We start from the raw sequence: 288358 nt of genomic DNA, 5'->3' as shown, positions 1-288358 counted from the left end.
ATACTTGAACTCCAGGGTAACTTCAAGTTAAAAATGTACAATAGATACACAAAAACCAAAAAATAAGGAATTCAAGCTTACTACAAAAAATAATAATAATAAATCAAACCACGAAAGGAAACACAAAAAGAAGAAATGAACAAAGAAGAACTACAAAAACAACTAGAAAAGAAGGAATTAATTTCCAAAATATACATACAACTCAGTACTGAAAAAACAAACAATACAATAAAAAAATGGGCAGAAGACATAAACAGATATTTCTCCAAAGAAGACATACAAATGAAAATATGCTCAACATGACTAATTATTAGATAAATGCAAATCAAAACTACAATGAGATATGACCTCACACCTGTCAGAATATCTGTCATCAGTAAGTCTATAAATAGTAAATGCTGGATAGATAACGGAGGAAAGGGAACACTCCTACACTGTTGGTAGGAATATAAATTGGTTGCAGTCCCTATGCAAAACAGTATGGAGGTGCCTTAAAAAACTAAAAATAGAGCTACCATATGATCCAGCAATCCCACTCCTGGATATATATCTAAAAAAGATGAAAACTCTAATTCAAAAAGATAAATTCACCCCAGTGTTCATAACAGCACTATTTACAGTAGTGGAAACAACCAAAGTGCTCATCAACAGACAATGGCTTAAGGAGATGTGGTATATACAATGGAATATTACTCAGTCATAAAAAAGAATGAAATATTGCCTTTTGCAACAACATGGATGGACCTAGAGAATATTATACTTAATGAAGTAAGTCAGACAAAGACAAATTTTATATATCACTTATATGTGGAAACTAATGAATAATACAAATGAATCTATATACAAAACATAAACAGACTCACAGACATAGAAAATAAACTTATGGTTACCAAAGGGGAAAGGGGGTGGAGGGATAAATTAGGAGTATGGGATTAACAAACTACTATACATAAAATATATAAGCATTAAGGATTTACTGTATTGTACAGAAAACTATATTCAATATCTTATAATAACCTATAATGGGAAATAATCATATATATACATATATATTATATATATGTGCATATACATATGAATATATGTACATATACATAACTGAATCACTTTGCTGTATACCTGTATACCTGAAACTAACACAATATTGTAAATCAACTATACTTCAATTTAAAACAATTGAATGAGTGCTTCAGAAAAGATGATATCCAAATGCTCATTTAAAATATCTAACATATTTTTAACATCATTGCCCATGAGATAAACAATTCAATTTTAAAATGCAAATCACCACTAAGCACCTGTAAGAATGGATAAGATTAAAAGACTATACCAAGTATTGGTGCAAATTCAATAGTATAGGACTTTTTATACACTGCCAGTGGGAATATAAAGGGACACAGTCACTCTGAAAAATTGTTTGGCAATCTTTTGTAATATTAGACTTATACATAACCAAAAATTCCATTCCTAGATGTATACGCAACAGAACTGCCTTCATATGTGGACCACAAGACAAATTCAAGGATGTTAATAGAAGCATTATTCATAAGAGCCCCAAACTGGGGGAAAAAATGTTCATCAATACTGGGATTGATAAATTGTGGTAAATGCTTAAAATGGAATACTATAAGTCAGCCTTTAAAAAGACAAAGCTCACGTTCCACCCAAGAGCAGGGCAAAATGTAGCATATTGTTGAGTGAAATAAGCCAGAACCACTTCAAGAATATTCTCACTTGCATCCCAGTCTCCCAGCCTTCCAGCCTCCTGGTACAGTTTACCTATCTACCTCTAATTGTCAATTATACCAATATTAAATATTTTATATTAAATATTAAAGTGTTGCCTAATATGGTTAACAAAATTTTGATTTCATCAGCATGTTCTTTGGGATTCATCTGGTCCCAGTTTCATACTTTCTAATATTCATGCATCTGTCACCAGAGCAAAGAGTCACTGGCTCTTTCTCTATGTCTAGCATATGCTTCCTCCTGGATAACAGAGAAGGAGAATCCTGAAATCATCTCATTTCTTTTGCAGGCACTGAGCCTCTACTATGACACTGCCTCTGAAGCCTGAACTATTGCTATATAAATTGTCAGCCTATCTAAACTTATATACTAGTTTCACTATTTTAAAGCATAGACCAAAAAATATGCTTTAGTTCAATTCAATAACTATATACTGAGCATCTATTATGTAAAAGACATTCTAGTGCAAAGAAAGAGACAGCAAAACTCCTCTCTGGTGCCTGATACTGCCACCTCTAAAAGAGAGTCTCTGTATTTTTTCAACAAATAGAATTGAATTTGTGCCATGGGAATGAAATTTTATCTACGTACACACTAATTAAAAAATAGAGGGATAAAATAAAAGAAAAAACCCTTAATTTAAAACAAATCATATTTGACTGATTAAATTAGTCAAAACTACTAAACAATCTGAACTTGGAGAAAATAACCTAAAGTAACCTCAATTCTTTTTAATGTATTTTAAGAACTGGAGAGTGACACTTGTAGTAATAACTTAAACGTGTTATGCTGATGTTTTCAAACTAAATTCCAAGCCCTTAGATTTGATTAGAAACATTGGACTACTGTAGGTTAGATGGGTGAATATGTTCTCTGCTGGAAAATGAGGGAGTAGCCCCAGTCTTGGTTAGGTCAGCCAAGAGCTAAAGGGAGGAGAAAGAGAGGAGCAAAAATCAAAAGTTAGTAAACCATATTGTATGCATTTAAAAAGCATATTTTATGTTATTTCTTCCAGGTAGAAAGAAGAAAAATCTGGTAACAATTTACACTGATATTTAGATCCATTCCTAAGAGTGTTAGTTAATGTGGAGTAATAATAAATGTACCAAGTTTGTATTTATTATTTTAAATTTTATGATTATAATTTTAAATTTTGGACTGTAACATGGGACATCGTTTTTTAATCCCGGTGGAACATGGACTCAAGCCTCACTATCCAGCCTCCGCAATGTACAGTGTTAATACCCAAACCTCCATGCTACAAGAACCACCTTGCCTACCTGCAAGAACACTGCTGCCTATGCATCACTTTGAAATGTAATTCGCCCCTGCGAGCAGCACAGCTGGGTTTGGGTGGCCAAGTCCACTGCAGATCCACAATAGTATTTCTATGAGGTGATTCCCAAGAGGACATTGGATGTTGGGAGATCTTAGGCATCACCTTCTACCTTCTTTCTGCTCTTCCAAAATAAAAAGGAGCATATTTTTTTCCATGTTACACCCATTTAGGACTTCCAACAAAAGCTTGCTTAAGACAAAATATATTACAGAAATTGTTAAAACTGTTCTGTCAATGGTTGCTTAGACAGCTGAGCCAGAACAGTGCAGCTGGTCCAGTTTTCCAAACCACAATGATTATGGTTTCCAGTGCACCTTCTGAGGCCATTGCTGTCACCTAGAAGCTGGTGAAGTCAGAAATGTGCCACTCCAGAGTGGATTTGAAAACTATCTTTGGACCATGTAGCAGATGTGCAACATCTGTGTTCTAGTAAAGTCAGGAAACAACACTCGTATGTGACATTATACTTGGTACATAGGCAGTATACTAAACCAAATTTGTTTCTATTTTAAAAGATTATAGCCTTGAGCAGATCTTTCAAATTATGCAAAGAGCCTCTATCTTCTAGCACTGAAATATGGTGCCAAGGCAGCTGGGTTAGAATTAGCATAACTCACGAACCTACACTTGGACTTCCTTCGTTCTGGAGCTGTCTCTGTCTGCATCTGGCTCACCATCCTAATTCCTTTCTTTGGTTGACTTTTCTCTAGGAAACCCTTTTCTTGCTCCAGGTAATCTGAACTCCACAGATATAAAACCAGTCCTTGAAATCATTTTAATATGTTTGTGCCACAGTAGTTACATTAGCTCAAATTATTTATCTGGGAGGATCATCAGTCCCAATATAAATTAGTGGATATAAATAGTTAAAAGCAGGGATGGTATATCACCTAGCTGCATTCATTAGGGGACATTGGTATGGGTGTGATGGTCAGGAGAATTAAAGAGGTGTAGTTGCAGTGCCAGAGGTAGGTAATAAGAAATCACAGAAACTGAAGGTGACATTTTCAAATGTGTGGCAGCCAAGAAAAAGATGTTTTGGTACAGAAACACACAAGAGACAACATAGGGTGAAATTTCATTATGTCATATACAAAATATAGAATTTTGCTATTATAGAATGTGTAAAAATAGCAACTGTCTTGATATATGTTACCAAGAAGTCTAGTTTAAAAGAAATGTTTGGCTTCCTTGACTTGTGATTTAGTATATATTAATTTTCAGAAAACGCCTCTTCAGTTATTTTTGTTGTATTTATGTTCTATCGATACTTCTTTCCAGCAAAAAGTTAATATATTATTTGATAGTAACATCAGCTTCCTCAAAGTAAAACAAGATCAGCTCAGATCAAGAAGTTAATCCCTATGGGATATTGAGGAGAAAGAAAATATATCTCCAGAGTGTTTGGATTCATTTGAATTTTTCACTGGCATATTTTTTTTTCTTTTTGAATGTTTCCATGTCATAGATAATTCCAGTTTTACTAGTTTTATTTATTTATTTATAAATAAACACAAGTTCTCTTAAAGTTCTAGAGGTCAAAAGTCCAGAGTCAGTTTTCACTGGGTTAAAATCAGGGTGTCGGCAAGGCTAGTTCCTTCTAGAGAGTCTAGGGGAACTCTGCTTCCTGACTTTTACAGCTTTATAGCCACCTGTATTCCTTGCCTCTTGGCCTCTTTCTCTGTCTTCAAAGCCATCAACAATAGCATTTTCCAGTCTCTGTCTCTCTCTTTTCTCTCCCTGTCTCCATCACTTTGCTTTCATTTATACTTCAATGTCACATTAAGTAAATTGCACTTGTGTTTAATTGATTTAAGGATAAAACCAGAAAACTGCATCCTTTGGGGGTATTATAATAATAATAATAGCTAGAATTTACTCAGTGCTTTCTATGTTAAATACCTGTACTAAGTTGAATCACATGAGATTGCCTTTTTCGTAGATCATATAAGTGCAGGATTTGGAATTAAAATCCAAATGTTCTTAGCCACTATGCTATATTCAGCATCTTTTTCAATAGGCTAATCAACCCTTAATACTGGAACATGGCAAAGTATACATGTATAACTAGAACTCTCAGAAAGCAAGACTACGTATAATTCTTATAGAAATGTAAACAAATAAAACCTGGGAATTGTTAATTATGAAATCCTATGTTAGAACAGAGGCAATTATTCAAAATTCTTTGGGTCAAAATATGTATAATGTTAAAAAGAAAAAGAAAACCATGGTTTGGACTGTTAAAGTCTTTAATATAGTGGTAATTATTTACATGTAAAACATATTATTTATGTGTAAAACTAGTTTCCGTATTCATTTTCCCATTGCACAAAATAGAATTCATCAGATTAATCATGGAATTTTGAATCAAACTCTCTTCAACTTGAATGCATACTCTGTGTTACTTTGGTTTGTTAATTTCTCCAGGCTGTATGATTAGTGAAATGGAGATGATATAATAGTATGTAATTTATAATAATAGTGATAACTTATATAACACTCATGATATGTTAGGCACAGTTCAAGGGACACTGTATACACTAATACATGAAAACATAAGAGCACTGCGAGGTAGATTATTTAACCAAACCCCACAGGTAATAAGTAGTGCACTAGGACTGAACAGAGGTAGTCAGACTTCAAGTCTATACTCATAAATAATGCACTCAGCTGCCGCATTGTGTGTTTTCCCAGTTGAATGAAATAATGTGGGTAAAGTGTTGATATATTGCACATAGTAAGATCTCAGTAAATGTTAGTCAATGTTAAATTTGAAGATTAAGGCACTTATCTAATTTTGTGACCTACTGAAAACTGAGCACTGTGGCAGCTTTTGGCCTTGCTTGCTAATAAGCATCACTAAAGCTATAAACCCAGTCAGTATTCAGTTCTGTGTGTTAAGCTAACCATGTTTAATAAGTAAGTTAGATTGCAAGAACCACAATATGCATGTTGCCTTTCACTGAAATTCTGGATGCCCACCCACTCTGATGCTGGGCTTGGCCATGTGACTTGTTTGGACCAATAGGGCAATAGCAAACATGAGGAGAGCAGAAAATTAGGAAATACTTGTGTCACCACAGGGCACTGAGTCGAGTTCCCTATGCTACACAGCAGGTTCGCATTAGTTATCTATTTTATACGTAGTAGTGTATATATGTCAATCCCAGTCTCCCAATTCATCACACACACCCCTTCCCCCTCGTGGTGTCCATACATTTCTTCTCTATGTCTGTGTCTATTTCTGCTTTGCAAATAGGTTCATCTGTACCGTTTTCTAGATTCCACATATATGCGTTAATACACGATATTTGTTTTTCTCTTTCTGACTTACTTCACTCTGTATGACAGTCTCTAGGTCCATCCATGTCTCTACAGATGACTCAGTTTTGTTCCTTTCAATGGCTGAGTCATATTCCTTTAAAAAATTTTAAAATTAAAAAATAAGTTAAAAAAAAGAAAATACTTGTGCATTGGGGCTTGTCCTTTTCTTGCTCATGAAACTCTGCAACCACCTTGTAAGTGAGCCCAGGCTAGCCTGCTGGATGAAGAGAGATCCATGACCCAGCCACCCCTGTTGCACCAGCCACCTGTCAGCCATCTGCCAGGGCTATGAATGAGGTTATTCCAGACCACTGAGCTCCAGTCACTCCCCAAGTGAGTCCTGATGCATGAGTGAGATTAGGTGAGACCTGTAAAAAAGCCGCCCACTAAATTCAGCCCATTTTGCAACCTGACAAATTGTGAGCTAATTCAGTAGTTGTCATTTTAAGCCACTAAGTTTCAAGGGTGACATATTATACCCCCGAAGTAATAATAAAAAATGATATTTCAATGAATCATTCTCAATACTATGGTATGACTGGGATAGAGGGGAAATTATGTGGAAATTAGGCAATTATTGGATTAATATGGTTACATGGATAGACAAATCGAGGAACTCTGATCTGAATTCTGCTCTTCATTATCTATCTTGGCTCTAAATAGGAGCATGTCATATGCAAATTATTAATGCACAGGTGACTGCTCATTTCTGGAGTTATTTAAGGTCATCTGGCTTTGTATTCAGTCTCATTTTTGAAGCTGGCATAGCTAAACCCTAATGTAAATTAGCAACTGAAAACTATTAGTTAACAAGTCCCAGCAAAATTGTATCTGGCCAAACTTCTCAGTTCTATTCTCAGAGTGAATGAGAAAAAATGTCATAGGAAATCCTGCCAGTCTGGAGGAGTGGATGCTTTTCAATATGACAGTCTCAACCATAGTTACAGGGTGTGTCACCTTCCTTTGTATATATCTCCATTTTCAGAGGGATTGTTACAGACTCTAAAATGTGACTTCCCAGCTAATACCAAAATTGAAATCCAAAAAGATTTTTGTATTGAACTAGCTAATACTGTCAGCATTTCTAATCTGTTACATATTTGAAGACCAGCTAATGATCATATTTTTTTAGGTGAACATGTAATCATTTTGTAACATTAGAATAAAGAATTCTTTATATGTAACATAGCAGTATCAAAACAAAACAGTTTTGTTTATTTTTTTCTGAAACATCAATTACACACAGAAAAGCCTGATATAAAAATTACTTCTTAGACAGTTTTAGTCATTTCCCTAATTCCAATACCCATAAAAACATGTAACTTGGCAAAACATTTTTGAATGATTTTCTGTTTTAGTTTCCATTGTGGGAAAATATTTTTTCAAAAGATTAAAGGCTGGGTACTCTATTATACTTAAAAACATTCCAGAATAATATAGCACAATATACATGATCAAATAGATTTTTCAATATCCTAACATTTTTAACAATTATTTATATTTTCATTATATGTAACATACATGGTATGATACATAATAACTCAAAACATTTGTGTGTTAAAGATAATTGCATGTATTTGTTGAGCACAAATACAGAATGAAGTCTCTTTGACCTAGGAACTGCACAGCATAGGAAGTGTTTGGCCATGGGAAGTGCAACTGTCAGTTGGTAAGATATATTTACCATCTGTCATTTACCATGTTTCTGCTTGGCACTGCCCACTGGAACATTCGGAGTGGCTTTTAGCATTAAAATTCTCTCCCAGTAGTGATCTCCCCAAGTCAGTATTTTTCCAACTATTACAATGCATATCTGTTAAATAAATCGTTCTTATTACCATAGCTTTGTCTCATGGGAGGCAAAGCACTTAGGGTGATTTGTACATAGCAGAAAAAGTGCAAGCAGCAGATGGACCAGTGGGGCCATTATTGCTGGTACGTTTAAAATAATGGAAGAAGTTTTTTTTTTTTAATGTTTGGGGGAAAAGAGCAGTTTGGAACTAGCTTTTCATTCACTGAGCTATGAACTAATGAGTGTATAGTAATAATAGCAGCCACATTTTTAATAAATGAAATTAATATAAATGTTCCATGAATTAATTTGACTCTGTTTATCTATTTGTTCATCACCATGGATACTTTCATAAATAACAGTGTTGATATTTTATTGTTAACATTGCCTAAGGTTAGAATTCCAAGAAATATCCAGAACCACTGACAGAAATTATTTGTAATATATTATGAGCCATCTTCTGTGGGCTGTACCATATGCTGATTCTATTTTTAATATTCTCTTTTAGGGTTTCCTCTAGTACTGCTTTCATTAATCCTTTAAAAATATTTCCTGAAATCATATTTAGAACCCAGCATAATGTAAGTAGACACACGAAACCTTAAATTGGTATTTTTTATTGTTTCTTCTCTTACCCAAAGAGCATTACAAGTAGATTTGGCTAACAATAAAGTCATAGCTGATATACATTTATAGATTAGTATTTGTTCACTCAGAGTGAAGGTGACCCATTTATTTAGGTGCCTCAGTGGTTGACACCAACTACCATAGTTAAGTGTATTATTTTGTGATGCCAGATAATGCTGGTGACTGTGAGAACAATAGAAATCATTGCATTGATTATGCTCTTTTATAGCTCTTTCTGACACAAGCATTACAATTACATAGTACACAATAAAGAATAAAAGATAATTATGTTCATGTTTTTCAATGAGGAAAACCAAATTATTGACACCAGGTGGAGAAAGAGTGCCTAAATAATTCATATGTTAAAATACATAATTTCCCCATGTGTCTAGATATCTCAAATGATATTAATATTGAAAATACATTAGAGACCATATATATGTATCTAATTAATATTATATATTCTGTAGCTGGGCTTCCTGGATTCAGATCTCAGCACTGACATTTATTTTGTGACCTTGGGAAAGTTTCCTAAATTTTGGCCTTCATATCTTTATATGTAAAATAGGGGTAATATTTCTACTTTCAGCATGGGATTTTTGAGATGGTTAAATGTAGTGCTTAGAAAGTGAGTGGAGCATTTGTTTTCTGCTGTCTATAAAGTGCAAATATTTGTAAGATGAGTCCATATCAATAACTTAGGCATCGCCATAAATTCCATGTATGTACTTTTCTCGTCAGTTTTTTTTCTGATTCACCAAATAACCTAAAGGATATTTTATCCATTCATGTTATCTGATTTGCCTCAGTATGCTGTTTCCTTTCCTGCAATGTATTTTCCAGTATCTTTATGTGCTCACTTCTCTTTATTCAGAGAGGTTAGTTCCTGACCAAATTATATTAAATAAACACATATCTGTATCATGCTCTATCCTGTGGCTCTACTGAATTTTCTTCATAACACTTATCTAAATATTAACATGATTTGTCATTTATTTTTTAACTCATTTATTGTCTGTTTCCCTCATTTTATTCACCACTGTGTTCCCCATGTCTAGAATAGCACTTGCTATAAAGTTGGTATCAATGAATATTTGAATAACTGAATGAATACATGCTCATGTCCCCTTGTTGCTTCCTTAGCCCCAATTCCTACACATTCACTGCTATTTACATCTTTGCCACATTTTCATCCTATATGGACATTTGAATTGGTTGGATGGAAATTTCAGCCTCTTCTATATTGTACAATCCTTGCCTTATCATCAGTTTTCCCAGCGTGAAAAAGATTCTATTGTATCATATTATATTACATTATATGATCTTATATTAGTTATGTTTTATGTATTTTTATATATGCAGAACTTTATCTTGACTTCCCTATGTAACAAATTCAGGTGTTTTACTTAAGTGTAATTTAGAATTCAGAATTTAGGTGTTTGCTCGACTGGTGGGCTACATCACCCAGGAGTATCTGCACTATTTGGTATTTCTGGAAGTTTGTTTTATACATGATTTTAAGTAAAGTTGTAGGTGAGACATAGAAATGCATAAGAGGATTTACTCATTTAACATTACTTATTAGGCATCTACCATGTTTTATAAATGCTGGGGATTGGAACCTTTGTTGCCCAACTTCAGAGAATCCAATGTCAATGGTGTTTATTGGACTTGTACAGTGGTAGCCCTGGTAAGGGACACTATGCTATATAAACATACAAAGTTTCTGCCCTTACGAATAAAGAGTTTAGGGGTGGAAGAAGGGAAACGAAATCACTAACTACGATGATAGAAGTATAGAGAACTATGAGGACATAAAGATGAGAGTTACACGTACCACAAGTCAGGAAATGCTTCCCTGGGAAAACGATGTTTATCCTCATTCCTGAAGGAAAAGTAGGGGTATCCTGAATGTTCCTTACTGACACATCAAAACTAGAGGGAGCTGCATTCAGGAGGGGCTCCAGGCACTAATTGTGCTGTGCACGACAGAGGGAAAGAGACATCATTCCCATAGGTAACTCTGGAGCCTAAAACTTTCCTTTTAAAAAATCCTGGGAAATTACCAGTGACTAGGTGCCTCCCCTTAAGACATTGCCTGACAGTATTCATTAACAAGAGGCTGGAGTAAAAGAAACAGAACTTCTGAGACAAAGGGCTCCAAGAAGTAAATGGCCAACATTTTCCGATATTTCATACTAGGAGGGAAAGTGATATCTTGCCATTGAGAGAGAGCCCGTGGGATTTGGGCATTAATATTAATGAATCCTTACCTGAACCCACAGGCTGCTGAGGCCGGCACACATTTCTGGGTAGATTGCTATAACAAAGAGGATATATTCCTAAGGCACTTTAACTTGGGAAATCCTTTCATATAAAGTAAAATTAACACATTTTAATTTGGGGGTGCTTTTAACATATAGATTTCTTGATGACTGCTCAACTCTTGTCTTTTGGGGGATTGCTAATCCCCAGATCACCTAGAAGCTGCAGCTGTATAATCTTTCCTGAAGAGAGGCACACAGATCCCTCTGAATCATTTTCAATTCAGGAGCCCAGGTAACACTTTCGCAACTCCTAAGTTACATGGGTTATGAACTCCAGGAATTTCAGTCCCCTTCGTGAATGAATTCTGTACTGCTTCTTTTTCCTCCTTGTCCATCACATGCCCAGGCCAAGCAAAGAAAAGACCTGAAGCCCTCCCAGCGTCCATCACACACAGACTGATTTTGCTAAAGTAGTATAACTTTATTTCCAGATGAATTGCCAACCAAGATATCACTAGGATATGGTTTTAATAAGATGTTTATAAAGTAGGGTCTAAAAAACGTGTGTGCCTTTGAGTGTCACCTCTTGGTAGTTTATTTGCATAGCCCATTCAGTCTTTATAAAGACGTTTTCAATGCCATGCTAACATGAGGATAATATATAAAACAAAGAATGGTTGTCATAATTGGCAGCATGGGCAGCAGTCTTCAGTGGAGTCAATTCATTTAATTAATATTTATCAGGAGCGCAGACGGAGCCTGGCAGTCTGTGAAGTGCTGGGCACTCCCACCCTCACTGCCTTTTTGCCATCTGCTGCACATAGGAATGGCAGGCAACCGGCCACCTCGGGATGAGAAAATGTTGTGTTCCTCGCTTGTTTCTCTTCTGCTTCCAATTCCTTGGCTGTCTCTAATTTTTCACATGGCTTGAGCTTACATATAAATTATACTCAAAGGTACAAGATTCAAAGTTCCAAATATGTTTGTCTACAGAATAGTTTAGTGTTAGGGTTTTCTTTTTTTCTTTAGAGCCTAGTGAACCCTAGATTTACTATAAATGGGTTCGCATGTCTCTATGATTTATGAAAACAACAGTGAGATGGTTTTCTCACAGAATCATGGTAGTCAAGAACTGTATTCTACAGAGCTTAAGGGTAGAAGAGTAAAGTTCTCCACCTCACATTTCACTGAGACATCAAAATCAAAACCTTCATGACTTTTCAAGTTGTATGAGCAGTCACAGAGTTCTGTTCTAAATCAGTGCTCATGTTTCGTTCCCCTCCCATCCTTCTCTTGCTACTCCATAGATTTCCCCAGTACAGAAACAGAGTATGTACAGCCTGTAGTATCCCAAGCATTGAATAGTCCATCCCTCAAATGAGCATCATAGGGCTAAATATAGCCAGGCATTGTCATTGCCCATATAATGGGCCTCCAACTCTTTTTCTCTCACTTGTCATTCTTTATCTGCTGAATAGTGCTTTGAACCCTAGTGTGTTCCAGCTCTGAAGGCCTGAGTTAGATCCTGTCTCTGCTACAGTTATGGCTTTTCCCATCATTCCTCATGACGTTTGCCCACAGTTCTGCGGCACCCCTGGGTACTGTCTCCTGCTGAAGGACTGAGATTCTGCCTTTGCCATTGTTACACCCCTCCTCATTGCCAGACACATTTTGTTCCCTTGCTTTATAAGGGTTATTTTCAAGACTGTCTCACTTTGGCCATACTGCCCCTTGTTGCCATGACTTTTTCAAGGTTTGTACTTACTTTTTCTGATGAATCATGCTTAATGGGAAAATTGCTTTCACTTTTTCCCACTGTTCTTAGAGAAGAGGGTCTGAATTAGTTGAATTAACACAATCACCATGGGACTTATCTCACTTCTATGTTCCAAAGAGGGAGGGATTTCTAAGGCCAGGTGAATGAAAGATCGAGTGTAATACAGTTTCCCTTTCCCGCTCTTACAGTTTTACCCCCAACTTCTCTCAGGAGTGTAGTTGACTTAATCATGGCACTTGAAGGGTTGAGGAACAGTGCCTGAATTTTTTTCATGGGAAAGGGATGTACAAAAAATTCTATCCATATTTATTTTGCCAGTATTGGCAGATTCTATTTTAGCTTATCCTGACCCTTTGAATCACTCAATTTTCTGTGGAGAGAAAGTCCTCTCACCAAAATCAGTCTTGTTCAGGCTTCCAAGAACCTATGTAAATGGTTGATATAACTCACTTCCTTCCCTGGCCTCTTTTTCAGGAGTCATACTTTCTAGGCACTTGAAAAAGAAGTTTTCACAAAATCTTGATTTTCATGTTTACATTCATTTTTGAATGGTGAGTAACATTTATTTCAGTACTGTGGCCAGGGCAGTATTAGTCCCTATGAGTAATTCCTCCAAGTGCATCGGTGTGGGAGAGGACAGGTTGATTGCTTATTCATCAGCACTTACAGTAAAAAAATATTTAAAGGTAAAATGAAAGTTGTCATTAAACTTTTGTAAATATTTTGAGAGAAACAACTATTTAAGAGAATTGGGGTTTTTTTTTTTTTTTTTTTTTTTTCTGTACATGGGCCTCTGACTGTTGTGGCCTCTCCCATTGTGGAGCACAGGCTCCGGACATGCAGGCTCAGCGGCCATGACTCACAGGCCCAGCCGCTCCATGGCATGTGGGATCTTCCGGGACCGGGGCACAAACCCGTGTCCCCTTCATCGGCAGGCGGACTCTCAACCACTGCGCCACCAGGGAAGCCCCGAGAATTGTTATGATGATTATAATACAGTCACTTTGATGACTAATTTAAATGTCTGAAAGATTACAAGGTGCTTATATAGGTTTTATTCAACTCAAAAGTCCAAAATTCACTTAAAGTATTTAAATTGGAATAAAATAACTGTATCTCTAAAAATTTTCTCAAAACTAGTGTAAACATGCAAATTATTAAAATTTATACTGAAAATGGTAAATTAAATAAGATTTTTTCAATCTGATTTGTCTCGTAAAATGATATTTTTACACACAAAAGAAAAATGATTCTGAATCATCAGTATGAATAAAGAGTAGTTTTAAGTGTCATATGGCTTATTGGAATAGATGAGTGTTTCTCAACCAGGGCAATTTTGCCCACCGTGGGACATTTGGGAAATTTTGGAGACATATTTGGTTGTTCACATTGGAGAGGAACTTTTGGCTTCTAGTGTCTGGAGATCGGGAACGCTGTTAAACATACTAAAATGCACAGGACTAAGGTAGAAAAACTCTGTAATAGATAAGCTTTAAGATCACGTGTAGGGAGACGTAAGAGGGAAGAGATATGGGGATATATGTATATGTATAACTGATTCACTTTGTTATAAAGCAGAAACTAACACACCATTGTAAAGCAATTTTACTCCCATAAAGGTATTTTTAAAAAAAAAAATCACATGTAAGACTGTGATATAAACAAATCTGTACATAAATGACCAGTTTCAGTATCACAAAAAGTAGTTTAATTTAATCAGTTCTGTTCTCTGTATCTATGACTCTGTTTGTGTTTTGTTACGTTTGTACATTTGCTTTGTTTTTTAATTCCACATATGTGTGAAATCATATGGTATGGGTCTTTCTCTGTCTGACTTATTTCACTTAGCATAAAACCCTCTGTTCCCATCCACTTTATCCCAAATGGTAAGATTTTATTCTTTTTTATGGCTGAGTAATGTTCCATTCCATATATATAATATATGAATATATTCCATTCATCTATGGATAGGCACTTAGGTTGCTTCGATATCTTGGCTATTGTGAATAATGCTGCAGTGAACATAGGGGTGCATATATCTTTTTGAATTAGTGTTTTTGTTCCTTTGGAAAAACACCCAGAAGTGGAATTGCTGGTAGTTCTATTCTTAATTTTTTGAGGAATCTCCATACTGTCTTCCATAGTGGCTGCATCAACTCACATTCTCACCAAGAGTCCACAAGTGTTCCCCTTTCTCCACATCCTCACCAGCCCTTGTTAGTTGTTGTCTTTTTGATAATAGCCATTCTAATAGGTGTGAGGTGATATCTCATAGTGATTTTGATTTGCATTTCCCTGATGATTAGTGATGTTGAGCATCTTTTCATTTGCCTGTTGGCCATCTATATGTCTTCTTTGGAAATATGTCTATTCAATAATTATTTTTCCAGCATTTCTGAAAAATTTGGAGTGTATATATTCAGAAACATGGACACAAATACACAGACATATTACACAAGCATATCTGACCAACACACACACACACACACACACACACACACACAACCATTTAGGTTTTTCTGAGTTTTTCCTCTTTCTTTTGAACTGGACTTAATATAGATTTCAGAAGTTAAATTGTAAAATTAAAAATATTTATTAGCAGAATGGTTATATTTGTTTGTTTTGTTTAGTCCAAATTTAATTATGCTTCTTAAAAATCTAAACAAACAGAAACAAAATTAAAATGTGTGCAATGTGAGTTAGGTGTACAAAAGAAACTGGGGGCAAGAAATGGAGAAATACTGCCCAGTGCTCTTCCACTTTCAGTTTGGCATTAAGTTAAACCCATAACTCCAAAATATATCTTTCTTTTTACTACTTTTATGAATAATCCCAAATATTGAGTTGACCTTAAATTCTCATTCTCAGATGAACCTCTCTCCTGTGGTGTGCTCAGTAGACATACTTAAAGAAGTGGATTGAGAGCCAAGCCTCCAAAGTCTGAAAGTGTGAAACACTTAGCTTTGCCTTAAATATGCTAAAATATATGTTTAACATAAATACTTCAGATATCTTACGTATCTGAGACTTATAGAACAATGAGCTTTTACCCTTTGCATTAAGAATTTGTAGCTACTTAAAGTTATAAAAATTATGATATATTAATTACTGAAACATAACAAAAATGGACTATTTAATGAATAACATCAGTTTTAGCTCTATAAATCTTATTCTGAATGCAATTTATCTGCATGTGCAAACTGTATATACAGTTGTCCCTCAGTACCCAAAGGGATTCAAGTACCATAGTTGGCCATCCCAATGGGGATTTCATATTGGGGGTTTTGCATCCACGGACTCAACCATCCACAGAAATTTTGATCTGTGTCTCAGATGCAAAACATGCAAATAAGGAGACCCTTGCAGTTCAAACCATGTTGTTCAAGGGTCAAATGTAATTACAACATAGATTAGGATTTTAGGTTAATATTTTAGAAAAAATCCAGAAGTGATATTTATTCATGAGACAAGATAATAATTGATAAGAACAGATAGTAATTGACAAGACCAGCATAATTTTTAGCAGTTAACTTATCCCTGTGGAGGATATACAATCTTGTAATTTATGAAATTTCAATATTTCATACATTTCAAAATATTGCATTTTCAAAGGATCATCAGCAATAACAACAGTGAGTATTGGCAGAGAATATTCAAATAAGTTTATCTAGTGAAATAGTTTTCACTCATTTCCTAAGCCAATTAAGAACCTTAAAAATTAGGTTTTATGTGATAAAATAAATATGGGATGTTTCTTTTTCTATTTTTACTTACTGGTGGTTCTACAACCATTAATAGTAGTTCAAAACAGATGTTTTTCTATATTTTACTGATTATTTGGCAACATTTACTTTCCCTCTCACTGCACAATTGTATTTCTTGGGTTTTACATTTGTATCAACTCAGAAACCCCTGAAAAATCTGTCTACGAAGCAAGGCATATCCACAATCTATACCCCACCCAGTGAAGGAATTTTTAATATCATGGCTTTAATGCTTTTTGCTGACTTTGTCATCACTTCATATTGTTGATATATAAAATTTGATATGTTATTCTTTTGAAGAGCTATAAGAAATAATCCAGAATTATGGATAAACGTTGATTCTCAGCATCCTCTAGAAAATGTGACTATTGTCTCAATTACTTTTTTTCCCCTCATCTTCAAAAACATGATAGGGCAAACCTTAGGAATTCTTAGACCATCCAATGTGGTAGCTTCGAATGAGCTTGCTATGATGGTAATTGAAATATAGCGGAAAGAAAATACCATTTAAATAGCTATATGTATGTGATAAAACCCCTAATTGCCTTGGCCTCCTTATTCATAGGCAGTTAGAAAAATTGGGCCCATAAAGGGGTGAGAGAAAGATACCTCAGGAAATATTGCAAAGATTCCATCTCCAAATTATGTGAGCAGTAAAACAAATGGATTCATTGTTCTCTACTACTTGCCTGGGGTAAGAGAAAAGCTTGTAATGGATAATAACCATTTCCAAAGTTAACCGGTGAGAAGGGAGTCATGCATTTGTTTGTTTCTTTTAGTTTTCTTTTTCCCCCAACTAGCCTGTTTGCCAAAATTGGACTCTAAAATTCAATGTTTCTTATAAAGAGAGAGAGAGCCTATGGAGAATGTGTACTCAATTACTGAGAAACTGCATTCTAATTGCCTTCATGGATTTTTATGGCAGAATCCAAAATAATCATTTGGAAGAGAAATTCTGGATTAAAAAATAGTCAACATGAATCTAAGTAAAGCTTTCCTATCCCATAGTTAAGGATTTCAGTGGGGAGATGGCAAGAATATGAGATCTATTATATGATTGGATAGCAAATAAGGCCTACTCAGAAACAAAGATACCCTTGATAGTAAGTGAGAAAGACACTGTTGCTTCTCTTTCTTAAATTGGAATTTACTAATGTGCAGATCAAATCCACGTGTAGTAGTATGACTTTCAGTTTCTTGGTTAACACCAAGACCTTCCACTGTACTTCAGCTGAATGTGTCTAATGTCTTCAAGGCAATGGTTACAGACATATACATACATGCTTTTAAAGTCCTTTAAAAAAACTCATAGAATATTTGGTAATAAATGATAATGGAGTTGTAACAGTGTGTTTCATACGTCTTTGTGCATCTGTATACATTGTCTTTCAGGCATCTTTTGTATACTTTTAAGCATGTTTAATGATAATTGTGTGCCTACTTGTCATCATTTCTCACTTAGAAATCTAAAAAAGTATTTTGATATCCTTACATAGCCATAAGGAAACTACTTAATAGGTGCATAATTTTTCATTTTGTAAATGTTTACTTTAAAACACTTATTATTACCAGTTTATTATTATTATTAGATACTTGCATCATCACTTATATTTTGCTATTGCAAACACTACTGCAATAAACATTTTATACAGTACACTTCGCCCCACCCCCGTATTTTAAAGGTTTTTGTCATAGATACATTTCTGAAAAGAAGCATATTGGTATCAAATGGCGTGTACATGTTTAATGCTATTGACATCATAATGACTAAATTTATTTTCACAAGGCTACACCAGTTTTATCTCCCACCAGTAATACATGAAAATGCCCATTTCAGTGCATCCTCTTCGGGAAAATGTTGTGGATGGGAAAGAAATTGGCTTGAATTTACTGAAAACATTCACTGAAAACACAATTCAGAATGTAATATTCACATGAAATTCTTTTGAAAGACTACATGGTTTTCCAAGTGTTTAATTTTTGTAAGTGATAGCAACAGTTGACAATTTTTAAATATAAGATTCCCCAGGTTTTCTCTGGTGGCAAATATCAGTCTTGGCATATATTTGGAACCTGGATCTGAATTCTAAAACTTTAGCTCTGAGATTCCTGAAAGAGTGATTCTAAGTTGATTAGTAGGGGGCATTTTTATAGTCATACACATAGATGTGAAATAGCTCTTGATTAGAATTTTAATGTCGCAATTAAAGAAACACCTCTGCTCCTCCAAGGCCAACCTTTCCACTTCTGTCCCAACCCAGCTCTCATCACACTCTAGGAAGTTGTCCTGCAGTTACCCTATTTTGTCCTACTTCATAAATTTCTATATCAAGATTGGATCATTCCCAGTACATAGATATACCTTTAAATTATCCTTTTAAAAATAAAATGTTGTCTTGGACAAAATTACCCTACAACTTCTCTAAAGGGTTACCTATTCTCACTTTAGTGCCTTTACTTTATAACCTTCTCTTTTCTCATCTCAAGTCACTCTGATCATGCTTTTGTTCCAATACTTAACAATAATACTTCATATAAAGGCCATTAAAGATTTACATAGTGAGAGAAGTTGAAAGTTCTCTTTCTCATCTTTTCAGACTCTCAGTGGAGTTGTCAAGTTAAACACACACACACACAGAGACTCTATGCTGATAATTCTAAAATCTCTGTCTCCTACTATCAAGCTGTTCTCCATGTCTTTTTTTCCACACAGCAGACAGTGATCGTTTAAATGCGTAAATGAGAGAATATTGCACATTTGCTTAAAAAATCCCAATGGTTTGACTTTGAAATTAGTTAAAAAAAATCCTAAATCTTTGAAGAATCCCAACTACTGGTCTACAACATCATCTCCTAATTCCTCTAGCTAACTCAGCCTCCCCTCCAAATTAGTCTGGCTTCTTCGTGATCTTCATCATGCCACCTTATAGCAGAGGCCACTGTAACTACACTGCCTAATGTTTACCCAAACTTTCACACAAGGTCTCTGGTACCTCCAGTAGGTGCCTACATCGGCCAGGGAAGGTAAGGCAGTAATTCCCATATGGCAAAATCTGACAAACGAGAGACAAAATGTGGAAGGAGATAGATTTTTGTCTTCTTCCATCTACCTTAAAAGACTGCTGTGAGGTTCCACACGGGCCCTACAGAGATGCCCTTCGTAACTGAGCAACAATTTGTGGTTAGCTTAGTAAAGCCCTACTTGTGCTTGCTCTTACTCCTTTCCTGCCTCATTTTCCTTTCTCACTCACATTTGTTACCCGGAGATTGTCCTCTTCCCAATACAGTGTTAGCATGTAAGCTTGCCTCAGGTTCTGTTTTCTAAGGAAACCAGTCTGTGACAATATGCAAGGCCGACATAACTGATGACAGCCTACCAATCCTCTTTCTTTCCTCACCAGTCTCCTTGATCCATTATACGCTAGCTACACTGGCTTATTTCTGTTCTGGAATTTTTTCCTCCTCCTCTACCACTCTTCCCCTATTTCTTCAACTGGTTGCCTACTGCTCCTCATTTATGCCTCAGCTCAAATACGAGCGCCTCAGAGAGGTTTTTACTGCCCACTCTGCCTAAAGAAAAACCCTTCCCCCCTCCAGCACTTTTCATATCTCATTTTATTTTTTAATCACTCTTGATTAATTTTAAGAAAGGGATAGCAAAACCTTCTTCTACCAATAGCAAGACATACTACACTCAATCCTCCTAAATGGTTCTTACATGTCTTCTAGTCATGGTCTTATTCAAATTTCCTGCTTTGCCTGAAATAGTCTTAGCAGCCTTTCCTTTTCTTTATTCTGCATGGACCCAATCATGGGATATTCTCTTTTCTTATAAATCTCAAATCACTTTTGCACAAGAATATTTTGTATAAAAGAATTTTACTTAAAAATCAGGAGTAGAGGGCTTCCCTGGTGACGCAGTGGTTGAGAGTCCGCCTGCCGATGCAGGGAACATGGGTTCATGCCCCGGTCCGGGAAGATCCCACATGCCGCGGAGCGGCTGGGCCCGTGAGCCATGGCCGCTGAGCCTGCGCGTCCGGAGCCTGTGCTCCACGACGGGAGAGGCCACAACAGTGAGAGGCCCGCGTACCGCGAAAAAAAAAAAAAATCAGGAGTAGAGGTTGACGCATGTGGTGGAATGGAGGATTACTTTCAAGTGCACAGAGCATAGCACAACATAACTACCTACTATACTTATATTCAAAATTGGACATGTCCAGAATATTTGGACCATACCCATAGCTGAGACTGTCTCACAGTTGATTCATTCTTGGGCCCTACATTTCTACAATCTTGCTGGCCTTTTCCTTACCTGCCCTCCTCATCAACTCCAGCTGCTTCATATCCCCAGGCAATGTAATGCTATTTATGAGCAGCTTTGGGAAACTGTGAATTATCCTAAATTTATTATGGGGAGAAATTTAGTTTTCTTATATCAATCTGAACACGTCTCAGCCTTTTAATAGGCCTGAGGTCTATCTTTGCCTAACTAAACATGGCTCATAGAAGTAGTGCTCGGGAAAAGACAGATCCCTGAGTAATTCTGTCACTAGCCCTTAAACTGACAATTTGTTTTTCACACCTACCACTACAAGCATCCTTTTTTTGACATTGATGTTTATGAGATAAAAATTAGTTCAAATAAAAGATGAAGCAAGAATTCCCTTGTATAATAAGCATTGTGTTCCAAAAGAAAAAACTATTTGTTTACAGAATTTAGAGTCAATTTGTTTTCTCAGGTCACATCAGCACAAAAGCATAAGTTATACAAAAAAGCTAATGTTTACAACTGATCCAAAGATGCATTTACTCTATCCTCTACCTCTGTCTCCCTTCCCTAGATGATGATTAGACATAGAAGAGCCTTTCAGTGCTTTTGGGGTTGAAATCGTGCTGGCAGTTTTTCTCCCTTGCCTTAAAATTCAGCTCACTGCTTTATTTTTTCCTGTTTATCATGCCTATATGTGTAACAAGTTCCAGACCTGGGATCTGGCAGAAGTTTCTAAAACACATTCAGGAGTGATATTACTATGAGACACTCTTGGATTTACAGTCTACAGAATGTATGATTTGTCTTTTAATCTAGGTGTGTATTCTGAGTAATTCTGCACCATTATGAGTCCCTTAGAGGAAGCAGTTATAGAATTTAAATTTGGAAAAATGTATTTGTGTAGGTATGTATTTATATAAGGTTAAATGAATGTATAGTCATTGCTTTTGATGATATATCACTATACAAACATAGCTGTTATTTTAATGCTGAATAAGCACTATAGGTACAAAATGAAGAAGGATAAGATACTCTTTCTTTGAGGACAAGATAATTCCAAGGGAAATTGGTAAATGTTCCTCAACATTTTATCTATCAATTTTGTAACTTCCTGTTAGTGTGTTAGGTTTTAACTATTTAATATTCCTGATAATTAAATTCACCCCGAGGCAACTATACAGAAAATTTTTGTTCAGCCTCATTCGGACAATTGCTGTATGTTCTCCGTGACAACAAATTTGCAGTCAACATTGGTGTAAATTTAATTTTTGTAAAGTAGTGTATTTAAACAAAATCAAGTTATTTACTTTGCAAAACAACTTGATGAAACAAAGTTTAAAAAGATGCTTCCCAGCATTCCTTAAAAAATCAAATTTTTGTCTAATGATGGCAAATCATGTCCTTCTTCATATTTTTCTTCCTCAGGTGAAATGCAAAACTCAACAAGAAAACACAATTCCTCTCACAAGTAAGTGTTATTAAAGTAACATTGAAATTGAAACTATAGCATGATATTTTTATAATAACTGAAATTTTTAAGGCCCATTTATTTGGAAATGAACTTTATATTTTTCATTGACAGTAACTCTTTCCTGATAAAAGGTATTGGAATAGTCTGTCTCAAAAGCAAACAAGAATGGTATGCTGCATGGTCAAATGTTTAGAAAGAAACAATAGTTAAGTAATTAGATATATATGCCACTCTTTAAATTTAAATAGCAAAATGTTCTATATAGTATTTACTGCTATCTTGTATAACTATGCTTATGTTGATTATATATAAAATATTTATTGGCCTTATTCCATAGTGATTTTATCATAATTATTTCTTTTGTTGTATTATTAACTTCAAGAGATTCAAAATACTTCAATTATCCCTATCATTAGAAATCTGGAATGAGAAGACACAATTTCAGTCAAAAATTTTGATGGCCAAAAACTTACATATAAAATGTACACCACAGTAAAACGTTGGAATAAAAAAGTTTTTTCTATCTGGGAGTGATACTCATTTCAGTATCTATACACATATAAAAAATAAAGCCTGGGCATACAAAAAATGGAATAGATTAAGTTACTAAAAATTTTACCATAAACCTTATCATCAGTTATTAACTGAAATTAAATTTCAAAGTCTGTTGCAACACATGTCATGGTTTTACGTAAAATTTATTGAATAAATAGTGTGCCTAGTGACTTTCCAGTTACTCTCAGCATATTTTATTTTCTAAACAAAATCTTACAAGAAACAGCAATGATGAATAAAATAAAATATAAAAAAGTGATCAGCTGTTTCTCAAGTAGCAATAGGAAGATGAGACTCTCTACCAACCTAACTTCTCCTTCACTTTTCGTAGCTGTATGTGAACCATATCTGGGACCCAGTAGGTCTCTAAGGAATAGAGTTCCAAAAATCACTTGTCAGTTTTAGTAATGTCATAGTGGCTTATATAAAACTAAGACTCCTGCAAATAACAATTAAATGTGGACAAATTATATTTTTTTAAAGAAAAGCAATTGAAAGCACTAGAAACTGACACAAAGCAGGCAGAAATTTGATGGAATTTAGTGCTTCAGAAAATGAACCTCACTGGGTGAGGTCTGTGTTTACATGTTTTTTTTCATGAGCATTACTCAGTCCAGAGTGTTCAGGGAGAATATTAAAAATCAAGCAGAAAGTTGCAGTGTAATTGGATTGAGGCATAATGCCAGAGGACAGAGTTTGGGGTTACCAGATGGCTGTAAATTGAGAAGATGAATTCAGAAAAGTAGGAAGCCACAAACATAGACCAGTAAATTTGCATTTAAGTCTCCTCATATCCTTGGCTGACCTTTTGACTCTGCACTAGCAAGAAAGACTACAGCAAATCCAGCAGGAAGCAAAAGGGAGAAAGCAGAATATGTTGAATGGGACTTCAATTGCTGTTCACTGTAGGGGAGACAGAATTTGAAATTTGAAATGTGCTAGATTAAATGGGTTTACAATGAAGCCTAAGAGGGCCCACACTCTCACATAGCTCTCTATCTTAGAACTAAAGAACTTTTCTTAAGACTAAGGGCAAAACCCAAACAGCCACTCTAACAATGTGTAAAACCAAGCTTCTACAAGTTCATGGCATCAGTCAGTAATTTAATTAAATGCAAGAAGATAAATGACTACTTTTCAGATGAATATAACAGAATTCAATGTCTGTACAATATATCATCCACAGTGTTCATTATACAGTAAAAAAGATATTAAATGTGCAAAGAAACAGGAAAAATTGATCATAATTAAGGTAAAAGGCATTCAGTATATCCAGACCATGGGACCACCTAGATAACAGAATTAGCATACTTGGACTTTAAAACAACCAGTAGATACATTCCATGACTGGCTTAAAGGAAATGATTATAATAATAAGTAAACCAGAGAGGAATATCAGAGAAAAAAAATGGAAATTATTTTTAAAAGAATCAAATGAAAATTCTAAAAGTAAAAATTATAGTATCTGAAATTTAAAAATCTATCACATGGTCTTAATAGTATACTGGAGACAGCGGAAGGGAAGGTCAGTAAACTTGAGTAAAAATCAGTAGCAACTATTTAATATGAAGAACAGAATGGGGAAAAAAGATTTGAAAATTAAATGAACAGAGTAACTGTGATCTGAGAGACAATATCAATTTTTCTAGTCCAGAAAAAGAGTATAGAGATTGGGAAAGAAAAATATTTGAGAAAATAATTGAAAATTCTTCAAAGTTGGTGAGAAACACCAACTTACAGATCCAAGAAGCTCATCAAAACCCAATACAACAGGACTTCCCTGGTGGCACAGTGGTTGAGAATCTGCCTGCCAATGCAGGGGACACGGGTTCAAGCCCTGGTCTGGGAAGATCCCACATGCCGTGGAGCAGCTGGTCCCATGAGCCACAATTACTGAGCATGCGCGTCTGGAGCCTGTGCTCCGCAACAAGAGAGGCTGTGATAGTGAGAGGCCCACGCACCACGATGAAGAGTGGCCCCCACTTGCCACAACTAGAGAAAGCCCTCGCACAGAAACAAAGACCCAACACAGCCATAAATAAATAAATAAATAAACCCAATATAACAACATTGTAAAGCAATTGCACTCAATAAAGATGTTAAAAAAAAAACCCAATACAAATAGATACAAAGAAAATTACACATAGGACATCACAATCAAATTGCTTAAATAAAAAAGAAGATAAAAAAGATGTTGCAATCAACCAGAGGTAGAGGAAGGCTTAGTATATATAGGGAAGCAATTATAAGAATGGTGGTTAAGGTATCATTAGAAATGGCAGAGGCCAGAAGACAATAGAAGAACATTATTAAAATGTTGAGGAAAAAAAGCCAACTCTGAGTTCTATAGCCAATGAAAATGACCTTCAAAAATGAAGGCAAGAGTACTGAGCATAATAGAAGCTCCAGCTCACAACTGGCTCTGGCTCTAGCTCTTCCATCTCTACCTCCCCACCTCCCACCACAGTAATAGCTGCCAGGACGTCCTGGGGGAAGACATGATCCATGATCACTTCAGATCCAGTTCTCCCACCAAAGCCACTGGGCACACTCAGACTGCAATGGGACACTCCCACACAAGGACACCCCTTCAAGACTGGGATACGTAACTGTTTCATCTCATTTCATAGAGACAGAAAAAGTTGAACAAAATGAGAAGACAGAGGAATTTGTTTCACATGACAAGAACAAAAACCCTGAAAAAGAAACTAAAGAAACAGAGATAATAATTTACCAGATAAAGAGTTCAAGGCATTAGTAATAATAATGCTAACTGAACTTGGGAAAAGAATAGATGAACACAGTGAGAATTTAGCAAGGAACTAGAAAATATAAAAAAAGAACAGTCAGAGATGAAGAATAAAATAACTGAAAGGAAAAACACACTAGAGGGAATAAACAGCAGACTAGGTGATACAGAAGGCATAAGTGATCTGGAAGATAGAATAAAGGAAATCACCCAGTCAAAACAGCAAAAAGAAAAGCAAATAAGAAAAAAATGAGAAAAGTTTAAAGGACCTCTGAGACAACATCAGTCATGCTAACATTTGCATTATAGGGGTCCCAAGGAGAAAATACAAAGGGGTGGAAATGTGTTATTGAAATTGTGACTGAAAACTTCCTAAGTCTGAAGAAGGAAACAGATGTCCAGGTACAGGAAGCAGAGTCCCAAACAAGATGAACCCAAAGAGACACACACCAAGAAATATCACAATTAAAATGACAAAAGTTAAATATAAAGAGAGAATTCTAAAGACAGCAAGAGAAAAACAAAGAGTCACATGCAAGGGAACCCCCATAAGGTTATAAGCTGATATTTCTACAGAATCTTTGCAGACCAGAAGGGAGTGGCATGATATATTTAAAATGCTGAAAGGAAAAAAATTACACCTAGGATAATCTACCCACCAAGGTTATCATTCAAAATTGAAGGAAAGATAAAGAATTTCTCAGACAAGCAAAAACTAAAAGAGTTCACCAAGACTTAATGGACCCTAAAAGAAGCGTTAAAGATTCTTCACTAAGTGGAAAAGTACAGACTACAACAAGAAGTAAGAATTTTTAGGAAAGCAACAGTCCCACCAATAAGGGCAAATATACAGTAAGGACTATGGATTAACCACTTAAATAAGCTATTTAAAATTTGAGAGGGGGAGAGGGTGACCATTAGTATTTCTCGACCCTCAGAGACTGGGGGTGGGGGATGTTTGCAGGTGAGCCTGAGGCTGTGGCTCAGGCAGTGGCAACAAAGGAACAGCAGTGCCATCATGCAAGTGTGGAGGAAGAGCACTCAGAATGTCCACCTGAATTAACAGCAAGTCGCTCTACTTTTCATTAAATTCAGGCAAAACAGGTTTCTTTGCCTTCCCTTCCTATTGGACCATAATCTTACATTTTCTTTGAACAGATTTATTCTGATACAATAACATAAAAGACTGTACATAAGGTATTTCATCCCATTTTTCTTCTCATTTACAAAATAATTTTGGTTGCAAAATTGTATGGTGATTTAAGGATCCATTTTCAGGCCATTTTGCTATGAAGTCTAAAGGATATTGTGGCCATACAGTGTTACAAAAAATACCATATTTTTCTTTTCCATGGATTCATTACTGAAAGTCACTCAATTTTAGAGACTGCAGCCTAGAGGGCTGCAAGTAGAGATTGAATTAACACTTTCCATTTTGAAGGAGTTTTGTTTCCAGGTGGTCACAGCAACAGAATCTTTCTAAGTGTCCTTGCTATAGTCACCAAGAAGCTCAATCCCCAATAGCCAGTTCTTAACAATTAAGTCTTTTGTAGATGACCTTGATTAGTGAAGGCAGGTGAAATGGATTTGACTAATGTTTACCGACAGTTTCAAAGCCATTTAAGATATTAACATGTAATACAAAAAAGAAAAAAAACCCAAAATTTGATTAACCCAAAATAACAGGTGGGACAAATAGAAGTTAAATAGTAAATTAGGGTAGATCTAAACCAAAACATATCAATCACTAAATTAAAATGGACTAAATGTTTCTATTAATAGGCAGAGATTTTTAGAAGGATAAAAATATAAGACCCATGATTTAAAAAAAAAGGACTCAACTACATTCTGTCTATAAAAGATGTACTTTAAAAATAGAGAGATTGAATGTAAAATGGTAAAAGTTCATTCTTTACGAAGATAAAGCAAAACTTGACAGAACTAAATGTAGAGATTAACAAATTCAAAATTGTATTTGGAGATTTTAGCATTCATCTATGTGTAAATGATTGCTGAAATAAATAAATAAATAAACAGTACTATCAACCATTTTGATCATACCCCTAAATTGTAGAATATTCTTTTAAGTGCACATGAAATGTTTCTTAAAGTAGACAATATATTCAACATAAAATGTTTCAATAAATATAAGAAGATTTAAATCTCACAAAGTATCTTCTTGTACCAAAATAAAATTAAATTACTCACAATAGGATAAATACAAAATCACACAGAGCTTTCTAACCTAATAAATCTTTCAATACAAATATGAAAAGAGTTTTTAATTTATTTGAGAAATGTGATTAACACTTTTAAAAACAGATAAACATTCAGGATATATATTATATGAGGAAATTAAATATACATAATTTTATCAATGATCCTTTGTTACTCTGCTTTTTAATACTTTGAGCAGAATATCTTTTTTAGATAAAGTAATTGGTTATATGAAAATTCAAAATATAATAAACAGTTTTGAGTTTTTATTCAACCACCTGATTGCATAGATTGGGTTGCTGAACAAAATTATGCATCTAGGTTAATTTTACTACTTAATATTGTAAGATCCTTTAGAGCAAGGACAATTCCCCTCTGATATTTAGCAGTTAGTTTTGTGGCTTAAAGGTATTTCAGTAAATATTTGTTGAATGAATACCGTTATCATTAGTTCAGAAAATGGAACAATAAACACAGGAAGAAATTTAGAACCAAATTTAGAAGAAATTTAGATAAGTGAGAACTACAGTAGCCAGAATAGAGGAAGCTTTCAACATACAACCTCTCATTAAGTGAAATAATAGGCTTTGCTCACGTTCTTCCTCCCATTTGAAGTCCCAGTCTGCAGCATTTTAGATGGTATTAGAAAGATGTTTATGATAAAAATAGGAATATTTATTTTATTTATATTTTAGGATTCAAATTTATAGTATGAAGTCTGGTTTTGGACAGCATCCATGAAATTACATTTTTAGTATTCACATCTTGTTTTCCTTTGTACCATTAGACTCAGAGAATAATCCTTTATTTTTCCTGAATTAGATGAGAATTGATGACCTTAGGACCAATGGCTACCCAAAATGTAATTCTTTTTACTTTATAAATAGGAAAAAGAGGTTTATACCATAAGCCTTTAGGAGAGAGAAATTATCTTACATATTCTATTAATCCCTACTCTCCCTTTACCTCTCTTCTCCACCAAGTATTTCATTCAAACATACTCAGTCACTATTTAGCCTAATGTTGTTACTCTTAAATTACACACCAGGAAAATTCTGTTTAAAATCTTCATCTCTTACCATTTTGCCTTCCCAACAACCACTCTCCTGAGCTTTTATACATCTGCACCCTCCTGTGATGTGGTGGAGAACAAAGGCAGAGTCATTAGTGTGGAAACAGAAACACAAAGAACAAAGCAATTTTCAAGAGCATGTATGTTATCAACAATGATGCAAATAAAGCCCAGATATGCACTTTCTCAATTCCTGGATTCTTATGGTCTTCTGCTGAAAATTAAAAATTACATGAGAAACAAAAGAAGTCTTTTGGGAATATCAAATAAATTGCTTAATCTAATAAAGAATATAGCATATATTTAATATGAATGTCTTAATTTTTGTCTAGTAATATGTTTAGGCCCAAGTGAATAAAGTTCATTTAAAATAGAATTACAGCATATGAAAAGCTGCTCAGCATCACTAGTTATTAGAGAAATGCAAATCAAAACTACAGTGAGGTATCACCTCACACCAGTTAATATGGGCATCATCAGAAAATCTACAAACAACAAATTCTGGAGAGGATGTGGAGAAAAGGGAACCCTCTTGCACTGTTGGTGGGAATCGGCCAGTATGGAAAACAGTGTGGAGGTTCCTTAAAAAACTAAAAATAGAACTACCATGTGACCCAGCAATCCCACTACTTGGCATATACCCAGAGAAAACCATAATTCAAAAAGACACATGCACCCCAATGTTCATTGCAGCACTACTTACAATAGCCAGATCATGGAAGCAACCTAAATGCCCATCGACAGACGAATGGATAAAGAAGATGTGGTACATATACACAGTGGAATATTACTCAGCCATAAAGAGGAATGAAATTGGATCATTTGTAGAGACATGGATGGATCTAGAGACTGTCACACAGAGTGAGGTAAGTCAGAAAGTGAAAAACAAATATCGTATATTAACGCATATATGTGGAACCTAGAAAAATGGTACAGATGAACCGGTTTGCAGGTCAGAAATTGAGACACAGACGTAGAGAACAAACGTATGGACACCAAGGGGAGAAAGTGGCAGGGGGTGGGGTGTGATGAATTGGGAGATTGGGATTGACATGTATACACTGATGTGTATGGATAACTAATAAGAACCTGCTGTATAAAAAAATAAATAAAATTCAAAAATTCAAGAGAAACAGCAACAACAAAAAATAGAATTACATAGCATGATTTTTAATTAAGTTATTCTGACCATCCCTAGTACTATCATTTTGTTATTTAGCATTAAATAGGAATACAGAAATCTAGGTTACTGCCTACTAAAACACTCTTCAACCTTGGGGAAGTAATTTCAGCTTCCTGAGACACAATTTCTTTATCTTTATGATGAAACTTTAAGACCACTTTTAGGCATAAAATTCTGAACCCATTACTCTCTAGGTGGTAAGTGATTTGAATTGGGGTTATATGCTTGTGTTTTCAGTCTGGACCTAAAGAGACAAAGCAAAAGAATAACACTGCATGTTTGGTATGTAGATGAATAAGCAGAGCTGAGTTTATTTTTGTTATTGTTGCTTCTATTCTTGTTGTTTTGTTGTGTTATTTTGACAGATTTGTACCTAAAACAAAATAAACTCATTTTTCTGGATCCATCTGAATGAGAAACCCATGTTATTATGAGCAGGGAAAAATGGTGTAGCTGCATAAGTGCTGATGATGTCTGCTAATTGGAGGGAATCTTTTTGAAATTCTTAGTAGGAAATTTTGGTTATTTATGTTCCTATAATGGTTGCTGAATATTGGTCATCTAATTAGGAACATCTTTGTCCTCTAGTAATCATCTATTTTGCATGAGAGCAAAGTGATTTGTAAAGGGAAGTAGATGACTATAGAAATACAGAACAATAATAGCTCTTAACCCACAGACCAAGGACCCAAAGTGGATTTTTGCCAACTACCAATTATTATTATTCTAATTATATATTCAGGGACTGGCTAATAACCATTAGGTGGATTCTACTATTTTCATTGCCACCAGTGAGCCTAGTTCTATAATAACTTCTCTTTCTGTCATCCCTGGCTTACAGAGCCATCACTGAAACCATCTTTTAGTAAAGTTATATCCCCCAGCCCCTCCCACAGTGAGTTTTCTCTCAGAATGACCACTTCTCTGAGTTCAGTAGGTTTCTCAACCTTAACACTATTGATATTTTGGCCAGATAATTGTGTGTGTCTGTGTATGTCTGTGTGTGTGTGTGTGTGTGTGTGTGTGTGTGTGTGTGTGTGGAGGCTGTTGTGTGCTTTGTAGGATGTTTAACAGCATCTCTGACCTCTTCGCAGTAGATACCACTAACACCTCTCTAGCTGTGACAACAAAAAATGTCTCCAGACGTTGACAATCCGGGGGAAAAGAGTGGGGGTAAAATTGTCCCTGGTTGGAAACTACTATTCTATGGGAATTCTAGAATTGCAAGCTGCCTCAGCATGGGCCATAACTTTATGTTTACTTCTACAAATATCCTGGTCTCAAGTTTGCACTATGCTAACAAATGCTGGAAGAATGTGGGTAGAAATTAATTCTGAGGGAGCCAGAATAAATACAGAAGATTCTAATTTTAAGTTGGACCAGATTTATTGGTATGGGTGTCCTTAGCAGGAATACAATTCATTGTGCTAACATACAGAATTGGGAGTGATTTGAATTATTCACTTACTTAGTTGATTGAAAGCAGACCCCAATGGAGGCCCACTCTAAATAAAGCTGAAATGCTAAAATCATGAGGCTCAGAGCAAGAGAGAGCTCTCCAAGTGATCCAGTCTGAAGTTTAAGTAACTTTGTTTCCAATTGCTTATGAACTAGTATATTCAAATGGATTTAAAGCATCTAAGGCAGTTTAGGATCCTCCCAATGGACAGAACTTTGGGCAGTTCACCTGGTCTTCCACTTTGAGTGAAACAAGGAATGACTCTGGATTAGAATATACTTGAAATCATGGGCAGGGACATTGGCTTGCCTGGCTGATCTGGGTCCTAAAAGGACAAAGCAGTTCTGGAATAGAGACATGTGAGTATACCTATAAAAGTGGCAATGAAGTATGAAGATATGTGTATCACACATTCATATCCATCAGAGAGCATCTACCAGAGAAGAGGCACTAAACAACTCAGCAGACAAAATTATTTGTCTAGTTGTAATTAGTCAAGTCTTTGTCAATAACCACTCTAGTGCTGGCACTATGGGCACCTGAGTAAAGCAGCCATGGAGGTAGAGATAGAGTTTATGCATGGGCCCCAGAAATCAATCTTCTAGAAACAGAGACTAATGTTGAATTGCTTATATAGCACAATCTCTTAAGGATTGTCCTGGACAGTGTCAAATTGACTACATTGGACCTCTAAGAAATTCACTCTGATAGGAATAGACAGGTATTCTGGTACATTTTTGTCTTTCTTTCCTGTAGGAGTCACTTGCATGAGACCCCACAGGAATATGACATCAGAACAAGGGTCACATTTTAGAGCAAAGAAAATTCCAGAGCTGGACCACGGGCAAATATCATTTCATATACCACACCATCTAAAATCTGTGCTAACAGAGCAGCCTGTTAAAGTCGTTGGTGAAGTGGTAGTTTGAAGATGACACATTATGATAATGTATGATAATGGGGCACTATCCTCTAGGATGCAGTAGAAGAGTATACAATTTAAATTAAAGTTCTTTATGTGACACTCTACTCCTAATAGACATAATAGTCCAGGAACAAAATTATAGTAGCAGAAATAGCTCCACTTACCATCACTTCCAGTAACCCACTTGGGAGTCTGTGCTACCTGTTCTTGCAATTTTGCGCATTACAGTTTCCGAAATCCTGGTTCTCAAAGTGGGAGAAATTTTCACCTGAGGGCACAGCAAGAATTTCATTGAATTATATAATAAATGATAGTGTTAACAATAACAGCATAAATTCAAAACAAATTTCTCAAACACCTATTGTATGCCAGACACTGCCTCAGTTTTGACCCTACTTGGGCAACTATATCCAAGACAGATCAATGTAAGGATATAAAGAACCAACTATCTCAACCAAACTTGGGATAGATCCAAAGGGCCACTCTAACTTCATTTTGATTCACTGAATGAGGTTCTAAAACAATGTGTTGAATTAGCTTGAACAGAGACATTATAATCTCAAAATCAACAGTTGAACATAGATGTATATTGCCTATTAGCTCCAAATCCAAATTTCATTACCTGCTCTGCAAAAACATATATGGGCCCTTTAAAGATTTTACTTTTATCTTCTGGCTTGATGTTAAGTTTCGTGGAGGGAGCTGGAAAAATATTGCAGGTGGGAATTTTCTAGTGTGCTCTCCTGGAAGATTTAGACAGTGACAGCTTCGCTGGTGCCTGGTTACTACAGTGAAGCATCCAGTTCTAACAGTGCATGTAGCATTCCTAGTGCCCAGCTTCTGCAGTGGGGCTTATGTATTAACCATGCCTTTTATTTTCTATACTGATGCTTTGACGTACTGGGGCCTTACTGACCCTTAAGAGGCTGCCTCTCCCAAGGTTAGCTAATTTCTGTAGCTAGCAAACAATTCACCTTCAAGAGCTTCTTTCATATACATACTAACCAATCCAGAGCCCATATCCCCAACAGTCTTCTTTATCAGGCTCTCACACTCTGGGCCACTATCCCCCTGCCCTGACCTTCCCAGGATCAGGTACCTGACAACTAGGGATAGCTCCTTTGTCCCAGAGCCTGCTCAAATTATTCAAACTAGCCAGTCATGAGCCTGCTTACCCTGCCTTGCCTTTTCCTTCACATGGAGATCCCAATTAAAGTCTCTTGCCTATGCTTTTCCCTAACTCTTTTTGCCTCTTAACTGACAGTGGTGCTTCTCCATGTGTTCCCCCATGGCATGTTCCCTCCTCTTGGGATGTGTGAGTATAACAAACTCTCTTTTCAATGGCAATAATCTCTTGATCTGTTGGGCTCATCATACCTGGGTAATAAAACCTACATTTTGAAACAGGTAGCTTCTCCAGCACTAGGCTTCTATAGAACAGTTATAAGCAGCATTCAGGGACCAGCAGCTTCCTCTGGCATGCCCCATGGGTGGTTTCATAATAGAGTGCCTTTGGTGAGACATCTTCCCATGAGTAGCTTTCCCCAGATACCAAGATAGTTATTTCTGGCAACTTCTAAAGGACAGATTCCTGCAAGATCCACCATAACAACTCCTTAGTCTTCGAGTGAGACAAGATTATTTTCTCTCTAACAAAGTCTGGATCTCAGGCCTGGGGTGGGGGAAGGGAGACTCTTCTTTGGACAACTTATCTCAGCCTTAGGGTACTGGCTATTCCTAATATGTTTCATTTCCAAATCCATTAGAGTTCTCTTTAATTCTTACTAACCAATACTTTGTTTCTTCAATTCCCCTCTTATAGTTAATAAGTCTTTATAGTAAACTTTTCTTGCTCAGATTACTATGTGGTTTAATCTCCTGATTGGATTCAGACTTATACAATATTAAAATATATGTGATTATAAAAAGATATGAGTTTTCCCTGTTGGCACACCCAGTAGGAGTCAGATACTTTATGAGCATTGGTTTTGGAATTAAGTGTTCAGCAAATGCTTAGAAAACACAGCCCCTTCCCTAATACTTACATTGATTTGCCTTATAGTAGTTATTTAACCAATTGTCACAAGACTAATGGCAACGCTTTGTGAATAAAGAACCAAATCTGCATTCATTTTTCACGTAGATATAACTATTGTTTTTAATTTAACTAAAATTATTCTGGACCGAGGAATTTTTCAAAGTCTATGTGTGCATATAGAAAACACAGGGGAAAAATAATATGAAATCTTCATGAGCTGTGTGAGGGTTGGATAACTGAGTGAAAGTCATGACGCTCCCAGTAATGCAAGTCAAGCAATACATTTTACTAAAGATTTTTATCACAAAGAATGATCTAATCTTTTACACTATCTTTGATATATTTGCTAGTTACCCTTAGATTTCCATTAATTAACTGAAAGTTTGGCCTCCCCAGGTCATTTGCCAGGCACTCTGTGGAGGACAAATTTTAGTAGTCATACTGGTAACAACTAAATCAAAATAGGAATTATATAGACTTTCTATATTATGGAAATAATTATTATTCTATATACTTTACTATTAAATGTGTTCTTTTCATGTTCTTATAATATGACATAGTATTATTCTATAGTGTATAGAATAATTATTATTCTATATACTAATATTTATATATTATTCTATATGCTTTCTATATTATGGCATGGTTATAAAGTCATCCGACTTTTTCTGTTCATGTTCTTCCAACAAGTGAACACTGGGGAAACTTCAAGATCTGTGAGCAATTTCTATAGGGAAAGTATCGGTTCTTAAATATCTCCTCTCTCCTTTTCATGGAAGATTCACAATGTCTGTTTAGAATTAGTATTAAACTCTATAAAGAAGTTAGAAGATAAAGATCAGGGATCAAACTCATGAGTTTTGTAAATTTTCCACATTATTTCTGCTTTTGAGACTCTGTTTCCCCATAGCTAATTAGCAGTAAAACCCTTTACACAAAAAGGAAAATAAAGGAGTTTATGTAAGCCAGATATTTCAGAATCTGGTAAAACAGGTGTTAGATGACCTCAAGATTGTTTCTCCATGTGTGAAACAGCAAACTGTTAAATGCTTTGCTCATCAACACAAGGTTTCCCCCTCCTTACTTCTATCCCCATTACTTCTTTGTCATAGCTCAAAAGCATTTCATTTTGGCTTTCATATATGATAAAAACCTACCATAAAAGGAAAAATGTAACCATAGATAAGGGGGAGATAAATAGTCTTTGAAAGATAAGATCCCTGAATCTAATTCTAGATTTGCTTCTTATTTACTACACTACTGAATTTCAATTCCCTACATTGTGAAACAATAATGTCATATTATAAGAACATGAAAAGAACACCTTTAAAAGGTATTTTCTCATAATGTAAAAAGAACCCGTTCTTACTAATAGAAATGCTTTTTTTCTGATAATTTCAAACACATGTTGTCTTAGTCCATTTGGGCTGCTATAACAAAATATCATAAACTGGGTGGTTTACAAACAACAAAAATTTATTTCTAACAGTTCTAGAGTCTGGGAAGTCCAATGTCAAGGCACCAGAACATTTGATGTCTGTAAGAGTGCACTTCCTGATTCATAGACAACTATCTTCCCCCTGTGTGTTCACATGGTGGAATGGGAAGGGAGAAGGGAGCTCTCTGGGGTCTGTTTTATAAGTATACTAATCCCATTCATGAATGCTCTGATCTCATGACCTAATAACCACCCAAAGCCCTGACCTCCAAATACCACCATCACACTGGGGGTTAGAATTTAACATATGAATTAGGGTGGGGAGGAGACACAAATATTCAGTCTGTAGCACATTTGATAACTTCTTTCAGCACTACCTACCCTCTAACACATTTTAAGGTGTGGTTATTGAAAATAAACATTTGTTACAGTCACGTGCATTCTACTCAGCCTCAAAACTAAAACAAATAGAATATTCCAGATCACAGATTCTCATTTTCCTCTCCAACCTTTAAAGTATTTCATTTGTTTAGAATTTATAGTGATTTTCTTTCTTGGCCAATATTTGATTGTAATATCAAATAGACATTAGGTCTATGTTATTGTATTGTGGATGGCTCACAGTTACTATAACTCTCCTCCCTTCTGGTAAATTTTATTTCCATACACAAGGACCACCCACTGAGGTAAGGAGGCTACTCATTTTTCCAGCTCATTTCTTCTTCATGATTTAAGTGAACATCTCTGTTTACTGTCTGAATCCTGGAAATACAGAGAAAAAGCAGGAATCCTTTAATATGTTTACTAAGGAAGCAAAGAGCAGAACAGCTGCGGGTGGAGAGAGCAGAATGTTTAGAGGTTTTATGAGGGAAGCAAGGAATTCGTATCATTTAATACATTTAAATTGGACTAGGCAAAACACTTAAGGATAAAGGGTAGGAAGCAGGTTTGTTGTAGTCTCAAGGAAAGAGGGAAACTGACCTAAGTGCTCTTTTGCGTTTCTTACTGATGTGATTAAACAACTTGATCCTGGCCTTTTTACTGACTTAGCCAAAGAAGAAACCAATTGGTGGCAATTAGGACATTAGCTTTACTACATGGACATCTGCTCTAGGAGCTAAGCCTAGAATTCATTAATTTCAAGTATGTCAGCAGCTGTCAGGAGGTAACAATTTCAAGTCATTTCTAACCTAAGCCAGAAGAAAAATATAGGAGTAAAATTGCTTAAGAATCCATGGATACATCAAATTCCTATTACATAAACATTTTGGTCACTTCTTCAGTTCAAGTGTTTTAATTTAAAAACATTGAGCCATTCCTAGATTTTAATTAATGGATTATTTATAAAAGGACTCTGGGTTGCCATTTTATTAGGTATACATACAGTCTCCAAATGTCAGCACAATGTGCTTGTGCATTGTGACTTAAGTGTTTAATATAAACAAAATAACATAGCATTTAATGCACTTTTTAACAATTCCCAAGTGTTTACTCTTATTGTGAATGCTTAAAATCTACAAATCCTATATTCTTAGTCACCATTTAGTGTTGAGTATTTTTCTGCATATATCATTCCCCTGGTTTAAAGTCCCTCTGGCTTCCCTATGCTCTTAAGGTGATAAGAAATCTCATTACAAGATATTAGCACCAGGCTGGCTCTGGCCTCCATCTCTTTCTCCAGCCTCAAATTCCAGCACTTTCCCCTTTACTTTCTCTTCTTAAACCATTCTGCTCTTCTTCCAGGCCCAGAACCAGTCCTGTTCCTTCTACTGCAAGTTCTTTAACTATGCTGTACCCTCTGCTAGAATACTTCTCCCTCCCTTCTTTAACAAATTAATGTCTGCTCACACTCTGAGCTCAGTGCAAGAGCATTCCGTCAGGGAAAGTTCCCTGAGATCCCTCCTTAGGTCAATGCCCTATTGTAAGCTCTTACAATGCCTTTTTATCCCCAGACATATTCTACTAGTCTATCCTGGATTATTGCCTTTCTGCCAGACTATAAACTCTGGGAGAGGTAGGAAGCTGTCTCTTCTTTGTTCACCGTTATATCATTAGCACCTAGAACAGTACATAGTACATGTTTGTTGAACAAATGTATTACAGGGAAGTAAGTAATTGAACATCACTAAGAAATCATATGGCATGTGTGAGTAAATTGCACTTGGGTCTGATATTTACAAGGCTAGTCATTTCAAATAAGTTTAAACCAACATGACCAGCTTCAGTCTCTATCACATCATTTGGCTAGTGTCCTGTTAACTGCTGTGTATGGCAACTGTATTTCCTATATCGTGAAATAAAAGAACAGCAAGTTTGCAAAAAAAATAATCTCACAGGGAAGCAAAATCAATGAAGCAAGAGCTACAACTCAGGTGAAATTAACACATCCTCAAAAGAAATAAAATCAGAGTAAATAAATAGAAAATAAAATTATATTAACACAATGAAATGAGAATCCCTCATTACTATTAAGAATACTTTATACTCCAATAAAGATGTTAAAAAAATAAAAGCACAGACTTGGAAAAAAAAAGAATACTAAAATTCTGTTGAAATGGGGAAGAATACATCTTTCTAAATCTTAAGCAAAACTTAAGAATTTTTAAATAAGAGGAGAAGATAGGTGAAACATTGAGACTGGAATATATGTAGCAGGGAGTTTACACTAAGAATGTTAATAGATTAGATTGGAAAGTTGTGTGTGTGTGTGTGTGTGTGTGTGTGTGTTATGAATTACATGCTGAGCCATTTGGAATTTATCATAGGAGGAATGTGAAATTTCTATATTATTTTTGTTGAAGGAGTTGACAACATAAAATCATTTTCATAGTGATTAATTTAGAGAAAACAGGCAGAAATTTTGCAAGCACAGAGACCATATTTTTGCAATAATGCAGACAGATAGCCAGGACTATGTGACTTACAATGGGAATGAACATAGGGAGCAGATATATAAGACATTCTGAAGGAGTAATTGTCAAGTTGATAATTTATACATGTTTAAAGGGAAAGAAAAGGATCAAAATGATACATGGTCAAAGACCTATTGAAAAACTTTCTTAATAAACACATCCAAAAATAAGACACTATTAGTCTTGGCCAGTCTACTAATTTTCATACTTTCTCAAGGCTGAAAGGAACAAAACTTAAATATGGTACTTATTTTTCTACATGTTCCCTTTACAAAGAAAAGTCTTACAGAAAATAAGCAAAGTACATCTGTCAAAATATCTGCCAATAATAAACCAATCCAGAAACAAATTTAGTAGCCAATAATATTTTTGAATTTTTTAGAATTACATAATTGTACATCATGTAAGTGCTGTACAATGCTGTTTAGTTGAATGGTTTTCAAAACTTAAACTTAAGTTCTCTTGTGGTATTTGGGGGAGCTCTACAACTAATTAATTAGAATTTAAATTTTCAAAAATGTATTTTAACTCTTAAAGTTGTAATGAGAGACAACATCCACAGCAAAGGTATTTTATGTTAAGTGGCAACCCTGTAGAACGACTAGCACATTAACTTATTCTTCAGGGTTAACCCATCTTATGCAGATCTTACACTGTCTCCAGCCATCTTCGTGCATATACTTGAACTTCTTGTAAACGTTGTTATCAATTAAGAAAGTGAAGTTCAGCACTATGTTTCTTGATTTTTTTAATACAAAATTCAGTCCTGAGCATATCCAGTAATGCACATCAGTACAAGTGGGTCTGTTACTCAGGGATATGTATCTGAATCAAGCCCTGTTAGCAAGACCCAGTAGTTTCACATGTCTGGATAAAAGTGCAAATGGCTAAATAATAAGTGAATGACATTATATTACAGAGTATTACCACTAGTCAATTTTGAGGTCTTCTCTTCTGATTTTATATTTATGATAACAGTGCTTCAACTTCAACATTTCCTACCATTAATCCACCAAGCCTTAATAGAAGATTATCCTGAAATTGCAAAGGTAAACCCTGGAAAAATGTCATCTTTGCAACTACTCACCTATGTCAGTCAAGATGGTCCATATATGGTACAATCAAAGCAAAATAGAGCAATAATGAATATTATTTGCAGCTGTGTTTTCTAGCCCTTGATTTCAGTTTTTAATATCTCTAAGACAACTAAATTTTTCTCATTGACATTCATTGAATAAGTAAAAGTTTTACATGTGAATTGAGTTCCACCTATGAGTTACCTTGAAAAGAGGGTTTTTTGTTGAAAGATAAAAAAAGATAACCTGGAAACTATTAACATATGTGCAACTGTTTGAGTAATCTACTTGCTTTCAGAGTATTACATTAGAAGATGGTTATGCTCAAGACTGGATGCTTTTAATAAAAGGTATAAAATTCTACATTTACAGAAAGTTGAGGAAGGTGCACAGTGAGAGCAGAAGCTGCATTATTCCATGGTCTATATAATGAGTTAACTGGTCAGAATAACTTAGTAACTTGATTGTTTACAGTGGATATCGATTTATTTTATAATCCACTAAAGTGTAAGAAACACAGATTATGGAGCCAAACTGCCTGGTTTCATATTCCAGTTCCACACCTAATCTTTGTGTGGTCATAGGCAAGGAACCTAACCTCTCTGTGCCTTGCTTTCCTCATCTGTAATTCAGGTTGATATGAGGTCAAAATTAATCATTATCTGTAGAATGTTTATAAGAGCACTGGGCAGTTAGTAATTGGTAAATAAAAGTCATCTTTTATAACAATTTTTTAAAAGGTTAAAACTATGTCCTAAGTAATAAAATTCTAATTTCATGTTTGTAGGACTACCAAAATGCCTCAGTACATACCACGTGTCCTTTTTTACCATCATTAGTTGAACCCTATTTTTCTCAAACTTATTTTTGAGCAATTTCAGAAATAACATTACATGATTTTCAAGGAGCTAAAATGACTTTATACTCCTACATCTCCAAACTGACATATTCTAATGTCTCGTGTTTCACGTTTGACTTTATATGTAATGAACCTTTCACTGCATATAAACAACAACCCATAAAAAGTGGAAAACCACTGATCTAGTCTACTGGCCAGTTTGCAGAAAAGCTAAAAGAGACTCAGAAAAATATAATGGTTTCCCTCACAAAAATTGTGAGGGAAAACATAAACACACACACACACACACACACACACACACACACACACACCCCTGATCCCCAGATCTTTGCTTTTGCAGTTATATGATGTCACCTTTCAAAATAATCAACTCATCTTTTAATGTGATTACAAAGTTGTAGAATTCTAGAGGACTGTTCATGAAAGTGACTTGATTTTGGAAGTCCTAACAAATTATGTTTTCCAATGATGGGAACCTTTTTTTTAAAAAACTGTGTTTGTCATATTCTGATTTTTTAGTATTTGACCTGTAAAGGCAACCATGTTATGGAGGTAAAATCATGATAGACTGATTTACTTGTCTTTTTCTGTAGAACAGGCTATCTGGGTGACGATGGATTTGGCAACTATTAGCTATGGTCCCAGGGAATACTGTTTCAGAGCAGTTACTTCACAAATGCTCCGATGGTTTCATCCAAAGGATGATTCCAAAGCTTCACATGCATTTCCTAAGGGCCTATAAAATTTCTCCTGTTATCTGAAATGTCATGTCAACAGCTGTTTCTTCTGAATATGTGAGACTGGCAACCACATGATTATGAAGATCCAGGTTCAAATTGGTCAATTAACTTTTTAATCTATCAATTCCACTTATACATTATGTTTCTCTCACAGGGGCAGTTAACACTGAAAGATTTCATTAGTAGTTCAGGCACATGTTGGCTTACTACATTTTAAAGACAGTATGATATCTGTTTTTTGGTTTCATATTGGAAAACAGTGAGTAGTTTCCAAAAACTGTCAACAATGTGATTACAAGCCATATGTTGCATTTTGCTACTAATTCCCATTGAAAAGAAAATATATTAATGCTTTATATTTATATTTTCTACTTTGGATTTGTAGTAAACAACTTTTTCGCCCTTAGACTTGCATAGCATTTTAGTTTGTTTTTTATTATTGTCTTCTTTGGAGTTTTAAGTTCTGACTCAAATCAGATTCTGACCAATTATTCCTGGAAGTCATTTGCACATAAGTTTGAGGCAAAACAATAGGCTTCACAAACATTTCTCTTATACCCAACTTGTTATCCCATCTGTAACCATTTTTTTTCAATCTCTGATTTTTCATTAATAAGGCAGCTTGAGGTACATACATGAATTATTGGAACAGAATATCTTCTTGTCATAGACTTAAATTTTAATGCATTTTCAAAATGCCAGATTTTTTTAACTTAGCACTTTACCTCATAGACATGTTTCATATATATATATATATTTTTTTTACTCGCACATATCATTTAAGGCATTAAAATTTCTTTTGTACTTTTCAATAAAATGATACTTAATACTTATAGAAATATGAAATATAGAAAAGATATATAGGCAACAATAATTAAATTTTTCAAAACTTAAAAAAATCAGGTTATTTGCAACAAATTACACAGTAAACAAACACTGTTTCAAGTGTAAATGATTTACTGTGTACATACTGTATACAGATATATAACTGAAGAAAATAAATGACCCTACACTGAAGTGTGCACAATCTAATAGAACAAATCTATTATCCAATATTTTAAAGTAAGTAAGTATCCAAACTGGTTACAGATAAAAGATAAGCAAAATGTAAGAAAGTGATCAAGTGGATTTGGTTTGGATAGTCAAAATACTATCCAATAGTCAAAATACACGTTGTCAGAGAGCGGGTAGGGAAGAAACAAAGAAAGTCATGTTTTTAGAATAAAAGATGAAGATGATGGATAAAGAATTGCAAACATTATCACACAAACAAGATCATTCGAGGAATAGTACAATAAAGCCAGGAGTGCAGAATTCTTGCAATTGCCCCAGTTTACCATGAACATTTTCTCCTCTGCTGTGTATTTGCATATTCTGTTCATTCATATTTATTCCCCTTCCCTACTCCTTCTTTTCCCCATGATTCCTTGGCAAAACTTTTCCTCCTTCAAATATCAAGTCAAGAATGACCTCTTCTGTGAAGCCCTTCCTGACCCTTCTGGAAGACTTGAGGATTCATTTCTCTAAATTCGAATTGATTCCAATTATAATCACTGTTCTAAACCACTGGTTCTTTATCTTGGTTACATATTGGAATCATCTAGGGTGTTTTAAATGTATTGTTGCCTTTACCACACCCTCAGAGACTCATATTTAAGTGGTTTAGGAGTACCCTGGGCATTGGGATTTTAAAAAAAAAAAAGGAAAAGAAAAAACTTCCAATCCCAAGTGATTCTAAAGTTCAGCAAAGTTTGAGCACCACTGGTATGTGTGTTAGTAGTTGTGATATTTGAGTTGTCTATATAAGCCTTCTCCCATGCCATATGTGAATCTATAGATTTACACAGGAGAGACCCATATCCTTTGGTGCTGGTTGGAGAGGGGAACTGTATGCTGTTAAAGAGCAGATGTTTTACCATGAGAACAACTGAGTCAGAATTGCAACTCCCTGACTAACTAAGGATGTGCCTTTGGGCAAGTAATTTAATCTCTACAAGCTTCAGCTTTCTCCTAAGTTTATTGGGATGACTAAATGAAATGTAACATATATAAACATTAACAAGAATGTACAACACAAAGGTGACCAATTTTAAATAGCTACTATTGTTGTTATCTACTCATAAATAATTGAGCATGTTTTATGTCCCAAGAACTAGTCTAAGAGCTTTAATATATTTCATTAATTTTCAGAACACTCTAAAATAAAGTTTTAAGTAAATTGTAAATATTACTTAGTATTATTTTACATATGATGGAACTGTGGTACAGAGAGGTCAGACAATTTGCCCTAGAAACCTGCTGAAGGTCATACATCAAGTTAAGAAGCAGAGCTGAGAATTGAAACCAGTTAGTCTAATTTCTGACCCTGTGATTGATATCACTATACTAAGAAGGGATGAAAGTAAAACTATTCTTAAAAGTATATTCTATTTAACTGTATGTGATAAGTGCCACATGAGTGTTGGTAACAAAATATTTTAGATGTTTACGAGGGAAGAATTATTTATGTTTAAGAGGTGAAGAGAGGCTTCATGGAGAAAGTGAAATTTGAGCTACATTCCTGGTTGTCGCCAATGTTGGGCATGGCAATTCGTAAACACACACACACAATCAACTCACTTTAATTTAAATATGCATAATAGTTATTGATGAGTTGAAGTGTTTTAGGTGAGATACAGCATTTCTTGGAAATATATGAAAAGCAACAACTGAACAAGAATGAATATAACTATATTTGGAGCCTTAAGTAGGCAAAACCAAAGAGGGTTCTGAGATGCAATAGACCCTCTGGAATTTGAGGATAAAGTTTCAAAAGACTCAGGCATGCTCTGGCAATTCTTGGCAATGATGCACCATACTCAAAATAGGAAAGACAGCACCGGTTATACTAGAGATTTTAAAAGATACAATACTAGAGTTCTGATGAGCTTCTGTATTATCAAACTGATTCTCTCTTCTCTTAAAGCTGTTCTAAGAGAGATTCTCCACAAAGGCCTCTAAAAAAATTCTTGCAAATACGCTTTTTGGTAAATGACATTTTTTTATTAAATAGTTTATTATCAGATAAGTTAAAATTAATTGGACTTAATATTTCTATGATGACTTATTTTAGCATTTTCAGTGTTATAAATGAAGTAGTAATTAAAGGAGGATAAGTTAGTTTTCACCTCTAGGCTAACCATGAGTGAATATTTAGATTCCCCCAAATTAATAAATCATTAATCACCCAAGCCAGACACAACCAAGGAAAAATGTCTTGCAACCAATTTATGATCAGTTGCTTTTATAATTATTTTCTTATTTCACCTTATCATATGTATTGGACTGTAAATAATTCTATTTCAAACTCCATAAAATGTAGATTTAGCAATAGTATCTAGAAAAAACTGAGCAAAAAGCTTTTTACTGTATCTTTTTACTCCTACTAAAGAAAGTTATCTATTGACTGAAACCATTAACAAGACAAAAGGAATTCCAGTATGTTTTCAGGTACATAATAGGGGACAGAATTCAAATGGAATAAATGCTAGAGGAATTCAGAGAATAACATTTTAAAAACAGAAAACATATATAAAATTGTACTGTATACATGTATTATGTCACTAAATGATTTCACTGTTTTTTATCAGGTTCAGTTTTTTTAATTAATTAATTTTTTATTAAAGTATAATTGATTTACAATGTTGTGTTAGTTCCAGGTGTATAGCAAACTGATTCAATTATACATATTTTTTCAGATTCTTTTCCCTTGTAGGTTATTATAAAATATTGAGTGTAGTTCCCTGTGCTATACAGTAGATCATTGTTGGTTAGCTATTTTATATATAGTAGTATTTTTTTTTAGGTTCAGTTTTTTTGTGTGTTTGTTTTTGTTTTTGTTTTGCGGTACGCGCGCCTCTCACTGCCGTGGCCTCTCCCGTTGCGGAGCACAGGCTCCGGACACGCAGGCTCAGCGGCCATGGCTCACGGACCCAGCCGCTTCGTGGCATGTGGGATTTTCCCAGACCGGGGCACGAACCCGTGTCCCCTGCATCGGCAGGTGGACTCTCAACCACTGCGCCACCAGGGAAGCCCCTAGGTTCAGTTTTAATGTATTTTCTGAATGTTTTATAGAGTTTATCCTCATGTCATTCATAGACTGTTACTAAAATTGTGCAAAGATTGAGTAAGAATGACCCTAATTGCTAAACATATTGATAAACCGGGTAACATTTTGTTGGAACTCTAGGCAAAAATAAGGATTTTAGTTATGGTATTGGTAAACCACCTCTTAAAATCAACAACAAAACCACTCTCACTTCTAGTGCAAATAGTCTCACATCATAGACAATTTCAAGCCAGTTTAGCACTGGCTATCGAAATTCCTAATTATATTTAACATTCATGTCCTATGGGGCATAACCTGTCTCTACCCTGAACTCACAAGTTTGTCTTTAAAAAAAATAGAGAAAGAAAGAAACACAAGCACAGAATTTTTAAATTACCATTGCTTTGATGTCAAATGCATTCAAGGAAATCTAGAAAGAACCCTTGCGCATGATGATTGCTTAACAACATTTCACTCTAATGTGCCCAACTCTATGCTCACTCAAGTGGTATCCTGGTAAATGTTTAAGAAACAGCTTGGGAAAGAAGACCCTCTTCTGTAGTGTATACTTATATTATGGCTGATTTAAGACTACCAAAGTGCTGTCAATGAGCAGTGTTGAAGAGTGATGTGCAGTAGCACACCGTTAAATGGCATTTCACCATACAAAGACAATAGATTTAAATAGCCACAAAAGCATAAATAGTATTATTAGGTAGTAAAATAATCAAGAAATGATGGGGTTGGATGCTTATGACCTTGCTTTCAATATTATTTAATTGAAAGTTTATGTAATTTAATTTTTAATAATAACTGTTTTGGACAACTGGATTTACAAAACTGAAAATTTAACAATCAGTTCTACAAGACCAGTACCAGTCTACTCAGCATGCCACGTTTACCACCCACCCATTCTTCTGCCAATTATATGCCAACAATGGAAACATTTGGAATCACACACCAAACTAAGAGACCGCTACACAGAGAGAAGCCAAAGGGTCACTGCATGAATCTGCCAAAACTTGTATTCAAGGTCACTATTAGGATATCCCATAACAGTTTTCTATCCCTTTCCATAAACAACAACAGCAGCAAGGCTGTGATCATCTGTCATTTTAGGCCCAGAGATGACATCAAGTTTAAATCCAAAAGCAATGGTACTGGACATAGGAATAAGGATGCAAGCCAAGACCAGAAACATCAGATACATTCTGCTCTTTCTTATCTCTCCATTTCCTGAAAAAACCTGCTGACAAATGCTAGTCCTGTGAATACAGCCCCAATGTTCAGAATGCTGGATGCTCTAATGATTGACGGCTAATTGGGAACAGACTGCTGTTTCCTCAGCTAAGATTTTGCCTTGCTCCAGGCACTATGATAGGCTTATAAAGTAGATGTTCATATTTAATCTCGTTGCTGTCTTAATGTAAATCTTATATTTCCGTTTTTAATAAGAAGAAACCAAAGCTTAGAGAAACTATATAACTTGTCAGCCCCCACAGACAACAAATGGCAAAGTGAGATTTGAGCTCAGGCTTCAAAAACTGTGCTCCTAACGATTTCACTGTTCTACCTAGCATAATCATGATGATGTTTATTGACAATAATGACTGACATTTGTTAAGTGAAACTTATGTACTAAGTACTATTCTGAGTGCTTTACATTACTAACTCATTTAATCCTCATGAAAAACAGACATTAATTAGCACGTTTCCTCAATTCTAAGATATTATCAATTGTAGACACTATTGATTTGATAACAGCATTCAAAGAAAAATAGGAGCATGACATGTATTATTTTAAATGTGATATTGATTACACATTTGACCCTTGAACAATGTGGGGGGTAGGGGCCCCCCGCCCTCCTGAAGTGGAAAATTTGAGTATTAACTTTACAATCGGCCCTTCCTATCTGCAGTTCCACATCCACAGATTTAACCAACATTAGAACCTGTAGTACTGTAGTATGCATTTAGTGAAAAAAAAAACAATCCGTGTAGAAGTGGACAGGTGCAGTTCAAAACCATGTTGTTCAGGGGTCCACTGTACTATGCATCCCAAATTAATAAATATTTTAAGATATAAAGCTTATGTCAGAGGACCAAGGAAATATGGTACCTTAACCCTGTATTAACAAGAACACCAAAGGAAGAAAATCTGCCCAAGGAAGCACAAGATGTAAGGAAGAATGGGAAATTGAAATTCTAAATTACTTGAAAGCCATGTAGTTTCTCAAGGTTCCCAGATAAATTGGTATTTATTACTCTGACCTCCTCTTCTGCCTTCCTTTTCCACATTTAAGGACTTGGTGATTACACTGAGCTCAGTTGGATACTCCAGGATAATCTTCCTATTTTAAATTCATCATATTAGCAACCTTAACTCCATCTGCAACCTTAATTCCCCTTTGCCATGTAACTGAAGATATTTCCAGGGTCCGTGAATTAGACAATGGACATCTTTGTAGGGTCATTATTCTGCCTAACCACAATGACCAAACTGAGGAAAAGATGAAGACATAACTGCCCTTCGTTTCATCTTAAAAATAAAATTCCAATCAACCTGGCAAGGGCCACCTATCCATTCTAGTGATAACAATGGAATTGGGAGCCAGGCAATAAATATATCATAATTAGGAGCCCCGAATAGAATCACGTATTTTTGAGTTAGATGAGAATCAGATGATTGAGAGAGGAGGTGGCTTTTCTCAGAATGAGGGAAAGATACAAGGCAGACCAAACAGTGGCTGTCTAGTGTCCTTCCATTTCACCCTAACCTCTTACTACTTCCTTTTAGGCACCCAATGCTCTGCACACAACATAAACTAGCTGGTTCCTCCGACACATTTTCACTTCCACATACCCTTCATATCTTCTCTCAGACAGTACAGCCTTCCTGTCATTCTCTGCCTATAGAAATCCTCTTTCTTCTAAGTATACCTCAAATGTTAATTCTTCTAAAAGAGAAGTGGATTTCTGGAACTGTCTAGTTCTCAAATATTCAAACCACTTACTACTATATGAAAAGTTTAACAATAATGTTGCCGTGATTCTGAGAGCAAATGTTATTCTTTCTCATGCTTGAATGTTTCAGAAACCCTCTTAACTCTTGGAAAGATTCATTTGTACTTGTCTGCCCTCTTCTTGAATTGTCTCCTGTTTCAAAAGTTATTTCAAGCGCTTTCCAAAAATCCAGGATATTTGGTTTTGCTTTAGAGAGATTTGTAAATGCAAAGTTTACTTTCTAGTCCAAATCTCTTTCTCTGTGGCACTAATAGGCAATAGTGACATTGCCTCCAGGCCATTTGACTTGTTTTTTACAAAGGGAAATTTAATCCTCAAAAGATAAAAACAGTATTCTGGCGTATGCTTCATCATATGGTATTTTTGTACAAAATGAAATTAGTCTTAAACATACATATCAACATCAGTTTACTGTTCTAGCAGGGACTTCTAAGACCACCACATAACTATGTTCTCAGAAAAAGATGTCATCTCATCATAGGGAGGTAAAATAAAAAGCCAACTCTTACGTTTAGGCAAATGAGATGATTTATGAAGTCAGTATTTGGTAAAAACAAAATTAGTTAAATTTTCTAGACAATGGAGAATGTCAAAATGGTGACATATAGCATAGAAGTTTTACTTTTAGCCTACAGATTTTATCTGTGGGATGAAATACTTCATTTCTTTCCAAGGCTAACTTTTTTAACTTTTTAATAGTCATAGTCATATGACTTTTCTAATAACATAATGCTAGTAGGCACATGACTAATTTGCTAAAAAATAATTTCTCTTCTTTCAGAAAAAAATCATAATAAAAAACCATTAAGTCTTTTGCATTTTCTTTGTAAAAGTGCTCTGTCTTCTTAAATTGCTAGCTTGCTAATAATTGGTAAAGTACTTCACATATACTTTCAGTCTAATAGCTAATACTTCCTTCTTTATTAAACTTTTAAAAGCTGAAGTTCCTCAGGGCTCTTTCTTAGGCCTTCTTTCTTTACCACTCCATAATTTTTACCTGGGCTTTATTATCTTCTCTAATGGCTTCATTTATCCGATATATGTGGAAGAGTCTAAAATAGAAATCTGAATCCTATAACTGTCATCTGACTCCACACTAATATAACCATTTGCCTACTGGCAGCTCCACCCAGAGGTACTATGGCTACCTCACATCTAGTATATCCAGAAGTAAATACAAGATCCCCTCATGGCCAGCAGACCCCCTCCTATGTTCCACTGGCAAAAAGTAACTTGGACTTCCGCCTAATTGCTTAAGCCAGAAAGCAGATAATCATCTTTGATACTTCCATCTCCTTTAAACTTTATGTCCAATGTAACATCAAGTCCTGTCAATTCTGTATCAAATACATTTCAAGCGTTTTTACTAGACTTCCTCACATCAGCATTATCTATCTCCAAGCTATGATTTCTTAGCCAGAAAATCTGTTAAGATCAATGTTCTATACAAATCCCTTCCTCTTAAAGAGACGAGAAAATGCCTACCCATTGCTTTTATAATAAAATTCAAAATTCTGAATATGACCTACCAAAATCTGATTACTCTCTGCATCTCTACACTCAGCTTAATACATGTTGACCCTAGGTTTCTGCTTCCAAACTGTATCTGCCTTGTTCATATCCTTGAATGCATTCTATACCATTAAACCATGGGGCAATTGCACAGGCTAGTTACTAAGCCTGGAACACACTGTCATCCCTTCTTCACCTAAGTCCTACCATTCTTCATATCATGGTTTAGATATCAGTTCCTCATAGAAAAGTTACCTGACCACAAGGTTAAATTTTATTATTCCGTTCTATGCTTTCTTCACCCGTGTCTCAAAATTATGATGATTCTTTTCTCATATAGTTTATTACAGAATATTGAGTAGAGTTCCCTGTGCTATAAAGTAGATCGTTGTTGATTATCTATTTTATATGTAGTAGTGTGTATGGGTATATGTATATGTATAACTGAATCACTGTGCTGTACACCTGAAACTAACACAACATTGTAAATCAACTATACTCCAATATAAAATAAAAATTAAATTAAAAAACAAAAAATTACAGTGAAATAGTTAATTGATTATTTGTAATTTATGTTATTGCACATTAGTTATTTATTGTCTTTTTTTGCCCTCAGAATAAAAGATTATATCTATTGTATCAACTCTATCTAGCACAATCTTTTACACAGAGGAAGATCATCAATATACATTTTTTGAAAAGATAATAAATAAACGCATACTAAGATGCTGCTTAATGTGTTACCCCTTCTAAGGAAATTTGCTTTATTAAGGGAGTAACTCTAATGGCTTGGCTTTCTTCTAAAATTACATCCATAATCCACTTTCCTCATCACCTAATGCTTCTCAGTCCTAGTCTAACTCTGTTCTAAAGGTAATAAGTAGCCAGCTCATTACCAGGCAGATCTGCAGTTGCTACTACATTTCAATAATTTTAAAAACTGATGCCTATTTGGAAAGCTGGTGTAACAGGAAACGTTTATCTTTAATTAGTGCACTGACCAGTACTCAACTAGTTATGGGAAGGTCCTGTAATGCTCTTTCTTACACGTACATTCTGCCTCTCTCTCGACACCAATGTGCTTATGGCTTCCAGCGACTTCTGCCTAAACTTCACAATCGGTGTTGACAAACAGTTCTTCAAAGAGCTCAGAGTTCAGGGAGGACTATCCAAAAATAATAAAAACATAGAGCAAAATTGAAATACCTTCATAGCTCCAGTAGCCCATGATCTTTCAAAGGACAGCAGCCATGTCTTATCCTTAGTACAGCAACTAACACAGTTTTAGACACTCACTGCTTTTGTTAGCTTCTGAAGAGCAGAGTGAGTGAATAATTATCTCTGTCTGGGAGATTGAGGGACGACCTCACAGATACGATAGCATTTAAACCAAATCCTAAAACTGAGATGAAGTGGTAATACGAGAGAGGAAGTTATGCCAGCTAAAGGGAAGAGCAAATGCGAAGGCATAGAGACTTGACAGGGACCACATGTTGATAACAAGGAGTGATTTAGAGCACTGTGAGCTTGGAACCCGTATGTGACAGGCAGAGGAAAAGGCTGGTTAAGGTCACCTTGCAAAGCCCTTTTACCATGCCAAAGAGTTTATATTTTATATTCTGGGAAATTGTATGCCATGTAGGATTTAAACAGGGAAGTGGCATACTCACATTTATTTAAAAAAAAAAAAACTTGGTGGTATTTTGAAGCATGGACTTAAAAGGATGAATGACTACAGTTACTGCATCAAGTAGATTTTATCTGTAAATCACAGTTACCCAGATAGAGGTCTCAGAATGAAATCTCTGCAGGAAATATTGTTGATCCAACAGTGATATCTGCCATATGTGGGAAACGGGTGTGGTGCATGAGTACATGAACATGAACACACTGGCTAGAGGGGGAGGTTCAGGAGGGAGCAGTTCTAATAACACTGGAACATTTGAGGGGAGATGGGGTCGGGGGACCAAAGGGAGTGCTTAAATTGAAGAAATATTTTAAAAGTTAACAGCAGTAGGTCATCTTGAAAAAGAAAATCAGGAAACAGTGATATGAAGCCGTTTTCTTGAGTCTGAAAGAAAATTTGTCCATTCCTATACTTTGGTTTTGGTGCAGATATGACTATTAGCAAAATAGGGATGAAAAGAAGAGCCATTTCTGCATTTTCTCTACAATTCACTGTCTCCAACATCTTTTTTATTATGTTTTATACTTTTTATTCTCAGATGGCTATCTTTCTAGATTGGCAGTAGCAATTTTCTTTTGGAGGCTCTCCTGGGACAAAAGTAGAATACTGGCTGAAAGGAGAGAATGTAGTATTTGCAGAACCTAACACATTTCATATGTGAATAATAATGTTATTTATTAAATCAGCAAGTGTTCATTTAGTAACTCTTTTGAATCATTTTGTTTAACAATTAAAATCAGCAAACATTTGTTCACTGATTATATTACCTGGATAAATACTTATTACTCTGAGGGGGAAAAAAAAAAGAAATAGCTTAGTTCCTCCCTTTGAAAAAGGTATTTTCCATATTTTCAGAGTAAAATTAACTACTTAGAAACTATCCTACTCCCACAGCCCTCCAAGTCAACCTGTTAACCACTATTTGCTTATAAGAAGGAAGTGGTTCCATCTAGGGCTAACAGCCAAGAATTTTACATTCCATTCCATTCATTGCTTCTTGATTTATTGAGTAATATTCAGTAGCAATTCTGCAAACTTTCCCTTTATCCTCCGGAGCGGGCATTGCACTGGAAATTCCACCAATGTGGACGTGGCCTGGGGCATAACAGAGAAATAGGTGGAGACTAGAAATACATCTCTGGCACGTCTCAGGAATGTCCCTAGAGATGGCTCATTACTGAGTAGCTGAGCAGAGACATGACTCAGCCAGAGTTTCTGCAACAGGCTTTCTGAAGCAGCTATGAGAGTGCTGGCAAGAGCCATGGATCAGCCAGTGTTTCCTGGATATAGAAGAGAAAATTGAGCCTTTTATTCAGAATCAGGGCTCTTAAATAACAATCTGATTTTACAAACTTACTTTTTTGTCAGCACTACAATATTAAGAAGTCTTCTGCTTACAATAACTTTCTCAAATATCATCAGTATATTTGAAACACATTGAAAACAATTATTATTTAATCAGTGGACATTAGAATTCCTCTTTGGAATGGATTCATTAGAAAAATACCTTGATCTTTGCAGTTGAAAAGTGAGAAATCTCTGTTGGCAAAGAGTTAACTAAGGTTTATGTAAACTTGTTTCTTAGGAAATAAATACTAAATTGGTGAGGGAAGTAAAGGAGAGGAACGAGAAGAGAGACAAGGAAGGTGACCAAACAACAGAGCAGAGAGGATGAAAGAAGTATGTCATAAATGACACTTATAGGATATCAATTGTATAAATTTTTCTTGCAAATTGATATGTATTTTGCATTGGGGTTTTGATAGCTTGATATTTATTTTAGGATTGTGTTCACAGTCTCTGATATGAAGAAATTCAACATTTTCTCACTCCATTATGTATCATGGTGTTATTCAGTGCCTAATTTTTATGACAGAAACTGGGCAGTTAAGACCAAGTACAATCATTCTGTTTAACTCTATTGGGCAATAGTTGCATGATCCTCAGTTTGTAAGAATTTGTGTCAAGGCTCATGTGACAATTTCTTTATGGCACTGAAATAAGACTGTAATTGTCTTTGCTATGACCTTCCTGCCTGCCCCTGGTATACTCCTTATAACAATGAGTTCATATTTATGAATCACAAGATGACTAGTTTCTATCTGTAAAGTTAAGTTTAACGCCCCATGAAGGTACCAGCTGTCCCTAAGTGAGGTAATTGCCATTTTCCTCAGGCCAAAAATTCCAGTTCTACCTAGGACAAAGCCTTCAAATGGGAGTCCCTAAGAGGCCACATTTGGTCCAGGGATCTCTTATCAAAGTGTCAGTGAATTTCCACACACATGAACAAACTTAATTTTTTTTTTTCTTTCGTGATAAAGACCAAAGATTCCCAGAGGAGGCTATCCTAGAACTCGTGATCCCAGGACCATTGTTCACAGCTAGTGTTAAGTGTTCCTGGTTTATTAGCCAGGACCTAGTAGAATGGTCACAGCAACAGAAAACAGTAAGCAGATGGTGAATTTTAGGATAGAGCTGACTCAGTACCTGAGAAGTATATAGTGGACAATGTGGGGCTCTTCACAGATCCATTGGATCCTTTTCACTTTTTCTATGTGGAAGTGGTGGGGTATTAATGCTTTGGTATGTATTCAACAACCTATCTTCTACCCCTTAACAATGACAAAAGACTGACAGATATTATGAAAACCAACTCTCTTGCCTCCAGATGGGGCACCTCTAAGGCATAATATATAACTCTAGAGCTCCCTGCAGAACCAGGCGTAAGTTACCTTCTGCAGGACTTATGCCTGAGATTGCATCTGCACTGTTACTTGGCTTCCTTCCCTTCTCTCTCCTGATTCCTCCAACTCCTTATCCCTTGTGGTCATTAACCAGTAACCCTGTGGTCATTTCCTTCATAAGTCACTTATGCATACGTCCTTGACTCAGGGTCTGCTTCTTTGGAACCTGACCAAAACAAAGGGAGAGGTGAGTGGAAGGGAAGAGACAGGGAGAATAGGAATCTCCAAGTACAAAATAGGAAAATAGATTACCAGAAACCAGGATGGAAGAGCAAGATAATCTGGGAGAAAGGAGTAGAAGTATGGTGAAGGAAAGTATTGAAATGCAAGATACTGTAGTCTGGGATCAGACTTCATGGGGACTTCATTTAGGAGTCCCGAAGCATGGTGGTTAAACACAAAGTCCTGAACTCATGCTGACTGGGGATAAAGTTCCAACTTTGCCACTTCATAACTGTAACCTTTGGCAAGATGTTTTACTCTCTAAGCCTCTACTTTTCCATCTACAAAACATATCTGAGATGTTGACCCTTAGAAATACTTTTACATATGGAAAGAAGCTTTATAACTAAAGGTATTTATTGCAGCATAATTTAGAGATATGGTTTCCAACTGGGGGTAATTTGGCCATATCTGGATACATTGTTGTATTCACAGCTGACGGATCGAGAAGCTACTAGTTACTAATGAGTAAAGACCAAGGATGCAGCTATACATTCTACAGTGCAAGAGGCAGCATCCCACCTTTATACCCAACAAAGAAATATTTAGGCCAAAATGTCAATAGTGCCAAGGATGAAAAACTTTAATCTAGAGCAAAAAAAAAAAAAAAAAAAAAAAAAAAAATATATATATATATATATATATATATCAAACTAAAAATTTTTAAAATTAAAAGTAGAGAATAAGTAAATTATAATGCATCTCCTAGGTTATATACTATATCTGAAAATAAATTATTTTGTTAAAATATCATTAACTCTTACGATGAGATTATAATAACAAAATTTCTAAGAGTCTATAAATCATGTAAGTTCATTTATTCATTCAAGTCATAATCTTTGACAGCTACTCCATGCCAGGCATTGGACTAAGCTAGAGTTGTAAAGGAGACAAATGTATTGCTTTCATGAATTTACATTTTAGTGAATGTCTAAAAAAGACAATAGAAAGAAGAAAGAAAGAAAGAGAGAGAGAGAGAAAGAACGAAAGGAAGAAAGGAAGGGAGAAAGGAAGAAAGAAATATAGATAAAAAGAAGTTATGGAAAATTTAATCATAATCAATAAGAATATAAAGTAAATAACCCTAACCACAACCTTAACCCTAACCCTAAAAGTGAATAACTAAAATACGATAAATAAACATAAACAAATGAACAAGAAACAATTTTCTGAAGAGCTGACATTGTAACTGAGATCTCAATGACTGGAAGTTGGGAACGATGCAAAGATGGAGGAGTAAGCATTCCCAGGCAGAGGGACCCATTTCATTGAATACCCTAAAGTGAGAATAAGATCGGCAGTTTTGCAGAACATAGTGTGAAGTGCCAAAGAAAAGTATGGTTAACAATACAGACCATGGGGAAAGATAGACTTGACTTTGATTTCCTGCTCTGTGAGATATGAAGTGAGATGTTCACTGTCTCAAAGACTGTCTCTTCAACATTGCTTGCCTGTCTGTAATTGGCGATTAGGAAACTTCTCAAGGTGATTGTGAAAATTAAATTAGATAATATATGTAAAGTGCTAAGCATTATATCTTTTACATAGTAAGTACTGAATAAGTAGTTTTAATTGAATAAAAAATCAAGATTTAAATGTATACATAGGATATGAAATTAATACAAATATAATACATTAAGCCTATGTAATATTACATATAACACACACTATAATAAAATAGAATAGAATGTAATATAAACTAGTATAATGTAATGTAATATAGTGTTGGATGACCCCTAAGATCTTTCTTATTCTATGATACCAGGACTCTGTGAATTCCTGTACAATGATAAATGACAAATAGCTTTTGACATACTTACTCATTTATGTCAGTTCTTTGGGCCAATGAGGAATGAATATCTGATTTACTGCGGTATGGGAGTGTGGTGGACACAAAGTGGCAATGGAAAGAGCTGTGGACTGGTAACCAACACATAATGGTTCTATCTGATCTGAGGCTTTGCTGAATATTAGTTTTAGTATACTAACAATTCACCAGTCACCTCAAGCTTCAGTTTCCATAAGTATAAAGAATTGATTAGACAACATGATCTCAAAGATTCTTTCCAATTCTAGGATTCTAAATATTACAGATAATTTGGGAATAAAAGGTGCTTTGACCAGATTTTAGTTCAATCAAGTATAAAACTGGTTTTAAGATGTTAATACATGATTTCTCCCCACAGGAAAAATTAAAGAAATCTTCTGGATTAAGGAAAGTGTCTATTGATAATTTTGCATAAAGTTATATTAATTATCACAACCAAAATACAATAATTATAAACACTTGGTTTTAACTTTACATGAAAATATAAAGATGACCAGGTTTTTACAATAAATAGTTCAAAGATACCAGGCAGTCACATAAAGAAACTCTTTAAATACCGCAAGTTGAGAAAGACAAGGTGGCATAGCCCTCACTGAAATGGCCATACATTAGACAGAGGCCATTCCTGACATTGGAAATGACATCAAATGGAATATTCAGCTCAATTGCACTGATCCAAAATTCATTCCCCAATAGTCTTTTATGCCATAATTGAAAATAACTATCTAATTTTATCACTAATTCACCATATGAATAAAAGCCACTTACAAATATTGTTTTGTCACAGAACAAAAGAAGTGAATTGCATGTACCAGCTTTGCTTCTCATAATTTAACTGAATAAAGGACATAGGTCTAATGCTTTACAGAAAGTCACATACAAATAAGATAAGGTCAGGGTCAAGATCCACTTAAAATCCATTAAAATGTCATTGAAGTCATGGCCCCACTCCACATGAGAAGATACTTATTCTGTCTAGTGATAAAGAAAAATATAAGGGCATGTAGAGACCTACATAGTCTTCAAGACTAGAGAATGCATGAAAAATCTTACATGAATGTGTTTAGTACATATATTCTTATTTTTTTTATTATATACTGATTTATTAAATTAGAAGGCATAGTGTATAATGAAGCCCCATTTAAGTTCACACGTGGACTTAGATAGGAAGACTTATGTGGACAGATTCCAAGATATGATTTCATTTCTCGTATCAAAACCATTTCTGCGAATGCCTTGGAAGTGTTGAAACATATTGTTTGGTTATAGTATTGAGATGTTATTTAAAATTATGAAAAATACTTCTAACAGAGGGTTTATGTATCAAATTGAAATATATCAAATTCAGCAGAGAGCTCAGAGTTTTTGTTTGTTTGTTTGTTTTTGCGGTACGCGTGCCTCTCACTGTCGTGGCCTCTCCCGTTGCGGAGCACAGCCTCCGGACACGCAGGCTCAGCGGCCATGGCTCACGGGCCCAGCCGCTCCGCGGCATGTGGGATCCTCGCGGACCCGGGCACGTACCCGTGTTCCCTGCATTGGCAGGCGGACTCTCAACCACTGCGTCACCAGGGAAGCCCTATTTCTTTTTTTCAATTCAGTAGGTGAGGAGCTGGGGCCAAGAGTTAAGAGAGAAGATAGTCTTCTCTACACCACATATAATGTATCTCATTTTTATAATTGTCTAGTTTTTTTTTATGTAGTAAACTCTTAGAACAGCCAACATCTAATAAGCAAGGCCTACTGAAAGCAATTTTATTGGCATTCTGTTTTCCTTAGTCAGTAAATCTTCCCAGTGCAAAACAGAATTTTTACCAATGTTAAGATGAGATGGAGGAACAGTAATTCCAAATAGAAAGAAGATTGGGAGAGGGGAAGCTTTGTTCAAAATGGTAGATGGAGCATTTGTATTTATATAATTCCCCACTTAACTTTACATTAAAGTGATTTGCAGCAACAAAGCGAGCAGAATGGGGTTATCCATGAGCTTCTGACACGTTTCTAGAAGACAGAAAGCAGATGGCAAAGTGGTACTACTGCAAAAGGATAGAAAAATCTGTGGCCTAGAGAATATGAGGAAAAGGCAACAGGGGTGAGGAGAGAGTCAATATATGCTACAAACTTACAGGACAGTTCAGAACCAGAAGTCTCAGTTACCATAAAAGGTGAAGATTAATTTACAGTAGGTAGATGGAATAGTTAATCTACTCCATTTCTCACAACTAAATATAGACAGCCAGCTTTTTAACTCTGAGATCAAAAATTAACCTTTTAAAGGTTGTTAACATGTGAGGAAGTAGCCACCCTATAATAAGACCGTCTATATTCTGATTTAAGGATCCAAATATGTAGCAATTCAACATTCTGACCTTATTCTAAATAGTCTGGCAATCAGCAAATACCTCACACATCAGAAAAATTCATAGTCATGAATCCACATAAATGGATAACTAGAGTTGACAGGAAAGTTTAGAAAAGTATGAAATGTAAAAAAGCCAAAGTGAACAGATGAATAAATGACCCTAAGGAAATGGATAATTTACAAAAGAAAATAAAACATTCAAAAATTTAATAGGGGCCTTAGATTTTTGTAAAGAATATGTTGCTTCCATAATATAAGAATAAGATTCTATGACAAAGAGTAATCAGAGAACAAGAAAGATCTCTTAGCAATTAATAATTTATTGCCCCTAAAATAATTAATTAAGTTTAAAATATAAAGTCAAAGAAATTTCTCAAGAAGGTAAAAAAGGTAAAAGATATAGAAGATCAATCCTGGGGACTGAACATCGAACTAGTAAAAATCTCTAGAAAGCATGAAGAGAGAAAATACAACGAAAAGGATTAAAAATAAATTAATGGACACTTCTGAAAGATGTCAGTATAAATCTACAGATTAAAAGGGCTAATTGAGTGCTTAGCAGAGTATATGAAAAAGATATACATTTAGAAAAGCATTGTAAAAGCTCAGTATGGCAAAGACAAAAAGAAGTTCCTATAAGGCCAAACTGCTTAAACTATAGAGAAATAATGCTCAAACTAGCATCAGACTTCTTAACAACAAAATTGAATCCTGGAAGAAAGTGGTACATGCCTTCAAAGTCGATCAGTCTTCATCCTGTACCATATGGAGAGAATGGTGGACAGAACAAAGTCACTGCAACACAAATAAGCTATCAAAAGATTACTTTCCACATACACTTTTTTAGGCAGTTCCTTAAGTGTGAGTTCTAGTAAAAAGGAGTAAATGAGCAAACTAACACCAAAAAATGGAAATGGACATATGGAATTTAGAAAATAAAGAATTCAATCCTCAAGAGTCATATAGATATGGACCAGAATGTTTTATACAGTAATCAGTCCACATTGGAGAAGGAGAATAGAAGATGAGAGAAGGGAATTATTTCATGAGGAAAAAAAAGATTTCATAAGTTTGTTATTTTGAGAATTTTAAAGAACAAAAAATATGATAAAAGCTACAAAAAAAGAAAGTCACCTTAAACTACAGGAAAGATATAAATGATGGAACGAAAGGATGAATAAAACTATACAGGGGGCTTCCCTGGTGGCGCAGTGGTTGAGAGTCGGCCTGCTGATGCAGGGGACACGGGTTCATGCCCCAGTCGGGGAAGATCCCACATGCCGCGGAGCGGCTAGGCCCGTAAGCCATGGCCGCTGAGCGTGCGCGTCCGGAGCCTGTGCTCCGCAACAGGAGAGGCCACAACAGTGAGAGGCCCACGTAATGCAAAAAAAAAAAAAAAAAAAAAACTATATAGAAGAGAAAATGTTATCACAGTATGACACAGTTCCATGGTAAACACTATTTAGATGAACATGAATAAAAAATACCTCATATTGCCTTTCAATTTTAAAACTAAGCTGTAGATAGAGCAGAAAGGTTACTTATTGTTATGGAACAGAATATGGTATAACCAACCTTGACAATATATAAGAAAATGCTCAAGTGACTAGAGAGAGGAAGTTAGAGAAGAGCTGGAGGAGAGGCTGTGGGTGATAATAACATGCAAATCTTACAAAATGAGGATTCAGGAGATATTGGCTATTGTTGATGGAAAAAGGAATAAAAGTGTAAGAATATAATTTATAACAGAAATAAAATTTTAAAAGTAACAAAAAGTGATAGCAATCTCACTTTTACAGGGATAGAAGATTGAAAGTAAATTAGATATTGTACAAGTTTCTGCTTCCACCTATCATTCCATGAACACAAAAGATCGTCTCTAAAATTATGTAAGAAATATTAGCATAGACCTTTATATATGTTTAAAAGTGGAGAACAGGAATAGAGGAAGAGATGAACTGGCCAGAGAATTATAAGTCCATCTCTACTATTTACTTTTAAAATTGGTGCTACTTTTTAAAAAATAAACTTTCTATTTTGTAATAATTTTAGATTTACAGAAAAGTGGCAAAGAGAGTACAGAGTTCACATACCCTTGCTCAGTTTCCCCCGTTAACATTTTACATTACCATGGTACATTTATCAGAACTAAGAAACTGACATTGATATATTACTGTTAACTGAACTGTAGACTTTATTTGAATTCCACCAAGTTTTTCATTAATGTCCTCTTTATATTCCAGATCCAATCCAAGGTAGCACATTGCATTTAGTTGTCAGGCCTCCCCAGGCTTCTCTGGTTTATGGCAGTTTCTCTGCCTCTCCTTTTTTTGTTTGTTTGTTTTTGTTCTGTTTTTTAAATAAATGAATTTATTTATTTATTTTTGGCTGCATTGGGTCTTTGTTGCTGTGCGCGGGCTTTCTCTGGTTGTGGCGAGTAGGGGCTACTCTTCATTGCGGTGTGCGGGCTTCCCATTCAGGTGGCTTCTCTTGTTCTGGAGCACAGGCTCTAGGCGCGCAGGCTTCAGTAGTTGTGGTACACAGGCTCAGTAGTTGTGGCACACAGGCTGGAGAGCGCAGGCTCAGTAGTTGTGGTGAACGGGCTTAGTTGCTCTGCAGCATGTGGGATCTTACAGGGCTCGAACCTGTGTCCCCTGAATTGGCAGGTGGATTCTTAACCACTGAGCCACCAGGGAAGTCCTCTCTTTGTTTTTATGACCTTGACAATCTTAAGGAATACTGGCCAGGTATTCTGCATAATGTCTTCTAATCTTGGTTTGTCTGTTGTTTAATGTCGATTAGACTGTGGTTATAGGTTTTGGAAAGAATACAAAAGAAGGGAAGTGCCCTTCTCTTCATATCATATCAGAAGTACATGCTATCTAGATTACATCATTCATGGTGTTAATCTTAATTACTTGGTTAAAGTAGTGTTTTCCATGATTCTCCACTCTACAGTCACTATTTCCCCTTTTGATGCTCTATTCTTTGGAAATAAATCATTAAGTCTAGTCCCTCCTTAACTGAGAATAGAGACAAGAATTACTGTTTACCTCTTGTAGCGTGGAGTATCTACACATATTATTTGGAATTCCTCTGGGAAGAAACACTTGTTTCTTCTTCCTCAATTATTTATTTATTCAGTCATTTATTTATATCAGTATGAACTCATGTATACTTATTTTATACTTTAGGTTATAACCCAGTACAATGTTTTTTATTTTGTTGCTCAAATTGTTCCAGCTTTGGCCATTGGGAGCTCTTTTAAGTTAGTCATGTCTCTTTGAAGTATCCCCATCCTTTCATTTTTTAACATTTCCTTACTTTCTGGAGCTACAAGATGATCGGGGTTTGTCTTTTATTTTTTTCTGCCCTGGTTCTAGAATCAGCTATTTGGAGAAATAGGAGCCCTGGTACCTTTTTATTGGAGAATAGTGTTTGAAACCAAAATCAAGGTATTACATGTGCTTGTTGTTACTGTATGTCATTGCTTCTCAATATATATAGCTAGGTAGTATACATATACATACTAACCCCTGTGTACATACTGTATCATGGTTCTCCAGAAAAATAGAACCAATAGGATGTGTGTACCATAGAAAGAGATTTATTTTAAAGAACTGGTTCATGTGGTTATGTGAGCTGACAAATACAAAATCTACAGGATGACCCAGCAGGTAGGAGACTCAGAGAAGATCCAATGTTGCAGTTCACATCCAATAGTCATATGCTGCAGAATTCCTTCTTGCTTGAGAGGTGTCAGTCTTTTTATTCTATTTAGGCTTTCAACTGATTGGATGAGACCCACCCACATCATGGAGAGCAATCCACTTGACTCAAAGTCCACTGATTTAAACATTAATCTCATCCAAAATCATTCTCACAGAAACATCCAGAATAATGTTTTATGAAATATCTGACCACAGTGGCCCAGCCAAACTGACCCATAAAATTAGCCATCATGCATACATATCTGTAGCTGTTTCTGTTTCCATACATATTTATATATTAAACTCAACATGAGTTCATCATAATGTCTCTGACTCTAATGCAATCTCAATGCTATTTTTGTAAATATTTCTTCATTTTTTGTTAAATATTTTAAGACATGAAACATCTTGACTTTCATTAATAAATATGAAATTGAGGATTTTACATTCCATATAATTAGAAAATGTTTGAAATTAGTGAAGCAGGGAAATAGTGACTCTTATACATGTTAGATATTTCATGTTTTTTTATTTTGCTTAAGCGACACAGTTATGGGAGGGAAACATCACTGACAATATTGTACAAGTCAGGAATCTGAAGCTCAGGGAGAAGAGGACTTGTCCGAGTCCTTGGTGAATGTTAATTTATAACAAGTAGTATGATTCAGGGGAAAGAAGCACAGTGCAGGGAGCAGAGCAGAAAACTAATTAACATTAGGTTCCCAGGGCTGGTGTAATGAAATGCCATAAACTGGGTGGCTTAAAATGACAGAAATTTATTCTTTCACAGTCCTGAGGTTAGGAGCTCAAAATCAAGGTGTTGATAGTGACATGCTTCCTCTGAATTCCCTATAGGAGAATCCTTCCTTGTCCCTTCCAACTTCTGGTAGCCCCAGGTGTTCCTTGGTTTGTGGTAACACAACTCCATTCTCTGTCACTGTATTCATATGACCTTCTTTTAAAGACACCAGTCATATTGGATTAAGGGTCCACTCCAATGATCCCCTTCTACCTTGATTCTCTCTGCAAGGACCCTTATTTCCACATAAGGTCTCATTCACAAGTACGGGGGTTAAGACTTCAACATGCCTTTTTGAGGGACACAGTTCAAACCACAATTCCTCCCAAATGATACTGGCGTAATTCAGAAAGCCATTGAAACTGTAGTCAAGACAATGTGGCCATCACCTGCATAGAAAAAGGACATCCTGTAGGTTGTAACAGGGCTAGACAGTGATGACTTAAAAGAGGTGGAGAGGGATGTAGATTCTGAGTACTACCTTCTGTCTTTCCTGTGTTTCATTCAGATTTATTTCCTTGCTTCGCTTTCCTTGTTTTTAAATCTTAGGTGAGAGGTGGAAGGTAAGATATGCTGAATATAAAAGCTAGAAATGCTAACAGAGCTATTCCTTGCAAAATTCCTTAGGACAATAGGATGCAAACTGAACTAATATAGCTCTCTGTTAGAAAGTATCAAAAATGGGAAATAAAGCATTTCCCTCCACCTCCAGCCCTCTTTGGTATTGTACACAGCAAAACTTTGTTTCTTTAAAGATAATCCATATTTCAACAGCAGGCATGGGGGTTTTGACTCAAAAATGAGGGTGAAGAGGAAGCATTAGAAGAGAAAAGAGACAGTAAGTAGCAGGGTAGCTGTCTATTTGTATGAGTATTTAAGAAACATGTTGAGAAAAGCTATTACTCTAGTAAAGGACCTTATTTGGGTTAAACTATTGTATAACTTGACAAATTCAGTAAAATATGGATCATCTATGTGACTTGATTAGTTACCAGGCTGCGATGTCTGAGAAAAGTAGATTTATAATTAAATTTATGCCAATCTGTGATTTTGGATCTTAACTTAGAAATGGTGAAACTGAGCAGTGAACAGATTATTTTTTCCAAGTCTAAATATGAGGAAAATGTTAAACTTTAAAAGTAAAGGACATTTGTTTGCCCTTCAAAATCTGAGAAGATTAAATCATAGCACATGTAAAACTTCACTATTAGCCCGTGCATTGTTTCAGCAGTCAGTGTTTAAAATATTGCCAAAGGCTACATTCTCCACTAAAAGTAAATTCTTGTGTTTCAATTTGCAGATACTCTCATCGTATTTTGGCTTCATTCAAATAATAATCCTAAAGTAAAAAAACAAAAAAAGTCTGGTAAGGGAGGAAATGTAAAAAAGAATAAAAACAACAGAAGATTTGGGGGTTAAAGTGCCTTAAATCAAAGTGAAAGCCTAAAAGAATCAAACATACACATTTTGTATTAATGTGTCCTATAACCAAATCATACCTCAGGGTATGTATGTATATATAAAGGTAAAGTATATAAAGAACATAAATCCCATAGAGGAAACAATATATGGTGACCAAGGAGCTTATGTGCACTCAAGAGACTTAAATTCAATGTAAGTCAAATAATGAAATATTTTCTATCAAAAATTTCCTATCAAAAATTGTTGCCTTTTAGAAACCTTTCCAATGGGTCTATACATACATACCTAGACAAATGACAACATCAATAACTGGATGCTTAATTCTAATTCGTACTTTCAAAATTGAGGTCATGGCTTCAGTATATCTATGTTGTAATAGAATTATAGTATCTTTTAGTGTTTGTTCTTAAACTTGTAGACCAGGGTCAGAATATTCCTAGAAACTTTTAATATGACACTTCTTCAAAATATATGGATATGTATGGGGATAGGGGAGGTGGGCTTTTTAAATCCAAGAAGAGAAATGGTTCATTTTTAAAAGAAAAGTTCTCTAGATAAAATCTTACCCATGTAATGAATTTTCTGGGGTTACAGGTGCACATTTGTACTTTCTAAGGGATCAGTAGAAAAATACCCAACCCTAGCACTTAATTCTATGGCTGGAGCTCAATGTCTCTCAATAAGGTTTACTTTTGTAAAATTTTCATATTTTCTATTATCATGAAGTATAAATGCTTTTTTTCCTAGTTGATATGGATTTGCTGTAGATAAATACAAATAATATACCATATGTTCCTGAAATAATACGCTTATAATTTTAAAAGTTTTGCATTATTCTACCCATCATAGAATTTTAAAACTGAATTGGTATTATTGGTGATATTTTTTGTAACTCTTCATTTAAACCATAGATATTTTCTGAAAATTGATATATACATTTTTTAACATGAATGCATTCAGAGAATTCGCTAACTAAAGAAATCTTTTGGATAAATTGAAGAACCCTTTGGTAAAGCAAGGTTTTAAAACTCATCCTATTATTAATGCATTAGATAACCCCAAATTTTTAATATATGATATTATGTTAAATGATATATATCTTAAAAGTAAAAAAAGAGCTTCCCTGGTGGCGCGGTGGTTGAGAGTCCACCTGCCGATGCAGGAGATGCAGGTTCGTGCCCTGGTCCAGGAAGATCCCACATGCCGCGGAGCGGCTGGGCCCGTGAGCCGTGGCTGCTGAGCCTGCGCGTCCGGAGCCTGTGCTCCGCAACGGGAGAGGCCACAACAGTGAGAGGCCTCCGTACTGGAAAAATAAATAAATAAATAAATAAATAATTGGGGTGGAAATCTATAGAATATTTTAAATTTAATTCTTAAAAGATTATGTTCTTGTTGTTTCAAATTAAGACCTTGGTAGAAGAAAGCTAGAATGAAACACCTCTAGAGTGAAACATGAGAAGAAACAAAATTATATTCAATTAGTGGAAATAGATAATTTTTCCCTTTCTATGCCAAGAATTGCTGCTACTGGTTTCTTTATAATCATGCTCTTATTTTTTGTTTAATGTGATAAGAGTTTCACAGAACGTTGTTTTAAATTTTTAAACAGAGAGCTCAGAACATGTTTTCTGAATTTTAATTTTAAAGCTCAAATTTAAAAATTTGAATTAATTCACACCACCTGTTCCTATAACAGTTGATTATCAAGAATCAAGCCAGTTCAAATGTTTTTACAGTTCACAGCTTTTACAAATGCAAATTAAAATTCAAATGTGGCCTGAAGGGGAAAATACAAACATAATTACTTTGGGAGTAAAGTTATGAACCTTGGAAAGTGGTTACTTAACAAGCTGGTAAGAAACTGCATGTATTGAAATGCAACACTGTCATTTCAAAAGTTCGGTTTAGGGCTTCCCTGGTGGCGCAGTGGTTGAGAGTCTGCCTGCCGATGCAGGGGACACGGGTTCGTGCCCCTGTCCGGGAAGGTCCCACATGCCACGGAGTGGCTAGGCCCGTGAGCCATGGCCGCTGGGCCTGCACGTCCGGAGCCTGTGCTCCAGCCCTAACGGGAGAGGCCACAACAGTGAGAGGCCCGCGTAGCGCAAAAAAAAAAAAAGTTCGGTTTAGTTAATTGAGTAACCATTTATCCAGCAGTCACTGTGTGCCACGATTTGGCTTTGCTTCTGGCTACAAAATGTCTAGAGTCCTATGTCCTTTCCTGTGGCAGTGGGAGTTAATGGAGAACATTTTCACATGATTGTAACACTAAGTAAGTATACAGCAGAGGGATAAACAAATTTATGGGAATACAATAGAGAGAGGTATCATCATACATTATAGTAGCTAATTAACCATCAACCTAACAGTAGTTGGTATAATTCTCATTTTACAAATAACAAAAATAAAACTGGAAATCAAACAATACTCAAAATAGTAAGTTAGGTATCAAAAATTTAAATCAAAATCTATTTGACATCAAAATTAATATTGTTACCACTTTATATATAACATCCAGGACTTGACTAATTTTGCCTGGGATTGTAGAAGAGGAACATTCAACAGAGAGGATTTATTTGAGGTGAGTCTCAATGAATGAGAAAAAATTTAAAAGGTGGGTGAGATGGGGGAAAACAGGAAATGGTGTGCAAAACCACAGAAGTGTGAGGAGGTATGGTGTGGTCAAAGAATTGTAAGGTGAGGCATTTGATGCATAGAAGTTTAAGGTGCCAGGGGAAGGAATGGATGAGAGGGGATGAGGGTTTAACCTGGACCCTGGACCTTTCAGTCAGTGAAAGGGAATGTCTAAGCCGTGAAAATAATCTGGAACATTATCCTCAGTGAAAGAACAAAAGACTGCTCAGTAACCCTGGTGACATTTGGCATAACAGGTAACCTGTGACTTATAATAATCAGATTTGACCTTCCCTGATATCAATGAACCTCATGTTACTCAGGCTGAATCCACTGTGCAAATTTGTTTCTGGACTGGCATTTACTGATTTGCATAAGTAACAAAATAGACATAAGGGAAGAGAACCAATTTATATACCTATAAATGTGCCCTTGGATGGATGATAAAAAGAATATGCATGAATTTTTGTTTTATAATTGTGTGGTCTTTTACCTAGCCAATTTATTATTGATTCCCTCTTCTCTTCCACCCATACTCCCTGAAATCCTTCTCCATCTGTACTTCAAGGCTGTTCATTAATCATCTCAGTTCTAGCTATTCTAAAGATATGAAGGAGAAATAGACAGTGATTTTGCTCTGAAACTGTCTATAATTTCATGGTGATAATAAGACATCTGCATTTACAACTCAGATCTGTGAGATAGTGTTTAGTATCCAACAAAAACAGAAAACCTTCTTCAGGACCTAAATAGCCTAGGAGGAAAGGTAAAGGTCTCCACTGCCTTTTCCTACTTACTGGACTGGACTAATGTACCAATGGTAGTAGAAAGTGGGAAGTGTGTGGACTCGGGCACAAGCAGATCTGAATTCATTGCCTAGGGATAGGGCCCAGGTAGGAGAAGGTGACTCAGATTTTTGCACTGGCTTTCCTGTTTGCATAATGTCAATACTTATACCTTCCTTTTAGGAGTGTTATGGATATTAAAAGAAATACTCTTTGTAAAATATCTATTAAATAACATATTCTCTTTTAAATCATACTCCCCTCTGGTACACTTCTCGTCTAAAATTCAGTGAGCCCATTGCAACAGACACAATCCATCAAAGGAAAAATATTTCACTGAAATGTACCCCGAGCTGCATATCTTGTGTTGCATTTGTTAAAAAATGAAAATTGTATATCCTTCTTTAAAGTTATTAGATGTCACTTGAAATTTCAAAGCATTAAGTATCGTGACTAAAATTAAATAAGTATAATAAGTAGTAGTTGATGCTTTTTATTTTTTAATTTATTTTATTTATTTACTTTATTAATTTATTTATTTTTGGCCGTGTTGGGTCTTCGTTTCTGTGCGAGGGCTTTCTCTACTTGTGGCAAGCGGGGGCCACTCTTCATCGCGGTACGCGGGCCTCTCACTATGGCGGCCTCTCTTGTTGCGGAGCACAGGCTCCAGACGCGCAGGCTCAGTAGTTGTGGCTCACGGGCCTAGTTGCTCCGTGGCATGTGGGATCCTCCCAGACCAGGGCTCGAACCTGTGTCCCCTGCATTAGCAGGCAGATTCTCAAGCACTGCGGCACCAGGGAAGCCCAGTTGATGCTTTTTAAATTTACCTCACAGTCTTCTCTATCTCCTAGAAATCACTGGTATAGATGACTTGGTCATATGATTTTCATTACGAGAATGCCTCTGCTAGGATGTGAAAGTTGTTTATACAATTTAATATTCTACTTTCTAATCAACCACTTAAAGTCCATGAATAATAGAAAAATAGTAAAATCTGAAGATGACATGGAAAAGGCCTTTGACCAGGCTGAAGGACTGTAGATGGGAGTCAATTTAGCCGTAACTAACAGTCCTGAATTCATTGCTCCAGCTGGTTATTATTTTTGAGCCTCCTTACACACATATGACAATCAGAGGCACTTCCATGGGCCTCTCTTAGCTCTCCTGTGAGAATAGATATGGGAAAGGGTTTTATACTGTCAGGTAAAGAGAAAGAGAGATTTAGACACAATAGAGCCATCAAAGCAGTTTGCCTTCCTTAAAAGAAGTCTGACTGTGGTTGTGTGTGCATATATTCAATTAACAAACATTATTAAGTAACTATCACTTACTTTGCAACTGCAATTATTTATACTGATAGTTAATCTCAAAGACAGATACTACTCCCCTCATGAGGTTTCCTATGAAATATTCCAATAAGGACAAAACAGAGTTCACATTTTACCCCTGTGATGAAAGTGTGAGTGATCACAACACTCTCTTACAACTTTGTCATGTGCATATAAAGAATAAAATAAAATCACTAACAGGCTCCTACTACTGAAATTCCTTACTATTCTAATTTTACATTTGAAATACGATAATACATAGACATTAGAGGTCACATGCTCTTATTTTGGTTGAGTTGGGAAATACAGCACTTTATTGTGTTTGAGATGTTTAAGGGTATTTAAAGTAATGTTGAAGAATTAAATTTCAAATTTTGTAAAAGCTTATACATTCATCTGGTTTAAAATTACAAAAGCAAAAAGGGGAAAACAATAAAAATTCTCTTTCTGGCCAGTTTCCCTCTCCAGTGCAAACCACTGTCACCAGTTTATTTTGTTCAGTGCCAGGGACTGTACAATTTGAGAAACCTAGGGTCTAGTACATATCAAAAGAGAAGGAGATCAAGGGTCAGGGATATAGATTAGCAATGCGTTAAGAATGAAAATAGAGATACACTCATCTTATTGAAAAATAAGGAATGATTTTAATAGAGGAAATACTAAAGCCTATCATCCATGCAGATAGCAATTCCACAACAGATTTTAGACCAGACCTGTTTGACCGGCTTGCTCTCAGACCAACTAAGGTAAACCAAGGAGAAGTAAGGCTGATGTGAATAACCATTTGAAGTACAAACTTTCTAAAGATATAGTTCAGGAGGTTTAAAAGGTTGTCATCTGGAATTTGAGAAAAGGAGGAAGATAGGAGAGAGGAGAGGTAAAGAGGAGAGGAGAATTAAAGAGAAGAAGCAAGTGTAACCGTTGCTCAGGTTCATATTGAAAAAAATGAAATGATGAGTCAGTCATGCCCAGTTTCTCTTTCTAGTCCAATATTTACTATCCATGTGACTTTGGGCAAACCTTCAATGTTCTCATATGTAAAATAGTAACTTCATTTAAGAATGCTGTTCATATAATATGCAAAATGACTAGAATATACATGAACTATCTTCTCCTGTGACAAATACTAATTATAACTAATAAGAGGACAACTTTCAGTCTCTGAAGGACTGAGATTCTCGAGGTAAAGTTTATTTATATAGGTTATCTGTATGATGGAGAAAATCTGAAAATGATCTGTTTTCTTTAAATTTGAAATAAGAGAATTCATAGCTGTACAACTCATTAAAAAAAAAAGATAAGTACATTACTCAAAATCAGTCCAAGAGTTTAAGTTAAATAGTATTTTTAAGGACCACCAAAAATATAAAATACTAAAAAATAAAGTCACTATACTTCAATAGAGAAACTTCAGTGTACAAGGTTCTATAACATTTCTATAACATCTCAATGAGAGAGATTCTAGTATTTTAACTTGGATATTTTTTCCCAAGACATGTTTATGAGGGCAAAATTTGTAATTAGTAGCCTCGAAATTTAATTGTGTCATTACTCTTGTACATCCATGTAGTGTCCACCTTTCCCAAATTAGCTTACACAATTAGCTCATGTTGTTTCCCACCTGTAAGGACTTTCCTACCTGTAAGAGTCAAAGACTGCATGGGAGAAAAGTAGCACTGGCCAGCAATGTTTCTTATGTAAGTCCTGTCAAGGTGTTTTAGGCTCCTAAGCAGTTTGGAGAAAGCGGAGCAGAGATAAATCTTGCTATGGGAACTTAGTGCCACTGTTAAAATTTCACTATATGGCCCAAGTTTCAATCAAACATGAGAAGTAATTGCGTCCTTGTGCTTGAATCTGCCTTGGCTAATGCCTATCAATATTTTCATGACTTATTTTGAGGTGCGGCCAATGGTAAATGTCTGAGTACTAAGCAAATAGCATTCAGTGTCTCAGTACTAGGCATACAATTCAATTAAATGCATAGAAAAGAAGTTTATTCAAGAAAGATAGAGGGAATCACAGCACAAGTTTCATAGACTGTAGTTAAATCTAAACTATTTGTCACACTTTCTTAAAGCCTTTTGAGTATATATGAGAGACTGAGATAATGCTTTGGGTTTTTATAAATTGAGTTTGGTAGTAAACTCCCCTGTAAAAACACCATTTGACATGCATTTTACCTTGCATTTCTTCATCTCAGTTCCCTGAAACTGAAAAATAAATGTGTAAATATATTCTACTTTACATAGATTTATAGATTAATCAGTGTCTAATGACTCCACGTTTTGAAATTAAGAATTACATAATTTGTTAAAGCTCACAGCATTCTTCTTTCTTAATGACTTATTCCCTGTCTTCCTAATTTACAAATGCTGACTCAGGCATCAGTAGGAAGATAATAGTGGTCAGTATAACTTGGGTCTTAATCAGTTTCAGAAGTATTTCAGAGAAAACCATGCATAGTGCTTACTCATGTTTGCATCTGGTTTTTTGATACTGTCAGATGTTTTGTGGGTTAAATTCATTATTACAAACTTATGTCAAGGAGCTACTCACATTTTTATTGCACTAATTATCACAAAAAATAATTTAACTGTATTAGATTTTTTTAAAAGAACACATCCACTGAATTGGAAATTTCTTTCATAAACATAGTTGTGTTTAAAGATAATATTGGCCCTGGAATATAATTTTTGAACACTTAAATTTGCATTCTTATTTGACATGATCCCTTCATATCTCAGCTATACAGAAAGAGTTAGGGACATGACTTATGTCGACATAACAAGTGGTGCTTAGATACATGAAAGATATGTCTTAATCACTTCTTCACTTCCTCCTACCTGAAATTTAGTTCAGCTGTCCCACTCCATCAAAGATTTTGCACTTTCAGAAGTGTTTTCTATGATAGTTTATAAGAATTTAGTGATCTGCTTTACTTCATAAAGAAAATTATGAGGAACAAGGTGGAGAAATTACACTCCATGTTCCCTCTGTATAGTGACATCTGCTGGGCTGTAGCCCACAGTGATTTTTAAGCAAGTACCTGCTCATTTTATGGAGGTCGAAGCTCATTTCTCCCGAAGTTCAAGTATGTAGCTCATTGTGATCCGGAGAAATAATTTTCACTTAAACATCAAAGTCATTCCAGAGTTTAACAAGTTTATCTGAAAGTAGTGCTGAAATATACCCCCTGAGGCCTAGATTTGTAAACCTCTATCTGCTGGCATAGTTCAGAACAGCCTTCCTTTACAAAACTGTGAAATAATTTCTTGTAATTATGTTTTGGTAATATCTGGGAGGGTGGAGGTAGAGTACTGTATTATGAGTCAACGTGGTGAGGTCAACAGAGTTACTGCCTTTCGGACATTAAGGAAACAATAGGAAACAATACCCATTAAAAGGATAAGCATCTGCGATGAGGCTGTTGGTTTATCTCGACCGGTTTTAGAAAATTTTCTACGGGAAAAGAACGAGACTCGTGCCCTTTTAAAAACGCATCTCTTTGCCTTAAAAGGATTTAGTGATCCTTCTCTTGCAAAAGCTGCTTTGCACTTTGATATTTAAGGCCAAGCTTAATCTTGAATGCCTTCCAAGAGCAGCCGGTAACAAACAAAAACCTTGGAGCACACCCTGTTAAGTTGTTCACTCCACTGCAGAGCGCGAAAGCAGCAGAGGTGTTCAGTTCGTCCCCCAGACTGCTGCGGCGCATTCCTGTATCTCTAGGGCGGCTTGTCCTGGGGTCGGCCCCGCCCTGGCGGCTCCCTGCCACCCTCTCGCGGGCGCGCTCTGGGTGGGGCCTCGCGGCGGGTGGAGATGCGGCCGAGTGTGCTGGGCGGGTGAAGCGAGCCGGCTGGGCGGCGCGCTGGGGCAGCCAGAGCCGCGCGCCGCGTCGCTGTAATCGGACACCCGAGCGCTCGCCCCATGCGCCGGCCACTTTCCATTCACTTCACAGTGCTTGATTGAGAGACGCAGAGCAGGGCTCCCGGTGCCGCGCCACTGCAACGCTGAGGATTCCTTTACAAAGAAACTCAGAGGACCGGGAAGAAAGAATTTCACCTCTGGGACGCCCTAGAAATTACGGTCTTTGGGGAAAAGGACTACAAACACGCGGATCCAAACCTGTAGCAAATTGACTTTTCCGTGCTGATCTCGTCCCACATCGGTAAGCTGGATTCGTTGTTTTCAGCATTACAAATTTAGAAAAATATAACTTTTGGGTCTGGGTATAGACTTTTCACATATCAGTGTGCTCAGGTCTGGATATTTTCTTAAGAGCGCATGCAGTTTGTCATGGAAGTGTTTCCCTTGCTGAGAGCCCGGCTGGAATTGTTTCTTTAGGTTGTGACACCTGCGGAGAGTTTAAAGCTGAGTATTTCCCTGCCTTCTAAGGCAAAATTACTCGAGAGGATTTTATAAAAGAGTCCTTTTCTTACGTGTTATTAGTGTTCAATCAGTACAAGTGAAAACAACAAGCAGCATGTCTTAAGTGTTTGAGTTAAAGGGAAGAAGTCATAAAATATGAGGGGCGGGGGCGTGTATGAGACACTTGGCTTTCAGTCCCTTCTCAGCTCTAGGTTGGCTTGAAATCACATTGCTCTGTATACTCACTCCACTTGACCTGTCATTTCATCTCCAATATTATTCTTTGCAATTTGTGGCATATGTAGCTCTCGTGGAGGCATATCAGATAAGATATTGTTAATAGCAATATGTAGAAATTCGTGATTATTATCAGCCTGCTTAATAAAGAGACAAAGTTTAGGCATATTTATAGCTTTGTGTGTGGGGGTCTTTATACATAAAGTCAACAAAACCAGGGAGTAAATTACTAAGGGAAAGTCACCCTATAAAATCAATTTTCTTCTAAGTTAATTTAGGGATGACAAGGTGAAGAGGTTGTGGAAGCAGGAAGAAAGTGTTTCTTTTGAAAATTACCAACACAAACATCTCTAGGGTTTCCTCCATCTGTGTGGTAAAAGAAGCATGCAATTTTGTTTCTGCCTCTTATAACATATATACCACCTAGGAAATCAACTTATAATTTTTGTTTACAATGGCATGTTCGGTTTAATTGTTCCTTTGCTTCTGTATTACTAAAGCTTTTCTATTGCTTCTGTTACTTTTCAAATTTTAGTGGCATTTCTTTATTGAATAAAATTAGTGGTAAAATTTTAATTTTAAAAGCCACATAATATTGAAGATCAGTATTGTTGTAACTTGTAAAAATAAATTTCTAGATTAAACTCTGTCATGTCATCTTATTGTATAATTGTGGTAGATTCAAAATGATGGGGTTTCTTTTATGGTCCTGAGTTTATTTTGCATATTGTGGCCACTAGAGCTCCTATAGATATGAAGTTCCACATTACCTGATCTTTGTTATTCAGACATTAGTTAATAGCATGTGTCAATTTTATAGCTACAGTTTCAAACAGTAATACCTGTCTCTCTGATTTATCTTTTGACATTTTGACAGCCCACTTTCTAGTCGATTTATTTTAAATATGCATTGAGGGATATATGGTTCACTGGATTGCTCACCACTAAGTCATTGGTTTGAATTTGGCACAAATCCATGGTTACCTCATCTACATCATTTAACAGCTGTATGGTCATCTGTATAAACTGGCAGATAACTAATTCCAGTGATCAAGGATTGAGCACTAGTAGATCTCTGTGTAGAAATATCATTTCAGAGATGGTTACTCCAAAAGAGCTAATGAGTGTGTGGAAGTGAATGTTCATGTGGGATTTTCCTACTGCTACTATATTTATGGTAGAAAGAGAAGTTTTCATCCACTAATACCTATTTGCACCATTCTCAAGTCTTTTCAATGTAATGTGTTTTTTAAAGCGAAAAATAAGTTTAAATATTGGCTTTTCCTTTGGGAATCAGTAACTTTTTCCTGGCTGCCTTGTTTAATATTAGCATTATTTTGCTGGAAGATGAAATAATTTCATTTTTAACAAAGACTTCCAGACACAAATGAAATCAAATCCAAATTTTCACATCTAAGAAACAGTCACAGCACCTCCTACTGTTTGCATGACTGTAAAAGTTCAGCTGTGTCTTTTGTGAATAGAGTGCTCTGTCTAGATTGCTGGTTTTGCGTGTGTGGTGGGAAGGGGGGGGTGTGCTCCTAATATGTGAAGTGAAATATAACAAACTTGTTATCTTTATTTTAAAGGTACTTTCCCTTGGATATTAACTTGCAAATCTGAAGAAATGGCATTCCAGGCAATTTGGGTCTTGGTTGGAGTATTTGTTTGTTCTACCTGTGTAAAAGGATCATCTCAGCCCCAAGCAAGAGTTTACTTAACATTTGATGGTAAGAAAGTTGATAAACACTCTGAGGACAATGTTATTTGAAGTATTTTTTCTTATCCAGATTCAAAAATTACTAAAGACAGTAAAATATTATTGAGTATTGATTAGCTTTAAAATATCTAGTGGACAGCTTTTTGGATGACAGCTATTTTAAATTATTGGTTAATAGACAAAAGCCTCTCTTGCATTTGTTTATGAAAATGCTTGAAGTATATTCTGCCCTTTCTGAAGTTTCTTCTGTGTTTTCATGCACGCATATGAGGAGATGGTGAAGAACTCAAAGCCTAAGGTCTTTGATCTTAGTAGTCACTTGGCTTTGTTGAGGAACACCCCTTAACTGCTAATCCTCATCAGCAGGAAGAGCTATGCAAGTTTAATTATTACAATTTTTTATAATACATATTGGGCCTTAGCCTCAAAACTGGTCTCTCCATACATTGTTCTACTGGTGTTTCTTCTATTTCCATGAGGAGTTCCTGAGGTTGGCAAAGTCTCCTAATTAATTGAAAAGGACCTAAAAGAATAGTCGGAAATATTGCAATATTTTGATTGCTGTTGTATGCAGATGTTCTCTTCAGAAGCTTAGGGAAACGAGTGTGATTTCAAATTTTCACAAACATGAAAGGCTTATGGTCCTCTGAGGGTATGGTTTGCCAAATGTGCGCATGAGCTTTAATGTATATAGTTCAAATGACTTGTAGATGGATGATTTTGGTCAGTCACGTAACGCATACTAATTGGACAGATGGAATAAGAAATGGATCAGAGGGCATCCCTGGTGGAGCAGTGTTTGAGAGTCCACCTGCCGATGCAGGGAACATGGGTTCGTGCCCTGGTCCGGGAAGATCCCACATGCCGCGGAGCGGCTGGGCCCGTGAGCCATGGCCGCTGAGCCTGCGCGTCCGGAACCTGTGCTCCGCAACGGGAGAGGCCACAACAGTGAGAGGCCTGCGTACCGCAAAAAAAAAAAAAAAAAAAAGAAAGAAAGAAAGAAATGGATCAGGCAGGAAGATCATCCTGCCAGTCAGGTCATTTATATTTTTATTACTTCTTTCAGCTCTGTCTCTGCGTAAACCTCAGTGTCACTGGGCATATTTTCATTCATTTGAGAAATAGTATACTCTCAAGCCTTATGTAGCAGGATGTCTTTGAAACTCTATCTTGAATGTCAAACAGCAGTATGACTGACACTTATCACTCAAATGGCTATCCTTTTCTCTTTCTTTCTTAAACCACCAAGTGCTTTCCCCCAAGGTCATCATAAGCACTGAAGGGGCCTTATTTAGAACTTAGAGTGTGTGAGCTTCTACTTGTTTCCTTAGCTTCTGAGTTAGGCATTCCCCTCAGAAACCCATGGCTATCCAGTTAAGTTGGGAAGAAAGGAAAAACAGACCTTTGAAGTATCTTTTTTTTTTTTAATTACTAACAAATCTTGCAGCCTGCCAACACCTCTTCTCCTAAGTTGAGAACTATGAATTACCTAATCAAATAAAAAAGAAAGGCATTAAGGAACAGTACAATTTCTCCCCAGTTTTCTGTATTTCTCTCAGCATATAGGAAGATGGAGTGGTCTCATAGATGAGGTATCTAAACTTGCTCTCTCTATTACTTTGAAACTAATAGAACTTCTTTTAACTGAAACTTAAACCAAAATATGTAAACATTAAAAACAAGTGTGTCAGTAGAGAGAATTCATTAGGTCTGTGTTTGAAAAGACAATTACAATTTACCTTTTACAGAGGAAATTAATACAGTCTTTTAAAACCAAACTTCAATACCATGTAGGACAGTGACTGCTATTTACAAAGTGACTAGAAATTATGATGGGCTTTTTAAAATTCTGCATATCTAAAATTTTAAATGCTCTTAATCTCAAAACAGATTCTTATAGAATAATACTTTAATTTATAACATATGCAGAATACAGCATGATTAGATAAGCTAATGATCTGAAAGTCTTATAATTCCTATTTTATTCTTCCCAAGAGTCTTACTAGGAAATAATTAGAGAGATAGAATTCACTTAATTTGAATACTGTTTTAAAGAGATATATCAACAAGCATAATGAAATGCCACGGTTTCTAAATTAATACCAAAAAAACTCCAAAAATGAACTGTATAATAGACAAAGTATCATTGGAAAAGTACCTTGAGCAAAACCAATTGTTAAAATGTATATATTTTAATCATTAATTCATATTAATTTTCTTAAGAGATTTGACAGTGAACCTGCTTGAGATCCTGTTCCAAATTTCTTATCACTTAAAGTGTCTCTTTGATCTTATTATGACTTCTCTGAGTATCGCACTGAATAGGTTACTAAATTTCTTCCAAAATGGTTTAGTCTTAACATCAAAATATAGAACTTTGTACAAGGTTGACATATATATGAATATATGTTAATTTAAATATATACAGATATATACTGTCATTTATTTCATAATTAAAAATTTCTGAGTGACACATTAGAAGAATCCTCTCAGTCTTGTCTTACTGTCCAATTAAGAATCACAGTCAATTTAAAGGTGGGTGAAATAAGAGATCTCTTCTCCCATCCAAATTCCATCCCTTCTTGTGGTGGTGATAACATTTGGGAAACAATGATTTACAGATTTGCCTTCCCTATTCATCTAGTGCAAGGTCAACCAGATGGTCATCACTACTATGGGAGAATGTACTTCAGGTGTTATTAATTAGTTACATTTGTGCTAGATAAATCTTGCATGTTAAAAGAACAGTGACTTGGGCTTCCCTGGTGGCGCAGTGGTTGAGGGTTTGCCTGCCGATGTAGGGAACACAGGTTCGTGCCCCGGGCCGGGAAGATCCCACTTGCCACGGAGAGGCTGGGCCCGTGAGCCATGGCCGCTGAGCCTGCGCATCCGGAGCCTGTGCTCCGCAACGGGCGAGGCCACAACAGTAAGAGGCCCACGTACCGCAACAAAAAATAAAAAAAGAACTGTGACTCCTATTAGATATTGCATTTCATAATTTTTATAATTCTTATTTTTTGCCATATACCTTTTCAAATGAATAAAACGTTCATGCAAATTATTTTTGTTTGAGTTGAATTTTTCTTGAAAAAATTCCAATTGTTTGACAAATTCACATTTCATAACATTATTGTGTATTTTTTTTCCAGAAAATCTTTAAGATCAATAAGGGTCATAAGGAAAGGCGAGGCTATGTATATAAATAGACAAAACTTGTTTTGCTTGCTAATATGCAAGGGAAATAATTGTTGAAAAGATTCTGCTTTATCAAGAAGAAATTTTAGCATGTAATCTTTTACAAAATCAGGAATAAATACTCCATAATTTGACAGAAGATATCAGTTGCATGTAATTTTAAGAAAAGGTGCTGAGCTTCAGAAAAATGGTAATATTGTCTATATTTGAATAGATATGAAATCTGATGACTACTTTAAATGTGTTAAATATTGTTTCTATTTAAAAATGAGATATTCTTTTCTCTTTTGTTTACATTTTTATTGAGATATAATTGACATATAACATTGTATTAGTTTTAGGTGTACAACATAATGATGCGATATTTGTATGCACTGCAGAATGGTTACTGCAGCAGGTTGTTACCATATGTCATTGTAGAAAGTTCCAAAAATTATTTTTCTTGTGATGAGAAATTTAAGATTTGCTTTCTTAGCAACTTTCAAATACAGTACTATTAATTGTAGTCACCATGCTATATATTATATCCCCATAACGTATTTATTTTATACCCAGAAGTTTTATATCTTTTGACCCCTTCACCAATTTTGCCCACCCTCCACGCCCTGCCTCTGGGACCACCAATCTGTGCTCTGTATCTAAGACTTGGACTTTTTTTTTTTTAAGATGCCGTATATAAATTAGATCATACAGTTTTTGTCTTTGTCTGACTTATTTCACTTAGCATAATGCCCTCAAGGACCATCCATGTTGTTGCAAATAGCAAGATTTCATTCTTTTTTGTGGGCGAATAATATTCCATTGTATATGCATACCATATCTTCTTTATCCATTCATTCATTGACGGAAGCTTAGCTTGTTTCCATATCTTGGCTACTTTAAATAATGCTGCAATGAACTTGGGTGTTCATATATCTTTTGAGTTAGGGTTTTCATTCTCTTTGGATAAATACCTAGAAGTGGAATTACTGAATCATATGGTAATTCTATTTTCAGTTTTTTGAGGAACCTCCCCACTGTTTTCTATAGTTGCTGCAGCAATTTACATTCCCACCAACAGTGGACAGGGGTTCCCTTTTCTTCACAATCTCACCAACACTTACTTCTTGTCTTTTTGTTGGTAGCCATTCTGACAGGTGTGGTCTAAGGTGAGCTATCTCATTGTGATTTTGATTTGCATTTCCCTGAAGATGAGTGATGTGGAGTATCTTTTCATGTGCTCCTTGGCCATTTGTAAGACTCTTTGGAAAATGTTTATTCATATGTTCTGCCCATTTTTTAGTCGAATTATTTGTAATTTTGCTATTAAGTTGTATGAGGCCTTTATATATTGTGGGTAATACCCCTTATTGTATATATAATATGTTTTGCAAATATATTCTCCCATTCAGAAGGTTGCCTTTTTATTTTGTTGGTGGGTTCCTTTGCTGTGCAGCAGCTTTTTACTTTGATATAGTTCCATTTGTTGATTTTTGCTTTTGTTGCCTTTGCTTTTGGAGTCAGACCCAAAAAATCGTCGCCAAGACTGATGTCAAGGAACTTATTTCCTGTGTTGTCTTCTAAGAGTTTTTTGTTTCTGGTCTTACTTTTAAATCTTTAATCCATTTGGAGTACATTTTTGTGTATGCTATAAAATAATAGTCTGGATTCTTTTTTTTTTTTTTTTTTGCATTGGGCTGTCCAGTTTTTCCAACACCATTTATTGAGGAGGCTGTCCTTTCCCCATTGTATATTCTTAGCTTCTTTGTTGTAAATGATTGACCGTGTATGCTTGAGTTTATTTCTGGGCTCTGTGTTCTGTTACATTTACCTATGTGTCTGTTTTTATGCCAATACCATACACTTTTGATTACTACAATTTTGTAATATAGTTTGAAATCAGGGTGCATGATATCCCAGCCTTATTCACCTTTCTCAAGATTTCTTGGCTATTCAGGGTCTTTTGTGGTTCCATACAAATTTTGGAATTGTTTGTTCAATTTCCGTGAAAGATGTCATTGGAATTTTGATAGGGACTGCATTGAATCTGTATATTGCTTTGGGTAATATGGACATTTTAACTGTATTAATTCTTCCAATGCATAGGCACAGAATGTCTTTTCATCTCCATGTTTCTTCTTCAGTTTCTTTCAGTATATAGTTTTCAGTGTACAGGTCTTTCACCTCTTTGGTTAAATTTATTCCTAGGTATTTACTCTTTTTTTCCTTTTAAATAAACTTTACTCTTAGAAGAGTTTTAGATTTACAGAAAAATTAAGAAGGTAGTACAGGTAGCTTCCATATACCCTACACCCAGTTTCTTCTCTTGCTAACATCTTATATTAATATGGTACATTGGTTACAATTAATAGACCAATATTTATATATTACTATTAAATAAAGTCCATTTTTTAAGATTTCCTTAGTTGTTTTTTTTTTTTTTTTTTCCGTACACGGGCCTCTCACTGTTGTGGCTTCTCCCATTGCGGAGCACAGGCTCCAGACGCGCATGCTCAGCGGCCATGGCTCACGGGCCCAGCCGCTCCACGGCATGTGGGATCCTCCCGGACAGGGGCACAAACCCGTGTCCCCTGCATCGGCAGGCGGACTCTCAACCACTACGCCACCAGGGAAGCCTCCTTAGTTTTCACCTAACGTCCTTTTTCTGTTCCAGGATCCCATCCAGGATAGTACATTACATTTAGTCATCATGCCTTACTCAGCTCCTCTCATAGCTGCTTTTCAAAGCAAAACAAAGAGAAGCTCCTCCATGGTTCCTGTGGTAAATTAGTCTCTCCTGCTTCTGTCTTTGGTCTTGGGCCATGCACAACTAAAAGTTTAATATTTAAGGCATTCTTCCTGAGGCTGGTTTTTGTAAGAGCAGAAAATAATGGGAAACAGTAATATTCTAACACTCAAAAATTCATAGCACCAATGTAGGTGCTGAATACATACTTCACTGAGTTTATCTAGTGATCCAGTGAGGTAGTGTGTATGGAGTCTTCCAAAGCCGCAGTCTGTGTTTTCATTGATGATAGAAGTGGGGATGCTCCCTTGCTGTCTTGGTCCTCCAAATTTCTTTACAAGTATGAGTGGCTATGCAACTCAAGTTTAGTCAATGTGATGTAAGACAAAGATACTAGGTAAGGTTTATATAATGCACAAACTCACCGGCATTCATTTGGCCCTTTATCCTTTGCCCTAATCCATGATTCCTATCTGGAATATCAAAAATGGTTTTGATTAATGGAAATAAAGTATTTTATTCTTTCTGATGCAATTATAAAGGGGGGATTGTTTTCTTAATTCCTCTTTCTAATAGTTCATTGTTAGTGTATAGAAATGCATCCAAATTTTGAATATTGATTTTGTACCCTGAAAATTTACTGAGTTTATTCATTTTAAAAGTTTTTTTGTGAAGTCTTATGAATTTATATAATCATGTTGTCCACAAATAGTGACAGTATTACTTCTTCCTTTCCAATTTGGATGTCTTGTATTTCTTTTTCTTTCCTAATTGCACCGGCTAGGACTTCCAATATTATGTTGACTAGAAGTGGAAAGAGTGGGCATCCTTGTCTTGTTCCTAATCTTAGAGGAAAAGCTTTCAGCTTTTCACCATTGAATATGAGGTTACCTGTGGGTTTGTCATATAGGGTCCTTATTATGTTGAAGCATGTTCCCTCTATACCCCCTTTGTTGAGTTTTTATTGTGAATGAAAGTTGAATTTTGTCAAATGCTTTTTCTGCATTTATTTGAGACAATCGTGATTTTTCTCCATTTCGTTAATGTGGTATATTATGTTGATTAATTTGCAGATGTTGAACCATCCTTACATCCCTAGAATAAATCCCACTTGATCATGGTGTATGCTCTTTTTAGTGTATTGTTGAATTGTGTTTGCTAATATTTGGTTGAGGATCTTTGCACCTATGCTTATCTGGGATATTGGCCTGTAATTTGTGTGTGTGTGTTTGGTGTCCTTTACTGGCTTTGGTATCAGTGTAATGCTGGCCTCATAAAATGAGTTTGGAAGCATTCCCTCCTCTTCAATTTTTTGCAAGAGTTTTAAGAAGGATAGGGCTTCCCTGGTGGCGCAGTGGTTGAGTCCGCCTGCTGATGCAGGGGACACGGGTTTGTGCCCTGGTCCGGGAAGATCCCACATGCCGGCGAGTGGCTGGGCCCGTGAGCCATGGCCACTGAGCCTGCGCATCCAGAGCCTGTGCACCACAACAGGAGAGGCCACAACAGTGAGAGGCCCGCATACCGAAAAAAAAAAAAGAGTTTTAAGAAGGATAGATATTAAATCTTCTTTGAATGTTTGGTAGAATTCACCAGAGAAGCCATCTGGTCCTAGACTTTTGTTTGTTGGGACATTTTCAATTACTGATTCAATCTCTTTATTAGTAATTGGTCTATTCAGATTTTCTATTTCCTCATCATTGAATCTTGGCCGATTGTATGCTTCTAGAAATTTATCCACTTCTTCTGGGTTGTCAAATTTCTTGGTGTTTAATTGTTCATAGTTGTCTTTTATGGTTCCTTGTATTTCTGTGATTCCTTGTATTTCTGTAAAGTCTCCTTTTTCGTTTCTGATTTTATTTATTTGAACCCTCTCTCTTTTTCTCTTTGGTGCATCAAAAAAATTTTGTTTATCTTTTCAAAGAACCAGATCTTAGTTTCATTAATCTTTTCTGTTGTCTTTTAGTCTCTGTTTAATTTATTTCCACACTGATCTTTATTATTTCCTCCCTTCTACTAATTTGGGCTTCATTTATTCTTCTTTTTCTAGTCCATTTAAATGTAAAGTTAGATGGTTTATTTGATATTTTCTTGTTTCTTGAGCTAGGCCTGTATCACTATGATTCCCTCTTACAACTGTTTTTGCTCTATCCCATAGATTTTGGTGTGTTGTATTTCTTGTATTTCCATTTTCATGTGTCCCAAGTTATTTTTTGATTTCTCTTTTGATTTCTTCATTGACCCATTGGTTGTTCAGTAGCATGTTGTTTAATCTCCACATATTTGTGGGGTTTTTTTCCTTTTTTTTCTTGTAATTGATTTCTAGTTTTATACTATTATAATCAGAAAAGATGCTTGAATTGACTTCAGTCTTCTTAAATTCACTGAGACTTGTTTTATGACCTAACATATGATCTATCCTGGAAAATATTCCATGTGCACTTGAGAAGAATGTGTATTCTGCTGCTTTTGGATGGAATGTTCTGTATACATCTGTTAAATTTTTCTGGTCTAATGTGTTATTTAAGACTGATGTTCTGTTAATTTTCTGTCTGGATGATCTATTCATTGATCTTAGTGGGGTACTAAAGTCCCCTGCTATTATTATACTGCTGTCATTTTCTCCCTTTAGGTCTGTTAATATTTGCTTTATATATTGAGGTACTCTTATTTTGGGTGCACAAATATTTACAAATGTTATATCTTCTTGTTGGTTTAACCCCTTTATCATTATGTAATGACCATCTTTGGTTTTTTTTTTTTCACATTATTCATTTTAAAGTCTATTTTGTCTGACATAAGTATAGCTACCCCATCTTTCTTTTGGTTTTGTTTGGATAAAACACCTTTTTTCATCCCTTAACATTTAGTCTATGTATGTCCTTATGTCTGAAGTGAGTCTCTTGTAAGAAGCATGTAGATGGGCCTTGTTTTTTAATCCATTCAGCCACTCTGTCTTTTGATTGTAGAATTTATTCCCTTTACATTTAAAATAATGTTTAATAGATATGTACAAATTTGCTAATTGTTTTTTGGGGCTGTTTTGTAGTTCTTCTCTGCTCCTTTCATCTTCTCTTACTCTCTTCCCTTGTGTTTCTTTTTTTGTTTGTTTGTTGTTGTTGTTGTTGTTGTTTTTGAGGTACGTGGGCCTCTCACTGCTGTGGCCTCTCCCGTTGCGGAGCACAGGCTCCGGACGCGCAGGCTCAGCGGCCATGGCTCACGGGCCCAGCCGCTCCGTGGCACACAGGATCCTCCCGGACCGGGGCACGAACCCGTGTCCCCTGCATCAGCAGGCGGACTCTCAACCACTGCGCCACCAGGGAAGCCCCTTCCCTTGTGTTTTGATGACTTTCTTTAGTGTTATGCTTAGATTTTTTTCTCATCTTTTGTGTATCTACTATAGGTTTTTGCTTTGTGGTTACCATGAGGTTCACATATAACAGCTTATATACATAACAGTCTACTCTAAGTTGAAAACAAGTTAAATTAGAATGCATTCTAGAACTGTATACTTTTACTCCCCCGACCACCTTTTATGTTTTTGATTTCACATTTTACATCTTTTTAGTTTATGTATCCCTTAACTAATTATAGTTATAGTTATTTTTACTACTTTTGTCTTTTAACCTTCACACTAGCTTCATAAGTGATTAATCCACTACCTTTACTATATAGTTACCTTTACCAGTGAGATTTTTATTTTCATATGTTTTCTTGTTACTAATTGGTACCACTTCCTTTCAGCTTAAAAAAGTCCCTTTAACTTTTCATGTAAGGCCAGTTTACTGGTTATGAACTCCTTTAGCTTTTTCCTGCCTGGAAAACTTTATCTCTCCTTCAATTCAGGATGATAACCTTGTGGCGTAGAGTATTTTTGGTTGGAAGTTTTTCCTTTCAGCACCTTGGATATATCACGCTATTCCCTCTGTTCTGCCAAGTTTCTGCTGAAAATTCTGCTGATAGTCTAATGGGTGTTCCCTTCTATGTAACAAGTTGTTTTTTGTCTCTTGCTGTTTTTAACATTCTTTCTCAATCTTTAAATTGTGACAGTGTATTATGATGTGTCTTGGTGTGGATCTCTTTGGGTTCTTCTTATTTGGAACTTTCTGGGATTCCTGGATCTGGATTCTGTTTCCTTTCCCAGGTTAGGGAAGTTTTCAGCCATTATTTCTTCAAATAAATCTTCTGTCTTTTTTCTCTTCTCCTTCTGGGACCCCTGTAAGGCAAATGCTGTTTCTCTTTATGTTGTCCTAGAAGTCCTGTAAACTATCTTAACTTTTTAAAATTCTTTTTTTCTTTTGCTGCCCTGTTTGTGTGAATTTCCACTGCCCTGTCTTCCAGATTACCAATTCGTTCTTCTGTTTCTTCTAGTCTGCTGTTGAACCCCTCTAGTGTATTTTTCAGTTCCATTTTTGTATTCTTCAATTCTGAGACTTCTGTTTGGTACTTTATTATCTTTTCTGTATTTGTTCAAGTTCTCACTGTGTTCATCCAGTCTTCTCCCAAATTCAATGAAAATCTTTATGACTAGTACTTTGAACTGTTTATCAGACAAATTACTTGTCTTCATTTAATTCAGATTTTTTCTGAGGTTTTATTTTGTTCTTTGTTTGGAACATATTCTTGTTTCCTCATTTTGCTTGACTCTCTGTATTTGTGTCTATGTATTAGATGAAACAGCTACCTCTCTCAGTCTCAAAGGAGTGGTCTTATGTAGGAGATGAACCTTGTTGTTCAACCTTGCAGTAACTCTTGCATGTCTCTCAAACCCCTGTGATTGTCTAAGCAGCCTGATTTATTTTTGGTATGTCACAGATGTTGAGGGTGTACCAAGCCCCATCAGTGTTCCATAGGGAGGGATCTCAGAGAGCACCTAGTTTCAGGCTGATTGGAAAGAATACCCTCAGGTAGCAGCTTTTAAAGTATGCAAATATATACAGCTCTGTGGGACCACAATGTAAGCCCTGCTGTCTTCCAGATCAGGTGATGTGGAGGTGTCGCCTGGATGACAGTTGCAAAACTCAGGGCTCCAGACGAGTGTATAAACTCCTTTCTGGGAGGCACCAGTGAGCTGTAGTGAGGCCGAGGGAGGAGAATACAATGATGGCATTCCCTGTCCTACATTCCCTGAGAGCACTTCCATAGCTTCTAGATGTGTGGCAAACCTTAAGTTTCCCCCTCAGGTTGAAGCTCAAGAAAATAGGCCTTTTTTCACAGAAAGACTGGGGTTGTGTTTCATTCTGCTGTCTGTTCAATGCCCTGGGTGTGGTAGCCTTTCAAGAACTGACTCTCTGATTGTTTCCATCCTGTAGGGCCCAGAAACGAAAGCTCCCCTGGCCACCAGAGGCAGGTGATCAGGGTGCATCTCCTGTGTGGACTGTGCACACCTGCTGGCTTTAGCGAGGCAGCAGGAGAACTCAGGGTCATGATGCATCTGCAGATGTTATCTTTAGAGATGGAGCAGAAGAGTACAGTAATGCAACTTCCAGCTTTAGAAGGCAGCAGGAGAACACAGGGCAGGTCGTGAATGCCAGAGATTTAGCAGAGCAGCAGGGAAGTGCTGTGACTGTATGTGCCTGGTGGTACTAGCCAGGTAGAGGGGAGAACACAAAAAATGTCACCCACCAACACCTCCATCCCCAGAGAGAGTCCTAAAAGGCCACTACCCCTCCAGCAGATGCTTTAAGATTAGCAAATGAATTTCCTTCACATATAGACTAGGAAGTTTTCAAACTGCTACTTTTGTGCTGAGTCCCAAGGCGAGTTGTCTGTATGTAAAAGCCCTTTAATAGCAGAATCTCACTTCCCAGCAGCCTTTTGGGTCTCCTGGACATAAGCCCCTTTGTTTTCAAAACCAGACATTATGGGGCCTCATGTCTCCTGTGCAAGTCCCAAGGGTTGGGGTGCTTGATATGGGGCACAAACCATTCACTCCTCAAGGAGAAGCTCTATATTTGTGAGATCCCTCCTAATTGTGGGTTGCTGTGCCAGAGGTGGATTTTTTGGCAAAGAAGCACTAATTCAGTCATGTGGATGTTTTGGTTTTGTTAGTACAAACCTCTAAGTTATCAGACCTTATTTTTTTAAGTAATCCTGATAAATACTGGATTATCATTTTTGTTTATGTTTTTAGATCTAGAAAGATAATATTCTGAAATAAAGAAGTAGGATAAGACTAAGGTGCACTCAATAAAACACAAGCTTCAAAAAGCCTGAATATCATTTTACTGAATAGGCAGCTGTCTGGCTCCACTTCAAGTTTTCTTTTTAGAGTTTCTAAAAAACTCTTATGAGTTATCAAGATAACCATGGAAATATTTTAAATTGCTTTATAAAGCTATGAATGCTCAAAAATAAATTCATTGATAGTTAAATGCATGGCAGAAAAGTCAATTATTTGTGACTGCTAGTAATTCCTTGCTATGTTCAGTAAAGACTTTCTACTACTAAACTGTTCCTCACTCCATTTAAGCCTGTGACTAATTACCTAAAACTCAAAAGAAAAAAACAATTAAAAGATTAAAACTCCATAAAGATTTTTGCTATTTGGATACATAGCTAATATTGGCCAATTTTCCAGCCCCAAGTTGAGTTTTACATTTACATTTACATATGCATGACAGTGGTTTAAAAACATAAAAATGTCAGTGTGAGTTGTATCGGGAAACAAGTGTATTCAGTGTAGAGACTAGGGTTGCATAAGATTATAAGCTCTTTCAGTTATTTACTTTGTGATTCTTTTTGCCTTCTTTTAGTGCTGAATTTTAATTAATAAAGCTGTCAAAGTCTCCAGGTCATTGATAGTATACAAATGAAAGATGATGGAATTTTACAAAACTTCTTTTATCTTTTAATATCTGCCTCATTTGACAGAAAGCTTAGTTAATTAAACAATAAATGAAAGGACCCCTGTGAACTAGTAGGCTGAATCCAAAAGCTGATAAATTGTTATTGGACAATAAACTCAAAACAATAAATTGCCTCTTTATGAACTCTGGTAGCATTAACATTGCAAGGCACATTTGTTGAAAACAGTTTGCCTACTGGTTGCCCAAGAGATAAAAATAAAGCCTTGATTACTCCATTAATCTTGGAGAATGCTCACTCTGGTTGTATTGAATCTTCTGAAATACTTAGTTCTTAGGAAAACTTGTGTTACTACAATTTCCTTTAATTTCCCTGCCAGTGGTCTCAGTTAAATGTCAATTAAACATCTTAAATAACACCTGCATGTTTTAATAAACCTAACTCAACAAGGGGTGCTGTGTGAATAGGAAGCTCTTTGCATTCTTCCCCTGTGAGAGAGTCACTGAACTCAGGAAGGGATTGATGAATGCAAGTGTGAGTTGGATGTTACCTAAAGCATAAAGAATCTTTAGAGTAGCACTAAATTTGTGGTGTAAAGAGCAAGTTAAAACAGTTGTAAAATACTGTGGGAAAAGAAAATGAGAAGAAATTGCCCAAAAATTCATATGTCTATATTGCCGTAAGGTATATATTGACATGGGACTCTAGTAGTCAAAATAAGACAAAATCTGTTTCATAGCCTTGAATTGGAGGAGAGAAGTTTTAGGTATAGCAAAGAATGTCTCTTGGGAAATATTAGGACAGAAATGTATTACAGTGATATGCTGTGTATCTCTTTTTAAATGATTTTTAGAAAAAAGTTGGAAACATATTTTCCTGTCATAAAAAAGTAATTCTTGGTGAGTTTTCTCAGAATCCAATAAGCTTAATTCTGTTGCCAAAAGATGATGTTGTGGTGTTAAGCCATTCCTAGAGGTACAAGGTTCCTGCAGTTGGGAACAAAGAGGGATGCTTCAGTAATCTGAAATCAGAAGAGTGAGCTTATATGCTCTGTTAATTTAGTCAACCAACTATAGCAATTCCATGAAAAAATGCGTCATATTCCATGATTATCCATAGATACATGTGAATATTTATGATTGAACTGTCAAATGAAGGTGGCTCAAGTGATGCTTGATAGATTATTTTAAATCCATTTTACATGTTGATCAAATATGTGGATATGTTTTTCACAAGTATGGATAATAGGATACGTTACATAGACTTTCTTTGCAGTTTTGATTTAGAAAAATATACCTAGAACTAAATATATGCATTTTTCCATCCTTCATAGATGTGTGCTACCATTTTGTCTTCTGTGTTTCTAAAATATTTTGATAATTTATTTGTATTCATTATAATAATAATCACTAACGTTAATGTTGCCTTTGTGCCAGGCACTATTCTAAATACTTCACATTATCTCATTTTATTCTCTAACAACACTGTGAATTAGGCACTATTTTCATCCTCATAAAATGGAGGTACAGAGAAAGTAACTTACCTGAGGTCACAGGAATGGAAAGGGACATGATAAAACACAAGCAGCCAGAGTCCAGAGCCAGAGCCGTTTCTGCAGATGCTGCTAGAATTAGTTTTAAGGTCCACAAAAATCACAATTAAAATAAAAAACCATTTTCTGAGGAAGTCACACTATAACTCACTTTATCATGTTAAGGGTGTCAGTATATTTTTGCTCTTCTCGTGGAACAGCAAGCCTTCCTGAAAATAAAGGAAATAAAACTCATTCTGTACACCATTCCTAATTCCCTCTTCAATTTCAGTTTCATCAAAGTAAGTATGAGGGAATCACCCTCTGGAACAAGTTTATTTTGTTGCTGTAGGTGAGGTCTCCTTTTGTGGCTGTGAGAGCAAATCTGAGCTCAGACAGGATAACTATAGAAAAACTTATTATTCACTCTCCTTACCTCAGTATACAGGTTTATCAGGGTGTGTCCCCCTAACTTCAATATAGCCTATACTTTCTTTTAAAGAAAAAAAAAATTCAGGTGCTCTTTTTTATAGATACCATTGCAGCGTCAACTAACTATAGCACTGAGACACACTCAGTTTTTTCAATTTCCAAATATCTCTTATATAATGAGGTTAAAAAAATCCAGTCATTTTTATTTTAGTTCCATTACTGTCAAAAAATAAAAGTATTCATAAAGAGAGCTGCAGGCTTTGGGCAAACTCCAGGACTCTTTTGCCTTCTGCATTTCCATTTATGTGTTACTGAGAACCTCTGCTGTTAATGAAAACAGTTAAAAGCAAGGAACAGAAAGGTTAGACATTTTCTAAGGCAGAGTGTGAGTTGGCAAGAAGGGCATATAAAAGGCAGAGCTGAGTGCTGAGCCATGTGCTATTTTAGGGCAGCACCAGCCATGAAACAATGTGCTGAGCTGTAAAAGATGGCAAGTACATTCTACATTTCTAAGATGCATGCTCAGAAACAATCATTTCTACACTCCCTCCTTATTCAATAAGAATTAACTGCCTTTGAGCACTCAGTAGTAATATTTTACTTCTGCAGGGTGCTTTTTACTTTTCGGAGAATTTCCACATGTTATCTCATTTATTACAGAATGCTTAGGCAATAGGTGGGCACGGAGGCCCCAAGGAGCTAAATGTCTTGGCTAAGGATCTGCAGCTTGATGCTAACAGAGACAAGACTGGAAGAGGGAAATGGTGTAGGAAAAAGAAAACTAATTATGTAGAGAATAAGAGACATTCTGCAAATGTATATTACAAAATCTGCAGAAATGCCAGGCCATTAATTTCAATGTTAGCAAATTTGTCACATGCTATTTGTTTCCTCAAAGTATGCACAACACTGTAGCTTGAACATACCTTACATTTTTAATTAACTACTGATTTTTAGCAGTAATTTATGGATTATTATATGTCAGGCTTCAAATATATTGAACATATTAGAAATGCCTGTAAATTTTCTTTGAAAAGATTGAGGCAATACATAAATACCAGAAGTTCATATTTTTGTTTCTAATTCATGTAAGTTAATGAACATACTTTCCTTGCCTTGCCTTCCCCAAGTTATTGCTTTTGTAGTCAAGAGTTTCACTTGCTGTGCTCTGTACTTTAGGATTCCATTTTCCCCTTTGTCAATCTTTAGAACAGAGTATTCTATGTATTATCTTAGAAAGAAACAATCATTAAAATAACGTTAAGATCTGGTTTGAAATGATGCCAGTGAAAGTGCCTAATATTCTTGCCTTTCTCAACTTTAACATTTTCTAGCATTTAAGATTCTTGATAATAAAAGGGTAAAATATTCTACCTAATTAATTCCTAAATTACTACTTTACTGAAACTATTTTCTTATAAAAAATTAGCAGATACCAGGCTTTGGATATAAGATTGCTTATATTTAAGCTTATATATAATGTAATAGCTAATGCCAATTCTCTAGCCTATATGGAATTGATAGGCCAAAGGAGTCAAAGCAATATAATTTTACAGAAGATAATTGCTATTTATCTAAGAAGAGGGTCAGACTGCTGATCCTGTGAAAAGAAAACCTTGAGTCTCTTTAGGAGTAATAGCACTAAAGAAACAGTTGTTAAATTCTTTCATGAAAAACTTCCTCTTTCCTTGGTATAGATTTTCACTTTCTAAAGATAAATGAATTATGGAGAGGGGATATATATCTGAGTAAAGATAAATGCACAATCTTTACATACACATACATGTATACACATACTCTGTGGGTAAAGATCAATTATATTTCATTACCGTTTTGGTGTTTTCTAAGTATATGTTCTCTTGTAAGTGCATATAACAAAAACTGAGAAGTCGTGAAGAAAAGAGTTGTATTCCTGGTATCGTTTTCAATGTGTTACTGATATGTTTTCTTACTTTAAAGTTATATTTAGCACAAATTTATCATTTAATAATTGGATAATTAGCTTGGCAAACACTTTAGTACTCTAAATGTTACTGTAACACTTAGTTATACAGTAATAGCTAGTGCAAGTGAGCTGAGGACCAGGGCAAGAAACTCTGGTGGCTTCTGTATTTGAGCTTTGCCTCCCTCCCATTATTTATGGCTAGTAATAGTGAGAACAAAATGACTTGCTGCCAGAAGGAGGTAATCCATCCTTAGCACAGAAAACAGGAACTTAAAGGGAGCGAATGGAAAAAAATAATATGTAAAGGCACTGTAAAATAAATACCTAAATTTGTTTACAACATTTGCTTCTTTTACAGCCGTAAAGTCTTCCAACCCAAGTGGCTAGTGTGACTATAGTTAGCATCAATTACCAAAGACTTAGCAGTGTGCCAATTATAGCATATGAAACATAATCTTTCATTATGAGCTTCTCCTTTCTAAAAATCTTTGCAAAATTTAGATTAGAAAATACCTTTTTTCTTTTGTAAATCGACATAACTTTATACAAACTGTGTGAAGTGCACCAAGCTGGAACTTCATTCATTGCTGAAATTTTATGATGAATACAAGGGTCTGAAGCTTTTAAGACAGCAGTAACAAAATTAGAAACTGAGAGTAAGGGGAGTAGAACATCCTAGTATTCCTTTCCTTGCTTATTTGGGTCAGGTAGAAGTGGTGTATGTGGCCACAGTTTCTTTTAAATGGTAGAGACTATTACAGTTCCACAGAAGTGTAATTCTTAACACAGGGACTTCTTTTTTAATGAAGAAGTAAGTAGTAGTAAAGTGATTATAAAATTGGCTTGTATAAAAAAGATTTTCATTGAATTTCATTATGGAATTAGAGTTACGTCTATATGTATGCAAATCATTCAATAGACTGGATTGAAAATATTTTAATAAAGAAACTTAAGATGATGACCAGGCATGCAAAAGTTTTGATAATATGATGTGGTGAATATTTTGAAGCTCTTTTTAAAACTTTTCCATCCTCTTAAATATACGCTATTTGTCATAATTCAAGCAAAAACAAAACCTCATGACTTAAATTATCTCTTGATTTGAAAGATTCTTTGGATAATTAATTGTCAGTTGCCAGTAAGAACCTTAAGCGTTCTCTAAACATCATCAGCCTAGTTCTGTATTCACACCTAAATGTTATTATGTAATAAAGATGCAGACAATGGGAAGAGATTGGAATCTCATTGCTATTATCTACAAATCTAGGTTTAAATAGAACCATTCCTTTCAGAAGCAGTCTTTCTGGCATCAAAAGTTTCCAACTTTTATTGGTCTATCCAGCCAGATTGTTGCTCCATAAATTCAAACTCATGGATTTTTTTTTTCTTTCCCCTGAACAGTAATACTCAGAACATTTCAGGAGACCAGAACATTAAGCTGGAATAAAACAATGAGTGTATTATCATCACCAAAAGAGCATTTTGAATTTTATTAGTAGAAACCAATTAAGATGTTATTTTCAAGCAAAGGGCTTGTCAAGACTTCAGAAAGTTACAATACTTTCCAGAGTCGGGTAGGGGTTTAGCTGGCATAGAGGGCAGATCTTTAGCTTAGAGTCTTGACAGCTTTAATGCACATGCAACTGGGATTTTTTTGTTTAAGCTGATTCTCTTAAAAGCCATGCTTCCTGCCACTGTTCAACATAATTGCATCAATTCCACTTTCCATTAGAACTCAAAACCTGCTGATATGACTGGAGTTTTAAAACCTTTGTGTGAAAATCTAATTATGCATATTTTTTCCAGGGAGATCTGATAATGCATATGTTCTACAAAGTTATGTTTTTTATTCTGATATCTAGCATAGACTTTTATGCTAGTCATATACTTTGGTTATTCATTTAATTGTATTGACTCCAGTGGCGTAAGCAATTTTCTATTACAGGAGGAAAAGAATATTCAATAGGCTCTATTTTGTTGAAGGACAAAGGAGCACATACCTATTTGCTATAGAATAATAAAATATTCTGATTTCAGGTGAAAGGAAATGATTATCTTTTTATTATGTGTATAATATCTATGTCCCTTTTATAATGTGCTTATTTTCAACAGTTTGTCTTTATAGATATTTTATAATGATCTGCATTGATTTACTTCATCTCATATATTTCTACTTTTTTGATATGTATTTGACACTTTTCTATACTTATAGTTATGTATAGACATTTCAGATATTACATCAGGAATTTAAAGTGTAAAATATATTTATCTAGCAGTTTATCACCTTGCATTTGTTTTCCTTACATTCTTTCTTTGGTTTTTCTTCTTTTTTAATTGAATTAAGAAAAAGATTATTAAGCTTAGCCTGGACTCATTCACAAAATGGTGAAAGCCTCAGAGCCTAGGTGCTGATGGAACATGTAGCAGGAATTGAGTTAAAGATGGCCTAGAGTTAAGATGCATCATTTATATATGCTTTGGAAATGAAATTTAGTGCCATAAACACTTAGATGAAATTACCTTTAAAGCAATAACCATCTTTGGTTTCCAAATTTTACAATACATATTTGATACTAAGGCAAAATTTTAAAACCTTTTCTAAAATTGCTTCTGGGTTAAAAATAGAATTTTAATAACCAAAGATAAATTTGCTGAGGCCCATTAATAATAAAGCATAGATATTTTTCAAGGTATGTAAGTATCTGTATTAAGTTCCAATAGCACACATTACGTTCACCTTAAAGTGGAAGCTGGAAAATGTGGTTAGACTTGATTGTTGGCAAATTATGGGTCAATATAAGAAAAAGCTTTCAGGCTTTTATAAAAAAATGTTGTATCCATCTGTCTCTTATCCCTTTACTCCCCACTCATCCACCCTACTTTGGAGAGATTCCATTAAATACATTGTTCCATTTTTTAAAAAGACCCAAAGAACTGCACTGAATTCCACGAATATTTTAGAGAACCTACCTTGTACAATGTGGTTGCTACATCTGTAGGTACAAAGAGAAGTATGGCATGGATCCTGTCCTCAGTAACCACCCGTTCTAATCAGCAGGGTAAGCCAACTACATAAATACTACACCAGGCACAGCTTAATGTGTGCCATAAGAGCGACACAAACAACTTATAGAAGAAGCCAGTTTTGAAATAAAAACATTATCTTAAGTTGGTTTTGAAAATTGGCTTTAAACCTTTTGTGGGCATTAATCATTCTGCAAGCAGGGATTACAGTTTTATCATGGTTATAAACTGGATTGAGAGGGGAGTTCAACTGGAATGCCAAGGAAGAGGTTATTACACTTAACCAAGGTTCTCCAAGCCTCTGGGGCAAAGCTCTTTTGCTAGGATTTGTTTTGTCTTGTTATTCACCTCTAAATCTCCAGCAGTCCTGTACAATGTAGAATCATTATGAGTGATATACTGACAAACAGTTTGGCACCAGTTTGCCAAACTGTCTCTGAATGCCCAGAGCATTTAAAATCCTAAACTGTCTATAGTGGTGGTAGGAGCAGGGGAATGTTTTTAGAGTCTTCTCCATTTCTCAGTTTCCAAATCTCTCTTGTTCTCTTATTTGATTTCTCTCTCTCTGTCTCTCTGTCTCTGTCTCTGTCTCTGTGTGTCTCTCTCTCTCTCTGTCTCTCTCTCTCTCTCTCTCTCTCTCATACACACACACACACACACACATACACACACACACACAAATACACAATGTTGGCCATATGTGAGGGATAGAAGAAAGACATGAAGCAGCCTGTCTTAAACATCAGAAGTCCAAAATAACTAGGTCTTCAGAAATATCTTCTTTTATACATGAAAATGAATTCCATACCAGAGGTCAGAAGCTCCTTTCTCTGGGCTTTCATTCCCATCAGCAGTTTTCCATCTTATCATAAGACTACAAGACAGAAGAAATTAGACCAGGGAAAAATCTATAACTCTAAATGTTTGGAACGACTGATCATGTTAAACCCAAGACCTTATAACACTGATTCTCCATGTTGGCTACACATTAGAGTCACCTGGGAGCTTTAAAATTCTGCTGCCAAGGCCACACCCAGACCAATTAAGTTAGTATCTCTAGGGATGAGGTATAGCCACTATTGTTTTTAAACTTCTCCAGGTGATTTCAATCTGCAGTCATATTTAGAGACCACTGCCTCCAAATCCCTAAAGTTCAGTTTCTGTTAGGGAACATGAAATCTCCAAGGTTCTTTTAACAATGAAATATAATTCTATTCAGTCTATTGCTCTAATGGTTTCCAAGATAGAGTCTTTGCTAAACATTGAAATATAGCCACTTTACTCAACAGTGGAGATTTTCAATGCCAGAAAAATCATCATTAGTGTAACCATAATGCACCTTGAGTGTTCAGTACCCATTGAGTGAACAAATACCCTTCACTTATTTCTTTGTGAAATATGAAAGTCATGTCAAAGTTATGACCTAGAAAATTATGTTCTATTTTCTATTTCCTTTATATTTTGAAATGTAGTGTCATCTCAGTGAGATTCTTGACAACCTAAGCTAGTCTTGATTTAAGTTATGTCGTCAGGGCTAACAGAGCCTGGTGCTAAGAAAATTCGGTAAAGATCTGTGCAGTATGTACTCGCTCACAGACAATTTCATTTGTATGTGTTTGTGTCTAAATGTGGGATAGCAGACTCTCTAAGACAAAGAGGCAGTCTATAGTGGTAGTGGTAGGGAGACTGGGAGTGGAAGATAGGGAAGGTTTCTTCTCACTCAGAAAAAAATATTTCACCTATGGCAATGGGAACAGATTCTGATCCGTTTTTGTATACCATTCTTTTTCCAGTCTCTTTAATGATGTATGATACATAGTAGATGCTTAATAAATTTTTGAAAGTAAAAGAATGAATGAATTATGTCTGCATTAGCAGTTTTAGAGAACTGGAAGAGAGCAGAAGTAGGTCCAAAAACACAAAAATAAAGAATCAAACCCTGTCCAGCTCTGTGTTCCAGGATCATAAGTTGCCAATAATTCAGAGAGGCCTTTCTTAATATGCTTTTAACCTTCCTCTTGGAAAATTATCTTGGTTTAGATCTCTGTCCTTTGTACTGTGATCCTACTATTGCCATGAAGGCAGGAAAGCCATGGAAACCTTTTATGAGTTTATGATAAATACCTGCATACTCACAGTTGACGACTTTCTGGAGAAAAAAAAACTGTGTAGGGGTTACTAGGTAGAAATAAACTAAGCAATATTATGGGCAGGTCAATAGTAACCAGAACACAAATTGAGAACTTTGGGCCTTAGAAAATGTCAGTATTCACTGTGAAGGACATGTCATGTTTACCTGTTCTTATTAAAATGACATGAATTAAAAAGTTTTCTTGGCTATTGTCAGGAGCTTTATAGTATATGTTTGTTTACCAAAATGATGTCTTTCATTAAAGGAGAAATAGGGAAAAAACTCTCTTTTTGTGGAAGATATAAATTTAACACCTTGAAATGCCCAATATACCTCAAATGGGCAAGTTCAGAAAAATGTTTTGCTTATTGGATGCAGTTTAGGAAAGAAAACAAATAGGCAGCTATCTTATTAAATGATACAGCAAATGATATTCTAGGACAGTGTGGGTTTTTAGGATTCTAGTCACATCAAGCTAAGATATCATTCTTTCCATGCTTCCACCTATAACTTTATTGATTGATCTTTAATGGAAAGATATGTATCTTGCCTTTGAAAGAATTCGGTTTAGCGTGCTCCTATTATTTAGGACTTGGTCTGGCAAAGTAAATGAGGAACTCACAAGTAAGAGGTAAATGCTTAAAATATTTCCAGGAGTAAAATACCAACATCTGGCTTAGTAGACTGTAAGAATACAACTCCATGTGTGTCAAAATGCAAGTTACACAACTGTACTTCTCTGAAGGGTATAAAAAAAAATCGCTTTGCTGAGTGGAAATTACTTCTGTAAAATACTAAAATAACTGCATTAGTAAATTGTGGAGTCATGTAGTCAAAGGTAGTTTTTATTTTTCCTGGAGTATTTCACTTACCATTTATTTGTTTTGGAATATTGTTGTTAAAACCCAAATTATCATTTAATTCTAACTTGACAATCGGAAAATTTGCTTGACTATCTTGTAACATTGAGGTTCTTAATTCATTTCTGGAGTTCATCCACCAAAATGAAGTGTGGTAATTCTTTCTACCACCTTCTTCAGCAAACAAAACTATGACTCATTTCCCCCACCCAGTTACTCCAGAACTGTTCAGTGCAATGTTACAAAATGAGTTGTGATAGTACAATATTTCCCAATTTATTTTTGAGCCACTCAAGCAATGTATCCAACATCTTCTGTTCTAGGGAACAGACACTAAAACACATATTACACATTTTCCATACTTCATTCTTGTCTCTGTGTTATCTCAGTAATAAAGAGGGGAAAGGTGATGGAGTATTTACAGTATAGTGCAATAAACTAGTCATGAAAGAACTATATTTTATAAATTCATTTGTTATATAGAGGGACTTTACTTATATTTAATTAGCAATTTATAGGACAGTAGTGAATGGGCCCTCCTGTTATCTTTGCCTTGTTTAAACCAAAATGGAAATTATTTTGTTTTGCACCACCTCTACTAGCTAAGGCAAATGCTCAAGCCTAGGTCAGGCCCAGAAGCAAATTGCCTGGGTTTGAAACATTGCTCTAATGCTTATGAGACATGCAACTCATGGCAGTTCCATCAACTTCTTTAAACTTTGTTTACTAGGCTATAAAATAAGGATAAATTAGTTCCCACCTGATAATGTCATTGTGAATATTAAACAAGGTAACATATATAAAACACTTAGCAAGACATGACAACAGTAAAAGTATACTAAATGCTAAATATAATTATTTTGTATAAAGTGAGAGAATTAAAAGATGACTAGGATATATTCCATCACCTTAAGAAATGTATTGTCTAGTTATATTAAGAAACATTATTCTAGATGTGGAAAACTTGTGGGACACTGGCCTGGAAAATGATATTCTTGGCTCACATAATATTTAACACAGAGTAAGATGCTAACATTTAAGAATCAGGAGATTTTAGTTTATAATGTATATTTCTCTTTTTGCTTGAAAAGTCAGAGGATCTAGGAAGCACTGATAGGGGCTGAGTAGGACTGTCCCTTCTAGTCTGGTTTCCTTTATTCACTCATGTTGCCTGTCTGAACCTCACCAACACGGACTTTCTACTCTTGGGTCTAGAGTGGGACACGATAATGGATAAAAAATAATTTCTAGATAAAACAATAGATCTTGTAAGGATCCTGTCTCCTTGGTGGCATTGGGGCATAAAAGAAAAAAAAATAGAATTCTTTCTTTCAAGGAACATACAGTTAGAGAAAAAAGGAAATAAAATCATAAAACAAGGGCTTCCCTGGTTGCGCAGTGGTTGAGAGTCCGCCTGCCGATGCAGGGGACATGGGTTCGTGCCCCGGTCCGGGAAGATCCCACATGCCACGGAGCGGCTGGGCCCGTGAGCCATGGCCGCTGAGCCTGCGGGTCCGGAGCCTGTGCTCCGCAACGGGAGAGGCCACAACAGTGAGAGGCCCGCGTACTGCAAAAAAAAAAAACCATAAAATAAGACATATCATATCTTCCTAAAAATACGTATATCATTTTCATGATACCCACACTGAAAATAATACAGTACATTAACTTTTGTCTCTGCTTATGAAAATATTAGTTTGTTATGAAAAAAAGAAGTTGAGAATATAGGGCATGTAAGAATCCTTAAATATAGAAGCCCACTAATCTCATGGTTTCTTTCAAAGGGAATCAACAACAGCATTTCTTTTTCATAAATATATTCATAAATATATATGCATATGAACATGTGTTGAGGTTTGCATGAAGGCATAAATCACCTATAAAATAGTCTAGGCTATGTTGACAGACTTTGGGAAAGAATTTATCAAGCCACTCTCTGATCAGCAGTTCTAGTTTTTTGATCTCAGAGAAGTTATGGGTAGGCTGTGGTTAATGATGTGAAAATATGGGCTATAATTCTCCTATTTGTCAAGTTATTGACAAAACTTTTTACTTAGTCATTTCAATGAAAATCTAGTGTCAGCTATCCTAGCTTCATGCAGATTTATTTAAGGAAAGAAATACCCTACATAAGTTTCCTGATACTCAATACCAAGTTATTACAGAAGTCTGATTCCCAAGTCCTGTGAGCTGCAAGATTGGTGTGATTTGGTTCTACCCATATTTTGCTAAATATTGACAGACAGAAAACACTGCCTAGAGCATATGTATCCTAATGAGTACAATAATTCTTGTTTTATTATTATTATGACACATCTTTATCTTTGCTTCTAGTCTTATACATGGAGCTCAATGTTACTCATCTTTAATAAGAATTATTTCACATTTAGTATTTGGGTTTATATATTTTTCATTTTTTAATCTGGGAAATTATATAGAAAAAGTACATCTTCTGGAAATGGTCAACATAAACTGCATCTAAATACTCTCTTGTTATTCTTTATGGCAGTTGGCAGGAGTTTTAGCAAGTCATGTTAAGTTGTAACTACAAACAAAAAAAAATACAATTTCCAAGTTCATGAAGAATTTAGAAAGTTTCATTATGTATTCATTCCAACATAATTTCTGCACTATCTGACTATACTGTCAATGAATAAAAGTACTGCATAACAAACTAAAAAAAGTCTTAATTTAAAAGTTTATAGTTAAAATAGCACAGTAGCTTTAATCTTTAAACTGTAAATGCAACAACCTTCTTAGCTTGAATTTTCATTCAACTCTTTGTTTTCCTCAGTAGCAAATCTTGCAATCGATTAATAGCTTCACACTGTTTTTCAGTATTTTTCTTCAGCTAGTTATCTTTCTGCTCTTTGATTTTCCTGATTTTCATTTCTCCGTCTTCTTCACCGCCGAGCACTCTTTTCTATCTGTGTGTTCTGCCATCCACACCTCCTCTCATTTTTCCTTCAGTTTTCTTCTCTGGTGTTCATGAAGGGAGGCCAGAATTGACCTAGGCATGTAAGCAAGTCTGAAGGCTGTGGTTTAAAGCTTACCTAAGCAATCATTTTACCACTAAACATCTTCTATAGTCTCCAATCCCCAAAAGGAGACATTACTTCCCTCTGGATATCTGCTTATTCCTCAAGGAACTAAAAAAAAGAATGTTGATTTTTAATGGATTGTTTTGTTGTTTTATGTTTTGGTGGAAATTCCTAAATTTAATATCTCCATTCAATGCCCTACAACCCCATACACTGCTGCACAACCCAGGAAACAAAAATGAATAATTTTATCTAGCCCTAGTTTATTTCAGATCTTTATTTTTCTAATCACTACTAAAAGGGAAGTTAGAGGGAGAAGAAGAGAATAGAATTACTAACTTTCAGAGAATGTAGGCCGGTGGATTAGTTGGGCCATGCAAGCTGCTGGATGGTTGCATAGCCCCATGCTGCCCTAAGGGGTCTGTGTGACTCTGTGCCTCTCTCAGCCTTATCTGCCTCCAAAGGTGGTACTCACCAAGCCTTGCCACCCTGCCACACACAGTCTTATCAGATCAGATCTCTTTTACTGAGAGGTTAATTCAGGAAGAAGATGAATACAAAATAAAAGTTGGCACAAAAGGAAAAGAAGCCAAGATGTAGGCTAGCTGTGTGATGGCAAGTCTTGCAGGATGGCAAGACTAGAGTATACAACACGGAAGTGATGGCCACTTCTAAAGGAACAACCACTAGGGTTGATTGAGGGTCATAAGAGATCCATTCAACTATTAGAGCTACTAGTGTACTCCAGTTGAGGTCCAGTTCACTGTTGGGCTGGTCCAGGTGGCTGCTAAGATAACTTTGCTGCTTTCCCTTTCTATTTTTTTTTTTTTCTACATAGATCCTTTTACAGAAGGTAAACTCAGATATACCCGTTCTTGACAGTAGGTATGATTGAAGCCTAGTTAAATGACAGCATCTGGAGGTAGTGAAATGAAGAACTCCCATAGTTGGAGTAACTAAAGGGCAACGACAAGAATTTTTACTGTTACCTTGATTTAATGAAAATGATGATACCTATAGGTACCCAGAATAATCACGTTAAGATCCTGATTTTATTGAAGTTGGGAGCATTTTCAAGTTCTCTGCAAATGCATTGTTATTATAAATTAATAAATGAATCCAATGTTTGTAGTTGTAGGGCTATTTTAAAGACAAAAATCTACTATTTAAGCGAATTAAAAATTAAAGCAATTTAAATATCATATTTTGGGAATTCCCTGGCGGTCTAGTGGTTAGGACTCCACGCTCTCACTGCCGAGGGCCCGGGTTCAATCCCTGGTCGGGGAACTAAAATCCCATAAGCCATGTGGCACGGCCAAAAAAAAAAAGCTGTAATAAAAATCATATTGTAAAGTGAATTATAGTATTGTGATTACGCTAAAAATAGTGTGGGAATATTGAGTAGAATCAACATGGAAAATCTAAACACAAATCTTACATTCATATTACTGTATTCTCTGTATTTTCTCTTTTTATTTCATAACATTTTAGAAAATATTATGAAAAGCATTAATTAAGAAGTGCCTACAAACTTTATTTATATACCAACATCATAGGCCTAAAGATCAGTCAATGTAAGGGTGAATTGTGTAAGAAAATTTTTAAAATGAGAGCAATTGAAATAATTGATTTTTGTAGGGTAAACTTTGCCTTAGATAGCCTAAATTAAATCATCCCTTCATTTTTCCAGATCACAGAGATATTTTAGAAAATGAGGTAACTGTTTGGATGTTTAACAGGAGATTTTTGTAGGCATTCTCCTCTGTGTTTTTTAGTGTCCCTCATTTTTCTAGACTTAGATAATTAATAGATTGCATGTATTACTGAAACCCTTTCATGTTTAAACTTAATCTCTGCAATTTTCTAACCATTCTGTGCTAATGTGTAATTTGATGTGCATGTTAGGAATTTGGATTTGTTTTATTTATCAGTGATTAGAATTTCTGCAGATTTGTATTTAACACCTTTATGAAAGTTTACCACTTTGTTGAGCATGGTCAAGAAATACTTTTTTTAAATTAAAAGATTGCTGTGTCTGAACATTGGATGTAGGTAACACTGCCCTGCATTGTCAGTTTACATAGGGAAAACTAATGAGGCCATAAAGAAATACTATCTGTTTTATTAGAATTTTTTTACTAGTGAAACAGCTGGAAAAACAGAGTTAGTCTGCTGGCTTCCATTTTCCATTGCTTTCTGCCCTTTAAATTCAGATTTCCTCTTGTTCGTGACCACATGCTCACTATACACAGACTCCTTGGTTTGTTACTTTAAGCCACATGGAGATTAAGCACCATTAGTAAAGACTAGTTTAAGAAAGGTTTTAACTAAAATAAATGGCACTTTCAAAGAGAATGAGGATTTATGGAGTGTGTGTGTGTGTGTGTGTGTGTGTGTGTGTGTTTGGATAAATCAGTAAGGAAGAAATAAGATCATAGTGCTTGGGTTGGGTGCCATTAGTCATGGAGACATATCTTATGTTACAGACTTATTTCTAACAGTTTAATCGTAGTAAAAATGCTAAGTGGCATCATAGTGGCCAGAAAGAATATGCATCACTTTACTGTATTTAGAATCAGAATTCTGTTGCTGAAAGAAGAATTAGATATCACTTAATCTGGCCCTTTTATATTACAGCTGAGGCCCAAAGAGATTAAATTTCTTGGCCACTAGGCAGAAGAACTAGAACTTGGGTATACTTGTTACTTGTACATAGCATTCCCACATCATCATAACTGTCTTCTCTACTTATCTGCTAAAGGGGTATATGGAGAAACTGGAAATGCAGTGTGAAGGATGATAAGGGAGAGGATAGAGTGGAGCCAATCAGGCTTTAATACATAACTGTGAAAGGTAAACTGACACCAATAAATTGGGAGAGTTTTTGGACTACAAACAAATGAAAATTATTTGATTTTTTGAAAAACACCTATTTGCAGTTATATCTGAAAAAAGAAGAAATGAAAGCATTTATAGTTATCTGCCTTCAAAAACCCATTAAGTGCTAATTAGCCAGTATCAGAGAAGGTCCAAATCTGTCTACTTTGGAAACATGCTCTTTAGGGAAATATATGAATTTTGTTTAAAAAAATAGCATCTGTTGGTAGAAACATGTATCCATGACCTCTACATTTCTGAAAAATTCCCATAATCATTGTGGGAAAAAGAATCTGAAAAAACAAATCATGTAAGTTTAATTCTAACAAACATCCTACTGCAATGATAAAGTGAAATAACTGAATAACACATGAAATACAGTTTATATTCCACTTTATCAAGGAGGCACAAGGAGTTTAACTTACATATATCCAAATCAAATTCAGTGCGTTTTTTAAATATTCTTTACCAATAGAGGCCACCACATTAAATAAGAAAAAAATTGTATATTCTAATACACTCTCTTATTCAACTGCCATAATTAAAATTGTAATTCACAATATTCAGAAACTAGTCTGAAGTATTTGTACTGTCTACCAAAGGAAGAATTATCTCGTTGTTGTACTATAAATTGGGTATTTATTTCATAACAATGGCAAAAGTGGGTTATCTTTGGGAGGTAGGATTAGTTTTCTCAGCATTCATGTGTGACAGAGGTTAAAACTCGAGTCATAGCAATAATATTCAAAGTAGAGAAATGTCTTCAGTTACCTTTCAGTCATGGTACAGCATTAAATTTCTTGTAACTTTTAAGGGTTTGTTTACGTTTTAAAAGTGCTTGGCTGTTTCATAATGGCTAAGGAGCAACTTAAGTTAATTTTTTGATACGGTGGTCTTTGTTTAGTTTTCAGGAATTATTTGATATACTTTGGAAATATCCTTGATATAATTCCCTGAATTATTGATGTAATCTCAGAGCTAAAGTCTACATCACTACAGGATGACAGCTAACACAGTTCACAATGGTACACATAAATCTGACACCTCCCTCAGCCTTTCAAGATATTTTCTAATTTAAAATATTCTGATTGAGAACCTACCACATTTAAGGCATTATCTCCTCTATTGAGTGGAATATCAGTAAATGATAGATTTCTTGCTTTCCAGGAATTTACAATCCCATTAAGGAGATGAAGAGAATAATAACTATACAATAGATGACACTGTTAATCATTAGTGTTGAAGGCTAAAGAGATAAGGAAAAAATGAAAGAGGAGTGGTACAATCTGAGCTTTACCTGAAGAAAGAATACAGTTTAAAAATATACAAGCAAGAGGGCTTCCCTGGTGGCGCAGTGGTTGAGAATCTGCCTGCCAATGCAGGGGACATGGGTTCGAGCCCTGGTCTGGGAGGATCCCACATGCCGCGGAGCAACTGGGCCCGTGAGCCACAACTACTGAGCCTGCGCGTGTGGAGCCTGTGCTCCGCAACGGGAGAGGCCACGGCAGTGCGAGGCCCGTGCACCGCGATGAAGAGTGGCCCCCACTTGCCACAACTAGAGAAAGCCCTCGCACAGAAACGAAGACCCAACACAGCAAAAATAAATTAATTAATTAATAAACTCCTACCTCCAACATCTTCTTAAAAAAAAAAAAAAAAAATATATATATATATATATATATATATATATATATATATACACACACACACACAAGCAAGAAAGATGGTAGAAAGTGCATCTGATAGAGCAATGGTGTAGAAATCGATTTCTCAACTTGATCTGTTTGAGCCTAAGATCAAGTCTTTACCATGTGATGGATTTGAACAATGTTGACTATAGGGATTAGGATGAAATGGAATTGGAGAAACTAATCTGTCTAACATGTGGTCCAAATAGTGAGGCAAGTTGCCATGGCAAGGCAGTTGGGTGGCATTCAAGGAACAACAGTAGGAGAAACAGAGGGCTAGAAAAGGAAACCAATAATAGTAAACTAGTGAAGGGGGATTATTATGATTTAAAAATAAGTAAAAACTCTGGGTATCACAGTTTTTGCCTCTTCCTCATTAATTATCTGATGAAAGAGTTTAGGGACAAAAGGTTTCATAAGGTTGAAGTACAACTTCAGGCCATCCAATGCAGCACCATTCCTAGCTTCCATCCTTTTCTGAAGAATGGGAAAATAATCAATAGTCAATGTTGAAATATTCCTTCAGAATAAAATCACAAGAAATTTAATCTTTTCTTGTTACAGCAATAATAATGGAGAAAAAGATCATAATATAGCCACATATTCCAAACTTTAACAGTGGAGTTAGTTATTCAGAGTGGGAGTTTTGTTAGGAACCTGAGCAGACAGAGAACAAAGTACTTACACCTGAATCATTAGAAACACCTTTTTAAAAAAAATTCATGTTAGATAACATAATTTTCAATAGCCTATATTTGTGAAAATGATTTAGTGGCTTATACTTCTCAACTCAAAAAATATTGGTGTCTCTATAGTGTCTATTAGGTGTAGGACACTATCTTGCTCTTTTTTTCCCTTCGGTTTCAAAGTTTTTTAGTGTATCATTTTCCTACAATGTCTAGGACCTACTTCTGTCTCCTTTTTAGACAATGTACACACTGAACTTAATCACAGTTAGGTCTATAATAAGAAGTAGAGAATCATCTGAAAAGAAGAAAATATCATGACTATCTTTGAAATATTGTGCATATACCCCCAAGGAAAGAATATATATAACTGCAGAATATAAATTACCTTGGTATTATAATAAGAAGAAGAAAAGACTCACATTAACTGTTAAAGTGAAGAATGATCTCTATAAATACACTTCAATAATCTGTACTGTCTCCTATAAAAACATTGCTATGTATTCAGCTTTTAACTATGAAAGATTACAGAGAACTGCAAGATAAATTAAATGTCAAAGTGACCTTAGTCAATTTGTACAGCAATAGTTTATTGTCTCCTGTAAAGATATTACCTACACAAGCCAATGATTTTATATGTGATCCTAAGGTAGTACCATTATGCTAAGAGTGGTTGCAAAGCTGTATTTCTAAATTAAACGGCCTATAACCAATAGAAAAATAAATGAGAGGAATATATGGTTTTTAAAAACATTGACTACTTCAGACTTTTGGTAAGGTTATTATCCTAAGCATATAGTAGTTACTTTTAGAAGGACGGGAGGAAAAAATAAATAAATTTTCCTAGTTGATCATTCTTGCCTGAATTCCACAATTTCTAATGCTTTTTACATTCAAGAATAAATGTTATAGTAATACCATTTTCTAGTTAGCATGGGAAAAAGAATCTTCATTTAGGGAAAGTATAATAGTTCAATTATCTGGAGAACGTTTTTTAGATAAGAGGGTGAAATTACTAGTCCTTGTAGATTTGTAATTTCTAGTTTGATTTTGACCATTATATTCAGCAGAAAAGATAGGACATTTTTTCCCAGGACTCAAGAAAATAGTTTGCATATTTTTGTTTGTTCTTTAAGGAAATTTGATATTTTCTTCTTTGAATATAAATAGTTTTATCAATTCATCTCGCTTATGTATTTTATTTAAAACAAGGGAAAAAGCGTGAAAAAGGAACATATTTATGCCGTCTTGTTTTTCTTTGCTTTTTTGTTCTCTTTGCCTCTCCCATTCCTCTCTATGTATCCCAAATTATTTGAAGATTTTGTATGTGTGTAATGCAATGGATGACGTCCATTTATAAGCAAGGCTGGAGAAGATAAGCTGGTCCAATAGGCTATTACTACTACAGAAACAGTAGAGGTATCAAGGGGAGGCAGAAAAGCGGGGGAGACTCACTCTGCAACAGGTTGTGCATGGTGAAGAGGGACACCCGTCAGGAGTTTGGACTCAAGAAGGGGTGCACAGGAAATATGGCAGAGGGGTTTCAGTGACTGAGACCCCTCCTATCTCACTCATAGACTATTTGTAAATTTGCTAAGTATCACAAAATGCTGAATGTGTCCAAAATTTCAGTGGAAACCAGCAAAAAGTGGAAATTTCCAAGCCCTATCTCACATGGTGCAGAAGTGTGCTGACTTTTCTGAACCAAGAGGCAAAGCAGAGATAAAGCACAAGAGAGAATTCCTTGTGCTTCCTTGTGTGGAATTCCTGGGAAACTTTTTTTTTTAATTGGAGTATAATTGCTTTACAATGTTGTGTTAGTTTCTGCTGTACAGTGAAGTGAATCAGCTGTATGTATACATATATCCTCTCCCTCTTAGACCTCCCTACCCCCGCATCCCACCCATCTAGGTCTTCACAGAGCACCGAGCTGAGCTCCCTGGGAGACTCTTATTTGTATCAAGCCCAGAAATGTGGGGTCTGAAGCAAGATTCATTAAGTCTTGTAAGTCTTGCAGGGAGCCTTGGTAATATACAGATTGTCTGTGCATAGGCAATCTCCCAACCTCCCAAAGAAACCCACTGAAATCCAATACTACAATGATCATAAAATAATAGCATTATACCTAGATAATACATACATTTGATGCACAGGACATTTGACTGTTGTTTTGGATTTTGGAGAAAGTGATAATATGCTAGTAATATCATATGGCCTATGATAGTATTTGTCTACAATCTTGTCAGAATCTAAACGTTCTCTATAGAGATATTTCTCTGACACTGAGCTCTTGGTTCTTCTTTGGTATTTTTGGAACTCCATGAACTGTGTAGTTCATTATGTGCCAAACTAGTTGAGGAAAGTTCAGTCACTACTGAACATGTATATTTCAGCCTTGAAAGCAACAGATTTAAAAAGTAGAAAGTATATATAATAAAATAACTCAGCCAAACCTCAAGTGAAAAACAACTTTGGTCATTTTTTAGCCTTTAGATTTGGTTGTTTAGAAGTGGTTTCCAAAGTTTATTTTACCAAGTGCCCTTTCAAGATTTTAAGCTTTCTGAACTTACTTTCATTTTTCTTTATACACTCTTAAACTTGTTATTAATTTTTATTGAGCTTTATGGTCTATGTTGAAAGGGTGATGCAAGTAAAGGGAGGGATACTTTTGGAACCTTGGAAGGTCCTCAGCTTCCTTCAGGAAGCATTTGCCCATTTCAACAACTGAGGAGATCAGAAATAAAAATAAGCTTTTGTTTTTGCTTGCCCTTGCTTGAGCCGTGGTAAAATTTTATCCGAAAGTAACAGCAACAAGCATTAAAAATTTATGTATTGAAAATGTGATAGATTAAATTGGACAAGTGCCCAGATTGTCAAAGACAACAGACTTTTTAGCCATAATGTAAGTGCCTTCAATACGTCAAACTTCTAAAAGCAAATGGTTTCCTCTAACACACATCTAATCTGATTCTCTTCTGCATATTTTAATTACTTTTTGCAATTATGAGGACAATAGACTACATATAAGGAAACGTTTAAAAAATGAATAATATGGCTTCTAATTTTGCTTAAAGTTGCCAGAGGTATAATTTGAATGATTGTTCACCCACTGTCAACTCCGTACAGCTGACTTCACTGAATTAGATATTTGTGATTGTGTTATTAAAAATTGTCATAAATGGAAAAAATATTTATATTGTTGGGTATTATTTAGGAGGGTGCTACAAATAAATCCTTTTTTTTTTTTTACAATATATGATGTGTCCTCATTTCTATCGTCATATTTATGCTTAAGATAACTATAGCTCAGCCTTTAAAACACTGTGCTGTATTTGGAAATGTATACAATTACTTTGATTTGTATTCATGTTATCTAAAATAATATATATTTTAACGCATAATGAATTTGTAACCATATTTCTTTAAGAAGAATATATTTTGCAGGTTAAACTAAATTATTATTTTGAACCAATATAACAGGTGTCTTAAGTCTATTACAGGGATGTGTGGTAATACAAGAAAGAGGAAAATGACACGTTCTATACTAAAAGGAAATCATGAATAATAATTATTTGCAGATTTATTTATAACATAAAAAGATGATTATATATAACATAAAGTATACAGGATTAGGATGAGACCTAGATTCTAGTTTTAATTTTACTATGTCTTATTCCTTTAAACTTCACAATCTTTCCTTTTCTCATATCAAAATTAAAATAGTAATAGCTACCCTTTCTCAAACAGGGCTATTGAGAGATTAAATGGAAAAAAAACATTTATTTTTGTAATATAAAATTCAAAACTTATTTCAAGTTTAAGATCAAATCAAAATATGCTTTTGCACTAAACTATGAGACAAAATACAGCATACTTTATCTCCTGAATTAGATTTAATAACTTTCTTTAATAATTGTGATTATAAATATTTAAAATGTTTATTATGTCTAAGCATAATCAAAATCAGTTCAAGGATCCTTATACTTTTGGGACATGGAACAGAAGTAGTGGCGTAGACAAAAATTCAGACACCTAAGAATGGTACCATACCTTCTTCATTCTTTGTTAAAAACAATGTAAATAGATATTCACTGTATACCTCCTTCCTTTCAGATGTCTCTTTACTACATTAGTATTGTAAACTTAGTGTTCATGCCAGTATCTCATATAATTACAAACTTCTTTCACTTTAAGTTTCCTAGAGGCCATCTCAGGAATCATCTCTGACTTTAAGTGGTTTAAGGGGGAAAAAATGCCAGTACACATCTTTCTAAAATGTCGTGTTTATTTTATAATTATAAATTCATTAATCTTTAAAACTTCTTTGGAGAAATAGTATTAGTCTATATTTCTGTCTTCCAAACTACATTCTTTATATAGATGGTTTACAATTGATAAATTAAAATTATAGTCTTTGGATATCTAAGGTAACACAACATCAATATTTATAGAGCTTCTATAATAGACTATGTTAAATATTTGAATATTTCTTTAGAGAGATGAATATATTTGGAGTCTTCAGATTATTTTCCATGGTATGCAATTGCAAGTAGTTATCCAATCTCAGTTACTCTTTATACTCAGGGTAGGCAGTGCTTTCAAATCTGTGTTATTATATAATTAACTCTAAGAAATGTGAAACCTGTAACCAGCATCTCAGTAACTAGTTTGACAGACTGAAGGTAATTGTCTTTAACCTTTACTTCGAGGCTACTGTATCTTTCAGTACTGTAATTTGTTAGACATACTACCAATGCTTTGATTTGGTGATTCTATTCATCCATTTAATCTTGGTTTATGGAGTTGAACCATTGATTTAATCTTTCTACTTTTTCTAAATTCAGTATATTTCCTGGAGATAAAACCTTAGTGAGAGGCATTCAAAAACTCAGTTATAAAATTTCAGTGGGTCACTCTTTTCTATTTATTAACATTTATTCTTCAACCTGTCTATTTCTGTTATACCAGATTGAAATAAATATTTTGGATACTAACTAAAAAGTGGTAAGCTCAACTGTTTAGATATTTAATATCTCTGTCCATTTAAAACTTTGTTTTAAATAAATACTTTACATATTTAAATACATTTAAATAACTATTTAAATAAATATTTCAGGTGAGAAAATGTAAATGTACTTGATGTATCATGCTTTAAATTGGATCTCCTCTATCAAATTACATAGCTACATTAAAATAGAAATCTTTTCATGCGATATTTTAATTTAATTATCTACTAACTCTGAGTATAAACTAAGCACTGAGAGAATGACAATGCATGCCATAGTTTAATTAACATAACCTGTTATTGATTTTACACATACACATACACATTTAAAGACCTTAGTGGTCAATGTTGGAAAGAGAAAAATCCATCAGTATTTGTTACTTAGAAATATCCTAATTCCTTTCTTATTGGTCTTGTTATAAGGAACTATTGACTTACTGAGATTTTTAAATACTTATATAAATTCAACTATATTTTCAGCATTAAGGACTAGACTGATTTCTGGTGATTTTTTAGCACAAGGCTGGTTTAATAAATTTTAAGATAGTACATTTAACTCATTTAACTAACTCCTAGAATTCTGCCCACCAAGCAATATTTGCTAAGGGAAATCCTGAGAATGCAAGTAATCCTTAAGAAATTTAATTTCTAACTGTAAGTACACAGTCAGCTGAGCCATTTTTCTTATATACATGGACATATCAATACATACTGCATATACAGTGTAAGTTTATTGCACAAATGCCAACTTAGAAACACTTTACCAGATGTTAGAAATAAAATAAACTCACAAAAGTAAAAAAAAAAAAAAAAAAAGAAAAAAAGAAAATAAATATGTGTGAAGCTATAATTAATTAATTTGCTCATTGGTATTTACTGTTAGATAGCATCTTCAACAGGACATTCATTAACTGTCCCTCAATTTGAATTAGTTTGAATGGATAATGTGAGTATGCTCTGGACTCAGTGGAATCTTACAAAAAACACAGCTGCTCTAAAGTCTCAAAGGGGAAAAAAACCAATATGTCACCAGCAGGTTTGTTGTAATAGATGCTTAGCACAGCAGGTTTGTATAAACTAATGGCTCGCTAGGCAATGACAAGACAGTTAAATTAAAGGACTGCGTAGGCAGAATCACTGGGGCAGCAAGGCATACAAATATATAAGTGAAGAATTTTTTTGGCGGGAGAGGGGCAGGCAGGAGTGTGGGCCAGAGTTCATAGGTACCTGTGTTGGAATATAGTATTGAAAACAGATTTTAAACATAACAAATTTACATAGATGTAACAATCGCTTTGAATTGACTCATGTATTTAAAACTCATTATCAAAGAGCTGTTAATTTTTTACTTTAAACTATTGTAATTTTATATGAATTCACCAATGTACAGGTTTTTTAAGAAGGCAAAAATTATTCTTTACACAATTGATCTAGGGATCAAATAGGGAAAAAAGCTATGTTCCAAATATCTGAAAACAAAAAGAAATTATGTGTATACTTAAGAGATCAGGTAATAGTCTGCTTCAGAAGCAATATATAGGGGAAAATCCCGAGCTGTAAAACGTTAAACAGGTTAATCATAAGAATCATCTTCTTTGTCTCATTCTAAAGAAAAATGTTATCACGATACTGTAATCTTATGAAAGCTTGCAACTGAAATGATTTCATTAAAAAAAAATGACTTCAACTCAACAGTAAAATATTTTACTTATACTACCTCATGGGAACCAAAGATTTCCTTAGAAGGCTTTTTTTAAAGGCACTAAAGCTGTGTTTTTTAATTCATACATTGGCCTTAACGTTTATTATTCTCTAGTTCGTTACACAGTTTTTCTGTACAGTCAACGTATTATTGCAACCTGGATTGTGATGTTTCAACACAATCTTGTGACCTTTAAGCAGAAATTTATAGTGTACATCAAAGCAGTAATAAACACATAAAGAAATTCTTGTACAAAGAAACACAGTTATTTCAATATTTCTGCTGAACATGTGGCTAGAGTTTACATCTTGGTTACCTTGCACCAGCTTCCATGAAAAACAATGCCACCATTTGTATGAGAATGTACTGCTTACTTTCTCCCATCAACACTTTCCCTCCAAGGCTGGAGTTTTTCTCTGCCTGGCCTTTCTGTTTATTTGCTGCTCATCTTCACTTTGGAATTGCCCATAAAAGTCTGTAAAAACACAGGTTTTATTCATTTCTTTACCATATTGTAGCATAGTTGTATTTTTTTTTAAATCAGAGAGTCTTCAGTGTCTCTCATGTTTGAAAAGTTAGTTCATGGGGCCTCAAATTTTTGTAGCAATTAAATAGAGGCTAGTTATGTAGTTAAAAGTCATCTATAGTGAAATCAAAAGAACTTTACCTTGATTCTTTCACTAACAGCCTTATGATCTTGGGCCACTCTCAATTTTCTTACCTATAAAATGTAGAAATTCAAATGGATCCTTATATCTAAAATATTTCACACCTTTTAAAAGGAACAAGTTTATTGAATATATGAAATTTTACTTATATATGCCAATATATAAAATTAGGGATACATTTCTTTTGCTTACAGCTTTTTTGACTATAAAAGGAAAATAAGCTTACCCATGAATTTAAATTTAAATTTAAAACTAATAAAATTCAAATGAAGATTGCTAAGTTAACATAGCAAATGTTTACTGAAATGACATTTTTGTTCACAAAGTAGCCGTGACACTGACTTTAACCCTAGAGATTAGGGTATATAGTGCCTCACACTTAGTGTGGACTCTAGAAACATTTCTTTCATAGGAAATAATGACTACCAAGTGAAAATGAAAGATGAGTGATGATTCCTGCAAATTATGGGTTATGGTGGTATGAGGTAATTTTGTTGACATTGTGGATCTTTTCCTCATGATTTAAAGATGTGCTTTGATACTATGAAGGACTACAGAGCAGTTGAACCAGTGCAAAGCTGCCTGTGAAGCTTGTCTTAGGGAAAATTGTGAGCCTTTATTTGTGTCCAGGGTGGGAGGAGCAGCAAGAAGCATGCATGAGTCATAGGACAAAAACACAAAATGTCATTCCAAAGAGAGAGTGGTGACCTTATGTCTGAGGATGCAGAAACCGAATTGGGGAAGTAAGCTGTGTTGTTCTCAAAGGTCACGTAATGAGGGTAAAACCAACTTTTTCCCTTAGAAGGTTATACCATTGGATTAGAATTACTTTCATTTTATATTCCAAGTGCGTTACCTCTGATTCAGTTTGAAACTATCCCAGATCAGGCAAAGTCCAAACAAGGGGTGCTGTTAAGGTGTGTGCTTCTGCCCTCTGAGATTTGGAACAGAATCTAAATTCTGTGTAGGCTGTGATGTACTTAGGTAGAATCTACTTTTCCAGGCCCCTTTTAATTTTAGAAAGAGGCTAAATGTTCGAATTACCATTCATTAATTTGTATATTTTTTATTGATTGCTAAATATAAAAGGTACAAAGGGTAGGTTGTGGCATATTAGCAAATACTTAAGAAAAAAAGTATTATAATAGTAAAACATGAAAGAAGTCATCACTTGATGGAAGAGAACTTCTTATTTCTGAGTGTCTGGTGTCGTAGAATGTCAGGCCATGGAATCCTCATTCTTCTAATTCAAGTGTGTTTACCATCATTCCTTCTTTTTCACAAATGGGTTTAGGTGAATTTCACTTACTGATAGGAGCCTCCTCTTCAGGATGTTTTTCTTTTTAAAATTTTTGTGTGTGTAGATCCATTTTAATGTGGAAACTGTCCAAATTAAACATTTGTGTATAAAAGTTTTCCAGAGAACTCTCAAAGAGTTCTATTGGATGTCTTTACTGTATTATAGGACTTGTACTAAAAAAATGGTACAAAGAATATATCCAATTAAAACAAGGAAAGAACTCTTGAACCCAGCCATGCATACAAGAAAAATAAATTGTCTGAAGTGAGACATGAGGTAATAGTGACTCCGCAAGGGGGGAAGCCAGTACTAATCTGGCTTCTAGTGTGCTGGTTGGAGATGAAATGTTTCATTGACATTAGTGCTTAACAAATCACCAAATATTCGATGAATACTTACTATGAGTCAGGAGCTCTGTTAAATGGCTTTTCTTCATATGATTGCATTTCAGCAAATATGTAAATTATATGAGGCAGAGTTGACAGTGTCAAATACCAGGAAAAAATACATTTCCTAAAAATTCCAGAATGTATTTTGAGGTTTTACTCAATGCTATACAGTGATTCAAAGTTCTCGCTACAGTCTAGCCTCTGAGAAAATAAAAATACCAGAAGGTGTATTGCATTTCAGGCCATGAAAATACTTCCCAGGAAATGAGGACTGTGCTCATAGACATGACTAACACATCTCATTTCATATATTGAGATTATTTGCAATGGGTGGGGAGTACATTTTAGTGGTCTAAGCCATACAGTATTGAATCATAGCATTTGGGGAACTAGGTGTAGTAATCTATATGATCAGTTATAATGACTAATGTCAACTTCTACTGTGGTTCTTTTTCATATGATCACAGTAAATTTAAAAAATGATCAGGACATTTAAAAGAATAGAGTCACTTCCTGTGTGCCCAAAGGTTTCTGTATGCTATAATTTTTCCCCTTACAGCTATATTTATGTTTTACTTAAATATAATGCATTCCAAAATACTTATTACTATATTAAATCAACAGAATCACATGAGTAGTTTATTTCATTATTTTCCCCCAATAAACAATATTTGTATTCATTTATGGACAAGCTTTTTCAGGCTTTTATGATTTTCAGCAGGCTTTGTCACTACAAATTTTATGTGGCTTGACATTTTCTCCTCACACTGTCTTTATGGTAATGCACTGGCTAATTAGAGGTTTTTAGCCCCACTCATTGGTTATCTCCACAAAGAACAATATGAATCCAGTTCTCTAACTTTATTTCAACTCATTGCTGCTGCTCCTGCTGTTGCTGCTGCTGCTGCAAAGCCAACTGTAGATGCAGATAATAGTTTCCATGATTACTAAGATAAGCACCACATGTAGGAGAGGTTTGATTTTTCCATTCTACAAAAGATAATCCCTGGGAGAATGTAGCAATTGTAGCGTTCTCTTTCCTAATCAATTACGCAAGCAAAACTCCTCCAATGATGCCATAACTTGTCCATTATTTCTTGCAAGCAGTGTGTAAAACTCAGAGTGCACTCAGAGGAAGTTATCAATCTATTTTCTTGGAAGCTAGTGCTGCTACGTTAGTGTTAAAAAAAACTTCATCAGAAACCACATCTTATAGGTTGTTTTTGAATATAAAAATGATACAAGATTAGCTAAGAAACTATTGATAGAATAACACTTGGGTTTCCTTTGGAAGAATAATAATGTTGGTCTTGATGAGTTCTTGGGTAAAATGATTGATAAACTTGATAAACTTGATAAAATGATTGATAAACTTGAGACTGTGTGTGTGTGTGTGTGTGTGTGTGTGTGTGTGTGTGTGTCCTTCCCCAGGCAATAAAAATAACAATTAGGCTTAAAAATTCTTGATAGAAGATCATTCTTTCAGAAACACCACTTCACATCCTAGCAATCAAATTAACTTTGGTTGTTTTTCATCAAAGTTATAATTCCATAAGAATGATTATTATTGAATATTTACAATGCAAGGGACTTCCCTAAAAGGCATGCTGATTTATTTCTTGCTGTAGTATGATCTACATTTGGATAAGATTATTTTAAATGGAGGTCAGAGTGAACATTTCAATATCCTAAAAGGCACAGATCTTTTGAGAGATTTCTATAAATTATGTAACACGTGTTTCTAAGATAAGCAACCACCATGATTTTTAAACATAGTAAATCTCTAGGACATCATTCAAATCCATTCATTTAATTAACAAGTGTGTATTATTTAGCACTATTATGTGTGGGATATTCTTACAGACACTCAGAACATATAAGTGAACAGAACAGATACCCCTTCTGTAGTGGACTTTATGTTCTTGTGGGAGGGGACAGATAAAAAACACAAAACATGACAAATAAATAAATTAGTATCTTAGACAGTGGTAGGTACTATGGAAAAGAAAAAGTAGAATAGGTTAATGGTGTGTTGCAGAGATGGGGGAGGGCCGCCTTCAGTGTTAAAATGGTAGTCAGGGTAGGTCTCTTTTAGACTGTGAGATTTGCAAAGACTTGAAGGAGATGAGGGATAACCAAGGGAATATCTGTGGGAAGAGCATTCCAGACAGAGGAAAAGAGCCAGAGTGAAGACCCAAAGGGGTAAGGGAGCATTCCTGGAATATTCTAAGAAGAAGCCCAGTGTGACTGAGGCAGAGTGAGTGAGAGATAGAATAGTAGGGATAAAGTCAAAATGAGTTGAAGGGGGGTTGATGCACATCTCTTTACGGCAGTACCGTGACGAGTGTCCTTCAAAGAGGAGAACTGGATTTTATGAAAACCGGATAGAGAAGCCTTTTAAGCCTCTTGGCTCAAGGTCACTTGAATTAGGTTTGGTAATGTGTCCAAATTCATTTTAAATATCAGCTAATCTCTTCATGGTTTGTCTCCTGTTATTCTTATATTCTTACTCCATGCTGGTGTGGCTTTAGCACAGACGCACACACATACACACACACACACACGCACACAAAGCTAGATGCATGGATGGATGGATGGATAGAAAATTCTTTTCTAGGTTCAATTATATTTATATATATAAATAAATATTCATGAATAATTCCATAAACTTATGGTCCCTGAAATTCCATGAATGGTTGAATGCATGGCCTGAAATGGGGTTTCACAAAGTGTCATATGTGTTTGGAATCTGTGCTCCTTTGCATCCCCTTCCTTCTGCAGCATCTTGAGAACACAGTCAGGTGCCTGCAATCTTCCTGCCTCTATATCTCTGCCTCTTGCCCTCTTGACTGAAAAGAATCAAGTGTTACTCTTTCTAATGCTATTTGATTCCCTGTGCTCTGGAATTCTGTATCCTTTGTCTGTGAAGGGACTTTGTTCTGTTACTTATTGTCCCTTATATCTCCAACAAATCTTGTTTAAATGACCATTTCCATTAATACCTGCTCAGATGTCCCCCATCATTAAACAATTGCTTTCTAGGTCCCGTTTTCTAGCAGCGCCTGCCTGTTTTCTCCTTTTCAATACCAAGCTCTTTACATGCATTTCTGTGTTTGCTGTTTGCACATCATCTCCTCCCTTTAAGTCTTCAGGCCTCTACAGATGGGATTTTTCCATTATCTCACTGAAGTCACCTACCTCTTCACTGCTACGTTAGTATTATTTTCATTCTTTATCTGATTTGATCTATGTATAACATTTGAGGCAATGGACCACTTTTCTCCCTGAAAATATTCTTTTCTTTAGCTTCAATGACAATATTCTTTCAAGTCATTTTTTTCAAGTCTACCTCTGAGGCAACTTATTTGTAATCTTTTTAAATTCCTCCTTTTGCACACACCCCATAAATACCAGTGTCCCTAGGATGACATTCCACACTCTGGACAATCTCAACCCCTGGCAAAACTTCCTTCACCATCTACATTCTATGATCTTTCCCAGATGTGTCTCCTGTTGAGGTCTCCCGTGAATCCAATGTTCTTATGTAGAACCATGACCTAGACACAAGTGTGAAAATCCATATCCCATAGGCACCCTCAAATTCAAGATGTCTAACTCTAAAACTCTAAACACTGCCCAACTTCTTTCTCTTCCTTGTCCTGTATTTAGTGATTGGCAGCCCTAAATACCCCACTGTCCAAGCTATGAACCTGAGCACCATTTTTTTGGAGAAGTTTTAGATCCACAGCAAAATTGAGAGCAAGGTACAGAGATTTCCTATATACTTCCTATTCTTCCACATGCACAGCCTTCCCCAATATCAACATCCCCCAACAGAGTGATACATTTATTACACTTGATGAACCTACATTGACACAATATTATCACTCAAAGTTCATAGTTTACATTAGGCTTCAGTCTTGGTGTTATACATTCCATGGGTTTGGATAAATATACAATGACATGTATCCATCACTATAGTATCATACAGAATATTTTCCCTGTGAGCACCATTCTTGATTCCTTTTTCACCACCCCTATATGATCAATTACTTTGACTTTTATAGTTTATAACATAAAACTTCCTAAATTACCTTGGTGTCCCAATGTAACTTCTTGTGAAATTATGTTTATTTTTTATTCTATAAAACTTGAAACAGATACCACAAATTCCATTGTGAAAATAAAATTCACATTAATGGAAGAGGCTCTAATCATAAAGAGTTATTAAATTTGAATGAAGAATATAAATTTTAAACTTGTCATTACAAAAAACACTAATCAAAAGTTTGCTTTAGGTTGAAAGAAATAATTCCACCCTTAGCGGAATTCATTATGTAAGATCTACTGAGAGAAATTTTACCTCCTTTGAGTCATATTGCTTCCAACTGCACTACATCCAATCTCATACATCATAAACTATACTTTACATTTCAAAATCCGTGAAAGAGTTAATTTGGGGAAATTTTTTAAAATACAAAATACATTGTTAAATCAGTTTTCTTATCAATGCAAAACAAAAGACTAGATGGGAAAATATATTTAAATTATATAATCACTAAACCTGTGTAAGATGGAATTTAATTTCAAGAAAAGAGGAAAACAGTGTGAATGTATTTTTTATTTTAGTTCCATCTGTCAATAAGTATATTTAAAAAGAAATGTAGTAAAAATACTGTTTGAAACATCAGTGGCCATTATCACCACATGGCGTGAAAACATTGAGATAAGATTAGGTAGTAGAGTATATGGCAGTTAAAATCACATTTTACGTTAATCTTTAAAGGAATTTTGAAAATAAACATTTAATATAAAGGAAAGTGTTTCTGCCAAAGTTAAAGAACCTCAGGTTACAAAGAGCTTAGCAGTTGGAGGAGAATGAGGCAAAACATTTCAAATTTGAAGAAAAAATCAGTAGGGCGTGACTAACAAATGTTATAACTCGGAATGTATAATAAACTAGCACACTTGTTAAAAATATATGGTAGCCACTGTAGAGAAAATTTATAATTAATAGTGACTTACATATGTTTCCTATGATATTATGCTTAAATTTTGTAACTGTATATGATCAATATATGCTCATAATCTTGCCATTATCTTTTTCCAAGATAACTATAATTGCTTCAGACTTTACAAAGTTGGCTCAGAAGTAAACTGTAGCATGTCAGAAAAGTAATCTCCACAACTCACAGCTAGCTAGTGGTCATCTAACATAACAGATGGCACCCTGCCTGTCCTCAGCAGCTTGTGGGACAAAGCTGAATGTCAACACCACTGGGATGTAATTATTGCAATCTCTTGGGTCCAGTTTGGCGTGACCCTGAAAGCAATTCCCCAGGAACTGCTGGAAGCAATACAGTGATGGAAAGAGCAAAGAAATGGGAGCTTTCTGAGACCAGTAGCGTTTTCATTTTACTGACAAGTGTTTTCACGCTGCTTGAGAATAGGTATTTTTCATGCGACAAATCAAATTGACAAGGAAATTGAAAATTTATTTCGATTTTCAGTGTGGCCTAATTTAAATATTATCAGTGTGGCTTTTATTTATATTGCAGAAGGAGCTATTCAACGATCAAAATAATTTTGAAAAATATTTTTAATGATTAAGAAGCAGTATCAATTATATTTAAATTATGTTTGCTAAATAACTTGATAATGCTTTGTTATATTTGGGGACATACATTGTAAATTACCACCAAAACTTATTTAATCTTTAAAACTACCCTATAAGTTAGATATTAGCATTAGCTCCAATTTATAGGTGGTAAATGAGGCACAGAGAAGTTATGACACAAAACCAGTGATAGATTGAGGGCCCAAACCAAGCCATCTAGTTCCAAAGCCCCTGTTCTTAATCAGTTTACTTCTCTGTATTCTCCTTGTATGTCTCTTTAAAATGCTCAACTTACCTGTGTCGTGTAGTAGTACCTACAAAGATTATGGGGCTTGGTACTGAAAACATAGTGTAAGAAAATCTAAAATTGCAAAGATACTAAAAAATAGGTCATTAGAGAAATTATTAATATGTGAATTGATTAGTCATAAATTTCTCTCCAGAAAGGTGCCTTTAAGTAATATATACACTGAGGATGCTGAAAACGTTTTTTATTACTAAAAAATTAACGTCACAAAAGAGGTATGCTTTCAAGTGCGTTTTAGTGGGGAGAACTTTGTAAAAATGTCACAAATTTTTTTTCTGATTTACGAATAGCACAAACATTTCTCTTGTACGTGAGAATAGGCATCTAAAAGCCATGCTGCTGATGGTAGTTAAGAACTGAGCACTGTTATCTCATATAATCTTCACAGCAGCCCATGAGGGAAGTGCTGTTTATTATAACTTCACTTTACAGGTGAAGAAACTTGAGAGAGAAGATAAATCACTTGCCTGTAGTATTTTAAATAATACATAGAACAAGGTGATACCTCTGTGGTAAAAGCAATTGTACCTAGTATAGATAAAATTCTGGTCATTTCTCAAATGTTTGCCTATCATGATCAATCAACCACTAAGCAAGAGACGGTGACAGCCTAGCCAACATGAGGAAAGCGCCTAAGGAACTGTAATTGCTAGCTGTGATTTTTTTCTTGCTGGGGTTGGTAGGAGCAGTCAGTTCTAGGTAGTAGAAGCAGTAGAGAGATAAGTTCAGGCTCTCAAAGAATTTAGAGTCTAATTGATGAAATTACTCTTACTGTGAAAAGCTCTAAAACCATGGATTATAAATTCTTTTTGTAAACAAGGAATAGCATAATAGCCTCAGGGGGCGATTGTAGTCTGAGGATACCTCCCACTGCATCTCCACTTTGAGGTAGATCTTAGAGGAAGAAAAGGTAAGATAAGGTGTAAGTGGGAGGAAGGGCATTACTGTTGGGAAAGGCAGGAGTGAAGACCAAGTTCACGATGCTGGAGGTGGGTGGAGGGGGGTGGAGCCTGGTGAATATTTCAGAGGAGCTTCTACTCTTGCCCCTGTAATTACTTTCCACACAATAACTGGTTGTCTTTTAAAAACATAAATGAGAGCGTGTTTCTCCCTGCATACCACAGTTCAAAGATTTTCCATTTCACTTAGAATCAAGAAGCAAATGCTGCAAAATGAGTCCCTGCTTAGAGGTCTCATACATACAATGTATGTGTGGGACAAGAAAAATGAGTTTAATAAGTGAATCAGGCCAGAATGCATAGCACTGGAGAGGGCTTCAGCTTTGAAGAAGGCGTGAGGAGTGGTGGAGACTATGGCTCCTTCAAATGCGATATTAGGTGCTACTCAGCTCTAGCTGCCCCATGTAGCAGTAGCTCTCCTTTTGCCTGGTGTTCTGGTCTGCTTAAGAGCATCCAGCAATCCAGATTTTTAAGTGAAATCCCCTTTTAAAAATATTTGGCTCAATAAGAATAGTGGAAGAAAAAAAAAAACAACACAGTGCAGACAAAATACATCTGCAAGACAGATGTCTAGATCAGAACCACAGGCCACTAGCTTCTGACCTCTGCCCTGCTCAGTCTGGCTCTCCCTGGCTTGGCAACCACAGTTCATACTACCCTTTCCCCTGCTCACCATATTATCACCGCAGTGGCTTCCTTTCAGGTTCTCAAATTTTTTGAGCTCTTCCATACTCTGGGTCCTTCATGTTTCTTGTTTTCTCTGTCTACAGTTGTTTGGGGGCCTTCTCATTCTTCAAACCTCAGCGAGGCTTTCACTTCCTCAGAGTAGTATTTCCTGACTCCTATCTAAAAGTGCTACCCCACCCCTTGCCCTTTGTTTCCTTCCCTTATACCAGTGGTTCTCAAAGTGTGGTCTGGGGATCCCTGAAGACCCCCATGATCCTTTCAGGAGGGCCCACAAGGTCAAAATTAGTTTCATTGTAGTAGTAAGATGTAGCTTTCTGTTTTCACTTTTGTTCTTTCATGACCGTATAGTGGAGTTTTCTAGAAGCCGTATGATAGGTGTTACTGCAACAGACTGAATGCAGAAGCAGATATGAAATTTCTGGTCACTTCTATTAAACCAGACATTAGAGAGATCTGAAAAATATGCTACTCTTCTCATTAATCTTTTGCTTTGAAAATATAGTTATTTTCATAAACTCATATTACTTACATTAATATGTAATGGGTTTTATGGTTATTCTTAATGTATTAATACATATTTAAACTTTTTTCAATTTTAATTTCTATTGTGGTAAATATCACTAAACATAGACTCAAAACAAGTTCTTTGAGGTATATAATAATTTTTAAGTATGCAAAGTGGTCTTGAGGCCAAAATTTTTGAGAATTGCTGCTTTACAGATATATATCAAACACTAAAATTGCCTCTCTTATTTACTTGTTTCTCTTTTTTTTGCGGTACGCGGGCCTCTCACTGTTGTGGCCTCTCCCGTTGCGGAGCACAGGCTCCGGACGCGCAGGCTCAGCGGCCATGGCTCATGGGCCCAGCCGCTCCGCAGCATGTGGGATCTTCCCATACTGGGGCATGAACCCGTGTTCCCTGCATCAGCAGGCGGACTCTCAACCACTGCACCACCAGTGAAGCCCTACTTGTTTCTTTTACTGAAATATAAGCACCATGTGGGCTGGGACTTTGTTATATTCACCATTTTAGCACTCTTCAGCACATAGAACAGTGCCTGAAGCATAATGGACACCCAGCAAACATATGTAGAACAAGTGAATTAGTAAATGAACATAAGATGTCTAAATGGGAGTTGTTTAGAAGGATAGGTTTGAGCTAGCTCTGTAAGAAGTTTTGCATACAAGGCAGGACTGTTAAACTGATCGTGCAGTTAATGCAGAAAATTAAAGGTCTGCAAACGAGCAAGTAACAGGATATAAGTGGCATATGTGAGAAATGATTTTATAGTAAAAGTTAAATGAAATAAAATCATCCTTAAATTTTTATTCCTTTGCCCACGCATGTTTATCAACTCTTCAGCCCACTTTCCCCTTGGCTTTTTGAGTGGGGAAAAGTTTTTGAAACCGTTGTACATTTCTTACAGCTATACATACCTCATGTCCTAATGAATGAGATCACATCAATTTAAATGGAACACTGACAGAAAACACAATTTAGTTCATTAGTAAGGCATGACAAATTTACAGCCAGAAACTCGTGTTGACTTTTATAGGGGAACATAAATTAAACATGGTCCGTATTAAAGTCTGAACTCACTCAGGCAAAAATGCACATATTCCTCCAAGGCAAGCTGTTAATATAAAGCGAGTAGGTGTGGTATCTGTGGTGTGATTTGAAGGGCTCCAGGGGAGGTCTTTCTCCCTCCCAGGCAGGGAGCACAAGTGTCTAAACTCTACCGTTAGAGAGACATTCTTTGAAGTGACTCTTTCTGCTGTACTCTTTTGAAATACAAATCCCGTAGAGAACGTTAAGAATTTGGGCTCCCTTACCAAGCTGCTGTGTTTAATTCTGCCTCCACGTTACTTTAGCTGCATGCCCTCGGGCAACTAATTAAACATTTCTATGCTTCAGTTTATGCATTTGTAAAATAGAGATTCCAATAGAGTAGTTGTGAGAATTAAATAACACATGTAAAGATAATTGGAATGGTCCCTGACACGTGGTATTCCCTCTGGCAGTGTTAGTGTTTATTGTTATGGCATTGCGGGTAGCACAGGAGGCTGGGTGTCAAGGAGAACTAACTTAACAACTAAATGGCCAAGAAACCCTGATTAAGTAATTTAGCATGTCTAAGCTTTGATTTACTAATCTAAAAATAAGAAAAGTCTGACTTTAGTTCAATTAAAAGGGAGAAAATGTATTCAACAAATGGATGTGCTGAGTGAAAGGAATAAAGAATGACTTTCTAAAAAAAAATAAATAGTGGTCTCAGGTAGTTTACAGTCTAATGGGGATAGAACTAATGTAATGCACACTCTGCCGAGCACTTTAATGAAGGCATCTACAAGGTGCTGTGAAATCATGGAAGAGGAAGATGAGAATTTTGAGTACTGCCATCAGAAAAGACATGGAAGAGGAAGGAACTTCTCAGATGGGCTTTGGACATATTAGAAGGGTGTTGTCATGCTACTCAAGTGGGATAAGGTAATTCCAGGTAGGGAAAGGCTCTGATTGAGCCTGTTTCCACAAGGAGGAATGCACAGTGCTTAGCATACAATAAGAGGTGACGTAGTGGAAACTTAATATGGGAAAAAAAGTTCAGAAACACCGTGGAGAACATTGAACTTTGCAAGTTATAGGCTGCGCTTTTACTCTGCAAGAAAGAGAGTCTTTGAAAATTTATAAACATGAGAGGTTTCGATCATCTGTTATCATCTGTTCTATAAGAAAATAAGCTTTGGTAACAAGGCAAAGGAAGAATTGGTGAGAAGAGAGAGTTAAGTCTGAGAAAGTAACTGGAAAAAAGAGGGACTTGAAGTTGCAGTTAAAGATGAGGAGATCCCAGACGTGAAACCATAGACATGAGGCTCTTTTTTGGTTTGAGAAATGAAGGAATAAGGGTCAAGGATGATACTGGGATCTGAATCCCAGAAACTTGAAAGATGCCTTTAAGTAAATAGTGCTTTCAGGAAAGGAGAAGCTGCTTTGGGGAAGAAAATAATACATCTAGCAATAAATTCTCTGATTCTAAATACCAACAGAAGGAAAACATATTAATCCAAACCATATTTGAGGTGCTCACAGCTCCTATAATTCACTTCCCGCCTGCCACAGTGCCTGGCATGGAGAACATCAATAAATATGAATCCAACTCTGATGGAAGGGCTCTGGTGTGGGTCTGGAAAGGCGAAGGAGAAGAATGTAGAACTGGGAGTGAGGCTATGTAGAAAAACATCCCATACTGCATATTTTTACTTCTTCTGTGAGAGTTTTTATGAGGCTATAAATGTTAAAAGTAACACAGAAAATTTGTGCTTTTAACATTTAAGAACTGATCTATGAACAAGTAGGTTTATACATCGAACAATCCTTGCTTGTCTTGTAATGAGATGCTGATTTTCTTTGCTGCTAAAAAACACACTTTCATTAACACTTTGCTAGCTAATTACAGTTAATTATAACATTAAATTCATATGTGATTACTTACAGGAGTGCCAGGTCTGGGGGAGGGGAGCATTCTAGTTCATTTATCTAAGTTACTAAAAATTGCACTGAGTTGTAATACTACCAGGATTTTACATTAAAATACCCTTTTGAAAAATCTCCACTATCCTCATTGTAGTTAAAATTTTAGTTACTCATAATTTATCCATTTGAAATATACAAAGCATTTTATACTCTTAAATATACATTTAACTTACATTTTAGGAGTAGTAAATAGTCTTTCCTAATTTTAAATGTGTATTTTATTGTTATAGCTTTTGCTTTGATGACGCAAGCTTATTATACATTTAATATGGGTAATTCCCAATTTACAGATAAATTGTTTTCTAAAATGTTGTTGGTTGTCTGTTCCAGTTCCTTTTATGACACCTGGTATAGCCACAATAGCAGCTGTAGAATCACGCAGACATCAGCTGTGGATTCCTGCAATCTGCTATTTGTGGAATTTCTCCAGCAAACTGTAATAAACTCTGCTCCCCCTGCTCCAAACAACAAATTTTGACATCATCATATAAATTTCATGAATAATCTTTGCTTCCTGAGAGAGGAAAGTATATGGTCATCAGCTGGTTACAAATACATGACTAATGAATATCTATATTAATAATCAGTATCCTATTTTAAATTATAAGGGAGGGATCTAAAGAGGAAAGAAGAGATTGCTGTTCCTGGTGCTGCTGTTTGTTTTGTTTGCCTTAACTGGAAGACAGAAATGCAACGTCCTGTATTCTAGAAGTCACAGATTGCTACCTGCAGTTCAGATGACCCACAGACATGTAGACCTTGATCTACACAGTGTTAAAAAACTGCAGAATTAAAAAAAAAAAAGGATACAGGGACTTCCCTGGTGACACAGTGGTTCAGAATCCACCTGCCAATACAGGGGACACGGGTTTGAGCCCTGGTCCGAGAAGATCCCACATGCCACGGAGCAACTAAGCCCGTGTGCCACAACTACTGAGCCCGTGTGCCGCAACTACTGAAGCCTGCGCGCCGAGAGCCTGTGCTCCGCAACAAGAGAAGCCACCTCAATGAGAAGCCGGCGCACCGCAATGAAAAGTAGCCCCCGCTCGCTGCAACTAGAGAAAGCCTGCATGCAGCAACAAAGACCCAATGCACCATAAATAAATAAATTAATTAATTAATTAATTAATTAATTAATTAATTAATTAAAAAAATAAAGATGTACTTGCATATGTGTACAAAGATTTCTTTAAAAAAATGATAAAAATAAACTTATTTACAAAACTCACAGACTTAGAGAATGAACTTATGGTTATGAGGGGGGAAGAAAGAGGGGGAGAGATAGACTGGGAGTTTGGGATCGACATGTACACACTGCTATATTTAAAGTAAAATCCCTTTCCATGAAAAATAAATAAATAAAATAAAATAGATAACCAACAAGGACCTACTGTATAGCACAGGGAACGCTGGCTCAGTATTCTGTAATAACCTAAATGGGAAAAGAATTTGAAAAAGAATAGATACATGTATATGTATAACTGAATCACTTTGCTGTACGCCTGAAACTAACACAACATTGTTAATCAACTATACCCAATATAAAATAAAAAGTTTAAAAAAATTAAAATAAAAAAATGCCTTTCCATGAATAAATAAATAAATTAATCAATTGAATAAAATAGATAACCAACAAGGACCTAATGTATAGCACAGGGAATGCTGGTTCAATACTCTATAATAACCTAAATTGGAAAAGAATTTGAAAAAGAATAGATGCATGTATATGTATAACTGAATCACTTTGCTATATACCTGAAACTAACACAACATTGTTAATCATCTATGCTCCAATATAAAATAAAAAGTTTTAAAAAACCTGTGTATTAGTTGTCTAATTTTTTAAATTGCGAAATTTCATAATAAAACCTAAATTGTCTGTTTCTCTTGAAAAATTGGAAAATCTGTCAGTACAGAGACTATGGTAGCTAAGAAATGGCTACCCCCTTTATAAGGGCATGCACTTTCTTATTTCTACTGTCCTCATCATGCTTTACTGTTATCCTAAAACTGAGAACAAGACTCAGTTCCTATTGACCATCAGTTTATAGTATCTCCTGGCCTGTTTGACTCATTGGCATTATATACGTAGTCTCTAAATGTATGGAATACTTCCCTGTCATGATGTCTTCTTCAAGGAGAAGGTTAACTAGTGTGGTGTCTGTGTGTGTATTTATACATGTGGATATATAAAGAAATGATAAATGTGCTCTCAGCATTATAATGCCACTCTGCACCCTATTTTCCTCCCTGGTTTCAGATCTATCACATGCCTCCTGCCTGTACTAACAACTCACAAAGCACTTGGGACAACAAGACAGGGAAACAAGGGGAGGTCAATCAACTCAACACTGTAGACAAAAGTAAGAACAGAATTAACTTCAAAATATTATTATATGTTAGTGATTTCCAAACTGTAATACTTTGAAATATTGGCATTTTTATTAGGACATTTGTCCCAATATAAAAATAATTGCTGTATGTATACACCAACATAAATACATTTTCTCTTTGCTTGAAACGATATATTTTGATTATTTCAAAATATTTCCCTACAACCATTAATCAGATAATATTATGAATTCCCATAGTAGCATGTTAAATTGGTAACTTGTTGTTTATCTCATATATTAACAAAAACATGCTTTCCTAATAGGGATTTCTCAAATAGGCATTCCAAGGGGACCCCTTCCCTGGAATTCTCTCACTTTTTTCTGCTTATCTGAAACGCACTCATTTTTGTTGGTTCACAAGCTTCATTGTTTCCACAACTTCAGTCTTACATTACTCTCTGCATTCTTTCTAAGCAAATCTAGTTAAGCAAATACGTCAGCTTTTAAGCTATGTAGTCCTAAGAACTTACTTCTGTGGAAATTTTATATTATTTATTTATTCTACCATAGAAATCTTATGTTAAAAATGCAGTGTCTCTAAATGCAAATAATGTTCCATGTATTTTAAATGCTTCATATGTCAAGTGATTATTTTAAATTACTAGAGTTATCAGAAGCTATAAGGATGAGCTCCTTCAACACTAAGTTACTATTTGTTTCTTCAGAATGCCCAGTTTTCAGTCAAAACAAACACCTTCTCCAGCTGCCCTGGCACCTTGCAGGAGTGCTGATTATAATTATGCATAGCCATCCTCATGGAATTCACTGATAAACTAGGTTTTAACCAGGTGACATGACCGCTTCTTAAAGAACTGTGAAAAATAAGTGGAAGTAAAAATAATTGTGTTAGAAGGAAACTTTTCACAGTGTGGTTTTCATTGTTCAAATACATTTCTTTTAATTTGAATATTGACCATAATATTATAGAAAAAACACTGAACCCCTCAGAAGACAGTCTTTCTTTTAATCTCAGGCCTGAGTATTACCATCACTAGTTTATATAATCACCGATTATATAATCTTGACAAATTACCTAACTTACCTAATAATCAATTTCCTTATATGTAAATTGAATCTGTGAGTTTTATGCACATTAATTGAGGAAATATCAGAGCACTTTGGAATCATTAACCTGATATTTCCAATTGTTAGATAAATGTTATTAAAGAGATACTTATTCAATACTTACTATATGCAAAACACTGAATTAGGCACTACAGGGGACAAAAAGAGAAGCAAAATATAGTGCCTCCTCTTACTGCATTTATAGTTAGGCACTATAATGTAAGGAATTATCTTCTTACAGATCAAGCAAAGTAAAAGCACTATAAATTAAGTGCTACGGACATTGAAAATAGAGAGGTCAGGAAAGTCTGGATATTTGGTTTGCATCCTTAAAGATAGAAAGATGAATTTGGAGAAAGAACATTACAGATAGAAAAGACAATAAAATCCAGGACATGGAGATAGAATGATTGGAATATGTTTGTGGCATATTAAGTAGATCAGTAGGCCAGAGTGGAAGATAAGTTTAGAGGTATCACGGATGATACAGCTAGAGAAGTTAATTAAGTATTATTGTCTAAGCATATATACACCTGACCCTTGACCTACACAGGGGTTAGGGGCGCTGACCCTCACGCAGCTGAAAATCCACATATACCTTACAGTCAGCCTTCTGTATATGCAGTTCCTCCATGTTCACAGATTAAACCAGTGGTGGATCGTGTAGTACTGTAGAATTTACTATTGAAAAACATCCAAGTGTAAGTGGACCCACACAATTCAAACCCATGTTGTTCAAGGGTCAACTGTATTTTGGAGGCTTTAAGGTGTTTGTGGGGATTTTGTTTGTTTTTCTTTATTATTTTTTAATCTCCTACATTATACTCAATCTTTCTTGACATTTTCTCTAATCACTGGATAATTGGAGTTTACTTTAGTAACTACATAATAATCCTTGCAGCACTGAATTGAACATTGAATAAAAACTCCATACAGAGAGAAATATGGTGTTTAATTCAACATTGTATTCGCAGAGCCTAGTGGCTGACAAATAATACACACTCAGGAATATCCTTTGAAATAATTAATGTTGCTATGTCAATGATATTTACATTTTTAAAACTTTAAGATCATCTTTCTAAAGGCTTTAACCATTTAAATTTATAGCTATTTAATTTGCATGAACAAACCTGAATTCTGGCTTGGTATATATTTCCCTTGATATATTGCCCAAATCTTATAAAATATGATGTGGCCATAAAATGTAGTAGTTTATAAAATTCGGGTATTTTATTGGATAGTCAAAGCAGGCCCATAATATTGAAAACCGTTGCAAGTAAATACGTGACTGTGACATCATGCTACTCACAAGAAATTTAACTGCATATTATAATATTACAAATGACTGAATTATTTCTAATATATTTATAAGTTTTCAGAACTAACTGATCTGGAAGCAATGCCTTTTGAACATACTTTATGATATATATTTTTTCCTTTTAAGGATAGACACTCCTGTGGTTTAAGAATAATGGATGGATGAATAGATTTAAAAATCAAAGTTTTACTGAATATAGGAGAAAGTAACTTTTTTTCATGTGCCCTACACTCAAAATTTGTTCTGTAGTGCTGTTGTCAGGACGTAAAATGGCAAAGGAATGCTCATATTGCTATGTTCTCATTTTCTTGTGTTTGGTCAACTGGATAAAGGTCTTTGTTAATTAAGTGAAAATCCATATTATTTCATCCTGTGTGCCTTTGATTTAAAGTCACACATAAAGCTATGTCAACATTGCTGACATTAAATAAACAAACATCAATTAAAGAACAAAACTGTGCTTTGGAGGTATCTACAGAAGAAAAAGCACTCACCAAGTAGTAGGTCTCCCCAGACAGAACTTTTCAAGCCCCACAGCACCTGTCTTCACGGTATTCTAAGAAAAGAAGCAAGCAAGCAAACAAAGGTTTGTGTGGGTGGCCTTCTACTCACTATCTATCCCCTTTGATTGAATGGACTTGCCAGTTCTGTCTCTGACACTGCTGGAAGAATAATGGCTGTGGGCCCTTGACCTCTGCAAGTTTGGGATCTCAAACCTCCACTCTGGGTTTCTGCCAATTAAACTTAGATCTTTTTCCCTGATTGAGATTATTTTAATATTATCAAATAGAAACAGGATAATGCCTCTGTAGCTCTCAGGCTGTTGGACAGAGCTCAAGCTATGTATAAGTTTTACCATGTTAAATCAGTTTTCTCTGTCATGTTGTAGCAGTGTTTCAAGGGACACGGTTGGACCATTGTATGTCCAGAGACTCATGTTAGCAGAAATGTGATGATGCTGCACTCTGAAAGTGGCTATAATAGAGATGATGAAGTATCTTAGGGAAGCAATAACAGGATTATTATATTTCTAAAATCTTAACAAAGAAGCCAGAAAATAATTGGTCATCGTGGAAGATTCGTAATATTTTTTAAAAGTTTATTTTTATGATTATAAACTTAAGCTGCTGGACTGTAGTCATAGTTTATTCAGTAAAAACTAGGCAATAGTTAATTTCTCCTAGGAAATAGTAGTATTGCTGAAAAGTGAGTGGGATAAAAATGCTAGTCTATATGCATTTGCTGGACATACATTTAACCACAAGGATTATTTCAGTGGAATTAAGACTTATTTGAGTAAAACCTAAGGGGGATTTATATAAATAGCCTTTTATATTTTTTTCCCTCTTCATTAAAATATTTTTCCCAAGTTTAAATATGTTTATAGCCCAATAGATGAGACAGTCTTGAAAACCGATTATTTAAAAAATAAATTGTGTCTGACAGACTTAGAAAGGGACTCCTAAACCAAAACATATGTGAAAGGTGTTAGAGATTTCTGTATTTCAGTTCAGTGCAGAAACATTTTCTGTGCCAGCCCCTGAGCTGGGAGCTGAGCTATCATCACCAAATAAGGCCTCATGCCTTGTCTCAGAGAAGAGCTTACCATCCAAGGAAAGACACCCAAATGGAGGCTGTCAGCAAACTGTGGCAGTGGAAGGATTTTCAAAATGTGTGTCCCTGAACAATTGTTAACATAGAAAACACACACACCAAAAGTCATATCTTTGTTTTCAACATGGAGTTCAGTTCATGCAGTTGTATAGCCATGATTGAGAGGACTAGTTGCTACCCTGGCTTAGAGAGGCGCTTGTAAGCATTTGTGAGCTCACTAGACCAACCTGAGGCTTGATGTGACTATTTAGGATGAACTTGGAAATGATAGAGTAGAAAATAAGTTATCCCTTGCGGAGAGTGTGTTGGATACTTTTCCAAAACAACCAAAACTCTAAGACAAGCATACCAAAACTTAGCAGTACACCTGTTATAAAAAGCAAAGGAAGTGATTTCTAGACCCATAAACATTAAGGAAAAAAAGTTATCTAAATATGTATGTCTAAGCATATAATTAGGATAAACCATTATAATACCTCATCTATATAGATGAAATAAATGTAGTTCTTTTTACATACAAAAAAACTGGGAAATTATCTTGAGTTTTCACCTCTATTTTTTCTTGGATTTTTAGTCTAAGAACTAAAGTGAGATGAGTGCCTGTCTCAGGAGGGAGTTTTAGGCAAAAGTTTCAAATGATGAAAGGTGAAAGAGAGGGAAAAAAGCCTGAAAAATCAAAAGCTCCTATAAATTCTGAGTGTTGCAGTGAAGGAGACAAATAATGCAACTCTAAGTAAGGAGCCTGAACTTCATCCTCTCTAGATACATTCAGTTCTACGTGTTTAAGGTTCAGTTATATTCAAATTCAAGTTGGATTGGAAAGGTTTGTTTCCTCCCTAAACTTAGACTCCTAAAATAAATGGAAAAGACAAATGCAGAGTTACCTCTAATTCATAGCTGCTCTATGTAAAGCTAGATCCAGTCTCGACTAAAATGTATCTGGTCTAATTAAACTTTGCAGGGCTGTGTGAAAGGATGTAAAAAGGTTGGGCTCTGATCTGCACCTGGCAGGTTCATGAACTTGGATGGCTCAGCCTGATGTAACTCAAGCTTCTTATTTCAATTTATCTTAGGCATTTAAAAAATTTTTTATTCATTTTCTGTACTTCATCTGAGCATGTGTGATTTGTAAACACCAGTACTTGATGTAGGATTTACTTTATTTGATGATTTCCTTGTCTGTAAAAATAGGGACTGAAATTCCTCCTCCAAAGTTTTGTAGTTTTATGAGTTTACAACAAAAATCTCTAATCTCAAAGACTCTTAAGTGCAGTACCTTAGTTTGCTGTACAGTAGTCACAGAGGTTTTTCAGTTTGGAATATATCTGGACTCCTGCATAACTAAAAATTTCCCTTTGGGGTTTAGTGTCAAGTCATCAGTTAAACCAGATGGAAGCCCTAAAGGCAAATATCTTTGTTCTTTCATAATATAGATTAGTAGGTCTCAAACCTGCTTGAACTTCAGGATTCTCAGGAAGATTTATTTAAAGTATACATTTTTGAGCCCCACTCAAAGGAATTGTCAGCCAGTGGTTTATAGTAGGGTCCAGGATACATATTCTTATATGACTCTCCTGAAAGCCTTCCTCAAATACAGATAGATTTAGAAGCCTACCATAATCTAGGGTCACAAATGCCTAAGAGTATTTTCAATCTGTCAGTGCCGTAAGTGTGGTTGAGTCCTTTAGATGCTTAAAACAAATAAGGTGAAATTAAAGCAATATCTTAGATAACACAACAAAACTCCCCATATCAGTGTCCAATATCTGAACATTGTGGAAGTTTTAAGGGAAGAAGAAAAAATCATCAGGCTGTTTGATTCAGTTTCCAACTTTGTGAACATAGAATATCCTTGGTCATATTTAGAAACATCACAATTAATAACAAGATATTAACAAACATGTCATACAACTAAAACACTGGTAAATGTTTAGCTGGTAAAAATGTTTGAGCTGATAGAACTTTTTAGTTTGTTTAGTTAGCAAAGAATCCTTAGTTCCTTTAAAATATTCTTCATGCTGACTCTAAGCTAACTGGTCTGATCAAAATATTTCCTTCAATATTATTGTCAAGTGGTCAGGAGTCTAGAGAAAGGGAAGAGCTGGCCATCCTCTCTAGAAAATAAGTTTCTGACAGATATAAATGCTCATAAGTATATGATTTTAATTTTTTATGATGTATTTATTCTTGGATGGAGAAAAATCCATTCATATCAGGTTATGACTACTAATTTAAAATTTTTAAATATACCTTAAGCAAACACTTTATCTAGCGATAATACTGAGATGTCATGGCTAATTTAGCAATCAATCATGCAATTAAGACATTGTTTTGTTTCGTTTTTCTTTTTTGGTCTTTTCTTGCCTTTTCCTTTCCTTTCTTTTAACTGCTGAACATTTATGAAGTTATTGTTTTGTTGAGTAATTTGTTGGGTTTAAGAATATATGGCACATGGGCACATCCTTGAAAATTCAAATTCCCTTCAGTAAAGGACCCTATGTCACTGACACCAAAGCCTGCATCATTTGAAGTATTTATGTCCTCTTCTTGGAAGTCAGGAATTTGACTTTAATTTAAGGAACATATATATACATAAGCAGGCAAAAAGTAATTAAAATGGATTAAATTCAAGAATCAATTTAATGAAAGGCTTAGGTGAAGGTGAAGAGAGACTTTCTTTTTCTAACATACATTGATGATGAAATTTGTGAGGCTTGAGCTTCAGTGACTGCTTCTCCAGATCCCATCCAGTGGCATGTGGTGATTAGAATGAAATAAGAGGAAGGAAGAGGAGAGGAAGGGGAGGATGGAGCTAACATTGATTTTTGCTTCAAGCTAAACCCCAGAGGCTTTAATTTTCATCTCAAAACATAGGGGAGGCAAATGGAGTGACCATTTAGGTTGATTAACACCTTGAATTTCTTCCATACTAGGTGACATGGTGTGTGTGGAGCGGAAGTCTCCTTGGTCTCTCACTAAGGGCCATAGGCCCAGGTAAAGGATAAGATCTGTTTCTTTTCAATTCTAGCTCCTTCAGCAGTAGAGACATGTAAGTGGATGAGTTTTACTCAGTCACAGAACTGTCAGTAAGATGATAAGATGTTTATAACATTTTTTTTCGGAAAGGAATTTATATCTACAATGCTCCTTTGTTTATTAATCCTTAAACTCTAAGATTAAAGTACACAGTTTTTATCAGCATAAATTCCTCTTCTGACCTACTTTTCCCAACCATTGCAGGATTGTGTGTCCTTCGAAAATCTCTGATGGGGGTGGCACCATTATTTTGAATGCAGTGCGGCACAGCAGTGCCAGCCTCTCCCCGCTTTTGCTCACCCTTGTTCCTTCCAGGTTATCATTTTGTTAGTTCAGCGTGAATTTATATTCTTGGTTTTTGTTTGTTTGTTTGACATGCCTTATCTGCTAAACAGAGGAGAGAATGGACAAAAAACAACTATTCTAAAATGCAGCCTCAAAGCGGTCATTTTTTAAGTTGAGATCATCTATTAAATCCATTGTTATCCTGACACCTTTATGAAATCGGAATAATGGTAAATTTTTACCTGCATTCATGAAGAGCCTTTTAAGAAATAATAATTATAATTTTAAAACTCTAAAAAAATTAGTAACAATAGTTAATTAAAAATTCTTTTTCTGATTTATTAAAGACTATTTTAAAACTGGTTATCTGAATAAATTTAATCCAAATATCCCCCACACATAAACCCTTTTTAAAGAAGCAAGAAATAAATTCATAAAGGCTTACCTTTTATAGAAATACATGATAATGAGACTGCTAAATAATGCCAAGTCTAGTTAAAACATAATATGAGAAACTGAGAAAAAGAAAACTCTTTTTAAAAAGAGCTTCAAGGTGAAGTGAAATCTAAACACTAACAAAAAAGTTATCTCCTCAGCTCAAACTGGTGTTACAACTGAATATTTCAAAGGAGGTAAACTGTTAACATTATAATCTCCTTTTATCTCTATCAGTTCCTTAGAGTTTGCATCATGTTGATTCTACTACAGTCCTCCAGGGTGTGATTAAGATCAAGGTCTCTGGAGCCAGGCTGCCCAGGGAGCCAGGCCTGATTCTGACACTTAGTAAATGCTGTGAGTGTGGGCACATCATTGAAATATCTGTGCCCAATATCCTCCTCTGTGTAAGGATAAAAATAATATGTATGGTAACGATCCATCTTAGTTTGCCAGGGACAGTTCCCATTTATGACAGTTGTGCTGAAGTAATTATAACTAGCTCCCCCTTTCACACTCAAAAATGTCCCATTTTAGTTGATAAATTATAGTTTCTTTTCTTAAATGGCTACTGTGAAGATTCACAGTTATGTAAAGGGCTTAGAGAAATGTTACCTATAAATGTAAGATTATTGTATTTCTTGTAAGATTACTATATTTCTTGTCTATTATAATTCTAATATAATTCCAATGTAAAGAAACGGAATTGACAAGGGAAATCTAGTAGTTCCACATGCCCTGTGCAATAACATAATGGACAGTGGAACAGCATGGGCATCCTAAATACTCCCAAAAGTCTATTTTCAAAGAATCTGGTTGTGTCTTGTCTTATATATAAATATAGAAACAAAGTTGTTATATCAGTAGGTCTACATTCCAAAATTTTCAAACCAAGGGAGTAATAAAATACAAAAATGAAAAATAATGCTATTGGTCGAAAAACATGTATGGATGTTAGTCTTTCAAGCAGACATCATTTTAGGCAAACAATAGGTTATACATTAGCCATAATATAACTGGATTTAGTTGTTGGATAAACACCCTCTCCATAAAGATATGAAAGAGCACAGATGGCCACCCATTAATACAATGGCCTAATATTTGCCTGATAAGCATCAATATACCTGTGCTGTTATTAAAATGTTGAAAAACACCAAGTAACCTTTCCCAGCTTTGTTGCCTCAGCCTTACCCAAGAACCTTGGTCTCACCCAGGATCCAGCAACTAAGAGGTTCATTTTTGCCCCAGCTGTGGATCCCCAGAACTTGGCTCTAGCTTAAGCCTATGACCTTTCTAATGGGAGGTACTTCTGCTGTTCCTTTAATAGTCCCCCCTCCCCCAGAGTGGAGGGCTTAAGAAAATTGTTCCAAAACATAATCGGGTAAAGGAAGTCTCCCCTCTCCATGTAAATTCATAAGCTGTGCAAGTTCATGTGGAGTCTGCTCTGAAGGTCACCTCAAGCAAAGGACAGATGGGAAACTTTGGAAAGACTTTCTGTCATTGTCTTTGACAGAATTTTGGGAGAAGCATATAATTTTCCAGAATTAAAAGAATATTTTTATCAGTAACCTCACTTTAAAGTACATAACCTATTTTTCAGGATCATTTTAATGCCTATTTATAATCGAACTGTATTAGAGCAAAATAATTTGTTTTTGAATTTTTTTTATTTTTTATACAGCAGGTTCTTATTAGTTATCCGTTTTATACATATTAGTGTATATATGTCAATCCCAATCTCCCAGTTCATCACACCACCACCATCCCCCCGCCCCACCACTTTCCCCCCTTGGTGTCCATACGTTTGTTCTCTACATCTGTGTCTCTATTTCTGCCCTGCTAAATAGAGCAAAACAATTTTTAATTGTGTAATAACCTTAGTTTTCATTATGGAGATTATGCGATTGAAATTATTTTATTTTCCTTGTAAGGATGTCAGAAAAGAATCTCCTCTTCTTTTGAAGAAATTTCTGAATAGCAAGTGACCGCAGCTACTGTTCCAAAGGGACAGGCATGCATTTCAAACCAGTGACATCAAGAAGGTCAGGGATTAAGCTGCACACGTAGCAATAATGTGAGGAGCAGACACTTGAGAGTATCTTGATTTTCCACAGGGATTGCTTTCAGAGACCCAACTGGGGACTATAGTGAAAGGGTTCTTCTGCTTCTAGTAAAATGTGTCTGAGTCTTGTTGTAGTGCCAGGGCGATGACGAAATGCTTGATCTCTAGCAACACTCTGTCAGTGTGTTTGCATTAGCAACCTGAGTAACTCTGCATAACAGTAATAAGCATAGGCATTTAAAGGCAAAGGGTTTCAGAAGTGTGGAAAACAAACCCAAACAAAAATTATTGATGATATTCACCTTTCAATCAAATTTTTATCATATGAAAATTACCATTTTCACTGGTATAATTTCTGATGTACAAATACAGCTAAAATTAATATTCTCTCTTTTCATGAAAATGTACCACAATTTAGGCACATGTTGATTTCTTTTACCAATAGTGGACCATATTAAACTTTGTTTTTCTTTATCACTTGGCATCTTTTGTGGCCATTTTGGACTGTGACGGCCTGTTTTTTTCTACATGTTCCAATACCATTATCCATAAAAATACAGTTTTCCCCCTTCTGTTCCATGAGGGATTTCAGCTGATTCTAGTACTTGGTTATTTTTCTCCCCTCTGAACTCACAGTGATTAGTGTCAATGGCACTAGGTATGGTAGACTGAATAATGGCTCCTTGAAAGATGTCCATATCCTAATCCCTGACACCTGTGAACGTTACCTTATATGGCAAATTTGACTTCACACATATGAATAAATTTATGATCTTGAAAGCTGGAGATTATCCTGGATTATCCAGGTGAGCCCTAAATACAATCACAGATTTGTTTATAAGAGAGATTTGACACAGAAGAGGAGGTGGTTTCTAGCCCAGGAATGTCAGTAGCCCCAGAAACTAGAGGAGGCAAAGAAGAGATCCTCCCCTAGAGTATCCAGAGGGAACGTGGTCCTGCCAACACCTCAATTTCAGCCCAGTAATACTGATTTTGGACTTCTGGCTTCCAAAGCTGTGAGAGAATACATTTGTTTTCTTAAGCCACAAAGCTTGTCGTAATTTGTTATAGCAATGAGGAAACTAACACACCATGATTCAGAGACTATGTATAGATTTAAATACCTTTTCTTTTCAAAACTATGATGTTCAACAAATCATAGATTCAGAAAAATTACAAAAATCTTCATTATAAATAAATTACCACATGAGTTGGCACATACTTGTGTAACTACCACCCAGCTTGAAAAATATGTGTGGTTTCTTTTTGTCCATCTCAATAACTATCCTCTCCCTTTGATCCCAAAAGCTTGGCCTCTTTTCTACTTCACCCAAAACTCTTGTCTCTGAGATGTGATTCACCGGTGCTGAATCACATCTCAGAGACAAGAGTTTTGGGTGAAGTGGAAAAGAATAGCTTTATTGCTTTGCCAGGCAAAGGAGGACACAGAGGGCTCCTGCCCTCAAAAACTATGTGTCCCAACTTGGGAGGATTTGAGGACTTTTATAGCAGTAGTTCAAGGGTGGGGTTGCTGACAAGATTAAGGTGTGTGCAGGGCTGCACTCCCTTAATGTCTTCTCAGGTGGGCAGTCTCCTCATCTGATGAACTTCTCTGGCCCCATGAATCTCGCCTCAGGTGGTTTCTTGACTGCTTCTCCTTTGATTAGCAACTGTTCGAATCTGCCCTTTGGAACTCAGGGATGGTCATGGAGGCTGGAGTCTTACCTACATGAAAACGGGGAGACAAAAAGGCTTTCGTGCCTGGAAGCCCCACAGGGTCCTTCTTGGTTTCAACTTCTCCTTGAATGTATCTACTGTCCTGATTTCTAACACCATAGATGAATTTAGCCTGATTTTGAACTTTACGTAAATGGAGTTGTATAGTATATTTTTTCTTTTGTCTGACTTATTTTGCTTAACATTTTGTTTGAGAGATTCAGTGACATTGCTATGAGTAGAAGTAGTGTATTCCTGAGCAATACCCATTGTAGGAAAATACCATAATGTGTTTATCCATTCTCCTGTTCATAGACATTTGTGTCATTTCCAGTTTGAGGTTATCATGAATAAAGCTGCTGTGAACATTTTCATATCCTTCTTTTGTACATACCTAAGAATTGAATTGCTGGGTCATATAGTATGCACATTTTCAAACTGAACAGGCAAAGCCAAATTATTTTCTAAATGGTTATATAAATTTATACTCTTTTAGCAGTATACATAGTTGTTCTATATCCTTGATAAACTTGAAAATGACCATACATAAAAAAAATTATTTATTTATTTTTTGGCTGCATCAGGTCTTAGTTGCAGCACACAGGATCTTTTGTTGCGGCACACGGGATCTTTCATTGTAGCACGCGAGCTCTTCATTGTGGTGCGGGGGCTTCTCTCTACTTTTGGTACGCGGGCTCCAGAGCATGCGGGCTCAGTAGTTGTGGCACGTGGGCTCAGTAGTTGCAACACACAGGCTTAGTTGCCCCCTGGCACGTGGGATTCTACTTCCCTGACCAGGGATCGAACCGGTGTTCCCTGCATTGCAAGACTGGACCACCAGGGAAGTCCTGACCATACTTCATTTTATTATTTTTGTGTTGAGGTATATTTGACATACATTATATTAGTTTCAGGTGTATGACATAATAATTTAATATTTGCATGTTGATAAATGGTCACCACAATAAGTCTAGCTAGCATCTGTCACCACACATAGTTACAGAAGTTTTTCTTGTGATGAGAACTTTTAAGATCTAGTCTCTTAACACCTTTCAAATATGCAATACAGTATTATTAATGGTAGTTGCCATGTTGCATATTACATCCCCATGATTTATTCATTTTATACCTGGAAGTTTGTACCTTTTGACCCCTTTTACCCATTTTGCCCACCCACCCCAACCATCCACCTCTGGCAACCACCAGTCTGTTCTCTGTATCTATGAGCTTGGGTTGGTTTGTTTGTTTTTATATTCCACATATAAATAAGATCATACAATATTTGTCTTTCTTTGTCTGACTTTCTTTGTCTGACTTAGCATAATGCCCTCAAGTTTCATCCTTGTTATTGCCAATGGCAAGATTTCATTCTTTTTTATGACTGAATAATATTCTACTGTATATATCAAAATATATGGCGCATTTTCTTTATCCACTTATTTGCCAATGGACACTTAGGTTGTTTCAATATCTTGACTATTTTAAACAATGCTGCAGTGAACTTGGGGGTGCATGTATCTTTGAGAGTTAGTGTTTTTGTTTTCTTCATATAAATAACCAGAAATGGAATTGCTGGATCATATGGTAGTTCTATTTTTAATTTCTTGAGGAACCTCCATACTGTTTCCCATAGTGAGTGGACCAATGTACATTCTTACCGACAGTACACAAGAGTTCTCTTTTCTCCACATCTTTGCCAACACTTGTTATTTCTTGTCTTTTTGATAATAGCCTTTCTAACAGGTCTGAAGTTATCTCTCATTGTGGTTCTGATTTGCATTTATTTCCCTGATAATTGTGATGTTGAGCATATTTTCAGGTACCTGTTAGCTTGTATGTCTTCTTCGGAAAATGTGTATTTGGTTCCTCTGCCCACTTTTTAATCGTTATTTGCCTTTTCTTCTTCTTTTATTTCTTTTTTTTTTTTTTTTTTTTTTTTGCTATTGAGTTGTATGAGTTCTTTATATATTTTGTATATTAACTCCTTATCAGATATATAATTGGCAGTTAGTTTCTCCCATTCAGTTTATTGCCTTTTCACTTTGTTGATGGTTCCCTTTGCTGTGCAGAAGCTTTTTAGATTGATGTAGTCTCACTTATTTATTTTTGCTTTTGTTGCCATTGCTTTTGGATGGAAAAGATGGAAATGGCCATCTTTATTATTTATTTTTATTAAAACAAAAATTTTAGTGAACCTGGTAGCAATATAGTGATATCTCACTGTAGTTTTAATTTGAATTCTCTGGATCACTAACGAGTTTAAACACTGTTTCAAATGTTTATTGGTAATGTAGATATCTTGCCGAGTACAAGACATTGCCTATTTTATTTTAGTTTATATTTTTCTTACTGATTTCTAGGAGTTCTTCATACATTTTGGATATCAGCCCTTTATACGTTATATGTATGAGTTTACAAATCTTCTCCTATTATTTGGCTTGCTTCTTCACACACTTAATGATGCTCTTGTATAAATGGAAATACCAAATTTAGTGTATTCCAGTTCATTATTCTTTTCTTTATGACTTATATTGCTTTTGCTGTATTTAAGAAATTTTTACCTATCCCAAGGCCATAAAGATAGTATTCTGTTTTATTCTCTAGGGGATTTGTTCACCAACTGAGATTGAAAGTACCCTCACCTATAGTGTTTATTTCCTTTTTTCTTTGAAAAATTATTATGAAATGGTACATTATTATCTACTACATTCAGTAGCACCCGCCCTTTAAGAAAATGTATTTTTATGCATAAGAATCTTTTTATTATGTGTGAAGTAGAGACCTTAATAAAAATAACTTATAGTCTATCAGTTTAAAAGATATATTAAGGCTTTAAAATCAGGGAAAAGTATTATATCAGCAATGGTAATTTTTCCTTTTATGTATCTACTCAACAAAAGTATCAAAGTTCTTTAATTCTTAAAGCTTAGTCATGCTACTTCCCCTCTGGTTTGAAATTCTAGGTGGAAAAGCTGTTTATAAATGATACAAAATGAAGGCTAAATAAATATTCTTGTATTATTTTTCATGCAGAACAGTAACTAGAAGATTAAGCAATTATCCACTCATGGTAGAATTAGGTAGACATACTTAAAGCTAAATTTAGAAACTTAGCTGCAAAATGATGTTTTGTATGACATTCAAAAGCTGGATGAAGGAGGCAGTAAAATCTCTTGCCTTAAGAAACATGTGTTGCTGTGAAACATGATAAGGGGAAGGGTGCCAAAGTAAGTTTATGAGTGATCTTATCATCTCCCCAACTAAGAGACTGTGGTCAATTTCAAGAGAGGGATTCTAGAGTTAGAAAAAGGCAGAATTCCTTCATCTAGATTTTGCAATGAAATTGTCATGAATAAATCCATCATAGATTGAAAAATGAAAAGAAAATATGGATGAAAATGACTACGTTCTATAAAATACAAAGGCTGAGTAAATATATGTAAGAAAGAAATACTTCATTAAAACAAGATAGGGCTTCCCTGGTGGCGCAGTGGTTGAGAGTCCACCTGCCGATGCAGGGGACACGGGTTCATGCCCCGGTCGGGGAGAATCCCACATGCCGCAGAGCGGCTGGGCCCGTGAGCCATGGCCGCTGAGCCTGCGCGTCCGGAGCCTGTGCTCCGCAACGGGAGAGGCCACAGCAGTGAGAGGCCCGCATACTGAAAAAAAAAAATCAAGATAAAGAAAGGAGGATGAAAAGGAATGTTCAGTTTGAAGAAATATTTGGACTTGGAATATTTTGCCTATGTTTTCTAAATGTACTTAACAGAGGAATAGAAGGAGTAGAAATCCTTTGAAAAATAAAAACATTGTAAACTGTAAAAAGGATGGGACTAAGAAGTTGTTTTAGACTTCTCTAAAGAAGGCTATCTTTTTTTTTCCCCAAGTGTATTAAGGGAAGAAATATTTGACAGCGCTCCATGACCTGACCTTGGCCATATTCTATGTCCAGAGTATGGAGACATGAAGGCGGTAAAATTATCATCTAATAAATGTTTAAATTGCCTGATTTATGCATAGCATATACTTGCTGTTTGTAGACACACTGGCTCTCATGCCTGCTGCCATAGTAAACTGCAGAGACTACTCAGTATTGAAGACTTGTTGACTAATTACATTATTGACTCATTGTCTGAAATGCATCATAAGCAAAATGAGAATGCCAAGTGAATTTGCTTTTATTAGTTTTGGAAAAGGAAAAAACTACTCTGTACCAGTACTATTCAGATTTGGTCTTTCATAAATGGCAGAGAGTGCCCACACGTGGTAAATACAGAAAATCAGACTGTTATCAGTCCACAATGTGGTAAATACAGAAAATCAGAGTACAACCATTTGACAAAGTACAGTACAGTAAGTCCCCTACATATGAACCTTCAAGTTTCAAACTTTCAAAAATGCGAATGTGCGTTTGCACGTCCAGTCACGAACGTTCACGTGTCTGGCATATATTGTCACGTGCTTACATTCTCTACAAGTGGTTGTGCTTTTGTGTACTTTACTGTACAGTCCTGTATAGAGTACAGTATCTTTATTTCAAGCTAGATCTGCAAGAGGATGACTTCATTGAACTCCTTGCTGTGCAACATGAGGAGCTTACTGACGAAGACCTGATGGAATTGGAGGCCCAGAGAAAGGACGAAGAGAGACAAGAGGAAGAAGAAGTAACTGAAGAACCGAAGAGATTCACAACGCAGGAAATGGCAAGGGGTTTTTCTTTATTTGAGGAGGCACTGTTAGTTTTTGAGGCACAGGACCCGAATGCAGAATGGTACACGAAGGTTGCAGCAGCCGTTCACAATGCAATCTAGTGCTACCGTGTCATCTATGATGAGAAAGAAAGAGCTACTATCCAGACATCACTGGATCATTTTTTCAAGAGGGTAGATAGAATTGAATCCAGCAAGGAACCAGAACCTGTGCCATCAACGTAAGGCATGAGTGAAATGGCAGCTTGCCCTCCATCTCCTATAGCTGACGATCCTTCAGCTCTACCATCTCCCACCTCCTCTCCCTCCTCCAGTCAGTAACTCTTCTTGCCTGTTCACTCGATGCCAGCCCCTGTATGCCAGCTGTTGTGCTGTACTACTGTACTTTTCAAAGTACTATACTGTAAGATTAAAAATGTTTTCTTTATTTTTTGTTTGTTTTTTATGTATTATTTGTGTGAAAAGTATTATAAACCTAGTACAGTACAGTACTATATAGCAGACTGTGTTAGTTGCGTACCTAGGCTAACTTTGTTGCACTCACAAACAAATTAGACTTAACGAACATGCTCTCGGAACGGAACTCGTTCGTATGTAGGGGACTTACTGTAATGTCAACTGAATCTAATGTTAAGAAATTTGGGATTGAATTTTGTATGGCTGAGTTGTTAATTTTCACGTACCTAGAAATTCACTTTTATTATATGTTACAAAAATAAAACAAACAAAACACTTGTCCTTCACCACTGATCATTTGAAAAGGATTAGTCTATACCACTCTGGCCTCAAATTCCCTCCATGGTGAATGACAAATAGTTGAAGTCAGGCAACACTACCTGCTGGGACAAATAATCCTTTCTCTTCTCTTCTCCCTCCCTCTCCCCCAAATTGAGTTGAAAATTGAAGGCCAGTTTAAGCAATTTTTATTGAACAGGCACAATCTCCCAATGTCTCTAAAGCATTCCTGAGGTTTCTAAAATAAATAATAAAAATTTTTTTAAAGTGCCCACATTTGTGGGACAGATGCATCTGGTTGAGTCCGATATGTGTAAGAATAGATGTGTACTCACTGTGTTTCAATGGAAAGAACTTGAGTCAAGCTTTCCTGGATTCTAATCCTGACTCTACCACTCCCTAGCCATAATCCATCAACACACTTAACTCCTCTAAGCATAATTTCTTTATGTGTAAGACACAAAGTACAAAATATACACCTCGCAGTGCAAAGATTAAATGTATGTAATTAAAACACCTATCTCAGTGCCAGTAAAATAGTATGTTATTAATAAAGTCATTATTTTCATTTCTCACAGGAAAAGTGGGAATTGGTTAAGACTCTAAAGAAAGCGTAGTATTGGCTAAGCCTTAAAAAACATGGAAAAGTTAGCAAGGCAAATAAGACAAAAGAGACTAGTATGAACATAGCTGAGAGGCATGAGGTAAGAAGATGATTTTTAAGACATTACCGGCAGCTCTACTGGCAGGAGCATAAAGATCAAGGAGGAAATACCAAGTGCTGGGCTAAGGAGGTAAGCAAGGGTCAGGTCACGTAATGTCTTGCTTAGTACACTCATAGGCAAGGAATTTTCTCTTTAGGTGGGACATTTATAACGTGAGTGTGTGGACCCCTACCTCCTATGCACCACCCCCATGGAACATGGAGGGATACTTGAATGAATGCCAGAGTTTCAGGGATACCTGAAGTTTCACACATTTTATGGCTATGATCATATATGAAATTTTTGAGAAAAAAAGTACGCCATGGCTTCTAACAAGCTTGTAACTATTGGTTTAGAAAATAGGAAGTCACTGAATAGATTTAAAGTGGGACAGAAGTGCTAAGTGTAAAAGACATGGTCATGGTTAGTTAGCTTTTGGATGGTAGTTAATTCGGGTAGAGGCATGAAGCTGATGTGAGAATTCCACTTGACTTGTAGGGTGGAATCTAAGTCTTTTATCCCTAGCTCCCAGCACACAGACTGCCCCATAGTGCCCATGTTTCTCCAACATTCAATAAATATTTGAACAAAGGAGAAGACTAAAAGCAGGAGGAACAGTTAGAAGGTTCATGCAATTATCTAGTCAGAGACATGATAAGTGTCTAGAATTAAAGAGTGATAATTGGGATGGAGAAAAGGTGACAGATTTGAGAGACATTTTAGAGGTAAATCAGCAAGACTCAGGAACTGATTGATTGGCTGTGAGGGAGGAATTAAGAATGATTTCCTGGTTTATAGATTGGATGATGGATGCTGGTGCCATTCTATGCCTTGCTTTAAAGGCAGTTATCTTATACTGCCTTATATTATATTACCTTGAACATACCATATCTTCTCTTGAAGACTGTAGGTTTCTAGAAAGTTTTATTTTTTTAATTTTTATGGTATTCTCAATAGCAGTTGGTTTAGCCATGTCCAGCTAAGAAGTACTCAGGAAATATCTTTAAAAAAATTAAAGATGCCGTAGAGGGTATAGTTCAATTTCTAGAGCCTATAGGAATGATTACCTTTTGTATCCCATTTTTAAACTTTCTGCCAGTTTTGGCCTCACAACAGTTTTCAGTTAATGTGAGGAAACAGGAACCTCTCATAGAATGGGGGTGAAAAGCTGAAAAGTATGACTGACTGTGCTTTGTAAATAGTGAAGTAGGAGAGGTCGGATAGGTAGGGTTTGGGAGTTCCTACTAGAGACTCAAAAAGAGCCGTTTCTCGCTGAGCTGTTTTATAGTTTGACTTCTGATTTCACTTGGAAAGTTCTGCTTCTGAAGCAGGTAGGGAATGAAACCCTCTGACAAAGAGATATATTTTCACAGAACATATACAGAGAATTTAGGGGGATATTTTCATGGTGGCTGTGTTATATATCTTGAAAATGATTTCAGTGATGTACTAAGTTAGCACATTGCATGCATTTCCTCAAAAAGACATAGTCCACTGCTGGTTAGGTATAGTTCAAAGGTTAGTGCCCTGATAGTATAGAAAGATGGTATGGTGAAGTGGAAAGGACAGTGGTTCTAGTGACAGAAAGACCTAATTTCAGTTTCCTTCCATTGGCATTTTCATTGTGTGACCTTGAAAAAGATGTCTGATTTTTCTGAGAAATATTAACCATTAGTCCCTGAAAATAGGAGTAACAATAATAGTTACTATATTATGAGCAACGTAATGTGCCTATAACTGTTCTTACTGCTTTAAGTTATTAACTTAATTCACCCTAACAGCAAATCCATGAGATAGATGATATCATTATCCTCAGTTTACAGATATGTAAATGGAAGCTTCAAGGAATTAAGTAACTGCTAGATAATACAAGGAGCAAGTGGCAAGGAGAGCATTTACCCTGGCACTCTGGACCCAGGGCCTAAACTGTGTATCACTATAGACCTTATAGGACTGTAATGAAGGGAAATAATTAATGGAAAATCTTAGAAAATATTGGACAAACATTTGATTCAATATTTTCAGTAGTAATACTAACATGACAGATTTTCAGGGAGAACTGTGGATCTTAGTACAACTTATAACATTGGGTTTTTTAAAGGAAAAATTAATTTTGAACCTCAAATAATTAGCTTGCTCATTAATTTTTGGATCACATTTGTATATAAGATAGGGATTTTCTGTACCAAAAACTGGGGAAAAGGCCTTTCTGCACAGGTATTATAGCTGTACCTAGGGCTTCAGTCCCTCTTGCCTATTTCCTTCTCACACATTTTTGAGACTCTTTCCAAATTCTTTGTGGAAAGAGGAGAACTGGGCAAAAGTGTAAGTTATCTCTGATCTTCACAAAGTCTTGTGAAGAAAAGTAAGTTCACCTTTTGGAGGATCTTGAATTCTTTGTCAGATGGCTTCAAATGACTTTGTCAGATGACTCCAAAAACAAATGACTTTGTCAGATGACTCCAAAAACCATTCTTCCAGTCACACATTGATATTAATTCTACAACCAGCAGCATATTTAAAACAAAGTTGAGGCTTTAGGCCAGAAATAATTTTAACACCTTGAAGATAATAAAAATAGAGGTAGTCCCTAGTAACATGGGAGGGGCTTGTTTAGATAAAGTGGGAAGGGATATCCCTCCAATGAGGTGTCAGTTGAGTTCAGAATCAGAAGAAGGAAGCAGTCTTTGGAAGATCTGGTTAATCTCCTTGGCAGCAACCCTGGAGTGTGTTCAGCAGAAAGATCCGAGAAGACCCTCTGAATAAGTGTTTTTGGAAGGAACTATTTTTATTCCTGTAAATTTTTATTTTTAATAAGGAATTCACATATCTCTTATGTGTATTAAAATTTTTAAACCACTACTATATTCAGGGAAAAGTAAAGGAGACCAAGTTCTCCTGCCGAGTATTCTTATCCTCCTTGAATTACTAGAGAACATGGACTTTGGGTCATACAGACTTACATTCAAAACTTGAGAAAGTTACCCAAGATTCATCCAAAATTTTTTTCTGTATGTTTAATGCAGAAAACAGTAGGACCAGTTAATAGGATTGTTGTGAGGACTAAGTGAAACAGTGTAAACTTTTCTTAGTAAATTGGGTACTTTGTATGTTCTCAATAGGTAGTAGGTAGCGTGAGTGGTAAGTTAAGAAAGGCAGACTGGAAAAAGATCAAGAAAAATTGTATTCTACAGAAATCATTTACTTTTGTGTTGGAATCTGAGAACAGTTTTTGCTAGAATTTTGAAACATTATAACATTTTATTGGTGCACAGATTGCACTTCAATACAAATTAGATGTTAATTCAACAAACTTTATTTAGTAGGATTAACTCGGAAAATAACTGCAGAGTAATGCCCCAAAGCTATGACAGTGCACAAATACCCTGTTTAAAATTGAAACTCCAGTCTTAGCACAGAAACTAACAGCTATGAGTGATAGCTATTATGCTCCAGGTGCTTTACACCTATTTTCTCTTTCTGTTAGCACAGTTGTCCCCTGAGATAGGTATTCTTATTCCATCATTCAGGTGGGGACACTCAGGCACTAATAATTTAAGTTACTTACCTAAAGCCATGTAGTTAGATGCAGTGCCAAAATTTGGGTATAGATGTCTCTGTTTCGAAACACCACTCTTTATTCCAGAAAAATGCATTGGTAAAGAAAAAACAGAGTTTTATGTTAATTATCTGTATATCTTAGGTTAAAACTATTTTGAAACTTGAATTGTACTAACTTGAATTAATTTTCCACTTGGATGTTAAAAGACAATCTTGGTTGTTTGTACGTTCATTATTTATGAGTAATTAAGGTTGCAAAGTTTTAAAATTAGGGAAGTACAACTTGTATGTCTTTGATGAGATAAACCAAAGGCAAATGCCTAACTAAAACCTGTTTATCCACTCTTCTAGTTTTAGAGCGTAAAGTGGCTTGTTTGACTGTCTTGCTAAGTCACTTGAATTGTATAATGTGAAATCCCTCAAATAACATCATTCCAACTATCTACACCTGTCATTTTGCCTAATAAAATGTGTTTTGCTTTTTGAGATTCAGGGATAAAAATGGCTATAAGTCAGTAGAATGAAACTTCCCTCCACATTAAATAGGCGACCGTGAGCTGTTAATACTCAGGTCAAACTTTTGGTTTTTAATAGCTTGTCACTTCCTTGTTTAAGTGTGCCTTATTTCCACCAAAAGATTTTACTTGTACCCTGAAAATTAAAGTGACAGCCTTGGCTAATTCTTACCTGATGGAAGCAACAGCATTTTGTAAGATAAATAAGCTTTGAGTCCATATTCTGCTATTCTCCTTGAAGTGCCTGCAGGAATGATAAATATTATGTCCCAGAGCAAAAGCAGAAAAGTACAACACTGATCTTCTAGTTTGAAAAATTGAGTGAGGCTGCATCTACTCCTTCTCAAAATGGGATCACATTAACTTTGGAAACAAATGGTTTCCCAATCTAGGATGAAGTAAAGAGAAACCTCTTACATATACATTGAAAAGCCATTGTATATACGATGAGTCTTGGGCTTTTCAAAGCTGCAGGAAACATGGTTGGATCCTTTGTGCTTCTCTTGAAAAGAATCAAAGGGTAGCTCTATTACTATGTAGAGGCACACTCCCAAGGACTGTTTAAAAATCTCCTCTCCAGCAGCTGAGCACTGCAGTCACTGACCTTGTATTTTAGACAGTGTTAGGGGAGAGAGAAACAAGAAAAAAAGAGAAAAGGGAGCTTCTGCATTGAATGACTGATGAATGTGTTTAAAGTGAAATGAACATGTCTCCACTGTCCTCTACATTTTCCCAAATGTGTTTCTTTGTTTTGAAGCCAAAAGCAGTAACTTGGCTAAACAGTGAGTCATGTTGAATTAAATAATGTTTAGATAAAATAGCTGTCTCTTTAGGAAAACATCTCTGTATTTCTTTTTTCATAAAGTCTGGTTCTTTAGATTTGAGATTTTGTGGTATACAGTTTATTGTATTTTTTTCCTGAGTGCAAATGAAAATGGGTTTAAAGATGCATCAAGTGAAAGCAAAGTTCAAGAATTTTGGTAGTGGGAGGAGCTGGATTGTTAATTTCCAAATACTCTGTTTTACTGGAAGTTGTGGGTGGTCTTCCATCATTCTGAAAGAATCTAGAGATAGAAAAATTTTGGCAATATATAGCTGTTTTCCAGTTAGTGATAATTGGTATTTCTTTCCTTGTCTAGTTCAACATTTTGTTATATGTAGTGCAACCAGATTCTGGTATGAGAATATATTTAAATCATAGAGGTCTGTAGAGAAAGTTTGCACAGCCTGATTCTTGACTAAAGAGTAATTACAGTTCTTTAAACTGACAGAATGTTGAATTGAGCCATCAGTATTATCGGTTTCTTATTTCTAATTTAACACATCATGAAGAGGAATGTTAATAAGTTGAATTTTTTCCAAGACTTCTGTCCATGCATCTATGCAGGCATCTTATAGTTTAGTTATACAAAATGTTTTATTCTACTTTATTCACTTAATATTGTGTCATAAAATAATCTCACTCTTGAAAACCCTTTAATAGTAGAATAGTCTTTGTAAAACTTGCAAGTTATCATGTAATGTACTTTCTCAGATTTTTTCACTGGTGCCCCAAGCAACTTTGAAAAAATTCAAGCACTTTGGTTTGATATACAAGGAATTTGCATCTTTACAGGTTACTTGTGTGACAACCGAGAAGTTTGCATTTTTGCGTGTTGGTTGATTCCCTGATTCTGCCCACCCAAATCCTCTTTCTTATCAACTCTAAAAACTTCTAAACATATTTGAATCTTTCATCTCAGTGTTTCAACACAAGCTCTTTTTTCTCCCTGGAAAATGCTTATCTCTTTATTAAGTCATGTTTATCCTTCAGGTCACAGCTTATATGACACTCACAGAAGCTTTTTCTGACCCCTGATGTAAAGCAGCTGCCCTTGCTTTAAGCACTTATCTTGTCTTTTACCATACTTTGTGCATTTATTTCTGTGTATTAATTTAATAGAGTGGCTCAACTAAGATTTGTTGAATGAAGAAATAACGTCAAGTGCTTCCTTCTTCTTAAGATTTTCTTGTTATTTCCAGAAAGACTTAATCTTCCTTCCTCAATGTCCCCTTAATTTCCTGAGTCATCTTCTTGTACTGCAACTGTTTGTGTACCTCCATCGATGACTATCCATTTTGAAGGGAAACACCAAGAATTTTCATCTTTTAACTGGCCTCTGGCTCATTTACTATCTATTGAATGATTGAATAAATATATACCTCAAAGAATATTTTAATTTTGTGAAGAGCCTGCTGTATTTTTTTAAAATGTAAGCTTTATATCATAGGGAACTGGCATGAAGGGTCAGAGAACTTTATGGGGGTGAGATGGGACAAGAGACCTCACTCAGCACAAGGTAACTCCTACTACTCTTGCTCTAATCAAGTTTGCTAACTAGAAGTTCCCACTGGAGGGCCACAGGGTATCCAAAGAAAGTTTTATTGAAAGCATAGAAAATCAATAAATAGTATAAATGTTGTGATAGACAAGTGTTAAATGCTACTATAAGAATCTTTCCATATGATGGTTTGTGTGGGGAATGGTTCACATTGGGGATTAGAGTGGGGGAGTGGGATCTATTGTATTCTCTCTGCCCTAGGATTTTGCTGGCGTGATACAACATGTGAGCTCTTCACCTCTCCCCACTGCAAACAGCTGAGTCTGAGGTATTGTCTCCTTACCTACTGTTCTTACCTTGGACCCACTGTTTTTGAATAACTTGCCCCAAAGCAGCTTTTCCAGAAGTGTCAAGAGCTCTAGAAAGGAGGTGTCAGATGAAGTGTTTCCTCCTCCACAAGTTTATCTCCCTTGTTTACATCTTAAGTGGACACTCTGAAGCTGCGGTCTTCCTGACAGTAGGAATGTCAATGGTAATGACAGCTCAGCTCATCCATGCTATCCTCTACAGCTTAGCAATAGGTTCAGATTTGGTTCTACTTTCCAGAAGTTACTTCCTTCTAATTTAAAGACTCTCAAGACATCTTAGCTATCCCCTAATTGTATATTCTCCATATTCTGAGATAGACTCCAGCCACCATTTGCCACATACATGGAGCCAAAGATTGGAATCTAACATATTTTTTTTTAGAATTTTTTAAATTTTTATTCTTTTTAATTGAATTTTATTGAAGTATAGTTGGTTTACAATGTTGTGTTAATTTCAGGTATACAGCAGAGTGATTCACTTTTGGTTTTGATTGCGTTTTGTTTGGTTTTTGGCCATGCCTCATGGCATGCAGGATCTTAGTTCCCTCACCAGGGATGGAACCCATGTCCCCTGCAGTGGAAGAACGGAGTCCTACCACTGGACCACCAGGGAATTCCTGGCATCTAACATCTTTGAAGCCAGCTTTCATGTCTCCCAAGTAAGCTTAGAGGAAGGGAAGTCAGAATTTATAATTCTCTGGTTGATTGAGTCACACAACACAAATGGAATATGCTTTAGGTAGGGAGAAAGAAAGCCTTAGTTTTTGGCTTAGCTTCTTTTCCAGAAAGGACACAGTTGTATTACTGTGTATTACATATTGCTAAGATAGATTTTTAGAGAGGCCCTTTCTTCTTATCATTTTTATAGTAATATGAAGGATTACATTAGCTTTACAGATATTTTACAATAGTAGATAAAACTTATAAACAGTTAAAAAGGAATTATTTTCATGGACATTTTTATTGCTGCAGGGAACATTGGAGATCATTCTGGTTAATAAATAATCTCATTCCTCCTTTTATTTTGTAGATGTAAGACTTAAGGTGGGGGGAAATAGAAGGTGGGGAGTGATTGGGTGAATGGGGGCAAACAAAACCCTGTATCAACAAATGATGAAACAAGAACTTCAGCCCCAGTTGGCTCATTCCAAAACTGGGCCTTTCTCCCCATACACCTTACCTTTTAATAGTAATAAATTATTATCATGAAAACCTTAATTTAAAAAATTGGATAGCATTTTTTTCTCACTTTATTGGTTCATGCTCATAATTTATTTTTTGAATTTTATTTATTTTATATACAGCAGGTTCTTACTAGTTATCTATTTTATACATATTAGTGTATATGTGTCAATCCCAATCTCCCAATTCATCCCACCACCACCAACCCTGCCACCACTTTCCCCCACTGGTGTCCATACGTTTGTTCTCTACATCTGTGTCTCTATTTCTGCCCTGCAAACCAGTTCGTCTGTACGATTTGTCTAGATTCCACATATATGCTTTAATATATGATATTTGTTTTTCTCTTTCTGACTTACTTCACTCTGTATGACAGTCTCTAGATCCATCCATGTCTCTACAAATGAGCCACTTTCGTTCCTTTTTATGGCTGAGTAATATTCCATTGTATATATGTACCACATCTTTATCCATTCGTCTGTCAATAGGCTTTTAGGTTGCTTCCATGACCAGGCTATTGTAAATAGTGCTACAATGAACATTGGGGTGCATGTGTCTTTTTCAATTATGGTTTCCCAGTAGTGGGATTGCTGGGTCATATGGTAATTCTATTTTTAGCTTTCTAAGGAACCTCCATACTGTTCTCCATAGTGACTGTATTGATTTACATTCCCACCAACAGTGCAAGAGGGTTCCCTTTTCTCCACACCCTCTCCAGCATTTGTTGTTTGTAGATTTTCTGATGATGCCCATTCTAACTGCTGTGAGGTGATACCTCACTGTAGTTTTGATATGCATTTCTCTAATAATTAGTGATGTTCAGCAGCTTTTCATGTGGTTCTTGGCCATCTGTATGTCTTCTTTGGAGAAATGTCTAGGTCTTCTGCCCATTTTTTGATTGAGTTGTTTGTTTTTTTAATACTGAGCTGCATGACCTGTTTATATATTTTGGAGATTAATCCTTTGTCCGTTGATGCATTTGCAAATATTTTCTTCCATTCTGAGGGTTGTCTTTTCATCTTGTTTATGGTTTCCTTTGCTTTGCAAAAGCTTTTAAGTTTCCTTAGGTCCCACTTGTTTATTTTTGTTTTTATTTCCATTACTCTAGGAGGTGGATCAAAAAAGATCTTGCTGTGATTTATGTCAAAGAGTGTTCTTCCTATGTTTTCCTCTAAGAGTTTTATAGTGTCCGGTCTTACATTTAGGTCTCGAATCCATTTTGAGTTTATTTTTGTGTATGGTGTGAGGGAGTGTTCTAATTTCATTCTTTCACATGTAGCTATCCAGTTTTCCCAGCACCACTTATTGAAGAGACTGCCTTTTCTCCATTTTATATCCTTGCCTCCTTTGTCATGGATTAGTTGACCATAGGTGCGTGGGTTTATCTCTGGGCTTTCTATCCTGTTCCATTGATCTATATTTCTGTTTTTGTGCCAGTACCATATTGTCTTGATTACTGTAGCTTTGTAGTATAGTCTGAAGTCAGGGAGTCTGATTCCTCCAGCTCAGTTTTTTTTCCCTCAAGACTTCTATGGCTATTTGGGGTCTTCTGTATCTCCATACAAATTTTAAGATTTTTGTTCTAATTCTGTAAAAAGTGCCATTGGTAATTTGATAGGGATTGCATTGAATCTGTAGGTTGCTTTGGTTAGTATAGTCATTTTCACAATATTGATTCTTCTAATCCAAGAACATGGTATATCTCTCCATCTGTTTGTGTCATCTTTGATTTCTTTCATCAGTGTCTTATAGTTTTCTGAGTACAGATCTTTTACCTCCTTAGTTAGGTTTATTCCTAGGTATTTTATTCTTTTTGTTGCAATGGTGAATGGAAGAGTTTCCTTAATTTCTCTTTCTGATCTTCCATTGTTAATGTATAGGAATGCAAGAGATTTCTGTGCATTAATTTTGTATCCTGCAACTTTGCCAAATTCATTGATTAGCTCTAGTAGTTTTCTGGTGGCATCTTTAGGATTCTCTAATTATAGTATCATGTCATCTGCAAACAGTGACAGTTTTACTTCTTTTACAATTTGTATTCCTTTTATTTCTTCTTCTTCTCTGATTGCTGTGGCTAGGACTTCCAAAACTATGTTGAATAATAGTGGTGGGAGTGGACATCTTTGTGTTGTTCCTGATCTTAGAGGAAATGCTTTCAGTTTTTCACCATTGAGAATGATGTTTGCTGTGGGTTTGTCATATATGGTCTTTATTATGCTGAGGTAGGTTCCCTCTATGCCCACTTTCTAGAGAGTTTTTATCATAACTAGGTGTTGAATTTTGTCAAAAGCTTTTTCTGCATTTATGGAGATGATCATATGGTTTTTATTCTTCCGTTTGTTTACATGGTTTATCACATTGATTGATTTGCATATATTGAAGAATCCTTGCCTCCTTGGGATAAATCCCATTTGATCATGGGATCATGATGATCTTTTTAGTGTGTTGTTGGATTCTGTTTGCTAGTATTTTGTTGAGGATTTTTGCCTCTATATTCATCAGTGATATTGGTCTGTAATTTTCTTTTTTTGTAGTATCTTTGTCTGATTTTGGTATCAGGGTGATGGTGGCCTCATAGAATGAGTTTGAGAGTGTTCCTTCCTCTGCAATTTTTTGGAAGAGTTTGAGAAGGATGGGTGTTAGCTCTTCTCTAAATGTTTGATAAAATTCACCTGTGAAGCCATCCAGTCCTGGACATTTGTGTTTTGGAAGATTTTTAATCACAGTTTCAATTTCATTCCTTGTGATTGGTCTGTTCATATTTTCTATTTCTTCCTGGTTCAGTCTTGGAAGGTTATACCTTTCTAAGAATTTGTCCATTTCTTCCAGGTTGTCCATTTTATTGGCATAGAGTTGCTTGTAGTACTCTCTTATGATGCTTTGTATTCCTGTGGTGTCCGTTGTAACTTCTCCTTTTTCGTTTCTAATTTTATTGATTTGAGTCCTCTCCCTTTTTTTCTTGATGAGTCTGGCTAAAGGTTTATCAATTTTGTTTATCTTCTCAGAGAACCAGCTTTTAGTTTTATTGATCTTTGCTATTGTTTTCTTTGGTTCTACTTGATTTATTTCTGCTCTGATCTTTATGATTTCTTTCCTTCTACTAACTTTGGGTTTTGTTTGTTCTTCTTCCTCTAGTTCCTTTAGGTGCAAGCTTATACTGTTTATTTGAGATTTCTCTTGTTTCTTGAGATAGGCTTGTATTGCTATAAAGGCTTGTATTGCTATAAACTTCCCTCTTAGAACTGCTTTTGCTTCATCCCACACGTTTTGGATCATCATGTTTTCATTGTCATTTGTCTCCAGGTATTTTTTGATTTCCTCTTTGATTTCTTCAGTGATCTCTTTGTTGTTTAGTAACGTATTGTTTAACCTCCATGTGTTTGTGTTTTTTATGGTTTTTTTCCCTGTAATTGATTTCTAATCTTATAGTATTGTGGTCTGAAGAGATGCTTGATATAATTTCAGTTTTCTTAAATTTACCGAGGCTTGATTTGTGACCCAAGATGTGATCTATCCTGGAGAATGTTCCATGTGCACTTGAGAAGAAAGTGCAATCTGCTGTTTTTGGATGGAATGTCCTATAAACATCAATTAAATCTATCTCATCTATTGTGTCATTTAAAGCTTGTGTTTCCTTATTAGTTTTCTGTCTGGATGATCTGTCCATTGGTGTAATTGAGGTGTTAAAGTCCCCCACTATTATTGTGTTACTGCCGATTTCCTCTTTTATAGCTGTTAGCAGTTGTATTGAGGTGATCCTACGTTGGGTATATATATATTTTTAATTGTTATATCTTCTTCTTGGGTTGATCCCTTGATCATTATGTAGTGTCCTTCCTTGTCTCTTGTAACATTTTTTATTTTAAAGTCTATTTTATCTGATATGAGTATTGCTACTCCAGCTTTCTTTTGATTTCATTTGCATGGAATATCTTTTTCCATCCCCTCACTTTCAGTCTAAATGTGTCCCTAGGTCTGATGTGGGTCTCTTCCAGGCAGCATATATATGGGTCTTGTTTTTGTATCCATTCAGTGAGACTGTGTCTTTTGGTTGGAGCATTTAATCCCTTCACGTTTAAGGTAATTATTGATATGTATGTTCCTATTACCATTTTCTTAATTGATATGGGTTTGTTTTTGTAGGTCCTTTTCTCCTCTTTTGTTTCCCACTTAGAGAAGTTCCTTTAGCATTTGTTGTAGAACTGGTTTGGTGGTGCTGAATTCTCTTAGCTTTTGCTTGACTGTAAACTTTTGATTTCTCCATCAAACCTGAATGAGATCCTTGCCGGGTAGAGTAATCCTGGTTGTAGGTTCTTCCCTTTCATCACTTTAAATGTATCGTGCCACTCCCTTCCGGCTTGTAGAGTTTCTGCTGAGAAATCAGCTGTTAACCTTATGGGAGTTCCTTTGTATGTTATTTATCATTTTTCCCTTGCTGCGTTCAATAATTTTTCTTTGTCATTAATTTTTGTCAGTTTGATTACTGTGTGTCTCGGTGTGTTTCTCCTTGGGTTTATGCTGCCTGGCACTCTCTGTTCTTCCTGGACTTGGGTGGCTATTTCCCTTCCCATGTTAGGGAAGTTTGCAACTATAATCTCTTCAAATATTTTCTCAGGTCATTTCTCTCTCTCTTCTCCTTCTGGGACCGCTATAAAGTGAATGTTGTTGCGTTTAATGTTGTCCCAGAGGTCTCCTTGGCTGTCTTCATTTCTTTTCATTCCTTTTTCTTTATTCCGTCCTGTGGCAGTGATTTCCACCATTCTGTCTTCCTGGTCAGTTATCCATTCTTCTGCCTCAGTTACCCAGCTATTGATTCCTTCTAGTGTATTTTTCATTTCAGTTCTTGTATTGTTCATCTCTGTTTGTTCTTTAATTCTTCTAGGTCTTTGTTAAACATTTCTTGCATCTTCTCAATCTTTTCCTCCATCTTCTTCCGAGGTCCTGGATCATCTTCACTATCATTATTCTGAATTCTTTTCCTGCAAGGTTGCCTATCTCCACTACATTTAGTTGTTTTTCTGGGGTTTTATCTTGTTTCTTCATCTAGTACAAAGTCCTCTGCCTTTTCATTTTGTCTATCTTTCTGTGAATGTGGTTTTCCTTCCACACGCTGCAGAATTGTAGTTCTTCTTGTTTCTGCTCTCTGCCCTCTGGTGGATCCATGCTCATAATTTTTAATTCATTAAAATTAAAAGATCATAAAACTCAATATAACAGAATAAAGGGAGAGAGTGTGAACGAACAAAGAACTTTGTCTCATATTTTGAGGCAGTTTCAGATGCAAAACTCTACAGAAAACAGTGTGGGCCTTAGCAAGTCATACAGTATAGTCCCCCACCCCCCAATCCATGGCATTTTAAACCATTTCAAATGATCTTTCAGGCAGCCTTTAAGAGAAGAGAAAATTCAAAGGGAAATCGAGCAAATCTCAGCAGATCTGAGACCTGACATCAAGAGACCTGATCAACAAAGCCTTTATGAAACAGTCCAATTTAAATTACATCGAAATTACTGCTTGAGTTATGAGTAGGAGTTAGAAAAAGGTAGGAAAAGTCCTCTCAGCAAGAGGAATAAAATGTACAAAGACCCTAAGGCAGAAAGGAGGAAGGCAAGTTTGAAGATGTGAAAAGGTCAGAAGGGTGAGAACACAAACAAAATATCCAAATAGTGATGATTGAGATTTTCTAGTGAGGTAATCTTGAGCCAGATTGTAGCAGGCCTCAAAGGCCATGTTAAGAATTTTGGATTTTGTTCTAAAAGTAATGGAAAATCATTCAAGACAGGAAGAGAAAGCTTAAAATTAGAATAATCATTTAAACCATGAATCTTTTGAGAGTGTAAAGGGGGCACTATTGATAATTACACTGGTAAAACAGCCCAAAGCTGGGCTGTTTGTGGCAAGCCAGGATGAGAATCATCTTTAGAAGCTCTTATATATTGGTTAATTTGCCCTCTGATGCAGTGCCTGGGAGATACATTCTGTATTCACTGTTGTCCTTCCCTGGCCAGACTCACTGAATAGAACTGTTTTCCTTTTTCTTTCTTTCGTCCATTTGGCAGTTTGCTTCCATTTAGCCAATCATGCCCATCCATCAAAAACATAGAAACTGTGGAACCATTTACCTCTTACATGAAGCTATATCTGACTCTCTGATCTCACTCTCATGCAGCTTTTCTTGGACTTGATCTGATGATTTAATGAGAAGAGCATCACTGAGAATTGGATTATTCTCAATTTGTTTGGAGTATGTTCTCCTCTCCCCACCCCACCTCACCCCCTGCTCCTCAAATTGGCAAAGAAAAAATTTGAGAGACTGAGGCATTTCTTATACTATATTTGGCACTGCACAGACTCATGGGCAGGTCAAGAACATAGTAAAAACCCAATAAATAAGTGTTTAAATTGTCCATCTTATTTGAAAAACAAAAGGGTGTCTGATAGAGTTCACAGATTAAGGAACCCACCTTGCTTTGAATCCTGGCTCTAGCCTCTTCTTTTCTTTCCTATGTGATCTTGGTTAGATTGCTCAAATGAACTGAATTTTAGTTTCCTTAAATGTGGAACAGGAATGATATTAAAGCCTAACAAAGAGGTTTTAAATGCAAATTAAACAGGTGTTTTAAGCACCTAGAACAGTTACTCCTGCTGTTAGACCCACAAGTGGTAGCTATTTGGGTCTATTATTTTTGAGCAAATGTGCTTTTACTACATTGCTTCTGGTGTCTCTTTGCCTTAGGAATTAGGAACTGCAGTGTCAGCCTGCTGAAGTTTCACTGGTCTTATCTTTATCTGCCTGTTTGTCCTAAAGGGATAGGTGAAGTTCAGTTTCTAAGCCACTTTCAAGATAGTGAGCCTCAGGGAGAGGATGGGTCATTTAAGCCCACTCTACTTAAAATTCTTCTGAGATAAGACATTCAGGAGAGGAAATTATCCTGTCAGTAGCAATGTCTCCAAAGTAAAAGACATGCTAAGGATTTACTTTAAAATCTGTAGGTGTGCATTCTGCCAGAGGGAGAGCTGAGGTTTATGGTGAGGAAACTGTCATGGTGGGCTTAGCCAAACAAAATAACAGAATGTAAGTCAAGATTTGGAATTGTCGTAGGGGCCTGGTATGTTCCTATTAGTGTCCTGTTTTGTGAGCAGATGTCTAGCCTGCCTTGATAAGGGCTTAATAAAGATGTATTGAATATATAAATTAATAGCATATCGGGGTACATGTGTCCTTTTGAATTATGGTTTTCTCAGGGTAAAAGCCCAGTAGTGGGATTCCTGGGTCATATAGTAGTTCTATTTTTAGTTTTTTTAAGGAACCTCCATACTGTTCTCCATAGTAGCTGTATCAATTTACATTGGCACCAACAGTGCAAGAGGGTTCCCTTTTCTCCACAGCCTCTGGGGCACACTCACTCACTTGGTTATTCCTGCACTCCTTCCACACATCTATTCTGAGTAGCTGCTCTGTGACAGGGCCCATGACATTAACATCCCTTGATTTCCAAACCATGCTTTCTCTCTCTGTGACAACCTTCACAGCAGGGGCCCTGGGGATGGGACAGTCTTCAGGTGTGGTAGACACTTGGTCTTCATTAATTTTGCTATTTAATAAATAGTGTCTGATGGCAGAAGATGACCTTGTTGCTTTCCTGCTTTGTAGCTTCCCAAGGCTCGCAAATGTCTCTAGAACAAAGTAGAAGCCTCTTATGTTGGTACTCAAAGCCTTTGTGATAGGGATCCTGCCTCTCCAATATTTTCCAGAACTTCTTAACTCATCTTGTGGTCCCTAAAAATAAAATATTGAAGTAATGCCAAAAAAATTTAATTAATTAATAGCACATCATGAACTTTAAATATAATTAATAAGCCACCATTGCATATGCTTCTCATAAAGAGACCCCTGGGGATTGATTTTCAATCAGGTAATCTTTTGCTTGTTTTTGAAACTTATAAAAGGCCAAAGATAATATAGTATTCTGAGGGAATGTGTTCCCTAATCAGTAGTTTAACAGATATATATTATTCATAAAAGAGAACTCTAGACTCTCCACCAAGATCACATTTTCGAGCACATTAATAAGTTCTCACTGACTTAGTCACCTCAGAAATCTTAAGATCACTAACAGAGAACAAAGGTTAATTCTTAATATGGTTAGGGATAGAGTGTTAATTACAGACAATATATTCTGTATATTAAACTATGTTGTAATTGCTATAGCAGTGTGTTGACTATATTCAAGTGGTCCCAGAAGCTTATATTGCGAGGGTTTATACTTGGGGGGAACTTATTTTTCTCCCAGCCCTGGTTAAATTCTCAAGGCTCACAATAGTTTCCATACAAAGGTAAGCCCATGTCAATACATGAATTTCAGGTAAGCATATCATGCTACAAATTTTCCCTCAGGGAACACTGCCATGGAAGACATTACAGTAATTTTCCACCCTAGAACGCTACAATAATGTGGATTTCAGGATAGAAGCATGTAGTATTTTTTTTAATACTGTTTCCCAGGAGATTTTCCCAAGGATTTAGAGACCTACACTGCCCTTTGTGGGGCCGCTGCATTTTCTAATACTGCATACTCTCAAAGTTCCTTCTCAGTCAGTTGAGCATGTCCAGAGAAACAGCTCAACTAGCTGTACCTCCAATGCTGTGAAAAGAATGACATAATTATTAAGATGTAAAGAAATGTAGGACAGTGCCATTCTGTGACTTGTTTAGATGAGAGACCAATAACTGTGAGTTCCTTCTCTCGCTGTAACCGAATCATTAAATCAGTCATTTTCTCTAACTGTAGCCAAATTATTGAATCATTCATTGACTTAAGTTGGATCTGCATTAAACCAAAAATGATGGATTATTCAGTCATTCTCTTTATAGATAAAAATCCTGGATGCTTTGAACTCATCTCTTTATTCCTTAAGAAAAAAAAAAGGTTCATTTTGATTTTTTTGTTTTTCCCAAGCCCCAGAGTTCAGCTATGGCTAACTACCAGCAATTTAAATAGCATTTAAAAAAAATAGCCTTAGCTTCTAGGCTTCTAACAGAGGCACTTCTAAAGTAAATCTTCCTTGGTTAACAGCTGTCAGCTATCAATGAGCTATAGGTAATTAAATTTGAAGATAGCTTTATGGCCCAGAAAAAGAGATAAAATCCTTGGACCAGAAAGGTCTTAAGTTAATGCAGTTATTGCTCCCTCTGGTATTAGAATTAATGCAAGAAATTGATTATTTTCTAACGAAACAGGTAAAGAGGAGAACTGCCATTGTTTGTTACTTGCAAGTAAAATTTAGTTGAGACTGTTTTCCCAGCCCATTTCACACTCTTGGTTTTATTTCAATATACATTGGGAAGAGAAGGCAAAAAAAAAAAAAAAAAAATTTTTTTTTTTTTAAATAGCCAGACTAAACAAACCATGGTAGAAAGAGTGAGAAGGTGTTAGTGGCTGTGAACACTGGAGAGATATTATCAGATATGATCAGTTAGTAAGGGTTTAAACAACAGGAAATGAAAACCTCAATTCAAGGTGCCTAAAAAAAAGCAAGGATTTTTTTTAAAAAAATCATATATAACAGAAGTAATCCTGTAGTAGAACAGTTGTAGGGTTAGTGTAGACATTGAATGATTTCTTATAGAACTCAGCATTTTTCCTAAATTTCTGCTTGCCATTCTCAGATAGCAATCTTTTTGGTAGCAGCAACTGCTGAAAGTATTATATTCTCACTTACCAATGTCCAGAGGCAGAAAAAGAAATCACCTCTTTTTTGTGCCATTTTTAAGACCCAAGAAACCTCTTCTAGTAACCTTGCAGAAGACTTCCCTCTAAATCTCATCGGCCAGAACTAGTCACATGGTCATATTTTTAGTCACTCTCTTGCTGGGGGATCCACTATGGTTGACATATGGTTCCCTGACAACAGGAAAGAGAAAGAAAATATCTGTTAGACAGAGGGTCAGTAATCTCTCCTGCCAAAAGGAGCACACTGATCTTCTACTGTGTGCTGGTGGAACATCCTTTGAGCTATGTATTAACATAACCAATTTATAGATGAGAAAATCGAAACCTGGGAGAAACAAGGTAGCTTTCTTAAACTAACAGATTAGTAAGTGATGAAACTGGGATTTCAACTCAGAACTGTCTGACTCCAATTCTGTACTCTCTCCACTGCTGCCTGTACATCATGCCTCACTTTGAGTTTCAATTACAGAGATACTCTTTTTGGATCTAATGATCAATGCATCTCTGTGTTTTGCTTTTCACTTTAGACTTACTCTTCCTCAGAGCTTCCTCAGAGCTGTCTACTCTCTGAGCTTCATATCATCCATGAGAAGAACTGGAAATCTCTCCCTGCAGATTTGATATTTTTAATGACAAATTAGTTATCTAATTTTACATGCTTGTGGGACATTTCCACTTTTACTTGAATTTAATCTATCAACACTCAAGTAATCTCTTTACCAAAGAAATTTCCTTTTTGAATCTCTCAAAATTAGTAAAGGCCATGTTCATTTATCCTGTTCTCAGTTTACATCTTTGGAAGATAATTACCTCTTCCTTTTACCCAAAGACCAACTTCATATAAAATCATTCCAAATCCTTTAAGTGACCCTTACGTCAACTCCTCTCTTCCTTTCTATTTCTGGCAAATCAGGTCTTTATCATCATCATATCTGGAAGAGCATCTCTTAGTTTTCCAGTCTCACATGCCCCAAAATTATCCTGCACACCAAATTATTATTCTTAAATATGATTTATTATTTTACTGTCCTGCTCAAATAATGTGAGTAGATTCTACATGTGACAAAAAGAAATATTAAATATATTAATACATATAAATCAGACAATTTAGTCTTCCATATTTTCTCCCTGTGTAAAGAATTGTTCTTCTTACTCGTCTGGCTGAAGCTTGAAGTCTTGTCCCAAGTCATAATAATAGGTAACCCATGTAACCCATGTCACTGTGAGACAGGTACTCTTTTAAGCTCTTGATGTATATTAACAATTTAAACCTCACAATACCCCTATGATGTAGGGACTATTATTATCCTGACTTTAAAGATGAAGACACTGGAGTCTAGAGGGATAAAGGCACTGGCCAAGTACATATATAAATGAAATGGTAGAGCCAGCATTCAGACTCCAGTGACTGCGCCCCAGATGCCACAAACTCAGTCATATTTTACTTCTTTAATCTGTGTATTTCACTGGAGAGTTATTTATTCATGAGGTATTTGTTGAATATCTATTCTGCACCCAACCAGCACCCTACAAATGATGTTTTACAGGAAAATTATGCAGCCATGAATCTCCTCCATTGGATGAAAAGCAAGCTTTATTAAACACCCTGGATTTTAGGCAAAATCAAAGGAGAATGTGTCTTCTCCAACCTTTGAGTGACATTTGTTGCATTTTATATTCTCTCTCATGTTCTGAGCTCTTGGATTTTTTTTCCAAGCAACAACCTCTGGTCTAGCAGAGGCTAACTTTTTTCCTGAACACAATCCAAGTAATTTATAGAAAAATTTATTAAACTAGTTAGAATTATGTTGAGGAAGTAAGGTAAATATTCAGGGTAGGAAACAACAACCCTAAAATGATGAACGTATTGAAGTCCAACAATAAAATATTAAGAGAGTCTAGGAAGACATTCATACCATCATTGCTTTTGTTTTTTGTTCAATCTAATCACTTGCTATATTTCTTTGGGTGATTTATTTTAACAAGCTTTGAGCTGATGACAAACAGTAAACAACTGAGTTGAGGTCCTAGCAAAATGTGAATAATTTTGTAATCAAGTAGTACTACTATAAACTTTAACATTGCATTTATGGATTTATTTATGTTTTAATTCAGCATAGAGGAAATAAATAAAAATATCCACTAATATAACTGTTTTAAAATTAATTTATTGTAGGAGGAAAATGTATTTTGACTTTTTTGATAAATATTTCCATAAGATAATTTTCATTAAAATAATGGAATCAAGATACTCAGTTTTCACTTGTGCTATTCACTATTCCAGAGCTTCGAGAAACCAAGACCTCTGAATACTTCAGCCTATCTCACCACCCTTTAGACTACAGGATATTATTAATGGATGAAGATCAGGACCGGATATATGTGGGCAGCAAAGATCACATTCTTTCCTTGAATATTAACAACATAAGTCAAGAACCTTTGAGTGTAAGTTTATCATTTTCATGAGGGCAATGCTAAATTCCTAGGTGTCTTTTTCTTTAAAAGTTTCAAATACAATGAAAAAATTATGTACTTCATTAGAACAATAGAAAATACAGGTCATATATCAATAAATAGTTGGAAATTACTACTTATTTCAAGGACTGAAAATATAATCAATTCATTTCTCCATGTCTAGTTTCATAGTTTTTAGCCATCTAAAACTTGAAGCTAAGTGAGAAAATACTTCCCATGTATACATACATCGAAAGGGAAAAGGAGAAGCATGGAGTATAGCATGAAAAATGGTCAGATTAAAGGACAGCGTACCTTGTCATCTGTACATAAACCAAGAAGGCCTTGAAAAGAACACGATTATTAAATGCAGTGTTCTTTGAAAAAATGTGGCCTATACAACAGGGATTTGAACTGCATGGCTCCACTTATATGCAGATTCTTTTTGGTTGTAAATACTACAGTACTACATGATACATGGTTGGTTGAATCTTTGGATGTGGAACTGGAATATAGGGTCAGTGTCCCTAACCTCTGAGTTGTTCAAGGGTTAACTATATTTATCATTCTATGTCACAGCAAGGAAATAAATTGAGCTTCATTAAAGTAAAGAAATAAAAGTAAATTAATTATAAATTTATTACAGCAAGAACACATCTGAATTTATTATTTTAACAATGAGCTACAGGATGAAAAAAGCTACAGGATGAAAAAAAAAAATCATCTCCACCAGACCTGACCCAAGGCTGCAATGACTTAGCATGCTAGCACAGTATGTCAGAGAGAGAATCTTTATCCAGGTTATTTTAGCTGTTGAAGTACCTAGTTTGCAGTAAATTTACCAGCCTAGCTGTGTAGTTTACCAAAAAATCCCCAAGATAGCAGTATAAACATAAATTCATTGTGATATAAGCAGTTGTGAAAAGTGTACTATAAATCAGAGGGAGGGAAATATACATTATATGGTGCACATCAATAATTTCCTTATTTTAAAATTGTACCATTAGTAAATGAGCACATATTATAGAAAGAATTGTTGAAGGAAAAATTCATGGAAGAAACAAAAACATAGTTCTTAGAATAAAGTAATAAAATCTTTATTAACTTGAGTTCATAAAATGAAAGAAGAAATTTGAAATATAAATATAGAATTAACTTAAAGAAATCTGTTAGCATAAAGTAAATGAAGAGTACTGAGCTGTCATATATACAAGTGAGATTATGCAACCTTTATTTTCCTTTCTGAGCAGGTTTTCTGGCCAGCATCTGCAATCAAAGTTGAAGAGTGCAAAATGGCTGGCAAAGATCCCACAGTGAGTGCTTAAAAAAATCCAAAACTTAAATATTTGGTCTTTGAATTCATGTACTTTGAGTGCATCCAAGAAGGAGACAAAGGGTATTGGTGTTTTGAATCCTCGGCTGGACACATAGTAAGAAATGTAAATGCAAAGTGATTGGAACTCTTAAACACTGTAACTTAGGAATTCCTGACTGGGTAAAAATTTCCTGCTTTGCTTTCATTATTGAACCCTGACACTTTTCATGATGGATTTCAGTAATAAGCCCTGTTCAAAGTGGATCCAACCTGCAGAATTCTCAGCAGGCTGCTGAAATAATGATAATTCAAGTGTCTGGAGTAGCTCCCAGATACCATGTGGGCTTTTCCAAAGAAAGATTCTCGTCAAAAGGGTAGTGGTTAGCCAGCACATTCCAGAAGCATAAATCACCAGTAATGGCTGTTATCTTTGTTAATTAAAAATAACCACAGAAATAAAAATCAAGGCAGATACAAATATCAGTAAATGTTCAGTGTGCAATACTTTTATAAAATGTATTCCATATAAAGAATCAAGGAATAAATCTACATTGATTTCTACAAATGACTTTCTGAAACTGACACATTAAATTATTCTTGAATATTATAAAAAATACATGGAACAGCTCTTTAATGTGCACAAGTCATTTAACGTTTATAATGAAGCTTAGATGTCATTTCACCTTCTTGTCTCAAACTTCTTCCTTGTGGAAGAAGAAGTTTGGAAATGAAATTTTTATATTTTATTGATTCTTAGCAGTCCAGGTACAAAGTTCTGAAAAAGCCTGGCTTAAGGCAGGACCACAGCAGACTCTGGAGTGCAGATCTCCGGGTCTCACCAGAGGGTGTTTTGGCAAGAGTGCTGACCAGGAGTGACTCAGCTCAGGGTTTCATTGTTTTAGTTTCATAATTCACCTTATAAGAGAAAATTTTAAATGGGCAAAAGGAGCTCACAGTAGTATATTTGCTACCCACAGGATCTGTTGGACCACAATCAAAAAGGAAAAAAATCCAGAAAAGATGTGAAAGAAACATTCAAAAGAGTACATTACAATTGCTTTCTAGGGAACCAATAGCAGAATGAAGTATAATGTAGTGGAAAAGGCACTTTTTTTTTGGTCCCCTGAAGCTATGATTTCGATAATTTTGCATGAATTAAACTACTTTCTTTCATCCTCTAATGTAGAGATTTTTCCCATTGATGGTTATGTGATCATGTCTCGCCTTTTGCCACGATTATATCCTGTGGTTGTAATTACTGGATTTAATTGTTCTTTGTTTAAAAAATTTCTGTGTCCCATTCACATAAACTGCCACAGGCAGAATACATAGGATTTAGATACCTTTGCACATTCTCTTTCCAAAAATTGTTGTTGATTTTCTGAAGAGTCTTAGCCAAGTCATTTGATTTCTTTCTCCCTTTGGCAAAGTAGAAATGCTCTGTTATTTGCTTTATTATAATTAAACGTCCTTAGATAAAATCTTCAATACATGCTTATGTTTTCACATAGTTTTGTCATGCTGTGATATCATTCATGGATATCTTTATATTCTGCCACATGGCCAGTCAGAGGTAACTGGTAGTGGGCTCTGTTGTAGTACAGCCAGCGCTGTTGGGTCCTGGGAAATAATAATCAAAGTAAGTTTCAAATATATGCTCTGTTTATGCAAGAGAAGAGAATGTTGACAAATTCATCTCGCTTAAGGCATGTGAGGTACTTACAAACAAGTGTCCTTTAAGCAGGATACCAATGGCAGAAAAATGATGCTAAATAGAAGTTCTATAGAACAACATTTTAATTACACTTCTCAAACTAAATATTTAAGAATCTCTTAGCTCTTTTGGAATAAATATCTTCTAATTACTTATATTTCATTTTTTAAATGCAGGAACAGAATATTTTAATTTGTACAAATCAGTTAATTGAAGTGAAGGAACCAGAGGTATATAAGGTGGAGTTCCTACCTTTAAGAGTCTTCACAATATACTGGGGATGATGGGACATATATACAATAATTACCAAGTAATACTAGCCAACACTTAATGGAATGGGCCAAGTGCTATTCTAAGTGTTTTGTTTTAATCCTCATGACGATGCTGCAAGATGGACATTATTGTCTTCATCCATATTTTTAAGATAGATAAACTGAATCACTAAGAGAGTAAGGAACTTACCCAAAGCTGCGCTGCCTGCAAGTGGGAGGCCTCTGTCCGACTCAGGCACATATGGCTCTAGATCTTTTTGCTCTTAGTTGATAAAACATGCCACTTCTCCGGGGAGAATATGATAAATGCTGAGAATACACACAAAGACAAAGAAAAAATTCACTGCACCTGGGATATTTAGGAAAGGTTTGATAGATTTGGTGGCAACTATGCTAGGTCTTACGTTAACTTGTCCCCTTATTCTAGTTCAATAATACTGAAATTCAAATAAGTTGTATCCTTTCTCTCTTTCAGCCTTTGGTACAGGCTACATGTGATTCTCTTCTTGTTGAATTATCTTCCCATCTTTTTAACCTGGGAATCATCTACTCATCCTTTCAAATAACAGTGCAGATGTCACCTCTCTGGAGAGTCCTTTCTTGCTACCCAGGACTGGGCTAGCTGCCCCTCCCTGTGCGTTCACCTGAAACACTCTAGAACTTATTTCACTGCATTTTTAGTGATTGGATCCAGTGCCCAGATCTGTATCTAGGCACTTCATGAAATTTCAACAAGATCTGGAAAAATGGAGATGAAAGCAGTAAGCACGGGAATCTATTCCAAGTACTTTTCTCAGGTTGGGGGTAGGACACAATGGATATTGAGTTATTAATACCTTTAGATTAATAAGTTTATAATAAGTTCATTATGCACAATTTTTAAAGGTATATTTTGGTTAAATTAATTTTTTTACTTTTAAATATTATATTAATCTTCTAAGAAAAGCATAAACTAGTGACAAATTTTATATTTCTATAACAATTGAAAAAAACCCATAGAATCAAACATCTCTTATTCCTTTAGATTTTTTACTTATATCAAACTTTAATTAAAGTTATAAAAATAATACTCAATTATTAGAAAATAATTCAATATAATTTAAAATTTGATCCCAGCTAATGTGTATCATAATACTATATAATAAACTAATGTTTATCAGGAAAGTAAATTATCATGGTGGGAATATAGCTTATTGGCTACCTCAACTAAGAGAGTATAACTTACCTCCCAATTTCCCTTTTTGCCCCTATTTATTCACATTCCTACATGCTATATTTATTTCTGAATATTAATATTTTATTCATATGCTAAATAAATTGAGCTTAAACAATAACACATGCTGTCAAACATATCCAATGAGATAGAGCATAATGAATGTGCTAAGTAAGTACTGTATGAGATCATTGAAAAATTAAGCATGGTTACATATATTTAGACCTATATGCATTACATACACACAATGTCAAACTTGATTTATTAATTGTAGAATATCAATTTCCCTGTTTCTGTGACCAGAGGATCCTAAACTATTTGAAAACATATTTTCTTTAGGAATACATTTATCAAAATACCTTGATATATTCCCCAGACCAAGAAGTATAGGCCAAGAAGAAAAAAATTAAGAGGTATTTTTTTTTCCATTGCATAGTATGGACCATGAAGAGTCAATATTTTTAAAGCCCTATTAATCTGAGCTCCACGATATATTATTTTAAAACATCTATTTTAAAATTATATAAATAATACCTGTTAACACAGAAATTTTTTTTTTTTTTTTTTTTTTTTTTTTTTACTTTGGGTTTTGTTTGTTCTTCTTTCTCTAGTTCCTTTAGGTGTAAGGTTAGATTGTTTATTTGAGATTTTTCTTGTTTCTTGAGGTAGGCTTGTATAGCTATTAACTTCCCTCTTAGAACTGCTTTTGCTGCATCCCATAGGTTTTGGATCGTCGTGTTTTCATTGTCATTTGTCTTTAGGTATTTTTTGATTTCCTCTTAGATTTCTTCAGTGATCTTTTGTTTATTTTTTAATTTATTGTTTTTTTTTTTTTTTTTTTTTTTTTTTTTCTTTTAACATCTTTATTGGAGTATAATTGCTTTACAATGGTATGTTAGTTTCAGCTTCACAACAAAATGAATCAGTTATATATATACATATATTCCCATATCTCTTCCCGCTTGCGTCTCCCTCCCTCCCACCCTCCCTATCCCACCCCTCCAGGCGGTCACAAAACACCGAGCTGATCTCCCTGTGCTATGCGGCTGCTTCCCACTAGCTATCTACCTTACGTTTGGTAGTGTATATATGTCCATGCCTCTTTATCGCTTTGTCACCGTTTACACTTTCCCCTCCCCATAGCCTCAAGTCCATTCTCTAGTAAGTCTGTGTCTTTATTCCTGTTTCACCCCTAGGTTTTTCATGACATTTTTTTTTTTTTTTAAATTCCATATATATGTGTTAGCATACGGTATTTGTCTCTCTCTTTCTGACTTTTGAAGACCTAGAAAAGCATGCAGAGAGCAACAGAAAACAATCTCTTATTAGCTCTCTGACCCTGGAGACTTAACCTCTCTGTGCCTCATTTTTCTTAAATGTGTAATGGGCTACTCATAAAACCTACCTTATTGGGTTATTAAGAGGATTAGTGAATTAATATTTGCAGAGAGCTTAGAACAGTACATAGCACATAGTAAGCACACACTGTTAAGTAAATAAAATAAATTATGCTACCCAAACATAATAACTTAAAAATTGGCGGTATATTCTTCCAGCATTTTAGTATATGACATGTATATGTATATACATAAAATAGTATTACATTCTGCATAATGTTAGCAGCTTGATTTTTCATTTAGCATTGTACTTTGAAATAGTTTTGAAAGAGAATTAAGCAATAAAAAGAAAGCATCCATGGTATTGAATTTCACTGATGTCTCATTCCGCAAACCTTTTATGGATGTCTACTGTGGTCAGGACCTGTACTAATCTCTATGCAGGACAAATTCCCTGTCCATTACACAGGGTTTGTACTGACAATTGGAACTGAAAATATATATGAAAGAATCTAATACCTAACACTGGGTATATTTATTATGTGCCAGACACTGTTCCAAGTGCTTCAGTAGTATACTGCTTACAACAAATATTATCATCACCATTTACAGATAAAAAGATTGAAGCACAGAGAGGCTAAGTAAATATCTCAAGTTCAAATAGCTAGTAAAAGATAAAGCCAGAGTTTGAACCCAGGTCGTCTGGCTCTGAGATCTGTATACTTAAATTCACTCTCTGCTGCCCATCATGCTATGGCATGATGATAGTCCAGTTCTAATTGCCTGTCTGGTTTCATCACACAATAATCCTCTGTCCTCTCTAGGCACTATTCCCCAACTAAATCCTGCACTATTATGCCTCCAGTTTTTCTGTTCATGCTGTGTTTTCTGTTGGAATGTTCCTTTCTTATGCTTTTGCCTGTCAGAATCTCTAGCTTATTCTGCAAGTTCCAGCTCAAATGACATCCACTCTCAAACCATTACACCCACTTCAGTGTTACTCATTTCCTCTTTCTTTCTATAGCACACTTTGAAAAATATAACCCTATTATAGCATCTACTACAGCCTGATGTATTATACTCCCCTTTCTCTGAAAACAGGAATTGAATCTATTCATTTCAGTATTGCTAGCACCATATACAGTGCTTTCACAGAATGAGTTCAGTAAATAAATATTTTCTGGATGGAATTGACACAACTGCAGTGGTCTAGGACAGAAATAATGTGGACAGAAACTAAGCACAATGGAAATGGAAGGGACCTAGAAAATGATTTTCAATAATTAAAGCAATTGATTTATTTTTCCTTTCATGTTTTTCTCTTTGGGGAGGCTTTGGAGGAGCACAGTAAAGCATCATCAGATAGTGTGGGAATTAGTCTTCATGGTGGAGGGTAGCCATGATTCAAGACCCAGGGTTATTTATTAAACCTAGAGCACTTCATTTAATATTTTTGAGGACTCAATTTCCTCATCACTAAAATGGGACTGAATACTTTAATTGGAACATTGCTGTGAGGATTAAAAACAACTAACATCAAAGGATTAAGAGCTCTGTAAATATTAATAATTGTTATAAAAACTTCCCTCTAACAACTATGGAATTCTCACCCAATGACAAATTATAAAGTGGTTAAAAGTACAAGATTCAATGTAAAACACGTCTGTGTTTGAAAATCTGCTTTACCTGTTTCTAGCTACATGACCTCAGGCGAGTTAGCTAAACAAGATCTAAGCTTTTGTTTTCTAAAAGGGGTTGAGTTGAAAAAACTGAATGAATATAAAGTGCCTAAGTACACATAGTTTGCTCAATAAATGTGATCCATAAATGTAAAAAATCAAACTTCCTGGGAAGTAAAAGGGGTTAAGTATATAAAATGATTATTCTAATGTCTAGTACATAATAAATTCTCAAAAGTATTAGCCATAATAATCATATATATAACAAATATGTTGATATAAACATATACATGAAACAAGTATAACCTGTATTGAAATGTAAAGACAGAACCTATTATTAATAGAATTGAATCGAATTGGTGTTTTACGGGAAAATGTTATATGCAGAATCCCAGAATGACTGGACTTGGATGTGAAAACAATAAACACAAGTGTCATTGCTCACAGATACCCTTAACATAGGCATACTATATATACACTGTACTTCATCTATGCTTTTTTCTCCAGAGAAACACATTTCATCTGCAGTTATGTAGTCAATTTCCAGGTACCTCTATAAACAGGTGTCAAGATACAGTGACACTATATATTTAATAAAAATCCTTAATGTCTTAAAGTAAAAATAAAGTATATAGTCTGGTCTGTAAGGATAAATTTATTTAACAGCAGAGTTGGTGATTGATGATTTGATAATATAAATCCATAATAGAAACATGTGTATACAGTTACTACATATGAAAATAAACATATATTTGCTGGCAAGTAACAATGAGTATAAAAGGGAAAAATGATGAGAAAATATAAAATAATATTGACTTTAAATTTCTATTTTAGAAAAGTTTTTTTTTTACTTTTCTAACAATATAAACAATAAATGTGCATTATAATAATTTAGTAAAATACATGGTACCTAGAAGAGAAAAAAATATATAATGTATGACCACCCATGGGGAAACCCCTGTTAGATTTTGACATATTTCTTTATAAAAACTTTTGTCTCTAATTTCTAACATTATTTTTAATAATGTTCTTTGCTAGATCAATGACTTTGTGAAGGGAACTACATTCAACCTCAGGCTTGATTAATGTGTAGTCAGCAAAGGATAGTGACCCTGCAAGTGTAGAACATGCAATGGTTAATTCAGTCACAGAGATCTGCATTTGGTGCTGACCATGTTTATGTATTTCTGCAAAGTCATAGTCAACTTATAATTACCATATTTTGCATTTCATCGAGTGAATAAATGACAGCCTTTCCAATGGTTGGATTGGGAACAGGTGAGAAAGGAGTTTTGGGGGAGAGGAGAGTATTTTAGTGTATCAAGAGCAGAGAGATCAGGATTCCATTATTTTTCATAGAAAGCAACAATGCTGGCATTTTGTTTAAGGTTTGCTTTAGTCACCAGTTATGAAGACCAATAGTGTTTGCAACTGTAACTAATGATAATATGGACCTTCTATAAACACAAGTTCATTCAAAACATGTGTATATAATATGTGAGGGTGCGTGTGTGTATGTGTAATGTTTTGAGGAAAATTTGAAAAAACAATTTGGTGTACCTTTCAATTTCTAAACTTTCTCAGATAAAGAGTAAGCTCATAAAGTTTCAGAACATAAAAAGGTGCCCAGTATATAAATACTGAAATAGGAGAGACATATCATTTTACTCATTATCTGGTAAACTACCTTCTTCCTAAAATGCACCATGTTCTCTTGTTATCTCCTAACAATAATTAAAAAGTTAGGGCAGAAAGGAAAATGTATAACAAAGTATCACAGTAATACTTAGAAATAACTATAAAAGTCATTCGGTTACTAACCGCTTATTTACCTGTTGTTTTAGCATGGCTGCGGGAACTTTGTCCGTGTAATTCAGGCTTTCAACCGCACGCATTTGTATGTTTGTGGGAGTGGTGCTTTCAGCCCAGTCTGTACTTATTTGAACAGAGGGAGGAGATCAGAGGTAAGTGTAACAATTTTTCATTCTTAGTTTGATGTTAGTGTCAAAGATTTCTTACAACTGTATTTAACAGTAAAAACTTGGAAATATCATTAATGGCCATAAAAAAAGTTTCAAGCCCTTTAAACACAAAATATATTACATTTGGTTCCTGTCTCCCAGGTTACTTCAAGTGTAGCCTTTTGCCTTCAATTAAATATATATGTTTCTGAATGGAAAAGCTGCAGAAGATGAAGGAGAATGGTATAATTTCATAATTATTCAGAGCATAACGTATTGATAATATGTGCTCCAAATTATAGAAATATTGTAGTATAAACTCACTTTCTCAAATCTATTTTAAGTAATTTCTTATTTATTATATTTCAAATTTGGTAAATTTTTATGAGGTAGACACCTGTAAGAGATGTATAAAGCAGGATGACAAGTGCCTTAGCTGAAAAGAACTTTATATAATTAATAAATCATACTTCCATTTTAGACCAACATTGGTCTACACTAGGCTATTATAGCTTTATTTTTACATTGGTTAAAATGATTTGGGGTTCTGTGAACAAAAGCATTTACTAAAGACTAAATACATAGCTAATTGTATAGTCAAATATAAGGCTGGTTGAACTTCACCTGTGATATTTAAGACTGTTTATCTCAGTTCACAATTATTGACTAAGGAAACTACGCATTAGATCAAAAGAGTTTTCCTTATTCTTTTAATGAAACATGTTGCTTTACTTAATACAAGTATTTTAAAACTGAATTCTTTCAAATTAACTTGCTTTTGTTTCATTATGCAACTTAAATCTAGAAATTCCAGTCCTTAAATAATATCTTAATTCAATTTTAGAGGTTAGAATTGTAAAAAAAGATTAAATATTGCTACTGATATACTTAATTAAGTTTAGTTTTCTTTAACAAGGATTCATCCACTTTAGTACTAACATAATTGAACAATGATTTCCTCTATAGTCTTTTATTATTAAATTTTTTTCAGATGTAATTTATATGCATCTATCTTTCAGTGAATAAAAAGCCATTTAAAAATAAATGAGTAATTATAATTGGACCCCAAATTGAGCCATTTACAAGTGGTTTAAGATGATATGAAATATTAAAATTCTTAAAGAAAAGTAAAGCTATGCTTCTTGGAAGAGTACAATTGGCTGAATTGAGCTTGTCAGTAGAACCACATGCCTGTGATCAGCTGATTAAATAAACTAGTGGCCCAGACGTCTGCAGTCTGTCAGACACTCCACTGAGGGTTGTGCAGTCACTGTACAGGCCAACAACTGCATAGCAGTTTTCATATTTTAAATAAAATCATTTTCCCATGTACAAATTGCCCACTATACACTTCATGGTTTAATTGGGAAGTTGGTCCAAAAATTAATCTCCTTTGGAAAACCAGCATGGAATAAATTTTAATCACTTTACTAAATATGAACTACTTTAGTCTCACTTCAAAAGATGTGTTTCAAAGGGGAATCATTTCCATTAATTAATCTCTTTAAATAATATATTAAGAGCCTATTTAAGTGTGAAAAAGATTATGAAATTTTAAGCTTTTTGTTTTCCTTAATAGTCAAGTCAAAGTGTTTCACCACAACATCATTTTTATATATCTGTAGTATATAAGTAATAATATAAATATAGAATGCACAGTTTTATCAAACATCTTATGTATTTATTTTCTTTAGTTTAGAATGAAAGACCACATGATGCAGAAAGTTGTATTTTGAGAGAATTCTCCTTATTCATCACTAACATTGTATTTTGTAGTGATCAGAGGTAGTACTTACTGCTAACACCCTATGTTAGTACTAAGATATGGCATTTTTCATGTATTTGAAACCACTTTGAAAGTGAACCAAGTTAGGGTGGCACAGTTGTTAAGTATTCCTGTTTATTTCTGACACATTATCTACCATCTTTTATTTGCCTGTCTAATAGCAATTCATTGGTTCTCAGAGAACATTTTATAACCCTACTTCACATTTGGAACACCACGCACTTTCATGAGACTCTATGGCCCTTCCATTATTTTGTGAGACTGATTCAGAGCTTTCCTAGAGCAATTCAATGGTGTCCATCCAAAGAGCCTATAATCTTTGCTACATAGATTCCTAACCACAGTTTTTCTCTTTTATCCACTGTCTTCTGTTTCTGGAAAAAAATAAAGCAACACAAGTAAATGATGACTTTAACTAATGAATAAAACATTAATAAGAAACAATTATTGGTTAATTGTGCTGCGCATTCTTGGAATGTTACCTCTCATCTCGGGTTGATTTTATCAGATGCCTCCATAACATCAGTTCTCATAACTGAATACTGTTTAAGCCCCGGATGCTGCCACTCATCAAGCAGATAACCTTGCCTTTGATTGACCAAGAATATCACAGGCATTCAAATTATTCCATGTGCTTTTTGAACAAAATTAATCACCAAACTTTTCTGTTTATGCATCTTTTTGTAGCTTTTCTCTTGTCAGAAGAATAGCTGTGCATTTTTCTTATCAAGAAAGTTCTCTGATCTTTAGCCTCCACTGTTTTACGTCTTCTTTCCCTTTCCCCTGTATTTACTCTTTTTTTCTTGTTTAACAGTAAGTTTTCTTTCTTGTGACGTTTTATCAACTCTTCTCCTTTCTCTCTCTTTTACTTTATCACAAAACTTCTCGGATTAGTAGGCTATATTTTCAGCTTTTACAATCCTATTTTCCATGTCTTTCATTAAATCTTTCTAATCTAAATTTCATTTTCACCCATTAACTGAAACTCTTCCCTAATGACCAAGATTCTCAGTGATCAAATGGACTCCCCTAATCAGCATCCTTTCTCCTAGACCAATCTATGACATGTTGGTCATGCCCTCTATTTTTCAGTGCCGTTATTATTATTATTATTATTTTTTTTTTGCGGTAGGCGGGCCTCTCACTGTTGTGGCCTCTCCCATTGCGGAGCACAGGCTCCAGAAGCGCAGGCTCAGCAGCCATGGCTCACGGGCCCAGCCGCTCCGTGGCATGTGGGATCTTCCCAGACCGGTGCATGAACCTTTGTCCCCTGCATCAGCAGGCAGACCCTCAACCACTGCACCACCAGGGAAGCCCAGTGCCGTTATTGACATCTATAACCATGGGACATTTTGCCATGCCTTCTTTCCTGATTTTTCACCACATACTCTCTTTCTGGTCCTATTTTTTCTCTTATTGATTCAATCTACAAATATGTATTTATTTAATAAGAGTAATGGCAGAAACAAAATCATTTCAGAACTTGTAAGCTATCTTTAAGATACTGGTCTTTGTCCTGTGTCTAAGAAGAAGCAACTGAAACAACCTTAAGCAGAAAGTGCCATGAACAGAATTGTGTTGTCACTTGTATTTTACATTACATTGATACTTTTGTTGTTCGTTTTTTGTTTGTTTGTTTGTTAGCTTCTTTAATTATAAAGTTGCCATGAACTGAGATGAGAAACAATGAAGAGAACCATGTCTGAGGTTAAAATTATGAGCCTGGGTTTGATTCTGTTGAGTCTGAGATGCTGCTGAAAGATACAAGTAGAAATATCAACTAGGCAGCTGAATATAAATTTGGCTATATAAATGTTTGAGTAATTGTTTCATAAGAGTAACTGAAGCCCAAACAAAGTGTAGATTTAATCATGCAGAAAGAGTATAGTATGAAAAGAATGATTATGACTGAGACTTGAGGATCTCCTAAATTTAAATGGCCAGATGGAGGAAAAGGGATCTCCAAAAAAGACTAAAAAGAAACAACAAGAGGAGAGGAAAAAAAAAAAAAAAAAAGTGTGTTCTGGGAATAAAAACAAGTCATTTAAAAAAGATAGAAGTGGACAACAATCTCAAATACCATTGAGAATCCAAGAAAGAAGAGGTCTAAAAAAATAAGCGCTGAATTGTGTACATGATAGTCATCAGGGGTCTTGCCAAAAAAGGGTTTCAATAGAGCAGTTGAGGTTGGATGCCCAACTGAAGTGGATTGAGAAGAAAGTGAGAACTCAGGAAATGGTGATGAGTATATGTAATTCTTTAAGAAATGTGATTCTCAAGGAGAGTAATGTATAAGAGCTGAAGGAGTTGTTGAAATAATGTTGTAAGGGATCCAGTTAATGAGATTAAAGAACAAGTAGGGGACTTCCCTGTTGGCACAGTGGTTAAGAATCCACCTACCAATGCAGGGGATACAAGTTTGAGCCCTGGTCCAGGAAAATCCCACATGCAGAGAAACAACTAAGCCTGTGTGCCACAACTACTGAGCCCATGCGCCACAACTACTGAAGCCTGTGTGCCTAGAGCTCGTGCTCTGCAACAAGAGAAGCCACTGCAATGAGAAAGCTGCGCACCGCAATGAAGAGTAGACCCCGCTCCCTGCAACTAGAGAAAGACCGTGCACAGCAACGAAGACCCAACACGGGCAAAAATAAATAAATAAAATAATTAATTTAAAAAAAAAAAAGAACGATTAGGGATAATGGAAAGTATAAGTTGCCTAAGAAGACTGGGTAAGATAGGATCTGAAACACTGGTGGAAGGATTGGCCTCAGAGTAAGAGAAATATTTCCTCTCGTGTATTAGTGGATGTATTCACGTATAGTTATATATTTGGTAGTGAGAAACTGATGCCTCATTTAAGGGCTTCACTTTCTAAGCAACATGGTTGTCAATCATATGAGCTGAGAATAAATTGGGAGATTTGACGATAGTGGCAATGGTTTGAAGTTATCAAGGGAAGAACCAGTTGACAGAGTGCCTTTGAAAGGTTGCTGAGCAGTGTAGAGGGTTCACTTTAAGTTGGTGATCACAAATCTATACTATGTTGAATACACCTTGTTGGATAACCTTTCGCAAAATGCTTAGAAGTTTGGAGGCAGGTGTGGAGAATGTAGATAGATGTGTCTTTATAGCCTATGGGTGCAATGAAAACAATCACAGATTCAAGGAAATTAATATTGATATTTTTGAAAAAAACAAAATTAAAAAGCATGGAATCTAATCTATCTATCAAGAAGATAGAAGGCTGATAAATTGTAAAAAATAGAAAGGGTTCTTAGGCGATGAGTTTGAAGAATTGTTGCAGGGTGCTTGAATTAGTCATTATTCAGGTGGATCACATCCCTTCCTGGGGATGACAAGATCTAGACTATCACTGTGTGAGTACAAGGAGGCTATGCAATGGAGGAGGAAGTCAGTGGCGAGCAAGTGGTGCCTAAGCAGTCTCCTCAATTCCTGCAGTGCCAGCTGTCACTTTTTTAGTCAAATCTATGTATGACTCTGGCTACACAACCAAGTTTACTAAACTGTATTGTTTTCCTGCAGGTTTATCATTGTTTAGTTATTGTATAAATGATGACCTCTTGGAAAGCAGACATAGTTAGGAGTCAGGAGACTGAATTTTAATTTTGCTTTTGTCACTATTCAGCTATGGGTGATCTTGGACAAGTCATATTTTCCTCATCTTTAGAGTTAATCCATGAAAAGCGTCATGTTATAGGACCTTTCTAGGCTAGAGCACTGTGATTCTTTTTAAGCTCTCTAATTTCCCATTACCTCAGGGATTTCCCGCCAATACATCAAACTCAGTATAACAAAAATGAACTAGTTTTATTTTCTTTAAAGAGTCAAAACTTCAGAATCAACTTTGTTTTCTTCATCTTCTTGAGCTGCCTCCAATTTGTTATTGATTGCCAAGCTCTGTCGATTTTCACTTTACAAATCCTCTTACATCTTTACCACTCTTACCCTGACCACTGAGATCCTGGCATGTCAGATTATTATTACCTAATTCCTGGATTACTGCAGTTCAAAACAAGTTTGTTTTCTTGAACCCAGTGTCTGTCTTTACAACCACCATTCTCAATCTTCTTAAAGCACAAGTAAGACCCAATCTTCTTAAAGCAATGTTTTGATCCTTCTATTCCATGCTCAAAAATGTTGAGCCCGTATTTCATTCAGGATAATTTTGAAAAGCAGCTTGATAATTAAGGTCCTCCATCATTTAATGCAATCTACAAATGTGATCATTTTTCTTTGAATTTTAGTAGTAGCTTTTACTAACTTTATGTAAGAAAAAAGATAAACATACCAACAAAATGCTCCCTCTAACTGAGGCTACACTGACCATTATATTTCAAATTGAACCCACTGCCCCCATCCGTGGATTTCCCTAGTCCCATTCCCTGTTTAATTTTTTTCCTAAGCACTGAGTACCATCTAACATACTTTATATTTTACGTATTTATTATCTTTATATTCTTTATTTATATTATCTGTCATTAGATTATAAATTACCTACAGGTAAGGATTTTTGTCTATTTTGTTTACTCTACCCCCAATGTTTTGTCAGTGTCTGGCAAGTAATAGGTGCTCAATAAATTTTTGTTAAATAAATAAGTGAATGAATAAAAGAAACATTTTAATCTAAATTATGAATTATTTTGTTGAATCTAGTATAATGCTTTATATAACAAAATAAGTGGTAACAAATTTTATGTTTAAAAAAATCTTGATTATTTTGAAAGTTTCATAATCCTCATACACATTGTTTCTCTGTAATCAGTTTTCTTCTTTTGGCCAATGTTCAACATACCTAGTTCAGGTTTACAATGATCCTTGATTTCCAAGTGTTTTTTATTGATGTTGATTTGAGAACTTGTTGGATCAGCTTTATGGGTAGTGTAGTAGGATGTGAACTTGACCTGCTGAGGTTAGCTTTATAACTTACAAATGGATTCTTCATATAGGCCAAGAGAGTCTTAATATAGTAAAATTGGGAAGGCATAAGCAACCAAGTAGAAAGCATATTATTTATGATGATGCTTTGTTTTACTAAAGAAAAATTGGTTAACTAAGATAAAGTAATTTATCGTTACTACATTTCCAATTTTATCTGTAATAAAGGACCAAGTTTTCATGATTGACTCCAAGTGTGAATCCGGAAAAGGACGCTGCTCTTTCAACCCCAATGTGAACACAGTGTCTGTTATGATCAGTAAGTGGAAAATAAAAGAGGGAGGGGGAAATATTTTGTAAAAAAGGAAATTAAATTAATTAAAGAAAATAAATTCATGATACTATATGCCCATTTTGGATAGCTGCATGGATGATAGCACCTGAGTAAAATAATAGAAAGTTGTGAGAAATTTTATTTTCTCGTTTCCAAGAATATTCATGATTAAATGATAACCATGTATTTTTTCATCTAATATGACTGCTGTTATTTGTAGAGCAAGTCAACCATTTAAAAAGCGTATGTATGTATATACATATATTAATAGGTATTGTGTATATGTATACATATATTAATATATATTATAAAGTAAATTTCAGTGTTTTCTGTAGTTGTTTTTCTAGTATTAATTATATTCACTTTTCCTCATGTTTTAGTAATCTTTTACAAATGATTAAAACTGGTATTCCTTTCATGCAAAATAATAACAAAGTGCATGTGTTAGCTAAGTACATTCTCTGTGGATTGTCTAGAAGTTGCTGTACTAAAAAAGATGCGCTCATAAAATCACTTTTTTATTTTCTCATTTTTTTATAAAATATAAAAAGAAGCAGGCCCAGTTGATTGCTGCTACACACATTAATAAATCAATAATCTTGAGTCTCAATCATCCAGTGCCTGTCTATACCTCACTTAGAAGACATTCTTTTCTGGCTAATTAAGACACTTCTAGAATATGTCTGACTTAACATTAGTTGACTGTGGGACAAATCTTGGATTTCAGTATGCCGATTATATAGTAAATGCTTTTCCCTTTTTGTTTCTCTATGTATTGCCAGTGGTAAAATTGCATCATTTGACAGTAGAACAGGTGGAAAAATAATTAATTTGTTCAAAACCCTTTGCTTTGATTCATTTAAAAAGGCAACTCATCTTTCTTTCTCAGATCTGGAAACTAAATTAAGACAAATACATCCAGCACTGACTGAAATGTGAGCTTGGAAATTATCCAGTAAATTATTTCCCTATAGTCATTCAAATTGGGTAGGGAGGAAATGAAAATGTATCATTAGGACAGAAAAATTACAAAGCTTTGAAACTTCAAGATATCCAATTAAGTCTGATGCAGAGTATTTTCAAATAAGTTTCTAAATATTATTTAATAGAAGCAGTGTCTCAGAAAGTATTTTCTTCATGAGGAAGAAAATTTTATTCACCTTTAGAAACTGTAAGATTTGTATAGTACTAGATAAATATATAAAGTTTTCACTTATTTCAAGTTAAATGCTATGAAAATAAACTTCAAAATTCTAAATTATTGTTAACACATACTGGAGTTTTATCTCATCAAATATTATTTAGAACAAAAAAGGGTTAAAACAAGGCAGTATAAATTTTCCTGTTAAACTGTAGTAAGTCATGTAATAGTTTTGCGCTTTAGAGAATAGGATTCATTTATGAAATTAAAGTTGTTATTGCTCTTCATTTTTCAAGGACCTGAGACTTCAATTCCTAGGCTTATATTCCTATGCTACTTTTTAATATTTTGATTAACATTATAATTTTTACTCTCAAAGAAAATCATTAAACAGTTTGCTTAACTTGAAACCTGAAACTAAAAAGAGCAGGAAGCTTTATAACCTTATATTTATCATCTTATTTATTCTACTGATTATCCCTGTAATATTATCTCTAATATTTCATTTGTGTACTCATCTCACTTTGCTATTTGATGTTGTATCATTTCTGTTCAATTGCAGTGCACTAAATAACACAAATTGGTTAAAATATTTCTATCTATTAAAGTACCAAGAAGCGTTGAGCATTAGAATTTCAAATTACATAATATAGCGCGGCATCTGGCCCAACGTGCTAGTGTTCTTTTGCTATTTTTAGTAATTATTGTAGCACAACAAAGTCAGATGACACCTCTTAAAGAACCTCTTCAAAACCTTATGAGATAGTTTTTAGTCAGTGGAAGTACAACTGGAAAGCAAAATATTTTTGGATTAAAGTTTAAATTGAGCAAGTTTATCTTTGCATAAACCCTACAATGAAATTCTGAAAGAAAAGAATTTCTACTCTCAAATAAAATTCTTTCCAAAGTGACATTAATTAAATATTTCTTACACAAAATAAAGCAGAAACTTTATTATCCTTAACTTGCTATTAAAATTGCTGGGAATTTAAGACAGGAGATGAAGCCAATTAGCCATCTAACTCTTTTGTAATGTTTAAGACATAACTAATAAGGTGGTATACAGCAGGGTTAGAATCAGTCCTGTCTGCCATAAACCATCCTCTGAGTGTCCTTTTATTTTCCTTCCTGTAGACAGATGCTAATAAATCTATTGAATATCAGGAATTTATAACCTCCTCTTTTGGGCATAATTGGATATAACAAAGCTGTGAAATAATTAATTACAGAGTTATCTCAATTTAACAATCATTGTATCTACAGAATACTTGTGTAGATGCTTCACAAGTGTTCACAAAATTGTAAAGAAGCTAAATAGCTCAAAATTCTTTCAGGCACGTTTTGTTATCTCCCTATAATCTGTTCCCATGGACTTCAGATCTCTACCAGGAAGCAGAACTTGGCGACACAATGCCTGCCATACCCACTTGCTAACTGGTAGGGGTCCAGTTTGTGACCTGGTGAGCACATATTAAAAACATTCCATTCTCCATTCTATCCTAGGCCAACTGGTATTGCTTATTACTAAACAGTGAGCTTAGAGTGCTTTAAAATGTTTCAGTCCTGCCAAAATGACCACAATCTGAAGGTAGCCAGGAGAGTAATTCTAGAACATTAGTCAAAGAACGCAGCTGCATGGTAGTCCAGTGGGCCAAACCTGATCAATTTTATTATTTTTTAATAGATACTTAACTTTGTACTCAAAGATCATACATACCAATTTACTGCTTACTCTCCTTACTAGAATAAAAATTAATGTGGATCTTAACAAATAAGCAAAATGTCCAGTGTTGTGCACATACAGATTAACATATCTTATTTTGTCATTAATAATGATAATTTAATTTTACAATATCTTTTTTCTTATCTTTAAGTTTTATTTTATATGCGCTAATATGTTAAGCCACATATGGCTTATTAACATCATATTATATTGTTAACATAATGTTAACACGTTATGTGTTGCAATTGAAAAAGTAGCAGTTTGTTTACCTTAGAGAAACCTTCTAGCATAAAGATCAAAACATACACATTTAATGATGAAATTGTTTTATCATTAATAGTACTTTGACAATTTGATGTGGCTCCATCTCATGAAATAATAATAATAAAAACTATTATTTTCAATCCATTTAGTAAAATCATAGAATTTTTAATATGTACTGCGAACTTTTGATCATAATCCAATTCCCATAGAAGTTTGAGATTCAGGGTACTAAATGACTTATCCCTAATTCCCAGTTTAACTACGGCCAAAATTAGAAATCAAGATTTCTGACTCTTACAGTATTTTTTATTTATTAAAGAAGTAATAATTAAGCCGTTTCTTTATTTTTATACCTATATTATTTCTGCCATTTCGGATACACACTACACTATATAATCAAGTTTAGTTAAGTATTTAGTATAATTAAGTACAGGCAGAGGAATTTTTATCTCTATATCAGAAAGATTGTTTTGGTCATTATACGGGCAATAATGAGACCAAATTAAACTTTATCCAATTTTTTAATTTGGTGAACAATGGAAACCAATTAACAACTATAAATATTCTGTAATATGTGTCATGATCTAATAAGCAAATTCTCCTTGATTTTAAAAATAGCCTTAAAAACAGTTAAGATTTGCTTTTAATTTTGTTCACATTTTCTTTTTCATAGATGAGGAGCTTTTCTCTGCAATGTATATAGATTTCATGGGAACAGATGCAGCTATTTTTCGAAGTTTAACCAAGAGGAATGCAGTCAGAACTGATCAACACAATTCCAAATGGCTAAGTGGTAAAATAACAGTTTATCCATTTTCTGAGAATCATACTTTAAACTAATTTAATTTCATAATGAAAATTACATTAAAATGGCTAAAAAGTTAAAATATGAGTAACAACAATTCTGTACTCTGTGATTTTAAATATTTAGGCTAAAAAAGTAAATAAAATGAGCCATATTTCATATTCTAACTCTTTATTAACAATCATAGAATTATCATAGGATATATGAATAAATAAAAGTGACAGTGATATTCATCATATGTACCTATAGACAAGAATCTTCTCCAGTTGTTTAATTGTTGCATGTTACAATTAAACGTCATTTATTTATTTGGTCTACTTGTATATTTTAATAATGCCAAATCTAAACATTTTCCTAAATTTATGACAGATATCACGAATAGGGCATATTTAGGAACTCCTATTTGTTTTATGCTTAGATTCTAAAATTATAAAGCTGGTATATATTATTTTTTCACAGTTTGACTAATACTTAATGGAAATCATAAGTATGATAATTTTATGATTATCAGTGTTCAAATGTTTTCAATTTTGGGGGTCACATGGAATTCACATCATGAAAAGTGCTCATTTGACTTTAATATACAATTCCAATCAGTTGCTGTTGTTTAGAGGAAGAAGAAACCACTAAGATGTTTGTCATTTCACCCTGGGGAAAATTTAAGCTGACCTTAGATTTGGCAATTCACTTAACATAAAACAGTTAAGCATGAATCACTACAGTTAAGCATCTTATTTCACTGACAGACCAGCACAAGAAAGCAGTGATTGTCCATTTACTTCTTCAAATTATTCCTCCAGTACATCTGGAAATAGAGTATTCTAAAAATTGTTTTGTTCTTGAAATAAGGAATCCCTCTATGTCTTCAAATGACTGCATTTTTTCCTTGAAAAGTTTCCCCTTCATTTCATATGCCATATTTTAAGTGAAATGTGTTTTTCAGATCATGGACTCCCAACTCCTCATTCTGCTTCAGTGAATTTGAGTTTATATGCACTAGCCTGAAAACCACACGTTTAAAAACAAACTTTTTTTTCTATGAAACGACTATCAGATCCCATGGGAAATAGCTGGTAGAAAAGTTTTTCAATATTTTAAAACTCATCAGGCACAAAGAAGTTTTGCAATTAGTGTGCTTCCAGAATGTATTGCAGACAGAGAAGAATAGTTGAAGCTTTATATCATAGCTCTACTTTATGGCACTTGACATTCCAAATGCGGTATGTTCAGTGAATACAATTGCTTGCTTTTAGACTTTTTGGCTATGAATATTGAATTGTTCCTTTATACCAAAGATGGGAAAGGCATGTGCCTGTGGTCTACTTGGATGGAGAGTAGATGGATTTTCATCATGAGTATATATATCGTCTTTGTATTTTTTCTAGAACCTATGTTTGTGGATGCACATGTTATCCCAGATGGCACTGATCCAAATGATGCTAAGGTGTACTTCTTCTTCAAAGAGAAACTGACCGACAATAGCAGAAGCACAAAACAGATTCATTCCATGATTGCTAGAATATGTCCTGTAAGTATTAAAGTTGTTCTAATTTGAAGAAAGACTAAGAAATTCAAATTATGTAAACATGTCTTCTTTTCCCAATAGTTTATCTTCCTACTTCTTAAATCTGCGGTTACAAATTAATAAAATATTAAAAGGAAACATGTAGATTTAATGTTTATTCACATCAGTCATACAAGATAAACACACTATTTTGGAAAATAATTTAATCCAAGGAATATTTTGGTTATGGTTTTACACAAATAAACAGTTTTGATTAATTTTTGCTTTTTTCCACTTAATGCATTAGAATTAAAAAGAAATTGCTGAATTGTATATTATAAAAAGAAATAGAACAATTCTTATGAATAAAATACAGCAAAACATCAGTAAAAGACAATTATTGAGGAACTGTCTATAATAGTGAGAATTAAGAAATGCTTTAGTAAAATACAGTTCTAATTACAAACTGATCAAAATATTCTTGTGTATCAAGAGTAAGTATACATAGAAACTCAAAAAAACTCATGATGTCTTCTCACATAAGAGTATTACAGGCTTGTCCTGACTCATTTATGATTAGCATCTTCTGTGCAAAAGTATTTCTTAAAATATTTAGTGTTTAAAATAGTCTATTTTTAAACATTATAATATTCCACTGATTTTGGAGCTTATCTGCTTCTCAGTCATTTGGAACAAGGCAGTGAAGCCAGCTGATGATGTGAAAAGCTTCAGGGAGTACAGAAAAAATGTCATTCAATAGAGACTATTTGTGAATGATCCAAATACCATTTTCCTTGCCCTGACCAGAGAAATATGTATATAAAGCATCTGATTAGAAATATTAAGGATTAAATGATAATGCAGAGAAATGAAGGAGAGAAAATAGAATTATTGGGGACTATTTGGTGTAAGTATAAACCCACTCTCCTGACCACGGTAGAATCTGCACGCTTCCCTGTATACAATCATTTATGTTTGTACTGAAGAAAATGAGTTATCAAGAAAAGGCAAATTAAATTATGTAGTCTCCATAACAGTTTACTCATATTTTCATCAGAAATTTAGAAAGTGTTATGGCATATATTTATTAAATTCATTTTGATACATTTTCAGTTGATATCATATAATAGGAGAATAACAGTATAACTAAGGCTATTTTTAAAAAATACTATAGATCTTAAATATTCCTCTTTAACTATTTATATGCAGATTTGGTTAACATTTCCATCTTTCAGATTATAACAAATCCCCAAGTAGTAAGAATCCAAGGTAAATTTTAAATACACTTCAATATTTATTTAAGCAATCTGAAATGTGTTTACAAAATGGTTTCAGAATGACACTGGTGGACTGCGTAGCCTTGTCAACAAGTGGACTACCTTCTTAAAAGCGAGGCTGGTATGCTCGGTAACTGATGAAGATGGCCCAGAAACACACTTTGATGAACTAGGTACATAAATGTGAGATTGAAAAATGTTCTTGAAAGAGAGTTTGTAAAGTTTACATATTTTAATAAACTCTCAAAAGAGGTTGTATTTTTCATGAATGTTTTCAGCATAAATAAGTGCTGATTTGAATTAATGATCTGGATACTGTTCATGAATTTCCTGAGTATTTTTTAAATCTGTCTTGCCCCTAAGTGCACTGCTGAAACATTTAGTTCATTGAATCCACCATGATATATGAATCCGTGTGTTTTGTGTGTGTGTTTGTGTGTGTTTTAGAGAGAGAAGAGAGAGGTATTTATATAATTTATATATAAGTAATGATATGTTTGTGCTTTTCTAAAATAAATGTATATTTCATATATATTTGAATTCTGATATTCTGGTTTAAAATCAGTTTGTATGAGAATACAGCTATATATTTTTACTACAGTTAATGGACACAATAGAGGTTAGATGGAAAAGTGTCAGAGTAGAAAGTAGACTTGTGCTCCAGTTTTAGTTCTTGGTGACCCTGGGACTAAATATTCTCAGCATGTGTGACATGAGGAGGGTTATACTTTCCAGGTCAAATAAGGATTGACAATCTGATTCCTTTCTGCCAAGGAACAGTTCTCTCTTTTTTTTTTTTTTGAATTTAATTTAATTTTTTATACAGCGCATTCTTATTAGTTATCTATTTTATACATATTAGTGTATACATGTCAATCCCAATCTCCCAGTTCATCACACCACCACCACCCCATCCACGCTTTTCCCCCTTGGTATCCATATGTTTCGAACAGTAGAATAACTTGGTACACATAATAGTATCGTGTTTACTAAGTGCCATTTAGAAATGACTTTTTTTTGCTTTAATCCATTAAAATATAAAATGCTGGTTAGTCTCAAATACTGAGGCAGGTGATGAGATAAGCAATAAAAATGTATTATAATATGGAAAAAATACTGGTTCTAGCAGCTACAATAATTGAAATAGACAGTTGGTCTCCTCAAAAAGCCATTATATTGATCATAGAAACACAAGTTTTTATGTCAGCTTTTCTAGAAAAAACGTTTTAAGTATGATTTCATGTTATAACCTAGTTACTCATTATTTCCCCCCAAATTCTTTGCAAGTATATTTATGTTTCAGTGACTTAGAATGTTTCAGTCTTTCCCATTTTTAGGGAGAATAGACAGTGCCAGCCTTTTATGGAAAGACTAGTGATTATTAATTTATTGCTTAAGAGGTTCTAAATTTATTGTGAATAACAATCTTTCTTTGTATTGGTCAGCAAGAATCTTATTTGCAAAAAAGTCATTAAATCCAGATCTTTCTTGCATTCATAACAATTGGTTATTAATTGGAATTTCCTATCAGAAATTTACTTCCAGGTTCTGTTATGTATTACTGTACCTTATGATCTATACTTTTGCCTTTGCCTCAATATACTTAAAAATTCTTGTTGTTAGGGGAATTATTGATTAAATAAAAATATCACTAGCAATTTTGACTAAAAGACAAAAAAGTCTTATAAGTCACTGTGAAAAAGTTTTCTTCCATGTTCCAAATTCTAACCCTAGATTAAAAAGAAATTGAGATTTGTAATACTTTTTAAATTAAAAATGTAATATATTATCATTAAGGATATTTAGAAAATTCAGGAAAAAAGAAGAAACAGGAAAATTTCTGTAGCTTTGTTAACCAGAAACACTCACTGGTAATCTTCTTATTGTATTCTGATGTATAGTTTTAAGGTTTACATGGTTCTGGTCCATATTCAATACCATTGTGTCTTTTCTATTTAATATTATTTCATCAACATAGTTTCCATAAGTGTTTGTGTAACATTTTATTTAACTTACTTTACCATGTGCTTATCATTTAGTTGCTGTCAAATTATAATGATGCTGCAGGAATATCTTTCTGAATAATACTTTCTGTAGTTGAAATTATTCCTTAGGATAAATTTTTTAAATATTTGGGAATCTTAAAAATTGATATTTCCCTTTTATAGAGGATGTGTTTCTGCTGGAAACTGATAACCCAAGGACAACACTAGTGTATGGCATTTTTACAACATCAAGGTAATATTAAACAATTACATTGTATGAGTTAAACAATAAACTTTATTAAGTAATAGTAATTATTATAAAAATGTTCTTTTCAACTCTTTAATTTTACTTAACACTTAGGATATAATTCTCTCATTTTATTACTTTTGCCTGATTACTAAAATATATTTAAGCTGAACTCAGAGTTTCAAAATAGTTTTGTATGGGGTATTTATAATGATTATATGCTATTTTTCTCAAAGAAAGGAAAATATAAACTACAATGCAGGGATAATGTATATAAGCTATTGTTTTAAGGAAATAATTTGAAGACTCATGATGCAAATAAAACTCTTAGCATTTCTATTATAATTTTTATTTCAATAGCAATCTAAAGTGATAGCTATGAACACACTAAACCAGTTTTCATGTTCCATGTGACAGTATTTTAGATATTTGAAAATAGCTTTGTTTTCTAATTTATCTGGAATGCCCAATCCCAATTATCATGTATTTCAAGACAGTTCAGCATATTCTCATCCTTTCCTGCGTGTATTCCTGCGTACTCATTTTACACCAGGAATGTTACTCAGAATTCAGCACAATACTCCAGTTGTGATATGGCCAATTCAGAATGTCCTTTTCATCAGACAGTCAACTACAAAATGAAAATCTAAAGATTTTACCATTTTCTCTAGTGGGGGAAATGTGGTATAATTGTAAACTGTAATGATCTCTTCACAGTAAAAGAATATCACAGGGATATAGATTATAAATCATATTTACTTTGCCCTATAAGATATCTAAAAAGATGTCTTTCAGGATGAGTTTAACACCTGTTTTAACAAAGGAAATAGTATTGATTTAACTCACAAAGAATTGAACGAAGCAAAAAGAACGAGATTCTTAAGAAGAAAATGTGTGTCTCAAAAAAATATTTCCCTAGTTTCTGTGTTTCCCTAGTTCTGTGTTTCCCAACACCAATAACTTTAACATAGAAAAAAATGTTGTCATTTCTGACTATTAATGCTAATGATTGACAATATATCTTGGTTTTCTCAGTGGGCATCTAAGTTTCCCATTAGGCATCTAATTTAAGAGAAATATGTGATTCAGGAAAATGTTGGTTTCAGTCAGTCTGCTTAGTGACAATGGAAATAGTTTTCAGTATGCATCCAAATAAATTTTATGAGAATTTATTGACTAAACATAATTTAAGGAATCTTTTTTGGACTCTATTGTTTACAGCAGAGTAGCAGGGAATGTTTACAATTTCTCCAACTAGTATTTAGGACAGCATTGTAAGAATACTCTCACATTGAAATAACCTTAAGACAAAGAGATACAGTGTTCTCTTATTAATGAGATTTATTTCTGTGAGGTAATCTATGATAGGTTATGTTGATACTGATTTAGAATTCAAATCATATTTTTAATAAATCATCAATTCACTTTTTGTTTAATATCTTCTGCAAGATACACCAGTTGGAAATTTCTTTGACTTGTCCTATATTTAGGACAAGTACATTGAGTACTTTTCTATAACTTATTGTCTACTACCTCCATGGGTGAACTAAATGTTTTGATATCAATGGCTTATTTCAAAACAGTAGAAGTTTTTTAGTTTTTTACAATGTGTACCATAACATTCAACTTTTCCATGATGAATTACATCAAGTTTTTATCACAAATTTTACCTTTATTTTTAAAATTGTATTTAAATTTTAAAAATAAGAAAATTAATATCTTTCTATTTTCTTTTTTAGCTCAGTTTTTAAAGGATCAGCAGTGTGTGTGTATCATTTATCTGATATACAGACTGTGTTTAATGGGCCTTTTGCTCACAAAGAAGGGCCCAATCATCAGCTGATTTCCTACCAGGGTAGAATTCCTTATCCTCGCCCTGGAACTGTAAGTATCCAGGAAACTTTCTTTGTTATTTTACTTTTTTAAAAAATATAAGTTACTAAGAAATGAATATCATGCTGATGTTTATTAAATACAACTATAGACCTACTGGTATACTCATTATAATTTTTCAGCTCACAGGTTCTTAGATTTGGGATTTTAAAAATATATATATTACAGCATTCTGTACAATTTTTTCTAAGTGCTATTGATAATAAAATCTCATTTGTATTTCAAGACAGCTGGATATGTTAGATAGGGAAGAGATATTTTCCTAATTTTACTGGCATAAAAACCATAGCTTGGAAAGTGTTAACATTTTGAAGGCAGCCTAAGAATTTGAATGCTAGTTGCTTTTCACAATCCTTCCTTATATTAAGGAATCTCATCTACTTTAATGAAAGAATAATCATGTGAGAATTAGTTTAGAGATAAATCATGTGGAGATATTTCAATTTTAGGGATATATTTAGTTAAAAATTACACGTTGTGTATATTTCTCAAAGAAATAAAATGGTGTGTGTGAGCAAGTAATGACAATGAAAGTGATGTAATTCAAATAAAATATTTATAAAGTTTTAAGGCATACAAATATAACCATGTCTTGCAACATTGTAGTATTAAGGGGTACATTGTAAACTACCTTTTCCAGCTGAAGTTACAGACAATGCACTGGCAGATTGGAACTGAGTTTTTCTAGGACAATGATCACAGTCTTACTATTTGTTTTTAATTTGGACCATAATAATGCTGCATTGCATTCTAAAATATTGATTAGTTTCTGTCTCTGTAAAATGTCATACAACACACTGATTGAGAGGAGATGTTACACAATTGACCAAGAGGAATATAATCCTCTTATATCTTTGCATTTCATCAAGTAAGGTTATATTTATAAATTGGGTTGGAGGGAAGTAAAGAATGATTTTTTTAAAATTGAAAGATATTTATTAAAATAATATTTACTTAAAATGTTTTTATTTGAATATGAAATCCCCTTTGTCAATATACTTTCAGACATTCATTCCTCGTAATTTTTACTGACTGTTGATTCACTTTTGTTTTGTGTTATTATTAGAGTTTCTTTGCAATACATTATTTACTCCTTTGTTTTCTCATCATCTTAAAGTATACTGCTGTCAAATGTTTTAAAAATAGAAAAAAGTGTGCTAAGCCTCTAAAAAACATGTTTATTCAAAATTAAAAGGGCTCAGGTTTGGTTCCCTGGCTAGGAAGCTCAAAGATTAGTCATTGATATGTATTTTATTAGAACAATTAACTTTTAATTAATTTTGGAAAGATTATCAGAATTGCTACTTATCCAGGAAAGAATTGTTTTAAAAAGTTGTAGTTAATCATGGCTGGCAACAAAGTCTTAACCATATAATTACATTCTCCTTTTAAATGATTTCACTTTGATGCTTATAGCTCAACAGAAGATGGAAGAAACATTTAATTATTTGGTATCACACAAGGAAAAGAAGTCAACAGATATATCCATCTTAGGGTACCTCAAGTTGGAGTGTGTTGGATAAGAAGCAGGGTTTACATAAGAGAAGGGAAAGCAAGGGGAAGCTGAGTAACTTTCAAATTCCATCATAACTGAAGGCTCTCATTATTTCATTGAATGTAGTTCATGTATTTTCAAATGATTCACTGATAAAGTATCCAAAGATTTGTCATATTTTTGAGAATTGTTTGCTATTTGAATTTGACCAAGTCATTGCTTCATCTTAAATCAGCAAATTAAGAGGCGGTTGTGATTATATATGCTTTCCTCAGTTATTCTTTTGAACAAAATATATATGGGATTAGTACAGGAGCAATTGATTTGTAAACTGAATAAAATTCTATTTCCCCTAAATAAAACTTTAAGAGAAACCTCTCAGATAGAGATAAAAGAGAGCCACACTCATTGAATCAGGGTTCAAGCCCTCAGAGCCTCAGTGAGTGTGTGCTGGAGTTAGCTTGTACCTGGCTGGCAAGAAGAGATTGTGTTCACCTCATCTCAATTGAGGAGGTCACAGTAGCAACTGGAAATCAGCCATGGTGGGATTACTACACCATGGAAATTGGCAGATGTTACAAATCAGGGATTTTCCCCTAAAGAAAAGCGCTCTCCCTGGTCCCACAGTGCCTCATGACTCTTCACCCAATGGCAGCTCAAAAGGTCTCTGAGAAGAACACTCATGTTGAATAGCAATTATCCTACATAAAATGTGAGACTAGATAAATCATTTTTAGTAAAACAATATAAACCAACGCTAAATTAGAAAATTCTGCGAACAGTCCCACTTTTCACTATTTCTGAACTCCTAAGAATAAGCATTTTTTTCCTGTTCCAAAGCAGTGTGAAATAAGCCAGGGCTTAGTGACACACATCTGGAGGAGACTCCATGAAAAAAGGGAGTGAGTAGTCAGTACTTGAGACATATTTCTATAATGTTGTTTCTTACATCTGGTGCTGAGACCAGAGCAACTCCCTTAAATTAAAAAAAAAAATTGTCAGATGAGTAATCCTTAGGGAATAAAAGAGGCTGGGTGGAGGAATGACCTCTGGAACTGCCCCTGGAAAAGCATACCTCCCTGAAGATGTAGTTCCTCCGCACTTCACTGAGCAAAACACCATGAAGTCAGCTCTCTGACTCAGAGTGGCCAGTATCTGTCTCTTTCTTGGGCTTCTAAGGTTTAATATCACCTTCATGTAGCCAGAAGACTTACAGCCAATTGACCCAAAGCATTCTTTTTCTCTAGGGTTAAGAATGTTGCCTCTGAAGCCTCCCAAGGTAGGATCAACTATGATCGCCATACTTTATTTCCCTATACAGTAGTCCAGTTGCAAGGTCAACCTCATAAATATATGACTGGATTCTTAAAGAAATGACACTGGCAGAAATCCTATACCCTCATTCTAATGTTCCTGGTAGGTGCTTCTTTTAAAGCAGCATTGATAGCTGTGTTAGCAAACTCCCAACTAGCAAGCCCAAGTCAGTAGGAAGAAGCCTGCCAATTGTGTCATAATGTTTTTCCATAAGTAATACAAGTTTGTGGAAGAAACAAGACACCTTTGGTATGTTGCAAAGGGCAGCCAAGGACTGCAGATTCTCTCTGTGGCTGAGCTAACATATTACATTATTCTGATACAACATGTTTAAGCTTCTGTAGAAGATTGTGTTTGCTTATACTATACTGTTAAAGCAGAACCTCACAAAAGTCTTCAGTTTTAACATCTGTTTATAACTGGACCAGAACCATCTGCTTCAATCACCGTGCTTTGAACAGGTCTACAACCTGGTGCAGCAAAAGAACACAGAAAATTCATGATCCTGACAAAAGTGCCAGCAAAAAGGTTTCCCTTTTTCTTGGGACCACTAATTATATGGATCATGTTCAAAGCATCTTTTGGTTGTTCTTACATTAGAAGCATTTTTATTCCTCATAGACATTTTAAAACATAGCAAAGTTTACAATAAAATTGAACACGTGAGGCATATAGGCATGAAAAGTTAATTACATATTGTTTCACATAATTATTCAAGACATATGAATAAAGCAGACAATAAATATTATTGAAGTCTAGAGAAAAAGGAGGTCGACACGGGACAGCCCTGTTTGGAAAGGCATATAAAAATGTGTGAGATTGAGCTGGACCTGAAGGGTAGTTGATGTGGATAATTTGGATAAGTAAGGAGGGATGTTTCAGGCAAAGGTTACTGCATACATTACAAAGCAAAGACAGAAATTAATAAGTGAATCCTAGAAGCTCTGCATGGGCTAGTAGGACTGGAACAAAGAGCTCTTTTAAGTCGTGGAGGATAAATACAAGGAAGATGAGGGCCAGCTGGTGCATAAATACAAGTCTTCAACTTTGTAATTCTTTGGGCTTTAAATAAAAGGCCTAGATTACCAAGGGTTTAAACGTAAGATCAATTTCTCTCCGAACACAAGTTTCAAAGACCAATGCTAGAAACTAGCCCCGATTCTAGAATATCATTTATTTATGTCCATTTATTTATCCATATACCACTTGTCCTTCAAGTGTTAGGTCAAGCTTCTTTTGAAACATGCCTGTCACTCCTTCTGTTAATAGTTTTGCATTTATTTTCTGTTATCTGTCTTTAGCCTCAACTCCTACCTCTTTCTTTCACTTTGTGCTCTGTGATTCAGGATTGCCCCAGGATTTATAGTTCCCTAAATATTCCAAACTCTTTTTATTTTTTTTAATCCCTAAACCTCTTCACTAATTCTGGCAGCCTTAAGTTCTCTACTATTCTAAATTCATTTTAAAAATATTGGCTCTTATTGATCATGAACCAAATTCTGTTATTTATTTTATATTTATATTAAATTATAATTATATGTATCAGTTGTTATTTTACTTTGAATATGTCCATCTTCCTTACTAGAACACTTGTGTCTAGAAGACAGTGGTAGCTCCCGATTCTTAAGTCCCCAACTGGGCACATCAAAAAGCATTTTGAATAAAAGCTGTCCAAAGAATTGACATATGAATTAATATGTGAATATATTAATGCTGAAGACTAGTATAAATGGGTGAGTGGATTAGGAGCAGATGCTCAAGAATACCTGAGAATAGCAAGGAAATTTGGCATACTTCCTTAACATGGCATTCTTATTGTTCCTGTATTTCACTTAGCACTTTAGTAATCAAAACACTTAAAATGTCTTTACTCAGAAAAGGAGTGCTTATCACCACTTGATAAACAGAAGCTAGAACTGGAGAAAAACAAACACTTAAAGGAGAAGTTTAACCAAAATTACTTAATGACTATTTGTAGAGCAAAATTATCCTTCTTAAGAATGAGACAACAGCCCAATTAATGGACAAAGGCTTTATTTTATGGTAGCACGTGGGTGTTATATTATCTTGAGGTTTCAGTACAGAGGCTTTCATATATCACAAGGTGAGGGATACGTTAATCACATCTTATTTATACTTGGCAGTTTTATACTGAGCAAACTCACAGTTCCAGATGGAAAGTCTGCAAAGGGTAATCAATTTTTGTTCTTGTCACCATCACTGTCACTCATTCTGTGTCTTATCTACAAGCTTTATGCCATGAATCAATGGAAAAATTAATTATTGTCAAAAAGAATTCTTCTGTAATTTTGAAAACAAACTTTTACTCGGAGACACTTATTTCTAAGTAAAGTTTATTGTGAATATAAAACAAAAGTCCCAAATGGAGAACATTTGAATGAATATAAAATAATTGATTTGAGTTGATTTATTTGGGTTACATATTTAATGACTATGGTTTTGAGCAACTGAACATAATTTTTATCTAAATTTCAACTACTATTAAGTAAAACCCAGAAACTAGGCACTTACAATTTAATAAGCTTATCACTCATGAAAATAATTGCTAACTGGAAATTGTATAAATTGCCTAGTAATATATGCTAACTTTGGATCTTTCTGGAACTTACAAATGAGAATACTTGCAAATATTTAAGGAGACATCTCAGCTTAGCAGACCATCATTAGTGGTGTTTTACGAAGGACTGGAACTATTTAAATTGCCCATGCATTTGTTCTTTCCATGTTTTCATTCAGTGAGCAATGTATTTCCCGTTTTCCACTTTGTGTGAGGAATGAGGGTAGAAAAAACCCATAATACTACACTTTTCAGAAGTATGGTACACACCCATAAGTTTAGAATACCCTCACATGGAATTTTTTGTCCTCATTTGGTCTTTTAGTGTAAGCAATTTATAAACATGCATAAATATAATACTTCTTCCTAAAAGAAAAGCATATGAACCCCAGATGAAAGTCTAGTTAATGGGATAATGAATGAGAAGCTTAGTTTTATTACTTGTCTCATTATCTCTCTTCAGTGAAGTCATTTAATTGCTCCTTATGCCTTTCTACAAAAAGAGAACTATATTTACTTGTCCTAGAAAAAAATTCTAGTAATGTTAACTGGTCAAAGTTAGTCTAAAAATTGCATTCAGGATGATACAGTTCAAATGAGTGAGAGCACATTCATAATCTGCTGAGTCTTATTTGCAAATGTAGGACTGCCTGGCAACACTGGCCCAGAGGCAGTGACATTGTAGGTCAGCTGTTGCATGGATTTAACCCAGAAATTGCCATGTTTTGTTTGGTCCCTAAAGTTGTTTTTCTTTTTTTTTCATTGAGTCAACATTAAAATTTTGGCAGATTTCACATAAAATTCCACATTTCTATCTTCTGTTGGAATATGGCCACACTAGGCTTATATTCCTGCATATGAGCAGTCAACTAGAAATAAATGTTCATTGCCACTGTCGAATGAGGTATAATTTTCCTTTTATTACTGTCCCCATTACATCTTGCTGTTCACCACAGATGCTGTACCCATTGCTATTGAACAGGAAGTTTGCTTTGTTGCTTTCCTTTCACTTTGTACCTCTCTAAAGAGGATAAATGAAATCTAGAACAGTAGTGCTTTTGTTTTAAAAAAAATGACCAAGTATTTTTTTTTTTGAAAGTAGAGGTATTGACAGTGTTTAATAGGGTTAGACAAATAATGTTTGTATGTGTTAAAAGCTTATATGTTGCTCATATAACTTAACACTCAGCTCCTATTAGTGAGTGTGTTTTAAGTTCCAAGCTTCAGCACCTCCCAGCCTACCCATGAGTTTGGCCTCAGATGCTCTGTAAATGGAATCCTCTTCTCAGAAGCCCTTGTCATGCTTCCTTTCCAGAACTGCTGAAACTGTCCAGCAGTCATTTTTAGATCTCATAATTGCTTTCTCTCTGCCCCTTTAAACTTGATGCTCTGAATCTTTCCTCTCCTCCCCAGAACCGAGACGCCTGTTTCATACAGCCCCTGCACCAAAATTGGATGCCAGATATAACAGAGTAATTCACTCATTCAACTACTCTTTGTGGAATATTTAATATTCTTCAGCTTTATTATAGGTCTGAGGGTGAAATCATGAACAAAATTTACCCAGTTAAGACTAATTCACAGCTTACATTGTAGAGGAAGAAACAGACAATAAAGATATAAGCAACAAATATATTACACACAGGTAAATAGAGCTGTGATGAAAAATAAAGCAAACTAAGGAGATGGAGAGTGGAGATGGCGATGGGGAGCTATTTTTGTATGTGTCATCACCTTTACGGAAGTAACTGTTGAACTGAGAACTGAATGAGGCAACAGAGAAAACCGCGGAGCAAGTACCAAGGTCCTAGAGCAGGAGCTGGCTTGGGACTCAGGAAGGGCAAGAACTATGGGAGGGGTAGATGCAGATGCAGGCCAGACATTCAGGGGCTTATAGCCAGGCTAAGCTGTTGGGATTTTATTCTGAGAGTAATGGAAATCACTGGAGTGTTTTCCAGAGGGAAATTATAAAGTCTGGTTTACCATATCCAATCCAAGGTCCAACTTCGGAGAGCCCTCTTTTGGGAGAGGGGATCAGATAGAATAAAACTCTCGCAGGTTAGAGTTCTGATTGAATTTGATAACAATAATCTAATTTATTTTAGCCAGTAGCAGCATTAGATTATATCCACAAGGGTTTTTTTTATAACAACACTGGACCTGGTGCAGAATAAGAAACAGAAAAGTGATGGATGAGAAGGGTGAAAATTTATACCGTATACCAAATGGTGTCAGCTCCTCTCTGAAAACAAACAGTGCAGGATAAGTGGACTTAGCCTATTTAAATGATCAAATTATACACCTTATTTTCTACAGATAGTACTATGCATAATCATGCAGTTTTCTCCTCACTCGGTAGCAAATACACTTAAAACAGCTTGAGCTTCTAAGTATTTTGAAAAATAGAGGTCTTCTGATTATTATTAAAATAAAGCCACTATTGTATTAACTTAGTCCTTTAAATTTTTTTTTTTTAGTGCCCAGGAGGAGCATTTACACCCAATATGCGAACCACCAAGGAGTTCCCAGACGATGTTGTCACTTTTATTCGGAACCACCCGCTCATGTACAATTCCATCTACCCAATCCACAGAAGGCCTTTGATTGTTCGTACAGGCACTGACTATAAGTACACAAAAATAGCTGTGGATCGAGTGAATGCTGCCGATGGTAGATACCATGTTCTGTTTCTCGGAACAGGTAAGTATTTGAGCTCAAACTAGCTTAATGTGTAGTAAAAGAGCGTACTTGCTACGGGCATGATATTGAAATCAGAAAAACTCCAGTGTTTACATGTGTCTGACTCTGAGGTGTTTCATGCTTCAGTTTCTACATCTGTAAAATGGAGTTAAGATAAATTACTTTATAGGATTGTTGTGAGGAACAAATGGGTTAATATATGTAAAGCACCTAGAACTATTCCTGGCATATATTGTGGTGAAATAAGGTAATGAGATGAATGAAGGGATGGGAAATTTTAAGCATGAGTGTTCTCTCAACTAAAACAAATACTGTGACCGCTTCATAAACACATGGAGCCATATATGCTTTCCTGCCATCTCCAGGACGTTTCTTTATCAATTATATTAGTATATACTTTATTCTTCCATTTCATCCTCCACTGAATTCTTGGTTTAGAAACCTTACGCTAGCAAATGAAACTAGACCTGTACCTTCACCTACTGCCACCTCTGCTATACTGCTGATTTCTCCAAGGTCTTCAGTGTTCCCATGACAAGAAAATCCAAAATCCTTTAACCACTGAAATGCCTCCATATCCTCTTTGCCTCATTTGGCGTTTTAGAATCACCCTACCTGTTGCTTCAGCCACAAGGCACATAATTTTCCTCTGTCTCGAGCAGTTCTCTCTCAGTTTCCTTCAGTAGCCTGGCTTTCTCCTCCCCATGAGTGTAGGTGTTTCCTGAGGTTCTCTGCATGGTCCTCTTATTTTTATGTATTCTTTGGCCATCTCCTTCATTCATTTGGTTTTCATTAGTCTGTGCAAACAATCCCAGATGTGTATCTCTAGTCCTTGCCATTTTGTGAGCTCAGTATTTGCATTTACAACTTATTATTAGGTAACACAAGTTGTATGACAGGTTGACATTTCAAACATCATGCTTCAAACTCAGTTTATTCAATTCTAAAACTCTTTAACCAGTGCTTAATCCAGTCTCCCATATTTGTATTCATTACCACACATTCCTTTCAAGGTTCTGTTTCTCCTTCATATGTCATTTCTCTCTAGGCATATCACAGTACCGGGTAACCTCAGTAAATATTTGTCAAGATGAACTGGAAATCATAACTATATCCACTGCAACACGTACAATGAAATGAATTCATAACTGATTGCAAAAGCTAATCTTCACTTGCATAAAACTGTGTTCTCCAAAGATGTTGCTTCCATATAAATAACTATAAAGAGTTTCTTTTAGCCTTGATTCTGATCATCCAGTGTGGAAATTGCATTTGAAAAAAAAATTTTTTTTCCTGAAGTGATGAGGTCATTTAGAGTCACACCTCTCTCTAATGTCTCATATTACTCAGAAAAAAATGACTGTTTTCTTATTTTCCTTTTGAAGACTGTCTTAAATGTAGACTCTTTTCTTCCCCAGTTTTATTGAGATATAATTGACATACATTACTGTATAAATTTAAGGTACACAACATAATGGTTTGACATATATATTGTGAAATGATTATTGCAATAAGTTTAGTTAACATCTGTCATCTCATATAGATACAATAAAAAGAAAGAAAAAAAATTTTTTCCTTCTAATGAGAACTCTTAGAAATTATTCTCTTAATAGCTTTCATATATATCATACAGCAATGTAACTGTAGTACATCCCAAAACTATGGGGGTGTATGTTACATCCCTAGTACTTAGTATCTCATAACTGGAAGTTTGTACCTTTTGATTGCCTTCATTTAATTCTCCCTCTCTCCACATCTGGTAGTGAATGTGGTTTTTCATTTTGTTTTTGTTTCTTTATATTACACATATAAGTGAGTGCATAAAATACTTGTCTTACTCTGTATGACGTTTTTTCACCTAGCATAATGCCATCAATTTCAATCCACGTTGTCACAAATGGCAAGATTTCATTCTTTTTATGGCAGAGTAATATTTTAAACCACACTTGTTTTTCTATTCATCTGTCAACAGACACTTAGGTTATTTCCACATCTTGGCTATTGTGAATAATGCTGCAGTGAACATAGAGGTGCAGATATCTTCTCCAGTTAGTGTTTTTGTTTCTCAGAGGTGGACTCTGATATCACATTCAGGTTGTTTTTTCATGAAAGTCTACATAAAATATGTAGGTTTCATGGATGGAATTTTTTAGTCTTTATAAACTGTTCAGCAGTGTTTATTTAGATAGAAGGCAGTAAGAAACATGTTTTCGCACAAATTCTTTGGCTTTTCTTACCACATAAGTATCTGGCACCTTTACATAGACTTTTTATGTTGGTATTTAAGAACTTGTATCATTTTGGAGACCTTCAAGATGGCGGAAGAGTAAGACGCGGAGATCACCTTCCTCCCCACAGATACATCAGAAATACATCCACATGTGGAACAACTCCTACAGAACACCTACTGAACGCTGGTAGAAGACCTCAGACTTCCCAAGAGGCATGAAACTCCCCATCTACCTGGGCAGGGCAAAAGAAAAAATGAAAAACAGAGACAAAAGAATAGGTATGGGACCTGCACCAGTGGGAAGGAGCTGTGAAGGAGGAAAGGTTTCCACACACTAGGAAGCCCCTTTGCGGGCGGAGACTGCGGGTGGTGGAGGGGGGAAGCTTCGGAGCCGCGGAGGAGAGCGCAGCAACAGGGGTGTGGAAGGCAAAGCAGAGAGATTCCTGCACAGAAGATCGGTGCTGACCAGCACTCATCAGCCCGAGAGGCTCGTCTTCTCACCCGCTGGGGCGGCTGGGGGCTGGGAGCTGAGGCTCCGGCTTTGGCAGATCCCAAGGAGAGGCCTGGGGTTGGCTGCGAGAACACAGCCTGAAGGGGGCTACTGCTCAATAGCTAGCCGGGAGGGAGTCCGGGAAAATGGCTGGAACTGCCTAAGAGGCAAGAGACTATTGTTTCGGGGTGTGCAAGGAGAGGGGATTCAGAGCAACACCTAAATGAGCTCCAGAGATGGACGCGAGCCGCAGCTATCATCACAGACCCCAGAGATGGGCATGAGACGCTAAGGCTACTGCTACAGCCACCAAGAAGCCTGTGTGTGAGCACAGGTCACTATCCACACCTCCCCTCCCAGGAGCCTGTGTGGCCCACCACTGCCAGGGTCCCGTGATACAGGAACAACTTCCCCAGGCAAACACACGGTGTGCCTCAGGCTGTTGCAACGTCATGCTGGCCTCTGATGCAGCAAGCTCGCCCTGCGTTCTGTACCTCTCCCTCCCCCAAGCCTGAGTGAGCCAGAACCCCCTAATCGGCTACTATTTTAACCCTGTCCTATCTGAGCAAAGAACAGATGCCCTCAGGTTACCTACACGCAGAGGCAGGGCCAAATCCAAAAATTGAACCCCAGGAGCTGTGCGAACAAAGAAGAGAAAGGGAAATCTCTCCCAGCAACCTCAGGAGCAGAGGATTAAATCTCCACAATCAACTTGGTGAACCCTGCATCTGTGGAATACCTGAATAGACAACGAATCACCCCAAAATTGAGGCGGTGGACTTTGGGAGCAACAACATATGTATTTTTTTGCTTTTTCTCTTTTTGTGAATGTGTATATATATGCTTCCTTGTGTGATTTTGTCTGTATAGCTTTGCTTTTACCATTTGTCCTAGGGTTATCTCTGTCCAATTTTTTTTCTTTAAGTATAGTTTTTAGCTCTTGTTATCATTGATGGATTTGTTTTTTAGTTTGATTGCTCTCTTCTTTCTTTCTTTTTTCTTTTCTTTTTAATTTTTTTCTTTTTAATAATTATTTTTACCTTTTTATTTTAATAACTTTATTTTATTTTATATTATATCTTTCTTTCTTTCTTTTTTTGTCCCTTTTCCTCTGAGCCGTGTAGCTGACAGTGTCTTTGTGGTCTGGCTGGGTGTCAGGCCTGTGCCTCTGAGGTGGGAGAGCCAAGTTTAGGACATTGGTCCAGCAGAGACCTCCCGGCTCCATGTAATATCAAATGGAGAAAGCTCTCCCAGAGATCTCCATCTCAACACTAAGACCCAGCTCCACTCAACAACCAGCAAGCTACAGTGCTGGACACCCTATGCCAAACAACTAGCAAGACAGGAACACAACCCCACTCATTAGCAGAGAGGCTGCCTAAAATCATAAGGTCACAGACACCCCAATACACACCACTGAACGTGGCCTGACCCACCAGAAAGACAAGATCCAGCCTCATCCACCTGAACAAAGACACTAGTACCCTCTACCAGGAAGCCTACACAACCCACTGAATGAACCTTAGCCACTGGGGGCAGACACCAAAAACAATGGGAACTATGAACTGGCAGCCTGCGAAAAGGAGACCCCAAACAAAATAAGTTAAGCAAAATGAGAAGAGAGAGAAACACACAGCAGATGAAGGAGCAACATAAAAACCCACTAGGCCAAACAAATGAAGAGGAAGTAGGCAGTCTACCTGAAAAAGAATTAGAGTAATGATAGTAAAGATGATCCAAAATCTTGGAAATAGAATGGAGAAAATACAAGAAACGTTTAACAAGGACCTAGAAGAACTAAAGAGCAAATAAACACTGATGAACAACACAATAAATGAAATTAAAAATTCCCTAGAAGGAATCAATTGCAGAATAATGGAGACAGAAGAACGGAAAGTGACTTGGAAGATAATATAGTGGAAATAACTACTGCAGAGCAGAATAAAGAAAAAAGAATGAAAAGAATTGAGGACAGCCTTAGAGACCTCTGGGACAATATTAAATGCACCAACATTCGAATTATAGGGGTCCCAGAAGAAGGAGAAAAAGAAAGGGGCTGAGAAAATATTTGAAGAGATTATAGTTGCAAACTTCCCTAATATGGGAAAGGAAATACTTATTCAAGTCCAGGAAGCACAGAGAGTCCCATACAGGATAAATCCAAGGAGAAACACACCAAGACACATATTAATCAAACTATCAAAAATTAAATACAAAGAAAAAATATTAAATGCAGCAAGGGAAAAAACAACAAATAACATACAAGGGAATCCCCATAAGGTTATCAGCTGATCATTCAGCAGAAACTTGGCAAGCCAGAAGGGAGTGGCAGGACATATTTAAAGTAATGAAAGGGAAAAACCTACAACCAAAATTACTCTACCCAGCAAAGATGTCATTCAGATTCAACGGAGGAATTAAAACCTTTACAGACAAGCAAAACTAGGAGAATTCAGCACCACGAAACCAGCTTTATAACAAATGCTAAAGGAACTTCTCTAGGCAGGAAACACAAGAGAAGGAAAAGGCCTACAATAACAAACCCAAAACAATTAAGAAAATGGGAATGGGAACATACATATCGATAATTACCTTGAATGTAAATGAATTAAATGCTCCAACCAAAAGACGTAGACTGGCTGAATGGATACAAAAACAAGACCCATATATATGCTGTCTACAAGAGACCCACTTCAGACCTAGGGACACGTATAGGCTGAAAGTGAGGGGATGGAAAAAGATATTCCATGCAAATGGAAATCAAAAGAAAGCTTGAGTAGCAATTCTCATATCAGACAAAATAGACCTTAAAATAAACACTATTACAAGAGACAAAGAAGGACACTTCTTTGGAAGGGATCAATCCAAGAAAAAGATATAACAATTGTAAATATTTATGCACCCAACATAAGAGCACCTCAATACATATGGCAAATGCTAACAGCCGTAAAAGGGGAAACCAACAGTAACACAATCATAGTAGGGGGCTTTAACACCCCACTTTCACAATGGACAGATCATCCAAATAGAAATAAATGAGTAAACACAAGCATTACATGATACATTAAACAAGATGGACTTAATTGATATTTATTGAACATTCCATCAAAAAACAACAGAATACACTTTCTTCTCAAGTGCTCATGGAACATTCTCCAGGATAGATCAGATCCTGGGTCACAAATCAAGCCTTGGTAAATTTAAGAAAATTGAAATCGTATCAAGTATCTTTCTGACCACAATGCTATAAGACTAGATATCAATTACAGGAAAATATCTGTAAAAAATACAAACACATGGAGGCTAAACAATACACTACTAAATAACCAAGAGATCCCTGAGGAAATCAAAGAGGAAATTAAAAAACACCTAGAAAAAAATGACAATGAAAACACGATGACCCAAAACCGATGGGAAGCAGCAAAAGCAGTTCTAAGAAGGAAGTTTATAGCAATACAGTCCTACCTCAAGAAACAAGAAAAATCTCAAATAAACAACCTCATATTACACCCAAAGCAATTAGAGAAAGGAGAAGAAAAAAAACCCCAAAGTTAGCAGAAGGAAAGAAATCATAAAAATCAGATCAGAAATAAATGAAAAAGAAATGAAGGAAACCATAGCAAAGATCAATAAAACTAAAAGCTGGTTCTTGAGAAGATAAAAAAAAATTGATAAACCATTAGCCAGACTCATCAAGAAAAAGAGGGAGAAGACTCAAATTAATAGAATTATAAATGAAAAAGGAGAAGTAACAACTGACACTGCAGAAATACAAAAGATCATGAGAGATTACTACAAGCAACTCTATACCAATAAAATGGACAACCTGGAAGAAATGGACAAATTCTTAGAAAAGCACTACCTTTCGAGACTGAACCAGGAAGAAATAGAAAATATAAACAGACCAATCACAAGCACTGAAATTGAGATTGTGATTAAAAATCTTCCAACAAACAAAAGCCCAGGACCAGATGGCTACACAGGTGAATTCTATCAAACATTTAGAGAAGAGCTAACACCTATCCTTCTCAAACTCTACCAAAATATAGCAGAGGGAGGATTACTCCCAAACTCATTCTACAAGGCCACCATCACCCTGATACCAAAACCAGACAAGGATGTCACAAAGAAAGAAAACTACAGGCCAATATCACTGATGAACATATATGCAAAAATCCTCAGCAAAGTAATGGCAAACAGAATCCAGCAGTACATTTAAAGGATCCTAAACCATGGTCAAGTGGGATTTATCCCAGGAATGCAAGGATTCTTCAATACATGCAAATCAATCAATGTGATACACCATATTAACAAGTTGAAGGATACAAACCATATGATCATCTCAACAGATGCAGAGAAAGCTTTCAACAGATTTCAACACCATTTATGATAAAAACCTTCCAGAAAGTAGGCACAGAGGGAGCTTACCTCAACATAATAAAGGCCATATATGACAAACCCACAGCCAACATCGTCCTCAATGGTGAAAAACTGAAACCATTTCCACTAAGATCAGGAAAAAGACAAGGTTGCCCACTCTCACCACTCTTACTCAACATAGTTTTGGAAGTTTTAGCCACAGCAATCACAGAAGAAAAAGAAATAAAAAGAATCCAAATTGGAAATCAAGTAAAACTGTCGCTGTTGGCAGATGACATGATACTATACATAAAGATGCTACCAGAAAACTACTAGAGCTAATCAATGAATTTGGTAAAGTAGCAGGATACAAAATTAATGCACAGAAATCTCTGGCATTCCTATACACTAATGATGAACAATGTGAAAGAGAAATTAAGGAAACACTCCCATTTACGATGGCAACAAAAAAAATAAAATACCTAGGAATAAACCTAACACCTGTATGCAGAAAACTATAAGATGCTGATGAAAGAAATTAAAGATGATACCAACAGATGGAGAGATATACCATGTTCTTGGATTGGAAGAATCAACATTGTGAAAATGACTATACTACCCAAAGCAATGTACAGATTCAGTGCAATCCCTATCAAAGTACCAATGGCATTTTTCACAGAACTAGAACAAAAAATTTCACAATTTGTATGGAAACATAAAAGACCCCAAATAGCCAAAGCAATCTTGAGAAAGAAAAACGGAGCTGGAGGAATCAGACTCCCTGACTTCAGCCTATGCTGAAGTAATCAAGACAATATGGTACTGGCACAAAAACAGAAATTTAGATCAATGGAACAGGATAGAAAGCCCAGAGATAAACCCACGCACATATGGTCACCTTATTTTTGATAAAGGAGGCAAGAATATACCATGGAAAAAAGACAGCTTCTTCAATGAGTGGTGCTGGGAAAACTGGACAGCTACAAGTAAAAGAATGAAATTAGAACACTCCGTAACACCATACACAAAAATAAACTCAAAATAGATTAAAGACCTAAGTGTAAGGCCAGACACTATAAAACTGTCAGAAGAAAACATAGGCAGAACACTCTATGACATAAGTCACAGCAAGATCCTTTTTGACCCACCTCCTAGAGAAATGGAGATAAAAACAAAAATAAACAGATGGGACCTAATGAAACTTAAAAGCTTTTGCACAGCAAAGGAAACCATAAACAAGACGAAAAGACAACCCTCAGAATGGGAGAAAATATTTACAAATGAAGCAACTGACAAAGGATTAATCTCCAAACTTTACAAGCAGCTCATGCAGCTCAGTATCAAAAAAACAAAAAACCCAATCCAGAAACGGGCAGAAGACCTAAACAGACATTTCTCCAAAGAAGATATACAGATTGCCAACAAACACATGAAAGGATGCTCAACATCACTAATCATTAGAGAAATGCAAATCAAAACTACAATGAGGTATCACCTCACACCTGTTAGAATGGGCCTCATCAGAAAACCTATAAACAACAAATGCTGGAGAGGGTGTGGAGAAAAGGGAAACCTCCTGCACTGTTGATGGTAATGTGAATTGATACAGCCACTATGGAGAACAGTATGGAGGTTCCTTAAAAAACTAAAAATAGAAATACCATACGACCCAGCAATCCCACTCCTGGGCATATACCCTGAGAAAACCATAATTCAAAAAGAGTCATGTACCACAATATTCACTGCAGCTCAATAACCAGGACATGGAAGCAACCTAAATGTCCATCAACAGATGAATGGATAATGGCACATATATACAATGGAATATTACTCAGCCATAAAAAGAAACGAGATTGAGTTATTTGTAGTGAGGTGGATGGACCTAGAGTCTGTCATAGAGAGTGAAGTAAGTCAGAAAGAGGAAAACAAATACCGTATGCTAAAACATATATATGGAATCTAAAAAAAAAAAAAAAAGAAAAACGGTTATGAAGAACCTAGGGGCAGGTCAACAATAAAGGCACAGACGTAGAGAATGGAGTTGAGGACACGGGGAGGGGGAAGGGTAAGCTGGGACGAAGTGAGAGAGTGGCATGGACTTATATACACTACCAAATGTAAAATAGATTGCTCGTGGGAAGCAGCCGCATAGCACAGGGAGATCAGCTAGGTGCTTTGTGTCTACCTAGAGGGGTGGGATAGGGTGGGTGGGAGGGAGACGCAAGAGGGCCGAATTATGGGGAGATATATATATATATATATATATATATATATATACACACATACACATAGAGCTGATTCACTTTGTTATACAGCAGAAACTAACACAGCATTGTAAAGCAATTATACTCCAATAAAGATGTTAAATGAAAAAAAGAAAAGAAAAAACTTGTATCATTTTCAAAAACAGTATTTAGGCATCTGTTTTGAATTGTAGTGGGAAGCATCACTAATGCTTGCTTACAAAGCCACATAAGTCTCTTGAAGACTGTATCCTATTTGGAAAGTGCATGTTATGACAGTGCCTCTGCCAACAGCACCTTTCTGAATAGATGGTAACTCACTTAACCATTGAACCTTATCCTCATGGTTATATCAAACCACATTGTAATTTTTTTTTTTTTTTTTCGGTACGCGGGCCTCTCACTGTTGTGGCCTCTCCCGCCGCGGAGCACAGGCTCCGGACGCACAGGCCCAGCGGCCATGGCTCACGGGCCCAGCCGCTCCTCGGCATGTGGGATCCTCCTGGACGGGGGCACGAACCCGTGTCCCCTGCATCGGCAGGCGAACTGTCAGCCACTGCGCCACCAGGGAAGCCCCACATTGTAATTTTTAAAAGTGACTTCAACTTTCGTGAAACTCTAACAAACAGTATATCGTGATGAAATATTTTCTGCCTGAGTAGATCTTGGATTTCTGGTGATATTTCTTCAGGAGACAGTTCTCTGTGCTTGTTTGCTGCTAAAAGTGAATAAAATAGCCTTTTCTGAAATAGAACTTAGGAGAAACACAGGTCACTGTTCCCAGGATTTCTTAGCTTTGTGTATCTAAATGTCTTAGGAAGGATATAATATGTCTTGGGTGTTGTCAAATCCCCAAGTACAAAATAGCCCTTTAATTGTTATAAATAAATAATGATGCTTCAATTATTCCCACAATGAAGCAAGCTTCTCTCATGGCTTCCCTTTTCTGGGCCTTCATGGAGAATTTAAGGAAATTTGATGAAGACATTGGTTGTCAAAAAATTTGCCATAGGAAAAACTTATGTGACAGGTCATTGGAATGCAAATACGTATCTTGTAACTGTATCCGCTTTGACTATTATGAATGATTTGTAGTTCACAGAATCTCCATGGTAGTTGTGTGGGCTCAATGCCCAATAACTGTTACAGTTAGTCCATTACAGTGTACTACTCTGGCTGAGCTTGAGAGGCTGGTAATCTGTCTTTTCGCCCTTCTAGGACTGCCTCATTAGTTTTTGTGTGCTGTCAGCTGACACAATAAACAAACAAATAAATACATACATACCTACGTATGTACATATGTACATTTATAAGTAAATAAATAGAAGGAAGAGAGGGAGGGAGGGAGGGAGGGAGGGGAGAAAGAAAAGTAAGCTTTGTCCTGTCATCTTTTATTTCTTAGTTTACATTATCAATGTCTAGTCTAGGGATCAGAAAACTACAACATGGGCCAGATCTAGCCCACTGCCCTCTGCAAGTATGGTCTGTAAACTAAGAATGTTTTGCATTTTTTAACGACTGTAAAAAAATTACAAGAAGAATGTTACATGAGCAGTGAAAATCATAAGATTTTTATATTTTAGTGCCCACAAATAAAGTTTTATTAGACCACAGCCACGTTCATTCATTTACATTTTGTCTGTGGCTACTTTTGTGCTACTACAGCAGAGTTGAGTAGTTGCCAGAGGCTGCTTAGCCCAAAGAGCCTAAATTATTTATTATTTGGGTTTTTACAGAAAAAAATTGCTGACTCCTGTTTTATTTAATAATTATATAATTTTAGAAAAATTAAGACTTCTGAAAGAAGCTATTTTCTAATATGTAGCTATAATACAAGAATTTGTAATGTTGCTTCATATAAATACATCTTCTTTAATCTTGAGTAAAAAATGTTCTGCTCTTCTATTAAAACTTAAACTAGAAACCAAGTTTACTTAATTATTTTCCCATTCATTCCTGCTACTACATCCCCTAAAAAGGAGCACAGGTTGAAAAAAATGTAATTTATAATCAGTGCTTTCTAAAATTTGGTATTATTTGTTGATATTCTGTAGCATTTTTGGTTTTTCGTTTTTTGTTTTTTAGTTTTTAGTATTTAGGGCGATGGGTATTTTTATGTTCCTTACTCTTTTTTTTTTTTTTTTAATTTTAGGAAGGGCTATAAAACAGCAGGCAAGGGTTCTCATAGGATTAACATTTCTATTTTAACTTTGCCACCTACTGCTTACGTCCAGGCTATTTGTTCAAAGCCAACTATAATGCACAGTGAAGAGATTTTTGCCTGTTTTCCTTTTGCCTCTGGAGTTATGAAAATATTTAAGTGTCTAGGTCAATTTCAGACACGTTTTGTCGAATTTACATTTTTAGCACTAAATATGAATCAGAATGCCATGTGCTTTCTGATGAAAGAGTGAGAGTTTTCTTGTGAATAGTTGTTAGAGGTTTAGGATGATTTAATGCCATTATGATTTTTTAATGTAAGCTCAATACGTGTGCTACTTTGTGAAAATTCTTATATAGTGTGTAGTGTTTCATGCTCTTCTTAACGTCTGTTTAACTGGACGAGTACTAAGTTGGACTGTAGGCTCCAATAAGTCCTTTGAAAGTGTGGAGTTTTGAAGTATGTGCCCACATATGTGACTCAAACCTTAATACGTTTGCCTTGCAGCATTACAGGATAACTGCCTTCATAGTAACTAACAAGTTCTGGCAGTCACAGCTCTTGGAATGGCACACTGAATGAACGGCAGAGCCAGGCATTTTGCTTTTTAAAGAACTCCCTAAATTACTCAAGATGTAAAATTTGATAGCTGGAACAGTACGTTTGACTTCAGAAAAGACTATACTGTCAGTTGGAAGCTGTACATGAGTGTCACTCCTTTGCTTAGGAGTAAGGAACAAATCCCCTTATAAGTCACTGGTTTTTAATAACATTGTGGTTCACTGCTTTCCAAAGCAGAATCTGGAAACTTCTGAGAGTTTACCAAGGATTCTACAGGGATTTTCACAGCAGGAAATAGTAATAGAACAGAGTGGAGTGATGGCTGAATTGACAGGAGAAAGATGATAAATCATGGTTTGATGACTGCTTGATCATGTGGAAGAGTAGCAAAAGGGATATGTGAAGAGAAAAAAATGTAAGAGAGCCCATATGGTGATTGTTAATCCACAGAGAAATGTTCTCATTTAAATTTTACTTTAAGAAGACAATTTGTTAAAAATAAATATATGGATAATTGCTGAAAAAAAGTTTTTTAAGCATAATTCTTTTCCTTTAAGCTACTCTTCAGAGATACATTCTTTTAAAGCTAGCATAAAATCTCACATAATTTTTATACAAATTTTAGTGTTGCTAGTTTGCCTGGATTACCCATTTACTTATTTAGTATGCTACTTATTATGCAAATAAGTGTACTTTTTCAAGTTTCTGAAATATTTTATTACTATTATAGTGATGCTAATTAAAGTTATTTACAGTGCTTACTTTTTCCAGATATGTTATTGAATCACCCCCAGCGCTTATAGCTACCCATTGAAGAACTGTGAGAATGTAGACTCCATAGAGAGCAAGGATATTTGTCTGATTTATTCATTGGCATATCCTCAGTACCTAGAATAGTGCATCACTCAAAGTTGTCACTCAGTAGATATTATTTGAATGAATGAGTGAATGAGTTGCACTTATCCTCCATCGTGTTTGACAGAAGCTCAGATAAGTGAAGATCACATAGATATTGAGGGTATGATACAACCAGAATATCACCTCTTGCTGTCTGATTTCACATCCTGAGCATTTACCCTCTTCAAGTTAATTACCTCATCTACCATCAGCACTTTACATATTTTCCTTTTATGAAGTTAAGGTAATTTAATTTATATTGTCTCATTTTACTATGAATTAAATGTTTCATCCACATATGTCAAGAAGATATTGCTGATGCGTTGACATTCAACATTAGCATCAGCTTTGCTTTGTTTGAATGACATCACTCGCTTTTGCCCATCCACATGCTGTCACCACGTCTTACATGTGAACGAGATATCTCTCAAGGTGACAGAAAAGACTTGGAACAGACTGGATTTGTATGTGAATTAACCAATTAACCTGTGATTCTGATATCTTTTTATGTCAGTTGCCATATATTTAGGAGTGAAGGAGGTAATACTTTGGGGGGAGAGTAGAGTACAGAAATGGAATAGTACTTCATCTTACTTTTTTATATATCACTAAATCTTTGTGTGTTTTGAAATGGGGCTTATATCTGTGTCCAAAATGTCTTACGCACTCACCAAAACACATATATCTAATTTGCAGGTTTCTATTTACTTAAAATAGATTTTGCATATTCAGTAGATAGATATGGAGGATTTCAGAATATCACACAAGGAGATAGTGCCTCTCAGCAGTAGAGCTGGCAACAATATGCTCTTTATCACTGGTTCGTTTACTATTTAATCACTAATATAAAACAACTACAGTCAAACCTAATCCGTATGTTGCCTTCATTTAACCCCTTACTCTTATATGAATGTAAGAAAATTTTCTAGCCTAAAGACATTAATTTATGAAGTCTTCTGTCTGCATCTTAAGAAGAAATAACCACACTCTGTTCTTGTTCTTGATGTGCTGCCAAGCTTTGCTGAAGCAGACTTGGCAGCCTTTGTCCCCAGGAGAAAATCTCACAGCCCACTACCCAGCCAGGCCAGGCCCTGTCTATGTGACTACCCAAAGGAGGTGCGTAGCCAGGTGTCAGTTGTGAGGGTGGTCTTTGTGGGAAGCCAGTTTTTTTAAAAAAAAGTTTTATGGAACTGAGAAAAATTCAAATGGTCAAAAATGGAAAGAAAGGTTTCATTGTAGAATATGAAGTGTAGTGTGAATTGAACCAAAAAGATTTGAAACTGGATTTTCTGAGGTAAGTCATAAATGTTTTATTTAGTTTAGAGTCATAAATGTTTTACTTAGTTGTATGCTTATTTTTCTCTTCACTAATGTGGTAAGCAGAATAAGAGTCCCCCAAAGTCCTAATCCCTGGATCATGGTCTCTCTGCTCAGGGTCCCACAAAGCTGCAGTCAAAGTGTAAACCAGACTGCATTCCTTTCTGGAGTTTAAATTCTCTTCCAAACTCACATGGTTTTGGGAAAAATTAAGTTCCTTCCTGATGCAAGAATGAGGCACTGCAGTTCCCTGCCACTGGCCATTCAAAACATGATTGTTTGCTCCTTCAATCTGGTAACACGGGGTCTCATACAATGGAGCATAATCATGGGATTGACATACCATCAATTTAGCATTATTCTTTGGCCTAGAAGCAAATCACACATCCACTTGCACTCAAGGGGAGAAGTTATACAAGGGCATGACTTAGTAGGGTTCACCTTAGTGTAGGTCAGTCACTGCCCAGATACACTTAAATAGATCTGTTTGGTATTGGTGGGGAGGATACATTACAGACTGAGGAGAGAAGGCCAGTTAGGAGACTTTTGCTTTTTATAGACAAGAATTGATGAGAGCCTAAATTAAAACAGGTATTAGAAGTCAGAGATTGAGAGAGATTATCAAGAGATATTTAGGAAGAGGAAAGGACTTGATGATAACAAATTGATGAGGGAAGGGTAGGCAGATGAAGAAAAGTGTCTAACGTGTTTTGTAGATTTATGGTCTGGCAAAGGGGTGAAAAGAAGTACCATTCACTGATCAAGGGAATATAGAATCAGCAAGCAGATTTGGGAAGTAATGAATTCCTTCTGAAGAGCACACCTGTCTTCTCCTATGACCTGTTATGATTAGAAGCTGAATTTACCACCTAAAATACACTATCTCATTAAAACCTCATAGCATCCCAATGAGGTGGAATCATTATTCCCATTTTACAACTGTGTAAACTGAGCTTATGTTCATGAAGCTATTAGAAACTAATTAAATTCCAACCCAGGTCTGTCTCACACTGAGTTAAAGATTTTGTGTACCATTCAGATGGATAAGTCAAAGAGGGTGTTGTTGTAGATACACTTCAGCAGAGAGGGCTGTGCTAGAGATGTAGATATAGGAGTCATTAGCAATGTAGGTGTTAGCTGAATCCATGACAATTCTTGAGGTCAGTCTAGGAACTATACAGATAAGGATTTAACTCTGGGGAGCTCATTTACACGGTAGGAGAATAGAGAGTATTTACCAAGAAAATGGAGAAAAAGTGACCATGAAAGTAACAGGAGAATAAGAGGAAATAATATCATGGTGATCTGGAGAGAAGAGAATAGCAGGCAGGAAAGAAGCCGTGGTCGAGATCATCAGATGTAGCACAGTTATGTCTGACTGCCCTTGCAATACGTTCCTTTCCTCATTAGCCTGTCTTCTTGAAGACCAGTGAAGTTTGAGAGGAAACAACCATTCCAGTGGAAAGAATGAGTTGTGAACAGGAGGCAGTAAGAAGGCGTTAGCATGAGCAAGTCCGTGGTGGATTAAGAGATGACTAAATGAAGAGGGGAAAGCTCCTCTTTACCCAAGCACCCAGTAACATAGGTAAATGTTCCAAATCAGCTTCTGTATGTGCTTTAATTTTTGCAAATTAATGCAGAACAGCCTATCTTATGGTAAAAATGGTGCAGAAAATAAATTACTTAATGACCATAAAATTCATTAATCTCAGATGAGTAATTCTTTCCCCAAATGATAAAGGATTAAGTAGAAAGAGTTAGCTCCAATTTTGCCTCTTTGGAAATTTAGTTATTTCATAGTGTAGAATCAGTAAAACTTTACATAGGACATGCACCTGCATGTAAGTCTGTTTAACTTGAAATGTAAACAAAACATTCATGATATAATGCAGTGAAGGATAATGAGACATGATATGTACCTTTTGGTAATTTACAAAATCCTAAAACATTAATTTTAGTGATTCCTGAGGCCCTATTTGAGCATTATTTTTAGCTGTATCACCAGGAAATAACTACAGTAAACCATATGCTGATGGATTTATCCCTTGGTCTAATACTGTTAGAGATTTTTCAAAATCATTACAGGAAAAATTAGCTTCTAGAACCAGAACATATTATATTGTAACTTAATTAAACACATTTTGATACATTAGATATTTTTCGTGAGGACAGAAACCTTAGTTGAATAAATAATTAAGTCAACTTTTTTAAATGGCACATTTTGCTGGATTCTGATTTTTTGGTAAGCCCCAACTAAGTCAAGGCTTATAATTTAGTCACTCCTTATAAAATTGCCAGTTTAGTAAGATTGTTGGCCTTAAAATTTTGCCCCAGAAGTCTACTTCTCGATTAGCTTATCTAGATATGTAACTCCCAAACTTTCTACAGCAGTAATGGATACAAGCGTGTGTGTGCTTACCTGTAAAATCCTAGGTCCTACATATGGCAGTGTGAAATGGGAAATTAAAATTTCCAGAGATACTCTCATAATGATCAGTTCTAACTTTGTTTAGGATTTCTCCAAAACCTTGTTAAAAACAGAATAACTTGTTAGAATAGTTATAATAAGTTATTCTTGGATAAATTCTAGGCTAAGGGTTAGGGAACATGCTTTAACTTCAAAGGACGTATGTTTAAATTCTGCTCTGTATCATCTACCAGTTATATGACCTGAGCAAATTATATAACATCTCTAAGCCTGGTTTTCTTAACTGTACCTACTTTATGGATGTATTTTAAAGATTGAATGAGATGATGTGTATAAAACCTTGAATGTACTGCCTAGAAATTAGTAAGCACTCAACAGGTACATATACACAAGTATCTATACAGTAGATACATATTTATTGACATCAATCATACATATCTATGAATATAAATATGCATATATATAAGTATATTTGTGCATACATAAATATTTTTGAATTTCTATTGCAAATCCTGATACTATTCTATTCACCAAAAATAAGCAGTGAAAAAAATACACAAGTGTCTCACCTTTTATAAAGTTCATATTCTTGTGGGAGGAAACAGGCAATGAATAATATGTGCAACAATTATTTTACAGCATTACTTAAATTTGAGTACACTGTATTAGGAAAAGCAGAAAGGAAACAAAACCTTTAATGACAGACCATAGATGAATTTGCCTTTAATAAATGAGAGGCATTTCTTCTGTTTGGAAATTATAGATAAAAGTAAAGCGCTGGTATATAAGAACAGTAAGTAATTTATGTAACAGGTAAAGAGTGACAATGAGGAATGACAATTTCGGAACACTAAGAGAAAAATTATAATCTCTGTAGAGTTTACAAAGAAGGTTCACATAGACTTTTGCCTTTGATCTTGAACAGCCTTGTCAGGTATGTAAAGCAAATACTATATCCACATTTTATAGAGAAATAAAAAGGCTTACAGGAGGCAGATTTGCTCAAGTTTACACCATTTTCCAGTATAAAACCAGAATGGATAAGAATAGAGGACACTATTGTAGGTTTGGGGAAATAGGTATATTTTTTTTCAGTAGTGGTGTCGGAACTGCCATTCACTGGGCTGTTAATAAGCAATGCTTATCTACTCCTGAGAGCTAACTGCAAAAAGAGAACCATCATAGAGCGCAGTTACAAGTGTACTCAGCGTTCAGCATATGGTGAAACAGTACTAATTGGTTGTATTCCTTCTAATGTAACTGATGTTGGGCAGACTCAATAGCAGTGTCCTGAATTATACAGTAGCTTTAGTTTACTTCTGAATACTTACATTCTACTTTATCTTTTTAGTAATAACCAGAACATTATTTCGATCTATAGCTTTACTTAATTATATCTCTTAAATTATTATTTTTTATTGCGTGAGCTAAATGTTTTTTAATCAGGGAAATAGATGAACAAAAAAAAGAAAAAGAAAAGAAAAAACAATCCTAGCTTGTATTCCGTAATTTGAAACCAAGTGTATTTCAGCATTAAGAAGTATGTGAATAGGACAAGGTAATGTGTACATATATATTAGATAAAATGGCTTGTAGAACCTTGGATCACAGTGAAATGCACAGTACTATTTCTACAGTGAAACATAGAAATCTTCAAACCAAGTGTAATAAATAAAGACCATAAATAGCCTTAAGTAAGTGCAGGTCAAATTTTGTGACCAAAGGAGTTCAAGTCAGGGCAGATTTTACCACCAAAGCACTTAAAAAAAAAAAAAAAAAACTTTTGAAATTTAGAGTTGCAGAAAAAAGATTATAAGCCCATATTAAAAATTTAGTGTAACCCACTACTTATACAGAGGGATTATACTATATATACACTAATTATTTTTTTACCCTGTAAGATATCACAAATAGCTCTGCTTGGCATATTTGGGAGAGAAGAGAGGGATATTTTATTTTACTGTCACTTAAGATTCTCATAAATATTATTACTTACATTTTGTTACAGATTTATTGGTTCACAAAACTGAAAAACACAATTGTAGAGTGGTTTTACATGTTGTTTGACCAGGACCCCAGCTTCTTTCTTTGGAGTTTTTGGCTCTGTCCTCCTTAGCAGGGAGCAGAGATCAGCTTTGTTCTTAGGTTAACTTTTCTCATGTTTACAAATGGCTGCAGAAGTTCCAAAACGTATCTACAAACCAATCAGCCCTAATGGAAAGAGGTCATATCTAACTCTCTTTATTCTTCCTATAAACCTGTTTCTATTTTGTATTATTTCCATTGACTAAAAGACATCCTTTAGCATTTCTTCAAATAAAGGGGGTCTGCAGGCAACAAAATTTCCCAGCTTTTATTTATCTAAAAAATGATTGATTTCATCTTACTATTTAAAGAATATTTTCAATGGGTATAAGATTATGGGTTAACTCTTTTTTTCTTTCAGTATTTAAAAAACGGTCACTCCATTATCTTCTGGCTCCATTGTTTGTAATAAAAAGTCAGCAATAATTATATTCCTTGTTCTCATGACATAATGTCTTTTTTTCTCTGGCTGCTTTCGAAGTTTTCTTTCTATAAGTTTTGTTTTCAGCGATTTAAATATAATGTGCCTGTGCGTGGCTCTTTTTATATCTATTTAGCTAGGGTCTCACAGAATTCCTAGATCTACAACATATTATTTTTCACTAAATTTGGGAAATTTTCAGCCATTATTTCTTCATATAGTTTTTTCTTCCCCAGTCTCTCCTTATTCTCCTTTCAGAACTCTAATTACACATATATTAGACATATATTAGGCATGCCCAAAAGACTCTGTTTATCTTCAGTTTTTTTCTCTATGTTCTTGCAACTGGATAATTTCTATTGATCTGGCTTCAAGTTTACTGATTTTCTTCTTTCAACCCCAATCTGCTATTGTCTATAAAATTGATCTTTTATCTTAGTTATTATAGTTTAGTTCTAAGATATCCATTTGACTTTTATAGTTTTTATTTCTTTGCTGAATTTTTCTTGTCTGTTCATTCATTAAGACCATAACTTCTTTTCATTTCTGATTTCCTTTTAATTTTTTGAACATAGTTATAATAGCTATAATAGCTGCTTTAAAGTTTCTGCTTGCTAAGTTCAACATGTTGGATAGTGTTAAGTTCTTTTTCTTCCCGAAGACTAACCACTCATGTATTCATTCCTCTTCTCTCCCTCTCTCTCTCTCTCTCCACATACAATAATTTTTGTTGCTGTTGATACTGGACATTGTAGATAATAACTTGCCTTTAGGTTCAAGCAGTCAATTATTAGTTGATCACCTTGAATTTGTTTAGACTTGCTTTACTCTCTGTTAAAATTCTTGTGCTCAAGCATTCTAATTTAGCAGGACTCAAACTCCAAACTCTCTCCCTTGTAATTCTTGTCAGATCTTGGTTACAAGTTGTGTTAGGGCAGACCTAACGTAGTTCTTAACTCTAGAATGTGACGCTTACTCTTATAGGGTCAACCTTCTTGTGTCAGCTGGATGTCAGGATTTTTAACAAGGTATTAATGCAATCTGTCTACTCTAATAGAGCCAGAGCTCCAATTAAACCAGGATTGCTCTTCTCCAGAGCTGCTGCACCCATAATTTGTCTGTTCCATACTCCTAATAGGAGTTGCAATCTGTTAAGCTTTGGGAGTGTCATCCTGCAAATGTATAGCCCAGGAATTAGCCATAGACCCACAGGGGATTTTCACATGGCCTTCTAGAACCCGTTTTCTGGACACCTCCCTTTCTCTGATACCATGTGCCAGAGAATTAATTTGCTTCTGCTGCCCTAAATTCTCATACCTGCCTTCTCATCGCAGTGGGACTACTCTGCACTACTTGGACACCTGCTCTCTGCACCTCTGTTGAGAAATTGTTCCCAGGCAGAAAGTGGGGTAATCATGAAGACCACCTTGTGAATTTTTTTCTTCTTTTAGTCTTGTACTATCTGTTATCCATTACCTAGAAAGAATTGTCTCATATAACTCATCCAGTTTTATAGTTGTTTCTTACAAAAAGGATATTCTAGTATCAGTTACTAAATCATGACCAACTGCCATATTGCCCTCCAGAAAGATTTTTCAGAATGCATTTCTACCAAATGTGTATGAAAATACCTATTTCTTTATATCCATACCAGCTCTAGGTTTAACATTATTTTAATGTTTGGAGATTAAGTGGGTATTTTTGTAATTTCATATGTATATGTATATACACTTTTTAAATATATATACTTTTTCATACATGTACACTTTTACATACAAATCATATACAGTATGATTTTCAAAATATCTGAAACTTTTTATTATAATTTTGCTTGGGGACACTCCCAGAATATTTTAGTACATTCCAGATAAGTCATTAATTTTATATATTCAGAGAAAATATGTTATTTTAGCTGAACTTAGGCAGAAAAAAATTAAAAATCAATAGATATTTTAAAATGAATTTAGTAGCTTTTTCAGTACATGTTCATCTTTTGTGATTTTCAAATGTTTGAACAGATATATATTTATTTTGTAAAGCTTATTTAAAATTAGCACTTTTTTTTTTTGCGGTACGCGGGCCTCTCACCGTTGTGGCCTCTCCCGCTGCGGAGCACAGGCTCCGGACACGCAGGCTCAGCGGCCATGGCTCATGGGCCTAGCCGCTCCGTGGCATGTGGGATCTTCCCGGACCGGGGCACGAACCCGCGTCCCCTGCATCGGCAGGCGGACTCTCAACCACTGCGCCCCACCAGGGAAGCCCTAAAATTAGCACTTTTAAAAATTATAAATCTGTGATCTGACGTGGGAATCAACATCAAAATTTTTTGGAAACTTCCTAATTTTTTTAATGAGGTGGACTGAACACAACACTTTGAGAAACTATTTGTATAATAGAACATGGTATCTAAAAGAGCATGAGTATCTAAAAGATTATCTAAGAGTATCTAAAAGATAATCTAAAAGATAATCTAAAAGATTATCTAAGAGTATCTAAAAGAACATGGTATCTAAAAGGGTGCTAGGTGCTTGGGAGTCAAATGAAATTAATGGTATCAGCAAATAAACTTGAAAGTCACTGAATATTATATTTTCCTCACAATGTGGAAAAGTATTTTATAGTTCTGAAAGGTTCTGTAGTAAAGAGCAAAGAAACCTATTTAACTTAGGTTAATCTAGTACTATCCAAATTTATTCAACCTTACCAACTTTTTTTTTTTCCTACAAACTTTTTAACATTATCACACTCAGGGAGAGGCTGAATAGATAGCATTTGTTGATACTGTCTTTCCAAGGACCTCCCTTCAAATAGAGATACTTGAGATGCCTTTGATGACCAACTAGGGCTCTAACTGCCCAAGGGCTGAAGCTGCAGGTGTCAACATCACAGCATTTAGTTAACCTATTGAGTGTGAAAAGCTCTGCTAAGTGTGAGAAATTGTGCTAAATGACCTAGTTTAGAAATATATATACATATACATATATGCTATATATATATATAGTAAGGGGGGGGTCATACATGAATAGAATTGCCACCTCTTAAAGGTGTATTCAGTAAACTACTAATAAAGATTTTATAAACTTAAGATTCAGTTTTATTCTCAAATTTTAAAAAATATTATTAAAAGAATGTAGCAGCAGTTTGATAAACTAACAGGAAAAAGAAATCTATTATGAATATATATTTTAACTAACATGAACTAAAGCAGCCAATTGGTAAGGTCTAATTATAGAAACTAACAATGTAAGGTATCTAGTCATTTCATTCTTCCCTATATTGTCTATAAAGCTTTCATTTGCCAAACAGAGCTTTTGCAGTTCTTTTTTGGCTTTATAATATATTTCTTAATTTTAATAAACAAATTGGTGCAGAAAACTATAATTAAAAAAGTATTGTTATTTAACAAATATAGTGATTTTATCTTAGATAATACTAATTTTAACTAATAAACACTAGAACTGATTTTCCTGCAATAATTAACCTCTGAAGTCATGCAAAGGGCTGCTTAGGTTGACATTTAGAGACACTATAGTGAAGATTGAGAAAAAGGAGGAAACAGTTAAGTATATGACTTTGGAATTTGTATGTTTGTCTTTACTAAATTGAATGAGGTCCCTCCTTAGCTGGTACAAATTGCTAGCTTTAATTACCAACACCTAGAATAAGGTTGGCTACGTAATTTGCAGGGCCTTCTACAAAATGAAAATTCATGGCTTCTTGTTTAAAATTATTAAGAATTTCAAGGAGGTGACAACAAAGCATTAAACTAAATATGAATCCTTCTGACCACAGAAATATGTGTGACTGAACAACTCTAACACCCATGAAGCCAACCCTGACTAGAATATTTTTAAAGAATAACAACCAGGGGTAAGGGACTGACTAAATCTGATTAAGGAGGCAGTGTTCTCCCAAATCCCCAGGCAGCCAGAAGCCCAAGGGCAAGCAGACAGCTTGGCAGAGCAGTTTCTAGGGAAACCTCTAAGGACTAGTTTAGAGGAGACTCAGTAGACAGATACACATACACTGTTCAAATGACCTGCAGGCAATGAGTTATGTTTCATCACTTGTTTATACTGTGCTATAAATGCAAGCTGTTCTCTCATCTGGAGACAGTGGTAAGGTTTAAGGATAGTATTGCTATGATCTGTTGTACTAGAAAGAAAAAGAACACCTAGATGTTATAAAATATATAATACAGGAAAGAAGTTTGTCTGGGGAATTTTCTTTAAAGAGTCAATGAAGTAGAAGAAAATTAAGAGCACTAATATGGGTTGGTGAGTCTCCTATGCTATCGTTGTATATCAGTTTACATTATGCAAATCACTTATAAGATGTGTCTTGCTTGATTCATGTCACAATGCTTTAATGTATTCAAGGCATGCCTATTATGTATATCTCATAGATAAGAAAATTGGGGTTCAGAAAAAATAGTGACTCCAATAATGTCAAAAGTTTAGTAAGTGGTCGAGCTACAAATAAAAAATAATTTGCACTTATTGAGGGTATACTATGCACTAGACATCATACTAAGCAATTTGCATGTATTATTCATTTAGATTTATTAGTCAGAACTCTTTCAACTGAAAGTGACCATACGCTTTACTTAAACTAGTTAAAGAATAATAATTTTTTTTGTGTGTTCAACTGGGAAATGCAGGAGGCAGCCTCAGATATAGCTGAATTTGTGCTAATTGGATGTTTTCAGGAATTTATCTTACCAGCTTTCAGTTCTGCCTTCCTCTTTATTCTCAAATGGAGTCTGTGCATGTGGTAGCAGGGATGGCCTCAGCACCTCCAAATTTACAAGTCTTTAACAGTCCTGATCTCAGAAAGAAAGAGGCTCCCACCTATCTAATTCCCAAGGAGGGCTAGGCCCTGACTTGTTTCTATGCCCACTCCTGCATGAATCATAGGGGCAAAGAGATGTTCTAATTGCACAGGCCTAAGTCATGGCATCTCCCTGGGGCTGAAAGAGATACTCCACTCCTTAACCATGTAGACTGAGAATGAGAGAGGTGTTGTTTCCAAAAGATGTCTCAGGGTGTTATTACCAAGAAAGGGGAAGTGATTCTAGGTAGACCTTAGTAACAGATATCCATTACAAAAGTTATAATTATTATTTACATTTGCACACAAGCAAACTGTAACTATATTGTAGGCAAGGTGCTTTTCCCAAGGAAATATAAGCTATATCCCAATTCTGCAGATCAAAAGCAAAAAGAATTTATGCTGCATATATTCAAGGAATGCCATTCTCACTACCGCCAGAAGGAAGGTATTTGATAACTATATATATTATCATCTTCAAGCTAAAGGGTTCAGAGATGGCTTTATGTAGACATAAGTAATTGGGAATTTTATGGACATTCCGGAATGAATATTTTTCAATGACTAACATTTAGTGCGAACACACTATTCAAAAAACCATAAAAAAAAAACCCTGTAAATTCTAGACTGTGAGCTCTTGAGTGCCATGCCCTTTTATCTTTGCATTCATACTGGTGATAGTGCCTGACATACTGAAGGTACTCAGTAATTTCTTGTTGAACCAATGAGTAAAAATGGGTGGAAGACAACCCAAGTCCTTTTATTTACTTAGTAGTGAATGGTTCATCCCAAGGATACCTCAAAAGTATTTTCTATATATGGAACTGAGGTTTTGTGAGTATGTTTAGAAAAGAAACCAAAGGTGTCTACCATGACTGCATTTTGAGAGAAATTTTCCCATTAACATGGGCCAATTTAAGGGGCAACCATGGGTGATATATATATTGGCTCCTTCCTGGTGCCATAACTGATTGAAATGACACATTAGCACTTGACAACTGATCTATCCACCAAGCCACAGTTTGCAGTGTGCCTTCATCATGACTAAATTGGACCAAATTAAATCTGCCTCTTGAGACTCTGAACTGGAGATTGTGGGAGTCTGGCAGTTTGTAAGAGGAGCAGAAATATAAAGACGTCTAGAGTAGAGCCTTGTAAATGTGTACAGTACAGTTGGGATCTCTGTTTATGAGGGTCCAAGTGCTAGAGATCCTGACCAATCACCTAAGTCGTTGATCAACTAGAACTCCTGCTGTGTCTTTTAAATAGTCCCCTCAGCGCTTCCCTGGTGGCGCAGTGGTTGAGAGTCCGCCTGCCGATGCAGGGGACACGGGTTCGTACCCCGGTCCGGGAGGATCCCACATGCCGCGGAGCGGCTGGGCCCGTGAGCCATGGCCGCTGAGCCTGCGCATCCGGAGCCTGTGTTCCGGAACGGGAGAGGCCACAACAGTGAGAGGCCCGCGTACCACAAAATAAATAAATAAATAAATAGTCCCTTCAGTGAGGTCTGCATTGTGGTAAAAAAACTGCATAGTCATGTATAATTCTGAGCACCACATTTTAAATAGGATAATCCCAAACTGCAGGGTGTTCAGAGAAAGGCAGGTAAAAATATCTGATTTTGAATTTGAATAAGATTTACTTGAATAGAGTGCTCATGCTTAGACCAGAGAAACAGAGTATGGAGGGTATAAAGATACACTTGGAGAGATGTGAAAAAGAGATTGAGTACTGTATATTCTTGGCAGCTGTAGAAGAAAGGCCAATGGATAAAATAAACAGGGAGGTAGAGCTATTTGCATTCAACTAAAGAAGAATTTTCCAGCCTTTTGCTAACTTGTGAAAAACTGATCTTGGATAATAAAATTGTAGTGATAAGATATTGTAGATGAGATTTCATTGGATAATTAGAGATTCTTCAATTTAAAGAAAGTATCATTGTCCAGTTTTATAGAAACTTTCTTTTTTTAGAAAACTAGGCTAATTGTCAGAGGTGGACTTACCAGAAACTTTAGAATTCCTCATTTATAACTGTTTGGGAAAGGTCCAAACAACTCTGTTTTTGTGTTTATGTATTATTTTACTTAAAGAAGACCCCCCCCCAAATTATAAAAGTTCAAGGTCTCATAAAATCCAATTAACAACTGTTAATAGTGATGATTCTCACAAGGATCTAAAGCTATTCCATTCATATTGAATCCACAAATTTGAGACTTCTAATTTATGTATAAAAAACTTTAATATGTAGTATGAGAACAAATATGTTCATTTGTGACACACTGATGAAAATTGAACCAGTGTAATGAAGAACTCTGCAGATACGCTACCTCATAAAGTACCAATTCAAATCTAAATGTGGAAAAGTAAAGGAATTAAAATGCATATTTACGTTCTTGAAATGATATATTTTTATCATAGATCCAGGCACATAGTAGGCATCCAATAAATATTTGTTTCACTGTGGGGATCTTGCATTTCTATGATTTTATTTAAACTTGATTTTGAGGTAGAAACATTACCAATATTTAAATTTACTTATATTTCTGTAAGAATTTCAGATAAGTTGACATTTTACTAGGTAGAAAAATATATTTTTTAACCTTTAAATTTTTATTTTTTTACTTTTTAAAGAGAAATCTACTCATCATTACCAGCAAAACAAAAAATGACTAAAATAGGAAGGCAAACAATAAATAAAGGTGGTGTTCTTTCATTTCAAATGAGTCAAAACCAAGTTTTGCATTGTCTTTTTATTAGCCCATTTTTATAGCTGCTCTTTGTGTAATATTTTATAAATGGCATGAATAAAATATGATTGTTGTGGGCTTTTTCAGAAGAAATGATGATTTATGTAGAATAATATTCTCATAGTTAATTAAAACGTTAGGTAAAAAAGTAGCCATTTCTCTCATTTGAGAATACTTAAAATTATTTTCAAAGCTGATAGTTTTATCTTTGGGAACTCCTGTAATCAAGATTTCCTCTCATGCAGCTTTATTTGGGGCTGTGGTTATACATTGCTTCTGCTCAGTCTCTACTCAAGAAGTGGTCATTGCTGTCATGTAGAATGGCAGTGATCCTTGCAAGCTTCAGCAGGGAACCATAAAACGCTGTTGTGACTTAAAAAAAGAGTGTGATCTTTATGATAACATGACCTAAAACAAAGATAGTTTTATGCCCTCATCTTTCACCCACCCACTCACACAGGCACACCACACACACACACACACACACACACAATACCACACAAATCCTGCCCTAGCTGTTATAATGTCAAGGCTTTAATTTTAGGGTTTTTGATATATTCTATTCCTGTCGAAGTTTACACTGTTCTTTGTGATGAATTGTTAATAGAAAATGGGGAACACCTTCAATCACATTTATCCATTTTCAATTGTGATGGCACCATATCCCCAAATGTTTTTTCGCTTCCAATTCATACCTGCATTAATTATCTTCCAAGAAAATAGTACAGATTGGTACAGAGCTAATTCTTAGGAAGCTGAATGGTGAAACAGAGAAACTTCCAAGTTTCTTAATTACACCTAGAGCCTGCCAATCATTAGGATTTTTGTTTATTTTTGAGTATGGCTTAAGAAGAGAATTTTAAATTACAGAGCGTAGTTTGAAACTTCAAAGATCAGGTACTTAAACTTCGCAGTCTCACAAGATTCAAGGCTTGTTCTGGCAAAATCTCTGTCGTTTTTCTGTATAAAGATTTTTATTATTATTTAGTAGGTTTTAATTTTTTAGTTTGTTAGTTGGTAAAATTTTAAAGTAGAGTTTATTTTTTATTATGAATTATTTTATCTTCCAGTTAGGTTCATAAAATAGAAACTATAAACAATAAATAGGATCTTATATGTTAGAGTAATGCTTGCCTGTGTGGTCGCCCAGCTTGAGATGTGAGACTTGAGATTAGTGGTATTGGTATTCATCACTAAATGATTCCTAGTTGTAAAGTCCTGTACAGCTCAGTTCAAGTTACCTCTTCTTAGTGACATTTCTCAACAGAATTAGAAAATGTTTTAGTATCTGTTGATGATAATGTGCCTATCCAAATTATAAATTCACAGTTATATGCTCATACTTTAACAGTGATGACTTGATATTCATGAAGCAGCTCATTAATTATTTTAATGGAAACATATTTTGGTGAGGAAATATAGTTTTACTTTCTCAGATCACTCACAAATTTGCTTTAACCCCACATTGCTAAATTTCAACTAGCTTCTTTTAAACCTAAAATTTAAGTGATTGGTAGAGTGGCATAATTATATGTTTAGAAAATGCTTATGTTACATATGAAACAATCTTAATTAAAAATCTCGACATAGGGCTTCCCTGGTGGCGCAGTGGTTGACAGTCCGCCTGTCAATGCGGGGGATGCGGGTTTGTGCTCCGGTCCGGGAAGATCCCGCGTGCCGCGGAGCGGCTGGGCCCGTGAGCCATGGCCGCTGAGCCTGCGCGTCCGGAGCCTGTGCTCCACAACGAGAGAGGCCACAACAGTGAGAGGCCCGCGTACCGCACAAAAAAAAAAAAAAAAAATCTTGACATAAGTAACATTTTCTGTATATAGTACCTTTATTTGGGCGTCTCTGTTTTTGGCAATCTACAATTGAGAAATACAAGTAGGTTTTTTATTTGCTTAAGTTTATTCGTCTCATGTAATTTTGAAATTTTCCCTATATTTTAAAAATACCCAAAGAAACATTCCCAACTGATAAAGATAATTGTGAAAATCATAGAATTATTCTATGAATAGGTGTCCACATCTGAAATAAAGCCATAGCTATGTTTCTGCTTTGAAAATTATTTTGAATTGTGAGTGAAACGTTTTACCATGTCTAAAATCTCTCACCGCTACAGGTCAAATGTCAATTTCTAGTAACTAATGATTTATAATAAAATTATTATAAAAACTCATTCATAGTAATTTTTTCTCCGATAATCAAACCATTATGTGTCAATTTTAACAAAAATATGAGAGTGTCACTTTATAATGTTGGTTAGGAGGAGTAATATTCTTAAGGGCCAAAGTTAAAGTTATGTATTACTATTTCAAGAACACACACTTGGTTCAGAAACAGAACTTTGAACTTCATAAGACATTTGGACATTCCTTTCTTCTCTCATAATTATGACTATACCAAATATGTGCAAAATATAAGGTGTTCCTATTAATTCCTTTTGAATTTTCCATAATCTCAATTTAAACATATGAGATTTATAATGAAATCAGAAAATGGTAATAGCTCAATGTATGTAATCTCTTTTTTGATGACTAAGTAATTACATACACAATATTCTAAATTCTAAGCCAGTAGTAGTCTTATGTCTAAATATCTTTGTTTCCTACACCTCATTGTTTCTTTCTCTGATTTAGATCGAGGTACTGTGCAGAAGGTTGTTGTTCTTCCTTCTAACAGCTCTGCCAGCGGTGAGCTCATTCTGGAGGAGTTGGAAGTCTTTAAGGTTTGAACATCTATTCTATTAGCCCCAGCACACGCATGATAAATGCAACTCTTTAATCTTACAATCACTTGGGGAGGGAAAAAAATTGATAAAAGATCAAATAAATGAATGTTATAAAGTTTTGAGGGTAAGAAACACCAGATAAAATGAGAAATAACAAATATTCTTCTGAAGTAATTTTTAACATTTTAAGTTATCTTAGCATAAAAGAATTAGTTTTTTAGCTATCGTCACAACTTGAAGAATTGTGGTCATCATTATTTTTGAAAAATGAGTTCTTGTGGTCAAGGTCTAGAAGATTTGCCATGAAAGGGCTTTTATCATTTGCTTCACAAGCCACCGAGACCCAAATTCTTCCACATTATTGACTGTTAGATAAACTTTCTCATATTTTTTTAGCCAGTAACTTCAAGAAAAACTGCTGTTTTCTCTTATTTTATTGCTTTCAACTCAAATGTCACTCTAGTTAAATAAAACAAATGTTGTCTCTTAAAACTTCATGTTCTGTCTGAAATTGAGATTGCATTGTATTACTCTCTTTGTCCTTGAATTTGGGATAAAAAGAAAAAGAAAACACAACAAAAAAAAGGCACATAGAAGAAGATTCAGTCCTGTAAGATGTAACCTACTGAGGGCAGAGTGCCAATTCTTTATGTGTCTGTGAGCCTGGAGAGCTGGTACATTATGTCCTGCAAATCCTTCTCTCCTTAAAGTATAGGTCATTGCAGTTTAAGTGGTCCCTCCTACCTGATTTGGAAAGATGGGTAAAGCACAGCCAGAGGATTTCAAAGAAACTTTGGTATGGAATCAATCCTACAGCAAACTTCTATTTCCAACTAAACCAATTAAGAAACAATGGCCACGGACACCAAAAGAGCAGAGTCAGCCTATACTGGAGTAAAAATAGCACTTCAAAGCCCCTGGGAGCAGCCTATTGCTAGTCCAGTAAGTTGCCTTGCTTTGTTGAGTGGACTCAGAATGTATTAACTTAATATATATTCCCCCAGTCACTAAAAATATTGGATTTATAAGCACATAAGTGATCAAGATACAATGATATTAGATTTTACTAACACATTTTAAATATGAAGAACTATTTTAAAAATCAAATCAAATACAGAAACTGAGGAATTCTGGCAATTTCCCAATATGTTATTAAGGTTACAATTTTTAATGCTAGACTAACTTTGGCATAAGGTTCCTTGTGGTTAGTGCATTAAAATTATGCTCATAAAATATTAACTATGTGCATTTAAGTGCCTTTTCTATGCCTTGCTTTGTAAAGAAATTGATTGTTTCATTGGATTAACCAAAACTGCATTTTACGTATAATATATATATAATATATTTCTTCTCATTCAATTCAATAGGGACAACTTGGATGGCCAAAATAGTATAAAGTACCTTATTCAGTAGTTTTCTTGAAAATAGCAAAAAGGCCGTATTGCAGCACTCCATTTTTAATTCTGAAATATATTTTTTTGATAATAAGGAAACATTAATTAAGTGAGTTTGACACAAACATTAATTAAGTGAGTTTGATAATAAGGAAACATTAATTGAGTTTTACATATGTTCTATGGAAAGGTCGTAGAAATGAGAGTTATTCTGATCATGTGCTAACTACTTATGAGTTATGCTGGTGTTATATCATAAAGAATAAACTCTCAGTGGAAAAATGGAGTCAGTCAAAATGCATGTTGGGGGACATCAACCCAAGAGAGACTAAAGAAGTTTGAGCTTCCTTCTGGATGCGTGTGCCAGTGATTGATATGGCTAAATTGAGAGAAACAGTTACCAAATACAGTTACTGTCTTCAGCATGGTGTTTGTGTCACATTTTCTGAGGTGAGGTGAAAATAATTGGGTGTGTATGATATACTGTGATGGGCACTTGAGGAAATAATACATTTAAACTGAAATAAATTCCTTAGCTAAGTGTTACACTGATATACTGCAGGAAACTCAATGTAAAAACCAGGCACTTTGTTTTTAAAGAGCGCAGAACCATAATATATTTTTTAATCCTCTGTTCAGAATATTTTCTGAAAATATGTCCAACTTCCCTAAACTTAATTTGAATTGGAGGTACAACTATTAGTAGTTGCCTAGGTGGATATAAATTGCAAAACTTGTTTTGTATGTGTGTATATTTCTGAATGAATGTCATGATCTGTTGCAACTGAGTATTTAAAGATATCACCATTTTCTTTTTAAAATGTTTGTAGGAACACACAACTCCAGAAAGTGAAATAATTATGGGCACAGTTGACTTTGACAGTGTGTTGTCACTTGACTTATTCAAATAAAACTTCACACATCTTTATCAGGTTATCACGACTCTAATTTTTAATCTTTAAAAGGAACTAATAATGTTTAAGAAGTAAAGTTAAGAATAGAGGAACTTTCAGAAAGGATGACTATTTCAGATAACTCTTAGGTTCTTTCACTAATTCACATTTATCAAAAGAGGACCTTACCTAACAATATTTCTTTGTATTCAACAAAGAGAATAAGTATGGCTCAGGCAAATACTTCTTGGCATAGCAACATTTGGCAGCTGAACAATAGTATCTTATGCAAAGTGCTGTGTTGAGGAGGGGTACCATTCCACAGCCCCCCACCCCAAGTACCCAGATCCAATCCTGAGTTATGCGCTGTGTTCAATATTCCAAGATACAGTTTTTTCAGTTTTCTGAAATTTCTCAAATTTTCATTTTTTTCTAATGACTATATTGATAGATGTGTTATAATTGCCACTTTTTTTAGTTTAGGCCTATATTTGTGTAACAAATCTGTCCTTATTCCAAGCAGAGGAAATGTACTTTATAGACAATTACTGCTAAACTTTGAAACTATATGTGCATATAGAGAGAAATGATGATTTCTTGAATTTTAACAGAAACAAGAAAAGTTTTTGAATGTAAAATCTGTTTTAAGGATTATTTGAGCAACTAACAATGTTTTTCTAACTTTTTTAGAATCGTGCTCCTGTAACAACAATGAAAATTTCATCCAAAAAGGTAAAAACAACCCCATTTTTATTTTCTTTGTATATAAAAATTTTACTGTTGTGGAAGAATGTATTTTATAATTTCTGAAAATTTAATTTTACTATTAGCAAAATAATTAATACTGTTCATAGTATACCACACACTTAATTTTGATATGGAATTTAGCTTTAGTGGAAGACAAAATAGGCTTATTTTTGTACAGAAGTTCATCAGAGTAGAATATATATATATATATATATATATATATATGCAGCAAGATATTCCAACATTTGTATATCCTCTATTCTCAAATATTTTAGTGTATGAAGCCAACCAAAATAAAAATAATCTTTCTGAAGGAAGAATTTAGCATAATGTTTGGGCTACTGTAGCATCACGAACCTTCTCAGGGACTTGGAATGAGTAATCAATCCTCTTTTGAGTTCCTGTTGCTGTCACATGTTTGAAATATGCAGTACATTCTTTTATGCTTATTTCTAAGGAAGTGCTATTTTATAGGGTTTACATGTCATTTAAAAAATCTGAATGTCTCAAATCTAAGCCATATCAGGGTTCAGGATCTGGGGAATAAATGTTTTACTATGATTATCAGAAATGTTTGATCTTCTAATTTGTGCCTTCACATGCAAATACACAATGATCATGGAGAGGAAAAGCCCAATTCCAATCTCTACATGTGCAAAACATGCACCTCTCCAGACCCCAAAGTTGCTATCTCTAAAACAAAAGTTCTAAGGGGCAGAGCAGTATAGTCAAAAATGGGGTAGGCTTCAGAATGGGACTGACATGCATTTGAACCCCAATGTCACCTTAAATTATAAACAAATTATTTTACTTCACTGACCTAAATTTCTGCCTCTGCAAGGTAATGCTTTCTCACAAATGAGTTAACTTATATAAATGACCTAAAACAAAGTGGGTCTTCGGTAACTGCTGTTTGTAAGAGCCTAAGACTTATTTTTCTTGGAATATGGAATAAAGGTTTTATGTGTTGGCATAACTGATGATATAACTTTAGTGTTCTTCACCATATTTGGTCTGTTACAGATAAAGAAGTATTCCACAGTTAGTCTCGTACTCTTTTCACTTGACTAAATTTTATGAAGAAAAATAAATAGGGTACAAGGGAGCTAAAGATCTCATCTGTAAAAATGTTTGTATGGTGCATAACAAACATTTTCCCAAGTAACCAGAAGCCATTTGTCATTTTCCCCAGTGTCCTAGGGAGCTGATCCCAAGTCAGAATTGTCTTTGAAGTCAGCATGGAATCCCTTTGTTTACAGTAGTTTAATGGAAGGAGAAAGTATCAGAGCAAGAACCAAAATGGACACAAAGCCATTTGTGTGACATAGTAGTACAGTATACAATTATAGGTTTCAGCTCATAATTCAACTGGTGAACTTGTAATACACAATCCATTCCATTAAATTGCAGTGTACAGCACAAACATACACTGGAAAGACTGAGTATTAAATTTGTTTCAACATCTTACATTGTAGGTAATTTAAAATGTTTAATTAAAGCAATTAGATTCAGGGCAAGGTAATTGTTTGATTTGGGGGAGAATTCACTTACACAACTACGTATTGCATTATTTTTTCAGTGTGAAAGAACTACAAATTGCCAATGGTATTTTATATATATTTAAATTCCACGAATTTAGTACCTTCTCTAATGCTCAAACTAAAAATTTTACTTTTCATTTTATGCTCCTTTATTCTCTAATTTATCCTTGCATTCCATATAGCAGAAAATAGATTAATAAAAAAGGTAATTTCTAGAATGGAATTACCTGTATCCTTTCCTCAAATAAACAAGTTTCCTTGAAATATTTTAATGAGGTTGATGCATTCACTGTATTACTTATTAATGTACTCAATGAACATTTATTTCAAATATTTCTAGAGAAATGATTATCGTCAAAACATGCAGTTGTTTTCTTATAGCTTGAATGTCTCAAATGGGGATCAGTAATTTTCAGCCTATTTTCTGAAAAATTCATTGATCTGAATAAAATAATTATTTTATATTACATGTGCTAGTCTGAGATGTGATTCAAATGATTAATTAGAATTGAAAATGTGTAAATTGCTAGCTTGTTCATTGGTAGTTTACTAATACTATTGCTTAATATTCATTAAGCGTTTAGGTGCCAGAAACTATTCTAAGCATTTTATGTGGAGTTAGCCCTTATATTTAGTTCTTACATAAAATCTATAGAGTAAGTGCTATATTGTCTCAGTCTTACCAAAGAGAAAGCTGAGATTCAGAAAAGTTAACCAGCAAATTTGTGGTAGCTGGGATCTGAATCTCAGAGATGTGCCTCCAGAACCTGATAGACCAATGGTGCCCTCACTGATTTAATTTTAAATCTACATATAATTTTTAAATTTATATATAATTTTTAAATATAATTTATATATAATATTTAAATTTATATATAATTTCTAAATTTATATACATACAGACACACACACATATGTGTGCACATGTGCATGTATTCAAGTTCCAGCTTAGAAATTCTATGTTAACTTGAATTACATATTATCAGTCCTTTGTAAAATAAGGACTGTGAATTAGAAACATCCCTTCAACTCCTGAGAACGGCTTTATGCACAGCTAAAAGAGTTGGAGAAATATCATAATAAGCTCTTGCCACTGTACAAATGAAGGAGGATGAAATCTTTATTTATGACTTAGGCTGCTGAAGATCTTGGGATCATACAGAAAGTTTAAAACATGTCTAAATATAAATACTTACAGTCTTCTAAATAATGTTAAAATTGCTCTCGGTAATAAGTCACTTTCAAAGGCATGTGAAATTTTTTTTAATCTAATATTTTTATCTAATATTTACCATCTATTTTTTCTAAACATAAAAGTGCCCTTTATTTTAGACTCTACTTTTTCAAATTTACAAGGTAATGGTTTGCCAGACTTGAAGAATAAGAAAGCTGCCTTGTGCTTTGCCAAGAGACAGCATTCAAAGAAAAAAAGGCAAACATCATAATTTAGATCTGTAATACATTAGCTCAAATCTGAGAGAACAATGAATCCCAATGTCTAAAATACATTACCATTCTACATGGTGTTCTGAACTTTTTTTTTAAACAGGAAAGTGGTAATGTTATAGGCATATTAACGTAGGAAAATTCTATTTATTTTGGCTTTATACCCTTCTGTACTTTGCTTCTTGTTTTTAGTCTATTTCAAAATGAATCCAAGGGTTTGTGGGCATATATTATATTGTGTTCCTGCTGGAAGTCCACTTTTAACTTCCACATCTGAAATAAATCACCATCATTCTTCTAATAGCAACAGTTGTATGTGAGCTCCAATGAAGGACTTTCCCAAGTATCTCTGCATCGCTGCCACATCTACGGTACAGCCTGTGCTGACTGCTGCCTGGCAAGAGACCCTTACTGCGCCTGGGATGGCCATGCTTGCTCTAGGTTCTATCCAACCGGGAAACGGTGAGTATTAATATTCAGCTGAAAATCAAAATTGACATCATCAGACAATTAAGCAATGCTCCACATTATTAAAATCAGCTCTATTGCAGTACTCTGTAAAATGATACTAAAAGTAGTAGCTAAGTTTAGCACCATATGTAGTCTTTGAATAAAGAAAATGGCCATTCATAGAAAACAAACTTATGGTTACCAAGGGAGACAGAGGGGTGGGGGTTGGGAGGAGATAAATTAGGAGTTTGGGATTAACATATTTAAAAAAACAGCAACAACAAAACAGAAAATGGCCCTGCTTTATAACTTGAGATTCTCACAGACATATTAGAATGCAGTACTTTGGAAAAATTCCTTTCTCCTTTTAACGTTCCTCTGCAACACAATCCGCACCTCAAATATTTCAAGCAGCATTTAACTCTCACATTACCTAATTTTTATCTTTTTTGTTTTATATGCTTCAGATATCCTTAAATCTAACTTTCCTAGGATTTCCCTGGCCGCTTAATTCCCCTGTAATCAAATGCTTGTCCTACTTCAGGCAACAGGAGCATCGCTCCAGAATGGGTACCTTGAACACTTTCAAAACCTTGATGACCATGCTTTACCCCTTAGAATGGTGAGTGCATGATTGCTGGTTAGATTAAGAGGTTAAGGCAGTCTGAGGCATAGTGCCTTTTATCCAAGAGAAGACTTAGGCAGGAAACTCTGAACCAACTTGCACCAAGTTGGAAGGAAACACGAGTAGTGAAATTATAAAACAAAGAATAAGCAGAATTTAGGTTTAACTAAGGTCACAGCTATTTCCAGTCAAAATTTGATATGGGTCATGATGGGTGACAGGAGGAAAACCTATAAAACACAGGTCATCAGGAGAGAGCAAATAGGACCAGCCTTGAGCACCAGTGATATTTCAAATAAAATCACTGGGGTGATGGTGTTTTATACCTCCTTTATTCTCTGTTAAAGATATAGGCCTGGGCTTCCCTGGTGGCGCAGTGGTTGAGAGTCCGCCTGCCGATGCAGGGGACACGGGTTCATGCCCCGGTCCAGGAAGATCCCACATGCCACGGAGCAGCTGGGCCCGTGAGCTGTGGCTGCTGAGCCTGCACATCCGGAGCCTGTGCTCCTCAATGGGAGAGGCCACAACAGTGAGAGGCCCGCATACCACAAAACAAACAAACAACAACAAAAAAGATATAGGCCTTTAAGGACTTGACAGATTAAAACAACCCTAGCACTTCTGCATATCAAGATTATTCTGATCTTTTTATCTATTACTTCAATAAATTTGTATCATGAGACAATTATTTGCCAGGCAGTATTCTAGAGCTAGGCATATAACAGGAAAAAAACTAACAACAAAAGGACAAAAATCTCTGCCTTGAGGGATAATAAGTTCTAGAGGGGGAATACAGACAATTAACAAATAAAGAAAGAAACCCTCCAGTACATCAAATAATGATAAGGCCTATAACTTTTAAAAGAGCAGGGAAAGGAGATAGGGCATGTGGAAGCAGGAGATTGCATTGTTAAATGGGTGGGCAGGGGAGGCCTTACTGAAGGTATATTTGAACAAAGGCTTGAATGTGATGATGAATGATACCATGAGGTGATACCACCATTATTCAGGAGAACAGCATTTCGGAGAGAGGGGCCAGAAATCCTTAAAGCTTAAGTGTGCCAGGATTGTCCAAAAAACAACACCAAGACTAATGGGTCAATACTGGAATGAGAAAAAAAAAAGGGTAGGGAGAAAAAAAAAGTGTAGGAAGAAAAGGGATCAGAATGCCAGATGACGTAGGACTTAGTAAATCATTGAAGGTCCTTTATTTAGAGTTAAATGGGAAACTGCTGAGAGTTTTTGTGCTCAGGAGTGATATTATTTGACTTTTGGTTTACAAAGATCGTCTGGTTGGGTTTGGCTGTGATTGAGGTCTTGAGATGGGAAGAAGATGTGGGAAAGAAGAAATAGAAGCTGCAAGGCAGTTAGGCTACTAACTAATGATCCAAGTGAGATACAATGTTGGCTTGCAAAGGGATGATAGAAGTGGAGGTAGCCAAAAGTGGTCTGATTCTGGATAGGGTTCAAGGGTTCACAGAATCTGCTGACATATTACATGTAGGGATGTTAGAGAAATAGAGGACTCAAAAATGAGCAAGTTTTCAGAACTGAGCATCAGAAGTATGTACATGTCATTTCCTGAGAAAGAGAAGACTGTGGAAGGAGCAGGTTTGTGGAGAGAAAGATAATGTTAAGTTAATGCTGCCTATGAGATATTCAAGTGGAGATGTTGTGTAGGCAATTAGAAATATGAATCTGGAGTAGGGAAAAGTGGCCTGGATAATTTCAAAGTCTACAGATTAAAGGTAACCCCTATCAAAATTCCAATGACATTTTTCACAGAAATAGAACACGCAATCCTAAAGTTTGTATGGAACCACAAAAGACCCTGAATATCCACAGGAATCTTGAGGAAGAAGAAAAAGCTGGTTGAATCATGCTCCCTGACTTTAGACTATACTACAAAACTAGAATAATCAGAACAGTATGGCATTGGCATAAAAACAGGCACATAGATCAAGGGAAGAGACAAGAGAGCCCAGAAACAAACCCAAGCATATATACTCAATTAATTTACAACCAAGGAGCCAAAAATATACAATGTGGAATGGACAGGCACGTCAATAAATAGTATTGAGAAAACTAGACAGCCACATGCAAAAGAATGAAACTAGACTACTCTCGTATACCACACCCAAATATTTACTCAAAATGAACTGAAGACTTGAACATAAGACGTGAAACCACAAAACTCCTGAAAGAAAATGTAGGTAGTAAGCTCCTTGATATGTCTTGGTGATTAGTTCTTGGATCTGACTCCAAAAGCAAAAGTAACGAAAGCAAGAATAAACAAGTGGGACTATATCAAACTAAAATGCTTCTGCACAGCAAAGAAATCCATCAACAAAATGAAAAGGCAACCTTCTGAATGGGAGAAAATATTTGCAAAACATATATCCTATAAGGGGTTATTATCCAAAATGTATAAAGAGGAGGCGGAGTCAAGATGGCCGTGTGCGAAGATGCAGAGTTAGTGTCTCCCCACAACTAGGGCACCTGCTGGCCACTGGTGGGGGACTCTGATGCTGAAAGAGATGGGAGGAACCCCAAAGTGAACCAGCAGGACGTAGCGGGACTGAGGGGATAGAAGAAGTGGAAGCCAGATAGGATCTGTGCCCCTGAGGCCAGGGAGATCAGGAGAGGCAGGCAGGAGGGGCCCTCCCAGACCAGAGGAGCAGGAGACGAGAGGATGGCATTTCCCTGCCCACTCATGCCCAAGAAGCCTGCTGGGATCCCAGGTGAGGTCCCCCGCCCTCTGAGAACAGGGGTGGGGGGCACACCTGGGCCCCTTCTGTTCCATTGAGCCTAAGCCCCACACCCCCACAGCCCCCAGGGCCTTTTCCAGCCTTGGCTGTGGAAGGCAGGGCCTAAGCAAGGGCAAGGTTTGGCCCCACCCACCGCCCAAACCTCGCCCTTGCTTAGGCCCTGCCTTCCACAGCCAAGGCCTTCCCCCCCGCTTTTTCTTCTTTTCCCTCCTCCTCTTTTTTACTATTGTGGTACTAATGTACCTTCCAGTTGTTGATTCATCTATATTTTTACTTTTATATTCTTCCTAACATATCTGTTAGTTTCCTAGTCTAATTTTATTTTTTACTTTGCTATTCTTTTTTTTTTTTTTTTTTTTTTTTGCCGCCCCAGGTGGTTTGCGGGATCTTGGTTCACAAACCCAGGGTTGGGCCAAAGCTCATGCAGTGGGAGCTCTGAGTCCGAACAACTGGACTAACAGAGAACCTCAGATCCTAGGGAATATTCATCAGAGTGAGGTCTCGCAGAGTTCCTTGTCTCAGCACCAAGACCCAGCTCTACCCAATAGCCGAAAAACTCCAGTGTTGGAAGCCTCAGGCCAAACAACCAGTAAGATAGGAACACAATCCCACTCATAAAAAAAAAAAAAAATGACACAGCAAAAAAATGTCACAAATGAAGGAGCAAGGTAAAAATCTACAAGACCAAATAAATGAAGAGGAAATAGGCAATCTACCTGAAAAAGAATTCAGAGTAATGATAGTAAAGATGATCCAGAATCTCAGAAATAGAATGGAGGCACGGATTGAGAAAATACAAGCAATGTTTAACAAAGATCTAGAAGAACTAAAGAACAAACAAACAGAGATGAACAACACAATAACTGAATTGAAAAATGCACTAGAAGGAATCAATAACGGAATAACTGAGGCAGAAGAATGAATAAGTGATCTGAAAGACAAAATTGTGGAAATAACTTCCAAGGAGCAGAATAAAGAAAAAAGAATGAAAAGAATTGAAGACAATCTCAGAGACCTCCAGGACAGCACTAAACACACCAACATTCAAATTATAAGGGTCCCAGAAGAAGAAAAAAAAAAGAAAGGGTCTGAGAAAATATTTGAAGAGATTATAGTTGAAAACTTCCCTAACATGGGAAAGATAATAGTCACCCAAGTCCAGGAAGCACAGAGACTCCCATACAGGATAAACCCTAGGAAAGATACACCAAGACATATATTAATCAAACTAACAAAAATTAAATTCAAAGAAAAAATATTAAAAGCAGCAAGGAAAAAACAAAAAAACAACATACAAAGGAATCCCCATAAGGTTATCAGCTCATTTTTCAGCGGAAACTCTGCAGGACAGAAGGGAGTGGCAGGATATACTTAAAGTGATGAGAGAGAAAAACCTACAATCAAGATTACTCTACCCAGCAAGGATCTCCTTCAGATTCGATGCAGAAGTGAAAAGCTTTTCAGAAAAGCAAAAGCTAAGAGAATTCAGCACCACGAAACCAGCTTTAGAACAAATGCTAAAGAAACTTCTCTGAGCAGGAAACACAAGAAAAGAAAAAGACCCACAAAAACAAACCCAAAACAATTAAGAAAATGGTCATAGGAACATATGTATCGATAATAACCTTGAATGTAAATGGATTAAATGACCCAACCAAAAGACACAGATTGGCTGAATGGATACAAAAACAAGACCCATATATATGCTGTCTACAAGAGACCCACTTCAGACCTAGGGACACAAACAGACTGAAAGTGAAGAGATGGAAAAAGATATTCCATGAAAATGGAAATCAAAAGAAAGCTGGAGTAGCAATACTCATATCAGATAAAATATACTTTACAATAAAGACTGTTACAAAGAGATAAGGAGGGACACTACATAATGATCAAAGGATCAATCCAAGAAGAAGATATAACAATTATAAATGTTTATGCACCCAACATAGGAGCACCTCAATACTTAAGGCAAATGCTTAACAACCATGAAAGGAGAAATCAACAGTAACACAATAATAGTAAGGGACTTTAACACCCCACTTACACCAACGGACAGATCATCCAAACAGAAAATAAATAAGGAAATACAAGCTTTAAATGACACAATAGACCAGATAGATCTAGCTGATATTTATAGAACATTCCACCCAAAAGTGGCAGAATACACTTTCTTCTCAAGTGCACATAGAACATTGTCCAGGATAGATCACATCTTGGGTCTCAAATCAAGACTTGGAAAATTTAAGAAAATTGAAATCATATCAAGCATCTTTTCTGACCACAATGCTATGAGATTGGAAATCAATTACAGGAAAAAAATGTAAAAAACACAAATACATGGAGACTAAACAGTGCGCTACTAAATAACCAAGAGATTACTGAAGAAATCAAAGAAGAAATTAAAAAATACATAGAAACCAATGATAATGAAAACACGACAACCCAAAACCTATGGGCCACAGCAAAAGCAGTTCTAAGAGGGAAGTTTATAGCAATACAATCTCACCTCAAGAAACAAGAAAAATCTCAAATAAACAATTTAACCTTACACTTAAAACAACTAGAGAGAGAAGAACAAAGAAAACCTAAAGTCAGTAGAAGGAAAGAAATCATAAAGATCAGATCAGAAATAAATGAAATAGAAATGAAGAAAACAATAGCAAAGATCAATAAAACTAAAAGTTGGTTCTCTGAGAAGATAAACAAAATTGATAAACCCTTAACTAGACTCATCAAGAAAAAAATGGAGAGGAAGTAAGTCAATAAAAATAGAAGTGAAAAAGGAGAAATCACAACTGACACTGCAGAAATACAAAGGATTATAGAGACTACTACAAACAACTATATGCCAATAAAATGAACAGCCACAAGGAAATGGACAAATTCTTGGAAAGGTACAATTTTCCAAGACTGAACCAGGAAGAATAAGAAAATATAAACAGAACTATCACAAGTAATGAAATTGAAACCGTAATTAAAAATCTTCCAACAAACAAAAGTCCAGGACCCGATGGCTTCACAGGAGAATTCTATCAAACTTTTAGAGAAGAGCTAACACCTGTCCTTCTCAAACTCTTCCAAAAAATTGCAGAGGGAGAAACACTCCCAAATTCATTCTATGAAGCCACCATCACCCTGATACAAAACCAGAAAAAGATATCACAAAAAAAGAAAATTATAGACCAATATCACTGATGAACATAGATGCAAAAATCCTGGACAAAATACTAGAAAACAGAATCCAATAACACATTAAATGGATCATACACCATGATCAAGTGGGATTTATCACAGGGATACAAGGATTCTTCAATATACGCAAATCAATCAATGTGATACACCACATTAACAAATTAAGGAATAAAAACCATATGATCATGTCAATAGATGCAGTAAAAGCTTTTGACACAATTCAACATCATTTATGATAAATGCTGTCCAGAAAATGGGCATAGAGGGAACCTACCTCAACATAATAAAGGCCATATATGACAAACCCACAGCAAACATCATACTCAATGGTGAAAAACTGAAAGCATTTCCACTAAGATCAGGTATGAGATAAAGGTGTCCACTGTCATCACTCTTATTCAACATAGTTTTGGAAGTCCCAGCCACAGCAATCGGAGAAGAAAAAGAAATAAAAGGAATACAAATTGGAAAAGAAGAAGTAAAACTGTTACTGTTTGCTGATGACGTGATACTATACATAGAAAATCCTAAAGATGCCACCAGAAAACTACTAGAACTAATCATGAATCTGCTAAGATTGCAGGATACAAAATTAATGCACAGAAATCTCTGGCATTCTTATACACCAACAATGAAAAATCAGAAAGAGAAATTAAGGAAACAATCCCATTCATCATTGCAACAAAAAGAATAAAATACCTAGGAATAAACTGCCTAAGGAGGCAAAAGACTTGTACTCAGAAAACTATAAAACACTGAAGAAAGAAATCAAAGATGACAAAAACAAATGGAGAAATATACCATGTTCTTGGATTGGAAGAATCAATATTATGAAAATGACTGTACTATCCAAAGCAATCTACAGATTCAATGCAATCCCTATCGAACTACCAATGGCATTCTTCACAGAATTAGAACAAAAATTTTTACAATTTGTATGGAAACAGAAAAGACCCTGAATAGCCAAAGCAATCTTGAGAAAGAAAAAGGGAGTTGGAGGAATCAGGCTCCCTGACTTCAAACTATACCACGAAGCTACAGCAATCAAGACAGTATGGTACTGGCACAAAAACAGAAACATAGATCAATGGAACAAGATAGAAAGCCCAGAGATAAACCCATGTACCTATGGTCAACTAGTCTATGACAAAGGAAGCAAGGATATACAACGGAGAAAAGACAGTCTCTTCAATAAGTGGTGCTGGGGAAACTGGAAAGCTACATGTAAAAGAATGAAATTAGAACACTCCCTAACACCATACACAATAATAAACTCAAAATGGATTAAAGACTTAAATGTAAGACCAGATACTATAAAACTCTTAGGGAAAACATAGGAAAAACACTCTTTGACATAAACCACAGCAAGATCTTTTTTGACACACCTCCTAGAGTAATGGAAATAAAAACAAAAATAAACAAATGGGACCTAATGAAACTTAAAAGCTTTTGCACAGCAAAGGAAACTATAAACAAGACAAAAAGAGAACGCTCAGAATGGGAGAAAATATTTGCAAATGAAACAACAGACAAACGAGTAATCTCCAAAATATACAAACAGCTCATGGAGCTCAATATCAAAAAACAAACAATCCAGTTAAAAAATTGGCGGAAGACCTAAATAGACATTTCTCCAAGGAAGACATACAGATGGCCAAGAGGCACATGGAACGATGTTCAACATCACTAATTATTAGAGAAGTGCAAATCAAAACTACAATGGGGTATCACCTCACACTGGTTAGAATGGGCATCATCAGAAAATCTACAAACAACAAATGGTGGAGAGAGTGTAGAGAAAAGGGAACCCTCCTGCACTGCTGGTGGGAATGTAAACTGATACAGCCACTATGGAGAACAGTATGGGGGTTCCTTACAATACTAAAAATAGAACCACCATATGACCCAGCAATCCCACTACTGGGCATATACCCTGAGAAAACCATAATTCAAAAAGAGACATGTACCACAATGTTCATTGCAGCTCTATTTACAATAGCCAGGACATGGAAGCAACCTACATGTCCATCCACAGATGAATGGATAAGAAGATGTGGCACATATATACAATGGAATATTACTCAGCCATAAAAAGAAATGAAATTGAATTATTTGTAGTGAGGTGGATGGACCTAGAGTCTGTCATATAGAGTGAAGCAAGTCAGAAAGAGAAAAACAAATACCTTATGTTAACGTATATATGTGGAATCGAAAAAAAAAAAAAAGGTACTGATGAACCTAGTTTCAGGACAGAAATAAAGAAGTAGATAGAAAATGGACTTAAGGACATGGGGTCAGAGGGCGAAGCTGGGGCGACGTGAGAATAGCATCAACATATATACACTACCGAATGTGAAATAGTTGGCTGATGGGAAGCAGCAGCATAGCACAAGGAGATCGGCTCAGTGCTTTGCAATGACCTAGAGGGGGTGGGATAGGGAAGAGGGGTGGGAGCCTCAAGAGGAAGGGGATATGGGGACATGTGTATGCATATGGCTTATTCGCTTTTTTGTGCAACAGAAACTAACACAGTATTGTGAAGCAATTATACTCCAATAAAGATCTATTAAAAAAAAGTATAAAGAATTCATACCACTCAATAGCAAAAATACAAATAATTTGATTAAAAATGGTCAGAAGATCTGAACAGACATTTTCCAAGGAGACATACAGATAAACAAGGGGCACATGAAAAGATGTTCAGAATCACTAATCATTAGAGAAATGCAAATCAAAAACCACAGTGAGTTATCACCTCATACCTGTTAGAATGGCTATCATCAAAAAGTCAAAAAATAACGAGTGTTACCGTGCATGTGGAAGAAAGGGAACCCTTGTGAACTGTTGATGTGAATGTAAATTGGTGCACCCACTATGGCAAAGTGTATAGGTTCCCGAAAAAAATAAAAATAGAACTACCATGCAATCCAACAATTCCACTTGTGGGTACTTATCCAAAGAAAACAAAAACACTAATTCAAAAAGATATATGCTCCCACATGCTTATTGCAACATTATTTTCAATAGCAAACACATGAAAACAACCCAAGTGTCCATCAGTGGATGAATGAATAAAGAAGATATGGTAGATAGATAGATAGATAGATAGATTGATAGGTACATACTTACATACACACACACAATGGAGTACTCTTCAGCCATAAAAAATGATGGAATCTTGCCATTTCTGACAACATGGTTGGACCTTGAGGGCATTATGCTAAGGAAAATAAGTCAGACAGAGAAAGACAAATACTGTGTGATCTCACTTTTATGTGGAATTTTAAAAACAACAACAAAAGGGAGCTCATAGATACAGAGAACAGATTTGTGGTTGCCAGAGGTAGGGGTGGTGGTGGTGGGAAAAATGGGCAAAAGGGGGTCAGAAGGTACAGACTTCCAGTTACAAAATAATTGTCATGGGTATGTAAGGTAAAGCATGGTGACTGCTTACTAATACTGTAGTGCATATTTGAAAGTTGCTAGGAGAGTAGATCTTAAAGTCCTCATCATAGGAAAAAAAAACCCTTTTGTAATTGACTATGTAAGGTGACAGATGTTAACTAGACTTACTGTGGTGATCATTTTGCAATATATATAAATATGAAACTGTACACCTGAAACTAATATAATGTTATATGTCAATTATACCACAGTTTTTCAAGTACAGATAGGAAAAAAAACATGTATCATGGGCTGAAAAAGAAACTAAGGATTTAAGGAGCTATCTTGATACCTCTAGCAGTGTCTTAATTCTATCACAGAGATCCAAAGAAATACTGTATATATATATATATATATATACACACACATATATATATATATATATATCCATTCTAATAGGTGTGAGGTGATATCTTATTGTGGTTTTGATTTGTGTGTGTGTGTGTGTACATATACACACATATATAAGGTATTCCTTGGCCTACGCTTACCTGTCTTTGGCTAGCATACTGGGAGTTTCATTAAAACTATCTATATGGGCTTCCCTGGTGGTGCAGTGGTTGAGAGTCTGCCTGCCGATGCAGGGGACTCGGGTTCGTGCCCCGGTCTGGGAAGATCCCACGTGCCGCAGAGTGGCTAGGCCTGTGAGCCATGGCTGCTGAGCCTGTACGTCTGGAGCCTGTGCTTCACAACAGGAGAGGCCATAACAGTGAGAGGCCCGCGTACCGCAAAACAAACAAACAACAACAACAAAAAACTATCTATACTATTTAAATTCTCCAAATTATTCCCAAACTTTTTTAAGCATACAGTTATAGTGAATACAAAACATGTTTGCTGCATGAATTATTTCCCAAATTCCCATATGTAGCATTTGTTTTCTTTAGAGATTAAATAGTAATATGAAAATGATCATTTGGAGTATTTTTCATTTTCTTTAATAGTGTTAACTTACCTGGTTTTATTTCGGTTGCACTATCTAACTGGAACACAAGGATCATGTAGAGGAATTCATAGGAATGAAAAACAAAAACATGTTCTTTGTATGGAAACAAAGAAGTACAGTTACACTTGGAAGTCAATGGAGGTTATATTTTGACATAATAGAGTTTTTAAGTATCATTGGCTCGGTAGTTTCTCTTTTTTAAAAAAAGTTTTTTCATAGTAAACAACATAAGCATTTTTCCTCTTCACCCTCAACTACCTTTATTTGTGCATCTGTATCAAATATTACAATTTAATCTCAAATGTTATTTATTATGGATTCAGACATGAAGTTGGAAACTTTAAGACAAGATAATCAGTTCACACTTAAAGTAAATATCTGCTTTTTTACACAAGAAGTAGATGATTTCATTGTTTATCCAAAAGAATAGACTATAATGGCAGAAACATTGGCAACTTGAGCCAAATCCCCAATCCTAGATGCAATATAATATGACTGTCTACCCTCATGCTTTCACAATGCTATACAAATGCCTGAAAGGGAATCGACACATATAGAAAGCTCAGATGGCTGCCTTGTTGTTTTCATCATTTAAGCCAAGCTATAACAATGGTATTTGAATGGTATTTGAATGTCTGGAAGCTATGTGATACTGCAAATTCAGATCGCCCAGCTTGGAGGTTCATGTACTTGAGTAAACCGTAACACAGTGCTGATCACAGGACAATAAGTTTAACCATTGTGAGTGATATTGCTTGTCTAGATGGCTGAAAATGACCTGTTCAGCCATAAGAACTGTCATATGGTTCTCATATAATATACGCTCACAAGTTAGCTGGTAGTAAATAATGCTGTGACTTCAAAATATAGCAAATACAATGCAGTAAAAACCTGACATAGGATCTATTCTAAAATACAGTATTAATCATAATTTCTGAGACAAGAGTGACTTCCACTAGTTTGTGTGTGTGTGATTATAAAGAAATATACAATTGAATAAGCATCATGTGGCTTTTTGGGAGAAACAATACTTAAATGACACAAAAATTGTACTCATATTTTCATAAATAGATGTATATAATCCCTTGATTATTTAAACTATTAACTATTTGCTGTAACCTTAAAATAATTTTTTTCATTATCATTGACTTTGAGGTTCATTTTGCTTTGCAAATTTTATAAACCCAGTGTGATTTTAATATTTCCCTTCTTCTTACTGAATATTTTAATTTATCATTAAGGTTAAAAATATTAAGAGACTTAACTAACCCAATTAAGTGATATGCTTATCCATATATACTTTTCAGCACTGATAATAAACAACTGATCTACCCCTGTACTCCCAATATTCGAAGAGTGTTGCCTTTCTTCTCTCTTATAACCATGTTCATGTCCACGATTCATACCTAAGAGAATTTCAGTTGCTCTATTTTGATTTGTTGCACTATGTAATACAATTGAAGCTAATGTGTAAGTGAATCTAAGACAAGAAATTAAATAGTTTGCAAGTAACTTTAATTTAAATAATGACCAACTGACAAAGGATGTAACTAAATTTTTGAAATGCTTAAGTTGGTGATATGTAACAACTAAATACCCTGAGTGAACCTTGATTGGATCCTGAATAAACTTTAAAAACTTCATAAGGGATATTTTGGGGACAAGTAGTGAAATTTTAATATAAAATGTGTATTATATAGTATTATTAAATAAATATTGATATCTTTAGTATAATAATGATATTGTTCTTATGTAGGGAAATTACTTATTCTTAAAAGACACATACATTTAAGGGTGTAAAATTATCATGTCTGCAACTTATTTTCCAAAGATCTTCATATATGTGCATACACAGTATATACATGACATATACTTGCATATGAGAGAAAAAATAAATATGGCAAAACACGATTTATGAGTCTAGGTATACCATCATTCATTGTATTCATGTATCCACTTTTCTGTAGTCTTGAAATTTTTCAAAATAAAAACGTGAAGGAAAATTCTTATTCTAGTAAATGAAAATTTTTGCTTAGCTTTATACTAAAAATCCATGTTTTCTGTATCTCTTGTTCTGGAAACTTTTTAGTATCTCTGGAAATGGTTTGAAAGCATTGACTTTTGTAAGAGAATTGTACTTATTTAAGAAAAAATTATAAGGAGGAAGATGCTAGTGAGTTTATACTTTGGAGTTATCATCTTAGAAAATTTTCTATGAATGTCTGTAAAATAAAAATTTACAATATTAACTTGGAATCTAGCATTTACCCAGGATGTACACATAATAGGAGGTTCATCTATCACAAGTGGTAGATGGGGAGAGTCTGAATTAATTCAGATTGAAAACAAGGTTAAGTACCCACACTATATTTGAAGCATTGAACAAAAAAATGCAGATAGTCAGACCACCTTTCTTTATGAAAGCTTAGGCAATCAGAAGATTGCAAAATTTAAACTGAAGTCTTTTAAATGTGGTATAATTGGCGATGTTAATTCTATGTCACTTGTATATACTTCTGTGCTTTATAGGAGGAGCCGACGACAAGATGTGAGACATGGAAATCCATTGACTCAATGCAGAGGATTTAATCTAAAAGGTAATTAAAAGTGGTCAAACTTGGTAAAGACTAGCAGTGCTCAGTATCACATTTCAGTAAGGGAAACCTTGTAATAGATTCAAGTATGTCATTTTAAAGAAAGATTCACTCTAAAAAATTAGTGGTATTCATATATGGTAATTAAAAATTAAATATTATTTGTATGTATACTAAGAATTTTGTAAAACAAAAGTCCGGGAACACAGATACTTTGGATATGTTAGTAGGTAAGTCTTTCACAAAGATAGTAATTATAGATTTTCCTAGACATTATTTTCTTTCTGAAGAAAAAAATTTACTTATTTTTTTGTTTACCACTGAAGAAAATATAACATCTTGTTTGTTTGTTTTTTACTGTGTTAAATTACATAACGAAATTTACTATCTTAACCATTTTACAGTGTACAGTTCTGTGGCATTAAGTACATTCACAATGTTGTGCAACCAACACCACAACTTTTTCATCATCCCGAAGTTAAACTCCATAACCATTAAACACTAACTCCCTATTCCCCCTTCCCCAGCTTCTGGCAACCACTGTTCTAATTTCTGTCTCTATGAATCTGAATACTCTAGATATCTCATATAAGTGGAATCATACAATATTTGTCCTTTTGTAAATGGCTTACTTCACTTAGCCTAATGTCTTCTTCAGGTTTCATTCATGTTGTAACATGTGTCAGAATATGTTTTTTCCTGTTTAAGGTGAAAACATAATCCATTGTATGTATAATATATATCGCATTTTGTTTACCCACTCATCCATCAATGAACACTTGCACTGCTTCCAAAAGTTGGCTATTACGAATTATCCTGCTCTGAACATGGGTGTACTTTAGTGCCTTGGTTTTACAGTTTACAACCATTCCATTTACTTCTGGCAGTCCTGCCTTGTATCTTACAATTAATCTAATTCCTTTCTTCCCATCCTGACATGGAGATATTATGTTATTATACTTTTCCCACTGACCCCCTCCCTCCACCTCCACCCCACCAACAGAGGGACCTTCCTCCAGGCTCACCAAGTTGCTACAGAGGTACTGTTGTTAACTGTTAACACTGAGATTCCTGTTGCTAATCTTTTTGAGTCTGAGCATTTTTGTTTTTATTTAAAGAATGAAACTCTTGTCACTAACTACACTAACTACAAGAAGAAAATTGAGACACGTTTTGCTTAATTGTTCCATACATCTAATTGAGGAAATAAAGCCAGGTTACTATTTCTCTGTTTGCTGAGTATTTTATAAAACCGAGTGTCAGTCATAGTGGTAAGAGTATTTGCAGCGGAGGTAATGATGAGCAAACAGCGATGTTGACTTTGTGTCAAAACCTGAGCTAAGTGCTTTTTCATGGATTATTTCAGTGCTCAAGAAATTATTCTTAAGTAAGGTCTATTCCTATTCCCACTTTATGAATGAGAATTCTGCCCATGTCTAAGCTACCACATGATTATACTAAATACTCTTCCTAATTTAAGAATTTCAGTAAAGAATGTCTGAAAATGTCTGTTTTAGAACCAAGTAAAACTGAAGCACAGAGATATTAAATAACTTCTCTAAGGTTACACAGCCAGTAGTGATAAAGTCAAGATTTTACCTCAGCTAAAATCTGATTTCAAAGATCGTTTTCTCAACCATTACATCCCACTGTGGCCACACCTTGCTTTCTGCCTTTTCTGCCTTTCCGAATTTAATCTATACCACACTGAGTATGGAGTTTAAGGGTGGGATGAACTTGGCTTCAGTATTGCCTGGCACTTACTAATTCTTTAACTAGGATATGTTTCCTCATAACTCACAGCCTCAATTTGTTCAGCTATGAAAAGCTGAGAAAATTTAATTCACAAAGATGTTATAATAATTAAATGTTCAAGATGATATTAAGTGTATTCCTTCGTGTAAAGTAATTCTTGAATAAACATTGATTCCCTTATATCTTTCTCTCCTTCCCTTTAGGTTAAACAAACCAGGCAAACAATGTATAATAGTCTGCTTGTTAAATGATTAAGACTGCCTTTGGGGTTTGCCACAGTCGCTCACAATTTTATAGAGAAACAAACATTCAAATAATAGAATATGTTCCAAATTCCATTGTCATCCTCTCTCCTTTTATTTTTGCTCTTCAGCATATAGAAATGCAGCTGAAATTGTTCAGTATGGAGTAAAAAATAACACCACTTTCCTTGAGTGTGTCCCCAAGTCTCCACAGGCATCTATCAAGTGGTTGTTACAGAAAGACGAGGACAGAAGGAAAGAGGTGAGTAACTCAGCAGAGCAGCAATCAGTCAGGGCTTTGGAAAGAGCATTAAATCACCATCCCTCAGTGAGGTTCAGATCAAATGAAAAAGGAAAGACATATGAACATCCTTTAATGTCTCTGGGATGACAAGTGCCACCTTCTTTAAAATGCTTTGTCCATAGAGTTGACGGATTAATTAGAAATCCTTTCTTCCTGCTCACCTTGATAACACAGTGATTAAAACAAGAGCTTGTGCACTCAGATGGGGGTATTGCTGTGAGGAAGCATTTGTAAAAGAAACAAGATGTGTGCAAATCCAGAAGCTAAGTTCTCATACAACAGCTTTGTGTGATTCACAAGATAAAAGGGGCTTTTAAAAAAGTTCAATTTTCCTCAGCAGGAAATGGTAAAGAGCATTTTTCTGCTGTGTGGTAATCTGTTTCCATTGCTTTATTATTCATAACTCCTGGGGTTTTGTTAGGTAATATGTGGAATCACTGTGTATGAGACCATTGCCTTTATTTACTGATATGTAATAAAAACCTCGATTTTCAAATAAAAGGACACTTATATTATTAACCTTTCACTGATTGTAAAGAGCTGCTTTAAAAGGAAAACATTGTAGGGCTTCCCTGGTGGCACAGTGGTTGAGAGTCCGCCTGTCGATGCAGGGGACACGGGTTCGTGCCCCGGTCCGGGAGGATCTCACATGCCGCAGAGCGGCTGGGCCCGTGAGCCATGGCCGCTGAGCCTGCACATCCGGAGCCTGTGCTCCACAACGGGAGAGGCCACAACAGTGAGAGGCCCGCGTACCGCAAAAAAAAAAAAAAAAAAGGAAAACATTGTAAAACAGCATAGAGTGAAATATTATAAATAATGAATTCCATAATATTGATATCACGTTGTCCTGACAAATGAAAGGATAAGAAGAAAAATACATATGTATATATAAACCATTAAAGTAGCCTAGACTGCAGTGGTACTAACAGTACATCATAAAGTCTGATGCAGCAAAGAGAAAATAGAGCCTTCTGCATTTGTGTGTGTTCTATTGTAGACAGTTTCCATACTACATATTAGATTAATGAGGGCTATGTAGAATGGATACAATCCCAAGATGTAGAACACAGGCATTGCATCAAAATTACTGAAACAGATATTGGCTCTTTATGAGAAAATACTTCCCAATTCTCAGACCTGCCTATCCAAAGATGTTATGAGCTGTTTAGGAAATTTTGTGTCCCCTGTCACTGGAATATTAAACCATAGGCTGATGACCACTTGTGTAAGATGAGACATAACTATCAAAGATGAGCTCCATGCACTTCAGGGCCCCTTCTTGCCCCAGATTTCCATGATATAAAATTTTTTTTTTTAGTTTTTTCATTCATAAAAAATTATTATTTGAGACCTATTTTCTTTGCTGTCAAATCTATCATCAAATTAGTCTTGAATTGTCTGTAGTCTAATTAATTTAAAATTATTTTGAATGGATATGAAGCATAAGAATAATTGCCTTGCAAAGTAATCTGGGGTAAAATTCATAAAGTACTATGATGATTATCATACAGAAACGGAATTCTTAGGTTAGAACATGACACGTGGACATGAACCATCCTTCCAGAGAAAGTCTGTATGTGTGTATGTGAATTGGAAATCCAAAACTCAAACGGGGGCTTACCTAACATAGATAACATGCTTTTCTTTTATTCAGTAGAAAGTCCAGTGGAATAGTATATAATGAGTGAATGTAATTTCTATTATGTAAAATTGAAATAAATGAATATATACAGTCTTGAATACATGTCACAGGAATTATCAAATGAAATTTAAAAGGGAATGGATCATAAATTTTATCACTTTTATGGTATTTCTAATGTTCTATTTCAGAAGGTTCAAGAATGTGGAGACTCAAATATGACTATATTGATTTTTCTTCCAATCTCAAAAGACAAAAGAATGCCATAATTTAAGACTATGAAAAAATTAACTCTAATGTAATTACGAAAATCTGTCCAGAATTCAAGCAGATCACAATTCCACTCAGTCTCACTTTAGTTGAATAAACTATTAACATTTAATTAAATTTATCTTAATTCTTCCTTAGTAGTTTAGGCAAACATACACATATTTCTCATATTAATGGTGTGCAAATATTGAACTTTTATTTTGAAAAGTAAGACAAATGGTAAAAAAAAGCTTGCAGAGAAAAATGCAAATAGTTCATATTGAATAGCATAAGTGAAAACTAAAAGCCCTCCTCTTCTCCACATCAATACTTATTCCCACTTCTCAGAGTATAAGGCTGCTAAGAATTATATATTCCTCCAAATAGTCTCCATAATCTTCCTATTTTCCTCTCTCTCTTTCTCTGTCTCTGTCTCTCTGATACATACACACAGACACACAGACACACACACACACACACACTTCATATCAGTACATGTGGAGCTGCCTTATTTTTCTTGGCTGCATAGTATTCCACTGTATGAAAATACCTTAAGTTTTCTGAAGCTATCTACTGGTTACATTATTTCTTGTTTTTCCTCTTATCAAAAACATCATATAAATGAATATCTGCATACTTGTATGAGTATATCTTCTATATAAATTCCTAGAAATAAAATGTCTGCACTGAATATTATATACATGCTAATAGATATTATCAAATTGGCCTCCAAAATTTTTCCCAATTTCACACAAATGGAAAAGGCTTTCTTTTCTATTATTTCTGAATGCATTTCTACATTATTTAAAACTATTTTCAAGGCGCATTTAAACTTTAAAAATTAAATGAACATAAAAAATTTTGCTTTATACATTTCTGTCCTTACTTTTTCCTAATCTCTCTTTTCTAGTTCTGTTCTATTTTTTGTTTTTCAATACTATATTTTGCCTTCCCTTATTTTTCTTTGGGTCAAATTTCTTTCTTCCCTCAATGAAAGAGCATTCCTGAGTATACATGTGAAGGAACTACTCACCACTTAGGTTTTTATGTGTTCATTGACAGTGCTATAGCGGGAACTGTAAGGAAATGGATTTCAGCATTTAGTTTATATCTACAAAATGATATTTTTCCCAGTATAAGCCTGTAAAGTAATTAAATATTCACCTCATAGCTTCTTATTACTTTTCCTTGGAAAGTAAAACCACTTGGAGTACTTACAAGATAATGAGTTCCAGCTTATTTTTAGTCATTCTTTGTGTTAGATAATAGGAAAAAGCCCTTGATAATGTTCAAAATGCTGCCTCTGCTTATAAAATTTCTAGTTAAGGGAATATTCATTCATTCATTGAAAAAAAGGCAAAATTCAACTCTTTAATTGTGGCTTCATGTTTTTACTCAATATGTGAGAGTGAGTATTTTAATTACAATAAAAGGCAAGAACTACAGGATAAAATAGACATTTTAAACTATCTGTGAATTTCATTTATATATGTTGACTGTGATTTACATTCCAGAAACATCCCAAACTCTGGCTTATATGTGGAGAAACTACTTCTATACAAAGGGAATGCACTTTAAGCTATTTTGGGCAATATGAGTGATAACTTCACCCTCTCTTTAATAGATTCAGTACCGCTGAGACTAGATTTTCTGAGCAAAAAAAAAAAAAAAAAAAAAAAAGGCAAAATAGAACTTACCAAAAATCTGTGTCTACTAAGAAGGAAGTTAACACTCTGTATTGTTGGTCATATCTTTTTAGAAGATATATAGAGTTGGCTATTCAGAACTTTGATATCTCTCTTTTAGGTCAAGCTGAATGAGCGAATCATAGCCACTTCACAAGGACTCCTGATCCGCTCCGTTCAGAATTCTGACCAAGGACTGTATCACTGCATTGCAACAGAAAACAGCTTCAAGCAGACCATAGCCAAGATCAACTTTAAAGTTTTAGATTCCGAAATGGTGGCTGTTGTTACAGACAAATGGTCTCCATGGACCTGGGCCAGCTCTGTGAGGGCTTTACCCTTCCACCCAAAGGACATCATGGGGGCGTTCAGCCACTCAGAAATGCAGATGATTAATCAGTACTGCAAAGATACTCGGCAGCAACATCAACACGGAGAAGAATCCCAGAAGATGAGAGGGGACTATGGCAAGTTAAAGGCTCTCATCAATAGCCGGAAAAGTAGAAATAGGAGGAATCAGCTGCCAGAGTCATAATGTTTTCTTAAATGGGGCTTATGCTTCCATCAGTAAATGATCTGTCTTCAGTGATCAACTTTCGAGCAAAGAATCTTGTGCTTTACCCATGGGAAATTCCTGAGAAAGGTGGTTACTCACTCCTAAAGGTGAATGTTACATGAACTGAAATGAGTATGCATTTTCTTGTATGATATTGACTAGCACTAGACATGTCATGGTCCTCATGGTGCATAGAAATATTTAACTTAACCTAGATTTTATTTATCTTTATTTACCTTTTCTTCAAAACCAATATGGCGACTATAAAACTAGAATTCTTACATCCCTTAATTGAACTAGGGCCATAACCTGTGATCTTCCATCCTTGCTTTAAGGGTTTAGAGTTCTGTCAATCATTTGTATACAAGACCAAATGCCAAGTTCACAATTTTTACATAGTAAAAGTTATATAAATGCATGTGACAGAGTAGTTGTCAAAAGAAATGTAGAATAGAAAAGAGACAAGGAAGAGGGAATCTAAAACACGAGCGATTTTCATAAAAAGATAACATGGAGTTTATGTGCTTCCAGTGAAATATAGTATTGGTTACTTTTAAGATTGCAAAAATTATCAGTTTTTGATATCTGTCATTGATCTCTGTTCCCTTGTTTCAGGAAGATAAAAGGACACCTAACCATTAATATCTTTAATTGGAATTATGTCAGTGAAGCATTTAAGTTTATATTGTTATGTAATCATCTTCCAAACAAAAGCACTTTCTTTTTTGGAAGTTATTTAAGTTATTCTAGATTCAGAGAATATAATCTTACACAGTTTAATTGATAAATGTGTTTATTCTAATTTTCTAGTTTGTATGGCATTTTAAAAAATATAAGAAGAAATTTCTTTTGAAATATCAAACTTGTATATGAGGGCCGAAACCATCAAAATGGAAAAAAAATAGAAAAAAACAAGGTAGAAAATGCAATTTTATTGACAGAAGTTTATTAAAAATGTTACTAATTTTTAACTTCAATAATTAATTTCAATGATTAACTCACTTTTTTTGTTTAGCAACCTCAGATATCATACTGATTTTTAAGTCACCGATTCTTTTTTTTTTTAATACTCTTTCATGTATGCTGGAGAGATGCTCATTTTGTGGAGAAGTGAGAAAAATTCTAATTTGAACAAAAATAGACATACTTTATTTTAAAAGAATGTTGGTACATTATGTTCACTGGTATATAAATACAAATGTGGTAAGTTTGTGATGAATAAAATAACTATCTTCTAATTGTATGTTTGGATCCTTTTATTAGAGTAATTTAAAAGTGATTTTTTTTTTTACTCCAAATAACAACTAGATGGGAGAAGTATGAAAATTTTCTTCATATCCTCACATTTCTTTTAAAAACACAACTTTTGCTCTTTCATTTTACTTAGTTTTAAAGACATTTTCATGTTTCTAGGTGCAAACAGAACTTATATCATACCTAATCAAAATCTAATACGAAAGTTTTATTTGTAGTTAACAAGCCAAGAAGAAGGTAATCAAGGCAGATATATTACCTTCCTAAGCACTACAATATAAAGCGTCAAGAACTAAAATCATTGTCAAAATGAATGTAATCACTGATCAAAATCTAGGAATAAAGTTTATTATTTAAATGGTGGTAAATTATGATATTATAAGAGGAAGCCTCAATGGGGCAAAAATAGCAGTTAACAAACACAACATAAATAATGTTTATTCAAAAAAACCTATTAAATAAAAGCTATTGTTCCAAATGTATATGATTCTAAAGTAGTCTCTAAAGCAGGTTGTTTTGCAAGTAGGTCATTATTTCTACTCTACTTGCACAAATAGAAATGTGCATAAAGCCAAAACCATCTTCTGTATTTATGGCCAATCTATTCTATGTACAGAGTTGAAAGTAAAATTGTTTTAGACACAGAGGATAGGGTAAACTATACAGGTCCCCTTGCTTCATGTAAACCCAAACTGATAGACAATAGGGTGTTTAGTGTTGTAACATTATTTGTGCTATTTAATATCTTCTATTTTGAACATTATTAAATTGTATATACTTTTATTATTTTACTTTTAAAATTATAGAGCCCCTCTTGAACAAAACTGCCAAATGTAAAGAAAATTTTCTTTCTTAAAATATTGTTAACGTATACTGAATGTTGGTGGTTGATTGGTTGGTTTTATTTTGTGTAGTTTGACGGTTCGATGACTTGATATGTTTTCCATTTGTACATAAAATTTCCTAGAAATGCACTTTTTTTAACAGTGTAGGTTTGTGAATAGATTTTAGCATGATGAAACTGTCATTACAGTGAATGTTCACTCTGTTAGAAAATGTAGTTAGCACAGTATTATTTAATTGGATATTGAAGAAATCATGTGCCTGGCAAAATAAAACATGTTGAATTCCCCAAGGATGTCTTTAATTTTCCTTTTTAATGTTGGGTTTACAATTTCTTGTTGGCATGGTAGAATCTACTGACTCTCGTAATTGTTCTTTTTTTCCCTGTTTTATTTATTTATCCTTTTTTTGTGTGTGAAAGTAATGCATCTGGATTTCAAAATACAAAACTTCCAGAAAGATATACTTGGAAATCTCTCCTTGCACTACTATCTCTCCTTTATGCAAGTCCTACCCCAGAAGGATCCAATGTTCTCAGTTTCTGTGTGTATTTCTATGATGTTTTATAAACAGCAAGCAAATTCATGTTTGTTTTCTCTTTAAGAGGCATGGTACATCCATTCATGTCTGTGGACAGTTATTCAGACTTGTGTCCACAGTGGGGAAAAAAAAACTATAGTTTATAAATACTTGGGCTTTGGAGCCAGACTGCTAGGATTTGAATCCAATCCTACTGTCTTATCATGGGAAAGTTATCGAATCTCTCTCTGCCTCATTTCTCTGCCCAAGTTCATCCCAGTAAAGTGTTAGGGCAGAACATATCATAGAATAAGTATTAATAAATTTCTTAATATTTGTTTATTTAGAAAGTGACATATTGCTAGAACAGGAAGGAATATTTAAGTTGTGTCCTTTGACAAGTTAAATGCCAATGGTCTAGGCTGGGGAGCCTGCAGTCAGTGGATCAGATAACACCTTACCAAGATAAATGAGCCTTTATGAAAGTGAGGGAAAGGAAGCCACAGGAAAAGAAACAACAAAACATAAAAGTAATCTCAACAAATCTTCCAACGTGATGATTCTGCACTACTCCCTAATTGTTTCATTTCTCAGTATCTCCCTTGCTTCTATTTGAACTTAACCTTAGTTTAAAATTTTTTAAATGCATTTCTTATAATTTTAATGCATTTCTGATGCTTTGTGCCTCCTACCTAAGTGAAAAAATTTTTTAAGGAAAGGATCACAGTTTCCTATATTTGCTCTCTGGCTAAAGTCAAGAGAGACACCGCAGCTTTGTTTTGCAGCACAGTCAAGTCCATTGAAAACTTCAGTCTAGACAAGGAAAAAGCAGACTAAGTAAAATGGTTACTTAACCCGTGGCATTGAGAATTTCTTTGAATTTTATGCATGGTGACAAAGTTGTGGAAGACTATTGTGAAAAATATTTTTTTTTATAAGATTTATCCCACCATCATTTTATCCAATCACCTTTTGCACAAAAATACAAGCCCCTCTGCAAAATCGAAACCAATTGCAACAAATTCTGTGTATGTGCCATTCAGTGAACTTCACTGTCAATGAATTGTTTTTCCTAAGGGGCCTCTGGTATATATTTCAATTTTTATGATTTCATAACAACTTTACTTTCATAGTGCACAGGTATTGAGAATTGGAAGAACTACCTCCAAGATAAGAAAATGCCATCTTCACTCTAGTGACTAATGTATTTGTCTATGTACCTCACAAAATAATACTTTCCACACAGGTTGAATTGTATATTTCTCAGGGCTATTATGTTGCCATGCTTGAGTGTTACTTACATAAAGTGCTATTAAAGAATGACATTATAACAAACACATTAAAACTATTTATCCCATGTAAGGTTATCTCTCAACCCCCAAGTACAAAAGTGGAGTGAATTATATTCCTTAAGTGTTTTTTCCTCTGAATTATAAGCATGCCATCCAAACATTTTATGAGATCAAAAACGTAATGATTTCTGCATTGTCAAATGGATATATGATGGAATTATTATAAAAATCAAAGCCATTCCTATTGTTTCTCTGGATATTTTTCAATATCTTGTTTAATTTTTTCCCTTTCACTGATTTGTGTGGGTCGGGGGTGGAGAGGGTATGGTTAATAATCAACTTCCCTTCTCTGCTGCATCATGGCTCATCAAACAGAGAACTTGGACCTTCAAAGTATCTCTGAGTTGATGAGAACTCACAGTTGTAAGCTGTGAATAGGAAAAGCAACCATGGGAAACAAAAAAACTGAGGAGGTACTACCCAAGCCACATCTGCCTGGGACATTCATTGGATTCCCAGTGATATTTTAATGGATGCAGATGTATGTGCGTTGTATCCACAGATCATGCACTTCGAGACCCACAAGCCAGCTATATTCAATTTTTTTATTAATTCAAAATGAGTCTCAGTTTCTGCTTCAAGTTCCCATTCCAACTTCTCCACTTAAAAATGATACAGCCTGGGAATGTTATGCTCCTCTTGATGAGATGTTGCTTTCTCTAAAATTGGAATTATAATAATATCTTTCACATGTAGTAGTTGTGAGAATTAAATGAGTTAATACATGTGGAATTCTTATAGTACCTGATGCATAGTAAAAGCTCAAAAGCATAAAAATCACTAAACAAAAAAAATCTTAAATGAAGAGGTATATGAGATGGATGTAGCATGTTTTTCTTTCATTAATTAAATTACCTTGGATGAAACAAGATTGAACCAAAATGCTATTTCTAATTTTTGTTTTTAGATATGAAAGTGTGAGGAAATGTCCTTACATAAATGGAGATGGAAGAAGTTTCATTATAGTGCTGCTATTCAAACAGTTAAGTATCTTTTGAAGAATATGTCACATAATTATTATTAAAGTTTATTTTCATTAAAAACTGACAATTTCATTAGGTTCTCTTGCAATTTTATTTTTTAAAATGTTTGGAAACCACCTTTCTTCTCAATACTTGTACCTATAGTTCCAACCATGCCTTGATGGGCTGTGTGGCTCAATGGACCCATATCCGTGGATTTTCCAGGATACTCATCTGTAATGCAGACTCCCAGCAGCCAGTTGCTTACTGAGTGGCCTTGGGAAAGTTACTTAACCTCTTTGTACCTTGGGTGCCTTATCTGAAAAATGAGGATAATAATGATAGCAACTCACAGGGTTGTTGTGAAGGTTAGAATCGTATTTATACATAAAGTGTTCATAACATTCCTGCCACAGGATTATATATTATTATTAGTTGAATTAATGCTCTTGTTATGTGCTGTTATAAGACCACTCCACTTCATTCAGAAGCTCCAGTGAGGATTTGTTATCTTTATTGTTGCTCCTATTTTCTTAGCCCCCTGCCACTGTCCAGCAGACATTCTGATGATCATTATCATGTTATGCACCTGTGGGTCTTCATGTTTGACCCTGAACTTTTATTTTCCCAATTCAAGAGCAGGGTCTTGACTCATTCTTTCCTCAAGTTGAATTTCTTCTCCATTCACCTTGTAACCTTGAGTTGCTAGGAGAAGCTGGCTCTCCTGGAGCTTCGATTTACTCACCCTGGATGTTAGCTGTCATCTACATTGTTACAAACTTGTCCTTTATCATAATCGTCCTCCGTATTCCCATTCTATAGCCTCCCGTCGGATCTCTCCTGGCAACGCTCCAGGCATGGTAAGTCATGGCTGAATTCATATTGGTAAAGAACGTAAACTATGTGCTAGGCAACTCGTAACAGTCAACAGCTATAGCACCAGAAAACTACCACAATTATCACCCTCTTAAAAATAACCATTTACTGAGCATTTTCTGTGAGCATTCCTATGTAAAGGTACACACTGTACGTAGTTATCTGCTTTCTTCATAGGATCTTGTGAAGGTATTAGTCTGTTTTGTAAATGGCAAAACTGAGAGTCTAATGCATTTAGATACTTGCCCTGAGTTAAATAACTTTCTAAAGGCCCCGAAGAGTCTAGCTCCAAACTTTAAGCATCTTCTATATTTCATTACTTAGAGTCTCACCAAGAAGGCTTTTCACTACAAAAACATTCATACACAGCAGCCTTCATAATACAATTTATAGGACTCTGGGTAACATCTAGCCCAGGCCATGGAGTCAGAATGCCTAGACTCAATTTGCTAGGTTACTACTACCTAACTTTACAGGTCTGACATCATTATGATAATATCAATCTCATGAGAAAGTGAAGATCATGATAATTCATGTAAAGTGCTCAAAACTTACCTGATGTAAAATGAATATCAGGTAGTATTAACTATTTTATCACTACGTCTTTGCTACTAGAAATACCATTTATTAATTCTTTCACCAAATATTTATTGAGCACTTAACTATGTGCCTGGCAGTATTTTAGGCATTGAGGGTATAGCAGGTAACAAAGCAACGTCCTTGCTGTTGTGAAATTTACTTCCTGGATGGAAAAGGTAAAACAACAACACGAATAGCTGTGTAAAAGTCAGGCTGATGGTGGCGAAAAGGGAACCCTCTTGCGCTGTTGGTGGGAATGTAAACTGATACAGCCACTATGGAGAACAGGATGCAGATTCCTTAAAAAACTAAAAATAGAATTACCATATGACCCAGCAATCCCACTACTGGGCATGTACCGTGAGAAAACCATAATTCAAAAAGACACATGGACCCCAATGTTCACTGCAGCACCATTTTCAATAGCCAGGACATGGATGCAACCTAAATGTCCATTGACAGACGAATGGATAAAGAAGATGTGGTACATATATACAATGGAATATTACTCGGCCATAAAAAACAACGAAATTGGGTCATTTGTACAGGCGTGGATGGACCTAGAGTCTGTCATACAGAGTGAAGTAAGTCAGAAAGAGAAAAACAAATATCGTATATTAATGCATATATGTGGAATCTAGAAGAATGGTACAGATGAACCTATTTGCAGGGCAGGAATAGAGATGCAGACATAGAGAATGGACATGTGAACACAGGGAGTGGGGAAATGGGGGTGGAATGAACTGGGAGATTGGGATTGACTTATATACACTACTATGTGTAAAACAGATAGCTAGTGGGTACCTGCCGTATAGCGCAGGGAGCTCAGCTCTGTGCTCTGTGGTGACCTAGATGGGTGGGAAGCGGGGGGGTGGGGGTGGGAGGGGGGAGGTCCAAGAGGGAGGGGATATAGGTATACATATAGCTGATTCGCTTCATTGTAACTAACGACAGAAACTAACACAACATTGTAAAGCAAACTATACCCCGATAAAAGAAAAAAAAAAGTTAGGCTGAGATAAATTCTATGACGGAAATTAAAGACAGGTGAAAAAATCTTGCAAAGATCAGGGGAAAAGAGCATTTCAGGCAGAGCGACAAACTAGTAAACGCTCTGGGGCAAAAATAATTCTGGCAGATTTGAGGCAAAGAAAAGAAAACCTGAGTGGCTTGATCTCAGTGAAAGAAGAGAAGACAAGGATGAGACTGTATTCCAAAGGCAGAGAAACAAAGCCACGTGGGTCCTGATGACGACGGGGAGAAGTTTAGATCTGATTCTAAGGAATACAAAAGTCTTGGAGGTAATGACATCACATTAGTGATTTACATTCCATACAAAATATCTCTGGCTGTATTTCAGAGGACTTTTGAGAGCAAGGAATGCAAACAAAGAAAACAGAAAGAGCAACTAGGAGTCAAAGACATATTTTTAAAAGAGCACATAACCGGTAGATTTAAGTATTGACTTTCACTCACAAAGAGGTATAAACAACTGGTAATGGTTCCTCCTGGAGGGTACTTTTGAAATAAAAGGCAGGGGTGATATGAGAGAGTACTCATCCCCTGAGGTTGAGCAAGAATTGTTGGAGTGGCCTGCCCCAGAAAGGAAAAAGGGACACCAAAAGAGGTCAAAGGTGGCTTGTAGAGAGCCCTAGGGGTGGTCCTGGAGCTAGAATATGCAGAAACTGTCAGAAAGAGGGATTTATTATGCAGTAATAGCCAGAGGAGGAAGTGGCTTAGGTTTCAATACTGAGAACTAAATCAGTCATGGATAAAAATCCAAGAGCCATTAATGACAGTGTTGTGTGAATGCTTTTAAGACAGGCTGGGGTCACATGGCCAGGGGCTGTAAATAACTGAGGATGCAAACAGCCTTTATGGTTGAGAGTCCACAATAAATAACCTTACTGAATATATAGTGCGACATGATTAAGAGACCAACAATTTGTAAAGACCAGCTGCCTTAATAATCCAGTTAATTAATCCTGATTTTATTTACTGGGCAAGTGATGCAGTTTCATCGTGCACTTAGAAACAAATTGTCAAGTGAGTGAGAACTACTTAGAAAATGGATTGTGGGGTAAAATATCCTTTTTCAGAAGGGTGAAATTACAATGCACGTTACATAGGACTTCAAATCTTTAATTAAGGCACTGGGGACAGCCTTGAAGCAGTGATTCTGGAGCTCTGATAGCTCTTCATAATGGACCCTTCTCCACCCCAGATGACGGTTTCCTCTGCCATGTTAAAAAGGGAAACGAAGTGTTGCTAGGAAAGATGGTTTCTGGACTGACTCCCTTGAGACGGCTTCATCAGAAGCTGTCGTTGAGGCTTTGAAAATGGAGGAAAATCCAAGTGTCTTCTCAGGAACAGAGTAATTATGGACATTTGTGGATAAAAATATCTATGGAAGATGGATTTGAGGAAGGGAAAGAAGGAATAAGAGTCCGATTCATTTCTGAATAAAGAGCATTAGCCTGTAGCATCCCTACCACTACCACCACCAAAACCACTAGCTGGGTCAAGAAAAAAATATTTACAGCCAGAGAACAGCAGGAGAAGTGCTTAACATTTTCTGAGATTACCAGAATTTTTGTTTCTTTTCTTTTTTAAATTCATCAAGAGAAATAATAAAAACCTTTTTGCAGACTTCCTTGCAACACTTTTTTTCAGGAAAAAAATTGCAGCTCTGTGAGGCTTTCTTCCACTTTCCCAGGTTGGTTTATCCCTCCTTGCTGTTCCACATGGCTTGTCCACATGTGTCATAGCATTAGCCCTGTTTATTAACATTTAATCTCTTATTTTTTTCTCTTGCCAGCTACAGTGTGTTTTTCATTTTAATCACTTTTTATTCTTATTATCTAGGACATTGCTGACTATATAGTAGGTGCTTAATAAACACACAGCATCTTCCCTTTTAGATAGTATAGAGTAAATCCTTTTAAACTCTAATATCTAATGAATAGGGAATTGATACTATATACTGTAATACAGATTTCAGAACGTGAAGAGTTATTGGTTTGAAAATCCATTATGGTAACTAGAACGCTCAAACTTATCATCAACCAACAATTTAAAATATTAATATACCATCTACCTTCATGTAAAAAATGAATAACCCCATCTCAATTGTACAAGAGAAAGCTAAGACAAATTTAAAATATCTGTTAGTAAAAGACAATAAACAACAATCAAATAATTTATATTACAAGGGCAACAAGGGAACATGATTAAAATATCTGTTTTATTCTATGAGTGTTCTATTAGCTATAAGTCCGATGTATTCAGTAGTTCATCTAATTCCCACAGCAGCAATGATTTGGTAGGCATTGTTATATGAATTTTACAGATGGAAAAACAAGCCCAGACGTTCCCACCGTGGCTAGCACATTACTGGACTGGGACTGAAAACCACGTTTACTTTTCGGCCCATACCGCCCAAGGAGTAAGAGTTGAGAGAACGGAGATTTTACTATAGTAATCGGGGAAGGTTCCTTGCTGCAGAAAGATCTTGAAATGGACTGAGACTAGAATTCACATAGGTTAATGTGGAGGAAGAAAGATATTACTGGAGCTTCAGAGGTGGGAAACATAATGCATGCAAAAAGGAACCCGCTGATTGATTTTGAGAGTTGAAGTTATGGAAGAGCAAAGTTAAAGTTAGATGTGAGTGCAAGTGAATGGAGTAAATAATGAAATAAACATGGTTTGCGCTTTGCTTTTGAGGATATATTTAAGAAGGGAGAAATGAGGGGCAAACATTTACTTTAATTGATTGATGGATGCCCTGGATGCTTCTCAAAGGAATCTGAAGTGAGAAGATACTATTAGGGGTCAATAAGGTTAACGTGGTAGAAGAGTAATGAACGCTTATCGTTTCTCAACTCAGTGGGCACACTGAGGCTAGGTTTGTATTGCATGTATGTGTCAAAACTAAGAAGGCCCTTGATATTTAGATGTGGGTTAAATATTGAATAATTGTTGAATGGATTAGAATATTACCCACCTTGTGCTTTATTTATGTTTTTATATAAGAGAAATACTACTACTACTTAAAATGACAATATAGCTAACATCAATGGGATGGTTACTAATTGCCAGGTAGTGTTGCTTATATGCATTATCTTGTTTAATTCTCATCTGCAAACCCAGGAAAAATACACTACTATTATTTACTTTCTTACAGATGATGAAACCAAGGCACACAAATATTAAGAAATTTAACATTAATGAGAGTTAGTAAGTAGAATATTCTAATCTCTGATGCCCTGTTACATTATAATGAGTCATTCATAGGTGCTCTATGAGACTCAAGTGATCTATAATGTCAGTGATAAATTTTGGTAGGAAATATTAGAGTAATGTCTATAAATGAGGGCTTCCAGCTTTGTCTTCCTATTTATAGATATTGCTCTCTGTAGATTATATGGTTTCAGCATAGCAGAATTTCTAGTAACTACCAATTGTACCAACAACTGTAGTGCCTCAGGACATCACTTTATCACAAGAAAAATCAATGATTAAGATTAGTTTAAAATAACACCCATATGTAGAATTATACACAATACTTGTGCACAATGTAGTTGAGAAAATCTTTCTGACAAATTTAACAAATGTAAGGTTCAAGAATGCAAAAAATCTAAGGCAAGGGGAACACGCTGTCAGCACACACTGAAACAGCTAGAGCCAGAGGACAAATGTTCTTAGTAAATGGCTCTTCCAGATGAGAATACTCTGGGGTGAACAGTATAAAGCAGGTGGGAAGACAAGGGTGGTCCCAAGAGTTGTCACACACAACCATTTTACAGATGATGAAACTGACAGCCATAAAGAGGTCACATATTTTGTTACTAAGAAGTACATTTATTTCTCAATGTAGTGCTTTTTCCATATATATAAGTGACCTAGAGATACGGCTATATAGTGCAGAAAAGTGCACATGAGAACAAAAACATGATTCTTTTTGGCTGTCAGCATCAAATAAGTAAAAGCTTGACTTTCTGGGATTCCATATTACTGCCTGGGTGCTGTTCAATTGTGCTGTCTTACTAGAGCAGATTTTTTGGGTCAGTCTCATTTGGCTTTGCTCAGCTACACATGGCCTCTGTATAAAACAGGGCCAAAGTGAAAGAATATGCTTTTCCTTAATCCACATTTTCTGCCTGGTGAAAAAATGAAGAGCTTCGCCCTCAGGGTTACAACAACAACTTTCTCCAATTTTCTCAGCAGTAGTTGAGAATTATCTTGTCAGCATCACTGTCTTTTTTAACAGGTGCTGGGAGGGGGAAAGCAACCACAGGTGTAGGGGATAGAAAAGTCATCTGAAAAAAATGTTGTTAAAAAAGCCCAAGTTTGTCCTCTGTTATGCCTGCCTTTGTAGAGAATCCAGCGTACTATGGCCTGACAACCGAATGGATGTGCCTCTGGCCTAACCCCGCATCCCCTTACCCTCCATCCAAGCCCCTTCCTTTCCTTACCTCTCCCATGCTTCTGTCTCTTCGATGCCAATGCTTCTCAAGCATTAATATGTATATGAATTACCTGTACCTCGTTAAGAGGTAGATTGTTCATTCAATAAGATTGCTCTGGAGGGTCTGCATTTCTAATAAGCTCCTAGGAGGTGTCCATGCTGCTGGTCTGCAGATCACACTATGAGTGGTAAGGTTCTATGTCTACTTTTGTAATTGATGGTTGAGAGGATGAAGGTAGATTTTGGAGGAAGAGAAAAGACAATTCCTTTCTCCTTTTCTCTCATCCTTCACAGTGAAACAATTGTTTCATTTCTCTGCAAACAATTAGAAACTATCTTCCTTGGGACAGCTGACACAGACTTGAAAATATACAATTTATCTTTGCATGCAGTTACCTGTCTCTTTTGTAGTAATATATGGAGAACATTTCTCCAAAAAACTTAACTTTGCTTATTTTTCATAGCCATAGCTCATTAAATTAATGTGATTTTTGTATGTCTATTTTAAAAACAAAGGGGGGAAAGTACAATTATTTTCACCAAGTCTTAACCTGAATTACGATAGAATTAAGATCAGTGATGCTCTGGTGAACGTTTTAACTAGGTCTCCAGAAGAAAAACCAAAGAAATTATACCCATTTCCATGGCATAAATGCCACCACCGTGGTTACCAATATGAGATCACAGGATACAAAACCAGGAAGAGATTCGTGTAAAAGCCTTCAGAGCTGGTGCAGGAATCCCTGAGGGGCTCTCCACAAACAGAGTTGAAGCTACAAGGAAGGATGGCATAAAATTACAAAGGAAAAAGAATGTTGGCGATCATTTTCTGTAGAACTTTGTATTTATATTGTTTTCTATTACATTTATCTTTGTCTCATAGTAAATTTTGGATTCGTTCCCCAGACGTTAGATCGTAAGTCAATGTTCTAAATGTCTTTGGTCCTTTATATTTATAGTAAATGGTTTTTAAAAATATATGTTGAATTGCAAAAGGAGGGGAGCATAAAATTGACTCCATTAGACTATTTCTGAAGCAAAAAAATACTGAGTTTACAGGTACAATTTTTACTGAAAAAATAAGAGGATTGATAGAGTAAATCTCTATGGTGATCATCTGTGATTTTTAAGAACAGACAATATTTCCGAAATTATGGCTATTCTAAGGAAATTTCTATATTTCTGAGACTAAAGTAATTTCATCTGAAGTTGTGACACAGGTGTGAAGCAGCCTTCCAGATTTAAGTTGGAAGCAAGGTGAACCATAGAATCCTGAGAGAGGCTACAGGTAGTAATTGTCTGCTTATGAACAGAGATTAAATCTAGTTGAGGAAGCAGAAAACAGAGAGACAACGGAGCCTACATTTGGAGCTAAGGAATAGAGTCGTACAAGGATTTCCCTTCACATAATTTAAGTTCACAGACAATTAAAACAGAATCAAGTGACTGTGAAGAAGTATTAAAAAAAGTGGTATTTAAGTATAACTCAGAGACATGCATACCTGAAAATATGGAGTATAAATAGAAAGCTGCTGGGTAGAATAATTTTAAAATTAAACAACAAAATTATATACTAATTTTTTCTAAGTTGGATGTTTTATTGAAATGTAGACTTGTCAATGATCTACCTATGTATGAGTTTCCTACCTGCATAGACACAGACACACACAGTCTAATACTCATCATTGTAAGTGGCTTCTTGAGAATGCTGAGATTTGGCTGATTTATCACAGAGGATAATTGGAAACGTTATCTAGTGTTGAGGTCAAGGTTATGATTAAAGAGTCTATTGGGGGCGCTTCCCTGGTGGCACAGTGGTTGAGAGTCCGCCTGCCAATGCAGGGGACACGGGTTCATGCCCCGGTCTGGGAAGATCCCACATGCCGCGGAGCGGCTGGGCTCGTGAGCCATGGCCGCTGAGCCTGCGCATCTGCGTGAGCCTGTGCTCCACAACGGGAGAGGCCACAACAGTGACAGGCCCGCGTACTGCAAAAAAAAAAAAAAAAGTCTATTGGATAATATCCCTGCTTGTTTTTATCACAACATCCAAGCATATGCAGATGTCATTATTTTAGAATGTAAACTATAGTTTTGAACAATCTGTTCTCTCTCATATTCTGCACCTCACTGGTCAGCACAGGATACAAGTGGAAAAATAGGTACGTGACATTTTTTAGAAGCAGAATTATTTGCACTGCTATCATCGTTGTGCTATACTTACAATTATATAGATTTGCGTATCTAACATCTGCTTCTGCAATAACAGTTACCCAGAGGTGCAGGCTTAGATCTTTCTTGAGATAAGTGGCTAAAATATTTTCTTAGCTAATGAATGGATAACGATGCTCTCAGTTTTATCACTTGTGCAAATTTATCTTTGGACACTGTATTCAGATTACCCTCAAATGTGCATTTAAGTATCGGATACCACATAAATGTCAGAGGGAGAAAAACTAGACGACTCTTGGCAGTCTGCAAGAGCGATGTTGTCAAAGGTCATCAACAAGTCTGACAAAACAGTCCTCATTAACAGTGTCTGTCAGCACCTCCATTTGGAAGTAATTTGGATATTTGCAGTGACCCCGTCAGTTCTGATTGGCTGGGCAGTGACCTTGACCAGGGTGAAACCTGTTCAGTGTAGCTCAGATAATGCACTGTAGGTGGAATCCAGGATGACAGATGGCAGTGGGGTCAGTGAAGAGGAACTTGTCCATCATTGCTATTGAAGATGAAGCCACTCAACAGTGTAGTTCAACTGACACAAGAGCTGTGGTTTGCATACGCCACAAGAGAATTGTCCAAGTTCCTTTATTTTTAAAGAAATGCTATAGTCTCATGATCTCAGAGTGCATGAGGTTGATGAATAAGTGGACAAGAAAGCCTAGCTGTTGGAGTTTAGCAACAGACTAGACATTTCAAAACTTCTTTGACTTAATAGCCAAGGTCTGAAAAGTCTTGCTGGCTGTATCTTTATTGTGGATAACTTCTGGACCAAAAACTAGTTCCTGTGATATTTTTCTTCATTCTTATTCACAAACCTGGTTAATGAGAGTAATAACCTTACTCTTCTAGTAGACACATCTGTTTCTTTTCCCTCCCTCGCATACCACAGAATCAATATGAAATATAACTTTGATAATAGAGTGTATTATACTTTCCAAATGCTAGAATAATAAGGCTATAAAAGCAATTATATTCTGGAAATAGTTAACCTTTGATAAAACAATCTGCATCTGTTTCTGTAGTTTCAGGGGCACTTTTTTTTTTTTCAGATATAAAAAACTAGGACTGGATAGGATATTGAGTGACATATAGCACAGCATTTTGATTCTGGGCTCTGAATCGCTATCATTCAAAAAATACAAGACCCAAGACTGATAGGCTAAGGACCTAATGGAAACACATCAACATCCAAGTAACACAACATGATGAATCAATACGAAAATACACCTAACCTTCAATTACTCATGGGATGTTTAACAATCTTGAAGAAAATCTCTTAAAGATCTTTCCTACACACTGACTGCCTGAGCTCAGGAGTTTTTACTAAATCTTCATCATTGGCTTCTTCCTTGCAATGTTTTTGGACCAAACAGCCAACCAAAAATGAATAAAAAGTGAATAATTTCATAGAATAATAAAGTATTAAAACTACAAGAAAACAGACCAACGATGTAGTTAAAGTGATTCCCTGCCTTGTGGATTACTCAAGGTTCATATCTAGCATGTAGCTGTGCCTCAGAGATGTTTAGGACAAGATGTGAGTCCTTAATAAGAACCCACGGAACTCTGCTTAATAATTAGACATCATCATTTCCCCTATTTATCCTAGTTTAAAAAGGAGTTCCCTGCAAGGCAAAATACTACCCTGCCCATCCAGACCCCCAATATACAGACATTCACGCTTTCCTTATCAATTTAATTTTTTCATTAGGTCATTTTATACATAACAGATAACATCATCCAAATGGCTTTTAGGATAATGCATCATTTTCACTGAAACACTTTGCCTAACTGAATTTGAGATCCTCCCATTTGGGTAGAGCAGCTTTTATAAAAATTGCCTCAACCAGGCTCATTCCAGCTAAATTTACACCACCTGTTTTAATGTGCATATTGTCATGACCCACAGAGACCGCATTAAGTAATTAAGAGACAGACCACATAGTGTCATTTGCTGTAAGTGAATCTGTGGATTCAATCAATAACCACCTGAAAGTGCCTAGGGCTACAGGATTAGGGCAAAACCTCCTGAGACAAGCCCTGGGGGTCCAAATGAGGGTGCATTAATTTGAGACACCATTATGTAGTTTTTAGTCCATTTTAATTAGTAATAAAACATAGTATAACCCACATTGTTAACAAAATCATCCAAGACAGATTCTGCTTTGCCTTAGCAAAGGCTCAAAACAGAGCTCAAGATAAAATTAAAGAGCCAGTTGAGCAGCAGAAGAAAAGATATTAAACTTATCTGCTTTTCTAAGGTATGGTTTATCTCCTAAAGGAGAGCTGAACCCTGGGATTGCTGCAAGCTCTCTTATTTTCTGCAGACAAAAAAAAGAAAAAGCCATTTTTGAAGTGTTAATACTGCTGTAAACAAAATTTATTTTCTGCGAATTTTTATAGGTCTACTAGTGAAAGGGTTGAGCAGCTATTGTTTGCTAAACTGTCATTTGGTTAAAAGTTCGTCATACTCATCCAGAGTATGGTCACTGCTTAGGAATCAGATGACCACACCAGAGCTACACTCTATATGGATCATATAACTTGTTTTGGATCAGCTTCCTTCCAGATGGTAAAATCTGGTGTGTTTGTTAAGAATTGGCTTAAGCCCTGATTCACTCTAGAGTTCAGCTGAAACAGACTAATTAAATGGGACCCATCCCAACACACACCTCTTCTCCAAGCTGAAAGTGATTTAGGGTTTTGATGACCGTTAGGGACCACTGGGTGGATTTGTATTCATTCTAGGCAGTCAGCAAGGGACAGTGTTTCCACCCTAGGAGAAAACTTGAGGTGATTATTTCCCAGCTGGCTTTTTCAGACAGAGGTCTCTTACAAAAGAAGAAAGGAACACTTTGACAAAGTCCAAAGAGCAGCTCATATTTAAGAATTTTTGATGGACACATTCAGGGGCCTTTTCAAACTCTACAGGGTGCTTTTGGAATATGTTTGGAATGTAAACACGTACTTGAATTGCCCAGCTGCCACCTGGCTTAGAGTGTGACCTTTCATATCATTTTTGTATTTTAAAGCAAAAAAGGAATCTTGGTGATCATCGGGGTCAGACTGCTGCTTTACAGACAAGAAAAATGGGACTAAGGTAAATTAAGTAATTCACTCAGATGAACTTGTTTTCCATCCAAGCCTCCACATTCTGTCCCATCCCAGAGCACATAGGTCCTGTGGCATGGGTGCCCCTCAGCAGAATGGCACTTACTGGTGACTTTCTCTCTCTCTTGCTTTTATTTATATTTTTTATAAATTTATTTATTTATTTATTTTGGCTGTGTTGGGTCTTCGTTGCTGCGCGCGGGCTTTCTCTGGTTGCAGTGAGTGGGGGGCGACTCTTCGTTGCGGTGCGCGGGCTTCTCATTGCGGTGGCTTCTCTTGTAGTGGAGCACGGGCTCTAGGCACATGGGCTTCAGTAGCTGTGGCACGCCGGCTTCAGTAGTTGTGGCTCGCGGGCTCTAGAGAGCAGGCTCAGTAGTTGTGGTGCACGGGCTTTGTTGCTCCACAGCATGTGGGATCTTCCTGGACCAGGGCTCGAACCCATGTCCCCTGCATTGGCAGGTGGATTCTTAACCATTGCGCCACCATGGAAGTCCCTCTCTTGCTTTTATATTCACCTCTCTCCTTTTCACTTCTGCTTCTTTTTCTCGCTTTTCCCCACATTACTCCTGCTCTCCCACTCCTTATTTTGCCATCTCTCTTTTTAAAAGCATCTCCCAATTCTATCTCTAAGTTTTAATTATAGTATAACTAAGAATAGCCTTCTGAAGCAAAACAAACAAAACAAAACAAAAAGTGCCTACTGAATAATTGCTCACATGATTTCCAACTTCTCTCAAGTTTCACCTGAGAGTGTTTATTGTCTATAGCATTTGTCTGAAAAATGCACTGCTTATGACATTTGGGGCTTGCTTGTTATATATTTAATTTTATTTTTTATGTATATATGCAAAAGCAAAGACCTCAAAGTATTTTGAATTCCTCCCAGGACCTAGTACAGAGCTAGACTATCTGATTATTCAAAGAGGTTGATTTTCTATCTGGATCTTTTAGATCAATGGCTTTGATTTACAAAATGTGTCTAATCAATCAAATGGTTGCTTACAACTAGTTTAGGGGGGAGGAAACACTTCTGAAATGCAGATTTACCTATGTATTTTGAATGGGCCTGGAATTTGAACGCTCCATTTCATAGTGTCCTCAGACAATCCTGGTATTTAACTGAGGCATTATAAGGTTGTAGAGATTTAACTTCCCTACACGAATGAGAAGTTGTTTCAAAACTTTCATTAAATCTTTATTTCTACTGCACGCACCCCTATACCACTACAGCTGGAGTGCAAATGTACAAAAGAAATAAGTTCATTTTAATCATAAAATTTCATTAACCTAATCTTTAGTGCTATATGTCCAGAATTTGTCCAATAACCACAACAAAATGAGTGTTAGAAATACTATGCTAGAATTACAGAAATATGTCATAATCCTGATCCTGTCAAATCCTGATTTATTAACCCTAAGGGAGTCTATAAATTAAGGAAATGAGAGTAACCCAGGACAAAGAAAAGTCCTTGTGAAAGAGCAATAGAAAACTTTTACAATAAGACAGAGGCGGGGAAATGTGGCACGAGAAGCGCAAGGTTGACTCACAGAAGGTACGGTGGCCCGGAGCAGACCGAAGATGCGAGAATGAAGCTGAGCCCATGGGGAAGGGGGCGCAGAGCGCACTGGCACGAGGTGCGATGGCTCACGGGGGTGGAACGGCTGAAAGACCACGCAATAGGGCGAGTGGACCAGGGTCAATCATCACTGATGACTAATGTGGGTCACAGGGACGAGAAGGTCAATGAGTGGCAAACCATAGTAGTTTGTACTGTATAACTACACAGGTGCCAGAAATGAACTGTTAAAGGAGTGTGTGTGTGTCTGTCCGTGTGTGTGTTCAACTATGGCAGGATAGATTATGGAGATACTTTAGTTTGCTCTCAGAGTGTTTGTTCTCGTCTTATCTGCCCTTATACTTCAAAGCAAGTAACCCGGCACGGTAGTCCCTCGCTCCCGCGGAGATTTGTGTAGCTTGATTGAAAATCAAAATTGCCTTAGGAAAGTTGGCTCTTTATGATTCATTACAAGCTCCTCATATTATGTTAATTAACTATATAAATTAACTTTGTTTCCTAAATAATTGCATTTAAAAGTATGTTTAAGGTTTATATTTTTATTAATTTACTATTTTCCAGTTTTATTGAGACTTAATTGATCTATAGCTCTGTATAAATTTAAGGTGTACATACAGCATAATGGTTTGACCTACGTATATTGTGAAATGATTACCAAAATAAATTTGGTTAACATCATCATCTCATATGGATACAAAAAAAAGAAAAAGAAAAAATATTGTTTTTTTCCTTGTGATGAGAACTCAAGATTTACTCCAAACTTATATATATGTATAAAACACAGCAGTGTATGTATAGTAGTCATGTTGTACATTACATCTCCAGTACTTACTTGTAACTAGAAATGTGTACCTTTGACCACCCGCATCCAATTCCCCCTCTCCGCACATCTGCCTCTCATAACCACAGACAGATGTGATCTTTTTTTCTATGAATTTGTTTTTTTCTTTCTTTTTGGATGGCAAGTAGGCAAAGAAAGGAGTTACCATTATCACTAGAAGTGGTCCTGAATCCATAAGCAGGGGCTGCTGCAACAAAGTGTGGGAAGACGGGTGTACTTAGAGATCCCTGTGTTTCCCTGGAGCATCTCTTGGTGTTTTCATGCCAACTGAGGAGTAAACCCTTTGGCAATATTGAAGCAAATGAAAGCTCCAAATCCTTAACAAGTAAGTCATCTAGAGTGAAATTTTAGCTAATGGTGAGAAAAGTATAAAACTGGTGACAGAGGAACAGGAAAACAAATATCACCTTTACCTTTTTAACTAGTTGCAACAGCAGAGACAGTAAATTGTTTCAGTAACTTTTGCATATTAAGTCATTGTGTGTAACCTAGAAAAAATTTTGAAAAATAAATGTAGTATGGAGTGGTCAGCCAATGCGATCATTCATACATAAAGTTACAGTGAATGGGTTTACAATATACAGGACATGGAAGCAACCTAAATGTCCGTCAATGGAGGAATGGATAAAGAAGATGTGATATATATATATATATATATATATATATATATACACAGTGCAATATTAGCCATAAAAAGGAATGGAATCGTGTCATTTGCAGAGACATTGATGGACCTAGAGACTGTCATACAGAATGAAGTAAGTCAGAAAAAGAAAAACAAATATTGTATATTAACGCATATATGTGGAATCTAGAAAAATGGTAAAGATGCTCTTATTTGCAAAGCAGAAATAGAGACACAGACGTAGAGAACAAATGTATGGATACCAAGGGGGAAAAGGGGTGTGTGGGATGAATTGGGAGATTGGGATTGACATATATACACTAATATGTATAAAATAGATAACTAATAAGAACGTGCTATATTAAAAAAATAAAATAAAATTCAAAAAATAAAGAATATACTGTATAGCACAGGGAATTATAGCCATTACCATGTAATAAACTCTAATGGAGTATTAAAAAATTTATAACACAAATGATTATAAAAATAATTAAAAGAACCTCTAAAATTAACAGGGAAAAAATTCTATGAACTAATCATAAAATAAGCAAATGATATTAACCAATCATTTACCAAAGAAGGAAATATAAATGTCTTTTAAATATGAAAAGATGCTCACCCTCAATCAAAACTTGAAATACCATAATATATAGATTTTAATTTATCTATCAAAATTTAAATTGTATCTGATCCATTACAATGCTATATTTAGTAACAAAAAATTGAAAACAACCTAAATGTCCATCAATAAATTATAGCTATACAATGATAGCTCTATATAATCTATGACACCATTTCCAAGATATGATAAATTTTAAAACATAAGGTTAAGAAAAAAGTATTTAAAAATCTGTAGATAAAATGGACATGTGTGTATAGTATATGTGTACGTGCTTGTATGTGCATAGGTTATCTAGAGACATATATGTCATCTATAATTATGTTTACCTTTCAGGGGAAGTGAAATGGAGACTGAGGGGAGCTGATTACTTTTCACTATAAACCCTTTTGTGTTCTGAGGAGTTTTCAGGGCTGGCCTTGAAAGACATCAATGAGGAAGGATCCTCCTGATGGGCAGAACTCTTGCTGGTGGGCCTTGTCCATCAACTTGTATGGAAGGAGATTCGTCTGGAGATTAGTGCCTCCTGAATGCTGAGCCTTCGTGCCTCACTTGCCTCACATTATCCTGGCCCTGCATGTTACTGCACCCCTCAGAACCAAGCAGGCTGATGGAGACGGATTGGCCTCTTAAAAGCATAGCTGAGGTGCCGGCTTGCAGAGGACACCCTGTGAGGATGGTGCCACCTTCCAGGGTGTCACGTACAGCCTAAATCAACTAGTATTGCCTGGAGCTGTGTCCACAGCAGGGAGAATTCAGGGGCTTGGGAACCAAACTGTTGAAGTAGGAGTGGCCCTTATTACCTCCACTCTCAGTGATCCACTTGGAGGGAATTTGTGTTTTCCACCCGTGCCGTTGTAGATTCCACAGATCTAGAGACTCTGGCTCCCCGTAACAGTAGCACTGACATTTAGACTCCTGCTGCCACCTAGTCTTCCAGGATCCTCATGCCACGAGGCCAGCATGAAGAAGAGGAGCCGCCATCCCAGCAGCAGTGATGGAGCCCATCTTCAGGAGGAGGCAGGGCAGCTGCTACCCAGTGTGGGGGGGGATAAACATGTTTGGTCCTCAGGTGATCCACTGGGTTGTCGGGGCCACTGGCATGCCTGGTTTAAATGGTGTGTGGAGAAGCAGCTGCAGCCTGGAAATGGCACAGTCACCAGGGGCTCCGACCCTTCAGGAATGACGGTGTAGGTCATCCAAGGAGGTAAAATGCCTGGACCAGCAGAGGTGTTGGCTGAGGGGAGTCTAGAATGGGTGGTGGAGGAGAGAGATGGTGAGTATCAGTTGTAGTTCTGAGATCAGGTGTGGCAACGGGGGCTGTAGTTCATTCTACCAACCCTTCTCTCACAATTTTCCCCAGAAAGTCAGGCCAACCAGAATCCTGGCCAAGCCTTTCCCTGATGGGGAGTAACTGGCTAAGAAGCAAGTGGTTGTGAGGCCCTCAGAGCAGAGATGTAGCAGATATTGTGGCTCCACCCAGATCGCTTCTGTAGGGCCAGTTACTCCATCCTCAGCCAAGAGTCGCCATCCCCATAGGCAGCTGTCCTCAGTTGCAGGGCACAGGCAGCCCAGGCCAGTGACTGTCTGATGTGGGGGTTAAAGGCCCAGCCCCCTTGTTTCAGTTGGAAGGATTTCTGTGCTCCCCTCAGGATCAACTGGGGCCTCAGCAGGAACGACTCTGTAGGTCACTTTCTCCAGCTGCTTAATCCTGCCCCTTCACTTCCTTACTAGTGTATCTCCTGGCAGAATGTCCTCAAACCCCTTTAGTCCAGAATTCTCTGATCCCAGACTCTGTTTCCAGAGACCCAGTGTGAGGCCTGGGTCCGAAGGCAGGCTGCTGTAGGAGGGGAAGCGGGAGAGGCCGAAGCACAGACAGTACCAGGGGCAGCACTTTCAATCAAGAGGAAAGAAACATGGTGGTAGCTCCAAGAAGCTGGTGGGGTTGAGGGTTTTTCTTTTGTCGCTGCTGGCTGTTTGTTTAAGATGGGAAAGACTTCGCTTCCTTGTTGACGGAACAGAGAAGGAGAGGAGGAACATTCAGTAAAAGATGAGGAAAATCAACAGGATGAATTTACACAGGTGAAAGGAAGGACGGGAATCAAAGGATTAAGTGGCAAGTTAAGAGTTAACCTTATTTTAGTGTACGGTACGACATAAATCTGACTTCATGTTTTGCAAATGGTTAGTTCATTCTTTTCCCACATATACATATTGCTTCTTTTATCACAAATTAAATCCGCATATATTCATGAGCATGTTTTTAGATGCTTCTATTTCATAACTTTATTCTTCATCCAATATTAAATTGATAAAATTACCATAGTTTTATATGACATTTTGATAACTGGTAGGACAAAACCTTTCTCCTCATTACTCTGCATTTTTTAAATTTCAAAATGTGTTTCATATATATCTTGTGCTTTATTTTGCTTTTTAGATTTCCAGGATGCTTTATCTTTTTGCTGTAATTCAGAATTTTTCCATTACATTTTCAATTTTTTGTTAGTTGAGATGTGAAGGGCCTTAGATTTTATTGTGTTGCTCTTTGAGATTTTAATAGCTTTTTGTGTATTGCTCTTTTATTGATCTCCTTATGGAATTTTTATGAGTTTTTGCAATTATTCATTTTCTTTAGGGTTTTTTCCAGATAGCAGTTTTTATCTTTTTAATAATTTATATCTAATTTCTCTTTTGTTTTTCTTGTTAGCTAGAACCTGCTATATGGTTTTCTGCGATGGACATTTGACTGCAGGAAGATTTGGGGGTCGTGCCCTTGAAGGGTGAGGGAAGAGAAGGAAACGAGATTGGGCAGATAACAGAGAAGGTGGATTGTTATGCAATCAAAATATTCCTTTGTAACCCACATGGGGCTCTAAAGCTTACAAGATCCTTCAGAGTTTTGGCAGGGACCCCGGATGTCCAGTCACTGGTTGCTGGCTGTTCCTGAAGGGGGCAGGGGCTTAGGCCAGGTGACTCACATCAAATGATGCAGTTCCTGAAGGGAGCTGAGCGCTGAGGGCTGTTGACCAGGCGGTGCTTCCGGCACCCTCACCAGCAGCGAGGAAGTAAGTGTACCCGTCCTGAAGGGGGATCTGGGTATCACGTTACAGAATTCACTACACAACTTCCAAGAAAGACGAGGACATTTTTGCGTTATGGTTTGAATATGATCAGGGATTAACTGATTTATGTAGTTTGGGACAAACTACTACTAAAAGTTACCTGACATTTGCGCTACCTTACGTGTTGGGAGTTAGCACGATTTCCCCTCGTCTACTTCCCACCCCCGCCCCTCTCCACGGCAGCCCCGGGCTGTCCCCACCCAGTGTAACAGCTAGATGCCTGGGAACTACCTGGGCCAGATTCTCTCCCAGGAGCTTCCAATTTAGGTTCCACTAATCAGAAGCACCTGCTTGAGGTTTGAAAAAGCCGCGGACGCCATTGTCTTGTTCTTCGGGCAGCGGGAGGCGGAGGTACGAGTTTCAGCAGAGAAATTGCCGCAGCCTCTGGCCATTTTCCCGTGACTCTTCTGCCTCAGTTTGCACAGCACAGTCTCGCCCCGCGGTTCGCAATGTGTCAACGTCACCCGGGAGCCTGAAACAGTGCAAATTCTTGGACTTACTCCAGACCTACCCGCTCAGAAGCTCTGGAGGTAAGTGTTTTCCTGAGTCTCCTGGCTGATTGTGTAAACCAGAGTTGAGAACCGCTGAAGTCTGTTTTAATGCAACAGGTCACGGTGTAGTTTTCAAAGTGGGTTGGTTTTCAGAATTACCAGGAATGATTCTGAAAACTACAGATTTCTGGGTCCCATCAGTATCTCCCTATAAATAAGACTCTCCAGGAAAAGGGCCCAATGAATCTGTAGTCGCACAAGTATCCCAGGTGATTCTGATTGTCAAGAATTTGATCGAGTATTGCTCTGTGGTCTCCCCAGTTTCTTGTTTAAACAGCATTCCCTTTTCCTTATAGTTGTAAAGGTAAGGAAAAGCAATTACAGTTTAATGAAAAAGCTGTGACTTGTTTGGAAAACTGTGCTCACTCAGCATAACATCCCTTTTTAAAACTTTTGCATTCTGCAGTTTTGTTTTTCTCAGTACTAATTCAGGATGACTTCATCACAGTCATAGTGATCTCATCACAATCACAAAATCGCAGATACCTGGGCTCCATTTAGACATATTGAACTTGATCTCAGGGCATGGGGCCTGTCCATTAAACACACCAGCACATGAAAATTTGAGAGCCACTAAGCAAGTTTTCCCTAGTTTATACTAGATCACAGGAGGAAGTATCACCAGATGTGCTATGTATACTACAAGCAAATATGAGAAAGGGTTACGTACAAAGAGTCCTGCTATTAGCTCTGGGCTTCAGTTTCTTCATGGGTAGATGAGAGTGTCAGAATAGATTATCTCTAATTCCTCTTCCTTGTTCTAAAGTGCTAAATTGTGTGTTTATCAAACAGTACCCATAGCCACTTCCAAGAACCATAAATAATGTTACATGGTTTTCCTTGGGCTTCCTGCTTGACCACATTATTTGCTGCATTGGCTAGAGGCAAGTATTTCAACTTTATCACGCCTGTTGGTGCATAATAAAGGGGAAAGAGGCAAATGCTGTAAATATTTTCTTCACATTTTGATCCATTTCTTCCAAATTTTGTTTTACTCAGAATATTCAAAATGATGATCATATTCTTGGACAATCTTACAAGATAACTGAATTAGATTTTACTTCCAAATGAAAATATTAAATACTTAAAACATCAAAAAGTCAATAATATCCAAAACATTCCATTTTATCTCAGTATCTAATTTTAGTCAAGTATTCTTTATTGTAAAAATACAGTCTATATTAATATTCTTTTAATGGCTTATGGGATTACATGTCTAACCATTCAGGCTTTTTATGATTGTTTTTAGCTAAATGTGTCTTTTTAGGATATGAATAAGTGACGATAAGCAATCTGTATGCTTAAAGAGAAACTAAACCTGTGTTGAGAAGCATTAGCACCATGTCTTGCATTAGCACTTAGTAAATGTTTCTTGAATGGTGATGAATTACTCCACAAATTATTTCTGACACAAACAATGATTTTTAAAAACACCTTTGCATGATTTGAACAATAAAGAGTAAATCCATCCATGGGCTTATAAGATGCTTCAGGTCTTTTTGTCTAGAATTGTAATGTATCTTAAAATAATTTCCCATTGCCCTGAAATGCTAAAATTGCTCTGGATAAATTAAGAGTTCCCAAGGGCATGGAAGCGACAAAAGTGAGATTGCAGCAGAAACCATGTTGTTTCTTTTGTAATGGAATTTTGGTGTGTGCAGGGACCATCTTATTGAATACAGGTGTATCAGGAAATATTTGGATAAAATCCAGCAACCATCCAAAATTGATTAAAAGTTCTCATGTTGTTTGATGACTTAATCTAGAATGATACGTAAATAGAAAGTGTTTGTTGGCTTTTCCTGTCAGTTTTTAAAATGCTCCCTGAAGCCAATTTAATAGTCACTGATTTCTGGAATATTCCACTCTGGTAAAGTGTTCTGAGTTAAGGACAAGGACAGTCCAGACCCATGGCTTGCGTCTCAGTAAAGCCAAGTACAGTAAAGCCAAGTCTATTCTCCTTCAGGGCTCAGTTCAGAATCCATCTGTTTAGCCAGATTTTTTTTCCTAATTGAGAGAAAGTCAGCCAGTTCCTTAATTTCAAATTTGCATCATTTCATTTTATTTTGATGGGTTTATTTTTATATCCATAGTTTTGGTGATATTTGATACTCGTACATTTTTAGAAATAAAAGTCTACGGTGATTAGTATGTTTTTGGCCTTTGAATAGGTTTCATTTTGTTACTGTTAAAAATAATACTGGTGTACATATTAACAAACTGAAAAATAAAAACCATATGATCATCTCAATAAATGCAGAAAAAGCTTTTGGCAAAATTCAACAACATTTGCGATTAAAAACTCTCCAAAAAGTGAGCATAGAGGAAACCTACGTCAACATAATAAAGGCCATATACGACAAACCCACAGCAAACATCATTCTCAATGGTGAAAAATTGAAAGCATTTCCTCTATGTTCAGGAACAAGACAAGGATGTCCACTCTCACCACTATTATTCAACATAGTTTTGGAAGTCCCAGCCATGGCAATCAGAGCCGCAACAATCATGCCGCGGAGCAACTAGCCCCGTGAGCCACAATTACTGAGCCTGTGCGTCTGGAACCTGTGCTCCGCAACAAGAGAGGCCACGATAGTGAGAGGCCCGCACACCGCGATGAGGAGTGGCCCCCACTTGTCGCAACTAGAGAAAGCCCTTGGTACAGAAACGAAGACCCAACACAGCCAAAAATAAATAAATAAATATTTTTTAAAAAAAGGCAAAATTCCTTTAAAAAAAGAAAAAGAAAATTCCTTGGTATCCATAAGATTTTACTCACCAGTTGGCATAAGAAATGTCAATGTGCTAAGCAGAAAAATATTATTAAGAATTTTGACATTGTGGAAGTCATTTTTTTAAATAAGGAAAGGTATTTTATATAAAAAGCCATTAAATTCCTGACCTAAGTTACATTTGTTGTTGTTAAACCATGCAGTTAAAGTAAAAGTAGCTTTTACTTTTAATAAGAACTTTGAAATGATTTGTGTACATTTGAGAAATACATCAGGCTTGACTATAAAATCAAAATTTCTTTGGTAATATTTTTCTGGAAGAAAAAGCGTCTTTTGTAAACTAACCAAGGTTCCTAAAGAATTGAAAGAACAATGATTGATGTCACATCAATAATAATGAATCAGCATGATCAGAATTATGAGATAGCCAACCAGCCCCAGGTACTGGGTTGTCATAAATTGCAGACTTACTTTAGACAGAAACATAGGTCAGTCATGGTTATGGTGGACAAGCTTTTTCTAAATCATGAGCAATAGTGAACCATCAGATTATTATATATTTTCTCACTGTATATGCCTCATTCTAAAATTTTTCAAAAGCAGAAGAATCAGCACAGATTGTATTTTGAGGAAACTCTTTAAGGCTCTATTTACTTGTCACATCTGTAGTAAAATCCTACCATAGTTTCTTCATCTTTGTTTCCATTTTGGTGTTTTTCTAGCACACAAGGTGTGAAACTAAAAAGACTCTATATATCTAAATGAATAAAAGAATAAGAAAAGTTAGTTCCTCCAGCAAAAAATAAATCATATTTTTATTTTTTTACAATGAAAACTAATATGACTTTATTTTATAAGACTAAATTCTCTAATAATTTATTGTTTTAATTAAAAAAATTTGGGGGGGAGGGTATAGTTGTTTTACAATGTTGAGTTAGTTTCTACTGTACAGCAAAGTGGAGTTCCCTGTGCTATACAACAGGTTATTAGTTATCTATTTTATACATATTAGTGTATATGTGTCAATCCCAATCTCCCAGTTCATCCCACCCTCCCACCACCACTTGGTAAAATTCTCATTTCCAAAATGATTGCCTTAGACTAGTGGTTCTTGAAGCCTGGTTTCTGCACCAGCAGCAGAAGCAGAGCCTTAGTACTTGTTATAAATGTAAGTTCTCAGGTCCCACACAAACCTACTAAATCGGAAACTCTGACGGGGGTCCCATCAGAGTTTCGACAAGCTCCCCATGGAATTCTGATGCCTACTAAAGTTTGAGAACAACTGCCTTAGATTCGGGAACATAAATTAATAAAGCTGGAATAGATAGGCCTGAATTTCTGGGTAGACTCATTGGTTCTCGTTGGATCTCAGTCCTGCCTACTCATCCCTCTTGGGGATGTTTTTAAGACCCCAACTCAGGTCAATTAAATCAGAATCTCTGCCTTAGCATCAGCATTTTAAAAGTGCTCTGGTGGTTCTGATGAGCAGCAGGATGGAGAGACACTGTTGTAGGTCAACCACTTGCTGCGTGTTCAGCACAGACTAACCTGTGGTTGTTCCTGTTGTCCTTTTCTGTTGATCCCGCTTCCCTGCTTTTCCTCATTATCCCATTGGCTGAAGTGCACAGAGCCAAACAGGGTGTGGACCAGCTGCCAGAATAGCTTAGCTATGACATGCTCCCATTTTGTAAAGTTTTACATTCAATTTAAAAATCAGCCCACTACCCCTTGGCTTATTAAACAGACTTTACTACTGATTTTCTTGCTCTTCAACTTATCCCTTTCCAATCTATTCTCCACATTGTAGTCAGTGTTATCTTTTAAAAAATATTGTATTGAAGTATACTTGATTTACAATACTGTGTTAATTTCTGCTGTACAGCAAAGTGATCCAGTTATACATATATTTACATTCTTTTTCATATTCTTTTCCATTATGGTTTATCACAGGATATTGATTATAGTTCCCTGTGCTATACAGTAGGGCCTTGTTGTTTATCTATTCTCTATATAATAGTTTGCATCTGCTAATCCCAAACTCCCAGTACTTCCCTCCCCTGCCCCTCCCCCCATGAAGGGCAACCACAAGTCTGTTCTCTATGTCTGTGAGTCTGTTTCAATTTCATAGATATGTTCATTTGTGTTGTATTTTAGATTCCACATATAAGGGATATCATATGGTATTTGTCTTTCTCTTTCTGACTGACTTCTTTTAGTATAATCTCTAGGTCCATCCATGTTGCCGTAAATGACATTATTTTGTTATTTTTTATGACTGAGTATTATGCCATTGTATATATATAACACATCTTCTTTA

The 288358-nt window shown here is 35.5% G+C and overlaps 1 protein-coding gene across 1 annotated transcript; it reads left to right on the top strand.

The window, feature by feature from the left end:
* Positions 1–73595: 73595 nt before the first annotated feature.
* SEMA3C (semaphorin 3C) lies at positions 73596–261171 on the top strand. The gene is made up of 18 exons (XM_019940507.3): positions 73596–73906; positions 75933–76073; positions 167207–167367; positions 168627–168689; positions 176751–176870; positions 183781–183871; positions 187688–187807; positions 189205–189347; positions 190659–190773; positions 192769–192838; positions 194572–194716; positions 202590–202812; positions 232221–232309; positions 235290–235331; positions 238638–238795; positions 252288–252355; positions 254481–254611; positions 258348–261171. Exons 2-18 carry the CDS (start codon positions 75971–75973, stop codon positions 258759–258761), a joined length of 2256 nt encoding a protein of 751 aa, XP_019796066.1. The 5' UTR covers positions 73596–73906; positions 75933–75970; the 3' UTR covers positions 258762–261171.
* Positions 261172–288358: the final 27187 nt, after the last annotated feature.

The sequence above is a fragment of the Tursiops truncatus genome, chromosome 9, assembly GCF_011762595.2.
Source record: "Tursiops truncatus isolate mTurTru1 chromosome 9, mTurTru1.mat.Y, whole genome shotgun sequence".
Lineage (NCBI taxonomy): Eukaryota > Metazoa > Chordata > Mammalia > Artiodactyla > Delphinidae > Tursiops > Tursiops truncatus.
Note: the sequence above shows the minus strand (reverse complement) of the source record. Positions and strands in the feature narration are given on the sequence as shown.

Coding starts and splice junctions, on each gene's coding strand:
- SEMA3C (XM_019940507.3), top strand. CDS start 75,971: ATGGCATTCCAGGCAATTTGGGTCTTGGTTGGAGTATTTGTTTGTTCT. Junction 176,871..183,780: donor ACAGAGGGAGGAGATCAGAG/GTAAGTGTAACA, acceptor TCTGTAATAAAG/GACCAAGTTTTCATGATTGA. Junction 232,310..235,289: donor AGGAGTTGGAAGTCTTTAAG/GTTTGAACATCT, acceptor TAACTTTTTTAG/AATCGTGCTCCTGTAACAAC.